At 40.2% G+C, this 288,358-nt stretch overlaps 1 protein-coding gene and 1 pseudogene across 1 annotated transcript; both read right to left on the bottom strand.

Annotated features, from left to right (window-relative positions):
* Nucleotides 1-85,263: 85,263 nt before the first annotated feature.
* On the bottom strand, nucleotides 85,264-221,315 carry LOC135475072 (uncharacterized; annotated as a pseudogene).
* A 60,961-nt stretch (nucleotides 221,316-282,276) lies between these two features.
* On the bottom strand, nucleotides 282,277-284,557 carry LOC135475069 (uncharacterized). Its single transcript, XM_064754813.1, has 2 exons — nucleotides 284,520-284,557; nucleotides 282,277-283,108 (listed from the first exon to the last, which is right to left on the bottom strand). Exons 1-2 carry the CDS (start codon nucleotides 284,555-284,557, stop codon nucleotides 282,277-282,279), a joined length of 870 nt encoding a protein of 289 aa, XP_064610883.1.
* Between the last annotated feature and the right edge of the window lie 3,801 nt (nucleotides 284,558-288,358).

Raw genomic sequence — 288,358 nt, 5'->3', positions numbered from 1 at the left:
ATAAATTTAACAGTTTATGTCTTTTCAGCAGTTAATCCAGGCAAAATCAGCGTTTTTCGCTGACCAATATTAGAAAATTGTCGAGACATGTACTTTGTTTCTATCACAGTAGCCAGTCTTGTGGTTACTTTGAAAAGTGTTGCGACTGAAGTTCACCCAAACTAATCAAGAGTAGGGCAGATACTCTTCGGAGCGAGTGGGTCGAATATCTTGAAGGTCAGGAAATAGAGCTTCCGCCAAGACACAAATCAACTCCATTGTTAATCTTACCGTGTAGACAAGTATGCCTACTAGGCAAGCAAATTCGGTTAGAAAGGGACGATGACATTTAATCGCAAGGAGAAAAAAAGAAATCCGGAGGAGAACCAATTTTAGCCAATTAAAGCTGTCTTAGCCGTGACTAACATGTTAACCAGACCTTGTAAGGTAACATGTTAGTTCTCCTCGTATGGATACATGTTGTTGTATGGATAAATGTTGTATGGATACATCTCCTCGTATGGATAAATGTTGTCATACGGATAAATGTTGTTGTATGGATAAATGTCTTGGTATGGATAAATGCTGTTGTATGGACAAATGTTCTCGTATGGATATATCTCCTCGTATGGATAAATGTTGTCATACGGATAAATGCTGTTCTATGGATAAATGTCTTCGTATGGATAAATGCTGTTGTATGGATACATGTTCTCGTATGGATAAATGTTGTTGTATGGATAAATGTCCTCGTATGGACAAATGTTGTTGTATGGATAACTGTTCTCGTATGGATAAATGTCCCCGTATAGATAAATGTTGTCTGTTTAACATTTGTGACAAACTCTAATCACATGTCCTCGTGATGTAACGGATCACTATTAAAGACTTCGGCCAACTTGCACAAAGAGTAAGTATGTGTACTTAAATTCAATTTTATCGCGATTTTAAATCTTTATAACAGAGTCGACCCGACTGTATGCTGAACTGCATGAATTTTATCTTGGTACATGTGAAAATGCCTTTCTCTGACGAGCCCAGCATATATGTATTTTCAAAAAGTTTTGGAAACTTCCCACTCCTCAGACTGTCACCGTATTATCATATTATACGTATGCACGCAATTACCAGCAAGTTGACAAATCAAAATCTTTTCTCGAGTCGTTGGCGTAAATTGTCCACTTTGGAATGTTTTGGTGCAGCCAGGACAGTGTGATAGTGTCGAAATTTGGTGTCTTCATTACCAAAGATCGGGCTTTGTTCTAACAGTTCATGTAAATGCTTTAAATGTACCAACTTACAACTCCCTTTAGCGGAATGGCTTAAGCATTATTAGGTAAAATATTTACACTGACGGCAATTGCACTTTGCCAGGGTCCTCTGCTCTAGAAATGCTAACAAAGATCCCATGTTTAATAAACAATCACATGATCACATATAACCATATGGGCAAAACGGACCAGGTATCGGGGATTGTAATTCCAGTTGACGAACAATATTGAAAACTATTGACACCTTCTCTTTTTCATTCTACTAGCTTAAATTACCATTTATACAACATTATTTACATATTCCTTTGGGGACTGATAATAGGTCTTGTCGGTTTGGAATGCACCTATGCACTTTTACCACAGCTATACGCATATCGGTCAACCTGGAACTCATTCATGGACTAGGAATTTGAACACTGATATGGAATTCATGCCTGGAATATCAACTGTCTGCCCGGCATCATTGAAAACTGATGACCGCTTCTCTCTTGTGTGTTACCGGTTTTATTTCCTACTTGTATAATTGCTTACATACCTTTGTCTTTGAGAGCTAGTGTTAAACGTTGTTTTGGAAATGGATCTTACGGTTTTCGACTTGGAACACCCTTTACGGACTACGAATGGTATACGAATGTCGGGCATGACGCTTATAAAGCTTAGATTCCTGTTAAAAATTCGAACTTGAAAAAGCATTTCCTTCCTAATTATAATTTTTCATGGCATTACGTTTCTCATGATTGCTTCCACGTATGTATCCCAAATGGTGTGCTACTCTCTAATTAAAAAGTCTCGCTATGCAAATATTAGTTCAAATATTACCTAGTGGCGATAAGCTAATATCATATATCTTGATCAACCTATGGGTTTTTCATGATATTATAGGCATGCGGTTTTCATGCCCAAGTTTATCTGATATGGTACGCGAGCAGTTATTTACTCTTAAAAGTGCACCGAGGAAAACACATTTTTCATTGTTCAACGATACGTTCAAACATTTCCATTGTTAGGATGACGAAAAGTATTGTATTGGTGGAAAACCAATGTGCCTGGAGGAATTAAACCACCAACTCCGACAGATTGTACTGACATTTTCCAGGTGTGATGTAGATCATGTTTTGGTGCAAGGCAGGTGGCCTGTATTGAATTTCACAAGGAAACATTCTCGACTCCTTATCACATCAAGGACCATAGAAAAACGGAATGAATGAATAATTATGGCTTAACGCCACTTCGGAAATATCGCAGCCATATTGTGGCGGGAACATGTTCAAACCAGGAAGCCGTGAATAGTTTTCGACATGATCTGATGAACAACCAAAACTTAAAAGAAAAACAGACGAGCATTTTTAAAAACAGTTTTAAAAACTAAATGTCAGATAAAAGTCGAAAACTTTAATTGCTTTTGTTTTATGCATGGAGATATATATGAACTATATTCTCTTACACAGGCCAACATCCTTTAAACAATCAATAACAGCATCGTCAGCGATGATGTCAAATAAATCATATATAGAATTGACTGTGTAGAATCTTTACCGAACATGGGCAAAGTCTACACAGTCAACCGGGATATGTTTGATATTGAGCATCACATCCTACACACTCGGGAGCACTGCTCCCCTCCAAGATGAAATTTTGTGTTCGACGAGAATGCCCAATACAGCATCTTGTTAAAACGACTTGATCCCTACGAGACATGTCAAGGGTATAAGAATTATAGCCAATGACAGGGTGAATGGCATGCAGTTTATTGTAAACCTGCAGATCCCATTCACCCTGCCAAAGGCGACGAATATATTTAAGACTATTAAAATTTAAAGCATTATATGATATTTTGAAATTTTGACAAAGTTTTGGCAAGGGCCGCTTTCGCCTCCCTGTCTACGACTGTGTTTCCATGGATAACAGTATGACTTGGTATCCAACAGAATATGATATATTTACCTCTTTTAATTTGTTTTCTATGTACGGCTGATATTTGGAACATTAACAGTTTTCTAAATGTATTACTCCTAGTTGCCAAAAGGCAAGAAAGCGAGTCGCTGCATATTATTACTCTCCGAACAAACATATGATAAGGCCAGGAGTTTAGCCCTGACCTCTGCAGAAAAGATTGAAGACGAGGATGGAAGGCGAAGAGAATAGAAAAACGGAAGCTAAGGAATCGATAACACTCGCTTCCGAGAAGGGTAATGGAACCACATCTGATGTAAGTTAACGATTAAATCACATATTCGTTAACCAAAAAAAATCATCCGTCAGCATAAATGGACGTTCTGTAGACTGCTTTTAGAAAGGGATTGTGAGCCTAAGTTATCTGTATATCACTGATATAACAATCATAGTCCAATCTTACAATCGACATCCTCTTGCAACGAAGGCATTGTAAGCCTAGGTTATCTGTATATCACTGAGATCACAATCAAAACCCAGTCTTATAATCGACACCCTCTTGCAACGAGGGGATTGTAAGCCTAAGTTATATGTACATCACTGAGATCACAATCAAAGCCCAATCTTACAATCGACACCCTCTTGCAACGAGGGGATTGTAAGCCTAAGTTTTCTGTACATCACTGAGATCAAAATCAAAGCCCAATCTTACAATCGACACCCTCTTGCAACGAAGGCATTGTAAGCCTAAGTTATCTGTATATCACTGATATCACAATGAAAGCCCAGTCTTACAATCCACACCCTCTTGCAACGAAAGGATTGTAAACCTAAGTTATCTGTAGGCCTATATCACCGAGATCACAATCATAGCCCAATCTTACAATCGACACTCTCTTGCAACGAAGGGATTGTAAATCTAAGTTATCTGTATATCACCAAGATCACAGAGCCCAATCTTACAATCGACACCCTCTTGCAACGAAGGCATTGTAAGCCTAAGTTATCTGTATATCACTGAGATCACAATCAAGGCCCAATCTTACAATCGACACCCTCTTGCAACGAAGGCATTGTAAACCTAAGTTATCTGTATATCACTGAGATCACAATCATAGCCCAAACATGCAATCGACACCCTCTTGCAACAAAGGCATTGTAAGCCTAGGTTATCTGTATATCACTGAGATCACAATCAAAGCCCAATCTTACCATCGAAGCCCTCTTGCAACGAAGGCATGGTAAGCCTAAGTTATCTGTACATCACTCAGATCACAATAATAGCCCAATCTTACAAACGACACCCTCTTGCAACGAAGACATGGAAAGCTATGATAGTCGTAACTTACAATTGGCACAAACGAAATACACACAATCAAAATAACTAGCAACAGAATGTAAGTGACCTCGTAAGTATGTAACATCCACGCAATACAAAGAATACAACCTATACATTACCTAACACGAGTTGCTCGGTAGGCCAACGTACATGTAAAAGACGACAGGCGTCAGAGTAACAAGCAAAATGTATAAACGTGTGGGGAACTGAACCTTTTACGAGACACCCTTCACAGAGGATAGGAAGGTGCTATAGATATATGCGCGTGGCTACCTCTGCCTTTACATCCTATCCTGCAGTATTTCATATCCAATATAAGTTCAAAGAAACTTCCAAAGGGCAATGGATGTTAATGTAACCGACAGTTGATTTTCTCACCATGCCCCTTGACAAGAAGAAATTCTAGTATTCTGGGGTCAGTCATTGCAAAGTTTTGTCTTCAGGGCTTGCTTTCCCACGGCGTCAACACTGAATGAGATAATACAAACTGTATTGACTGCAATGTCGAGATTTAATCTCTTCGAAGCAACAGAAGGGTGAAATGTATATTTAACACTCGCATGACGCCTGTTATTCGTAATAACGCAGAAAGCCGTCTGTCTGGAAATCACATGGGGTAACGTTTATGTGTAGTCCCAGCTTCAGGCTATTCGATATAGTTTACACAATGTGTTTGTTGAAATGATGTTGATAGTTCTAATTACAATATTGTCAACAGATAAACCCAGATAGGGTTGTTTCACATGAAAGTCAACATGCATGTAATTATCTTGCAATATAGTTGCAAATGCCCCGTGCCTCCTTTTAAATTATTTGTTATTAGATCTGATACACAACTCTGACACCCTGCACGGAAGAGTCATGTTTCCTGTGACTGATCATGTCTGTGATAAATTTAGACTTATTAGTAATGCACGATAAAAGCAATTTATAGCTTGATCTGCCGATGTGATACTTGTTCCACCCTGTGGAGACATTCGTGAGGATATGACAACACCAGTCGAAGCCAGCGATGCATCGCACCCAGACAATTAACAGTCATCGTTCCTTTACGGTTAACAGTTGATAAACACAATAATCAACTTCATTTTTAACCGGCAGGCATGAGCACAGCAATTCAACTTCGCACTGATCCGAACCTGTAAAAGAATGTATATCCGGATTGCTCTTGATATACGCTTAACAATGAGGAATAAAGCGTAGCCGCGTAGACCACGTGTGGATGTCTGTGTGGCCGTGTGACAATAACAGTGTGTAAAATATGTGGATTGCATGTCACTTCAATTCTGTTTGTTTTATCTGTAAATGTCTGATGATATAGCTGCGTAATGTTCATCGCATGCATCGCTGTGTTTGTAAATACAAAGGCTCGGTGCGTTGTTGTCACTTCTGGAAATGCGACTCGCGCTTGGGCTGCGAGCCCAAAGTCAAACAATGCGTAGATGGCTATTCGTTTCCTTTTAAACCGGTCAAAGTGATACGCAACATGTCGAATATATTGTTGTCAACCATTGAATTTTAATATTATAAAACTACATTCAAATGTTATTTCAAAAACAAAACAAATACAACTGATGCAAAAATTGGGTCCTGTCACTGTGCCTTTCCCCTTACACCACAAATTTGATATACCAAGTACCATCTTGTTTAAAATACTTTGCACGGTTGAGTATGACAGTGAACATTGGCGTCTTACACAATTTAGCTTGTTTCACCTTGAACCTTCTCTCACCCCTCCCCCCTACAATGTGCTCTTGAAACACTTGCCCGCCCCAGTTCAAGCAACAGTGGCGATGGTGCCTTTCATTATTGGTCAGCGTTGGATTTGATTGGATCTTGAAAATCACCGGTTTTCTTTTCTGGCCAAGGGTCTTTTTAGCGATGAAGTGAGGTTAGAAAATAGCTTCGGGCGGCACGTGTGTTGATAGATGACGAAGAGCTTGGTGTTAACATCAAACAAATGACCAGCTGCATGATGATGACTTGTTCAACAAGTTTTCATACTGGCCTGTATCCCAGGCCTTCGGCACAACCCGGTTCCAACCGTTTTTTTCCTTATCACAGGCCTGCCGTGGTCTTGGTTAGTGCTAGTTTAGTTCTAAGTTAAATGGTAATACATCGCTTGTCCCATTGCAATACGTGACTATCATACCCATTTTGGTCCTTTGGCCTCGTGCTTAATAATGTGTGGTTTACATTAATATAGTGGTACATATACATGCTGCCAAACAACTGATTCCTTTTCTGACAGAAGTCGATGTCCTCGAGGGAAACAAATCTGGTCAACTTTTTGGACGAATGTCCTGATTCATAACACACGAGAAAGGACATGAACAGCCATAGATACTTGTAGGCACGGGCCTTCTAGAAATACAATATGCATACATTTTGATATTCTGTTAATACCTAAATGATCAACTTTGCGCTGAAAGGATTCTTCTGATATCATATTGTAGTACAGTAACACTACAGTTGAAACATACCTTCATTACTCATACATCAATGTATAATGTATATCGCTGCGCAAGATAGTCTGCTATTGTGAATCAGATATATGCGATAGGCTTTGTCAAGTTTCACACACGTGGTGTACAAAGACGCAAACACTGTCGTTTCTTCAGCGCAAGGTAGACTACGCTAACGAATAAACGACTGTCATTGATCCCTTATGGCCACCATGGTCCCACAAATAACAAGAGTCTTAAATTGTCTAGGTGGACATACTATCCAAATAACAATTATTTTAATGTATTAATTCAGGTCACTATGTTGCACTGGCCGTGGGGGTTCTAAAATTTTATATCATGATATACCGTTTTTCCAAACGCATGACGAATTGGGTCAGAAGCACTTTGATATTCGACTAGTCTTATGGGTTTTTAATCTGTTGTTGTTGGATATTAATTTTATTCCTGATTCGTCTTTCTTTTCACCATCGATCAAATGGCGTCAACTGGGATTAATAGGATATTAGAAAGAAAACGTGAAAACCAAGGCTCCCTAAAGCTTGGCTTAATTGGGGCACCGGCAGCCATGCTTTTACCAGATCGGCTGGGAAATAGCCGACTGCTAGACTGCATGTGTTGGTGGGAAGTAGACGGCTGTGCGACATAGGCCTCGCAGAAAAATAGCATAATGTCCAGACAAATAGCTAATGCCAAGACTATAACACGGTATTAATGTAATATACCAAATGACTCTGGTTTATGTATATATGTGTTACACTTAATACCCGGAATTCCAAATGAGGAGAGGCAGAAGATAGTTTAACTACCCTAATGTACATCTGGATAAAGTGAGATCATTGAAGCTGAACCTGTTGATAAATAAGGGTGAACATCGTAATGCAATGGCACATGCTTCCTTTGTTCCTGCCCACTTACATGTGTATAGTACATGTATCTACTCTTAACTCCTCCCAAGTAAGTGTTCATGTCATAAAACGAAAATCAGTCATTTCTTCTATTCTACATCAGTTGTTATATACGCATGTATTATCACCCTCTGATTGCGCTAAACTGTTCTGCAAAAGCTGTAAATTGTTTTATCAGTATGCAGTGTAACTTTTCAAGCCAAATGTATGTATCCGTATAAAGATAATAACAGGACAGGGTTTGAGCATGTTTTGTTTTTTCTTCCGTAAAGAGGTTAAAAATGGATTTAAAAAATTTTATGAAGAACGGATTGCACGACCTGCCATTAATCATAATTTACTCAGGTCACTCAGTAGAAAAAAACCTTTGTTTTAGATGTATATTTTGAGTATACTGAATCCTTAGAGTAATGTATTAACTAATTAAATATCAATAAGCCATCTGTAAATGGTACAAATACACTCATTGGTTGGTTAGCAATAAACGTGGTACACTAGAGGCGTAACATTTTATGTTATATATATATATATATATATATATATATATATATATATATATATATATATATATATAGCAAACTCCCCATGTAAATGGCGATTTGTGCAACAAATCTCAATCACTACATCTCCATATATATTTGCCTGGTAGATGTGACGCTAATGTGATTGTTCTTAATGGGAAGTGCTGATACAGGTACAGTAGTAAAGAGATGTGCCTGAAAGTGGCCATTTGGGAAGAGTAATAAGAATAAACTCTGCTGCGCTGATCTGTTTCTTTGGATTGTATACGCTAAGCATTGGGTTGTTCCACCAAACAATTTTACATACTTAAAACAAACAGCTTAACGATGAACGCATGTTCCAAGTTCAAAGTAAAGATAATTGCGTATCATAGACATCTTTATGGTAGTAATGCAGCAGACACTTTTTCCGGATTATGTCGAGAATTCTAACTATCGGAGAAAGCTGTAATGTCCCCTATTAATTATCACAGGTCTCACAGTGCGACAAAATAGAATGCTTGAATGTATACTAGTATCGTCACCTGTTAAGGTAGGCGTCCGTTTAGTGATATATGCTTGGGCCATTTTACAGACAAATATTAATACCTTGATATTGTAAGGTGGCGAAATATGTTGAAATATGCATAGAAAGACAAAAACCGGAAAAAAACGTAAAAGCGCGAGAAATACAGAAGGGTGCGGCTCCCAAACCCCCAGACACCCCATCCACCATCCCATGATGTACTTACCAAACTTTCATATTCCTCTGAGCAATAAATTTTATGTCGTTAGGAAATATCTAGGGATAAAATACATTAATATACCCAACATGTACTTCGGCTTTTGGAAGTTTACGGATTCTGGTCTGAAATCACCCATGTGAATTACATGGGCTGTGACTACATTTATACTCGTCAACATTTTTATTTCTATATTTATTTGGCTGGTGTTTTAAGCGATACTCAAAAATATTTCACTCATACGACGCCGGCCAGGAAAACTTGGCAGAACCCGGGGGAAACTCACAACCACCCAGAGGATGTTCACAGACCATCCCACGTACTGCCAAGGAGGAAGACAACATAATCTGGACTTTAACCCATAGCGACCGCATTGATAGGAGACTCCCGGGTCATTGCGCCTTGCTGGTGCGCTAACCTCCTCGGCCATTAGCTTTTTTTAATTGTCTCGGACCTGTACAAGCATGATGTTGAAAGCATAACTTTCTACTGTAGGGCCTACAAGAAGACAACCAAAGAAGTATTATGCTACATGTGTGTGACATGTCGATAAAATAGTTGTGTAATAGGTGCTACGCAATTGAGATGTTTTGTGTAACAGGTAACAAATCGTATGTTCCCCCCACCAGAGATAATACAAAAGCCTGGAATGAACTAGCGCTCATCGCCAACTACCTGGCGGACAGGTTGATTTAAGGGCGTGGTCGAACATAAAGGCTTAACGTAAATAACAGTTTAAATGAATGTGTAATCTGTATAACCGACGTATGTACCAAATGATTTGGTGTACAGTATGTTGTTCTATGTAATTCCTCGTTCACACAGTTCTGCGCTCTCCTCTGATTGTTTTTTTTTGTTGTTTTTTTAACCGCAAGACAACTAGCCACAGCTGTCTTGCTTACGAAAATGGGTGATGAAATGTAGCTATCTTAGAATCTTAGAAGACTAAGAAATTAATTTACACTGATGCATTACGTATGCCCACACGCAACTACATTGTAAAATAGAAATTATTCAAGTGGAGGGCTTTGCTTTGACACATTGTGCCGAATTGTTAAAAAAAACGACAATTTTTAAACACTTCGTTATTGAAAGAGATAAGATACGGAAGTTCCACCCTGTTCGTTTCGCCTATCAAGACACCTGATATTGATGGAAACTCAATCTCAGTCTCAAAAATATGACTACACAGATATTTATTTGCTTAATGTTTATCTGGGTCGATACTGTAAGGCTAAGATTTTAGCCAAGATGATGTGTTATGTTCGTTGCTTCGGGCACGCTGGATCTTTTTATTAACCTCTAAATGTATGTTCATACGACTGGTGGTTGAAAAAAACTGACTTCCTCCCTAATATAAAAAACCAGTTATATTTGTAATAAAAAGCGTAGTTTTATAAAACAGTAAAGATCACCACAATAATGTAACACAATAGGGTGTTCGTAAAATAAGGTAAGGCGAAAAAAAGTTTATTTTATGAGTTTTTACTTCGTCATTTTCTGATTGTTGTTCTTGGGATCATTCACCATGGAAACCAAGTTGATTTCCCGTGCTAACACAATCATGACAATGTACAGCTAAAGTATTGCTACTGAGAGGCCAAAAAACATTATCATTTATTTATTCAGTCGAATTAATCACCAGGAAGCACAGCCAATTAAATCTTAACCGGTACATTTCTTTTCACTGTGTTTATTGGATAGAGTAAATTAGCTGGATTATGTCAGTTAGCGTTTTTACATGGCGGCACGTTACGGCTAATCGAGTAAAAACGGTATTTCACACCATTGTTACCTGCCGTTTATCTACGCTCTGCTTGTCTCTGTGGAGACTTGCGACTGCGTGTCTCCTGTCAGAACATGGAAATATAACGTCGGAAGTCAAACGATGGCACAATGCCAAAACGCTCTGTTTAGTACTAACTATATTGATAATTGTTCACACTTTCTGTTCGACATGATATTATTTATACTCTCTTGAAAATTATTACTGCACTTAATTAGTGCTGATGAAGGGCGTTTATAATGCTTTTTCTCAATAACATTATTCACTTTAACTAGTTACTAAGGACGTTCTTCATTTTCATTTTGCAAATAGGCCATAGTTTGCTTTATCTGGTCATTGTACTCGCTCCCAATATACTTATACAACATTGCTCAATATTGCCTGAACAAAACAATATAGCATTTACTCAACGTCATACCCAATCATTGTTCATTTCATAGGGCGGTGGTCAGTTTTATGGGTGGAAGAAACGGCAGTACCCGGGGTAAGTCATGAAACCTCCGAAGCTATACTGACAAGCCTCCCCACGTGTAACGCACATATATGGACATTTTATGTTTAGACAAGTGGGCTTCAACAAATATTATATTTCGAAAATGGTCCCCCGAACCTCAACGACCATGTGTTGTTACCAAGGCCCTACGAACCGTTGGGAGCATGGAAATCTACAAATTCCATGCGCAATGCCCGGTTTTGAACCATACCTGGTGAGTGTAAGTCATTAAAGGCCAATACCTTAACCGCTCGACGATGATCTATTTCAAACTTTTAATTCATTTGTCTAAGGCAAAAGCAACTAGTACATATCTATGCGTACAAACATATACACCCTGGCTTTGGCATTGCGCAGGTGACAATTAATGTTTATCTAAAGTCCAGCAACGTAATAATGCAACTAGACAACAAAATGCATTAAATAGCGTACACTTCATTGCAAAGGTACAGCAATAAAAACTTATGAACTGATAACAACACGAGATTTTCTCGCCTTTTTGAGGCAAAAATTGCATTTCCCGTTGCTCTGACCCCTGGGAAAATAAATACAAGTACTGCCAAGTTGAAATATTTATCATGGTCCAACTGGGAGGCATACTAGTGTTTCCATTCATGATGTACACAAATTCCCTTGGCTTGTTTCGTCTTGAACCTTCCATTTTTTCCTACAATTTCTTCTTTGAACAGTTTATTTCCCACACCACTCCAAGCATCCGCAGCGATGGCTTTTGTTACCAGTGGTTATCGTCGGTGTTACTAGAGCTTTTAAATTCCGGGTTTGTCTTTCTTGCCAAAGGTCTTTTAAGTTATGAATTCAGGTTAGAAAATAGCTCAGAGAGGCACTCGTATTAAGAGAGGACGAAGTCTTCCGAGATAACATTAAACAAACGACCACAGGCATGATGGTGACTTTTCAACAAGTTCCCACTTCAGAATGCCTCTGTGGCTTCCGGCAGAACAACCTGGTTCCAACCTTGTTTTCTTTATCATACGTCAGTGGTGACCCTATTATATTCGACTTATTCCAGGATTAATCGTAATATGTGGCGATGGTTCTGGCCGGTTGTCTCATTTCCCTATACAAATGTGTATGCTTTATCTGTAATACGGTTATTTCTGCACTACTGGATCTTTTGTGGGCCACAGAAATACAAGCACACAACACACTAAACTCCAGTTAACCAAAATTAGATTTCCTGAACAATAGTAAATGCGTTTCATTAGAATACATGTGCCCTACTATATTACATTATAACATGTTTCTGAACCTAATCTACCTTACCTATATAGTATAAAATACCCATCTATATCAGTGTGTTGGATTGCTGTTGTAAAATGGGTAATGGAATAGTGCGATATTCTAAACATGTATCCAATCACATTGGTAGGAGACAATGTTGTGAAACTAAAGTGGTTTAGGCCCAAATCGCTCACACCGTTGCTGAATAGACACACTTATGGATGGAGAAAACAGGGCTTGTGTGATACTGTAACGGAAACAGTTACACGAGCATGGCCGAGAGCTTGTCACCAAAGCACCGCGAACAGTGATAGCACGAGAGTCGGCAAATGGCCAGCCCAACAGCACTACTGTGGTGGTATACAGAATATGCGGTGTAATGAAAACTTATGTGAACCGCAATCACAGCTGTCAAGGCTCTGTCCACGTCCCGTATTGATCTCTTAACACTATCTGTATGGGTTATAGAAAAAAACAGCACATATTGCCTTAAAGGTTGTCAATATATCCATGTTCCAGGAAGCAGGCCATTCATAAGGGCCTTTGACAGATAAATATCAACGGCTGTTCATCTGTCAGTTTAAAATGTCCAATTTATAGTCATCTGTATCAGCATGAAATAAACACTTTACAACTGAATTGGAAAGCCACTTGTAGCTACAGTACCGTCTGCACTCAAAACGCATTACGTTGCAGGAACAGCGATTGGTCGAGCTATAAATGGTGGAATCTCCGGAGTGGCCGGAGAGCATCGCCAGGGTATGCATCGATCCCAGGGAGGCGGGACATAGCCTCAGCCCCGCATTGACTCGCCTCAATCATTTGTACGTGGAGACGTGATGGGCTGCAGATGTGTCGTGGCCAGACTCCCGCTGAACTCCCCTTCACCTGAGCTGGCGTACCCGGCGTGAGAGTCCGTGTCCTCATCCTGAACACACCACGGCCAGTGTAGCTGGTGTTAGGTGAACCAGCAAACCAGACAAGGGGAAACACTTGCGTACCGGATCAGACGAAGAAAGTTTCTTTGCTTTGTGAAGTCTTGTACATATTTTGTTGTTCCTGATATGTGGTGATAATTGGATTTGGTGACCGATTCGTGAGAGGAAACTGACCTTGAGGATTAATTCGCTGTCAAAGGAGTCAAAGCTTGTTAGACTTAGTGTAGTAGCGACCAATCTGCTCTCACAAATCGAATACAGAAACCTTAGAAACGTCCAAGTTGCCATTAGTAGGTTTCCGTCGAATGAACATGTTGGGAAATGCAATTTGATATTTATCTTGTGGGTCAGTATTTGTGAACAGTATGGCGGTATTTCACTAAATCGTAATCATCTTCGCATTCTATACAGCAGCTCTAAAGTTATCGAAATCTCTGGTTGCTCTCAGCTTTTGTATACCATCTGCTGAGCTATAAAATGTCGACCATTACCAACGACAGCTTGGTGTCTTTCATTCACGTGCCTAGAAACGACACTGGGACTTTTGGGTCCTATCGTGGCATCAGCATTCACATGTTGGAGTTACAGTTAATAATGAACGCCCTAATGAAGTACATACCTCCTGTGTTACTGGCGGTGGGGACGCCTGCAAATATTTTGTTATTCTCTGTTCTTCGTCGAGAAAGTTTTCGTGATGTATCCGCATACTTCTATATCCAGACGTTTTCCGTTGTGAATATTTTATCACTGTATCTAGGATGCGGGGCCGATTGGATATCCTATGTATCTAATCGACCCTCCATTGAAATTACCAGTGATATTAGTTGCCGTTTTTGGATGTTCCTGCTTAGCGTTATAACCTATTCCGTCGTATGGATCGTCGTGGGAATGGCCGTGGACAGGTATGTTTATATATGGCATTCGAGAAAAGCTAACAGCCTGTGTACTGTGTTCTTCGCAAAAGTAGGCGTTATCATCATCATGACGGGCCTTGTCGTTATCAGTGTAAACGCTATGTGGACATTTGAATTAAAGATAGACATGCGAGGAACGCACAGTGTGGCGTGTTTTATCCCCCAGAGGTACAATGACGTCTTTTCACTTGCCTGGCCCTGGGTTTCTGCCAGTTTTTACCTTATGATTCCTCTCACTCTCGTCTTTGTCCTTACTTTACTTATCGTCATCGGGCTTTGTTTTCGCCGCCAGCCTTCCACATCTCGACACGGTCAGTTTTCCGATAACAGGGGATCGGTGACGGCTGTTTTGTTAGTGTGTCTGGAATTTTTCACACTTGCTGCACCAATGACGGTAATGACATTGTTTGAGTTTAACATCCCGTCAGACTGGAGATATAACAGCGTTCTCGTTCAGAGAGTACACTTTTTGCAGACGATTTTCCGCTACATGGCCGCAGCGAACAATGTAACGTGCAGCCTTACTGTCCTTCTGTGCGTTTCCGTTCTGCGGCGGACGGCCTGGCAAATCATCACGGAGGCTCTGGCCCGTTGTCGGACATCGATCAAACGGACCGAGTGGCAGAAAGTGGACATGCATGGAGACAGAGATCCCAAGACCTCGGAGTCCCTGTTCGATGACAACCCCACTTTAGGAGAAAAGCCACGACAGAAAATTTCAATACTTCATCCCTAGAGCAAAACAGTAGTGCAGGCCAATACTTCTTTTCAGCACTGCCAATACAAATGGCGAAGCATGACTGATTTAACACATTCTGAAGTCATCAAGAGGAACTATGAGACATCAGTGCAGTACTGGAGTTCAAAGATCGAGCCTGTCACGGATAACACACCGTATCTGGCTAGATGCGAATAGCGTAAGAACCTTTCACATACAATTTTACAGTTATCTATTATTTGGAAGGAATTCACTGATTAATATCTCGGTCATAAAATCAGTAATATGCTTGTTTAATGTTATCCAGTGTTTTACTTTCCACACAACGCTATGTTGATATCATACACCATTTATTGGTCGAAAATTACGTGTAAATATATACAAAAGACGTGCTTAATTTTGTTCGGCAAAAACCCCACCACGTTATATTCACCGCACTATTTGTCGTTTTATTGATGTTCCCACAAACAATTAAAAGAAGCTCTTAAAGGATTATTCATTTTGTGTAAATAAAGAAATTCTCCTTGGTTCTGCTTCAACCATTGTCCTCGGACGCTTTAGTTGTATTTACTTTTAGAAATTACACCGCTGAACGCTGTATCAGTTTCTACATATTTAAATGTTTAGACCCAATTTGTACGTACATATATTTTTACCATTCAAACGTGCATGTACATGCATGGTTCTCGTAGTACTATTTGAAATGACTTCTTTGGCGCGCAGACTTTTTAACCCATGTGAGAAAAGCATAGTAGTAAGAGGGCAACTGTCAAAGCATCCATTCCACATCTGCCACAGCACAGATCATAGCCACACATGTATGTTGTGCAAGGATTTCCGATAAAATTGCATTTTCACACTTAAAATCTATTAAATATATCCCATATTTATTTATTTATTTATGTATTTATTTGATTGGTGTTTTACGCCATACTCAAGAATATTTCACTTACACGACGGCGGCCAGTATTATGGTGGGTGGAAACCGGGCAGAGCCGGGGGACACCCACGACCATCCGCAGGTTACTGGCAGACCTTGCCACGTACGGCCGGAGAGGAAACCAGTATGAACTGGACTCACAGCAACCGCATTGGTGACAGGCTTCTGGGTCACTATGCTGCGCTAGCGCGCTAACCTGCTAAGCCACAGAGGCCCCCAAATATGCCTCATAAGCGCGATGTAATCGGCCTTCACAAGTGAAACATAACTCTCACTGTGGATCTCATTTTACTTCCTTTGCAGCATAGACAATGAGAAGCCTTTCAGTAGACACGTCCCACGCAGGTTACTTGGCTGTAAGACAGCTTCGAAAAATCACGTTACGGGAAGAGTCTAGAAAAAAAGCGCTATAAATTCTTCTGACGCGTTCAATTATCATCTGGTCTTCTTATACACTTTGGTCCGACAAAATCACTTTCATCAAAGCCTCAAAGAAAAAGCCGTACGATTTCTTGCAGGCTAAAATCTAATCCATATTCCGCGTTATTAACCGATCGGCCTTCCCGCTGTATTAATTAGTACCAGAATCCTGACCGCTCGCCGAACATCCCTTTCAACATTATCAGTTCCGTCTCAGTTACTCCCGTATTCTCCTTATATGCTATCGATGCAGCTGTTTGTCTAGGCATCATGCCATCTGTATTTTGTATACTCAGCGAAAATAAAGCCATGGCCGGCTGTTTTGATGATCACAAACCGAACTCATTCGGTATTGTCACTGACGTATAAATGGATAATTCGTCTTACCGGGCATGGCCAATTTATTGGATTAGGCCACGATGGTCTACCCGTAAAGAAACTCCATCCCATAAGGACAATATGACGACATCAAGCCTACTTTGGATACCTTCCATACATATTTATCTGAATGGTAAAGAAGAATATCTATGTTGGTTATTTTCTCCCCAAGCGCGCCGGAAATTGTTGATTTCAAGCGTTGTGGCGTCACTCCAGTTACTCCCAACTGGCCAATTCTGCCTCTAACAGCGTCTGTCCTCACACAAGCATCAACATCAAAGTCTAAAAAAGACCAAATATGTAAACATATGACATACTCATGATTTGGTTGTAAACATGATAGCGATACGTTTTATTGGTTGGCAATAACAGAATGCTAGAGTGGAGATTTACCGATGGATTTTCCCACGGGTGACATAGCGTACTACATCCTGGTTCTTCATACTGTTGGATGACAATTTGTCTTCACTAAGCGTACATGTATTTACTTTTAAACGGCTTCGCGAGTCTGGCTATCCTAACCAAGGTCCCACGGGCATCAGGAACACCGAAACATAAACATTACCCTATCAAAAGCCGGGCAGTTGGATGCGTATCTCGTGTACCAGCGACAAAAGTGTCTCTTCATGCCACTGAGCAAGTGTCCACAACGTGGTACAGGTGAAATAGTCCCACGGCGTTATCTCGAAATCTAGTAAGGAATGTAATCTTTATATAAACAACTGGAAAAACTACCTGAATAAATTACTCTTCATGCATGTGTGTACATTTGCACGTACGCATGGCTTTTTACGTTGTACTTCAGTCATATGAGGACGCAGATCTAATGGGTATGTGTATACGTACTGCCTCTTGTTTGGGCAGGGCAAGCCCATCTCACCAGTGCTTCTGCTATTGAGGTATCATGGTATCATACCGAGGCACCGGACATGGCAGCCCATCTAGATACATTGTAATGACACTGGGCCAACAAATCCTGTTTCTTACTCTAACCTTTTAGACCAAGCGATAGTAGGATACAAGGCGGAAGGTCTAACTGCTAAGCCACCCGGTGATTAAACACGTTGTTGCGTTGTCTTCACCTGTACAGTTTTTGTAGGGAGTGTGTGCGGACGCGTGTATAAGTCTTTTCGTTTGTACAGTTTTGTGACATTCAGGCAAAAATATCAGGAGAGTATGTCGCCTCCACGTAGACTTTTGCCACATTAGTCAAGTTTAAAAAAGCACGTGAATAAATAGCCTTAACATTGAGTTATTTTGCGTTATTAATGTTTAAAATGACAGCGCAAATACCCCAATAAGTTTTCTTTAGGTACAATTTTTGCTCATTAGATACGCGAAAAATAACAGGTCAAGACGTAAATTGTGGGTCTCACCTTGTACATTCTTTGACACTCGCCGTTCGTTAGACTTCGGTGTCAACAAGTGATCGGCAACCAGTGTGGCCGTGTGCGCTGTCTTCGGTGTCAACAAGCACTCGCCGACTAGTGTGGCCATTTGCAGTGTGTATCGTTCGTCTATTACCACGTGTCTTCCACCAGTATAATTGGAACATCTGCAGGTCTCATGAAGGAATCATGTCAGTAACTTGCAAGACTTCGGGTTAACCCTGAGCACTAATAAGAATGACTACCAGTGTGTAAACAGAATATCCTTGAGTATGGCGTCAACCAACAATCAATCAATCAACAGGTAAATATCACTATATAGCTGTTCTCAATAAAATCAATAAACAAATGAAATAAGTAACAATTACATGGTCCACATACCGCATTGCTAGGTTTAAAATGGCAGGAGAAACAGATGTAGTTGTCTATTTGCATGTAACTCTCTGAATACATAAACTTGTATCCGCGTAAATGTTGTCACATTAGTTAAGCTGTAAATGACACGAAATACGTGTGAATAAGTTACCTCCACGTGGAGTTGTGAAATGCTAATCCATGACAATGTCGGGGCTTACATGTACGATGAGACGGGCAAAAGACATCTGCTCGGTAGAAATGCCGTCTATTCCGAAACTAACAATCAGGCTCCCGGCGAACCACACTGTCTGGCAATTAACGCATGTTCTGGTAGATTTGCCAAAGCCTTTTTGCTTGCAGAAGACTGGAGTCGATTTCTAGTTTTCACACCATTTTTATTCATCCCATGACAATAACACCGACAAAAGACATGTTTAAACGAACTCACGTTACATGCATTTTGTTTGGGAATAGTTTAATTCCACTCTTTCCAATCTTCGTGAACACGCAACATGTCTGGCTAGTTTGTAACCTTTAGTGAACCAATCTTTGTGATGTTCAAAAAAGAGACCGGATAATGACTGAGTGAGCCTGGCTGCAACACGGGGCAGACGAAATCCATCAAAACGTACATCTAAACCCGCTACATTCCGGCTCACTACGCAGCAGTAACACCTAAAATAAATACTTCTGTAGCAGGTTTGTCATTGCAACCCCTTTGTTAAGATTTGTTTTTATGGGCAACTGGAATATCAAGTGAAACAATTCTCTTCAACAGGATTTATTCAGTTCAATGGGGGCTATAATGAACAGTTAAATGGGCCAGCCTTGAAAAAGATAGCAGATGTACCTTTGTCAACACAACAACAGATGCACAGCACTTCGGTTGGCACACGGCTAACAGCTTATACATATCACACAGTGCGTGTATACAACAGCAGATGTATGCATGTACTGGCACATCTCTCAATGTAGCGTATATGCTCAGCTTACAGGCGCACAAATCTGTACATTTAAGCATGTAATTAATCGGGTGGTACGCTGTACAACCTTCACACGTCACCTTTTAGATGTAGGGGCATGCTTGTGTACCGCTACTAGCGCATGAGAGTTGCAGTTATAACCCTCTCCACAAGAGAGTGGCCACGGACGTTGGTCCCCACATGGGCGCCTGTCTCGATAAACTTTGTTATGCCATCTGATATAGTACATGTATGTCCGGGGCTTCGACTCCTACACTGGAGCGTACTCCTACACCGGAGCACACTTCAGTTATGTAAATGATCGTACACGCATAGCTTCTAGAGAAGGGTATAACTGAAATATTCAAGGGGAATGCGTAAGACACAAATGAAGTAAATAAATAAATAATTGTGAAAATGGTATATTGTATCTATCTGCTCGGAGATATCAGCCTAGATATCGGAAATACGTGAAAGTTGCTGGTCACGGAAATTAATTTTGTTGCCATCTGAAACTGTTTCCCACAACTACTGTTCACACTACAACACCGTAACGAAGATAGTATTAACGTGGCTGTTGACAAAAAACACAAAACAAATTGCATTGTCTGCTATTATTAACTTTTATTCACTTCTTCTTGCTTATATTTTTATGTTAAATTTGCATATCCGTCGTGCGAAATGAGATGTAATATCCTTTTTTTTTTGTTTTAACACTGCCGCAGTTGAACTCTCTCGACGTTTACCGTTACCGAGTAACGTTCCATTGCTGTAAAGGTATGAGTGCATGTGCATTCGTAACGGGTTTATTATGCTGCATACCATGAAAACTGCTAGGACCATAAATCCAGTTACCATCTTCTCAAATAACTTGTCCTCGGAGGAAATGGAAGCCCCACTCAGATTTAATTGGCCTCACCCAGCAGCCTCTTAGTGTCCCGGCATCATGTACAATTATCTTCTCTAACATGCGGTTAGTGAATGTCCATCTGGTGCGTTCCGACCTGCTGACTGCCGAATCTTTTATGCTGTATATCTAAAGCATGCTTTACCGACGGGGACTATACCGGAGTAAGTGGTGTTTATGGAAGAGAACCTGAGCCCATGAGGGATACTTCGTGTCCGACTGATGTTTAAGTGGTCAGGCTTCGCCTTTGTGCGAGTGGCAGACGGTGATTAAATGTCACTTATGATGGATAGCAGACTTGCAGGTCTGTATTTTGCGAGAGACTTTTGATCAGGCTGTTTGTCTGACAAAGCATATAACGTCTTTGTCCAACCACAATAGCTTGCGTTGCACACGCTTAAACAAACTGTCGTCTAAAGTATTTCCCATTTATTGTGTAAATCTAGTCCTATTTGTTACCTGACTGCATATGTAATATTCATTTGGCATTTAATTTTTGCATTCACAAAACGTTGGGAAACTACGTACGAGTTTTACATCACATCTCTTCCAAACGCGCTAACACGCTCCAAGTGTTCGTTGGACATCGACAACAAAAATAGGGCGACGCCGCTCGTTTGGAATTCTGTGCAGTCTATCATTCACTGAAGATCAGTTATCTTCCAACAATAGGTGCATCTACATGCTTCCTCTTTTCCCAAGGATTGAATGTCATCATGCACATGTCTTTGTACCTGGACCATTGGTGGCGAAATGCTTTCAACTATAGATTATTGTCGACAGTATATATATATATATATATATATATATATATATATATATATATATATATATATATATATATATGTATATATGTAGTTGAAAGCATTTCGCCACCAATGATCCAGGTACAAAGACAGTGTCGTTTTGTTTTTGTCATTCTGTAGAATTTGACTGACGAGTATAAGAGACAACTCTAACATTATACTGGAGGATATCTGACTTACTGCTTAAAGAGTATAATAAAGTTTATTATTATAAAGTTTTCAACGGCTGGACTTTTACTGGAGAACTACGTTTATTGAGAAGCCATTTCTGCCATGCTTCAAAATTTAACACGTCTTGACAATACATATAGCGTTTCTTTTAGGTAATAGCCCATATTCAGCCGTCTGTAAAACCCCAGTCTTACTCGATACCAAAACTGCATTTAGTCAGTGACATATCATATCAGTATGTTTTGAACCACAGTGACACCTGATACCTAATATGTAAGTGACGCGTGAACTTTTCTCTACAATGCCGAGTGGAAAACATATGAATTACGAAGAAAAATGACTTTCAAATGATAGAAGTTGAATATCTTTAAACAGGAGGGCTGTACAAGTACAGATCGGAAGCTGAGTGTCAGGATTATTCGAAGGATATTGAAGGAATGCAGTGCAGATACTAGAGAGCCAGCACGACAGAGGAAAGCGGTCAGATTTTCTAAATTTGACAGCTTTAATGTACACTTTTTACTGACGCATATTGCATCGTTTCTAAATAATAATGATTTAATTACAGCTAGATTAATGAGTGCTGTGAGGGAAAAACACAGCATTTACATTGTCGCGTTCGTCAGTATGGAGAGCACTAAAAACCAATCGTTTCAATTACAGAAAAATAACAGAAAGAAAGGATGTCAGGGAGTAGAAACACTTTTCTTATTTAAAATACATTTGTATACAGTCATAGTATGACAGAGTCTACATATATGAGACCTAGGTTAATATAAACTGTAAAGAGGCATTATGAAACGAAAAATTGGACCCAAATGCCACTATCTGGAGAGGGGCGACAGTTCAAGAACGATAGGTGTCATTCAACATGCCGTCATGTTTTCGGAGGCCAAACCACCCCACCCCCCACTCCCCAAGAACCGGCGATAAATTCTTGAGCATGGAAATGGTATGGCATTTAAGACCATTGAAACAAATAAAAATCAGTGTGGCAGAAAGAGCATGAGCACTGACAGCGATAAGGTATGCACAAGATTGTTAATCTCGTGATTGTTAGTCAGAGCAGCAATGAACGTGGCGAAAAGACACAAGACTGATCACCTGAACAGTTAATGTTTTGTGATATTTCTTTCAGCAAATCAGTGAACTTGACAAATGGTAATGTATTTTATATAAAATTTTTGCTGTGACTACAGGATTTAAACAGTGAACACCTGCATGCGATTTAACATACGTTAAAGATTTTTGTGGCCACGAATGCTTGTTTCCACCATATTACTACGAAGGAAGGAATCTGTATCTGGATTTATGTACGTCTGTCTTTCGGTTTTCTACCCAACCGTTCCAATAAACTTTACAATTGCTGTGGTGTCAAGGCAGTGCATGGCCGATTATCTGAATAATGGGCATGCGAGTTAGGCAAATGATAAAGTCATTCATGCATGTACATGTTCTTTCCTTAGCGACAGTGGTGTGTTTAAAAAATCTTTAACGTATTACCTGCTTGGGTGTCGAAGGCGATTTGGCACCTTCGCCTTGAAAATTCAAGCGACACAAACATATAAAGATAGCCTTGTGCATGACTTTAACATGTTGGTATAGTAACTAGTGTCAAGTACATTTCTCAAGCGAGCCGCCTAACCGAGATGCTTTGGTTATACATGTACATGTCTAACAAATTATTATGTACTGGTCTAAGCCAAGTGGTTAGTTGTTAACATAATTTGGAGTCATATGGCAGGCCGCATGCATGACTAAAAGAACAAGAAAGCAATGAGAGATTGCATGGAAATTGAGAGTATTTGTGTGGAAATACACATGACGCAAATGAAACGGGACATACTTCAAAGAGGTGTGGATTCATTACCAACATGGACAAATGCATGGAAAGAAGAACAACCTGGGGAGGTCACAATCTGTACCACTCTGTTCGTGATGTTTGCTTGGGTATTTCAACTAACATGACAGCAGCCAGAGTATATCGGTAGGAAGAAGTCAGACGGAGCTTAAAGGGAAGCCACGCATATCAGCAAGCCTGGACGAATACATCGTGAGTTGGATTCTAGCCTTGACCACATTGATGCCACGCTACAGCAATCGTCAGGCGAAAGCCCTAGACCACAGAGAGTCGTGTGTGAGTTTGAAGATCCAGCATATATGCCATATCATACCCGAGTTTCACAATCTGTATGAATTTAAGAAACAGGATGCCATATGATACTGGAGTTTTGTCGCATATAATATTTAGAATATGTCCTGCACAAATTTGCCAGTGAGTGGACCGGAGAATGTGCACAGAGACAGGTGAATTCTAAGCAGATGAATATTTGAAAAACTAGGGCGACGGTGGAAAACTACAGGTGAATTTGACTTGCACAAATTTCTATGCGCAAGGGCAGACAGCCCCTATAGCAGATCGAGATGTGAAGAAATAACCTGACAGTGCTCAACTTCAGGTCACTTTGTGTGAGTTTGACTTTTATGGCTAATAATTGCAGAGATATGCCCCGCACAAAATAAGAAGGACAGCTGATGGGAAAAGAGGCCGATCATTAAGAAGGTGGATATAAGGAGATTGTACATTTGTCAACGAGAGGACGTTCTTGCTTAGTTGTCAAGCCCAGTTTTATTTGTTCTTTTTATTAATAACAGACGTACAATATGAGGAGCAAAACCCTTAAGAGCGACGAAGGTAATTACTGGCATTTGGTCACATGTATGTAGTGAAATGTAATCTCCTGTCAACTTACCTCACTCAGGTTTTTTTCCACCTGCTCATGTTCTTGCGTACATGATAGCAAATATCACGTCCCGTATCACTGCGGCATAAGCAGAATTAGGTAGCAAAAACGCAGTGATGTCAAGAGCAATTTTTGGGCGTCTACTAAATTATTCAAAATGTTGAGCTGTCCTCACTTTCAAACATACGATTGAATTATGCACTTTGGTAGAATGTAAAGTAGTAACGGATTGGAATTGTTATAGCAAGATCTGCCCGACGAAAAATATATATTCGCCATCAATGGCCTATTTAACTAAAGTGTAGTTGCCGGTGTAGTCGCAATTAGGAATTCAGAATGCATAGGTTCTGGTTTGGCTTAAAAGTTCGAGGGTTTTATAGATGCCCTGCAAATGTTTCTTCCACTCACAAGCCGTCACATCAGTAAAATAATCCTAAAAACGACATTCACCCGCATTCAAACGAATTAAAGAAAACCAATAGTTTAAATCAAAATAAGTCCTTCACTTTGTAATGTTGTTTTACAGCATCTTGTTTCTTGAGAAACTGATTGCATCCGAAAATATATTACGGAGTTTTCCTTTTCAACGATCCGACATGAAAATACAGCATTACTTTGTTAAGGTTCCTTTAAAACAATAATTGTTTGTGATGTTAATCTGTATCCCGACATGAAAGACCATGAGTGGATTTACTTACGTGTTAACTCAAATGAATAATAGAGAATTGCTACACAAATAAATAATAGAGAACTGCTATACAAGAGGTATCCTCAGCGTGGTTTATAATGGTATGGACATGCCCTTGTGTTCACCGCCAATACCGCGAGAAGAAGAATGGGTTATTTCTTTTTTATGTCTTTTTTTTTTTTTGCTGTACTTACGGCAATAGGTAGCGGTTCTAAGAAAGACTCAGTAAAAAGTGGACAATAAAAGAGCGGCATCACATGAAATCTGATACAAGTATTGTTCTCTTTCTTGCAAAACACATTATGCTGGCTTCTGCTGTTAGCATACAAGACAACACACTACAAAGCCCTACAGACAGCAATAATTGAAACTTGATAGGCTTAGCGGTCCACTTTTTAGAAATCAATTACATTTGAACATCAAAGGAATCTTCCAGGATAGACGAAGGTGGCTATTCCTGATAATGTTGGAAGGAAGACAAAGACTTAGCTGGATTAAGGTCAGTAAACTGAAGATATCTAATTAAAGTGTATCACACGGAGAGCTATGAAACATAATTTAATCCGCAACATTAAAGGCATAGTCAAGTGCAATCAGATGGACGTGCCCGAGTGAAGAGCCTATTAAGTGAGACCAGTGCTTCCACCTCTGGAGATGCGTTTGCATACTGCTATCATCCTTGACCAACAGCCAAGACACTTGACAGTATATATAAAACATATCGACAAACTGACATCGATCATTAGCCGCTAACTCTAAACCAAGACAGTGAAGTACCGCTGAAGTGTCTAGTTGAGAATGTACTGGCGTCGTCACTTCTCGATGAGAGCGCTATAATTCGCTTTGTAATCGATAATCCCACAACAGAAAATCCCTTTTGGAGAGAGTAACCCCCACATCAAACCTGGTGACTGCCAGCAATATTAGCCTCAGTGGTGAACGCATGATGAGCGATTTTACTTTATGGAAGTCTATCTCAGCTCTCTGGACCTTTCTGGCGGATGCATACAAAGTGTTCGTGTTCAGAACGCAACAAACTTATTCTAGAGCTTACTAGGGAAGATTGATACATTTCAGATGTTCTACATCCTGATTATAGGATTTGGTACGTTACTGGTGGTAGAAATTCATTCTAGCGTTGTCATCGAGGTCTTCGACCTGCTACTATTTAACCATTTACATAAACAGTTCGAATAAAACCCTAAGTGACGTAAATTGACAGAAAACCGGATTCTACCGGTTGGGTATATCCATTTGTCATTTATAATACATGCAATAGCTGGCAAATGGTTACATGCAATACGGCCTCTTGTGAACTTACCATAGTGGGACTTTATTCTAACTTTTCTTTTACGTCATTTTGCTTTTCCGGTTTGGGCCTCCACGTTGCAGTATTTTATATCAGAAGACTACAGTACTCGAAAAACTGCGAGAGGATGTCTCTAAATCTTCGAGATGCCATATAAGAAATAACGCATTAGGTATGACTCGGGTATCACTCTTTCAACGCAACTATTTATTTTTCACGCCGTGCTCAAGAGTATTCCACCTATACAACGGCGGACAACACTTTGGTGGAAGAAAACCGAGGAAAAGCCACGACCATCCGCAAGCTGCTGGGAGACCTTACAACGTACGGCCGGTGAACCACATTGGTGTTGAGATGCCCTTGTGACAACCAGGGAGGGCCCGCGTTAATAATGAACATCGGCATAACTAATAGGTTATAACAGCAACACATGTATCTTAACATTTCACACCGTATGAGGGGCCTGTCGGGATGAAAAGAATAGGAATCAGCCTTCTAGGCAAGCATGTCGAATAAGGCGACTAACCTAAAGCTCTCCCGTTTGGGTCCGGTGATCATAATAGGCTCCCACCTTCTCGGTTTGAGTAAGAGGCAACTGAATAGCCACCTGTTGGTCGTGAGTCGCGATCCGTAATCTCCGAGGACGGCGTCCTGGTGGTTGAGAGCGAGATCCTCATGCCCAGCGCTCCACTTTGGGCCTTGCTTCTGTGTAGACGAGCGGTGGAAAGGCCCACTTCGACCAGTCTGCTGGTCACGCCAGTCTAGATGTCCGAGAGTCAACTTCATTATATCTAATTGTGATGTGAGTTACTGCTTTCCAGGTTTAAGGTTTTTCAGTCAAGTTTTGGGAGGTCTGGACGGTGGCCGTAAGGTCAATGAAGTGGTTTGATTTTGTTTCTGTAAAGTTGATCTCATAGGGTATGAGCGTAAAATCCACCTGATCGAGGGTGGCGTTGAATTCCTCTGCTTCTACTGCTAGAAGTAGTGCTAAAAAGAGAAAGGAACAGAAAACTGGCATGCTTTCTTGATTTCTTGAAAAAAAAAACAAAAAAAACAAACAGACAACCGTGCTACAAAAAGCAAAGCCTTTGCTTTGGGCAACGATATTAAAGGCTGCGCCAGGTAATGAAACTTCGTTCCGGGGATATCTCAATCGAGTGTAATAGAAAACAGCTGGTGATTAACCTGTTGTGCCTTCGAAATATTGTGAATACCCTTGTTTTTGTTTCACCTTATTATTCCTTGCTTAGTATTCAGGGGATGATTTGTGATAGGGATGATGATCTGGATGAACTGTCATAGGAGGAAATTTACCTGGAATTACAACCTCAAGGTGTTACTAGGGTTAAAGGATTTACAACAAAACGAGATGGCAGAATTATTAAGCTTAACAAATATGTGTTAAGTTTTAACAAAACATCATTACCCTCGTCTGTTCTCATTGGCCCATACAGTATTCGAGTAGATCTGTAGATAAAGAATCCAACACGGTGTTTCGGATTTCAGAAGTTCGGACACTGTAAGGGTCAATGTAAAAATAATGTCTGTTTCCGATGCTCACGGGCCATGAGGGATTCGAATGCAACAAAGCTTTGAAGTACTCCAGTCGCAACGAAGACCACATAGCTAAACAAAAAAGTGAAACGGAACATCTCGTATCAGGAGGCACGAAAACAATTGCTTCCCTGTGTGTGTGTGTGTATAGCCATCTTGCCAAGGGGAGTATCCGTTCGGAGAGATTATGTCCCGATGTTTTCTCTGTTAAGTTCAGATTTAATTTTATGAATGAAGTGCTGTTCTTTGATTCCTCTGGGTTGAACTTTATTCACCGATTATTTAAAGAACGGTATTATGTGGAACTTGGGCCCACTGTGTAGGTTACGTGTTCTTGGTGCAATATGCATGGTTACAGGTAAAATCTGTAAACTTGGCGTGTTAATTTGTTGCCTTATACCTAAGGACGTAAGATATCGAAATTTGTCAGTCATTTAAAAGGGTTTCAAATGATTGTTTTATGATTTGGGATTGGTGAAAAGGCAATATAATGGATTGTTAACTGCCTTAAACAATTTGGACCCAAATATCAAGTTCACGTTAGAAACTAGTCACGATAAAATACCTTTCTTAAACATTTTCCTTACTGGCAAAAGGAATGAGATAATCACAGGTATTTTCTACAAACCGACTGACACAAAACAATACCTAAATAATAGATCCTGCCACCCACGTCACACAAAAAATCAGAACTCGTTTACTCTTGTGAGACGAATTTGCAGAATTGTACCTTAGAAAGATTTCCGACAAATCAGATTATCTGGGTTAAAGACTTTTCTATTATTGAGGCATTATCCAAAAGAAGTAATAGACATTAGTATTGTCAAAGCAAACAAAATTGATATTTCAGTTTTACGGACCAGCAAATCGACTTTTAACACCGATAAGCTTTTGTTTATATGCACTCTTAACCCTAACAATTTCAGCTTCTTTCCCATTGTCCACAGCAAACGACCACTACTAGAATTAAATGATCGTCTCACTAAAACTTTTCATCAAACCAAAATTATAAAGGGTAAAAGACAGGCTCCCAATCTTAAGAAACTTCTAACAAAGGCTCGGTTTACTACCAACTGGATAGAAATCAGTTAATAAACGTCTAAGTGTGGAGACCCAAGATGCAAATGTTGTGAACATTTAATAACGAGCAGTCATTTTTTGTTTCATATTATATGAAACAAGATTTCATTCATTCATTGATTCATTCCGTATAAGGGGAGTTTGCGTTTAAAGTGCTACTATAATCGCGTTTATGCAAACAGTTAGAATGACAAACATTGACAATAGGCTGGACTTTACTGGTTATGTTAGGTCATTTGCCCATCTCCCACACTGTCGTCTCTGCTGTGTGTTTATTCCTTATTTTGTCACGATTTATATGGAATTATTGATGATATATTTTTCCCAGTAGCACACTGTCACACTTCCTCACTGCCACACTTCCTCATTATTGTTTTGAAAATCACCATGTCGTCGAACATCATTAAGAGCATGTATCCGTCATGATGCATACGTTCCTGTAGCAGAAAGCACGAAAGTAATATGAATATAGGCATCGATCATTGCAGAGAGATAACTACATACATGTTTACATGGCTCGTTTAATTTAATTGTATAAGTGAAATATTCTTGAGTACGGATTAAAACACCAATCAAATAAATAACTAAATAATTTAATTGTACATTTACCTACTTCACTGGAATGTAATTCTACATTTACCTACTTCATTGGTTGGAATAATTATTGGATTTTCAATTGGAGCAAGAATCAATAGTTCTGCTAACACGGAGCAATGCATGCTTGTCAACATTTACAAATAAAATCACAGAAAGCTGAACGAAAACAAAACGGGAACGCTCAAAGCCGGCAACTAGACATAGGGACCATATTTGTCCTGGTATACCCAAATCAGTCCAGTCAGATGAGGTTAAAAGATAGAGTATTTCCCCATGTCAACAAAACAAAGTTTTCGAGTAGCGGGCGAAAAAAGAAATCATAATTCTTTTGAATCACGTTGTGTAATTTAGTAATATCGCTCCAATTGCTAGTCTTTTTTTAAGGGAGTAAAGTCACAAAAACTACCACACAGCCAAGTGGCATACTTCACTTTATTTCTAATCTTGTTATAACTTGAGTAATTAGTTTACTCATGTAAGATAAAGCATGTTAGACACATCTCTCTGCTCCTTGTGTGGCTCTGCTTCGGCGTATAAACATAATCACTTTGGGAATATCCGCTGCTATCTCCTTGTAATTAGTCAACGACTTCTATTACATCGGCAATCTGACCACATCGCCGACTCTCAAACACTTGTTTAGGCGCTCTGAGAACTATTACAACCAATCAGAGGATTTAACAAAAAGCTCACAAAGCACATGCATGCATCTGTTAAGCGTGAATCAAAGACAAAATCGCCAGATCTAGAACACAGGCGGATTTTCCATTACGTCCAATTAACGCCTGGTGAATTACAAGATATTCATACAAGGCAATGCTGTGCTTCTCCACTTATCCCCTCTCCGACAGTCCCTAAAATCTATTGTCACGGGACTGGACGCCCAATGCCTTCCACAATAACTACACACAAGTTAAATGTTTTTGTTGCCTTTTATTCCGTTGGCCAATATGGCATCAAACACATCCTGGTTAACTGTGTAGACTTTGCCCATGTTCCGCAAAGATTCTACGCAGTCAACTCTATAAATGATTTTTTTCACTGCATTATTTGAGGGCCATTGGCATTTATACTAAGATATAAATTTTAATTATTATTAATATATATATATATATATATATATATATATATATATATATATATATATATATATATATATATAAAAGATAAAAACACAGTTTTTCTAGATGAACTATTTTAAAAATGCAATGGTTTTCGAATTTTAAATGTTATGGGGTTTTTTTTTGTCTGGATTTAATGAATGGTTCTTCTTGCCCCAGGCCCATGACAACTCGTTTAATTAGACGTAAATCATCTACAGACACATGAACCCTATGACAACAATTGTAAACATTCGACCGTCAATTGCACACCATGCAGAAGTTTGGAAGTAGTGATGTTAAAACGCTCAGATTACATTGACATCCGCTTTAATGATGTAGCTCTGTTTTCCGTTGTCTTATGATTCTCACAAACACACAAGGGTTATGTAGGCGAATCTTTATATCCGGGAATGATTGCAAAATCCTGGCCATGTGTAGTAATCCACTTAACAAAAGATACGGATTCACACTGCATGTGGCTAAAACAGCGTTTCATTCATTTGCTGTTGTACATGTAGTCTATGATTCTACAGAATTTTACAATGATACAATCCATTTTTCAACGCCCCGGGTTTATTTATTTACTTGATTGGTGTTTTACGCCGTGCTCAAGAATATTTTGTATTTAGTTATATAGGGGGTTATAATTCATTGCTATAATAGGGTTTTTCAAGTAATCCATAGCTGGAGTGGAGCGATGTTCTTGTCCGATGAAAACTATACGTGGGCCCTCCTTCAGTTGCAATATTATATATATATATATATATATATATATATATATATATATATATATAGGCGTGGAAATTTAACTTTATAGCCCCAGTGCGTCGAGAAGCCGACAGGATGTTGAAAATTATCCAGTTATCATTTCTTAACCAAACATTAAATTTGCTGTGCAAAGCTGCGAATACATGTATTTATTGGAATACACTAAAAATAAATCCCATTTTATCCTGTCCTTTACTACATTAAATTGTTTGTACTGTAAATGCCTTCACCAGCACGAAAGCCCGCTTGCGTCTCTACTTACCTTTTGTCGCAAACGATAAACACAAGGAACTATTATGCAATGATAATCCGTAGGTGGTATGTAATGGTTCGGATATATTCTAGCGCAACCACAGCGCTAATGGCTCGAGAAGAACAACGGATGTTATTTTTGTTTTTGCTATATTTTTTTATTTAGTTTTCTGCAGTATTTCGTTCGGCAACGATTCTGAATCAAGTATTGTTCTCTATTCTGACAGTACACAATGTGTTGGGTGCTGCTGTTATCAAACAAAAATGCCCTACATAACACAATAATGCAGACTTGAAAGGCTCAGTGGTCCAGTATCAGAAATGAAATATATTCAATCTTTAAACGAATATTCCCTGATTGGCGAAGGCAGCTATTCTTGTTAGTGTTTCGGGAAGACAAAGGGTTAGCTATACCAAAGTCATTAAACTGAATATATCTCACAACAGTGCGCCCTACTGAGAGCTATATAACCTAATTAATTCCACAACATGCAAGGTATAGGCAATTGCCATCAGATCGGCGTGCACCAGCCAAGAGCTCATTAGATGATACTGCTGATCCCACTTCTCCACATATTTTCCTATATTCGTATTATCCTTGACCGACAGCCAAGATACTTGAAAGTAGATATAAAACTTATCGAAAATTCTCATCGATCGTATCAAGACTCCATATCAAGACGGCAAAGTATTGCTGAAGTGATGTCTCGTGACTCTGAAGATTGTTGGTATTGGCTTTGTAATCGATAATCCCACAACAGACAACCCCTTTTGGAGAGGGTAGCCCTCACGTCAACCTGGAGGCTGTCATCAAAATTAGCCTCACTGGTAAACCGACTAACAAGGGCGATTTTACGTTGTGACAAGAGCGGTAAAAATTTTGCTTACTACTTTGGCCCCAGAGGCGACTCTACCGGATGCATAGACACTGATTATTTTTACAAAGCCAGGAAATTATTCTCAAACTAACTTGAGCAGTAAATGCTTTTCTACTCCGTTAGTTGTTTGTAAGACCAGGTTATAAGGGTTGATAGTTGTAACATTGTTATAGGGGTACTCGTAGTGCTACAATTTAAACAGTTCCGTGAATAGTCAAAAATAAACCCCTGTACATGATGTAAATTGATAAAGTATAACAAGTTTTGTGGCATAAAATATTAACAACAAAAGTTTCTACGTACACTATGTCAACGTAGCATTTCAAACGTCGACGTCGAGTTTGAAATGGACTATGAAGAGTCGATGCAAAAACTGGACGTCTTTTTGGAGATCGAGGGTGCGTTGAGTTTTAAGGGCCGGTACAAGTGTTTTTAGTGCCAGAAACAGAACACTGCATGACCAAGAGGGAAGGTGTTATATGTCATGCGCTTGACCACATTAGCTGTCAGACGGATCGGAGCGCACATCAGCTTTATTTAGTTTCATTTATTTGATTCGTGTTTTTCGACGTAGTCAAGAATATTTCACTTGTACGACGGCGGTCAGCATTATGGTTTGAGGAAACCGTGCAAAATCCACGACCAACCGCAGATTGCTCACAGATATTCCATCTTACGACCAGAGAGGAAGTCGGCATGAGCTGGACTTGAACTTACAAAGACCGCATTGGTCAGGGGCACTTGGGCCATTGCGCCGTGCTGGTATGCTAACCACTTCGGTCACGGAGTCATCCACGTCAGCTTTAGCAGTATACAATTAATGCATGTTTTAGAGTGGAGCATGGTGATTCCTTGCCTCGAGACAGGCGCGTTCGTTGTACATGGCTGATCTGTGCTCGTTGTACATCAGGTGTCGATAGCCGATAAATCACGATGTTCCACTCTAAAACATGCAGTAACTGTTTTATAATATCGGATAACCCATCACTCAAGACTTTACTAACGTTTCCAAACGTGAATGGGCTAGGGTAGGAAGTAGGGGCTGTCAAAACAGCGACCATCAAAGTAGGCGGCAGATGTGACGTAATACAACACAAAGGGGAGACTACCTAAGACGCCACCAAAAACAAAGGTGATATAGCACGTTTAACCTACTACTTTGCATTTGTTTCTGAAAAGACGTCCCAGCACGCAACATGACGATTTGAAGAATGCCAATAGGGGGACGATAACATTACGCGAGGTATAATAATTGGCATTGCTTGCGCACGATGCATAGGGCCACAGACCCCCATTAATTTCCCATAAGCGACAATGTTTATGTTTAGCGCTGTACCTCAGCCCCAAATGTTCCGTGACCAATAAGCTTTGGTGCATACCTGGCCCAGCCTGTGAGAAAGAAGCCATAAAAATCTTGACATAGGTTGACCGTCAAAATCTGGACCTTTCTATGGCGGCAGCTTGGAGGGGTGCCGAGGGGACGTCACTTGCAGCCTCATCAACACCTGCTTCCTTGTGTCCTCTCGCCCAGAATTTCAAACTTTCATCGCTCATCCCTCCCCAAAAACTGAAGATGTAATTAGGTCTGTGTCCTATCACACCAACCAACTTTTGTCAAAATCAATCATTTTTGCGCCACATAATTCCTAACACCTGTCAACCTCACACGCAACGTAAGGGTTTGATACATGCAAAAACTTTTGAGTAGGAGGAATTTAACCTGAGGTACCCCTATCTTGGAAATATGCCTGTTTGACCACTCTCAAGCACAAAGTTCAGAGCTCTGTAGTGTGCACATACCGTTCAAAATATCTCAACCAGGTCAAAAACGGAAGTTGTAATGGAGGTCTGTGTTCATAAGGCTCAGGTTCTAGGAATCAGTTAAAGATCAGTGTGGATTCCATTCAATGGAAGCCGCTTGGAATTCTGTTATATAAATATTGGTAATTCTGTAAGTATATTTTGTGTTTTATATTTTTACAAAAATAAATGTGACATAAAATCAAAACACGGCGAACATTTTGTTGTGAAGATAACATATCATTCTTGCGCGCATATCAACAACATTTCAGGTTCGCGATGTTTGTTTTATTTATCCTGGAGTCCAACATGCTGACGTCCTCTCCAAGCGTACGAGGGAAGATCTGTCAGCAACTTGCGGATGATCGTGGGTTTTACCCGGGGTCTGTCCGGCTTCCTCTCACCATAATGCTCGCCGCCGTCGTGTAATTAAAATATTTTTAAGTTCGGCGTAAAACACCAATTAAATAAATATTTATCCTGGAGATTTCCATTTGCTCCTCGTCGTCATATGACTGAAAAATTGTTGAGAACGACGTTAAACCCCAAGCACTCACTCACTCACTCCATTTGCTCCACCATTCTGTGAATTTAGTGTCGTGTGTAAACATCAGGAAATACGCCTTCGCAGTAGTAAAATATTTTTAGGAACGGCTAAACTCCAAGCAACTAAATAAAAAATAGACAATCGTGGCAGTTGATTTACTTCCTCAAACGTGTACCTTTGCTTTGCACTGTGTAGTTTCTTGACAGAGGGACAGCGTACTGGGATCATATTCTCTTTTTATTCAGCAACTTTTAAATCGCTGAAGATGTTCAACTCTTCAAATTTACTGAAAACATATCACTTTATTTCCAGGTCCCTTTGATGCCGTGTTTGCACTGTAATGGTCGTTTAATAGCGTATGTGTCTCTACTAGTACCTTTCATAAAAAAACGATGAATACACACAACTGCCTTCCAATAAGAATACATCAGAAACATTGACATGATCATGAGCAACTACAGTGCTACTGGCGTGAGAAGAACAACGGTTGTTATTTCTGTTTCTTTTCTGTTTTATACAATATTGTCTATGGAAACACTTCTGGGAATGTCTCTGAGGACAGTAGGAGCACGACATGAAATCTTATTCAAGCATTGTTCTGACTCTGGTAAGACGCATTATGTTGGCTGCTACAGCATGTTATCGAACAATACAGCATAATACAAAACCCTACAGACCACAATAATGGAGACATGGCAGGCTTACCGGTTCAATTTTTAGAAATCAATTACATTCGAGCTTCAAACGAATATTCCAGGACAGGCTAAAGCAGCCATTTCTGCTAACGTTGGAAGAAAGACAAAGGCTTATCTGGATCAAGGTTATTAAACTGAGGATATCTAACCAAAGTGAGTCGCACGGAGAGCTGCAAAACCTAATAACATTCACACATTCAAGTGCAATCACATCTGCGTACGCCAGTGAAGAGCCTATGAAGTGAAACCAGTGCTTCCACCTCTGGCGATGTGATACTGGTGTCGCTAGAATCCCACAACAGACAACCCCTTTTTGGAGAGGGTAACCCTCATATCAAACCTGAGACTACCAACAATATCAGCACGCCACGAAGTTATCCTAAAGCTTACACGAGAAGATTGATGCACTTAAGATGTGCTACATTCAGATCATGGGCTTTTTGGTAGTACAGAATCATTTAAGCATTGACACCGAGATCTTCGATCTCCAACAATTTAAGCATTCATGTGAACAGTTTGATAGACCCTAAATAACGAAAAATTGACAGAAAACCGAATTTTCGTGTTGATCATTTTTACCAACAAAATTATTAAAGACGCACAGCACAGAGAGTAAAACCGTAGCGTCGACGACACTGTGATAGCTGACAAATGGTCACACGTAACCGGTGGAATATGGAGTTTTGCTCGTGTTTTTAAGTTGGGGTTATGTTCTGTTCATATATAAAGACTTAAACATTGTTATCACGGTTTCCTTTTCTAGTTTAGCCTTCCATGCTGTAGTATTTTACATTAGAAGACCACTGTACTCGAACCACTCGAAGAGGATGTTTCTAAATTTTCATGTATATCTAAATACCATGTTACTTATAACACACTGAGTATCTCGATTTCAATTCATTAATAACGATAAACACGATAACCAAAGGACAGCCTATTAGAGGAACACGTGTAATTCAACATTTCACACTGCATTATGGGAGGGTAAGATGGCACTATAAACGCATTTACATGAACAGTTAGATAAAAACTAAATGACATAAATTGGCGAGGGTGGACGTCACATTTTACATTAGGTCACTTGTTAACTATCACACTGTCGTCTGTGCTGTGTTTACTCCCTTTTGTGTCGTCATTTATATTTAATTATTGATGATATAGCAGCCCACAGCAACTGTACCATTCCATTGCTCTACAAATCACCATGTTTTATAACATTAATAACAGCATATATCCGTATGCTTGTTTACTAGAAAACATTACAGTAAGTATCCACTATAACTTAATTATTATGTGTCGAAACTTCAAACAAAGAGAAATGGCATTCAGCGCTGAAGGACCAATACTTAGAAAATCAACGGGGAGCTCATAGTATATCCCTTAAGTCTTAGATGCACAGCATTGTTTATACTCAGGTAAGAACTGATTTTTACAAACCCGGAAAATTGAATAATTTCCGTGCAGCTGGTATACGAGACAGCCCTGCTCTGACAATAAGTTAGTTTTCCGCCATTTGTCTCGTTAGGGCTCAGCTGGTCTGACATTTAACTGTTTATGACACGGTTACTCAAAGGGAACATCATTTTGAGTTTTGTATCTTGGGTTTTTTTAGATTAAGCTCTTGCTAAAAATTCCCACCGTTTGTCATTCAAGTGAAGGGTGGAATCTTCGAAATTTACGTCTTTCAGTTTTCATACGGAACTTCATTGTAAGCCAATAAATAATGGAATTTTGATTAAAAACAACTATTTGCTTTTTTTTCAGAATTTGGATTAGCTAATGTAGTTCGAAAACTAACGTAGAGAACACTGTCGTAGTTCAGTCTATTCATGTACTTGTTACAAACCTGTATTTTACTCATGCAAGACAATACGTGTGAGACATACATGTATTTCCCCGTCTCAAAAAAGTCGTGGAAGTAACACGGCTTTACACACTTATATAAAAAGAGCTTCTCCGTAAGTAACAAGCGGGTTAGCTTACAAAAAGAACAGACGTAATACCACACATGGAATACACCACAACACGTTCACGATATTAATATTTCTAAAAAAAATCTTGTCGGCCAGTATCTAGGCGACAACATCCAGGCAAAATAGAGTGTCATGATGTATGCACCGCTCTGACAGTGAATAACGCGGTGGACTGCACCGTTCTGGATCACTGAGCTACAGGATATGTTAGCCGTCGTGGACTACAGGTCTTTTTCATCAATCTCCTACATGTATTGTGTAAGTAAACAAGGCGATAATAGTACTCAAAACAACCTGGTCCGCCGGGGCATTCATCTTTTCGAGACAGTCAGGTCACCTTCAAGATAGGATTCGATATCTCCAGCTCAAATTTTCCACTTACCAACTGGCGGGCTGTTTCGCCAACCATGCAAGTGCCATCAGTATACGTTCACTGCGTCGACGCTTGAGACAATTGTATACTGACTAGAGCTGCTGGCATAAAATCCTATTCGTAAATCGTATTTCCCCGTGGGGTCTCCGGGATGAAAAAAATAAGACCTCAACCCTTTAGGCAAGCTTGTCGGATAAGGCGACTAGACTAGAGCTCTCTCGCGTGGGCCCGGTGAATATATTAGGCTCACATCTTCTTGGTTGCGGGGCCTCCGTGGCTCAGTCGGTTAGCGCGCTAGCGCAGCGTAGTGACCCAGAAGCCTCTCACCAATGCGGTCGCTGTGAGCTCAATACCAGCTTATGCTGGCTTCCTTTCCGGCCGTACGTGGGAAGGTCTGGCGGCAACCTGCGGATGGTCGTGGGTTTCCCCGGGCACCGCCCGGTTTCCACCCACCATAATGCTGCCCGACGTCGTATAAGTGAAATATTCTTGAGTACGGCGTAAAACACCAATCAAAACAAAAAAAAAATCTTCTTGGTTGTGTGAGCGGCAACCAGGGAGCGACCGGTTTGCCATGGGTTGCGGCGGGATCCTGGTGGCTGAGGGCGTGTTGGCCTTGCGAGATCCTCATATCCAACACGACGCTTTGGCCCTTACTTGGAGAGAGACGGGTGGTCGGGTTGGCCCGGTCCGATCAATCGGCTTGGTCACATCTTGCCTCTGCGTGGTCCCAATTTTCTCCATAACACCACACTGTAGAGAACAAATCTTATTTCTCAATTTTTTGTGTGAGGCTGTGGCTCATGGATCAATAAATTAGTACGAGTCTGATGTGTGACCTTATTTATTGGGTGGGAAAGGAGCTTCTGGTGGGGAATTGGGTTTGGCCATTAAGGCCATCTTGTCGAGTATACCTCATGTGGAGACCTTAGTGTATTTCCTGCTGGGTATCCCCAGGTTCAGGCGTGGCTCCTGTTGGCACTATATATATATATATATATATATATATATATATATATATATATATATATATATATATATATATATATATATATAAACTGTCTTCCCTAAATCTTTCATCAAATGCATTAACCAGATCTTTCCCTCAGCTAACGTCGTCAAGTGCCGATAAAAACAGGAAGTTGGAGGGTTTTGTCAGACGCTCTTGATAAGTATAATGGGCCCGACAGTTGGCCGGCTTTAATTGTTCTCTCAACGAAGAGTGGATAAAAGCCAACCTCGAAAATTCATTAATTTGTCTTGACGAGGGCTCGTCAGGGTGCAGCGGGAAGTTTAAAAAGCTGTGATCCGGAGATACCCACTGAATGTTTCCGGAAACAACAATCAATAAATTTATTAACAATAAACAAAATTTCCGATATGCCTGTTTTTATATCCCTCACAATTCCCTGAACTGCTGTCAAGGAATAATTCGTGACAGGGCTCAAGATATTATTGAATTTTCAGAAGAAGAAATATGCTCAGAATTAAATTACATACATATCTCTTGACCTGCAATACTAAATCTCTTCCGTCGTATATCTACATTGGCCCGTATAGGGTTAATATGGATCTATATATACCCAATCCGACACTTTTTACTTGCCAAACATATGGTTACGACAAGGGCTAATGTAAAAATAAAAAAGTTTAGATTGTTGGAGGACATAATGTTTGCCCCAAATACCCCTAAAATTTGACGAAAAGCTTGGTTTAAAAGGGCCGTTGCACGTCTTCATTACAAGCAAATGGCACATGTATATGGTCTCCTGCATATTCATGCCAATCTTACAGCACTTTTTTATGGCTCCGGACTTTGGTTCCTCTACTCATAAAACTAATTAATATCTTCATATGAAATATGCATAAAAACGTTAAGACTTAATAAAATAAATGATATAAATGATTTTTAACGTAGATGAAAAATTATCTATAGCTATAATTAGCTAATATTTTTCATCGAGGATGACCTCTTGATCTAGAGGCCATCTGCATGCCGAGGTCTATACTCGGATTTGTCGTACTACTTCTGCGATTTACAACGTGACGGAGAGTTTACTGGCGATTACCGGATTATACGTATAAGGGCACAATGTCGACTTGTCCTTCATCTTGACCATTGATCAGACATTGGGAACAGCTAAATCGTTCTGTGATGTTTAATATGTGCAAGTAAGCAAAAATGTTTAATAGAACCAAACTGGAAATGACTGCGTCCTTAGCCATATGTACTAAAAAAAATGAGTATCTTTCGTGGATCGCTTCCAAAAATCACCGCTTAAAATCACTTACCAGTGATACAATGTCCAAGTAACTTATGTCTACATCTGCGAGAAGAATAGCGCCACGGTGAACAAAGCTACAACATGTTTTGACCAATGTTGCAGTATGAAAGTAGACTAGAAATTGATGGGTATTAATTGCGGGAAATTGTTCTGCCTTGTCAGGTTATCGGACAATTGACCATATTGTCGGCTTACCATACATGTACTATAATGTGTTTTTAATAGCAGACACTGGCGCCCGATGAAGTTGGCGGGATGTAGACCCGCGCCAGTCAGTCGGTTCGATCAGACGAGCGAGTTATGTATTTTGAATGTAACCAGGTTTACATCTTGGGGGTCCTCAGACATGTAAATTTTACACACATTTTGTGATATGTTATATATCAAGTTGTGGCGAGCATCGTCCAATAAGGAGAGATAACGCCAGTGCAGACGGTATTTTCCTGAAATTCTGTTGACATTTATTCCACAGGTCGGTCATAAAACAGCCAAAAAAGCGGAGATAATTTCACCGATTTACCAACAGTACTCTTACAGCAAAATGCGATTTTTCTTTGGGGTTCGCCCGTGTTCATTTTTGTCTGCTTGGATTGGAAAGCATTAATCGACTAAATGGTGTGGAGAGTGTGAAGAAGTTGGCGGGATGTGGACCCGCGCCAGTCAGTCGGTTTGGATATGCTACAATAATTGTATATCAATCAGACGAACGGGCTATGTATTTTGAACGTAACCAAGTTCGCATCTTGGTGTCCTTAGATATGTAAGTTTTACACACACTCGGTGTCAATACCTATGTCTATTACTTTTTTGGATAATACCTCATTCATAGAAAAGTCTTTAACTCAGAAAATCTGATTTGTCGGAGATGTTTCTTAGGTACGATTGTGCAAATTCGTCTCATAAGAGTAAACGAGACCTGATTTTTGTGTGACGTGGGTGGCAGGAGCTATAATCTGGGTATTGTTGTTTGTCAGTGGGTTTGTAGAAAATATCTGTGATTATCTATTTCCTCTTGCGATTAAGGAGAATGGCTAACAATGGTATTTTATCGTGACTAGTTTCTAACGTGAACTTGATATTTGGGTCCAAATTGTTTAAGGCAATAAAACGATCTTATTATATTGCCTTTTTCGCTGATCCCAAATCATAAAACAAATCATCTAAACTCCTGTTTGATGAGATATTACGTCCGTAGTTATTTTCAATTTCACTGTAGAGCTTTTGCTCTAAGTATCCTAATACTAAAGTACTGTAGGTTGGTGCGAACCTTGTGCCCATTGCTGATCCTAAAATTTGGCAATAATTTTTATTTGCAAATTCAAATGTGTTATTTTCTAAAATAAGTCCTATACCGGACAGTACACATTCCTTAGAAAGAGGATATGGTCGATATGTTTGTCGAGCCAATATTCAATGGTTGTAATCCCAAGTTCATGAGAGACATTGCTGTAAAGATTCGTGGCGTCTAAGGTACAAAATATTTTATCTTAGGCTATGGAATTAGGAATGAAGTTGAGAAAATCAAGATCATCCCATTTTCAAAATCATGATATGATGGGACATTGTGGGCATCTGGTTTTAAGAGGATATCAGTGAGCTAACTTAGGCGATGAGCGGCACAGGCTGGTGGAGATGGGGCGAAATTTGAGATCGCTTAGAGATCGGTTGTTTAACTTAACATATTCAGTATTTTGCTCTTGTATCGCCGTCATGATTTCAGCCAAATTGTGAATTTTAGATAGACCATATCATTTGCTGGTTTTGGCTTCAAATTTTGTTAAAAATTCTTTTCTGATTTTGTTAGGTTAGTGCCGTAACCCTTCATAAGTTGTTCAATTTTGCGCTTAGTTAGATTATCTATGTTCCAGCTCATTGATTCATGTGTTTGATTGTCGTTAAACATTTGTTCATAATAATGATTGCCGATCCTTTATCTGCCAGTATAATGACTATATTTGGGTTGGTTTAGAGGGCTTTTCGAGCTTTAAATTCTGACTTAAGACTTAATTCCGGCTAAGATTATTTCCAGTTTTTTGTTTACCACTTGGTCGTGGGTGGGGAGTAAGGAAATCAATGAAAATGTGTAAATTTCTATCCATACCCCTACCTTGCTCAAGCCCACTGTTATTTTTAACTAAGGATTCATCCGTATAATTGGATCCGTATAATTCATCCGCATAATTCAGAAAGCTCCACTGCAGACAAGTCGATAACTTTAGGATCAACTTTCACTGACTGTGGTTGGAAATGGTCCTGCTGTGTAGGTGCCGGTAATTGGATGGGGTAACTGAGTTGTGTTTCTGTCGGTACGGTCGATTGGTCCGTGCTCTTTGGTGACAGGTTTGGCTGGTTGGTTGTTGCTTGGGGGTTGTCCTGTCTCCTCTGACTCCTGGTAGTATTGATAGAGTAGTGTTCGGAGATGTGTGGTGACAGACTTCTGGTTGTATTTCTAGAAGTACTGGTCTCCGTTGTTGAGGAGGAGGTTTCTCCTCGTCTCGGCGTTGATCGAAAAAATGCTGCCGCGGTTGCATATATCTAGACCCAGTCACAACGTCGGCATAGGATGTGTTCCTCATTCTGGTTTGGGTCTTGCACTTATGTTCTGTCGGTAGGTTAATAAACCAGAGTTTTTTTTCTTTGCCATATTACTTTTGATTTTTCTTCCCCTTCAAATACTTCAGTCAGCCATAATTCGTTGAGCTTAGTTTTGGCTGCAGCATTTGGAGCTCTTTTGATCAGGTCTTGAATAGTCTCATCACAGGCATTTATTTTCTCCTCGTGCCTTCCTGTCTGCTCTTTCAGACGGCACATTTCCATGCGGTCCTTTTCAACGCTTTAGTTTTCTCTGTTTTTGGTCTGTGGTGTCGCCAGGTGTACTAGCTTCACGAAATTTCCGAGGAATGTATACGGGGTTGTTTTCGAGGAACTCACCATAAATGGTTTGAATTCCTTTGGTTTTTTATCTTGGCACACTGGTGCCTGATTCTGAGCCTGAAGGAGTACACCTCTTGGTTTGTTCTGTTCATTTCCTGCTAGATGGCCCATGCTTCAGTGAAAGTCGAGAATTGAACTCCAAGACATTTGACGTTTATATTAAATTCCTGACTTTCTTCAATGACGGGTTGGGTTACATTCAGCTTTTCCAATTTGTCTGTATTTCATCTTTGTTCCTGCACAAAGGTTTCAATCTGGTGATAAATTTCCTTAGTAAATCAGTAAATCTGTCTGCTGCCACAATCATTCAGTTTTGAGCGTCATTTTCATGCACACTGGAAGTGAGCCCAAGTTCCACATAATGCCCTTCTTTAAAATTATCGGTGAATAAAGCTCAAACCAGAGGAATCAAAAACCAGTACTTCATTCATAAATTTAAATCTGAACTTAACGGAGAAAACATCTGGAGATAATCTCTCCGAATGAACAATCCCCTGGGCAAGTTCAAACTTTATATTAGACGTAATTTGTAACTATGACTGATCACCATGGCTTAATCTACCTGCATGTATATATAACTGTTGCAAAATATGTTGAAATAAAAAAAATGGTCTGAGGAACCCTGATGATACGGTGAAACTAGTAAGCTAAATCAACATGTTAAGTTTGTCATGTTTCTTCTATTGTATAGAATTTTACCACGCACAAAGACAGTTTTACTGTACACTTCATCCTTCCATATATTCATACACACACACACACACACACACACACACACACACACACACATTATATACACACCAAAAATGAAACAAAAACAGACATGTTTAAAAACAGTTTAAAAAGAACCACAATATTATTGTAGATTTTCTAAGAAGTCTTAATAAGGCCTTATATAATAATAGATTTTCAAGCTGTGCCCTTGAAGCAATGTCTGCACTCAAGCATCTCTTCTCCGTGTACTTTTGATTCCATGAGCTCAGCATTGCCAACCTACGGCCCGATGATATTAACTAGAAATTTATATTCAGCATGGCTCCACACAATATGCTCATTGCCCTAGAACCGCCGTATCTCCTTCAACCGGATACATAGTTCCAACACATGGGCTGTAAACATCCGACTGTCAACATCACAACATGAAGCCGTCACCACAGGGCTTTTCCCTTCAGGTGTAATTACTGGCTCTATCACACACTACCAAACGGAAGACCAGGAAAAAAGAAAAAGGGGAAAAGTGCAGAAGAAAAAGCGTTTCCCCCGCACTAACAGTGGCACTGTTTTATAAGGATGACGTACTCCGTGAAATGTGACATTTCCATTCATCAGTTCCAGAGAGTAAAGTCAAATCTGTACAAGGCTTGTGGACAGCTGATAAATCGTGGATTCAAAATTCAAGGTCATGCACCTGAGCTACAACATCGGCGCACTGAAGACAGAAAAAGATTTTTTGTTTTGTTTGTGTGTGTGTGAGGGGGGGGGGGGGGGGGTAACTGTTTCAGGCAGATGTACTCAGGAAGAGCTTGTTGTAAGATTGACATAGCTCCATTACATTAGCCGATTGATGCTTTTTAAACGTAGCAGTCAACATGACCATCATACTGGAACCAATAAGAGGAGACTTTGATGTGGAAGTGGTGATGCTAAATCGGTCAAATGACAAGTTTATTCGCTTTAATGATTTCCCTCTATCCACCGTTGCCTTATGGTTCTCACAGCCAGACAGGCCAGTCTTTCTCAGGGAATCAGTACAAAGTAGTGGTCGTGTACAACGATATGTTTAGCAAAAGACGCGGACTGCAGATTGCGCCGCAGTCGGCGTTTTATTCCTTTGACGTTATAACCGATGTGTCTATAGGGTTAAATAATGGTACAAATTAAACATCATGAAATGATGCTTTTTTTCAATCATCCAATGTTAAGCAAGCATTACGGTAAAATGGAACGAGACATTGTCTGTGAACGTGTTGTCCATGGTACTATCTGCGCGCATTATTATTTAGTTTTCATCGGGATCAGAGAACAGATTAGCAGCAAATCTCCTCGCGAGCTGGGCAAATTAACAGTCTGTCACTTTGTATTTTACCTAGACGAATGTACTTAAATGTGTTCAGTACATGTAATTGAATAATCTAATCTAAATGGTAGAAAATACATGCATAAACAGTATACAAAATCATGTCAACAACAACAAAATATAGTTTCATAAAGGGATCATAGCAAACGCAATTCCTGTCAGAACACACCGAGTCTCTGTCCACAGATATAGGTGAAAAACAAAAATCTCATACACGAGAGTAGTGGATGATGAAACGTGCGCAAAAATAGAGCTTTTATAACGGCAGCGTAAATTTACATAAGTGTCTATACTTGATTTTTTACCGCAAACGTTCAGTGACAAACGTGCGGTTGGGTTGCGATTCGCTAAAATTTCATTTCACATGAATGTATACGTTTACTTTTGTAATGCCAAAGTTAGCATGTTACCTTGGTAAATGTTTACCGGTCTTTAGCAAACATTTACTGAAACATTTACTTTAAAAGATGCAGCATAGATTTGTGGTCCTCATTTATGCATGCTGCAGTAGGCTTTTAGTCCTGTTTGCTCTAGGGAAATGGTGATTCAATACACACAATAAGCGTTCAGCTATGAGGATGGAGAGTGGGATATAACCGTTCTTGAACATGTTCATGTTTCTATATGTCGCAATGTAAGGATTATTATATCATGTAAAAATACCTTAGTTCATCTCATAGATGTAAACGTTTGCTTTAAAAGGTAAACATTAAGACAATGAGTGTAAAACGTATAAAATAAACGCTGAACGTTTACTATAAATTCTAACTGTGCAACAGGGCTCAGGAAATAAAACATCTTTTCTTTCAAAATGGGATTTCCTGACAGCCGAATTGACGTTATAGTCTGCAAACTAACCACTATCAAGTAGGCTATATATACGGTCGAAGAGTACGAAATACTCTAGTTTTGAAAGAAAGCAATAATAAACGTGTAGGGAACAATTCTTAATTAATTCTGGAAATTCGACTATTTCCTATACAGGGAAATGATAGACATTTATAGCGAGAATCCAGACACATCGCTCAGACTACATATACACTAGTACAATGCCAGGCTTTAAACTATAAACACTTCCACGTCTAGGTCAAACCCTGACCCGGTTAGCACCAAGCCTGTTAAATCCATTCAATATGCATAACAATTAAATAAATACCATGTGGAACACACGTGATCACAATAGTGGACAGCTCGATTTAACATCTATTTTTATGAAGGCGTTTATCACCAAGAAGCACATGTCCATGTCACGCATCTCTTTTTATTCTTATCCAGAATCTGGGAAGCTATGAATTTAGGCTTGAGTGTATAAGTTCACATAATATTTAGAAACTAACATCTTAATGGGCCTAAACGATTAAAATTAGTGTTTATATGATTGTCTGTTTTGAGGAAAATGGATGTTTCTCACCTAAAGGTAAATGATAGTTGATAATGCTTCATTTTTGTGACTCCCAGGTAAGAGCCTATCCGTTGAACCAAAACAGCTAAGAAGAGGGTTGTCAAATGAAGTACACTTCAACAGGAGCCATGGTTACCTTCCTTAACAACACCGACGATGTTTAAAGTGATCATCAGTGGTAAAACGTGTGCCAGCAACAGCAGAAGTGTCAGTGTTCTGTGACAGCGATGGTTGGACTCAAGAGGAGATCAAATATGGTCAGCAAACACTGCTCTTGGACTTGTTCTACTCACAACACCTGATATTTGGTATGACATTTTCTTTGCACAGACTTCATACTTTGCTGCCGATAGCCTGAAGCGTTATCCACAGCAGGATAGGGGAATTAGTAAAGTGTATAAAGTGTTAACGATGTGGTGTGTCTTCCGGTTACCATAAAAAAATCCATTTATTATATCTGTCTGAAATTTTCCATTGAGTCATCAATATTCGCTATTCATATTTCAACAAAGAGCTGTGATTGGCGCCATCTTTGTAACAATATCATTTAATATGTAGTTATAAATAATATCAAGTGTTTGCTTTATTGCTAATATCTGAGCAAAAATGAAGATAAATTCCACCATTGTGTATTTAACGGAATAGAAATACTACTTACATCTTAGCCAAAACTCCAGCATATGATTTCCAGCTTCCAAAATACGATTCCATTGTTTTGCTTTATTACATATTTAGTCATTGTTCAACTGCATACGCAGATTTGTTCCCGTATTCACAGAGGTTCAACTTTATAGGTGAACTAAACCGGCATTCCCAAGAAGATAATTCAAACGTAAACTGAGTACGTTAAAAAGATAAAGTCCTATCATCAATGTAGCCCCAGTATTTAACGTTAACCTGTGACTTTTGGCAAGTTTGACATTCTTACATTTTGTCCTCCTTATCTACAAAATAGTGGGCAACAGCATTCTCATAAAATCAAGCGCCCACGCACAGGGCATTTGTTGTTTTGACCAGAGTAACCTGTCAGACTGTGATTTGTTTTACATAGTTTTGCACGGCCAAAAATCAGATTTTCAATCAAACTCTTTCTAACCCTTACACAGACAAATTATTTCCATATTCAGAACACTATCAGAGATCATTTGTTTTCGTCAAAAAAGATATATACATTAGAGAATCCAATGCACATAGAAGATACTGGTGATACAAAAAATAATCCTTGTAACTAATTAAAAGCTAACAAATCGATTCCATAGCCGGCTACTGATGATCTTGTTATCACATCAGAAAAAACCCTTTATGCGATGTTAACAGCACTTAACCATAGCAAAGATAATGAGATCAATGTCTTGCAATGATAAACATTTATTAAATGAAAAAAATTTTGGTATGCGACGCGTAAGCAAAATCATGCAATAAGGCCGCAGAGGTCAACACATTGTCGAGTATTTTTCCTTTCATGAATAGTCACGAGCAGGTACTGGCGCCAGATCATTCTCAGATTTACGACTTCTGGGGATTTGCACAATCACCGTTTTCTGCAGGTGAAAGTTTTTCTTATATCTATGCAAAAGGGACACATAGGTTTAAGGGTACCACCATCGGAGAGTAAATATGATAAACAGCTGGAATGTTTAACTTCAGATCAGCGATAGGCCATACACAAGATGAAACACTCATACGCTTGCATGCACCAAGGCTCCAGGAAAAAGTACGAGTTTGGGAAGTAGATCAGTCTTACACGTAAATCACATCGCCTAAATTCCTGACAATGTAAAGTTTGTCTCATTTAAGTTCAAAACAAACCTAATACCAGCAATTCATGTATCAAAACATGTAACACACTGATATTCCGGAACAGTGAAATTTAGCGATATCATACAGGGAGAGTAGAACGCCACTGTAAACAGAGAACTTTTGGGCTGTACGATGATAAAAAATATGCGTCGAAACTAAGAGATTATACAAAGTACATAGTTAGGACTGAATCCTGCGAAGAGAATTAGTCAAACTGGTTTTCTCTCATAAAGTTGGAAAGGCGCAGGGAATGTTCTTTTTGCGTGAATGGATTCAGTATTCAGTTCGTGTACCATGCTTGTTGTTTATATTCTGATTATATATTTTAGTTGCCCTTTAAATGCAACTGTTCATACATCCAACGGATCGATCAAATAATACACGATGAAGATACAACCCTTGGTACCGTGTTGAGCGAGATTCTGGAACCTCTGTCCATATTTCTCTTCTCCTTGTAAAACTTAAGAATTTTAGAGTGAAGGTGTTGGATGGAATATCGTTGAAACACAGGTGTCTGCAGTAATGAAGTGTGACGTTGATTAAAATCCTCAAATAGCACCATTGATCTAACAAATGCCACAAGATATATACACGCAGTGCACATGACACTGAGCCATTCTATATTATATGCACAAGTGTCAGCCAGTGTAGAATTCAGGTGGGTTACACTAGTTTTGGAGTGGGAAGCGGATGATGATTCTGTACAAAGAACACTGGTCCAGCGAGATGGTCATGTCTACAAAACTGTACCCGCCCACCCTTTAAAAGAGTATTAGACAAGGTACAGGTAAAGCTCACATTTCCAGCAAGTGCTCCTGGCGTTAAATGAAATGTTAGACATTGTCTCTTCAAAATCAAGTCAGGCGTAAATCTTATTCCCAAGAACACCTTTTCCGGCTATTAAAACATGTACGCATGTTATCACTACATGAATATGCATCTGCCATGTGCTTGTGTTTAGTCGACGGCTGGCATTCGTATATCTGGCATTCTGAATAGCAATGGCGTGACGTTAGGTTACTGAACCGTGAACTCTAAATTAACTAGGAAAATTGTGTTGTCTCCACGGGGGTTGGGGATTCGTCCATATTAGCAGTGTAACTGGTTTATATCGATGGCGTTGTCCTACTCTTTGGAATATGACATCCCCGTTTGTCAGATCTAAGGAAACGGCTACAATAATGACAAAGAGAGGTTTGTATATGGATGGGAATCAGTAAGTTTAGGTGATTCTCCACATTTAACCTTCATAACCACTCAAGCCCTTTTTCCTTACATATTTGAGAGTTCTAAATTTGGTGTAACTGTTTCTAACTCAATGAAAGGGGACAAAAGAGTCCAGGCTCAATTTACCAGTTATCTTGCAATGTATGATATATCAAAACTCTTACAGCATAGAGAGTAAAACCAGAGAAGCAAGGACAGTGTTTTCATTGGCACTCATCTGGTCTCAAAAAATCGGAAAAATACGATTGCTTGTCTGTTTACCTCACCTATGGGTTCATTCTAGAAAAATAAATTACAAACTCCCTGGCACCATGACAAGGAGAATTATGTAAAAAAAAAGTTGCAATGATGTTAACTGCAATTAATTAGACGTCTCTGGTCTAGAATTATTCAACATTTTGTGTTGTCATAACATTTAACAGACAATGTATACAATAACTTCAAAACAACCCACGAGCAGAATCCTGCTTTATACACTCAAACAATATAATAAAAGACATACAGCATACAAAGAGAACTCAGAGCAACGACGAGAGTGTGGTAATTAGCAAATGGTCACAGGTAAATGGGAAAATAGGGCCACTTTCTGTTTCCCTCATTTGAGGTTTTATTCTGACTCTCACTCTAAATGCCTTAATGCATGCAGTAGCAAATTACACGCTATTCAACATCATGGCTTAAGTAGAATTAGGTACAAACATGCAGTGATGTTAACTGCAACACATTACCATTAAGCTATCAAACAGTCATGTCAAACGTCGGAATGAACAATAGGCAACTGTAGATGAAATCACTATTCCAGATTGAAAGTCTGCAGAAAGTTTCAGTGGGCAGGAAAGATCTAATCTGCTCCTCAAAGGGTCAACATTACCATGGTCAATGAAATAAAACAAGCTCTATGATTTTTTTTGTGTGTGTTGCGATTGTTGGATTACTTAGGCAGAGGCGGTTCTCAGATTGATAGTATCACCCCATTAGTCGATTGATCCCTTCCAATCGGAGGAGACGCAATTAACATGGTCGAACTCAAAAGGAGGATACTTTGATGTGGTGGTAGTGGTGCTAAATCGGTCAAATTACCTTCGCTGTAATGAATGTAGCACTGTTTACTGCTGTCTTATCCCTTTCACAGACACACAGGGGCTATATGGCCATTCTATCTCTGAGAATCAGGATTAATCAGTGGCCTTGAACACGGATCCTTTGAAGAGTTGTAGATGCGTACCTGAGTTTGCGTTTGGCTGAGACGGCGTGTATACCTTTTGAGGCTGAAGAATGAATGAATGAATAAATGCAAGTCATTGAAGAATTTATATTTCAACTCTTCATTATGGAATGACACACTGTATTCGGGGGGGGGGAGGGGCGTTTGTCGGGTTCAGACAACCCACAAACAACAAATCCCCGCGGGAGTAAAAAAAAGTACTTCGTATTTCGAATTAGTACACACAAGCAACTTTAGCGGGCTACAGATAGTGTTAAATACTTTGTTCTAATTTACTTGTTCTTTTCAAGGAAGACCCCCTTTTGGGGTAGAGGAAATAATGTCCGGGGACATAACAAATTTTAACGAGCTGTTGGGAACGAGGTGCATCGTCTACATGTATGAAGTTCACGTAATTAAGATTTGCCTGGCATTTTCTTCAAGAAATCATGTCATCAAATACAAGAGGTACCCAAAGGAGATATTGTAAAATAGCACATGCTTATTATATTGGCCAAAAATATTCAAAACAGAGTTTAGAGGAATGTTTTTGATTAAGTAGATGTGGGAATAATTTCCGTAGTTACGGTGGTTGATAAACCTCGTTTTTTCTATTTCCCGTGCAAAAGTCCCAAAAAGGTTAACTGTCCCACAGGTTATATTTGTCAGCACGACATAGACCAGAAAAGTGACCATCAGGCAAGAAACGTGTTTCTGGGACTGCACACGTGTCTGTATTCAATGACAGTGATGGTTGGAAAATATGTTCAGCAAACACCGCTCCTAAAATTGTTTTACTCATAGCACGCGATATTTGACATGCCACTTTACACACATTTCATACTTTGGGGCGAATGGCCTGCAGTGCATTCCATAGCCGGGCAACCCAATATTATCTGAGCACTGTGTCTCTAGCTTTTGTCACAAATAGAAATGAAAGCGTCTTACGCCTTTTCATGGTGATAAACAAAATGGTATGCAAGAGCATACCTATAATATTCTCCGTATATGCAAATAACTGTCATAGGTCTCATTCCAGTTTGTATTCAGCAGTCTTGCAAGAAAAATTTTCAAAAGCTTACTGCAGATCTTTCTATTCTATGTGTTCACGTTTTTGAAAAAATCTAATCTCTGTTAGAAAATACATGGTTTTATCAACCGTAAAGTATAAGTAAAAATGGAATTGCATACTTTCATGATGTAAAGTCCATTTTTTTAACAAAAAGAAATTTTCGTTAAATCTGGAAATTAAATGTGAAAATTTATTCGACAAAAATCAGTTTATATCTGCTGGCTAATAAACGTCTTGTTATCAAATACGCCTAGACGTATTTAGAATCTATCTTCTCTTCCAAAGATAATTACACTAAATGTTTGCAATGAATATTTGACTTTCATAAATCGTGCCATGAACATATTAACATGATAAATCATCGTCAGTTTTACGACTTGTGAAGATTTGTACAATCACCTGCTTTCTGTTACTCGAAACTATATGATGTTGTTATATATTGCTGTACAAATGCAGCAAACAAAACAAAAACTTGACTCTTTTAACTATTTCTGTTTTCTGTAAATTACCGGATTTATCAATTCTGCACTAAAATTTGTTTTTTGTGAACTTTATATAATCGTGTGTTTCCGTTATTTTTCGACATAAAATATCTTCATGTTATGATTATGTTATCGAAAGATATCTGTGATATCATTACTGATTTACTTGTTTAAGTGATATTCAATTGTGTACTTAAGTGTGTTTTAATATAAAACCGTACATTTTACGGTTGAAAGCATTTGAAGGTACAATTCTTTAGAGTTTGTATTTTTGTTCAAAAAAATGGACTTTACATCATGAACGTATGCACTTCCACTTTTTACTTATACTTTGTGGTTGATAAAACCATATATTTTCTAATAGAGATTAGATTTTTTTCAAAAACGTGAACACATAGAATAGAAAGATCTGCAGTAAGCTTTTCAAAACTCTAAATTTTCTTGCAACACTGCTGAATGTATTTCATCACAATGTTATTTTAATTTGTTAACCACAAGAAAGTTTGACCTTTGCACATGATTGATGGGGAAGTAGAGATCAACCAACCAGTGGTGTTTAAACCTTAACTGCGTTTATATCCGGCATATCCGGCATTTTCAGTCGTACTTTTTTTGTTATTCTAGTGTACGGAACAAAGTCAATAAGAGCTGTTTCTTTTAGTCTACAAGTCAGGACAAATCACTCCATTTCCGCTTGTAATCAAATGTCCAAATGTTTGTCCTTGAGACTGTCCAATTGACAAAGATTTCAAGGATAGTTTCATTCCAATTTTAGGCATTATACAGCTTATGTTACGTAATTGAAGATTATTACATAGAGCTTAGCACACCAGACTGTTACATTTGACTTTCAGTGCGCCTGTATATTAACCTGAGCATTCAATCACGGAAGCTATTGTTTGTGGTTGTGCCATTTTATATAGACGAACGCGTCGTTACGTATTTTACAAAAAAGCAATGAATGAAAGCTGGTTGAAGACCACCTCTTTGTTAGCCATGAAGTATACAATACATGTAATACACCAAAAAACGATTTATGCCACTGATATTCATGAAAACAAATCCCTACTCATTAACCGGAAAAGCAAAATTAAGGAACATCTTCCAGCTAAAATAGGACCCCAACTGTTGTTTCAGTGACAGTCACTAACATGATAGGCTGTATTGTAAAGGCTGTATTGTAATTATCCCCTTCAATATATTTCACCCAAATTCGAATGTTACCCAATCAGGTGATATATGGTTTCCGCAATATTTACATGTAGACACAGGCATCTTTGTTTCCGTGGCCTTTTTTCCATTAGATAAGAACTGGGGCTTCTCATGTTACATGTACTTGGGAATCTGTTTTCACCATAAAGCGACGGGTTTCTACTTCACTCAGTGCCACAGGCCTGTCGTAACTCCTGTAATTGGACATAAAGCTCTTACAGGGACATGTGTTCCAACACAACTGTTGTCAACATCCGAGTCTCAACGTCACAGCATGTAGCCGTCACCTGAGGGTTTTCCTTTAGGTGGGATTACTGGTCACAAGAATAGTAATCAGTGAAATGCAAAACAGAAAAGAAAAAAAAATGGAAAAACCTTTCCTCTGCGTTACCAGTGTAAGTGTTATTTATAACGTTTTCCTACTCTCTGGGACGTAACTTTCATTTGTCAGTTTCATGGAACAACATCCCCCCAAAAAATGTCGAAAGCAGACATCTATATATCAGGTAGACAACTGACAAAGCCTATCAAAGATCATCTGTATTAACCAAGGCCTTCTCACAACAAACATGAAAAATACAATTTCTTTGGACATTTATGCTGTCTGCACATTTCATCTAAAAATCAGGCCTGTTTATGCATATTTTAAAGGTCTCAATTTTTTAACTGTTTCACGCGTACAGAAATGCAATACATCGAGTCCAGGATAAATTGACCACTGTTCGTGTACAACACCGGCTCCTACAAATAAAACGTTACCATTTTGCCCTAAAACATCATCGCAAACCCAAGAATGTACAACAGAATATGCAGCTTATGACCGAAACATTTTAGAAGGGAAAAATTCGGAGTTGGCTTAATTTGACAAATTCGACACACAAGTGCTATTTCTGCTGCTGTTTCGACAAAAAAAAAAACAAACAAAAAATAAAAAACACCGAAAACAAAGATATGATTTGCACTCTATGATATGAAGGGTTGATCGTACAAAGTTGAATCAAGTGAATTCAGTTAAATTCACTAACAGTGTTGAAGCCATTAATTAGTCGATTGATGCCTTCTTAAGCGGGCAGGCAAAATGAACAGGGTGGAACACCCAAGCAAGTGGAGGCGTTCATGGGAACGTGGGGATTCTAAATCGGTCAAATTACCTTGGATTTAATGATTTTAGCTCTATTCAGCGCCGCCGTATCATTCTTGCAGACAGACACGGGTTATGGGGTCATTCTATCTGTAAGAATCAGTACGAAGCAGCGGCCTTGAAGATTGATCCACTGAAGGAGTGATTGCGTCTAGATAACATGGCGATTCATTTCTTCGCCGTCATCAATAGCTCTACAGGATTATACGAGAATGCAGAATACAATGTAAAATCAGGGTAGCGAAGTTAGTGTGACAACTGGCAAATAGTCACGCGTAACCGGTGATGTATAGTCTCTTTGTCAGCTGAATTCAGCTAGGGTTTTTCACTGTTCACTTCAGAACAGCTGCAACTCACAAGCCACCTAGCACCGTGACAAATGATTTTCAACAAACAAACACGTGGATTTCGATGGCTGCTTCTTCTCACCAACCCACAGGGCGAAGGAAGCAACCAAGCACCGGTACTACACATTTAAATCATTGCCCACTATAACGGTCAAGACAGTATAATGTTACTCTGAAACAAAGTAATACAAATATTATCCACTATATTGCGTTCAACTCAGTGATATTTCTGATGAAAAGTCTTTACTCCTTAACCAGAACAAAAAAAAAGGGAAGACATTTTCAGGGAAGGAGTAAACATTCCAGGGGCCCTTCTCTGATGGTCCACAAAGCCACAGGAAATGTTAGCCAGCCGAGAAATGAGGCGGGTTACATCAATTGCAGAGTGGCAAATCAGGCAGTGCTTATAACTGAATATCCACCTGAATGGCCATCTCCACAAGAGAGTCTCAGGTGACCCTTTAAGAGAGGATTCGATAAACAAAGCTCACATTTTCAGGTTAGCAAATGCCGAGTTATTTCGCGCATCGTTTGAGTGCCATCCATTTCCGGTCAGTGGAGACAATTATGCAGGAACTTGCTTCTGGCATGAAAAGGACTTCCAGACTAGCGCCTACAAAGTCACTTCATACAGTTAAGACCTAGACTTTATCTCCAAACACTCCCTTTCAGACTTTTAAAGGCTGCAGGCCTAATCACTTAGTCAACGTCCTCTGTTATCTCCTTGTAATTGATCAACATTCAACATCTATGTATCTCAGTGGTACGTTCACATTACCGACACAGTCACTGTAAAACATGTTCGCTCCCAGGCTTTTCCTTAATCGAAAATGTAAGCCAAATGTTTTACACAGTGACTACACGTGAGTACTTTTGATTCCCTTGACATTCCATTCCGTACACCGAGCACTGTGTAGTAAACTACGGGCTTATCTTGCTAATTGCAAACCTATATTTGCCATAAAGCCCGTGTTTGGAAATGTGCACCAAAGCAGCGCCGGCAGACAGAAGACCATCAGTGATATAATCTGCAGCAGTCACCAAGGGTTTTCGCTTTCAGTTTTCAGTACAACCTCTATTACATAAAAACATGGAGGAAAAAAAAGAGAAAGTTGAAAGAAAAGCTCGTTTTAACTTTTAAAAAGCACAAATTAACTGTTTTATACGGACATTGTAATTGTGGAATATTGTGGAGTAAAGCAAGACTTGTTGCAGGACATATGTCCAGTGCTAGTGCTGCTTCACTGAGACGATTTACCGAAGGCAAGTATTTTTGATGTGCCCTTGTAAGGGTTGACTTTACAAACTTCAGATAAGTGAAACAAGCTGAGACGCTTTATTTCGGTCGATGACAAACAAAGCCATGAAGAAAAACATTAGAGTTTGCAGGAGCAAGTTTCAGCGTGCAAGAGACTAGACTGTTAACACTATCCATACCATTTAGTTGATTAATGCTTTCCAATCCAAGCAGACAAAAATGAACACCGGCGAGCCTCAAAGAAAAATCGCATTATGATGTGAAACTACTGATGGTAAATCGGTGAAATTATCTCCGCTTTTGTCATACTTTTATGACCAATCTGTGGAATAAATGTCAACAGAATATCAGAAAAATACCGTCTGCACTGGCGTTATCTACCCTTACTGGACGATGCACGCCACAACTTGATATATAACATATCACAAACTGTGTGTAAAATTTACATATCTTAGGACCCCAAAATGCGATTCAAAATACATAGCTCGTTCGTCTGATCGATACACAATACTACAGTATCCGCTGGTTATTCCCATGCTTACGAGCCACTTGGCATGCCCAAACCGACTGACTGGCGCGGATCTACATCCCCCAACTCCTTTGGGCGCCAGTGTCTTCTATTAAAAAAAAACACATTTTAGTACACGTATGGTAAGCCGACAATATGGTAACTTGTACGATAACCTGACAAGGCATAATAATTTCCGGCACTCAGTACCCATTAATCTCTGGTCTACTTTCAAACTGCAACATTTGTCAAAACAGGTTGTAGCTTTGTTCACCGTTATGCTATTCTTCTCTCAGAAGGAGACATGAGTTTTTTTGGACAATGTATCACTGCTAAGTGTTTCTAAGCAGTGCTCTTGGCAAACGATCCACGAAAGATGCTCACTTTCCGATTACACATGAAAAAGAAATGCAGGCGTTTCCATTTTGGTTGTATTCAAAATTTTTGCTGACTTAACCAGTTGCACACATTAAATATCACAGAACGATTTAGCCGCTCCCCATATCCGATCAATGGTCAAGACGAAGGACAAGTCGGCATTGTACCCTTAGGTGATCCTCGATTTAATGGCCAATTTTAAAAAGCATTTCGATGATTTATTTTATTGAGAATTAACGGCTTTTTTTCTTACAATATTTCATTTTGAAGACAGTGGCTAGTTTTATGGGTAGAGGAGCCCTAACAATGTGCTATAAAATTAGCATGAATATACAAGGGACCACATACATATGCCAGTGGGCTGTAATCAAGACGTGCAAGCGCCCTTTTTTATCCCATCTTGTCATCAAATTTAAGAGATATTTGGGGGAAACATTACGTCCTCCTACGATCCTAACTTATTCTTAAAAGTTTGGACAGGATCCTTACTGACCATAGAGGGGCGGTTTGCGAGTCCATTAGGTTTATTAGATTTATCTATATTGTGTAATTTTTACTTTCGGACTTATTTTTTTGTGCTATTATTGTTTTTAGCGTGATTGCGTTGAGGATTTTCAGTTTCTGTAGATATAATATTCGTTTTATCTGTTAACTTGATGTTGGTCTGGACGGAGGAAGAAGCTAGCCCAGGATGGACTGAAGGTTCCCACAGAACAGCCTTGATACAGCTTGAGAAGCAAGAGATGTAAAACCGTCCTTGACCACATTAGCAAACGAAGTCTGAAGTGAAGTATTGGAGGGTAAGACCAGTTTGCGGGCTTCCTAACAAGATATGTTGTTTTTTAGTTTGTAAATTGATTATTTGTTTTTCCGTAAAAAAGCCGGACTTCAGAGGAGGCCGTGTTATCTCCAAAGTAATTGTAACTGTGCTACTGCAGCCGACACAGTCATGACTTTCCCTGCTGCAACAGTAAGAAGCAAGTTCATTTTTAAATTGGCCCTGGGCGTGACCATATTTTTTACTAGTAAAACAACGTGTAGGGTTAGGTATGTATAGATCCACATTAACCCTATTCGAGCCAATATAGATATACGACGGAAGAGATTTAGTATTGAAGGTCAAGAGATATGTATGTATTTTACCTAGGTTACCAGATTTCTTTGTAGTAAAGTATTTCACCCAGGTGACACCCTGTGATTTCAATTCCAAGCATATTTCTTCCTCTGAAAGGTCACTAATCTCTTGATCTCTGTCACGAATTATTCCCTGACAGCTGTTCAGGAAATTGGGAGGGGATGTAAAAAGAGGCATGTCGGAAATTTTGTATAATGTTAATAAATTTACTGACTGTTGTTCCCGGAAACATTCAATGAGAATGTCTCCGGATCTCATTTTTTAATCTTCCTGCTGCAGCCTGAAGAGCTCTCGTCAAGACAAAAAGGATAAATTTTCGAGCCCGGCTTTTGTTCACTTTTCGTTCAGAGAACAATTTAGACCGGACAACTCTCCGGTCCATTATTCTGATAAATTTATTTATTTATTTATTTGATTGGTGATTTACGCCGCACTCGAGAATATTTCACTTATACGACGGCGGCCAGCATTATGGTGGGAGAAAACTGGCAAAGCCCCGAGGAAAACCACGACCATCCACCAGTTGCCGTCAGACCTTCCCACATACGGCCGGAGAGGAATCCAGCTTATGCTTAACTCACAGCGACCGCATTGTTAAGAGGTTTCTGAGTTATTACGCCGCACTAACGAGCTAACCAACTGCGCCACAGATCCTTATCAAGAGCGTCTAACAAAAACCTCTAGTTTCCTCTTTTTATCGGCACTTGACGATGTCGGCTGAGAGGAAGATTTAATATATACAGTTCATGATAGATTTAGGGAAGACATGTCAGATATATATAATACTATGTTCTACCCATGTGTTCACATCCATCACCCCACCCCCATCCCCCCACGCCCCGAACCCACCCACCCTGGAGTGCCGGCAAGGGCGACGCCTGAGCCTGGGGATACCTAGACGGAAACACACCAAGGACTCCACATGAGGTATACTCACTATATGGCCTTAATGAGCAAACCCAATTCCCCACCACGTGTTCTTCTGTCTCCCACCCAATGAATACGATCACACATCAGACACGTACTAATTGACTGACCCATGAGCCACCGCTAAACACGTAATTCCGAGATCGAAATTTGAGAAATAACATTTATTCTCTAAAAACTGTTGAAGTGGAAAATTGAGACAACGCAGAAGCACGACGTAACCAAGCTGAGTCATCGGATCGGGCCCATCCTACCTCGCGTCCCTCTCCAGGTAAGGGCCAAAGTGTCTTTTTGGACGTGAGGATCTCGCAAGACCAACACGTCCTGAGCCACCAGGATCCCGTCCTCGGAGATTATGGGTCGCAACCCACGGCAAACAGGTCGCTCCTTTCTTGCCTTTCACACAGTGGAGATGATGTTAGCCTATTATATTCACCGGGCCCAGACGGAAGGGCTTCTGTTCTCTCCCCACTGGGGAATACGATTACGATTTTATGCAAGCAGCTGTAGTTCCTATACAACTGTCTGAAGCGTCGACGCGGTGACCGGATATTACTGGCACTCCCAGGGGGCGAAATAGCACGCCAGTTGGTATCCTATGTTAAAGGGTGACCTGGGGCTGTCTAGAAGGGATCAATGTCCCGCGGACCAGGTTGGTTTGCGTATTATCATCGCCTGGTTTACATGCACAATACATGTACGAGATTGACATAAAAGGGCTCTAGCCGACGATGGAAAGATATACTGTAGCTCAATTATCCAGTACGGCTTAGCCCATCGCGTTAGTCACTGTCATAGCGGTGCATATACCATGACACCATATTTTACCTGGGTGTTTTCGCCTAGATACTGGTCGACAAGATTCTTTTAGAAATATTAATATCTTGAACGTGTTGTGGTGTATTACATATGTGGTATTATGTCAAGCTAGCACACTTTCCACTTACGGACAAGCTCTTTTTACATCAGTGTGTAAAGCTGAGTAGCTTCCCCGACTTATTTGAAACAGGGAAATACATGTGTGTCTCACACGTATTGTCTTACATGAGTAAAGTAATGGTTTGTAACAAGTACATAGAATGAGCTACGACACCTTTTCTGCACATTAGTTTTGGGACTCGTTTTTCTAATGCATATTTTGAAGAAAAGCAGAATTGTTTCTAATAAAAATTCCATTATTTATTAAATTACAATAAAGGTCCGTGTGAAAAGGGAAAGGCATAGATTTCGCAAAGATTCCATCCTTCACTTGAATGAGAAACCGTGAGAATTTTTAACAAATGCTTAATCTAAAAAAAATACAGACGCAAATCACAAAATGATGTTCCGTTTGAGTAACGGTATCATTAACAGTAAAATGTCAGACCAGCTCAGCCTTAACGAGACACATGGCGGAAAACCAACTTATTGTCAGAGCAGGGCTGTCTCCTGTAACAATTACACGGAAATTACTCAACATTCCGATTTTGTAAAAGTCAGTTCCTAACCCACTATACACAATGCTGAGCATCTAAGACTTAAGATGTAATAGTGCGCATGCGCGTGACCATATAACGTAACATAAGGTATACTATCGGCAGGGATTCAAAGATCGGGCAGTCATAGAAATGAATAATTTCTGCCCGTAAGGAAGTTCACGATCCTCGCTTTTCTACATCGAGGAAGTCGACATCAAAATCTTTACAAGTAACCACAACAGACTGTGGCAGAGTAGAAGAGGCTTGCCCTTTACAGTACACCGTTGGAGGAGCTATATTTGCAGTCTGGGACAGCAGAGACTTGTGAAGTGATTATCGCCTGGGAGCCGTCTGTCAGCATCTACAGATCTGTCAGTGTTCAATGTATGGGCTGGCTCAATTCAAGAAAAGAGCAAACATTTTCAGCAAACACTGCTCTTGGAATTCTTTTTCTCACAACACGTGATATTTAATATGACACTTTCTTTACACAGGCTTCATATTTTGGTGCCGATAGCTCACAGCACTTTCCATAACAGGCTGGGGAAATTAGTAAAGTGCCTGGTAACCCAATATTATTCGACCACTGTGAACTATGTGAAGTGTCTTGTTTATGAGAAATGTGTGTCCCTGCCACTATGAAAGGAAAAACCGTTTATTATATGTCTGAAATTCCAAAGGGGCGTTCTTAATCTGTACTTTCAATATTTTAACACCGACACCACCATCTATTAAGAACGTATAAAAAAGTACCATCTGGATGCCTTAATGTTATAATGATATATTTGCCCCCCTCCCCCCACCAAAAAAAATCAAAAAAAAAATCAGTTACAGTGCAGCGATATATATGTGTTTATGCTTTAGGTAAAAGTCACAAGGTAAGTGTATGTATAGGCCTGCTGTGTGTTCTTGCTTCAGGGCTAGTCCAGTCAACCAGTCCAGTTTTCTGCTCTAATCTGTGAGTTCTGAGGGGCAAGCGAGGCAGCAACGAGTGCCCTTCTATGATTTTTATGGTCTTTGGCTTGAATATGGGGCTCCAGACTTTGATGCGGACGTTCGAAGCGGTTTGGAATGTAAGTGAGGCTTATATTAAAACGAATATGAAGAGTCGAGCAAATGGTTTCTACCTTCCAAAATATAATGTTTGTTGTTAGCATTCTGCAACAGTAAAATTTATCCATCTACTGATTACACGCATACGTATTACGTTTTAACTATATTAAAAAGGTAAATTTTATTTGTAGAATAAACCGGTGTAACCAAGGTGTAATTAATTATAAAACCAGCAAATCCTCTCAGTATACTATAACATTTAACATTAAAATATACTATCCAAAAAAAGAAACGCATAGGTGTTTTGTTCTATTTTAAAATGAAATAAATACATTTTGTCTTCATTTCATGAGCAAAATGTGTTTTAATATTGTTAATAGTCACAGTTAGCACACATTTTATTCCTCAAAACATTTCTTGGTTGAAAATGTTGAGTTTGGAGGCCGTTTTTGGAAGAAGTAAAAAATACAGCACCACACTGCATCACATGCAGTCTTACACGCCGAACTTACGCATGGAAAGCATGCAGTGTGTGACTATAAAACCGCAACTTCGGGCCGGAAATCGGCGTCTTTCAAGTGGTGTTTTCAAGCTGATTCAACATGCCACGTCTTGACACTGTCACAAGAAATATTGCCATTGGAAGACTTCAAGCTGGAGAGTCCCAATCGTCCATTTCTAGGCGTCTACACGTCAGCCAGAGCACGATTTCACGGCTTGCTGCCCGCTACAACAATACTGGGACAACAAATGACCGTCGGCGTTCAGGTCGACCACGTGTCACTACAGCAGCCCAAGATCGCTACATAAGGGTCCTCCATTTGCGTGACCGTTGTGCTACAGCTGAAAGCACAGCAGCCAGCATACCGGGACTGAGGAGGATATCAGGTCAGACAGCGCGGAACAGGCTGAGGGAACATGGACTGAGAGTCAGGAGGCCATATGTTGGGATCGTGCTGTGTCCTCACCATCGCGCCAATCGCCTCCGATGGTGTAACAACGTGACTGCATGGAATCTACGCAACTGGCGACGCATTTGGTTCAGTGATGAGTCCAGATTCCTATTGCAGAGACGTGATGGTAGAAACCGGGTTTACAGACGTGCTCACGAACGTTATGCCCCTAACTGCGTACGCCAAGTGGACAGATTTGTTGGAGGGAGTGTGATGATGTGGGCAGCAACATCGTATACTGGTCGTACAAATCTTGTCCACGTTCAGGGAAATCTTACGGCCGTACGCTACCGAGACACCATCCTGCAGCCACACCTCTTACCTGTCATTGACGTTCAGCGGGAGTTGTTCCAGCAGGACAACGCCAGACCGCACACGGCACGTGTCACAAGGGACTGCCTCGCCGAAAACAATGTAAATGTGCTACCCTGGCCGTCCCGTTCCCCGGATCTTAACCCAATTGAGCATCTCTGAGATGAACTTGATCGACGTCTACGCCAACGTCAACCTCAACCCCAAACGCTTCAAGAGCAAGTTGCATGTTTGCAGGAGGAGTGGCAGAACATTCCCCAGGCCTCTATCCAGCGTCTCATCCAGTCCATGACAAGGCGTGTCAGAACTGTTATTCGTGCCCGTGGTGGTCACAACAGATACTGACATTCCACTCAAATGGGAGACTCATTGTGAGTGTCTTACCTCAAGTTGTCTAGATATGGTCCCTTCCTTAATCTGTGTAAAAAATATTTGCAGAATAGCAATTCTTATTTAGTTATGCATAATTGAAAAGCTGCATCACCTCCGCAAAAAACCGGGTTATGCGTTTCTTTTTTTGGATAGTATATGCAAATTTGGTTTTCTCATGGATACTTTCCTGGAAACAAAAGCTTGTGTTTTTTCATTTTTCAATGTTTGTTTAAAACAAAGCAGTTGAAGACCGCCTACCCGTAAAATCATGTGACCAGGCGTAATTGGTTTATTTCTGAAGTATTTGATACGCCTGTACAAAAGAAAGACAACATATATTCAACAAGCTCATTTGTTCCTCGTATATTTTTAAAAGGTATTCTAATTTTCACAGCACAATTTGCAATTTTTAGAAAGTGTAAGTATTGAGCATTAACCATGTATAAGTAACAAACTGGTCTGGTCGTAGGAAGCATTGGATATGCAAAACGAATGTTTTGTTGCAAAAGAAATACTATTCTGAAAGCTTTAATACTGATAGGACTCGATCTATATTGGCTATTAATGATTGCGCTGTAGTCGCATACAGAGAAGGTGTTACTATTGACCCACTCACTCACTCACTCACTCACTCACACAGCGGTCGCTGTGAGTTCAAGTCCAGCTCATGCTGGCTTCCTCTCGGGCCGTACGTGAGAAGGTCTGGCACCAAACTGCGGATGGTCGTGGGTTCCCCCGGGCTGTGCCCGGTTTCCACCCACCATACTGCTGGCCGCCGTCGTATAAGTGAAATATTCTTGAGCATGGCGTAAAACACGCATCAAACATCAAACATCCAAACAAGATGAGAGTGATGGCTAGCAAATAATATACTGATTCTTTTAAACCTGACGCCTTGCAATGCTTTGCCACAGCATGCTATGAGAAAGTAACGATCAAACATATTGTCAACCATTTTCTTTAATGAGTGTGCGCGAGCGATTTTTTGTCGGCAAATCAATCCTGGCTTTACAACCATTAAAGATGTTAAAATCTCTCGTTTCCGCAGTCTTTACTACATCACTGATTTCTGTATAAATGAGAAAAAAAAAACCCTTACTCGTTAGGACAAAGTTTGGCCGTTTACAACCAAGACACGTCTACGGACTTCCGTTTTTTCCAAATTACCAGATGTATCCTTGCTGTTGTACAGTTAGTTTTGCTCTTGTTTATTTAGTCGCATTCAGCTCGGAAGTCAGGAAAGTTTCTTCTGTCATTTTGGGACAAAAGGCATATTTGAACATCATTTGTGATTCTGTTATCCAGATAGATCTATGAAGTTCGAGCTATTTGTTGTTTTGACTAAATGATGGATTAAATAATGTTCATTTAATTTCATTTGACTGAAAAATTATTAAGAACGACGTAAAACCCCAAGTATACATGCTGTATATAATAATGTTTAAAGCTGTACGAAAGAATATATGATTAATCCAAAGGTGATCCACTCGAGGGCTAAAATCCATGTATACGATTATTGTTTTGCTGTTTGCATTTTTGCAATTACACGTAGCTGTTATTCTACAAAACTGCCTAAATTATATTTTAAATTATGCACTGTGGCCACGGTTGTCTCTCTGAAAATCGTTTGACCTGTTTTTGTTTGTTTGCTTTCTGTTGAATCAATTTTTTCTTTCATGTATATTTGTTCCCTTAATGTTTTCTGTCTGTATGTAACTAGTTTTCCTCTGAAGCTCAGGAAACTATGGTTATAGGGGGCGTGTAAATTGCCATTTTTGTTGCATTTACATGAACTGTGAAAGTAAACCTCCGATTGAGGTAAACTGACAAGGATGCCGAGTTTCACCGACTACGTTTGACCACTTACGAGCTATGGCACTCTCGTCGCTGCTCTGATGCTTACTCTCTATGCTGTACGTTTTTAATTATATTAGAAAGCTTTTTTATTAACAGCACTGTTGCTCAACGCCATTCTTAACAATTGGTGTGCCAGGGGCAAACTACCGGTCAATGTGATAAGTTACTGACTCACATAAGCGTCATGTGCGACATTCATTTACCATTCGTAGTCCGTTAAAGGGTGTTTCAATTCAGTCTCACGCATGACATACACATCTTCCCACCAGACCCATGGTCCTCAAGAAACTGGGTATCACATATGGAAAACGTCCGCTTATGTTGCTAGTATCAAGTTACGAATGCAATCCCCTGCTTTTTCAAATAATCTCTTTTGCTCCTTTGGGCTGCCTTTTTTCCCACGTGTTAAGTGGTATCAGTTTGTAGCAGTAACTTTAATTCTCGCTTAAGTTTGTGTGTTTTTCAGGAAATGGAGACGGATGCACAAAGTAGTAAAACGTCCTGTCTAACCGCCCCGCTGACTGGGGGAGTTTGGATTACCCTTATCAGCTGTTTGTCAGTTTTAGGAGATATTTCATGGGTCAACTCCCATCAGGAATTTGCCTCGACAAGAATAATCAGGCCCCGCGGCTTTTTGGGCTCGTAGATTTAGAGACAAAACCGCTGTGAGGCAAAACGTTAACATGTAAGCAAACGGAACTTACCTGTGGACTGTTACCACAAGTAAGTACGTACAATGCTGCTTGAGTTAAAGAACGAATCCGATGTCAGTATTAATAGATAATACATTTACCACCTACACCACTGCAAAATAAATCCCCTACTTGTGAAAATGGAACAGCGAAAATATACCTACACTGTACCGTAACGGCTTCCTGTATTAAGGCGATTGACTGTACTGTGCTGGGCCACATGGCTGTAAGACTGAAAGACAGGTCATCTTTTAAGACTGGATTAGATAAGTCAAGCTCACATTTCCCCGATTACCTTTTTAGCGTGTTATTACTTGCACCGTTTGACTGCTGTCAATGTCCGGCGACTGTGTCGACACTTGTGTCCCAGAGAGAAAAATTGTATACCAACTGGTGCTATTGACTTTAAAATGACTACCCCGGCTTCTGTCTAAGAGGTCTCCTCAGAAGAATTCCGGCGTAGATATCATAACTAAAAGCCTCTTTTCTTTCTATTACTGCCTCAGTTTAGGTTGTGGAAAAAGCCCGGAACGTGAACTCCGGAAAAGACACCGAAGCTATTTCGTCTAGCTTGATGTAAGATTCAAATATGCTCGCGAACGAAGGGATCTTATTGAGACATTTATTACATCTGTGTACATGTGATGGGTTATAAATACAGGGTTTGTTTGATGAGGTTTAAGCTTTGTAGCATATTGAATGCTCGGTTTCATACGTCTGTTATATAAAGAAAGCTTATTTGCCTCAACGTATAAACTCTCTACTGGTGAGCTTTAAAAAGCACCAAGGCTGAGCCTCAACCCTTGGTGATGGACAGGATCAGACATTTTTATATACGATTTCTTAGCTGAACCGTAAATGATGTCCTTACAGTCTAATTTCGACTTGACCAGAGGCCAGGTTTAATTGTTATTTGCGATATAAAAGATACTCGATTATCGAATATTATGCCCAAAAATTTAGTTTCGCCTACAATTTTAATCTGTTTTTCCACAAAATTTCAGTTCAGGGTACAAAAAATGCATACCGACGGTCTTAGATGTTGAAAATCTAAAGCCGTTTTACTTTGCCCAATTCTCGATCTTACTGAGACAAAGCTGCAGCTGACGTTCAATACTATTCAAATTTTTACTTTGGTAGCATATCAGGAAATCGTCCGCATATAAAGAACCCTCTGTGGCAGATGATAATGTTTCGGCTATAATTTATTTTTAAATAGCTGAACAGCCCCAGGGCAGTACCGTTTCACCAACACTGTTTAGCATCAAAATTAATACTTTGGCTAAAACATTGACATCTGGCTGTGACTATTCTTTATATGTAGATGAGTTCTTCATATGCTATAAAATATGAATAACATCCAGCGGCAACTGCATCTTTGACTCGACAAATGGGCAGTTGCCAAATGTTTGATATTTTCAACGTCCAAAATCTTCGGTATGCATTTTTGTAATCAAGGGAATTTCCATCCAGACCCCGAGGGTTATATTTGATAAGAAAGTATCTTTTATATCTCATATAAATATGCTTAAAGCTAAATGTACATAGGCTCTCGATATAATTAAGGTCGTGTCTAGCACCGATTGGGGTACTGACCGACCAGTTTGACTTAATTTTCATCGTCCTCTGGTGAGGTATAAATTGGACTATAGGTCCATCATTTACTGTTCCGTTAGAGAATCAAATCTCAAAATGTTGGATCCAGACCATCACCGGGGTTTGAGGCTCGGCCTTGGTGCTTTTAGAACTTTACCAGTAGAGAGTTTACACGTTGAGGCTAACGAGCCTTCTTTACATCACACGCGTATAAAATTGAGCCTTCAATAGGCTACAAAGCTTAAAGCACATCCAACAAACCCTTCGTACGACTGTGTTTTTGCAATCCATCATCCCCCGTTGATTTCTTGTGTGATAAGAATAGGACCTCAGGCCTCTAGGCAAGCTTGTCGTAAAAGTCGACTAACCTAGAGCTCTCCTGTGTGAGCCCGGTGAATATAACAGGCTCACATCTTCTCGGTTGTGTGAGAGGCAACAGGAAAGCGACCTGTTTGCCCTGGGTTGTGCGACCCGTAATTTCCGAGGACGGGATCCTTGTGGCTGAGGGCGTGTTGGTCTTGCGAGAATCTCACGCCCAACACGCCACTTTGGCGCTGGAGGTCGGATGGGCCCGGTCCGATCAATGGGCTTGGTCATGCCTTGCCTCTGCGTGGTCTCAATTTCCTCTATAATAGCACATCATTTAGACAACAGATGTTATTTCTTAAATATCGTTTGCGGGACTACGCTTTGGGGCGGTGGCTCATGGGTCAATCGAGTAGACTGAATTTAACCTTTGGTATAAATCAATCTGTTTGAGTATACCTCATATGGAGTCCTTGATGTCTTTCCTGCTGGGTATTTCCAGGCTCAGGCTCTTGTTGGCACTCCGAGGTGGGTGGGGAACATATGGAGTGAATTTTGTTAGATATATATTATGAGTTCCATAAACCCTTCTCTTAACGTCTCAAATATATCGATCCGAACTTCGTCCCAGCCCATTTCAGGTGCTGATAAAGAGAGGAAGTTGGAAGCTTTATCCGATCCGGTTGATAATAGACAGGACAAAGGCTGGCTTTCATCGTTCTCTCTACTAGGAGTGAACAGAAGCCGGCCTCAAAAATCCATCCTTTTCTGCTAAAAAGAGCTTTAGAAGGCGGTTTAAAATCTGTTAAAATACTGCGATCCGGGGACATTCTCATCGAATGTTCCTGGAAACAACAATCAAAAAATTTATTATTTCTGGAGAAAATCTCTAATATGTCTGTTTATACATCCCCTCACACTTCCTTGAACAGCTCTCAGGGAATAATACGTGATAGGGATTGAGATATCATTGACTTATCTGAAGAGGAAATCTGTTCAGAGTTGAACCCACAGGGTGTTGCCAGAGTTATGCGTTCCACAACAAAAAAACCTGGCATCATCCTCAAATTAAATACATATCTTTTGACCTTTAATAGTGCCTCTCTGCCATCGTATATCTACAATGGCCCCGTATAGGGTTAATGTGGATTTATATATACCTAATCCTACACGTTGTTTCACTTGCCAAAAATTTGGTCACGGCAAGGGACAATGTAAAAATAAACTTGTTTGTTTCAGATGTGGCAGCAAATTTCATGATGGTTTCGGCTGCAGCAACACAGTTAAGTGTTCCAACTGCAGTGGAGATCACATGGTCTCTTCTAGGGACTGTCCGCTTTTCCGTAAGGAAAAACAAATAATAAATTTAAAAACAAAAACAATATCTCTTATCAGTAGGTCCGCAAATTGGCCTCCCTGTCAAATACTTCACTGCAATATCCGTTTGCCAATGTGATCAAGAGAGTAGCATCTGTTGCTACTCAAACTTCAATGCCTTGGCGCATTGAAAACGACAAGCCTAGTTCCATACCTTTACAGCCTGCTGCTCAACCTGCCCGTAATTCCTGTTCAACCCAGACAACCACAGTAAATAAAAAAAAAAACAGTAAATATTACACCACAAACTGATAAACCTGAACCTGATCAAGCCAAAAACAAAACTCCCAGAACAAAGTCCGAAAATAAATCTCATAACCAAAATAATAAACTTAGTGGCCCCACGGAGCGCCTCTCTAAGGCCAGTAAGGGCCCAATCCAAACTTTTAATATGTTTGGATCGTTGGAGGTCCCTGGTCCTTCAACATCAGATGTGGATGTGATGAATACACCAGCCGCTCCGGGGAGATCTTCCAGCAGAGCTCCAAGGCAGGGTCGTCCGGGGTCCAAACATAAAGAGAAATCACCCATACGCCTTCCTCCATAACATCTACTTTAGACAAAATTATACAGTGGAATTGTCGAGGTCTTAAGGTAAATTTTAATGAATTAACACAGCTAGTTCAATTACTAAATCCTATTGCCCTTTGTCTTCAGGAAACTCATCTGAAGACGTCTGACAAAGATAAAATAATTCTTAAAAATTATTCAATCTATAGCACTTATTCAAATTCAAATTCAAATTCAGAAGAGCGAGCTGCAGGCGGCTCCTCGATCTTCATCAAAAACAATATTATTCACAACCTTGTTGCTGTGGATACAGCGCTTTAGGCTGTGGCCGTCCGTGTTTCATTGTCTAAAACAATCACATTATGTTCCGTGTATATTCCTCCTAACATTTCTTTGTCAGCTTTTCAGATACATAATTTAATAGAACAATTGCCAAAACCTTTTATAATTATGGGAGACTTTTTATTCCTATAACCCCTATGGGGCAGAAATAACATAACTAATAAGGGCAAGATAGTGGAAGACTTCTCATCGAAGAAGGAACTGTGTTATTCCAATGATGGTTCTAATACCTATTTACATCCCGGTAATGGCACTTATTCTGCTATCGATCTCACCATCACATATCCATCACTTCTCCTTGATTTTTCTTGGAAGATGCATGACGATCTTTGTGGTAGTGACCATTTTCCTATAATCTTAAAGCATATCACTTCTAATTCTTAAGAACCTGTAGCTAGGTGGAAATTCGATAAGCAGATTGGATCGCATTTGAGATGTTCTGCTGTTATCTCTTCAGAGACTCTCAATGCAGCAGATGATCCTGTATTAAAATTTAATGAGCTTGTATTACGAGCTGCCGATAGAACTATACCTAAGACTTCGACAAATCCCAAATCCAAATGTAAACCCTGGTACGACAATAACTGTGGTAAAGCCATAAAGGACCGCAAAAAGGCTGAACGCAGATTTAATCATTGTCCTACTGATAATAATTTAAACCAGGTTCGTATTTTTCGAGCTAAGGCTCGTCGATTACTCAAGTCCAAGAGACGATCTTGTCGGCGGAACTTTGTTTCGGGGATAACATCAAAAACACCCATGCATAAGGTCTGGAACATGGCTCAGAAACTCAAGGGCAAAACTAATAAAGCAAAAGTCCAGCATTTAAAAAATGGAGATAATATATATACTTCTGAGAATTATACTCAAGAATTCCAACATAATAAAACCCAGAAGGAGAAAATTAAATTGCCCTTTTCTTCTAAAAATTTAAAAGATTAAAATCGTCCTTTTAACATCGAGGAACTTAAAATTGCATTAAGAAAGGCCCACGATACTGCTTGTGGTCCTTGTGGTAGATTTACCATGGATCACCTTGTTCGATTTAAAACTTTTATTCGCGACGGCTTCATTAATAACGAACATGTGGCGTCAATATTTTTCGACCTTGAAAAGGTCCAGGACACCACTTGGAAATATGGCATTTTAAAAGACATGGCGGATATCGGTCTTAAAGGTCGCTTACCAATATTTATATCACAATTTTTATCTGATCGTCAGTATAAGGTACGGGTGGGGTCCACTCTTTCTGACTCTTATGAGCAGGAAATGGGTATACCCCAGGGCAGCATTCTATCACCAACTCTGTTTAGTATAAAAATAAATAACCTAGCAAAAACATTAAAATTTGGCACAGAGGGTTCTTTATACGTGGATGATTTCCTTATCTGCTACCGAGCTAAGAATATGAATAATATCGAACGTCAGTTGCAACTTTGTCTCAATAAAATCGAGAAATGGGCAACCGAAAATGGTTTTAGATTTTCAACGTCTAAAACCGTCGGTATGCATTTTTGTAATAAACGGAAACTTCATCCTGACCCTGAGCTTAATTTTTGTGGTGAGCAGATTAAAACTGTTGGAGAAACAAAATTTTGAGGTATAATTTTTGATAGTAACCTATCTTTTATACATCATACAAAAATGCTTAAAGCTAAATGTACAAAGGCTCTCGATATAATTAAGGTCGTGTCTAGCACCGATTGGGGTGCTGACCGATCTGTTTTACTTAATTTATGTCGTTCTTTGGTGAGGTCTAAGTTGGATTAAAACTGAGCCTTCAATATGCTACAAAGCTTAAAGCTCATCCAACAAACCCTGCCTACGACTGTGTTTTCAATCCATCTTATGTAGACAAATTTCATAAAAATCACAATAATATCCCTTCGTTTGGTCTTCGCATACGAGACTATATTGTGGAAACCAACATCAAGCTGGAGAACATAGCTCCGGTGTCTTTTCCGGAGCCTCCTCCATGGCTTCTTCCGCAACCCAAACTAATATTCGATCTACGTAGATATAATATATCTAATATAAATCGTTCTATAATTCAACAAGTTTTGCTAAAATTAAGGCAACTTATATGGATTATAAATTTATATACACTGACGGGTCAAAGGATGGGGACAGGGTTACAGCTGCGGCTGTCATGGAGCAGCGAGTCTCTTCCTTTCGTCTTCCATCCTCTTTTTCCATATTCTCTGCCGAGGCCAGAGCTATACTCCTGCCCTTATATATTTCTTGATATGCGATGATATGCAGTGACTCTTTATCTTGCCTTTTGGCATTACAAAATAATAACTGGCATTACAAAATAATAACTTAAAAAAACTTCAAATTTTAGCCATACATAGAAAACTAATAAGAAGAGGTAAAGATATTATATTCTGTTGGATAGCAAGTCATACTGGGATCCATTGAAACAGTCGCAGACAGGGAAGCGAAAGCTGCTCTCAATAAACCCATATCTAAGACTAAGATCCCTGATACTCACATGAAGTCCAAAATTCTTAAATATATTCGTCACCTTTAGTAGGGTGAATGGGAATTGCAAATCTGTGATAAACTGCATGCTATTCACCCTGTCATTGGCTACAATACCTATACTTGGCGAACGTCTCGTAGAGACCAAGTCGTTTTAACAGGGTGTCGTATTGGGCATTCTCATCTAACACACAATTTCATCTTACATGGGAGTAGTGCTCCCAAGTGTGTTGGATGTGATGCCCAATACGGCATTAAACATATCTTGGTTGACTGTGTGGACTTTTCCCATGTTCGGGAGAAATTCTACACAGTCAAGTCTATATATGATTTATTTGACAACATCGCTGACGATATCGTCACAAATTATTTGAAGGCTTTTGGTCTTTATCATAAGATATAATCATTGATATATAAAAATTGTATCGATAAAAAGTTATAAATACATTTCTTGCTATACCATTTTTTAAAAATACGAGTTTTTGAGAATTAACTGTTTTGATTGTTCTAATCTGTTTTTAACGTGTCCAAGCATTTATGTTTCATTTGTGATGTTCTGACTACATCGGAAACCTCAACCGCCTCGTGTTTTCACCTTGCTCTCGCCACGATATGGCTATTGCCGAAGCGGCGTTAAACCATAATCATTCATTCATTCAATCCATCATATGTAGAGAAATATACTAAATGTTCCCTTCGTTCGATGTACGTGTGAGGGACCATTAAACTTGGGGACATAGCCCCAGTTTCTTTTCCAGACTCTCTTCCCTGGCTTCTTCAACAGCTTAAATTGATATTTGATCTCCTAAAGCACAAAAAACCCAATACGAATCCTCTGATAATTCAGCAGTTTTGCTGAAATTAAGGCTAATTACTCGGATTGTGAATTTATATAGACTCATGAGTTAAAGGATGGCGGCATTTTGCGGCTGAGGCTGCGGCTGCGGCTGTCTTAGAGCAGCAAGTAACTTCTTTTCGTCTTCCATCCCTATCTTCAATCTTTTCTGCAGAGGCCGGGGCTATACTCCTGGCCTTATCATATGTTTCTACTGGGCATGCCGAGAGGGCAGTGATATGCAGCGACTCGCTTTCTTGCTTTTGGCAATTGGGAATAGTAAATTTAAAAATCTGTTGATCCTTGAAATATTAGCCATACATAGAAAATAAATTAAAAGAGGTAAATATATTATATTCTGTTGTATACCAAGTCATACTGGTTAAAATCCCATATATTGGTTTTAAGCCTGATATTCTTCGATAGGTTCTTCGCCTTTGGCAGGGTGAATGGGATGTACATGTCCATAACAAACTGCATGGTACTCCTCCTGACATTGGCTATAATACTTATACTCTTGACATGTCTCGTAGAGACCAAATCGTTTTAACAAAATGCCGTATCGAACATTCTTGTCTAACACACAATTTTATCCTGGATGGGAGCAGCACTCCCGAAAGTGTTGGACGTGTTGCCCGGTACGGCATCAAACACATCCTGGTTGCCTGTGTAGACTTTGTCCATATTTGGCAAAGATTCTACGCAACTCTATATTTGACCTGTTTAACAGTGTTGCGGACGATGCTGCTATATTAATGTTTTGAAGGCTGTTGGCCTGTAGAGAATTAAATTGATATATATTCCAGTGCACAAAATTAAAAACTGTGGTTTTCAAATTTTAACTGACATTTAGTTTTTTTAACTGCTTTAAAATTGTTTCGTCTGTTTTCCTGTAAATTTTGATTGTTCGTGAGATCATGTCGAAAAGTATTCGCGGTTTCTTGGTTTGAACATATTCTTGGCACGACATGCCTGAAATATTGCCGAGGTGGCGTTCGTCCATACTCATGCATTCATTCATTTATGCTAAACAATGCTTGACGATAATACACCCCTCTGAGGAACACCCAATTCCTGCTCATGAGAGTCAGAAAGAGTAGACCCCACCAGTACCTTAAACCGTCGATCCGATAAAAAATATCGGTAATCGACCTTTAAGGCCCATCTCAGAAAAGTCCTTTAAAATCCCATATTTCCATTTGGTGTCATAGGCCTCCTCAAGGTCGCAAAAAAAGTATTCACTATTAATAAAACCATTCGGAATGAAAGTTTCAAATCGAACTATTTAATCACCCTTGCCAAAAACCACACTGTATATTAGATATTGAACTGTTTGTTTCTAAAAAAGAAACAAGTCTGTTATTTATCATACGTTCCACAGTCTTACAAACACAGCTGGTAAGACCTATAGGACGGTAATTAGATGCATCTGTATGATCCTTACCCTATTTGAGCACGGGGATGATACACGCCTCCCTTCATGAGGTGCGGAAATCACCAGTAATCCAAAAATCATTAAGCACGTCCTAGAGAGTCTTAAGTGGCTCAGGCGGTAAATGGTTCAGAAACTTATAATAACGTGTGCCTTTTTTAATCCAGGTTTCAGTTCATCTATATTAAGAGGGCGATTATAACCTTCTGTTTTTAGAAGAAAAGGGCAATCTAATTTCTTCCTTCTGGTTTTTAACATATTGAAATATAATGTCTCTATCTATTCCGAATAACTTACCAGCTTACGCTGAAAGGCGATTCCAATCCAAGCTCAATTCCCCATTGTTCTCTTGCAAGTGACGAATAGCACGTTATCAATTGCTGTCAAGTTTTGCTGCAAAAGATTGAATACTCTGTATAGCTTCAATGGGGAACGAGGTTGTTATTTGCTCTTTAAACTCAGAGATTTTCATTTTGGTTTTAATTTAATTAGTAAAAATAAGGTTGCCTAATTGACACCGGCGAATCCACTGGTCGGTCGATGCCTTCCAATCTGGCCAACCAAAATTAATATGGGGGATCGCTAGAGAAAGAGGACAATTTGATTTGAAAGAAGTGATGCTAAATTAGTAGCACTACCCTCGCTTTGATAGTCTGATAGTTCTTGTAGACAGAATGATCACATAACCCATGTACATGTAGACAGAATGATCACATAATCCCTGTCTATCTCAGAGAAACGGTAATAAGTAGTGGCCTTGGACAAGGATCCATTTAAGGAAAATAGCGGACTTGCGATTCCCTCCAGATCTGACGGTGCCTCATTGATTTGTCGCTGTAATCAATATTTCTGAAGTGATTGAACAATGGTACAGATTAAATGTCAACCACTGATTCATCTGCTCGAATCCTCCAGAGGTAAGCAACGATTAAGATGAAAGGGAAGGAGGTATTTAGTCTATATAACGTGTCACCCAGATTGCTGTTTGGGGGCGTTATTATCCAGTGATCATCGTGGCTAGACAACATACATACAGCTCATCCCACGCCAACCAGGCAAATAAACACTCCGCCATGGGGACATCGACTGAATAGCTATTTTTGTGCATGTATGTATGTATGTATGTATTGTTACGACCCAAACTGTCTGTATTATAAAGAGATGGCTTGTTCGAAATACACGACAGCTTAGTTGCACAAAAAAGTAACCAAAACCAGCAGATTTTATTTTACAACAATTTATTAGCTCAACAAGAACAGATAATAAGACTTATACAAATACTAAAGTACTTAAGTTTAACAAGAAAGGATAGCAGTATCTATACAAATACTAAAGTACTTACGGTCGCATATATTCCACAATATATATACCACACAGGCATAAATGCTCAGAGGCAAATTCACAAGAGGGAAAATCCACAGTATAACTGAGTGTATGACGAAATATACACAAAATTCCACAGACAGGGTCCGTGTACTAATAGGCACTGTGTATACAAGAGCACAAATTAAACATACAAGTTCAGACTGAAGAGGTGCTCGGTGGAGATAGGATATAACAAAGTCAGAGGCTATAGAGACACCAAAATTCAGTACAAAAGGCCTACTAAACTAATACACAGCGAAAGCATCCAAACTCTCAATAATTCTCCTTTCTCTGTTCTCTGTTCTCTCCGCTTGACCGGCTTTCATAGGTCTTATATAGCCTGGTGGAATTGTCCAGAATAAGAAAATTCCAGAACACTTGATGTAAACAAACAGGAACCGAACTGAGCGCATTCTGGAATATTCTAAGGTAGAGGAAGACAGCACTCCCTGAACTTAGCATATGTAAACAGTGGCAAGCTATATTTAGAAACTGACGGCAGTCGCGCACATAACAGTATGCTTGGGGTTTAACGTCGTACGTTTTCAATTTTTCCTTCATATGACGACGAGCAGTCATTAGATGTGTCTATGTCTTCTTGTTACAGGCCCAGACCATGCCGCCAAAATGCTGCCGGAATGGAAGTATCATGCCGAAGACACGAGTCACATTATACTGACACCGGGCCATGCAGTCTTGTTTCCTTGTTCTAACCTCTCAGTTCTGACCGCAACAAGTACCATTTTTTAAGTTTTTTAGTACGAAGCTTGATCCCTCAAGATAAAGACGTCCCTCAAGATGTGGGAGATGTGATTGTCTGTAGTGCTGCTGCGGGTATTACGGAGGCCATTGTGTGGTAGCAGCGGAGGGCTAGGAGGTAACAAGGCAACAGAGGCACCATAGGATGTTATGGGTGAGGCCCTGTATTCTGAGATGCCCAGCGTATGGGCAGTACAAGATGGGAGAGTTAGCACTAGAGCACAGGCAAGGTTTCCGGAGCTTCCAGTCTATGGACCCCGGCTTGTTCCAAGACCACTTCGGTCGCATTAAGGCCAGGATTGAGCGAGCGGTGACCATATAGACAGCCGTTGGACCCCAAAAATGGTGACGACTTAATGACGACAAACCCCTTTCAATTGACGATACTTGCTAGCGAATCAAGATAAATGCACGATCAAGCAAGACAAAGTCACGACTGTGGAAGCTTGCCGACCATCTAAGACTCAACAAAAACGAGGCTGCGCTAAGACATAACCAAGACAATTAAAAGATCTCAAAGGAGAAATGAGTAGCTTTCCGAGTCAAGCCGACTTCAGACGCGAAACTGTCGGAAAGATAGTCTTGACTTGTGGGAAAGTAGCTACATACACGGATAAACTGTTTACAGCACTCGATGTTACGTACAGGGAAATGTCCTAGGAACGCTCTATTTTACTTCGGCGCCTCTGTTCCATCATTTTAACAATTGGGGTGTTATGCAGACATTCCGTTACTTAAGGCCCCAACCCCTTCGCTCCTTCCCTCCCCGATCATTTTGATCGGGTAACTAGCGGGTGTCAAAAGGCCACTGTTTGCTATTTTCGTTAAGCCTGTGCTAAGCGAATAGAGATGATTTATTTATTTGATTAATGTTTTATGTCGTACTGAAGAATATTATATCTGTACGACGGCGACCAACACTATGATGTGAAAAAACCCTGCAAAGCCAGGGAGAAACTAATGAGCATTCGCAGGTTACTGACAAACCTGATGAAGACGTGTGATGAAGATACCGGTGTAACCTCTCACATGCAAATCTATGTAAATTCGACATATGGAGAGATTTGCAAGTTTCGTAAAATCATTCTCATCTTTAAAACTTGTGACTCAGCTTAAAAAGATCAGATTTTGATATCACATCAATCCCTGCGCAGCAGAGAAGAGATCACTCATTACCAAACAGACTAGGCTTTTTACAACAAAAACATGTGCACGGATTTCTGCTTTCTTTAGGTAACTATATTGTTCCACGCTGTTCTAGATTTGGGTTTTCGGACATCTTATGTAGTTCCCTTCAGCTTTAAAATGTGAGTTTCTGTTCTCCTGATTTGTGTAAAATAATATTGCTGTATCTCTATGGAAGATCTATGTAATTAACGTCTCAAGGATGTATTTATTTCTCTGTGTGTGTTCTTCATTTATTGATTTAAATTGTGTTTAACGCTGTACTCAAGGATGTATGCCTTACTAAATCAAATTCGCCCAGGATTATGGGTAAAGGCAAATGGTTAGTACATGTATAAACAGTCGCCGTATGCTTTGACATCTAGTCGAGAACTCAAAAACGCGAGATTAGTTGTTAATAGCCTGCGGTCATTGACAAACCGCGCGAGAATAACAAAAATATAGTACAAATGTTGTTGTGGAACCGCGCTTTGCCAATCGCGGAACTCGAGCGGTCCTTCTCGCCTTTTATTCTCGAGATCTCTACTCGCGGGGTTATGAAATGGCGAGGATAAGAGAGTAGAGAAAAGAAGAAAATGTTATAATCTCACGAGGTTTTGGATATTGTGTAGTTCTTGAGCTGGGGAGATAAACTAAAGATATCGGGTGGCCGCTTCTGTCTTCCATAGGGATCTGTTGTTTTTGCTGTCATTTGTATTGTTCTAATTAGCAGTGATCCTGAAAAAATGTATCATTTCATGCATTTTGTATTCAAGGTAGTTTTTTGTTATACCCTTAATATTGTTATTGTGTTTCCTTTTTCCCTTGATACGTTTTTGTTATTATGTTTTGCATTGTTTAATGTTTTTCTCTGAGTATTTATAGTTGACCTTTGTAGCTCAGGAGGTATCGATTTGGGTTAATAGCGGTATTTAAATTTCTAGTAGTTCTGCTGTCAGGAGTTTAACCTAGGTTTTTTTTATTTCTGTGGCCTGAGTCAATCTTATCAATGGAGCGTCAAAAATCTGAAAACTGTTTGTCCCGGGTAACACGTCTTCCAATTTAATACCTTGGTTACGTAAACTGGCTTTCTTTTGTAACTAAATGCCTGTGTTTATCTATAAGGCTTCAAAAGATCAATAGGGCCTAAGTTGCATGATAGTCACATGTTGTGTAAGTACGTACTTTTTATACATTATCTGCCGAAGTTATACATAGTACCTCCGGCAATTGTAAGTCGTGGAAATAATATACTACAAATGATCCTGTAGTATCAACTTTACTGTCCAACCATGAACTATTTTGTTTGTTTTGCATTGTCACAATGCCGAGTTGGGTGATAACGCAGATCTGCCCGATACACAAGACATAGGTTTACAAGACACTTCAACACTTTCACGTCATAATTTTAGGGTAACAAGAAATGAAAATTATAAGGAAGCTCTAGAATATCTAGTCTGCATACATTTTGGGCTTTAAAGCAAACAACACAAATCGCATAGTAAAACAAAGCAGTTCTGAACCCGTACAGTGATTGAGTGGGTGTTTTTTTTTTGTTATCAATAAGCTGATAAGTCACTCAAGCAACTTTTAACATTGTTGTTGAAATATGATTCGCCTTATAATATCATTGAACTTTCATCGTTGTCCGATGTACTGCTTTTATAGACGTATCACAGCGTATTACACAGAAGGACTAAATGCTGAATAAGAAACACAATTCTAATGTATCGCTATAAAAATGCTGGAAAAAGCAACTCTATTGTTTTCGGTTACACAGTCATTTAAAGTCAATTGTATTTTATCCTACGTGTCGGCGACAACTGCCATGACTGGCACTGATTTGATAACGAGACCCCGTTCTTCATGATGGTGTTATCAATTTCAGTGACATCGGCCTAGATAACAATAAGATTGGAGGGAACGCACGTAACATGCAGTGCAGTGTCATCCGCCATCCTATTTATGAACTTATGACATCACTGATGCCATTGCTGTACTCGTTACTAAACATCGGTCGTTGCTACACATCCTCATCTGCGTGTCAAATTAGTGGAAATTAATATAAATGTTCTGCGATCAATAAGTACGTGAATGTTATTGGCAGTTCATTAGCTCCAAATGCCACGAATATTCAGACCAGAAATAACAACACATAGGAAGCGCCATGTCTGTTGCTGCTAAGTACAACAGGTTAGAGAAAGTACCTCCAACGAGATATTGTGAGTAAATAATAACATCAAAAGTTATTTTCCGTCGACCCAGCGCATCGCTGGCGATGTTGTCATAAAATATTTGAATACCATTGGCCTATATCATAAAATATAAATTTCAAATGTCTGAAATATTTATAGATAAAAGTTATATACATATAGCTTTCCAGATATACTATTTTTAAATATGATGGTTTTCGAGTTTTAACTGTTTTGGTTTTATCTTATCTGATTTTAAACATGTCTGTACTTTTTGTTTGATTTTTGATGTTCTCACCATCATTTCGAAACCTTAACCGTCTCCTGTTTTCACCTTGTTCTCGCCACGATATGGCTGAAATATTGCCGATGTGGCGTTAAGCCATAATCATTCATTCATTCATTCATTCCGTCGACCCAGCAACCTTTCTGGGAAAAAAAAATTGGTCACATTTCATAATATGGGAAGTTTAAACGACATACCCCGCTATGTCATATTGTTGTTGGCTATCTTTACAGGAATATTTCTACTCTATATAACCGATATTTTTCTAACGTTTACTCACCCACGTGTGCGCTGATTATCACCACCATTAACCACGCGCCTGTGAAAAATTGTGTACTTTGAAGCTACGTAGACATTTCAGAGGTTGTCTAGTTTACATATGCGCCGCAACGCCATGTACGTTGGGCAGTTTGTGACAAACTGATGTTACTTTTTTCATTAAAATGCAATTTGTTATGTTTCGCTAGAATTGCCAGTTTTTGCTTCGGATGTGCAACATAATATGGTCGATTCCAAACACAGAAAACTAGCAGACCTTATGAAGCATTATAGATGCGTTAAACATCTACTTTCATTGAATTAGCAGTTAATTTGCCCAGTATGACCCTGGCTGTATGGTTCTGACGTTAAATGTTCTAAAGCCTCATTAATGACAAAATACAATAAAAAACTTACAAACTACAATGCCTTTACCCTAAAGCATCAGGAAAAATTCCCTTATTCTTATCACTACGACTTGATGTGATGCAAAGAAATCCTTTATGTGAGATAAATAAATAATGTATACACATAGCTACTTGCAGTTAGGCGTAGTATATCTGAGAAGTTTGTTTTACGTTTTACGTTTACGCACAAACATATCACCCAAAGGCTTCCAATTTGGCTTTGTTTAAATGTGAGCATATAATATAACAAGTTTTAAACTCAGCAAAATTATTACTGGAGCATCCCTTTAACTTCCCAACCCACACGCCCGTCTCCAAAAGGCCAGTCTTAACTCTTGAGCTGGAAAATTCGTTTCCATCTCTTACTTTTTCCTCCATTTCATTTTACATCACCTGGTATAAGGTGCAGATACATACAATTGCCAACAATTGTAATAAATGAAATACCTTAATTTATTGTAGCAGTGTAAAGACCCAGAAGTCTCTCACCAATGCGGTCGCTATGAGTTCAAGTCCAGCCCATGCTGGCTTCCTCTCCGGCCGTACTTGGGAAGGTCTGACAGCAACCTGCCGATGGTTGTGGGTTTCCCCAGGCCTCTGCCCGGTTTCCACCCACCATAATGCTGGCCGCCATCGTATAAGTGAAATGTTCTTGAGTACGGCGTAAAACACCAATCAAATAAATAAATAAATTAATTTATTCTATATTGAGAAAATACAGATCGGCGAAAGTTGGCAGTTGCCATAAGGTAACATAACCTGCGATATCCGACGTCTTGTAATATCACCTCATTTATCTTTGGATTTTAGCTCTTCATGGAAATGGGTAAATAGCAAGACGTTAGACAGCGCCTACCGCAATGGATGTAGCAAATTTATTATATTCGATTCGTGTTTTACCTCGTACTCAATATTTATCACAATTGAACGAATGAATGAATGAATGATTGATTATAGCTTAACGCCACATCGACGATAAATTCAGCCATATCGTGGCCAGAACAAGGTTAAAACACAAGACGGTGAAGATTTTCGATATGATAGTGAGAACATCAAAAAATAAAACAAACAGCTCAGACATGTTTAAAATCAGATAAGAAAAAACCAAAACAGTTAAAACTCCAAAACCAGCATATTATTAAAAACAGTATATCTAGAAATCTAAATATATATATATATAACTGTTTTTCTATAAATGCTTATGACAAATAAAATTTACATTTTATGATATAGACCAATGGCTTTAAAATATATAATGACAACATTACCAGCGATGTTGTCAAATAAATCATATATAGAGTTGACTGTGTAGAATCCTTGGCGAACATGGGCCACAGTTCACACTGTCAACCATGGTATGTGTGATGCTATATTTGGCATGACATCCAATAAAATCGGGTGCACTTCCTCCATTTAGGATAAAATGTTATACGAGAATGCCCGATACGACACCTCGTTAAAACTACTCGGTCTCTACGAGACTTTTCACAAAGTATAAGTGTTGTAGCTAATGGCAGGGTGAATATCATGCAGTTTATTATGGACCTGCAAGTCCCATTAACCCTGCCAAAAGCGACGAATATATTTAAGAACATTGCAATTTATGTTAGGGATTTTAACTTTTGATATGGATTTATTTAGGGCAGCCTTTGCCTCCCTGTCCACGACTGTGTTTCCATGGATACCAATGTGACTCGGTATCCAACAGAATACATTATCTTTACCTCCTTTAATTAGTTTCTATGTACGGCTATTATCTCGAGAATTAATGGGTTTTTAAATTTATTATTATCAATTTCCAAAAGACAAAACACCGAGTCACTGCACGACTGCTCTCTGGGCGAAACACATGATAAGGCTAGGAGTATAGCCCTGACCTCTGCAGAAAAGATAGAGGATGTAGGTGGAAAACGAAGAGAAATTACCCGCTGTTCTAAGATAGCCGCAGCTGCAACTCTGTCCCCATCCTTTGACCCATCGGTATATATAAATTTGTAATCCGGATAATTGGCTTTGATTTCCGCAAAACTTTGCTGAATTATAACAGGATTTGTATGTGATTTATTATGTTTTCGTACATCAAATATTCGTTTAGGTTGTGGAAGAAGCCAGGGGGGGAGACTCCGGAAAAGACACCGGAGCTATATCCTCTAACTTGATGTTAGAGTCCTCAACATGATCCCGTATACAAAGACTATACGGAGGGATCTTATTGGGACACTTGTTAAATTTATCTACATATGATGGACACACAGTCGTAGGCAGGTTTTGTTGGATGAGTCTGCAGCACATTGAAGGCTCAGTTTTATACGTCGGTTATATAAAGGCTCATTTGCCTCCACGTATAAACTTTCTACTGGTGAGGTTCGAAAAGCTATCACAATTGAGTACAAGTAGTAAATTTGCTAGCAGTTTACTGTGCCCCATTGCTCTTTAATTACCTGAAATGTTATAACATCATGTAACACTTTTTCGTCGTAACAAGTGAATAACCGTAGGGGGTTCAGCAGTATAGTACAAAAGCTTATGTAGTTTTCGACAGGGCACTGCAGGAGAACTGGTTGCACAGACAGTCAACATTTATGTGCACAGACTGTGCCTCATACATTGAGGCACATTTCGTCTGCACTGATGAGCAACCTCAACATTTCACCATCAAGGGGCTATGCCAGGCCATCGTGGAGAGGAAAATCAGTGACGAAAACTTGCAACCAGTTCTCACAGCTCTACCCACCTGCATTGGCAAAGAGATGTTTACATTGGCATACAGTACTGTCCAGATCAGCCAGCACCATAGGAACATGTCCGTCTGTGACACTGCTGTTTCAACTTGGCTTCAACTACATGGACTGCGAGCGACTATGAAGCCCCTCGCCAAAGCCTGCGAGATTCCGGAGGAGCCCACACCACAGCAGCAATTTCCACCTCTCCAACTCGTCCTCTGTCAGACTATTTTTGTCCATCCTCAGTGTTCTCCTATATTTCAACTCGGGCAGCAAGATAGTTTCTACCATCCTGAACTCCACTGGCCTGGGTGGATCTTACCCGCGGTAGGCGTCATCACCAACCATATCCACATTATCCCCATTCTTGCGCCAACATCCAGATGTCCCCCAAGATGTTTCCAGCGTTTTGGTGTCGTCACACTTTGTGATTTATGTCTGTTTAAGTTCTCCGGGAGCTTACCCAGTAGGAGGAGTCTCCTGCCCAAACATTCAAAATCATTCGTTCGTACTTCGTTCAAGGCCGCCTTGAGATTCCTCTCCATCGGATTAGCTCTGTCTTTAACGTCTTCATTTTAGGACAAGCGAGGATCACTACAATTGTGTTACGTCTCATCACCCTCATCAATGTCCCTTTCGTTGGTAGAACCATGATTTGTCAACCCGTGTTCCTTTGAAAGTGTTTGTGCTGTTCTGTATCACATCATGCAAGAAACTGGCGTTGGGAGTTCCCGGAACTGGACAGTACTGGACTGTGATGGTCTTCCAAACAAGATCATTGACAACACTTCAGGTACCCACACTGTCCAGCAACACTTCAGGTACCAACACTGTCCAGCAACGTTCAAAACATGACTCCAGGACTTTCGCGACCATGGTCTGCCAAATCACCAGTGCTGCTAGGCGAGGAACATCGGAAATACAAGGACATTCTGCCAATCATCGGTCTTGGCCACATGGAGATGAACATGATAAAAACCGTATTCCTTGTCGGTTGGCATGTGATGATTCACCGCCTGGCCTGTTCAGAACCCCCAACCCCCAGGACAGTGTACATTACTGCCATGATCATCACAACGCCTGGCAGATGGTCCTTGTTGCTTTATATGGCGTCACAGATGCTCTCCTCAAGGTCTATCTCGCCGAGGCTTCTGATCCTTCAGCAAATGAATTTCTTGGATGGTGTTCCACTTCGTCAGATCCCAGTGTGTCCTTCCTGTCCGAGTTTTGACCTGTCCTGACCCACCTTTTGTATGTGTTTGCCTACCGGAAGTGACGAGTGCCGCCAGAGCGAAGTTTGATCCCTTGTTCCAGGGTGTCGGGAAATCCACCCGCCTGTCCCTGATGGATTCCCTTATTAGACTCCAGTGTCCGCTTGCTGTCCACCAGTTGCTGCAACAGTATGAAGCTTTCTCCCTCAGTGGGCATCCCATTCGTGGGGAAGAGAAGACATTCCTTGAAGCATGCAGCAGGAATGTGAAGAGATGTCCCCACCCCTCCCCACCCCAGGATTATCCACAAAAAACACACTGGACCCGCTGTTGAAGGGCGGTGGACAAACTTCAGTCGGTAAGTGATATGAATGATGCATTCCATGAATACTGGTATATCATCAAAATATACACTTCAACCTTATTCCTCGAATTCACAATTGTGATGCTGAATACGGCATCAAACATATCTTGATTGACTGTGTAGACTTTGCCCATGTTGTTCAAAGTCTACACATTGACCTCCATTTATATTTTATTGACAACATTACTGTCGATACTGTCATAAAATACTTGAGGACCATTGGCCTTATATATATATATATCTGGATAAACTTATTTTAAAATATTGTAGTTTTCGAATTTCAAGTTTTTTAATTTTTCTTACCAACTTTTAAGCATGTCCGAACGTTTTTGCTTTGTTTTTCGTGTTCGCCATCATATCGAAAAGAAATGACCTTGATGTTTGTTTATGTTTTCACGACAATATGGCTGAAACATTGCCGAGGTGACGTTAAGCCATAATCATTCATTCATTCACTGTGTAGCAATTAGCGACCTTATTCTGCTACTTGCAAATCTGTATTCCATTGGAACGGGGTTTTTTATCGATTGAGGATTCTATGGAATGTGAAGCTTCCATTTGTCACGTGAAGGCAATGAACTACAGTTAAGGGGAGGGCAGGTCTGCATGTGGCTGGTGTACAGCTACAAATCATGGTGTCGCACCCAACCTCATCACCATCTGGTACAAAGTCGACTATCGAAAAAACTTTTTGGACTCTCTTCGCGTTTGACCTTTAAAACCCAACATTTTTGTTTTCTTACTTATGTTGGAAGCTCTGCATTTTAATTACTGTGTCTATACTAATGCAATGGCCTACCCTTTTACCCACAAAGGCGACTCTTGTCCAAGTTCAAGTGTACACTGTTGTTTAGCGTGATACAAATATTATTTCAACAATTTACCACAAAAGCATCATCAAAATCACCCGAATGAACCATATCGCACAAAGCTCAGCCTATGATTAATATAATCTGGACAACTGGACACATGATTGTTTCACAAGTTTCAAAGTCCCAGATTCAATTAAAGGAAATGTTATTTTTTCTTGTTTGCGAGTTTCTTAATGTCTACGAAAGTGTGTTTCGACGCATACATTTCTAACCTATTTGTCAGTTGATGCTTTCCAATTGGAGCAGGTAAAATGAATATGGTAAAACCACAAAGAAATGTGCCACGTTAATGTAGGTAATAGTTCAATGGCGTTTTCCAGTGTTAAAGTATATTAGTAGCAGTTTCAGCTCATATCTGATACAATGTTATCCAGTTTTTAAGGCTAAGTACAAAATTAAAGATTTGGCTTAAAGTTAAATGTGGTATTAAATCTTAAAACAGTTTTCAAAAAGCCCAGGTAGTGATGCTTAATGTGTCAAATGTCCTTGAATTTCTTAGTTTCAGCCCTACTCTGTTGTCTCATGGTTTTAGCGAACAGACGTGGGTTATGGAAGTTGATCTATATCTCAAATTTGGTATTAATAAGTGGCGTTGTGCAACTTTCCCTTAAATGGAAGATAAGAACTTGAGATTCTTATTTTTCGAATATGGCCAGGGTCAGCAGATGCAGGAAAACTAGACAGATATAAGCGCCATGTCCGACATTCGGATACCATTCGTAGTCCATAGGGCGTTCCAAGTAGATAATCGCAAGATCAATTTAACGACGACCTAGTGTTAAAACAACGTTTATCACAACGTTTAAAACAAAGTTTAACATTAGCTCCCATAGATATTGGAGCCAAGACAAACTTTAAGGAGACAAAGTGGTATAAAACAGGATTGGATGTGTAAGTGTACGTAGTTAGTATGTACCATGGTAGCTTTAGAACAGTATTATCGCTTTTAAAGGGTGCCCATAGGATACATTTTCTAACACATCTTTGTACTTTCGACATCACTACAAAGAGCTGACAATTGCTTACAATTGTTTTTAAATAAGGTTACACAAGGTTAGCGAAGTGTGATGACAATTTCAAACCAGTGGTCTTTGGGATTTGACTTTAGAAATTTTTTTCTCCAGTTGATGGTCCGAACTGTGATTTAGATACTTATCTTAGGTTAGTAGTCACGATAGTTAGTAATCTTCGTTTTTCTTACGTTCCGCAATTCGATGCCAAAACGTCTTAGGGATGCACGTATTACATCGGTCCGGTAGGTCGGTGAAGTTGGCACAATACTCCGACACAACGCTGAACACCATATTTGCCAAAATACAGCTCGAGCACCTGCAAATATGGAAGTGAATGTTGGGTTGTAATGTGGTGCCAACTTTAGATTTTACCAGGCATGGTAAAGTTCTACTGGGTAATACATATATAGTGAACATGTGTATGGCGTGTAATAGAAGTTCTCCAAAACAACATTCACCACCATTTAAAGTTAAAGTTAAATGCGATCTTCATTCACTCGCACACACATCGCATTTACCTGTTATCAAATATACCTTCTTAAAATAAGCCCTTAATGTTAATTGACGGGAAGAGTAGTGTACCCCATCTTTACGTGTAGTGCCATTCCAGACCATCTGCTACGGCCACTGTTTCAAAAACGAGCCATAAAAATGGGTATCATTAAAAGGATAACCACTTACATAGGAACATTGAAGGGGTTGGAAATCATATACTGCAAGTTGCAGACGCCCGGGAATGGGAATTAATCAACAGTACTGTGTCTCAGCTTTACATTTACTGCCATTCTAGACCGTCTGCTACATGCCATGGTGTCATAATGGCATCTGAAAAACGGTATTCATTAAAAAAGATAATCGCTTATATGGGTACATTCAAAAAGTTGTTAAACACAGGCAGCAAGTTGCAGACGCCGTGGAATGGGAATTAATGTACATTACTGTGTCAATGAGTGCCATTCTAGATCGTCTGCTAATTGCCACGGTGTAAAAAATGTATTCGGAAAATCTGGTATCACAAGTAAGATAACAGCTTATATAGATACATTCGAGTGGTCGGAAAATATATGCTGCAAGTCACAGACGTCATGGAATTGTGATTACCTGATAGTGATTTATCCCATCTTTTACATTTAGTGCCATTGCTACCTGCCACTGTGTCAAAAACGTGCTCCAAAACGGTTATCATTAAAAAGTTAAAAACTAATTAAAAGATAGGTACATTTGAGTGGCCAGAAAACATATGCTGCAAGTCGTTGGCGCACTGGGGTGGGGATTAATTGATAGTACTATGTTTTAGGTTTATATTTAGTGCCATTCTAGAACGTCTGCTACTTACCACGGTCTAAATTTTCTTCTGAAAATGGGGATTATTAAAAGATAACCGCTTGCATAGGTACATTCAAGGATCGGAAATATTCGACAGGACTTTGCCCCAGCTTCACATTTAGTGCCATTGTAGACTGTTGCTACTTGCCATGGTGTCAAATATTCCTTTCGAAAAACAGGGATCACCAGGAAGATAACCGCTTTTATAGGTCCACGCTAGTGATCGGAAAACATGCTGCAAGAGGTAGACGCCCTGGAATGGGGGATTAATCTACGGAATTGTGTTCCGTGTTGAAATTTAGTGCCATTCTAGACTATCTGCTACTTTCCTTCTGGGAAATGGGTATCATTAAAAGATAACCGCTTACATAAGTACATTCGGGGGTCGGAAATCAAATGATTATTGATTAATAGCACTGTGTTTCAGGGTTACATTTAATGCCATTCTAGAACCTCTGCTACTTGCCACGATGTGAAAAATTCCTTCTGAATAATGAGTGTCACTAAAAAGATAACCGCTAACATAGATACATTTGCATAGACCGGACACGTTGTGTGGCCTAAATATGTTGTATTCTTTGTAATTTGCCCACAGATTGGAGCGTAGTGCTATAGATAGAAAAGGTATTGAATGTGTCTAGGTGAGGCTGCTGCGCCGAACTGAATTAGAAATATATGCCTGTTTGCTTTAGCACATCTTAAAATTCATTTCTAGCTATCTCCGTGGCCGAGGTGGTTAGCACGCCACCGCGTTGCAGTGACCAAGAGGCCTCTCACCAATGCGGTCCAGTTCATTCTGGCTTCCTCTCCGGCCGTATGTGGAAATGTCTCTCAGCAACCTGTGGATGGTCGTGGTTTTCCACCCGGGCGCTGCCTGTTTTCTTCCCACCGATCCCTCGAACGTACCCATATAAGCTGCTATGTTTTAACGATACCCTTTTTTCGACGGCATTTTTAACATCGTGGCAAGTTACGGCCGGTCCAAAATAGCACTAAACGTAAACACGCAGTGCTGTCGATTAGTCCTTATTCCAGAGCTGCTACAACTTGTAGATGTTTTTCTATCCCACCAACGTAACCTTAAGGACTGGCTATCTTTCAAATATTAACGAATTTGTGATGGTATATTTGATAACAGGTTAATGCGGTGTGTATGTGAATAAAGACAGCATTTACTTTAAAAGGCTTGTTTATGGGACCTTTTAATACATGTCAGGCACATGCTCACTGTATACTTACTATCCCGTAGAATGTTGTGTTGGAGTATTGTGCCAACTTTACCCTGCTAGGTAAAAAATAAAGTTGGCACTATGTTCCAACACAACATTTATTTCCATATTTTCAGCTGCGCGAGCTGCATTCTGGCGAATATGGTGGTGTATGTTGTGTTGGAATCTTGTGCCAACTTCACCGAGCTCCGGTCTGTGCGGGTCCAAAATTGGCTTGTCCCTTGAAGTGCCAAGTCAGTCGCACCCTATCATTCATTTTTCAGGGACAGGGATGGCTGGATTAGAGAGAAGGTCAAATATGGTTAGTAAAGACTGATCCTAGAATGGTTTTACTCACGACACTTGATATTTGACATGACACTTTTTTTCCACAGACTTCATAATTTGGTGCCGATAGCCCGCAGCTCTTTCCATCACGTGGCTGGGTAAATTAGTGAAGTGCTTGGTAACCCAATATTATTCGATCACTGTGAACTGTGTAAAGTGTGATGTTTATGAGACATGTGTGTGTTAGTGTCACAATAAAGAAAAAGGCAGTTTATTACCCGTCTGAAACTTCAAAGGAGGGTAATCAATCGCTGCTGTTCATATTTTAACCAGAGCTTTGAATGGCGCCATCTTTGTACATTTGTGCCTACACACATATGCACGTTATATTCTACTTGACTAAAACTATCAGCCATTATGTAGGTATGGGAAGTATTATTACTGTTATCTGAGCAATCTGCGCAAATATGAAGATAAATTACAATGCACCACTTTTTATTTATTTAACGCAACAGAAATATCCCTAACATTTAAAGCAAGTCTACAGCCTCCAAAACATCATTCAGTTTGTTAGCTTTCAGATTTCTTACACGTTATCAATTAATGTTTTTTTCTTTACATAATTCTGCTGAAGCCATGGTGCTAGGATGTGTGTGATACGCTTATAAGCATTTACATGAACTTAAAACTACATATTAATTCAGGACAATGACAAGATGTAGCATTTCTGTTGATAGCCTTGTTATCACATACAAAGAGCCATATGACGTTATCGTCTACCCCTCCCAAAGATGAGTATTGGTTTACTAAAACAAGTCGGTATGTCATGGCCAAGCAAAACCGTCCAAAGAAACCTGTCGGTGAACATATTGTCAAGTACTTTCTTTAATGAAAGTGCGCGGATAGTTTTTGGCGCCAAATTGTGTTCATCTTTACGATTTCCGAGGATTTGTTCAATCGCCCGATCTCGCCAGCAAAAAAATCCATCGGATTTTGTTTGCTCATGGTTTCTGTAAAGAAAAAGATAAAAAGTTCTCTCGTTAGGCTCTTTACATCCCAGACACGTCTATGGACTTCTGTTTTGTAAAAACAGCCAGATTTATTTGCATCTTTTTTATTTAGAGGGATTTTACGATTTTTCACTGCGTCACTTTAAACTGGGAAGAGATAAAGGTTGTGAGGTGGTGGTTTATATATTTTTGCACAACTACCTTTACCTTTGTCATACTTTATTTTGCATTTTTGTTTTGTCTTGTATTTTTGCACGTCTTCCATTTTTCATTGATTTCTTTTAGTTGATATGCATAGCTCAAGAAGTATAATAAATTACGTTTTATCACTTGCGTTCATGCCAAAAAAAGGGTGTGAAGTGTTAAATACATTACAATATTTGGACATTTCTGTAGACTGTAGGGTTCAGTTAAAGCATATTCTAATAATTCGCCTACAGGGGAATGAAGAAAAAAGTTGTGGTAACGTCAGAAAGATTTGCCACCAGTATTATGGTCCACAAAGTTCACTTTACACTTCGAACATGTCATAGAATTTTGTCCAGTGCAATGGAAAATCTGAAAAGTCAACTAAATATAGTATAGGCACAGTTTTCAATAGCTTTTCTCCTAATGTTGACATCATTTTATGCGACCTTTTCCTCTAAACTTCCAGTAACTATGCATACTGTCAGGGTTCTCAGACAAGCTGTCCCTTTGCATCGGCGTAAATCATTATGACGAATAACACAGGGAAATCATCAACAACCAATCTAACCTTATATTTCATGTTGTGGAACGCAGGGTAATATTAATCTAAAAACCCCTAAATGGATTTTGTGAGAAGGTGCAAAAACCATCATTAAAGCGTTATTTCCGTCTTTATTCCCCCTAGTTTAGAAATGATGGCCTCTTGTCACCAAGTGTCTAAACGACTGAACCATGGTGTCCATAAAATATCCAGGTTTATTTGCCCAGATTATACCTGTATCATTTTACCCAGAAGTGTAAAAACTATCACTATAATAAACTGACAGGAGAAATGCCTGTACATGTATACTGTGTTAGCGGAATAATACGAATCCAGAATAGGTACCGAATACAATTTTAGATGTTCCATGTCATAGATGTATTTTAAAATATTGACTCTTTAGAAATTTGAACCAAACCCTATTTTAGTTTACAAGAAAAGTATTATTTTTAACATGAAAACCAAAATAAAAAATAAAAGTTTATCTTTTGTAAGTTACTGTGTGATTTCTTTTGCATAAGTACATCATGGATGTGCTCAAATTGGCAATCTATGCACAGTTGCCGTCCAAGTCATGAACGCTGGGACGGTTCCATTTCGCTAATAAAAGAGGGTGTTGGGTTGTCCTATCAGAACTTGTGTTTCTTCAAAATTTGACAGGTCACATTTTTCCCAGAACAAAGGCCAAATTAATTCGTATATAATTGGTCGCGCCAGAGGTGACATCAAACAACAAGCATCTAGGTACTATATCTAGCGCAACATGGGCAACGATGTGTTTTTTCTACGTGCTCTTATTTGTAACCCCTCCAAAAGCGGCTGGTTGCTGGTACTAGAAGCGAGCGATGGGAGTGGTCAGCTTGTGCTCGATGATGACAGACTTCTTCTTGATGCACGACTCAGTCAACGGTACACAAACCACTGTCTCCGCGCCATTGCCTCGCAGTGGGTCTCCTGGGTAAAAGGAATAGGGCCCCAGCCCTCAAGGCAAAGGCGACAAAGCCAGAGTTCTCCAGTGTAGACCCGGTGAATATGGCCCCAGACCCCCATTAGTTTTCCATGAGCGACATTGTTAACGTTTAGCGCAGTCCCAAGCCATAGATTGTTAACGTGTAGCTCAGCCCCAAACATTCCATGGCCAATAAGCGTTGGTGCATACCTGGCCCAGCCTGTGAGAAAGAAGCCATAAAACTCTTGACATGGATTGACTGTCAAAAGCTCGACCTTTCTATGTTGGCAGCTGGGAGGGGTGCCTAGCAACGCCAAGGGGACGTCACTCGCAGCCTCAGTACCACCTGTCTCCTTGTGTCCTCTCGCCTAGAATTTCAAACTCTCATCACTAAAACTCACACCTGTCCAAAGCTGAGATAATTTCCATCATTTTGATACCAAGCATGCACCTCTACACCAAAAACGGCAGTTTGGCAGCAAAAAAAGACTTCACACCCTAAAATACACAGAATTACATTACTCCCTCTCCCAAAACCGATGTTAAAATGGGGGTCCATGCCCTATGACACCAACCAACTTTTTCACAAAGTTAGAGCGTGATACAGGCAAAAACTTTTGAGCAGAAGAAATTCACCATGGGGTACCCTATCTTGGAAATGTGTCTGTTTGTCCGCTCTCCAGTTCGAAGCTCTGTAGTGCACATAGCGTTCAGAATATCTCGACCAGGTCAAATGTTTTGGAAAGCTGGCGTGTATATCTGCAAGAAAAGTGAGGTTGACCATCAAAATCTTGACCTTCCTATGTTTAAAATCAGATAAGAAAAAACCAAAACAGTTAAAACTCGAAAACCAGCACATTTAAAAATAGTATATTTGGAAAGCTATATGTATATAACTTTTTATCTATAAATATTTCAGACAAATTAAAATTTATATTTAATGATATACGCCAATGGCCTTCAAATATTTTATGACAACATCGCCAGCGATGGTGTAAAATAAATCATATATAGAGTTAACTGTGTAGAATCTTTGCCGAACATGAGCAAAGTCTACATGGTCAACCAGAATATGTTTGATGCCGTATTGAGCATCACATTCAAGACATTCTGGAGGACTGCTCCCATCTAAGATGAAATTATGTCTTACATGGGAGTGTCCAACACGACACCTCGTTAAAACTACTTGGCCTCTACGAGACATTTGACAAGTATAGGCATCGTGGCCAATGACACGATGAGTAGCATGCAGTTTATTATGGATCTGCAAGACCCATTCACCCTGCCAAAGGCCACGAATATATTTAACAGTATTAGACTTTTTGTCAGTGTACGGTATTTTAACCCGAGGCACAGGTTTATACAGGGCAGCTTTCGCTTCCCTGTCCACGACTGTGTTTCCATGGATACCAGTGTGACTTGGTATCCAACAGAATATAATATCTTTACCTCTTTTAATTAGTTTTCTGTATTTGGCTATGATCTTAAGTATCAATGGATTTTTTAATTTATTTTGCTGAATTGCCAAAAGGCAAGACAGAAAGTCGCTGCATGTCACTGCCCTCTGGGCATGCCCAGAGGAAACATATGATAAGGCCAGGAGTATAGCTCTGGCCTCTGCAGAAAAGATAGAAGATGAAGGTGGCGGACGTGACCCGCTGATCTAAGACAGGCGCAGTCGCAACCCTGTCCCCATTCTTTGACCCATCAGTATATATAAATTTGTAATCCATATCATCTTCCTTGATTTCAGCAAAACTTTGCTGAATTATAAGAGGATTTATATTGGATTTATTATATTTACATAGATCAAATATTAGTTTAGGGTGTGGAAGAAGCCAGGGATGAGACTCCGGAAAACACCGGAGCTATATCCTCTAGCTTGATGTTAGCACCGGCAATATGGTCCCGTATACGAAGACCAAAAGGAAGGATCTTGTCAGGACATTTATTAAATTTATCTACATATGATGGATTAAAAGCACAGTCGTAAGCAGGATTTGTTGGATGAGCTTTAAGTTTACCATCATATTGAAGGCTCAGTTTTATACATCGATAGTATAAAGAAGGCTCATTAGCCTCCACGTATAAACTTTCTACTGGGGAGGTTCTAAAAGCACCAAGGCTGAGCCTCAAACCTTGGTGATGAACAGGATCCAACATTTTATTTGGTAAAAGACGGAGAAGCTGGTAGTGGGGAATTGGGTATGCTCATTAAGACCATATAGTTGAGTATACCTTATGTGGAGTCCTTGGTGTGTTTCCTGCTGGTTAATCTTGTATACATGTATGACATGCCTTCCCGTAATGTCTACCCTCATCAGATGTCTAAAATGTATGTATGAAGTCTTCCTCTCAGCCGACATCGACGGGAGATGATAAAAATAGGAACTTGGAGGTTTTCTCAAACCCTCTTGATAAGATTAATAGACCAGACTGTTGGCCGGCTTTTATTGTTCTCTCAATGAAGTGTGAGCAATAGCCGTCCTCAAAAATTCATCGTTTTGTCATAAAGAGAGATCTTCAGAGTGCAGCACGAAGATTAAAAAACGTTAAAAAATTACGGTCCGGAGACATTCTCATTGAATGTTTCAGGAAACAACAATCAATAAATTTATCAACATTAAACATAATTTCGGACATAGCTGTTTTTACATCCTCACAATTTTCTGAACAGCTGTCAGGGAATAATTCGTCACAGGGATTAAGATATTATTGACCTTTCAGAAGAGAAAATATGCGGAATTGAAATCACAGGGTGTTACCTGGGTGAAACTAAATTTCCTATACGTCTCCCTCCATAATGTCTGTATACAACAAAATTAGGCAATGAAATTGTCGAGTTCTTAAAATAAATTTTAACGAACTAACACAAAAAGTTTAATCATTAAATCCAGTTACACCTTCTCTTCAGGAAATTCACCTAAAGACATCTGACAAAGGCACAATAATTTGAAAATTATTCATTATACAGCACTTATTCAAATGAAGAGGAGTAAGCTGCAGGCGGCTCTTCTATTTTTGTAAAAAATAATATCATTCACAACCCTGTTCATCTGGATGCAGAGCGTCAGGCTGTGGCCGTTTGTGTCGCATTGTCTGAAATAATTACATTATGTTCAGTGTATATTCCTCCAAACACTTGTCAGCGTTCCAGTTACGTAATTTAATTGCCAAATCCTTTTATAATAATGGGAAATTTATTTCCCATAACCCCCTATGGGGCAGTAATAACATAAATAATAAGGGTAGAATAGTGGAAGACTTTTTATCCTCGAAGGAAGTGTGTCATTTAAATGATGGTTCTAATAGTTATTTACATTTGTGTAATGGCGCTCACTCTGCTCTTACTCCCAATATCACAGACATATCACTTCTCCGTGATTTTTCTTAGAAGGTGCATGAGGATCTTTGTGGCAGTGACCATTTTCCCATTATCCTATAGGCATTACGTCAAAAACACTTATGCGTAAGGTCTGTAACATGGTTCAGAATCTTAAGGCCAAAAATAACAAAGCATACGTCCAGCATTTGAAAGATGGAGATAATCTATTAACTTCTCCATCCGACATAGGTAATAAATTAGTTGAGACAATTTCTAAGAAATCTTCTTCTGAGAATTTTAATTCAGAATGTCAACATATTAAAAGCCAGAAGGAGAAAATTCAATTACCCTTTACTTCTAAACATTTAGAACATTATAATCTTATTTTAATCTTTATGATCAGTCATTTTAACATCGGCGAACTTAGAACTGCATTAAAAATGCCCTGTCCTGATAATGTGTATTATAAGTTCCTGAATCATTTACCCCTTGAGCCACCAGACACTGCCTTTGACTTACTTAATAATATTGGGATAACTGGTAATTTTGCACTGTCATGGAGGGAGGCGTGTATCATCCCGGTTCCCAAACCGGGTACTATAAGGTTTGCCTGAATTTAAGACTTACTATACGGATTATAAATTTGCGACTGTCTTAGAATAGCGAGTCTTTTTTCTCTGTCCTCGATCTTCTTCAATCTTCTCTGCGGAGGCCAGGGCTATACTCCTGGCCTTATCATATGTATCTTCTGAACGTAATTTGCCATGCTCACCACCAAGGCAACGAACAGCAGATGGGAGATGTCCACTATTTGAGATTGACGGGAAGCTAGCTTCACGAGTATGGCAAACTAATTTTTATTCCTTAATTATTTGAAATCATAAAACTGGAAATTGCAAAAGGTGAGAAACTGACACGGAACAGATAACTGTCTAATGGATAACAGTGCAATTGTTGGCACAAACAGAAAAAAATGGTCTGGACTTCGTTTTTTTGTTCTGATTGTTTTTATTTCATGATTTTATGTATACCCAGAAATATAAATGTGTAGGCCTATATCGCAAAAATTATCTCGCTAGGCTGATATTTAGCAGTAAAGAAGCAATGAAAAGGCATATTTATTTCTTTTTCCTGAGGATAAAACAATTCCCGATACATGTATTTGGAATCAATCATTGTCTATGCCATGCAAAATATATTAATAGAACAGAAACAATGGACACATTCATACCATCTGTGTTTTTATAGGAATGAAAGTATAACACAAGCATCAACAGGAATTGTTTACCATATTTGTTGATGTCTTTTGTTTTCAGAAACTGGAATGGAGTTTAAGCATTCGGTATACCATTGAAAAAACAGCTCTTTCCGATTTCGAGGCAAGCAAAAAAAAACGATTTTGTCAACAAACTGTTAGATTGCATACTGCTTGAACGAGGAGGAAGGGGTTTTATTGCAAACATATATTAAAATCTTAAACATCAAAACGTTTCAAATTTTCTCAAAAATCTATAAACGCTTGTCATTAACCATATACTCTTAATACTGATCGAGACTTATGTCCGCCACGGGTTTTATCCGTCCTCGGAATGTTGAACTTCCTAAGTTTAGTTTTTTAATATCATTCACCCCTTTTCAGTGTGATTAGATTGCTCACCTTGTATCATAGAGGTTTTGCTTCAGTTCCAAATCAAATCACTTATTTTCGACCGTACACTTGTTATACTGTTTGCTACGTTTGATTGAATTGATTGGTGTTTTACCCCTGAAGCTAACTGAAGATTACTTACGTTAATGTGACTCTCCCTTTTGATCTGCTGTTTTCTACTAAAGTTGTATCGGAGACGAGCTTCCTTCCTTGATGCTTTATCATAAGAGGAGTGGGCCTAGCTTGAATAGAACATAACTGATGTTTTGAGCCTAACTACATGTGCATCAACTACATACATATGATAATTGAGGAAACATTATGTTTTTTTTTGTTTAAAGACATCGTTAAAGATCTTGATATTAGCGATGTGAATTTAGAAGTCTTTTGGCCTCTGGCATAAAATTTTGAAAGCCCATTACCTGGTAAATGATCGCAAAATGACTACGTTTTAATGTTATGTAATTATGGTCGTGCGTAATCTTTTTAGAATTAAAGATGAGCCCGTTGGGTTTTGTGTAAATTTCATGGTTGCGGTAACAGGGCTGTTCGAAATAATGCTTAGCACATTTGCAAACAAACTGAAGCAAATACTGAACCATATTCGCCTAACACTAAACTTCTGTTTGATTAATCTTTTGGTTTTACAAAGTGACTAAGTGTTGGTTATGTTCATTGCAATATCACACACATGGATTCCAAGAACTATTGCATTAGAAAAAGGCACCTGTACAATTGCTAGGACAGGTGCAAGTTTAAAACCGTTAATGGGCAGGACATTTGAAAATGCATTCTTTTTCATGCACTGCTCGATATAAATCTAACTATTATTGTATAGGTGAAGCATTCTCGAGTACGTTAACCGACAAGCAAACAAGGAAATAAATGTACCGTAATAACAAAGATCTTAGCCAAACTATCTGTGCATATATGGACATATATTTCAAGTATGTGCACAAAAATCTAGTCCAACCTATCAAAAAAGTCTATTTGTACCAGAGAAATACCGACAGGTGGTCAGACACTTTGTCATGTACACCTACCGTTATAGGCATCGAGTGCAATTAACCTTCACGTAAAATAATCCATGAAGCCAAACCGCTATTTTCTTGGTTCACGCCACAGGTTTATTTGACAGTATTTTGTGACAGATGTCACTCGGAGATTTGGAAGATTCTCACTAGATGTCGGGTGCCCGGGACAGGTTATCACATGCAACTGCTGAGAGACACGCGGATTAAATCTGGAGGTGACAGGGAGAATGAGAACCGTGGCTGGAGGAGTTATTAATGATGTGCTGTCCAAAATATTGAAACAGAGGAAGTTGATGTATGGGGCACACGAATGAAAAGAGCTAAGCCGGCTAGGTTTACTAAATCTTCCTAAAAAAAACCTCAACAAAATTGCAATAATCATTTTCTGTCCTATTTTGTGGTAACAACAAAATATCCCTCTACCGCCCCTGTGCATTGGCGCCTTTGTCAGTTTTGTAATAAACCTCATCGCTAAATTGCCTGATATTTGCAGCTGATTTGAGACTGTCATCATTTTGAATGCAACTATCACAAAAACTGCGTGTAATAAGCAACATTATTCACACTAGGTCCATCAGATATTGCCTCGAATTATGGCATAAAAATGGTGAAACTTCCGGTCACAACATGGCATACCAGCAATCTTTCCTCACAGCTTCCGGTAAAAGTGAATAATAACAAAAATGTTAGACAACGCTAAGGAAATGGTGATGAGCCTCAAGGTAAAACTTGTTTAGACTGATGCAACGCGCATAAAAGAGAAAATGACCGCACAAAATGCTCCATGGTGATGTGCTTGTAGGAATCTAAGCGTTATTGGGGAAAATAGGATCTATTAAAATATTTACGGAAGTCAAAATTGCCGATGTATGTTTGGGGTATGTAAAGCTTACTGGTGCGCAAAACTCCCGGGGTTTTTATCTCTAAAAATGTGATATAATTTTGTTACGTTCTGATTTGCGGCAGAAACACTGTTAGACGAACGAATAAATATACTGTTTAATACATGCAGTGCTTAACCCGTGCAGTGCAATAACCTTAAGCCATGTTTATGGCTGCTTGAACAAATACCGTTAGAAACTTGTATTGTAGAAAGAAACAAGCAAATGTGACAGAAAAAAAGCATAAAAGCTTACTTCACGAGCCAAAGACAATGTTCCGTCCACCAACAATCAGTACATGTGCAAACAGATATATCATTTTTTTTTCATTTGTTCGAATCACGTGCACATGTATGTGCGATCTCCAGTAAACATACTTATACTTAGACACTCGGTTGCTTAGCGCGCTAGCGCAGCGTATTGACCCAGGAGCCTCTCACCAATGCGGTCGCTGTGAGTTCAAGTCCAGCTCATACTCCCCGGCCGTGCGTGCGAAGGTCTGTCAGCAACCTGCGAATGGTCGTGGGTTTCCCCCGGGCTCTGCCCGGTTTCCTCCCACCATAATGCTGGCTGCCGTAGCATAAGTGAAATATATTTGAGTACGGCGTAAAACACCAATCAAATAAATAAATAATTAAATAAATATACTTAGACGTCCAGCGTATCCCAAAGTTTGATTAATCTTAAGAGTAGAGAATTAATAAAGAGATGGTTATAGGTTTCTAACCGTGTTCTTCTGATTAATAACCACAATAAATTACCTATGATCTGGCTTCACTATATTCATAGATGTAGGGTAGATGGACCTGGGCTTTGAGGTGCTAAGGACTTATATGTTGTATTCACTGGGAAAGGCTCCCCCCCACCCCCGGGGTTCCGGGGTGATAAGAATATGATCTCAGCCCTCTGTGCAAGCCTGTCGTAAAAGACGACTAAGCTAGAGCTCTCCTGAGTGAGCAAGGTGAATATGATAGGCTCACATCTTCTTTGGCCCTTACTTGGAGGGAGACGGAAGGTCGGATGGGCCCGGTCTGATCAATCGGCTTGGTCTCCGTCTAGCCTCTGCGTAGTCCCAAAATATATCTATAACACTACTCCTTAGAGAATATCTGTTATTTCTGAAATGTCGTTTGCGGGACTACGTTTTCAGGCATTGGCTCATGGGTCAATCGAGTAGTACGTGTCTGATATGTGACCTTATTAACTTAATGAGGTGTGCTCATGAGGGCCGTCTACTCGAGTATACCTCACGCGGAGTCCTTGGTGCGTTTCCTGATGGGTAGCCCCAGGTTCAGGCATCGCTGTTGTTGGCACTCCGTGGTGGGTGGGGAACACGTGGGGTGAATTTGTATTATATATTTATTATGTATACCCTAAACCTTCCATCAAATGTATTTGATAAATCCACCAGGTCTTCCTCTCATCCGACTTCGTCAAATGCTGACAAAAAGAGGAAGTTAGAGGTTTTGTCCGACTCCCTTGACAATGCGCAGGACACATGGCCGACTTTCATTTTTCTTTGAACAAAAAGTGAACAAAAGCCGGTATTGAAAATCCACCCATTTTTTTAACACAGGCTTTAGAGGGCGCAGAGGGCACACTGAAAACATGAAAAAGCTAAGATCCGGAGACATTCTCATAGAAACAACAATCCACAAATCTACTGGCTTTAAACAGAATATGTGACATTTTAGTGTCTACATCCCCACACAATTATCTAATTAGCTGCCAGGGGATTATACGTGATAGGGATGGAGATATCATAGATCTAACAGAGGAAGAAATTTGCGCAAAGTTACATTTACAGGGTGAAACTTTTCACAACAGAAGCAGACAACATCCTAAAATTAAATACATATCTTCTGACTTTCAATAGTAAATCCCTTCCGCTGTACATCTACATTGGTCCGTGTAGTGTTAGTGTAGACTTATATATTCCTAACCCAACGCGGTGTTTTAACTGTCAAAACTGTGGTCATGGAAAGGGCCAGTGTAAAAATAAACTGCTTGCTTCAGGGCCAGTGTAAAAATTAACTGCTTGCTTCAGATGCAGTAGTAAAGGTCAAGATGGTTTCGACTGCAGCAGCACAGTTAAGTGTTGCAATTGCGGTGGAGATCACATGGCCTGCTCTAAAGATTGTCTTTAACGACACACAAATAATACATTTAAAACTTAAAAACAATATATGATATCAAGAGGCACGTAAGTTGATGTCACCCTCAAATACTTTTCTACGGACTTCGTTTGCCAATGTGGTTAAGCGAGTAGCCTCTGTTGCTACTCAAACTTCTTTGACTTCCTTGACCAACTTCAAACGACAAACCTAGTTCTTTCGAATCAACCTGCGCTTAATTTTTGCTTAACTAAGGATACGCCAATTCAACAAATAACGCCGGTAAGTAGCACCGTACAACCTGATAAACCTGAACCCAATTCCCCTAAAAATAAAGATGCCAAAACTAAGTTCAAAAATAAAACTCAAAATAATAATAATAATCATAATAATAAACCTAGTCGCCCCACATAGCGTCTCTGTAAGGCCACTAGGGACCCTGTCCAAACTTTTGGTAAGTTTGGGTCGTTGGAGGACGTTGGTCCTTTGACATCAGATGCGGATGTGATGGATACATTACCAGCACCAGGGAGATCTGACAGCCGATCTGCAATGAAGGGTCGTCTCCGGTCCAAACACAAAGATAAATCTCCTATACGACTCCCTCCATAATGTCTGTATACGACAAAATTATACAATGGAATTGTCGAGGTCTTAAAGTAAATCTTATTGAAATAACACAGCTAGTTCAGTCTTTATATCCAGTTGCCCTTTGTCTTCGGGAAACTCACCTGAAGACATCTGACAAAGATAAAATACCTCTTAAAAACTATTCACTTTATAGCACCTACTGTATTGAAGAAGAGCGAGCTGCATGCGGCTCCTTGATCTTCGTCCATAACAATATTATTCACAGCCCTGTTCCTCTGGATACTGAGCTTCAGGATGTAGACGTTAGTGTTTTCATTGTCTGAAACATTTACATTATGACCATACTGATCCAAATAATTACCGCCTCATAGCTCTTACCAGCTGTATCTGTAACACTATGGAACAGCTGATAAATGATACACTTGTTTGGTTTCTTGAAAACAAGAAGTTACTTTCTAGTACACAACGAGGGGCCTCCGTGGCTCAGTTGGTTAACGTGCCAGCACAGCGCAATGGTCCAGGAGTCTCTCACCAATGCGGTCTCTGTGAGTTCAAGTCCAGCCCTTGCTGGCCTCCTCTCCGGCCGTTCGTGGGAAGGCCTGTCAGCAACCTGCGGATGGTCATGGGTTTCCCCCGGGCTCTGCCCGGTTTCTTCCCACCATAATGCTAGCCGCCGTCGTATAAGTGAAATATTCTTGAGTACGGCGTAAAACACCCATCAAATAAATAAATGAATAAATCTAATATAGAACGTGGTTTTCGTCAAGGTAGATCCACTATGGATCACCTTGTTCGTTTCGAAACCTTTATTCGAGATGGCTTCATCAATCACGAACATGTCTTGTCGAAATTGTTTGACCTTGAATGGGCCTCAACGGCCGATTACCAATATTTATATCAAATGTTTATCTGATCGTCAGCTTAAGGTAAATCCCTTCGTTCGGTGATCGTGTTACGGACCATATTGTGAAATCCAACCCAAACTAAATTGATATTCCATGTACGTAAATATAATGAATCAAGTACAAATCCTCTTATAATTCAGCAAGGTTTTCCTGAAATTAAGGCTAAATATTCGGATTATATATTTACATATACTGATGGGTCAAAGGATGGGAATAGAGTTGCAGCTGCAGCTGTCTTAGAGCAGCGAGTTGTTTCTCTTCGTCTTCCATCCTCTTCATTAATCTTTTCTGAAGAGGACAGGGCTATATTCCTGGTTTTATCATATGTTTCTTCTGGGCATGCCCAGAGGGAAGTGATATGCAGCGACTCGAATACCATGTCATACCGGTATCCATGGAAACACAGTCGTAGACAGGGAGGGAAAAGCTGCCCTTACCAAACCTTTGTCAACAGTTAAAATACCATATAATGACTATCCTGTCATTGGCTATAATTCCTACACTCTTGACATGTCTGGTAGAGACCAAATCGTTTTAACAAGATGCCGTTTTGCACATTCTCGTCTAACACACAATTTCATCCTGGAGGAGGGCAGTGCGCACTGTTCGTCTGTTCTTCTTTTAAGTTTTGATTGTTCATCAGATCATGTCGAAAACTATTCATGGCTTTCTTGTTTTAACATGTTCCCGTCATGATACTGCTGAAGTAGTGTTAATCCATGATCATTCATTCGTTGGGGGAACGGCTAGGCACTACGCTAACCCAAAAAGATGGATTTTCAGAAAGTTATAAATGTAGATGTAGAGTAATAAAGATTATCCGGATGCCAGTCGATATACGATCTACGCTGACCTTCGTCTATTCCCCTTATGCTCTGGTATGCTGAATCACTCGGTATTCCAATGTATTACTGATGATAGGCTATAGCAAATTTGAATAAATTGACACCAATTGCCTTCGATCGGGTCATATGTAAGCCTTGGGGAATATTCAGTTCTCTCTTGGTTAGGTGCTCGGCCGTCAGACCTTCCCACTTTCGGCCGGAGAGGAAACCAGCATGAGCTAGACATGAACTTATAGCAACCGCTTTGTTGAGAGGGCCCTGGCTCACTGTACTGTGATGGCAAGATAGTCCTTCCGGCCACGGAGGCCTCCAAAATACCTTAGAAAATTGTCTAAAAACATTTCACATACACAAACTGAAGCATACGGCTTGTATGGGGAGGTAACACAAACAAAATAATTGAGCGATTATTGTCAAACTAGATGAGATTTAACATTATATGTGACGTGTAGCTATCACAAAGAATGGTCTTCTTGTCCCCACCTGTCTTTGCACATTTAGAGAAATGACTATTCAACAAACTTTGGGAAACCTCCAAGTTCGACCATCCACTAGTTGTTACTATACCAACTGAGGAGCCATTTATGAGATCTTAACATATACATGTACGTGCCCCTGGGAATATAAAGTACAGAGGAATTAACGTCTCAAACGCATTACCATAACCAAGAATAGTTGTAGTGGAACATTTTTCAAGACATATTTCAAATGGTACAGTCTCTTCAGAACTAACAATTTAAGGTTCTGAATGGTTAAGATTAATACCCTTTTCATCAAAGTTGCATATCCTCTCCGGACTGATTTCAGGTCATATTTGGTAAGATTGTCGCTGAGTTTTCAGAAATATGATTAGATATTTTCCTCAGAGGTGACAGTAGCACAAAGTTGAGTGATTGAACTTGGCTTCCTCAATTTAATGTCCGGCCATCGTCCCAACAACCGTTAACGCCATTGTGGAGAAAGGAGGCTTGATCCTCCGTTTTTCTTCCAAAGATGGATGGTTTATTCAGTGGCAGTATCAATGACGTGTGTCCTGGTATATCCATAACCAACAGAGGCCATCATGTGATTTACCAATTTGGCCTTCTCTTTAAAAAGAACAGTGGCTCTGATCTAGACAGGTAGTTTCTGGTGGAATTGCACCATTACTATGGTCACTGAGAGTCTGCTCTGGTCTAGAAAACATACCGGCTGCTATGTGAATCCCATTTCTATTGACCTCCATGTATTCTTAGTTTGGCTGAGAGGGACTGTACGTCCTGTGCTGTTTTCGTTTTCCAGCAGTAAAATACTACATAAAATGCACACCAAAGTCAAGTGATGGTGCATGCGGATGACGATGTGATTTAGTCGTTAGCTCAGGGTTAAGTCTAGGAGGCTTTTATAGAGCATTACCAGTTGCACATTTTGCGCGCCAGTGAGAGTTTTCTACAGTTTGAAGGTTCGAGAATTGTTCGAAGGATAGGACAATGTGCTGCTTGAAACGTTCCATTTCAGCACACATATTAATGTTTTATGACACTTATTTGCCTACAAAACGCATTTTGGATGTTTATATTGTTCGGACATTGACGGTACAACATTGACATCTTAGGAAATTGTTTTATTTGGTATCAGCATTGCAGCATTAGAAATTTACGAACAGTCCCAAGAGCTCCCTCTTCAACAAGTTACCATACTTTATCGAATTAACTTAGCACGATGAAAAAATGTCAGTTAAAAAAGTATCTGGTCTATAGGAGAGATCGATCAAGAATATAAATGACAGCTTTTTTCCTTCTATCCAGATACTTGGTTCTTGTGGTAATGTCTGCAATCCCATTAACAGAATCCGGCAGTTTTTTGTAGAAAACTGCAGCTTGTGTTGCTTTTCTTAACCCAGCGCATTTATCATATGTAGCAAGTGATTACGCGACGACACTGTTGTGGTTTAGCCATTACAGAATCCGCCCCGTACGTCCCGCTCTTGGATTTCATAAACCTTCCGCGAAAAGTAATATCCTCCAGTATACATGTGGTACTGGCGGTGAAATGCGTGAATACTCGTATGGAAGTCTTATAACAAAAATCTCTCTGCAGCCTTGAATGTTGACGTCATTTTCTATATTTCATATATCTATACTGACTTGCTGTAGTCACGAATACTGGAAATCGCAAAATGACTTCAGCATACAGATATGCACTGATTTTGATTTGGACCAAGTTGGTTCATAGTTGTACTTCGTATACATCTTTACTGTAACGGTTACTACACATTTACTGTGTCTATATCTGCAGTTAGATGTACATGTACATGCAGCTTGGAGTGGATTCAACATACTACCATGCACATATGCATCAAAACGGTTACTGTACAAAACATATTTTAGGGAATACGCCTATCTTTGTGATTAAAACAGCACATATGTGTTCTCGTTGAAAGGCCGCGTGCATTACTCTGCATGAAATGGGCCTAATAAACGCCTCTGCATGAGACGCGTTGAATGAAGATTGCTGGATAGCATGTCGACGCTGTAGCAAAGGGAGCCTGTGACAGGATGCGAGAATGTGTGATGTCAGTAAGCCTGATACATGTGTGAGGCGAAGTTAAAAAAAATAAAGGTGGCTCTAAAACATCAGCGCTACCGATGCAAAGTGATTTCAGACGTGTGCTTCGGTTGTATAGGAAATACCACGTGTTGAACAGATGTCATATGTCGTAATAATTGGGGCTGTAAAAGTATAAGTACATGTAATGGCCGTATTTTGGCGAGCACAGAGTTCATGGAGAAGTGAAATAAATAAATGACCGCAACTCTTCCTAGTCCGTTTGTGGTGTAGTGTAAACAATTATTAAAAGCAACAATTGTCTCTGGTGCCCTAGGAATTTTACCTGAGCTAAAGCAGCGGTGTGATGCTACAACCTGTTCAGCCGTCAATGAGGCATTGAATAAACACTGTAGCTCTTGTGGAGAAGTACATTCAACATAAAAAAGCTGGAGGGCAACCAGGACTCTGTGATGTATGATTTATATTCCAACCAGCGCGTGGATTTCGAGATAATAAGCAGCACAAAAAATGCTAAAATATAACAAATTTCGACAGTGATCTGATGTAAACTGGCCATGAAACGTTTATATTGTTTATCACCATCATGACTTCCTGGAACATCTTGAGATAGTCTTTATCGCAAGCATCAAGCACCATAATGAAATGCATTGTCTGCTGCTGCCAGACACGGCTCTTAATTCGCACGCCTGACATGAACAAATCTAAGAGGATGTTTAGGAGAAGCTTGCTGGGAGTCATCACGCCGTGCTACACAGGCGAGCTTATAGTGATTATGAAAGGCTCAACATCAAACGGGTTAATTACAACAAAAGACAGTCTCCCTTGCCTAAAAACTGCATCTTGTTATTGATTCTGCTTGAGACCAGGCGTTAATTGTCATTAGAGAACCATGTTGGATATCTCCTTCTCGGAAAGTCGCTTCTGGACGTGTCATCTGCTGGAAACCTCGAGGGCTGTAGCTGCGTGTTCAAAGGTAACACGGTATGGGGATTGATATATCTGCAGTGAATACCACATGTGCCGCTTTATGTTTCAGCAGAGTTAAGTATCAAAGAAATGAATCATTTGTAATGCGAATATCGTGTTTCTAGCTTACAAGCAAAATGGGCTGCCCTCTGTCTGCTGAAGGGCTATGAGTTACTTCGGGCAATTTGTTGCATCCACTTGTAATACGGAATGATGTCCTTAAATGAAGAACCTCTTGGATACGACCGTTCCCACAAATAAAATTTATTAATCAATATACGTTAAATACGTTGAGGAATAATAGGGAAATCTGATTAATAATCACTGGTTGAAAGTTATAAACAAGAAGAAGGCAAATGACATCAAATCCAGTGTAATACAGCTGTGTAAATGTCCATACGCGGCTGAAAGGGAAGCTGCTGAAAAGCTACCTCAAAAATGTATGGGTGTGTTCTTATTTGTGAATTACTGTAAATAGCTAAACGAAGGATTAGGGCTTAACGCCACATTTTACATTATTTAATCCATATTCTGGCGATAATACGTTAGAACCAGGGAACACTTAGAAGCAATGATCAGTTAACATATAGTAATTACACAATATATGTGTAAAATATCTTATATTTCCATATCAAATAAGCGAACTATTTGTGGGAATAGCGCTTACGAAGGACAAGGACGTTTTAAACAATATAGGTCTACACTAGTCGATTGTAAGCTAATCTTGCCAACAGGCTTAGGTGCTTCTCTTTACCTCAGAGACCTGCTTGATTCAGCAAATTCTCCACCTTATCTCTATTGCTCAGCGGCTGTATCAGCCCAATTTTCAACACCGAATCGAACCATGCCTATGACTACAGAATGGGCAGTTTCATTTCTAGCTTGGTACACACAATAAGTTTGGCGAGGTACGGGGAATGGGAGGGAGGCTATGGATGGAGTTTTCAAGTACATGAAATTATTACAAACACGGTTGGATTGTGCTGTTCGCATGTTTCTTATAAAATAAAAAAGATTATAACAGACATGCGAATTTGATTTTCAAATTTACATTTCGTTTAAATTTCTCTTCGTCATTTCGTCCCTTAATCCATCTTAAGTGGCCCTAATTTGAATTTTTGCTTGTGGGTGACAATATCTAGCTTGCTTGCACACCTTGATCGAGCAGCTTGCAATTTGTGAGGGGGGAGGGTGGGAGAGGCTTAGGGCCTTGCAGCCTATAGTGCTCATTATCGGTAATAAGCGCACGCACACATGAATGTCTAACAACCATGGTAGCTTGACAACACAGTTTATCATGCCCTCACATTTGTACCTGATTACATGTATCTCTCCCTCCCTGACATTCAGGGATATTTTACAACCGCTGTTTACATTGGGATTCTCTATTTAAACTGTCATGAATCCATACAGTCTATAATTGCAAAGTCCCTGCGTGCTGTCGGTGTGCCTGTAATTCCTCCCTATTCTTGTACACAAGCTCTGTGTTTGTCTAACGCAGATAAAAGAGCCTATAATTGTTAAGTAAACGTTTTATGTCGTGGCCTAAATTAAATACAAAAAAATCCAAAACTTCATATATGAAATTGCGTGTACAGCTGTACATACGTTCCCTACAACTGCTGCACTGCAAACACGATTTCCTGAATTTGTTTTCAGCCTGGAGTCCATTAACGTAATGGACTACGTACATGTACGCACGAGAAGTACGGTTATTACACGGCTATTACACTGTGTGTTTGTTGTGAGCCCACATCAGTCAAAAATTTTGAGTAAATGTTTTGTGACGTGGCAGCCTCACAATGCAAAGCGTACACACTGATCCCATTCCAGTTTTATACACGTAGCAATAGCAACATCGCCAACTGTGTATGCCTGTGCTCACACACAATTTTAATCTCGTCGATATGAGATAATAGCCACTGCTATCACTGTCCTCAGTCAGGTGTGTAAAGACATCTGTCTTCTCTAATAAAATGTTCGTTAATTCCAATACGCTAAGGTAAAAATGGCCAATTAACACATCCCCAAATGACCATTTGCAGTTCTAAGCCATAAGAGAATGCTGTTGTTCTAAGGCTACAGTGATAGCACCTGGAAGCACAATGATTTCCCTGCTCCAGTTGTCAAGTACATGAAGCACACAGAGTGGTGAGCGTGCTAAGAACATTACCCGTATGGCGAGTAAATTTTTAAAGATATACTCTTATATTAAAATTACTTAACGCATTGCATGTATTCTTAACAGAAGCCTTCCGATATTTTTGGCAAAACTGAAAGCGTTGGAATTCACCTTTTATGAAGACACGCGGATTTCTTTACGCTTTAGCAGAGGATTTATTCTCCCCTGACTGCAACGCTGTCTACTCGTATCAATAGCTGTGGGTCTTAGGGTGTATTTCCTGAGTATGCCGTGATTTGAATAAAATCAGCTTTTATTCACTACACATGTCACACATGTGGCTCAATTCTGTACATTTACCATTAGCACGTGATTATACGCTTACTTCAAATCGAGCATGGTATTTACGCCCGTTTCACATTATAACATATCCCACACACAACTCCTGATGCGAATCTTGCCTTGACTCACTCCAAAACACACGGTCAATACCTTTGTTGCACATATTGACGTGGGCTCCGTGTGTCGTTGTTTAGAAGCATCCCGTGTTTAAAACGAAGAAACCAACCAAAAAGTTAACGTCAGTACAAAACGTACGATAATGCTGACAGATTAAGCAGTGTACCAGGGCATCAAGATGTTCATCCTCACTTACCCCGGGTATAAATAAAGATAAACTACCAACTACAATCATCATAAACTATTAATTATTACCCTACTTCAGATTTAAGCAACAATGAACAGATAACCATTGTCAAAGCACTTTCGCGTCTGTGTAACTCCCAGCTGCATGGAATCAAAATCCTGCCCATTTAATCAATTTATCGTCACCTATCACGTCATGGCATATCTAGAAAGTTCACGAAGGTTTCCACCCAAAGTACTCGGTCACATAACGGCAGTAGTAGAAATGACACAACTTGACGTAGTAAAGGCGACACGTGCGGAGATCTCTTTTTTTGTACATATTACCGTGAGGTCCGTTAGGAAGCATGTCATTTTTAAACAGAATTGTCAAATAACTATAATCTTTATCACTATTAAAATGCCTCCGGTGTACAATATGTCGAGGTGAGCATTGGTAATGTCACGCAGCATGAAAATATGAATGTATTAAACATGTATAATTTCTTTGCTGGTCAGTATAGGTTTGAGATAACGCTTAGCCAACACCAAAGCTAAAGAGATGGGTTGAAAATACCCTACGCCCACTCAGTCTTTGCGGCATCATTAAAGACAAGCATATATAGCCGTTGTCCCTCTACAGAATATGAATATTGGAACTTAAATGACCATTCGTTGTGATATAAAGCACATCGGCCAATTAGCCGGACCGTCATCGCATGAGTGTAAAGAGTCTTAAGCACGGTGGTATATAAAAATCTAATCAATAATAAATAAAATAATAAGTGTATCTAATGGGTGTTTTCTCTAATCCCCTGTCTGTCCTTAGCTGAAGATTATTGGAAAGAAACGTTTTATGTATTAAACGCGTCTAGCAACCATTTAAAATATATATGGTGACGAAGAAGAGAATGGCGAGTGATAGACTCGGAACGAATGGACGCCAGGAACTTTTGAATATTTATTTAATTGGTGTTTCCCACCGTGCTAAAAACTATTTCACTTATACCACGGCTGTCAGCTTTATGGTGGAAGGAAACTGGGGAGAGCCCAGGGAAAACCTACAACCCAATAAGCTGCTAATTACACGAATCATATACCCAGCAAAAATATCAAATGCGCTCTTAGCAATACATTTCCATAAATGATGGAAACGAAAACCGATTATCGCGATGAGGCAGGTTAGGAAAGAGGGGTGGGGTCAGTTTGGGAAATTACACACTTCACTACTGAGTATGTCTGCCGTTTCTCTGCTGCACATCGTCGACATGATGAGGTTATGACTTGAGGAATGCTTTCCCACTCCTGTATCAGGGCAAAACGCAACTCCGCTATGTTACCCGGGACTGGAAGTCGCCGACGAACACGCCGACCGATGACATTCCAAAGATGTTAAGTTGGGGACAGACCAGGTGAATACGCTGGCCACTTCGTTTTCGGCCTGTAGAAATGCTCTGCATACAGCGGCAAGATGAGGACGGGCATTGTCGTGCGGAAAGGTTTCCCCATGGTGCCCGACAAATGGAACGACTACTGGGCACAGGATTGTTTTCTCTGGGGCCATTCCAAACCGTAGTCGAGGTCTGTTACAGGCGGCCGGTGGGCATGCGGCCGATTAGCTGTCGTGTCAAATTCTTCATGACGACTCCTAAGACGACTAATCGTTGACACACTAACGTTAAGGGCTCAGGCGACACCTCTAAGTGTCATCCCAGCGTCGAGATGACGTTGAAGTAATCCCGTTGGTTTTGTGGTTGCAATGGCTTTGTTCCTTTTGACAGAATTTACACTCTACGAATGGCATTTTTTACACCTAAGGGTAAGGAGTGTCAAGAAAGACTTTTCAGATCTTTGCTACTGATAGGGCCACACCAGTCTGACGGGTCAACAGGCTTGAAATCGACTACACTTTGGTTTTTGAGACTGGAATGTTGACTGCTCTAGGGTTTTGCTCTTGGCTATCCTCGGTATTATATGGACAAATGTCACAGCATTATCTTGTGAAATACTTCAAAAACAAAGTGTTGCGTTTATATGTTTGTTCAGTACATGCATGACGATGACAGAACAGGGCGTTGTAAAATTCATATAGTTATCGTAGTTTTTAAGCGTGAAGTGAAGTTTTTAACTTTCATCAAAACTGACATGTCCGTAACTTTTTTGTTAATCTGTGGCATACTTAAATCTCAGTGTTACGAAATCGGAAGAAGATCAAAACAGCTCTGGAATGACAGTTTATTTTAATAAAACTTTACGAAATAATCATCCTTTAAAGTACAGGTATTTAACACGGTGATTTTAAAAATGGAAAAGAAATCCACCACTAAATGTTTCAGTACGTATAGCTTGGATTGGCGAGTTACCACATTGGTATACATGTACATCACAACAGATATGCCGCGATGATGCACTGAAACACCAGGATGTCCATGCCCGTTCACTTCTGGAACCGTATCTGTAAAAAAAATAGCTTGCAAAACTCTTAATCAGAACCTCTATTATAAAACAATCCACAAAACGACAGTGTTCCGCACCAGGACGGAGACGAAGAACACATCAGTGAGCTTTAGTCCTGGAATACTGGTACCACAGATTCTCTATAGCACGTTTGTGAAAAAAAAAGAGTTTTAAACTTAATAAAAAGAACAAGACGCCCTATGCTCCCCCAGGGATAAATTCAGAACTCGAACTTCAGCCCACTTAAAGATTTATATGACTTTCATTATTTCTGTCTTCCACAGAATGTCTAAGTAGGTTCTTTATAGCTGCTACAATTACATATACCGCGAGAGGAAACTTCCACACAATTGTTGAAAACAATTAAAGTACACTTCCATAGCCTGTTTTCTTCCAGTGTGGATCATTTGGAGCATGTACGCGTGAAACCTTGAATCTTCGACTCATTAACACCGTGTTGAAGGGCTGACCATGTATCTGTACCACTGGCTTCAGCGACAGTGATTTCAGTAATTGTCATTGGACATAAACTTCGAAATCGTGGAAGTGAGAAAAATAATTACCAATGCATAACATCATTGGCATGTAGGTGTAGACAATCCCGGTAATGCTGAATGTACAGATTCAAAAACTGACGGAAATGTTAGTCAGTAAGGCGTTTTCAAATGCATTCCCGTATTTGCATTATATAAGACGGCACATGCCCTTCGTGATTTGATCAGGAAGAGTTTCCCAGTTCCAACATCTTATCTTCTAGCCCAATATTTATTCTCAAAGATATGTCATTTCATTCCGATGAGTTAAATTGTGTAACGAAAATGGCATATTAATTTCCCAGATATAGAAATCAAAAAATGTCTGGGGAATGATAGAAGATGATTAAATTTTGAAGTTGATCACATCGATATTTTCCTATCATAAAACAATATATGACTCCATCATAGCAAATTTATTCAAATACCATAAACGTAGACCTCGCAGTTATGGTAGGAGGAAGTCCTTGATTCACAAACAAGTTATAGCTAGCTATTTAGTAGGATTGTCGTATGACACCAATACCATGCATGCTCTACGCACAGTATTATATGCACTGCCACTGAATTTGCTAAAACAGGTAGATCAAGACGTATCCAGTAACAAACACAACTTTAATGTTCCACTTCACCTTGTACCTCTGTGTCAATACATATCGTATTTTCGATTTTATCGCCCTGTAACTACAATTGAAACTCAACACAATCTACTCTTTAGACAGACAGTGTTTAGACAGAGGCCTTGATTTAATTAACCTACCGCGCATCTTTAATGGACCTGATGTTCGTAGTGCTGAGCCCCTTTGCATACCCTATGAGTATACAAAGCCTATCGCTTCCAAAATGTTCAATTGTTCCCAGGCCATCAAGGAGTACGATTTGGCGACGTATACTGATGGCGGCTGTGAATCCTCAGTTTTTGTCTATGACAAATGTAAACATGTCCTGACTGGTGACCGTACTATTATTAAGAATCAAAATCTAAGGAATCTCTTTGTGAGAGATCCTAAGTACAGAGAAAAGAGAAATGTCAACATTACATCTAACATACAAAATATCTCGGCGCTCGAGGAATATGCTAAAAAATGGTAAAAACGGTAGAAAGTGGATTCTTCGGTACTTAACGACTGGCTTGAGATTGTCAAAAAGAAGGTTACTTTAGCTATACACCGTATAGACATTGATGCTCTACCTAGAGTTAAGCAGGTTCTGAAGGATCCCACTCGGCAAGAAACATTCGCTGACCTTCATTGTAAATTTGTCATCACTGTAGCAGACAAAGCTTCTATTAATGTCCTCTTTATTTGCAAGAAAAATTATAAGAATTCCTGTTCAAGAGTTATGTTCACCAACAACAACATCCACGTATTTTGCTACTTCATGTGCTCTAGAGTAACTATTCAATAAACACAAAACCTTTCTGAAAGAAAGGCGCCTCATTATACCTACCCGTCATACAGAAATACCACAACTTTACTGGATTCCTTAAATGCATAAATCCCTACACAAGGCTAGATTTATTGTGGGCTCAAGAAGAAACTCTTGTCAACCCTAGTTACGAGAGCGTTTCAAGAAGTAAAGGCATTTTGGAGTATTGTCGTGCTATAACAAAAAAATTCAGGTGTCAACTGCATGGGGATTCTTAACAACTCCAAACGTCTTACAAAAAAAACTTGATGCTCATATGCATATACCATACAAAGACGTATCCTCATGGGATTTCTCTACTCTCTATACTACAATTCCTCACAAAGATATTATTGAAAGAATATCGTCGTTCATTGTCTCGGTGTTTACTAAAAAGGAAACCGTTTCAGTAACGTCAGAAACAATCAGGTTCCCTTTAGTTCTACTATTTATATACATTACCTTTCATGGGATGTATCATTATTTTTTAAATTACTTGAATTTCTCATTAGTAACATCTATGTGAAATTAGGGGATACCATTTACCAACAGTGCATACGGGTTCCAATGGGTACTTACTTGTGTTCATATAAATATGACTATATGCAGAAATTACTTAAAAGTAATATCTTTAAAGCTCGATCCTTTTCATTTACCAAACGGATTTACACATCTCGCCTTGTAGCATTTGTCAGATATTGCTTAAATTCTGATGACTTTAATCTGCGTCCCAAACTGTTAGTTCGAAAACTAGCTTGTCAAGGATATTTCATCAAACGCCTTCATTTTAAGTTTCTGAAATTTTACAATGAGTATAACACTATCGTTGGCAGGTATGGGCAGAACGTTCAGAATCTCTGGCGATCTGCATTGTGATCAACCGCATAGATTGTGCTGTTATCCCTACGTATATATCTATCGCGTACATGGTATTTAACAACATAGATGGCGCTAGTTGCCGAGTGTAACCGTCTATCTTATAGACAGCTTTTATACAGACCAGCCTGTCATGTGTAACATCATAGATTGTGCCTCTTGTAGTATGACATTCTTACATATTAACGGGAAAGACGTAATCGTCCGTTACTTTTGAATCACAATCTGTTCGGTTAAGTTCTGTAATGCTCGTCATGTTCGAACTGTATCTGATACCGCTTAACGGGCTACGGGCCTTAAAGGCAGCCATGTTCATTACATTTGCATGATGCCATTATGAAATCAAAGCGTGACTGAGATACCTGGTTTAATTGTTATTTGACCTGGAACTCATACGTGGACTACCAATTTGAACTTTGATAAGGAATTCATGCCTGGAATGTCAACCGTCTGCCCGGCATCATTGAAGACTGATGACCGCTTCTCTCTTGTGTGCTACCGGCTTGATTTCCTATTTGTATAATTTCTTTCATACCTCTGTCTTTGGGAAATAGTGTTAAACTTTATTTTGGAAATGGATCTTGCAATTATCAACTTGGAACGCCATTTACTGACTACGAATGGTATATGAATGTCGGATATGACGCTTATATTCACTACATATCACTGCCCTCTGGGCACGCCCAGAAGAAACCTATGACAAGGCCGAGAGTCTAGCTCTGGCTTCGGCTGAGAAGATTGAAGTAGAAGAGTGAAGTAAAGGATGGAAGACGAAGAAAAGAGACTCGCCGGTCTGAGACAGCCGCAGTCGCAAATGTCGCAATCCTTTGATCCATCAGTGTATATAAATTTGAAATCCAGATAATTAGTCTTACTTTCAGCAAAACTTTGCTAAATTATAAGAGGATTTGTATTCGATTTTTATGCTTACGTAGATCAAATATTAGTTTAGGTTGAAACCAAAGAGGAAACTCCGAAAAAGACACCGGAGCTATATCCTCTAACTTTATGTTAGTTTCCAGAACATGGTCACGTATACTAAGAGCGAATGGAGGGATCTTATTAGATTGATATATATATATATATATATATATATATATATATGATGGATTGAAAACACCGTCGTAAGCAGGGTTTGTTGGGTGAGTTTTAAGCTTTGTAGCATTTCGAAGGCTCAGTTTTATACATCGGCTGTATAAAGCATATTCATTAGGCTCAATGTATAAAGTTTCTATTGATGAAGTTCTAAAAGCATCAAGGCTGAGCCTCAAACCTTAGTGATGGACCGGATCCAATGCTTTAATATATGATTTCCTTGCGGATGAATTCTATGAGGATTTGTATATGATTGTTTATGCTTATGTACATCAAATGTTAATTTGGGTTGTGCCCATTTCTAGATCTTATTGTGACAATGCTGCAGTCGCTGCTCGATGTTATTCATATTTTATAGCGGCAGCATATAAGTAAATCATGAATATACAAAGAACCCTCTGTACCAAATGTAAGAGTTTTAGCGAGACCATTTAACTCGATGCTAAACAGTGCAGGGGAAAGTATACTGCCCTGAGGTACACCTATCTCCTGCTCGTGAGAGTCAAAGAGTGGACCCCACCTGTACCTTATAACTACAATCAGATAAAAAAAACTGACATAAATACTGGTAAGGGTCCTTTTAAACCCATATTAGAAAGGTCTTCCAAAATACAATATTTCCATGTGGTGTCGTAGTCCTTTTCAAGGTCAAAAAATATTGACACCACATGTTCATTGTTAACATGAAGGCTTAAAAGCGTACAAGATGAACTAAAGTAGAACGACCTTGAAGAAAATAACATGCAATGTTAGATAAGCTTGTTGGTTTCAAAAAACCAAATAAGTCTATAATTTATCACCCGCTCCATAGGCTTACAGACGCAGGTAGTAAGAGCTATGGGGAGGTAATTAGACGCATCAGCGTGATCTACACTTGGTTTGGGGACCGGGTTAAGACACGTCTCCCACCATGACATCGGAAATGACCAGTTATCGAACTATTATTAAGCAAGTCCAAGAGAGTCTCAAGTGATGGTACAAAAAGATGGTAAATGGTTGAAATATGAGCATCATGCCCGACGTTCGTATGGAATTCGTAGTTCATAAAGGGCGTTCCAAGTCGATAATCGCAAGGTCCATTTCCAAAACAACGTTTAACACTAACTCCCAAAGACAAAGGTATGTAAGAAATTGTACAAATAGGAAATAAAGCCGGTAACACAAAATAAACAAGCGATCATCAGTTTGAAACAATGCCGGGCAGACAGTGGATATTCCAGGCATGAATTTCCATACCAAAGCTTATATATATATATATATATATATATATATATATATAATATTTCTGGGCCGCACGCATTATTGTGTGCTTTTTTTAATGATGTGTTAAGCTTTTTGATGGAAAAAGGACGATGACAGTCTTCCGAATTCTTACAAATAAAGGGCAATTTAATATTCTCTTTTTGGTTTTTAATACGCAGAAATTCGGAAGAATAATTGTCAGAAGATGACTTCTGAGATATTGTTTCAGCCGACTTATTTGAGATATCACGAGGAGAAGTGAGAATATTATCACCAAATGTTGGAGTATCGCCTTTTTTTATCCTCAAGTGTCAGAACCATGTTCCAACCCTTAGGCATAGGTGTTTTGGACGTAATGCCTGACATTTCGCCTACAAGATAGTCTCTTGGACTAAATTAATCGACGAGCCATATTCCTAAATATACTAACCTGGTTAAATTATTATTTTCAGGACAATGATTAAATCTGCGCTCCGCAATTTTACGGTGCGTTGTGGCCTTGCGACAGTCATTATCGTACCAGGGTTTACTTTTGGATTTTGGATTTGTCGAGGTATTAGGTATGATTCTAACAGCTGCTCTTAATGTAAGTTCATTAAATTTTAACAAAGGATCATTTGCAGCATTAAGACTCTCTGGAGTGATGTCAGCCTCATAGAACATATCAAATGCAATCCGATCTGCTTTTTCGAGCTTCCACCTAGCTACACGTTCTAAAGAATTAGAAGTGATATGCTTTAGGATAATAGGACAATGATCACTACCTGCTACCTACACGTTCTAAAGAATTAGATCGGAGATGATCTGGGATAATAGAAAAATGGTCACTACCACACAAATCGCCATATACTTTCCAAGAAAATGGGTAAAAGATGTTTGGACCACCACAGAAACAGAGGGTTTCCTTACAACACTCGCATATGTAGATTTAGTAAGGCTATCCGTGGTAGAGACCAGTTCTTGTCTACCCAGTCCAGAGGACAGTCCTTGGAAGGGGCCCTGTATGCTCCGCTACAATTCAAACATTTTATTGGTTTTGTGCAGTCGAAGCCATCCGCAGACCAGTTTATTGCGGCATTGAGGTTTGGCCATGGCAGGAGAGGTTAAGTGGGGTTACGTAAAAACAACTCCAAACTTACACTAAACGGCCCGATAAAGATAGTTAACAGAAGAGATGGTTTATTAAATTTGAGCAGATATGTGTTCGTTTTAAGGTTTCCATCTCTTAATTATGAAGCGTTTTACATTTATTATTCAGTGTTATTCAGCAATTTTTTGTTCGGTCACTTCGGCAATGTCTTGGTTTCTTTCACGGATTATGCCAGGGCAGCAGTTTAAGGTGTCATGATGAGAAACAGAAACAGGCTGCTGTCCTATTATTTGAATTTGCAGTAGTTGTATATATTGTTGCTTTCTGTAACATTCCAACAGAATGTTTCCAGATTTTATTTTCTTGACTTGTTTTAAAGTTTCAGCATAGCCTTCTGATGTTTTTTAGTACAAATTGATCTGTTTTCATTTTACCTAGAATTTAATTTTTTTATTAGATATTACTAAGAAAGTTGGAAAATAATCGTGTCCTGTTTCAATATCTAGCGCTTTCTCTCCTTTCCATTACCAACGACTGTTGAACTTTGCGAGGAGGCAATGATGTACTTTATTAATTTCACCTTGTGTGTCCCCCATCCGCCACGGAGTGCCAACAATGGGGAATCTACTTCTGCGGAAGACCAGCAGAGAATAGAAGTAGGGAATCCACTCACGATATACCCGAACAGATGGAGATATACCAATGGCTAAATTTGACCAACCCGATTGACCCATTAGTCACCGCCTTCTACTCTGACTCCAAGCAAGAGGATCTGAAAAAAAAGCCAACTTGCCATAACACTAAGTAACAGGATGACAAACGGGACCAAGTGTTGGGCTTGACGCGACCAAGACGATAGATCGGACCGGGCCCATCCGATATCCCCCTTTTCCAAGTAAGGGTCAAAGTCGAGTGCTGGACGTAAAGATCTCGCGCTGTCAGCCACCAGGATTCCGTCCTCGTACATTATGGGTCGCAACCCACGGAAAACAGGTCGCTCTCCGGTTGTCGCTCACACAAACGAGAAGATGTGAGCCCATTATATTCACCGAGCCCGCACGGGAGAACTTTAGGTTACTCGCTTTTTCCGACGCTTGTCTAGAAGGCTGTGGTCCTACTCTTTTCACCACGGAGACCCCACGGGGTTTTTCTGTTTAGGAACCAAAGCATACGACTTTATTGTAAGGTTGCATGCAGGGCAATTGTTTACGTGATCTGGCTTAGGTGCATTTGCCTGCGCGAACCAACAGCTGAATACTGATGGCTGGTGATGAAACCCCATTACCATCACATTCACAAAGAACTTAAGCGGAAACGTACAAAAGACAGAAAGATACGTAAAGCGTCTTGTATACACTGTACATGCATACATGTGAATAAAGACTTTTATGTGCTATTTGGCGTGTTCACCCAATGCCGTAAAAAAAAAAATAAAAATAAAAAGGCTTGTAGCCACATTTGTAATGCCACCAATTCCCCCATACAAGTCTGGCCTACCTATTTCAACCGGTGGGTGTGCAGAAGAATTGAAGAAAGGGACAAATAATTACCTTGCGCACTGAATTACCTTTAACACGTAATAATTTGGCGTCATGTCAAAATGTTTGCTTTTCAAAACAATGGGACAAAAATATTTACAGAAATTGCCAGTGAAGAACGTCTGCCTTGCGTATGCTATTCAGATTTGTATTCAAACAGGTTTGATGACCGCCTTAAACACTCCAGCTGTGTTTTATCATACAAATCAGCACGAAATGGTAATGTTTGGATCCTTAGTGAAGGCTGCCAATTAATTATTAAAATAACAGATAATGTCATTGACTCTATGCACTTCTACCGGAATGAATGTTGTTATTAATCATGTATCCATGGATGAAGCTTAACCTGAAATAACATGTTGTTTATACAGTGTTATACCAAACCACACAGGGTTTTCTCGCCAAGAAAATAAACATAGAAAAATATGATTATTTATGAGGTCCTGAAGTACAGAAAAAGAATGGCAATCAGTGAAATACTTGTATGCATGGTCTCTTAACAACTTTTCTTCTGTCACCTGTTAATAAAAATGTTAGCATTAGTCGGTGTAATATCTTGGTGGTAATTAGTAGAATAAGTTTGCTGTGATTCCACTAATACGCCATTACCTTTTCCATAGTTCTTCCGAACATGTGGGTTAAATAGATACGCTGGCGGTTTTCAGCCGATTCCGAGCGATTGCCTCACGTATGCGTTCCTGCACGTGATACATGCCCAATTTTTAACCAATTTCATACGAATTTGCTGTTGGCGTGGGTTGCTCGGGTGACGAAAGTTTAAACGTAAATGCGCATATGCCAGAGTAAGCGTTAAGAAATCACACAGACTATAGCAAACGTAATTGCGAATCCGTTGAAACACAGCAAGGTTGACAACTGGCACTGAAGGAGGTGAGTTTCACTGCTGGTATACAAACGTACTTTTCATAAATGTTTGCAGGAAAGCCTGACTCCGGACATGGAAGAAATCTTCTGGATTTGCTCGGTTGGACATCATGCTCTGGCGATCTGCGTTGTGACTAACCGCATAGATTGCGCTGTTATCCTTGTCTACATATCTATCGCGTACATGGTATTTAGCAACATAGATGGCGCTGTTTGCCGAGTGTAACCGTCTTGTACACAGCTTTTATACAGACCAGCATGTCATGTGTAACATCATAGATGGTGCCTCTTGTTGTACGAGATCCTTACATATTAACGGGAAAGACGTTAGCGTCCGTTACTTTTGAATCACAATCTGTTTGGTTAAAGGTTTGTAATGCTCGTCATGTTCTAACTGTATCTAATACCTCAACCATGTTCGTTACGTCTGCATTATGCCTTTATGAACGGTTGGAACCGAAGGGCGACTGAGATACCTTGTTTAATTGTTATTTGACCTGGAACTCATCCCTGGACAACGAATTTGAACTCTGATATGAATTTCATGCCTGAAATATAAACTGTCTGCCTGGCATCATTGAAAACTGATGGCCGCTTCTCTCTTGTGTGTTACCGGCTTTATTTCCTATTTGTATAATTTCTTTCATACCTTTGTCTTTGCAAGCTAGTGTTAAACGTTATTTTGAAAATGGATCTTGCCATTATCGACTTGGGACGTCCATTACGGACTAAACATGATATATGAATGTCGGACATGACGCTTATATCATTAGCCGCCAGAGATTTAGGGTAATCAGCGAAGGACAGTGCACGGGAAATTCAACAATGTTGCTACACAGTATAAATAAACCGCAAAAAACACGAACATATTTCCAAATGTTCGTTTTTAAAGTCCCCCTTGGGATCTTTGGGGTGAAAAGAGTAGAACCTCAGCCCTATAAACAAACTTGTCGAGAAAGGTGGCTAATCTAGAGCTCCCCAGTGTGGGCCCGGTGAATATAATAGACTGACACCTTCTCGGTTGTCTGAGTGACAACAGGGGAGGGACCTGTTTGCCGTGGATTGCGATCCCGTAATCTCCGAAAACCGGATCCTGGTGGCTGAGGCCGTGTTGGTCTTACGAGATCCTCTCGCCCATCACACCATTTTGGCCCTTACTTGGAGAGAGACGGGAGGTATGTTGGGCCCGGTTCGATCAATCGGCTTGGTCACGTCTTGCCTCTGCGTCAACTATCTCTATTTTATCTACCAGATCTTTATATCTCAGCCGATTTCAAGAGCTGAGAAAAAGAGGAAGTTAGAGGTTTTGTCCCAATCAACTGATAACAGACAGGGCAGTTGGGCGGCTCCCATCGTTGTCTCCACAAAGATTGAGCAAAACCCGGCCTCGAACATTTATCCAATTGTATGAAAAAAAAGGCTTTGAAGGTCGTAGCCGGTGCATGAAAAAAAAAAGTTAAAAAATGACGATCCGGAGAAATTCTCATTCAATGTTATGGGAAACAACAATGAAAACATTCATTAGCTTGAGACAAAATAAATCATATTTTTACATCCCTACACAATTCCCTGAAAAGCTGTCAGGGAACACTATGTGATAGGATCAAGATATCAGAACAGGAAATATGCACAAAACTGAAATCACCGCGTGTTACCAGAGTCAAACGAAGAAATCTGGTAACCTCCCTAAGTTAAATACATATCTTTTGACCTTCAATATAAAACCTCTTCCGTCGTATATCTACATTCACCATGTAGGGTTAGTGTGCAGATAAATATTCCTAACTCAACACGTTGTTTTAACTGTCTAAAGTTTAGTCACGGCAAAGGCCAATGTAAAATAAACTGGTTTGTTTCCGTTGCGTCAGCGAGGGCCATGATGGTTTTGAGTGCAGGAGCACAGTTAGGTGCTGCAATTGCTGTGAAGATCACAAGGCCTCCTGTAGGGACTGTTCACTTTTGTTGAAGAAAAATAAATAATCAATGCAAAAGTCGAAAACAAAAATATATCTTATTACGAAGCCCACAGATTAGTCTCACCCTCTAATACTTCTCCAATATTACATGTTTCTCTAGTTTAAGAAAATTTCAGCCGACATTTATGCAAATCAGGGTGCTCAGTACATAGGTATGGTCCTTTTCCTCTACAAATGAACGTCTATGTCTTAACGTATCTTCTCTTATTAGTGTGAGGCGTAAATGTCATTAATTATTCTACACACACAACCGTACATCACCGTTAAATCACTTATCTTAAACTCACAGTGAATATCCAGACTGAGCTTGTCTACCATTTACAGGTCACGATGAGACGCTCGTTTACTCCTGACTATTGCGACTACACTTCCATGTAAGTTTTGATCATGAGTGCAACATAAGTACTGTAAATGGTTATATTTACAGTGCTTATGTTGCACTCATGATCAAAACTTACATGAAAGTGATGTAGAAATCCTTTATGATGTAAACGTCGCAACATGCCGGCGGTCGCATACAGCAGATATGCATTAACGTCACAGTGTCAACACCCGTTATCGCACATATTACGACATCCACATCCCCTGATAGCCAGCTACGCGAATTTCAGGTCTTGACAAAGTATCACTTTCCTTAGACAGTTAAAAACTCGTCCAATTCTACAGTTACCCAAGAATGAAAGACTTATTTCCGGTCAAGGATTACATTAAGAATAAACTAGTAATACTTCTGATCAGTATAATTAAACAAATCTGCCGGAATTCCAGACAACTATCGACTTCGGTAACAACTGAGTACGAAATTCTTATAAGAGTTTATTTTCCTTGTATGTTCCTTGAATGACATTCCTTAGCTAGGTCACACAACTTTCGACTCAACCTGCCTTTATTCTTACTCAATCCAGATTACTTCAATACAACAACAGCAACAAGAAAACAGCAAATAGTACCGAACAAACCGATAAACCTGATCCCAAGGCGTTTACAAATAATAATACCAAAAAAAAAAGTCCAAAACTAAACCTCAAAATAATAATGAACCGTGTGGTCCCTCAGATTGTCCCTCTAAGGCCATTAAACATCCTGTCCAGTTTTTTTAATGTTTGGATTGTTGAAGGACATTAGTCCTTCGACATCGGATGCAGATGTGATGAAAAAATCATTCGCGCCTGGGGATCTTCCAGCCGATCTTAAGTTACGGGTCGTCCTCGGTCCAAACATAAAAATAAATGTCCTATACGTATCCCTCAGTTATGTCTATATCTGAGAAAATTATACAATAGAATTATTGAGGTTTTAAGGTAAATTTTATTGAAATAACACAGCTAGTCCAATCATTAAATCATATTGCCCTTTGTCTTTAGGAAACTCACCTAGACATCTCACAAAGATAAATTACCTCTTAAAAATCATAGACTTTATAGCATTTATACTGTTCAGGAGGAGAGAGCTTGTGGCGGCTCCTCTATTTTCGCTAATAATAATATAATTCACAGCCCTGTTGATCTCGTTACTGAGCTTCAGACTGTTACTTTATATTTCGTATATATTCCTCCTCGTGTACTTCAGAGACTGACAAAGAACAATAAATGAAAAGAACAACTGCCAACCCCTTGTACAGTTATGGGGATTTTAATGACCATAACCCCTTATGGGGTAGTAATTTTATAAATAATAAAGGCAAAACCTTAAAAGATTTCTTATCGAAACTGTGTTATTTCATTGATGGTTTTAATACCTATTTACATCTGGGTAACGACACTCATTCTGCTATCGATCTCAGTATCACGGATTCATCACTTCTCCCTAATTTTTCTTGGTGCATGATGATCTTTGTGGTAGTGACCCTTTTCCTATCATCCTAGAGAATCTCACTTCTAATTCTTTAGAAGGTGTAGCTAGGGGGAAGTTCGATATTGCAGATTGGTTGGCATTTGAGATGTTCTGTTAGGCTGACATCACTCGGGAGAATATCAATGCCACTGATGATCCTTCGTTAATATTTAATGAACGTATATTAACAGCAACGTATAGAACCATCCCTAAGACCTCGGCAAATCCAAAATCCAAAAGCAAAGTATGATAATGATTGTCATAAGGCCATTAAGCACCGTAAAATAGGCCGAGCGCAAATTTGGTCATTTTCCTGATAATAATAATTTTAACCTGCTTCGTATATTTAGAGGTAAGGCTCGTCCATTAATTAAGTCCAAGAGGCGATTTTGTTGGCGGAACTTTGATTCAGGCATTACGTCAAAGACACCAATGCGTAAAGTCTGGAACATGGTTCAAAGGCTTAAGGGCAAATACAATAAAGCCAAAGCTCAGCATTGAACAGATGGTGATACTTTATTAACATTTCCATCTGATATAGCCAACAAACTATCTGAAACAATATCTCAGAAATCGGGGTCCTTTTTCGATTGAAGAGCTTAAAATTTCTTTTAAAGTCACAGGATACTGCGTGTGGCCCAGTTAATATTAATTATAAGTTTCTGAATCATTTACCAACTGAGCCTCTTGAGACTCTCTTGCCAGGGAGGTGACTCAAGAAAAGACACCGGAGCTGTTTCCTCTAGCTTAATGGTAGCTTCCACAATATGGCCCCGCATACGAAGACTGAACTAAAACACATTCGTAGTTAGGGTTTGTTGGATGAGCTTTAAGCTTTTTAGCGTATTGAAGGCTCAGTTTTATATGTCGGTTATATAAAGAAGGCTCATTTCTCTCAACGCATAAACTCTCTACTGATGAGGTTCTGAAACCACCAAGACTGAGCCTCATTTCTTGGTGATGGGCAGGATCCAAAATTTTAGTGCACCGACTTCCTAGCGGAATCGTAGATGATGAACCAATAGTCCAATTTAGACCTCACCAGAGAACGATATAAATTAAATAAAATAGATTGGTCAGCACCCCAATCGGTACTAAACACGACCTTAGTAACATATACAGCCTTCGTGCATTTATCTTTAAGCATTTTGATATCAGGTATACTATCAAATATTATATCTAAAAATGTTGTTTCTCCAACAATTGAAATCTGCTTACCAAAAAAATTAAGCTCTGGGTCAAGATGAAGTTTCCGTTTATTACAAATCTCCATACCGACGGTTTTAGACGTTTAAAATCTAAAACCATTTTCAGTTGCCCATTTTCTACAGACAAAGCTGAAACTGACATTCGATGTTATTCCTATTTTTAGCACTGTACCATATCAGGAAATCAGCAACAAAGAAACAACACTCTATACTAAATGTTACGGTTTTGTTTTTATGCTAAAGTACGCGATAGGATGCTTTCCCTGGGTACACCCATTTCCTGCTCATAAAAGATTAGAAAGAGTGGACCCAACCCTACCTTAAAATGACGATCAGATAAAAATGCTGATATAAAAAATGATAATCAGCCATTAAGGTCTATATCTGCAAGGTGTTTTAAAGTACCATATTTCCATGTGGTGTCGTAGGCCTTTTCAAGTTCGGAAAATGTCGCCATCACATGTTCATTATGGATGAGGCCATCACAAACAAAGATATCGAATCGAACAAGACGATCCATAGTAGATACACCTAGCTGAAAACCACACTGAATATTAGAAGGTAACTTGTTGGTTTCAAGAAAACAAACAAGTCTATCATTTATCATCTGTTCCACAATCTTACAGACACAGCTAGTAAGGCCTATGGGGCGGTAATTAAACGGATCAACATGATCCTTACCAGCAATCTTACAACTTTTAAGAGCTGTTGTATCTTTGTCTTCATGAAACTCCGCTGAAGACATTAGACAAAGGGCAATAGGATTTAATGATCGAACTAGTCGGGTGATGTATCCATCACATCTGCATCTGAAGTTGGAGAACCAACTTCCTTCGATTTTTTTCTTTTGATTGTTGTTTTACGCCGAACTCAAGAGTATTTCACTTATACGACGGCGGTCAGCATTATGGTGGGTGGAAACCGGGCAGAACCCGGGGGAAACCCACGACCATCCGCAGGCTGCTGTCACCAAGCTTCCTCCGACGATCCAACTTTATTAAAACTGTGGACAGGATCCGTGGTGGCCAGGGTTGAGCAAAAAATTAAACGCAGGTTGAGCCGAAAGTTTCACAGAAGTAGAACTAGGTTTATCGTTTCCAATGGGAGGTTTGAGCAGCAGGAGATGTTACTCGCTTGATCACGATCGCAAAAAACGAAGTCTCCAGAGGGAGAGACCAATTTTCGGGGGTCGTAATGAGATATATTGTTTTTTTTTAATTTTTATCTTGATAATTTTTTTCTTTTTTCCTTAACGAAGAACTAAGAGTCTCCATGTGATGTTCATCGCAGTTGTAACACTTAACTGTGCTGCTGCAGTCGAAACCATCATGACTTTTACTGCCTCATCTGAAAGAAACCAGTTTATGTTTACATTGGCCGTTTCCGTGAACGAATTTTTGGCAATTGAAGCAACGTGTCGGATTAGAGGTATGTAAATCCACATAAACACAATACGGGCCAACGCAGATATACGATTGAAGGTAGGTAGTGTTGAAGGTCAAAAGATTTGTATTTAGTTTAAGAATGTTACCAGATTTTTCACTCTTCTTATTGAACCGTTTAACCCTGGTAGCGCCCTGTCAATTTAGTTCTCTGCAGATTTATTATGCAAATTATATTGCCATCCTTGTCACGGATTATTCTATCACAGCTGTTCAGGGAATGGTTAGCGGATATGAAAACAGATTCTGTCAGATATTTTATTTAATATAAGTAAATTCGTTGCTGTTGCCGGAAACGTTTAATGAGAATGTCACCGGATCTAAGCCTTTTTTTGACGTTTTCCAATGTCCTGATTGTGTACTGAAGAGCCCTCTTTATAAGAAATGGGGCGAATTTTGGACGCCTGCTTTTGTTCACTCTTCTTTAAGAGAACAACCAAAGCCGGCCAACTGTCGTGTCCATTATCACGTAAGTCCGATAAAACTTCTTCCTCTTTTTATAAGCACTTGACGAAGTCTGCAGAGAGGAAGACCTGATGGATACATTAGATACGCTTGGAGATATTAGACGATAATATATCGCCATCCTATCGCCATTGTGAATTAACAATAATTCACTCCATGAGTTCCCACCCACATCCGAGTGTCAACAAGGCGATGCCTGAAACTAAGGATACCCAGAAGGTAACATACCAAGGACTCCACATGAGGTATACTAGATCAGATGGCCTTAATGAGCAAACCCAATTCCTCTACCACGAGGTTTTGCGTCTCCCATCCAGTGACCAAGGTCAAACATCAGACATGTATTAATCGACTGACCCTGAGCCGCTGCCTCACATGTAGTCCCGCAAAGGAAATCTGAGAAACAACATTTGTTCTCTAAAGAGTGGTGCTATTGAGGAAATTGGGACCACGCAGAGGCAAGACATGACCAAGCCGATTCATCGGACCGGCCTATCCGACCTCCTGTCTTTCCAAGTAAGGACCAAAATGGTGAGTTCGACGCGAGAATCTGGCAAGACCAACACCTACCCCCCCCCCCCCCCCCCCCCACACACACACACCCCGGCCACAAGGATCCAGTCCTCGGATATTACGGACGCAACCCACGGCAAACAGGTCGCTTCCCGGTTGCCTCTCGCACAACCGGGAAAATTTGAGCCTATTATATTCACCGGGCCCACACGGGGGAGCTCTAGGTTATTCGCCTTCTACGACAGGCTTGGCAGGAGGAATGACGTTCTATTCTTTTCATCCCGGAGACCCCACTAGGTGTATGTACTGAATGTATGCTGAAAGGCAAACATTGCTCAAAGCCACCCCTAACCCCCTCCCTACCCGTGCTTAACATTAGTAAAACTTGTTCTCGTTACGTAGTTCTAATGACTAATAAGTCAAAAACCGTAGAGATAGAAACTTTAAAACTTGCTGTGATTAGCTGTTTCCTATTCCATGCCTTTAAATAACATGAACCTACTTTAGAGGTAGAAGTAAGAGTTTATTCAGGAAGTAAACTTGTATCTCGACTGAAGCAAACACAGCTTCAAAGGAATTCCTGAAACTTACAGACCAATGTGTGGACATAAAAGGCAAGTATACTTTTGGGTGACAATGGGTCACGTGGTTTTGGCAGCCATGTTGGATTTACATGAAAACCTTTTACGAGTATTCTTCAAAACACTCTTCAAGTGATGAAGATTAAATTGCAGCGGATTTTTAATTTGGGCATACGCCTTTTATAGCTTGAAATTTGCGAGTCTATGCGTCGAAACAGACATTTGTGTTCCGGCCGTCAACCAATGGACGTTCCAGTTCAATAATCGTAAGACCATTTCCAAAAAACGAAGTACAACACAAACCACCAAAGAACTAAGAAAGTATATAAAAAACCAAATTAGGAAGAGATCAAGCAAATAGAAGCAGTTAACAGTTTCCAGTGATGTTGGAAAGGCCTAAGGGATATTCTAGGCGATGAGTGTAATCAGTGTAAAAAATCGTGTGAAAGCTCGCCATTAGACGGGTATGTCATGTCACCGCAATTTCGTTTTCGGCGATATATTTCAACACCATTGAAAATTTGACAAACTGAAAGCTAATCTTCCCTCATGCAGTTTTGGGAGTTCATTCCAAATATATATGTACCAATATTTTAAAAAGGAAATGCCATTTTCAACCCTACCATCGCTGATTTCCATGTAGCTGCTATATTGTTTGTATTTGCTGTCAGGTATGAAAATATTTGCTGCCTATTTATCAGTGAGCGTGAATAAATCGGACATTCAGGCTTAATTTATTATTATCAATGTTACAACCTTGTTCAGCGTGGATAGTTAACATTGCCCAGAGAGGGATAGGATTTATTTATTCCTTTGATGTTTTACGCCGTACTCAATGTACTTGTAGTCCCTACCTTGAGGTCTGAACTCGTCATTTCAAGCCGAAAAAATTTTTTTTTCTTTTCACTGACGTTTATGTTAAATAGCTGCACGGTGACGAAATAAATGCATCGAGCTTGTTCTGTACCTTTGATCCTGATTATATATGTACACCCCATTAACATTACAAATACTTAACCACTATCAGTGCTTAACAAATACAGTGTAAATACTGTCCATCATTGTGCATGAACATACATGTACATTGCGGATTGTGTGCCATCAGAATGTATATATTTGCGCAGTAGAATTGAAAAGCATGCTACAAAGCAACGAAACGTTCTGATAAGCTTTCTGGTAGATGTATGTAGTTGATCAGCTACTGCTTTACAGGGGGAAACCATCAGATGGACAGAAACAATAGAAGGTTAATTAATATAAATGTATCTATGCGACAAATAATGGAGAAATGTAATGGCTTTTTTATAATATACATGTAGGCCTACACACTATTATGTGTTCACTGGCATTCTAGATGACCAAAGCATACGAGTACCACTATGTCATTTTATAATACAATATCTGATGCGAACCTTATTCTACAAAATAATGCATGTCATACAGGTCTTCTAGGCTTAATATTAGTAGGTGATTATCAGCATGATGTCATCATCATCTACGGGTTGATATATATCAGAGTTCTGATATAACTAGTTAGAATAAATATTTTGTCAGTTGTTACAAAGAAAGCAAAATACTTCATTAAACAGCTGGAATATTATTCTTGCAGTTCTTACATTTGGTCAAGGTTAAATCGTCCATCATATGGGAATTTGTCAGCCATATAGTCGCATATTATACCGGACTTCATGTCTCTACATTAACATCACTTGGCTGCTGTCATATTTTGCTACATACACACATACCGAATGACGTCATTTCCATTAATAAAGGAGTCCCGCCTCTGACAGCTATCCCCCTTGCAACCCCTCTTCCCTGTCTGATCCAAATTGTCGTCCAAAAGACTTCTGTCCCTAAATGAGAAGGAACGCCGATTAGAACACTAAAAATAGAAACTTGTCATAGTATAAAAAACAACCCACGGGTCTTGCGTTCAAATCCAAGTGAAACCCTTTGATTTCTAAGACATTTTTCTTCTTCTTGATGTTTTACCATCAATAACAAAATTTATGCAGTACCTGCAGAGACAATCCCTTGAATTACTCCCCTTAGTTACATTTTAATTAGTAGTGGCCTGCACTAGGAGCTGCTAAAAGTTTATGATACAGATTGGTAACATAACTCATTTGCCACCAGAAGTGTAGTGTGGTGTAATTTAAAGTATCCAATTCATAACCAGACTTTGCATATACCAATAAACTTTATAGAAAATAGACATTTTTATGACTACATGTATACCGTGGTAGTGACATACTGACAAACATCATTTTTTAAAAAGCACAAAAAAGCTATTTTGTCAAAAAGAACAAACTACAAAACATTAGAGTGCAGAAAATCAACGCAAGAATAGATGCTACATTAATTAATACCAAATCAGAAGTCTGCTATAACGGGAAATCGAGCAACAAGCATCTCCGATGTATAAAGGCTTTCTAATTCATTAAAATAACTTTTCTCGTAGTTTAAATCGACTTGAAAAATATGTCGCTAATGGCATGTGAGCAAGAATAAGAAAACCAGTAAATATAATCACTATAAAAGTCAATTGTAGAAGAAAACATCAGAAGGGCAAGTATTGCAAAACGTCAGTTTACATGATACTTTATTTTAAGCTCTTGAATCTATCACACAGAATACGATGCTAAACTGTCTCACTCCTGAACTTCGCCAAGTTATCAGCATCGGGCTGTTACCAGCAGTCGCGTGTGAAACTCTCACTGTTTTAGGACGCAAAGAATCTGCTTAGAATAGTAATTTATCCTACGACAGTGAATGTTTCAGATGAACAATAGATGGCGTGATTAAATGGTATTGTTGTATTATTGATTATCACAAAATGCTCGAAAATGCTCGAAACATGGCCTCATTGAAGCGCAAATCATCTGCCATATGTACCGTGTTCGATGAATAGGACAATTATCAAGTAAGTTTAATTACTCGCCTGACTTTACGCCTCTCTTCGTTTGGTGTTCATATATGATATGTATCAGACGGGCAGTTATGAGCATAATCCACGCGGTGCCTTCCTGACTGCTGACATATTTATACATTGCAATATATGGCTAAGTGTCATTTTATCCCTGAATGACTGACACTAGATAATAACTATCAGCTGGATGCTGTCAGAATTAAAGTGAAAACGGCTTACATCCATCAGACATGGCTTTGGTGACGGAGGCGAAACCATGCTTTATCACGGCATGTACATGTTAATTTCGCCTAGGCGAGAACAGTATCCGTCTGTGGAAGAAATCGATAGGGACGTCCAATCAGTACGAGAGTGTCAGCCTACTCTTTTCTACTTACCTAGAAGGGGTCGCGTCTCGTCAAATACTTATACCGTAGAATTTGTATGAACTTTAACGGCACGTAATGATTTTCTCATAAATAAAACTTTGTCAAGATCTGTATTGAATGAATATGCTATATATATATGTGAAAGACCCGTTGAGAACTAAATACCAAATGGATGTATATAAATCTGAATAACTTTTTAATGTGGTTTCCGGGGTAAAAAGAATAGGACCTTAGCCCTCTAGGAAAGCTTGTCGTTGAAAGCGACTAGCCTAGATCTCTCCCGTATGGACCCGGTGAATATAATAGGCTCACATCTTCTCGGTTGTGTGAGAGACAACCGGGGAGTCACCTGTTTGCCGTGGGTTGCGACCCGTAATCTCCAAGGATGAGATCCTGGTGGTTGAGGACGTGTTAGTCTTGCGAGATCTTCACGCATAAGACTCCACTTTGTCCCTTTCTCGGAAAGAGACTGGAGATGGGATGGTCCCGGTCCGATCGATCAACTTGGTTACACCTCGCTTCTGCCTGGTCCCAAATTTTCTCATCAACACTACTCTTTCGAGAATAATTGTGACTTTTATGAAATGTTTCCAGAACAACAATCCATAAATTTACTTTCGTTGAATACAATATCTGATATACCTGTTTTCACACCAGCTCACAATCCCATGAACAACTGTCGGGCAAAAAAATGTGATAAGGATGGAGATGTCAGTGACTTAGGCGAAAAGGAAATCCGAAGGGAACTAAATTTGTAGGGTGTTACTAGAGTGAAGTACTTCACATGAGGAAAGCTGCTAAATTAAATACATATTTTTAAAAATTTAATAGTACCTCTCTTCCATCGTATATCTACATTGGCCTTTAATGGGTTAATGTGGCTTTATATATCCTTAGAGAAAAACAAATAATCAAGATAAAAGCTGTAAGTGGGAAGGTGTTTCAGCAACCTTGGTCTTGGTCTTTGGTTCTGCCCGGTTTCCTCCCATCCTAATGCTGGCCGCAGTCGTATAAGTGAAATATTCTTGAATAGGGCGTAAAATACCAATCAAATAAATAAATGGAATAAATCAATATAAAAGCTATAAACAATGTTTCCAGCAAATTACTCTCTCTCTTTAGTACTTCTCTACAGATTTTGTTTGCCAATATGGTTAAGCGGGTAACACCTGTTGCTTTTTGAACTTTTTTGACTTGGCTCATCGGAAACAGCAAACCTAGTTCTGTTTCTGTGCAAGTTTCGGCTCAACCTGCGCTTAGTTCTTGCTTAACTCAGACTACTTCAATACAGCAAATAAAACTAGAAAATAGTATCGAACATACTGATAAACCTGAACCCAATCCCTGTAAAAATACTAATTACGAAAAAACAAGTCCAAAAACAAACCTCATAGTAATAATAAAACTACTAAACTGGTGGACAACGTCCATAACGAATCCTGGTCAAACTTTTAATAACTGTGGATCGTTGAGGAATGGATAGATCACCAGCACCAGGGAGATTTTCTAGCCGTTCTCCAAGGAAGGATCAGCCTCGGGCCAAACATAAAGAGAAATCTCTTTCTCGCCTTCGTCCATAATGTCTATATTTGACAAAATTGTACAATGGAATTGTCGAGGTCTTAAGGTAAAGTTTATTGACATAACACAGTTGGTCCAATTTATATATACCATAATTTGTATATACATGGTACGTCTCGTAGAGACAAAGTAATTTTAACGAGTTGTCTTATAGTTTCGTGAAATATTCTTGAGAACGGCGTAAAACTCCAATCAAATAAATAAATAAATAAATATAGTTTCGTCTAACTCACTGTATTATTCTTGGTGGAGGCCCAGCCACAGGGTGTGTTGGATGTGGTGTTCAAGACGGCATAAGTCTTATCCTTGTTCATTGTGTAGACTTTGCCCATGTTCGATCAAGATTCTGCAGAGTCAACTATATGTATGATTTGTTTGACAGCATCCCTGGGGATGCTGTCATAAAATATTTGGGGGCAATTGGTCTATGTTATAAAACAAATTAATTGCCATAGATTTTTATAAATAAAAAGTAATATAGATGTGGATTTATTTATACTATTTTTAAAATATGCTGGTTTTCGAGTCTTAACTGTTTCTGTTTTTTCTTATTTGATTTTAACCATGTTCGAACATTTTTGCCTCGTTTTTGATGTTATGACTACCATATCGAAAACCTCATTCATATAAGGAAATCATCAACATATAAAGAACCCTCTGTGCCCGATGTTAATGTTTTGGCTAAGCAATTTATTTTTATGCTAAACTATCACGCTTGGTGATAGAATGCTGTCCTGGGGTACACCCATTTCCTGCCCAAAAGAGTCAGGAAGAGTGAACCCCGCCCCTACCTTAAACTGACGATCATATAAATTCGGATATAAATATTGGTAATCAACCTTTAAGACCCATATTCGCGAGGTCTTTTAAAATACCATATTTCCATGTGGTGTCGTTGGCCTTTTCAAAATATGGACACCACATGTTCGTTATTGATGAAGCCATCGCGAGAAAAGGTTTCGAATCGAACACGGTGATCCATAGTGGATCTACCTTCACGAAAACCGCATTGAATATTAGAAGGAAAACAAACAAGTCTATCATTAATCATCCGTTCCATAGTTTTACAGACACAGCTGGTAAGAACTATGGGACTGTAATTATTTGGATCAGTATGATCCTTACCCGGTTTAGGGACCTGGATAACACACGCCTCCCTCCATGACGGTGGAAAATTACCAGTTATCCAAATATCATTAAGCATGTCCAAGAGAGTCTCCAGTGGCTCAGGTGGTAAATGGTTCAGAAACTTATAATATACGCTATCAGGACCACAGGCAGTATCGTTGGCCTTTTTAAATGCAGTTTTAAGTTCCTCGATATTAAAAGGACAATTATAATCTTCTAAATTTTTAGAAGAAAAGGGCAATTTAATTTTCTCCTACTGGTTTTTAATATGTTGGAATTTTTTAGTATAATTCTCCGAAAAAGATTTTTTGGAAATTGTCTCAGTTAATTTATTGGCTATATCAGATGGAAAGGTTAATATATTATCTCCATCTTTTAAATGCCAGACTTTTGCTTTATTAGTTTTGCCCTTGAGTTTCTGAGCCATGTTCCAGACCTTATGCATGGGTGTTTTTGACGTAATGCCCGAAACAAAGTTCCGCCAACAAGGTCGTCTCTTGGACTTGATTAATTGACGAGCTTTAGCTCTAAAAGTACGAACCTGGTTTAAATGATTATCGGTAGGACAATCATTAAATCTTCTTTCGGCCTTTTCCCGGTCCTTTATGGCTTTACGGCAGTCATTGTCGTACCATGGTTTACTCTTGGAGTTTGGATTTGTCGAAGTCTTAGGGATAGTGCTGTCAGCGGCTTCTAAAACAAGCTCATTAAATTTTAACATAGGATCATCTGCTGCATTGAGAGTCGCAGAGGTGATACCAGCCTCACAAAACATCTCAAATGCAATCAAGCTACACGTTCTAAAGAATTAGAAGTGATATGCTCTAGGATTATAGGAAAATGGCCACTACAACAAAGATGGCCATGCACCTTCCAAGAAAAATCCGGGAGAATTGATGGGCCTGTGATAGTGAGATCGATAGCAGAATAAGCGGCCTTAGCTGGATGTAAAAAGGTATTAGAACCATCATTGAAATAACACAGTTCTTCGTTAGATAAGAAGTTTTCTGCTATCTTGCCCTTATCATTTATGTTGTTACTGCCCCATAGGGGGTTATGGGAATTAAAATCTCCCATAAGTATAAAAGGTTTTGGCAACTGTCGTTTAAAATAATTTAACTGCAAAGCTGACAAAGAAATGTTAGGGGGAATATACACTGAAAATGTTGTGATTGTTTCACATAATAAAACACGAACGGCCCGCAGCCAGAAGCTCTGTATCCAGAGCAACAGGGCTGTGAATAATATTGTTATTGACGAAGATAGAAGAGCCGCCTGCAGTTCACTCTTCTTCATTTGAGTACGTAATGTATAAGGAGTAATTTTTAGGAGTTATTTTGTCGTGTCAGATGTCTTCAGGTGAGTTTCCTGAAGCCAAAGGGCAATGGGATTTAATGATTAGACAAGCTGTGTTGTTTCAATAAAATTTACCTCGACAGTTCCACTGTATAATTCTGTCATATTTCGCTATTATGGAGGGAGACGTATAGGAGATTTTGCTTTATGTTTGGATCGAGGACGACCCTTCCGTGGAGATCGGCTGGAAGATCTCTCTGGTGCGGGTGATGTATCCATCACATCCGCATTTGATGTTGAAGGACCAACGTCCTCCAACGATCATGAACGTTTGAAACTGATCCTGACACTTATTGAAAGTTTGGATAGGATCCCTAGTGGCCTTAGAGGGACGCTCTGTGGGGCCACTAGGTTTATTAGTTATTTTATTATTATTTTGAGATTGACTTTTGGACTTATTTTTGTCATTTTTAGAGCAATTGGGCTCAGCTGGTTTACCAGGGTGCTCTATACTATTTACTGTTTTTATTTGTTCTTTTGAAGGAGTTTGAGTTGAGGAAGAATTAAATGAAGGTTGAGACGAAAGTTGCACAGAAACATAACTAGGTTTGTCCTTTCCAATGGGCCAAGTCCAAGAGGTTTGAGTAGCAACAGTTGCTACTCGCTTGACCACATTAGCAAACGAAGTCGGTAGGGAAGTATTAGAAAGTGAGGCTAATTTCCGGGCGTCCTGATAGGAGATATTGTTTTTAATTTTCAAGTTGATAATTTGATTTTCCTTAACGAAAAGCGGACAATCCCTTGAGGAGGCCATGTGATCTCCACTACAGTTGCAACACTTAACTGTGTTGCTGCAGTCGAAATCATCATGCCCCTTACTGCCGCATCTGAAGCAAATGAGTTTGTTCTTACATTGTCCCTTGCCATGACTAAATCTTTGGCAATTAAAACAACGTATAGGATTGGGGATATATAAATCCACATTAACCCTATACGGGCCAACGATATGAGACGGAAAGGAGGTAGTGTTAAAGGTAAGCAGGTATGTATTAAGTTTAAAGAGATTACCAGATTTCTTCGTAACGAAGCGTTTCACTCTGGTAACACCCTGTGAATTTAGTTTTTGGCAAATTTCTTCCTCAGTCGGGACAGTTATATCACCATCCCTGTCACGAATGATTCCCTGACAGCCGTTCAGGGAATGGTGAGGGGAAGTGAAAACAGATATGTCAGATGTTTTATTTAAGTATATTTTTTGACTGTTGTTGCCGAAAACATTCAATGAGAATGTCTCCGGATCTAAAATTTTTAACGCTTTTTAGAGTTCCAGCTGCGCCCTGAAGAGCCCTTTGCAGAAGAAACCGATGAATTTCTGAAGCCGGCTTTTGTTCACTCTTAGTTAAAAGAACAATGAAAGCCGGCCAACTGCTCTGTTCATTATCCAGTGAGTCAGACAACTTCCTCTGTTTATCAGCACTTGAAGACGAAGTCAGCTGAGGGGAAGATCTATTAGATATATTAGAAACATTTGAAGGAAATTGTACGCCAGACATGGTGTGTGTATATGAATTTCACCTCATATGTTCCCCACCCACCACGGAGTGCCAACAAGGGCGATGCCTGAACCTGGGAATACCCAGCAGGAAAGACACCAAGGATTCCATATGAGGTATACTCGAACAGATTGATTTATACCAAAGGTTAAATTCAATCTACTCGATTGACCCATGAGCCACCGCCTCAAAGCGTAGTCCCGCAAACGATATTTCAGAAATAACATTTGTTCGCTAAATGATGTGCTGTTATTGAGGCAATTGGGACCACGCAGAGGCAAGACATGACCAAGCCGATCGATCGGACCGGGCCCATCCGACCTCCCGTCTCTCCCCAAGTAAGGGCCAAAGTGACGTGTTGGGCGTGAGGATCTCGCAAGACCAACACGCCCTCAGCCACCAGGATCCCGTCCTCGTAGATTACGGGTCGCAACCCACTGGAAACAGGTCGCTCCCCAGTTGCCTCTCACACAACCGGGGAGCCTATTATATTCACCGGGCTCACACAGGAGAGTTCTAGGTTATTCGACTTTTACGACAAGCTTGCCTAGAGGGCTGAGGTCCTATTCTTATCACGGGGGCACAAGGAATAAACCACAGTGTGTTTAGAGAAAGGCCCCAAAGGATAGTTTAAAGGGCTATAAGTGTTAAAGAGCATTAAAAATTGCATTTTCCAGTGTGTTATCATCCACCTTTCCAAAAATACCTTAACATGAACAGAGCACCCAGAACCAGACAAAATTAGCATCACAATTCATATGTGCCGACACGCCAGTTAGGAAACCCTCTCTACACATGTGCAATGCACATGTAAAACATGGTACGACGACTGTTACGGTTTGCATGTGGCTTTCTCCACCTTTTCACAAAAGTCAAAGTATACATTTAGGAAAATCCAGTAAGGCAGAGGAAATTTTGTTCGTCAAGTGTGTTGAAGAGATGAGGGTAGGATTGCTTAGCACTCCAAGACGGAAATAATCCATTGCAGTGATGTGCTCTTTAGACATTTATTTATTGGTACGTTGTATATAAAACCAAAACTGGGACTACAGCAGCACTGTAACTTCTTATATATTTACATTCTAACATTACACAGGGACAATCTGTTTCTGATTTTCATTCAAAAAGGCGCCATTGTTTACAAGGGAAACGCTCACATAATTGGAAAATCTCGAATCACCTCCGTGAAGCTGTTTAGTTAAATAAGCTGACTTGACGATGTACTAATTTCAAACAAAATTATCTCAGCACATGTACTTGAATTGGTGAATCAATTGACCCAACAATGTGTTAAAGTTGTTTAGTATTAATATCAAAGATCGTGAACGCACTCCTAGGGATTATATGCTTGGGCAGAGACCACAAAATCATACCGTTCGCACATGCAAACAAACTTGTGTGCACGTCGTACCCGACATGTGTTAGGGTATGTTATAACTATATACATGATTAGTGTTTCACGCCGAATGCAACGACGGCCAGCTTTATGATTCGAAAAACCCACATGGCTACACAGAATCTACAACAGCACACATCCGTTTATAGTTGTGTTGATTTGTTGCTGTCGAGAACAGCTCGAATGGCTGAGTTTTATCACGAATCCCTTCTGTGAAGTTTCGTGACAATTCCACTTGTGACGAAGTGAAGACGTCTAAAACTGCCTTCCAAGCATGACATATTACTTTCAATAACTCCAGTAATTAGAAATCATAGATCATATATGGTTTAGTAAAATATCTTTTTATGCTGCTTGCACACACGGTTCCCCGACGCCACATGTTCCTTCGGGAGGCAATGTTTGTAAAATGATATGGAGCAGTCCGTCTTACATAGCATGCTGATAGCATTAACCGTGTGGACTTGGTGGCATTAGGAGTGCTCGGGGTATGGTCCCATATTTATGATGATGAATATTTATTCTTTGGAAAATGGTTAGAGGATACTTCTCCGTGAAACACCGACCCCATACTGTGTGGATGATGTCAGATATAAAGTGAGAACGGCTTACCTTTATCTCACTTGTGCAGGTCCAGGCTTTATTCTTTTGAACATCTTTCATAAATCTGACTTCGACCAGGTTACAACAGTATCGGTCTATGGGACCACTCGACGAGTTACTATACGGTGCAAGAATTAACCCATAAAATTTTCTATATGGGTTAGGGGTCGGGGCCTCCGTGACCCCGGAGGTTAGTATGCCAGAGCGGTGCAAGGACCCAAGAGCCATTCACTAATGCGGTTGCCGTGAGTTCAAGCCCAGTTCATACTGGCTTCCTCTCCAGGCGTATGTTGGAAGCAAGGTCTACCAGTAACCTGTGGGTGGTCGCGTGTTTCCCCGAGCTCTACCGGGTGTCCTACCACCACAATGCTATAAATAATGAGTCCATGTTCGAGTGACATGAAGTGATTTGGCCAGGAATTAGTTGTTGCTAAATTGGCATTTGAAAACATCTTATGCTGCTCTATACCGATGTTTGATGATATACTAGTATTGGCTTTTTTGCTTTTAGTCGATACAGGTACGTGTAAAAATTAAAGATAATGAACGGAAACATGGAGAAGTGATGATACACATAGAGAGTTATGTCGCAGGTAATGAAAGGGAAAACCGATTGGGTGTAAGTCATGCTGCAGTCCAGATTGGCAACCGCAGCTGAGAAGTGTCTAGAAGCTTTTCGATCACTGTGTAATTATCAATTCTAATACATATAGACACCTTCCACGGCCTTATTATTTAACCCTACAACTTCATTGCACAAGTTTTGCTTTCCCAGGTACGTTGACTGGTTACTGTGTACGTAGACCAAATTATATAACCATCTCAGAGAAAGTCTGGTTGATTATTAAATTTATGGGAACGCATCAAGTACACTGAATGTTAGATGTAGAAATCATTAAACCACGGAAACTATGGCAACTCTGAACTGTCACATAATTATCTGTTTCTGTTTATTAGCGGTTGTCCTGAAGAAATCACACCTGTTTTGAAAAGTTCAAAAAAATTTTTGAGATCGCCGTCAAAACATGACATATTATCTTTAATATCGAAGGTAATAAAACACCAATGCATGACGTTTTGCACTTTGAAATAGTGTTATTTGCGCTGTCCCAGCACAACGTTTCTCACTCAGACGGCCGCTTGAGAGGCAAAATTTTGAAATCACATCGACTCATCACTCATATGAAATATATTCACGGTATGGGTTTTCGTCAATGACCTCAAAAACCACCTGTGCCCTCACAACCGAATGAAGTGTTCATTAACGGGTTATTTTATTTAGCTCAGAGAGAACTACGCCTTCTGCGCCCAGTAGCAACCCGTGTGATGCATGGCACCATAAAGCACAATGAGATAATATGCTTTAACTAAACGAGTCCTAATTATACATTTGTAGCAAGTACAAAAAACGATCGCAGACGCATTTGAAACGGTGAACACTCGTGTACATCTCTTCCCAAAAACATTATTCCACCCGCCTATTATTTATAAAAGTGATATTCAAATAATGAAGGTCAAACTTCAATAACCGCCATGTCCAATTTCCAACACGTTTAACACAATGTCACGTTTAACACAAACTAGCAAAGAAATATATATTGAACGATATTAAGACGGAATCATGCAAAGGGAAACCGGTTTTCAACGGTGTTGGGAAGGACTAAGGTATGTTCTAGACGAATGAGTGAGTGCAGTGTACAAATCGTGTTCTATATGCTAGTATGTGTCGATAATAAAATATTCTTCTCAGGTGCGCTCTGATTGCAGTGGACGTAGATACAGTTGGAGTTTGTATAGATTTTGTGGTGGCCTACGTTTCATTGCCGCTTTCTATTGACATTAAAGCGACGGACTCGGCCCTTGTGAGTGGAAACGTTCGCTTTGTATCACATATACAGTATTTCGCTCAGCGTTCAGCATCAGCAAACAGATCACGTAATACATGGTCTGTATATGGACTGCAGGGTGTGGATAAGCATTCACGTTTACTACATCGAAAAGATCCTTTTGTAAACATTTGCAATTGAAGACTGCCTAAAGTACATATATTTGATTGTGGCCTTGGCACTATAATCGAGGTACCGGTTTGAACTGGATATGGATTTCAGGTCTTTCCCATATTATGGAACATCAATGACTGCGTCTCTCGTACACTCTACAAGCTTTACTTCTACTATGCATGGATATTTTTTTGTATATATTCCCTTGTGAACTGGTTTGATAGTTTGTTTTGGAAATGAATATTGTGATTATCGATTTTAAATGCCTCTTCACGGTTTACGAGAGGTATCCTAATGTTGGAGGTGATGCATACATTGTATACAAGCATTGAATCAGCCAAGTACTGTTGTGATACGAACAAAATGCTGTGGAAAGCGACTTTGTTCGTTATTGAAGTCATAGAACACCTGCTGCCTCATCGCCCGATGTTGTATGATGTCATTGATTATAACCATTAGTACAATGCACCGCGTAAATCACTTTAGTCCAATTCGTTGCTCATTTAGCCGTAGACTCATTCATTCTAAGGGTTGTAAATCCCGTAACACTGGAAAAAGAGGAAACCGCCGTGCTTGTTCTTGTAGATTTGTGTATTCAAAATCATCTGCCTTAAGAATATGTATGTGGTTGGGACAGTGTCTTCCACGTGACATTTCCCCCATGGGGTTTCCGGGGTGATAAGAATAGGACATCAGCCCTCTAGGAAAGCTTGACGTAAACAGCAACTAACCTAGAGCTCTCCTGTGTGAGCCCGGTGAATATAATAGGCTCACATCTTCCCGGTTGTGTAAAAGGCAACCCGGGAGCGACCTGTTTACCGTGGGTGGCGACCCGTAATCTCCGAGGACGGGATCCTAGTGCGAGACCCTCACGCCCAACACGCCAACTTCCTTATTTCGTAGGAGGGAGAGGTGCTCGAGGTGGGGAATTGGGTGTGAATGTTAAGGCCATCTATTCAAGTATACCTCATGTGGAGTCCTCGAAGTGTTTTCCTGCTGGATATCCCCGGATTCAGGCATCGCCCTTGCTGGCACTCCGTGATGGGTTTTTTTTTGATATATCTAGCATGTCTTCCTTAAACCTTACGCGTAATGTCTCTAAAAAAAACGCATACATGAAGTTTTGTCAGACACGGACGGTGGGTCGAGTATTAAGGCTGGCTTTATTGCCCTGTGCACAAAAAAATTACACGAGGCCTGCGGGTAAATTAGACCCTTTCTTGCTTAAAAATGCATAGAAGGTTCGACAGGTCAGGCTAAACAAGTTAAAAAGCTTCGATGTTCTCATCGAAGTCTTTGGTTAAAAACAGGCACTGAACTTAATGTCATAAAGTAAAAAAGCTGATTTTTCTCTTGTTGTGTCTCCTCACACAACATTATAGTCACGGAGTGATCCGAGATAGAGATCGGGAACTCGCTCACTTCACCGAGGAACAGATATATTCCGAATTAAAATCGCAAAAGGTTGTTAATGCTAAGGGATTTACAACCCAAAAAGCTGACAACATTATAAAACTTCATACTTATTTCCTGACATTCAACAACCCATCTGTTCCTCAATCGATCTGCATTGGCCCGTACAGTGTTCGACTGGACCTGTACATACCTAATCCAACACGGTGCTTTACATGTCAAAAATTTGGGGATGGCAAGGGCCAATGTGAAAATCAGTTGGTGTTCCTCAGGTGTGCAGGACAAGGCCATGAGGGCTTTGATTGCATTAAAACAGTAAAATGTTTCAATTACGGCGAAGCCCACATGACCTTCTCTAAGGGCTGTTCTCTCTTTATTAAAGAGAAACAGATTAGTTACATGAAAAGTGCAAAATAACATTACCTATATAGAAGCACGTCGCCTGACCACCACACCGAGCAATCCTCTGAAGACTTCATTCGCCAATGTAGTCAAGACAGTGTCCTCATCTGTTGGCACTCAAACATCTTTAACTTGGCCCATTGGTGATGACTAACCTAAAACAATAACTGTACCAGAATTAGTTAAACCTGCAAACAAAGGCACGTTTTCGTCTTGATCTACGCAGACAATTCAACCAGATACAGTACATCTGCTCCTGCTGAAAAAAAATAAATCTGAGTTAGCCAAAAGAGGGTCTAATCAACAGAACCGTAAACCTGGTGGACATTCAGACCGCCCGTCTAAGGCCACTAGGGATCTTTGGAGGACGTGGATCCTTCACAACTAGATGTGGATGTAATGGATACATCAACCGCGCTTGGGAGAACTAACAGCACATCTCCCAAGAAAGGTCGACCTCGGTCCAAACATAAAAGTAAAGCTCCTACACGTCTTCCTCCATAATGTCTGTACACGACAAAATTATACAATGGAATTGCCGAGGTCTTAAGGCAAATTTTTGAAATAACACAGCTAGTCCAATCCTTTAATCCTGTTGCCCTGTCTTCAGGACACTCACGTGAAGACGCCTGACAAAGATAGAATAACTAAAAAAAAATTACTCACTTTATAGTATATATTGCAATGAAGAAGAGCGAGTTGCAGGCGGCTCCTCGATCTTCATAAATAACAATATTATTCACAGCCCTGTTGCTCTGGATACAGAGCTTCATGTTAGGTTTATATGCTTCCACATTTCTTTGTCAGCTTGTCAATTATATAATTTAAAACAACAGTTACCTGAATCGTTTATCATAATGGGAGATTTTAATTTCCATAACCGATTTTTGGGCAGTAATAACAATAAATGATATTATTATTAATAATAAAAAGCGGTACTCTGTTATTTCAAAGATGGTTCTAAGAGACTCTCTTGGACTTGCTTAACGATATTTGGATAACTGGTAATTTTTCACCGTCATGGAGGGAGGCGTGTATTATTTCCGGTTCCCAAACCTGGTAAGGATCATACTGATCCGTCTAATTACCTTCCCATAGCTCTTACCAGCTGTGTCTGTAAGACTATGACGTGGATGATTAATGACAGACTGGTTTGGTCTCTGAAAAGCAACTTTCTAATATACAGCGTGGTTTTTGGCAAGGTAGATCTACCATGGATCACCTTGTCGCATCTGAAACTTTTATTCGAAATGGTTTCATCAATAATGAACATGTGGTGTCGATATTTTTCGATGATTTCCTTAAATGCTACCTAGCTAAAAATATAAATAACATCGAACGTCAGTTGCAACTTTGTCTCAATAAGATCGGTAACTGAAAACGGTTTTAGATTTTCAACATCTACAACCAGCGGTATGCCTTTTTGTAATAAACGTAAACTTCATCTTGACCCCGACCTTCATTTTTGTGTTAAACAGGTTAAAATTGTTGGAGAAACAAAAAATTTAGGTGTAACATTTGATAATAAGCTATCTTTTACACCTCATATAAAAATGCTTAAGGCAAAATGTTATAATTAAGGTCTCGATTTCTAGCACCGATTAGGGTGCTGACCGATCTGTTTTACTCAATCTATATCGTTCTCTGGTGAGGTCTAAATTGGACTATGGGTCCATCATTTACGGATGTCGTATATTAAAATGTTGGATCCTGTTCATCACCAATGTTTGAGGCGCAGTCTTGGTGCTTTTAGAATTTCACCAGTATAAAGTTTATACGTGGTGACAAATGAGCCTTCTCTATATAACCGACGTGTAAAACTGAGCCTTCAATATGCTACAGAGCTTAAAGCTCGCACTGCCTACGACTGTGTTTTTAATCCATTACATGTAGATAGATTTACTAAGTGTCCCAACAGGATCCCTTTTTTCGGTCTTCGTATACGGGACCATGTTGTGGGAACTAACATCAAGCTAGAGGATATAGCTCCGGTGTCTTTTCCGGAGTCTCCTCCATGGCTTCTTCGACAACCTAAACTAATATTTGATCTACGTAAATATAATAAATAAAATACAAATCCTCTTATAATTCAGCAAAGTTTTACTGAAATTAAGGGTAATTATATGGATTATAAATTTATACATACTGACGGGTCCAAGGATGGGGACAGGGTAGTGACTGCGGCTTTGTTATGAGAGCGGGTTACTTCTCTTCGTTTTCCACCTTCATCTTCTATCTTTTATGCAGATGCCAGGGCTACACTCCTGGCCTTACCATATGTTTCCTCTGAGCGTGCCCAGAGGGCATTGATATGCAGCGAGTCGCTGTCTTGCCTTCTGGGAACTCAGAATAATAAATTTAAAAATCCGTTAATTCTTCAGATAATAGCCAAACATAGAAAACTAATTAAAATAGGTAAAGATATTATATTCTCTTGGATACCAAGTCATATTGGTATCCATGGAAACACAGTCGTGGACAGGGAAGCCAAAGCTGCTGTATATAAACCTGTATCTAGGGTTAAAATCCCGTATACTGACGTCAAGTCAATATTCCTAAAGATACTCCTCGCCTTTGGCAGGGTGAATGGGACTTGCACGTCAATAATAAACTGCATGTTATTCATCCTGTCAATGGCTACAATTCCTATACCTATACTTGAATGTCTCGTAGAGACCAAGTAGTTTAAAGAGTTTTAACGATATTGAGCATTCTCGTCTAACACACAATTATAGACTAGCTGGGAGCAGTGCTTTCGAGTGTGTTGGATGTTATGCCCAATATGGCATCAAACATATTCTTATTGACTGTTTCGACTTTGCCCATGTTCGGCCAAGATTCTACACAGTCAACTCTATATATCATTTATTTGACACAAAATCTTTGAAGGCCATTGGCCTACATCATAGTATTTAAATTTTATTTGTAATTTGTCTCACCTGTTTTGTTTTATTTTTGATGTTGTCGCCGTCATATCGAAAACCTCAACCACCTCGTGTTTTCACCTTGTTCTCGCCACAATATGGCTGCAATATTGGCTGCTTCATGAGCTTTTCCGTGAACATGTAGTTGTAGATCATGCTTCACTTTTTAATCATACTGTACACTGAATGGTCAGCCATTAATGTGTGTGTAGGCTGCCAGCAGAGGCTATACATTGGCAGCATTTTAGTGGACTTCATGGCAAGTATAGCCTTCTAAATTGTTTAAAATCTTAAAGAGCCTGTTGTCCAGCATATGGAAACCAGCAAAGTCGCACGAAGATGAAATGCTGAGGTTTCCCCCACATTACTGACATTAAAACGCGCTCTAATATAACCCTCCGATGGTACTGGTATTTTTACTTTCTGTGATTTTTATTGACCTCAATATCAACAGGCCCATTAGACCCAGTTACGTAGGTACATGTCACCAGGAAAATCAGGATTGGCTATTCTCAAAAACATACATCATTATACAATATTATTATCACACTTTTTAGTCTTCAACAGTAAGGCACTATAGTTTTGATATTGGTGGAAGAAGTGAACCACAGTTCTTCGCCTGCTACCTGATAATCCTCCCCAAGCAAAGTCGCAACCCTAATCAGCGAGAGCTGGATTCGAACACACGACCTTGCTCGGTTAAGGCTGATAATTGCAGAGAAAGCTAGTGAACCGCATTAAAAACGGCAGGTAATAAATGGCTGCACAAACACTCGCGTGCATTTCTGTGGTGATCTTCCATATCAGTCACCGGCCCGGATAGTACAGTTGGTAGAGCGTCCGCTTCGGGAGCGGTAGATCCAGGATCAATCCTGGGTCGAGTCGCACCTAAGACTTTAAAAAGAGGAAGTTGTGATTCCTCGCTTGGCTTTCGTATAATGGCTTGGGCTTGGGCGGGGGCGGCTTTCTTGCCTTCGGTAAGTCCTCTCAGTGAAGCAGCATTAGATAAAAGAACGATGGAAATCCGTACTGTGACAAGGAGGCACATCACATAAGGATTCCTTCGTCGTCATATGACTGAAAAATTGTTGAGTAGGACGTTAAACCCCAAGCACTCGTACAAACAAACGTAATGTCCGACATTCGTATACCATTTGAAGTCGGTAAAAGGCGTTCCAAGTCGATAATCGCAAGATCCATTTCCAAAACAACGTTTAACACTAGCTCCCAAAGAAAAAGGTATGTAAGAAATTATACAAATAGGAAATCAAACCGGTAACACACAAGAGAGAAGCGGTCATCAATTTTCAACAGAAGCCCAGAAATGAGTTCCAGGTCAAATAACAATTACACAAGGTATCTCAGTCGCGTTTTGATTGCAACTGCTCATAAAGGCATAATGCAGATGTAATGAACATGGTTGACTTTACGTCCCCTAGCTCTAGGTTAAGCGGTATTAGATACAGTTCGAAAATGACGAGCTTACAAACCTTAACCGAACAGATTGTGATTCAGAAGTAACGGACGATTACGTCTTTCCCGTTAATATGTAAGGATCTCATACTACAAGAGGCACCATCTATGATGTTACACATGACATGCTGGTCTGTATAAAAGCTGTGTACAAGATAGACGGTTACACTCGGCAACTAGCGCCATCTATGTTGCTAAATACCATGTACGCTAATGATATGTACATAAGGATAACAGCGCCGTCTATGTGGTTGATCACAATGCCGATCGACAGATTCTGAACGCTTTTTCCATACCTGCTGACGACCTAACGACAATGTTATTTTCATTGTAAAATTTGAGAAACTTAGAATGAAGGCGTTTGATTGAGTATCCTTGACAAGCTAGTTTTCGAACTAACAACTTGTGGCGCAGATTAAAGTCATCACATTTTACGCAAGATCTCACAAATGCTACAAGGCGAGATATGTAAATGCCATATGCAGGACCCTTTGGTATATTGCTATCCAAATAAGGATAATTTACAATATCAAAATTAAAATTATCCCTTTTGTCGTAAAGGCGGCGTGAAAGGAGACCTATCTAGAGTAGTATCTGTTAGTCTTTGTACAGATATAGATCCATATAAGATGTACCATTAGGACTATCTGTAGTCTCCTTTAATCCAATGACGGGTTTTCATTTATATGAAAACCGGTTGGTAAATTCTATCCCTAATTTCACAGAAATGTTATTAACGAGAAATTTAAGGAATTCAATAAACATAACATGGGATAACATCCCATGAGTGGTAACCTTATGAATAGTAGACCTAAAGAAAGCCTTATTGCTTATGACGTCAGTGTAACGGTGACCTGTTTTAGTAAATACCGAGACAACGAGGTTATTCTTTCAATACGATATTTGTGAGGAATAGTAGTACAGAGAGTAGAGAAATCCCATCTGGATATGTCTTTGTACGGTATATGCACATGCACATCAAGTTTTTATGTCTTTTCCTTGTATAGTATTTATATTTTTTTTTATTCATTCATTTATTAATTTCGTTCGGCTTATAGACAGCGATAACCCTCACACAAGATCTATGAAAGAATCATCAACACACTTACATGTAGATGAATTCAATATATATAACTGCACAATCCAATACAAAATAAAACAAATTATATACGATGTACAAATTATTGTAAACAACATACATACATAAGTTCTTATGGAGCACACGTCAAGTCCAAACACAGTGGGTCTCAATGACACGTCTCCGTTCACTGAAATAAGTAATTCCAGAGTTCTTCGTGAATTAAATAAAGCTTTTAAAATGACTGCATTAAAATGCACGAAAGTGTAATAAGCTCGCAAATCCCTTCTTCCAAAATGGACATTCCCGACAGGTAAAACTGACGTTAAAGACAAGCTGCCAACTAACACTTGCGAGCTGGAAGCTGTTTCTCAAAGCGGTCGTAACGTTACGTCGGTCGCAAGTACGTCCGGCGTATGCCGTCAGAATTCGACGTCATGGTGATTAGGACGGCGTAATGTTACGACCATATTGAGAAACTGGGCCCTGGGCTATACATACGCTCGAGTAACATCCTAGAATCTTCCAGTATCAATGGAATGTACTACCTGCAGGGTCACAACAATAGACGATATTGTACAGAGAAAGGTGTAAAAAGGCTTCCCGTCTAATTGGTTATCAATTTCACCTTTCACTCCAAAAATATTTATTATATTCACCCTTAACTCTGCAATATTCTATTTATTATTTATATTTTGACAATATCGTGATTCTGTGTGTTAGAACAAGTTAAAGCGCTGTTTTAGCTGTGCAGATTGTGTCAAGGCTTGTGACGTTGCACATGACGTCTTCTGTTAAACAGAATAGTCATTAGGCTAAGATCGGATTAGAGCGTCATAAAACACAATGTTTTTTGTGGCGTCATGGCGACGGGGTATGTAAAAACAAAGGTAATATCTATCTCTAACCAGTGATATATCACTTTTATCAGTGAAGGAAATCCTGACATTTCGCATTTATACAAATAATAAATTTATTTATTGATTTTAATGTATATAAAGTCGAACATATAGCTTAGGGACCTCGTCAAATATCTAACAATCCACCATGCGTTTACCACTACATTAATACGCTTCTCGTCAATAAACCAAAACCATAATACTGGCCAAGGTCGTATATGTTAAATATTGTTGAGTACGGTGTACCATGGCCGTTACCGCATCTGTTAAATATTGTTGAGTACGGCGTAAAACGCCAGACAACTAAGTGTGAATCAAAAACAAGAGTGGCGGAAGGTGTCGGGGAAACGACTCCTTCCGATTAATTTCTCTTCATTTCGCTTCTTTTGAAATTTTAAACGTCCCAGCTACAGGGGTGTGTGTGTGGGGGGGGGGGGGGCATCAAACCAGTATATTCTTCGCATTTCAAGATAATTAAACAAAACTTTCTTGTGTTTACTCCACAAAGATTATACGGCGTGATGATATCTGAATGAATGTTGAACTCATTCTTCATGTGATCCACAAGGTCGCATCAGGTGTATGTTGGTAATTGCTGATTAATGACGGCGTATTTAATCTCATCGGACGACAGGAAACCTCATGCACAATTCCTTTTAAGACCTCGTTGATCGTAATTAATGTCGCTAATGGCGTTACGACATGCGATCACTGGACGGTGTGGAAACACGAACAACTATACTTCGCACATCTTTTTCTCAGAACATTTATCTGCGTCTTAACGAGTTGTGTTTCTTTTTCGTTTCAGATGGGCATCCTGAGAGAAAATATTTATGGGAAATTAGCGACATTTCATCCTTGTGTGCCCTTCATGCAATCGTGAGCAGGCTATACATCCCGTTAACCACCTGCAAAGACACTTTATGTCTTTCCAAACTCAGTTGAAATCACCAGAAGCACGATTTAATCGTGGTCTCCATTACTTAAATGCGCGATAGGATCAGTTGTTAAGAACTATAGTACTGTTAAACAAAACAGGTGTGTTTCCTGAATGTGGTCTAAATACGATTTCCAACTTAAATCGCAGTTTCAAAATGTACAACATTAATGACAACCATAAAAGGTCAAACACAGAGTGAAATTAACTACGCTAAAATGATGGTAAAGTCATCTGCTCCACACTGCTTGGCTTTGGTGTAGACAAATGGTGTGAAGGCTGTGTCAGTACTAGGCTTGGTTAGAGAACTGGCATAAACGTCGTATCAGCAATGCCCTTTGTGCATACAAATGGTGTTAAGGCTGTGTTAGTACTAGGCTTGGTTAGAAAAATTGCGTAAACGTGTTAGAAATGCACTTTGTGTAGAATGGATGAATGAATATGGTTTAACGCCACATCGGCAATATTTCAGCCATATCGTGGCAAGAGGTTTCCGATATGGTGGTGAGAACATCAAAAATGAAACATAAACGTTTGGGCATGTTTAAAAACAGATAAGATAAGGCCAATGACCTTCAAATAATTTGTGACAACATCGCCAGCGATGTTGTCAAATAAATCATATATAGAGTTGACTGTGTAGAATATCTCCCGAACATGGGCAAAGCCCACACAGTCAACTCAAATATGTTTGATGCCTGATGCGGCATCGCATCTAACACACTTGGGAGCACTGCTCACATCTAGTATGAAATTGTCTGTTAAACGAGCATGCCCAGCACGACACCTTGTTAAAACTACTTCGTCTCTACGAGACATTCGCCAAGTATAAGTGTTGTAGCCAATGACAGGATGATTAGCATGCAGGTTATTATATACTGCAAGTCCCATTCACCCTGCCAAAGGCGACGAACATATTTAAGAATATTCGGCTTCATGTAGTATAGGGGATTTAAATCTTAGACATGGGTTTGTTGAGGGCAGTTTTCCCCTCCCTGTCTGCGACTGTGTTTCCATGGATACTAGTATGACTTGGTATCCAGCAGAATATAATATCTTCACCTCTTCTAATCAGTTTTCTATGTACGGCTAAAATTTCAAGGATCAATGGAGTTTTAAATTTATTATTCTGTATTGCCAAAAGGCAAGAGAGCGAGTCGCTGCATATCATCGCCCTCTGGGCACGCCTGAAGAAATATATGATAAGGCCAGAAGTATAGCTCTGGCCTTGGCAGAGAATATTAAACAAGAGGATGGAAGACGAAAGGAAGAGACTCGCTGCTCCATGACAGGCGCAACAGCAACCCTGTCCCCATCCTTTGACCCGTCAGTGTATAAACATTTATAATCCATATAAATAGTTTTAATTTCAGCGAAACCTTGCTGAAATATAAGAGGATTTATATTGGATTTATGTTTAAGTAGATCAAATATTAGTTAAGGGTGTGGAAAAAGCCAGGAAGGAGAGTCCGGAAAAGACACCGGACCTTTATCCTCTAGCTTGATGTTAGCACCCACAATATAGTTGTAGACGTAGACCAAAGGAAGGGATGTTATTGGGACTTTTATTAAATTTTTTTACATCAGATACATTAAAAATACAGTCGTAGACAGGGTTTCTTGAATGAGCTTTAAGCTTACTAGCATATTGAAGGCTCAGTTATATAAATAAAGCTCATTTATCTCCACGTATAAACTCTCTACTGGTGAGGTTCTAAAACACCAAGGCTGAGCCTCAAACCCTGGGGATGAACACGATCCAACATTTTAGTATGTGACTTCCCAGCGGAACCGTAAATGATGGACCAATAGTCCAATTTAGACCTCACCAGAGAACGATATAAATTAAGTAAAACAGATCCGTCACATCCCAATCGGTGCTAGACACGACCTTAATTATATCAAGAGCCTTTGTACATTTATAGCTCATATAAAACTGCTTAAAACTAAAGGAAAACTCACTATCAAATATTATACCTAACAATTTTGTTTCACCAACAATTTTAACCTGTTTCCCGCAAAAATTAAGCTAGGGATCAAGATGAAGTTTCCGTTTATTACAAAAATGCATACCGACGGTTTTAGACGTTGAAAATCTAAAACCATTTTCAGTTGCCCATTTCTCGATCTTATTGAAACAAAAATGCAACTGACGTATGATGTTATTCACATTTTTAGTTCGGTAAAACATGTAGCTCGAGAAACCCAACACGTTTGTAGTTAATCATCCTTTCCATTGTCTTACAAACACAGCTGGTAAGAGCTATGGGACGGTAATTATTTGGATCTGTATGATCCTTACCCGGTTTGTGAACCAGGATAACACACGCCTCCGTCTATGGTGAATAATTACCAGTTATCCAAATATCATTAAGCAAATCCAAGAGCATCTCCGGTGGCTCAGGTGGTAAATGGTTCAGAAATTTACAATATACGTTGTCAGGACTACTGGCAGTATTGTGGGCCTTTTAAAATGCAGGTTTAAGTTCCTCGATATTAAAAGGACGATGATAACATTTTAAATTCGTAGAAAAAAAGGGCAATTTAATTTTCCCTTCTGGTTTTTAATATGTTGGAATTCTTTAGTATAGTTCTGAGAAGAAGATTTCTTGGAAATTGTTTCAGCTAATTTATTGGCTATATCAGATGAAGAGGTTAATATATTATCGCCATCTTCTAAATGCTGCAGTTTTGCTTTATTATTTTTGCCTTTAAGTTTCTGAACCATGATCAAGATCTTACGCATAGGTGTTTTTGACGTAATGCTTGAAACAAAATTCCGCCAAGATCGTCTCTTGAACTTGAGTAATCGCCGAGCCTTATCTCTATATGCACGAACCTGGTTTAAGTTATTATTATTAGGATCATCAGCTGCATTGAGAGCCTCTGGAGTGATACCAGCCTCACAAAACATCTCAAATGCGATCCAATCTGCTTTATCTAATTTCGACTTAGCTACACATTCTAAAGAATCAGAAGTGATATGCTCTAGGATTATAGGAAAATGATCACTACCACAAAGATCGTCATGCACCTTCCAAGAAAAATCACGGATCAGTGATGGATATGTGATGGATTTACCTGAATGTAAATGGGTAAGAAAACGATCATTGAAATAACATAGTTCTGTCTTAGATAAGAAGTCTTCCACTGTTTTGCCCCTATTATTTATGTTATTACTGCCCGAAAGGGGGCTATGGGAATTAAAATCTCCCATTATTATAAACGGTTGAGGTAATTGTTCTATTAGATTATTTAACTGCAAAGCTGACATCAAAGTGTTCGGAGGTATATACACCGAAAATAATGTGACTGTTTCACATAATGAAACACGAATGGCCACAGCCTGAAGCTCTGTATGCGGAGCAACAGGGCTGTGAATAATATTGTTATTGATGAATATCGAGGAGCCGCCTGCAGCTTGCTCTTCTTCAATACAATAAGAGTTATTTTATCTTTGCCAGATGTCTTCAGGTGGATGTCCTGAAGACACAGGGCAATTGGATTTAATGATTGGACAAACTGTTTTATTTCATCAAAATTTACCTTAAGTCCTCGAAAATTCCATTGTATAATTTTGTCGTATATCACCATTATGGAGGGAGAGGAACAGAAGATCTCTCCTTATGTTCGGACCGAGGACAACCCGTCCTTGGAGATCTGCTGGAAGATCCCCGTGGTGCAGGTGATATATCCATCACATCCACATCCGGCCGTGAGGGACCAACGTCCTCCAAAGATCCAAACTTATAAGTTTGAATGGGATCCCTAGTGACGTTAGACGGGCGGTCTAACTGTCCACCAGGTTTACGATCTTGTTGATTAGACACTTTTTGACCTACGTTAGATTTATTTTTATCAGCAGGAGCAGATGTACTGTTATGGTTCTGTCTTTCAGTATCGGGTTAAATTGTCTGCTTAGAACAAGAAGTCATAGCTTTCTTGACTACATTCGCGAATGAAGTTTTCAGGGGAGTGCTCGGGGCACAGATCAGGCGACGTGCTTCTAGGTAAGTAATGTTATTTTGCACCGTTAATGCAATAATCTGTTTCTCTTTAATAAAGAGAGAACAGTCCTTAGAGAAGGCCATATTGGCTTCGCCGCAATTGAAACATTTTACCTTTTTAATGCAGTCAAAGCCCTCATGGCCTTGTCCTGCACATCTGAAGCACGCCAACTGATTTCTACATTGGCCTTTTGCCATCCCCAAATTTTTGACATGTAAAGCACCGTGTTGGATTAGGTATGCACAGGTCCACTCGAACACGGTACGGGCCAATGTAGATCGATTGAGGAACAGATGGGTTCAAAGTCAGCAAATAAGTATTAAGTTTTATAATATTGTCACCTTTTTTTCTTGTAAATCGGTTGACTTTAACAACCCCTTGCGATTTTAATGCAGAACATATCTGAAGTCGACGAGGTCCTGATCTCTACCTCCGATCACTACCTGACTAGAATTTAATGTTTCGTGAGGAGACACAACAAGAGAAAAATCAGCTATTTTATTCATGGACACTAAATTCAGGGCCTGTTGTTTATGAAAGACTTCCATCAGAACATCGCCCGATCGAAGCTTTTTAACTTGTTTATCCACTCCTGCCGATGATTCTGTACATTTTTAAGCAAGAAAGGATGTAATTTACGTGCAAGTCTTGTGTTGTTTTTTGTAGACAGGACAATAAAGGCAGGCCAATTATTGGACCCACCGTCCGTGTCTAGCAAAACTTCATTTTTTTTCTTTTTTTAGGCATTAGGGGTAAGAGTTAATGAACACATGATAGATATATAAAATTCACCCCACGTGTCCCCCACCCACCACGGAGTGCCAACAAGGGCGATGCCTGAACCCGGGGATACCAAACAGGAAAAGACATCAAGGACTCCAGATGAGGTATATTGGATAGATGCCCTAACACACACACCCAATTCCCCACCGCGAGCACCTCTGTCTCCTACCCAATGAAGAAGGTGACATATCAAATACAAAACACCCGACTGACCCATGAGCCACCGTCTCAAACGTAGTCACACAAACGAAGTTTCAGAAATAACATTTTCTCTGAGGAATAATGTCATGGAGAAATTTTGTGACTACACAGAGGCAAGACGTGACCAAGCCGAGTGATCGGACTGGGCCCATCCGACCTCCCGTCTCTCTCCAAGTAAGGGCCAAAGTGGCGTGTTGGGCGTGAGAATCTCGCAAGACCACTCCCTCAGCCACCACACAATCGAGAAGATGTGAGCCTATTATATTCACCGGACACAGGAGACAAGACACAGGAGAGCTCTAGGGTAGTAGACTTTCACGACAAGCTTACCTACAGAGCCGAGGTCCTATTCTTATCAACCCGGAAACCCCACGGGAGGCGCTTTGTGTAGCAGTTTGTGTGGACGTAAGTCACTGCGATACTTTAACGCAAATAAACTATGAGAACATCATGTCACTACTTGTCATTGCTGTTGACAATTTGTGTGAAGGTCACTTCACTGCTACACTTTTCTGCAGAAAACTTGTGTGAAGGTCACTGCTACCCTTTAGTGTAGATAACTATTGCACAAATGGTGCAGAGTTCTCGTCAACAGTACATTTGACGGATAATTAATTGAATATTTATGCGGTGATGGTTATTATTTCCAATCATTGCCATACATCGTTCATGGTGATTCAACGATCCCCAAAAACTGTCGCTATATTGTAAAAAAAATGCTTTTATTTATACGTTATTGAATTCAGGTATGATACTATTCAGTAAAGTGCGTTCATCGTCAATGGTGAAGGATATGTCAGTGTACATTTGGTACAATTAAAACGAAATATTATGTTCGTGCCAAACAGCTCATTTCTTTTTACAATAAATATGGCCACACGGAAACACATATCGATTAACTATATTCTCTTTTTTTTTACCTTTACTATTCTGGTGTCGTATAACCGAGAAGTTAGCGTCCAAAGTAAACAAAGTCGCCCATTTTGAAAACGTCATATATTCTCTTTTACGCCAAGAAATCTTTTTTGATATATGTTTATTTTTTGCATTTTTAAATACTTAACTTATGGCACGAGTGACACGACATGGTGTTTCTGTTTGATACAACAATACGACACATCATTTGGCCTGGTATACGAATTGGCTGTTAAAAGATGATTTACCCATAAATCAAGCAATGTCAAAAAATATAGCTGCTTCTACAAGTATATATGTAGTTCCATACCTCATTAAAATTAACCAGTCAAATTTGCCAGTCCTCTGTGATTTTTTATTCGCGCAACAGGAGTTGTTGTTCAGCCATATCTAGTACTGTCGTCATTGTATATCCTACATTCAAAGGCCATGCACAGCTGAATCTGAAGACAGTATTAATGAACATCAATATTCGGAGAGATGAAGTAATTGAGTCTGAGGGTGACATTATTGATAACCACCTTTTGCACTATTAAGACCGTGTTGGAGTTAAATAGAGTCAATGCAATAAATTTCTCAATTTAGGTTTATGTTGGGCTGCATATTGTAATTAATTCAGTAAGAAGGCCCTCTACGTAAAAGCATCCAAGTAAATGAGTGCTAAAGTGCATGTATGCTCAAGCCTTTGGGCTGCATTCCACTCATTTTACAGCATTGCTGGCAACGTTGTTTTTAAATATTTGAAAGTCATTGGCCTGTGTCATAAAATAGATTTTTTTATGATGTATATGTATACATATATATTTGCCCTATATGTCTCATGACTGTATTATTTTAAACTATGCTTGCTTTCTTTGGGATTTTCTGATTGTCATACCGAGATCGTCGTGTTCTGCACATTTTCTCGTTGCCATATATTGAAACTGTGCCGATGGTGGCAAAACGTCATAATCATTGATTTAATCGTTCAACTTTTGAGCCACTCGAATAATGCCGTGATATTTGTGCATAAATGAATGAATGAATGATTATGGTTTAACGCCACATCTGCAATATTTCAGCCATATCGTGGCGAGAGCAAGGTCGAAACACGAGGCGGTTGAGGTTTCCGATATGCTGGTGAGAACATCAAAAATGGAAACAAATGTTTTGACATGTTTAAAACCAGATTAGAATAACCAAAAACACTTAAAACTCGAAAACCCTCATATTTTAAAAAAAATATATCAAGAAATGTATATATAACTTTATAGATAAATATTTACGTATTAATAAATTATATCTTATGATAAAGACCAAGGGCCTTCAAATAATTGATGACAACATCGCCAGCGATGTTGTCAAACAAATCATATATAGAGTCGACCGTGTAGAATCTCTACCGAACGTGGGCAAAGTCTACACAGTCAACCAAGATATGTTTGATGCCATATTGGGCATCGCATCCAACGCACTCGGGAGCACTGCTCCCATCTAGTATGAAATTGTGCGTTAGACGAGAACGCCCAACACGACACCTTATTAAGACTACTTGGTATCTACGAGACTTTTCGCAAGTATAATTATTGTAACCAATGACAGGATGATTAGCGTGCAGTTTATTATGGACCTGCAAGTTCCATTCACCCTGCCAAAGGCAACGAATATATTTAAGAATATTGGACTTCATGTCAGTATAAGAGATTTTTATCTTAGATATGGGTTTATTTAGGCCAGCTTTCGCCTCCCTGTCTGCGACTGTGTTTTCATGGACACCAATATGACTTGCTATCCAACAGAATATAATATCTTTACCTCTTCTAATTAGTTTCCTATGTATAGCTAAAATTTGAAGGATCAAGGGATTTTAAAATTTATTATTCTGTCTTGCCAATAAGCAAGACAACGAGTCAGTGCATATCATTGCCCTCTGGGCACACCCAGACAAAACATGTGAAGGAGTAAAGCTCTGGCCTCAGAAAAAAATATTGAAGAAGAAAATGGAAGACGAAAGGAAGAGACTCGCTGCTCCATGACAGCCGCAATCGCTACCCTGTCCCCATCCTTTGACCCGTCAGTATATATAAATTTATAATCCATATAATTAGCTTTAATTTCAACAAAACCTTGCTGAATTAAAAGAGGATTTATATTGGATTTATTATATTTACGTAGATCAAATATTAGTTTAGGTTGTGGAAGAAACCATGGAGGAGACTCCGTAAAAGACACCGGAGCTATGTCTTCCAGCTTGATGTTAGCTCCCACAATATGGTCCCGTATACGAAGACCGAACGAAGGGATCTTGTTAGGACATTTATTATATTTGTCTACATACAATGGATTGAAAACACAGTCGTAGGCCGGGTTTGTTGGAGGAGCTTTAAGCTTTGTAGCATATTGAAGGCCAATTTTAATACGTCGGTTATATAAAGAAGGTTCATTAGCCTCCACGTATAAACTTTCTACTGGTGAGGTTCTAAAAGCACCAAGGCTGAGGTTGATGATGAACAGGATCCAAGATTTTAATATACGACATTCTAGCGGAACCGTAAATGATGGATCCATAGTCCAATTTAGACCTCATCAGAGAACGATATAAATTAAGTAAAACTGATCGGTCACACCCCAGTCGGTGCTAGACACGACCTTAATTATATCGAGAGCCTTTGTACATTTAGCTTTAAGCATTTTAATATGAGGTATAAAAGACAGCTCACCCAACAATCCCAACCTGTTCACCACAAAAATCAAGCCCGGGACCAAGACGAAATCTCCGTCTGCTGCAAAAACGCATATCGACGGCCTCAAAATCTAAAACCGGCCACCTCTCGACCCCACTGAGATAAATATTTGTGCATAAAGTGCCAATGCGAAGCTTTACGTGTATTTAGTTTGTGTTGATTCATTCACAATTTTCCCTCACATGACACCAGTTACTTTCCTAGGTAGACGCGACGATATCAGTACTATGCATTTGATAGACTATTGCGGTTTTTAATTGTGTTTATTGATTTATTTGATTGTTGTTTTACGCCTCACTCAGGAATATTTCACTTATACGATAGCGACCAGCATTATGGTCGGGCGAAACTGTATTGTTGAAGCCTGGCTTTGGTCGAAGTTCTTCTACACCTGACAAATATACTGAACAGAAAGCGAAAACGCAATGAGTGTACACTAAAACACAATTAGGCCTTCAGGTGAGCTTGGGGCACCCCTCCACAGTCAGTATATGTAGGATGGTCGAGTCACTTTTTGATTTCTCGGGGAGTGTCCATCTGTGTTGGAGCTTGTTCAAGATCTCATTGAAAACAGCAACGTTTTCTCTCTGACTGCCTAACACCTGTAAACACAGAATCAGACAACCTGCGCCATTGTTGTATCAGCATGGCGCACAGCTCTTGAACATTCTGGGTTGACGTGTTATGAAGACTTCCTGTAAGACGTTGGAAGAATCCTATACGTGTTCGATTGGATTGACTGAGCGAGTGATTGAGGTTTAATGTCGTAGTTAACAATTTTTTCAGTCATATGCCGACGACGAGGTAATGTGCCTCCTTGTCGCGGGACTGATTTGCACTAAATGCTCTTTTCATCTAGCACTGCTTCACTGGGACGACTTACCGAAGGCAAGTATCCCACCCCGCCTAACCCATTATACTGATACGGGTCAACCAGTCGTTGCACTAACCCCTTCATGCTGAGCACCAAGCCGAGGAAGCCGTCGCTGCAAGTGGATTGAGGTGGCGTGATCTAATGGCCTCTCCATGACGTCAATACCCGCATTTTGCAGGAAATGCTCTGTCAAAACAGCTCATGGGTGTTATGTTGCATTGTCATGTTGGGATTGGAGGCCTAAACTCTGAGCAGCGGTGAAGGTCACCATCTCCGGGAGTAGAAAGTTGCCACGATGTTCCGATGCATTTAGGTCTCCACGAATTGCGAGAAGACTTGGGCGCACGTTCCCGAGGAAAGCCCTCAAAGCCATTACGCTACAGCCACGAAATGGATCAGTTTCCTGAACGCAGCACTCGGCTTGTCGGTCGTTAGTCAAAAAATCGCAGCATAAAACGTGATTCGTCGCTAAACACAACCCTATTCCATTGTCTCTGCTTCCCGCGGAGGTGAAATTGTGCCAGCATAGGCGTTCATTACGGTTTACCGGCGTCAGAATCTGCCTAACCAGGCACAAAGATGGACAGCGCACCAGCGGTTTTGTATGGGTTGGGCAGCCATGCCAATTTGATCTTCGGCATGTGTTATCACAGGTGGTTGTCCTGACCTGGGGCGATGGTCGGATACGTCAGGTTCGCACTGGCCATTCTGGTATTCGCCCATATTAACTACCTTGTACAACCTATTTTCATTACAATTCATTTCTCTACATGTGAAGTTTTTTTATATTCAGTAAAAAAACGAATGTTACCGGACGTAATATCTACTTGTACCTTTCTGGGACAAAATTAGATTATTTCTTCTCAAGAGTTTTCAGTTTCCTCACGCGACGTTCCCTCAGAAATATTTGTAGCAAATTTATTACTGATTTTGCAGTAAAATTGACTTTATGGAGAAACGTGAGCGAAACAAGTTCTTTGATTACATACACTGTACTTCATGCACATGTACATGTGATAAAATAACTGAGATGCATGTATGTTGGTTGCGAAAACATTATATGAGGATCATAACAGGATACAAATGAACGCGTCAGAATGGTGCGTTGGATCCAGGCATCCGTGGAATGTCTATTGTAAGCAACTCCTCTGAATTGAATTATGAACCTGTGAAGTTTCCATTTGAAACTGTGTAATCCGCGATTAGTACGTAACACGCTACTGCTTATTCACTAAACGTTGGCTCACAGCATACGACTACGACTGCCGTTAACTTGTAATTAGAATCATTGAAAAAACGTAAAAAGGCAAAATGTAAAAGCAAAGAAATTTTAAAGAGGGCTTTTGTGGATAGACTACTAAAGAGGTTTTCATCATTGACTAAATTGAATGCAGTCCATTTCATGTGAAGTATATTGATAATGCACAATGTCAGTGAGAAGCACGCAATTTTTATCCTTTGTATGGTCTTATTTGGACAACTTTCTTGTGGAGATTTTTCAGCGCACTCTTATTCAAAACCAGTGAGCCACTTCAAGCTTAAATAGTGAGTTGTGGTTACCAAAATATTTGTGCGTCCTCAAACGTGGACACCACAGAATACAAATAATTAAATGCATACAGATGCAATGAAAAACATTGCGGTACCTATTCTGGGTCATTGGCGATCCGGTTCTAAGCTGATATGGCAATTGCTCACATGCAATAAATAGGCACTAAGTTACAAGTTTTCTCACCGAATATCATCGCAAATGCCGAACAGAGCCGACCACAGAGTTTAGGCGAGATGTGTTCTAGATTGGAAAGGTTCCTCAGTCCAGGAATATCAGATAAAAAAGCAGTTCGATACGATTTTGTGTGGGTATTTGGATTGATCATTATTAAAGCAATTATGAAACAACACCACTGGGATGGCGTTTTATTCGGGAATTCATATTATATCTTTTAAATGTGATATTACACAAACTTTCGAACATTTCAGGTTGAGGACAGTATGATTTTCAAAATACATTCAAACCATATGCACGGAGAAAATCATTACTGAAGCACATAATTATTTTACAATTGTTAGTCGTTTTTCACATACTTTCTATAATGTGTGGGGATATATGTAGATGTCACAGAAATTAAGGGCAAAAGAAAAGACTAAAACGAAGTACATGCATATATTAGTTAAAAGACCATTAAACGCCGTCCTGAAAAATCGGTTTTTGCCTTCAAACTTTTTGTAACTGAATAAAATGGTTTTCAAACATCGAATAATTCGTTAGTGTGTTAGGACCACGCGCATCAATCCAACTGCATCCGTTTTCTTATTGAAATAGTTTTGTTTAAGGTCCGCTTGGCGAATTCCTTCATAGCTCTATGAGTAAGTCTATGAGCAAATGTATGATATTAACCCAGTGTAATTGATCACAACATTATAACAAATAGGCACCTCACAATCCGGTTGGCACAATTTGTAGAGCGTCCTCTTCAGGAGCGGTAGATCCAGGGTCAATCCTATCGAGTCACATCTAAGACCTTGAAAGAGAAGGTGTAACTTCCTCGCTTCTCGTACAGCATGAAGGGGATAGTGCAACAACTGGTTGACCCGTTTCAGTATAATGGCTCGGGCGGGGCTAATTACTTGCCTTCGGTAAGGCGTCTCAGTGAAACCGCACACGACAAAAGAGCGGTGGAAATACGTCCTGCAACATGGAGGCACATTACATGCATTCTAAGGATTCCTTCGTCGTCATATTACTGAAAAATTGTTTAGCACCACGCTAAACCCCAAGCACTCACTCATTCATTCATAATCCGCTGTTCCACATTCAATGCATAAAAGAAATTATGAAATTACTTTCCTGGATGGTGTTTAATGATGTTTTCATTGGAAATATTTTTTTCTTCATGGATCTAGGAGGTCCATTGTGTAACCGGATGACAGCCTGGACTTTGCATTTGTTGAACGCAATGTATATGTACACGTTTTTCCTGTCATCACGCGGTCTTGCGGGTGGGGTGTTATGTCTAATGTCTTCGACGTTTTGTTCAACTGAGGCAAGACTATACATACAGCACTACGGCTAATACGTTACACGTGCCTGGAGATGTGCCCGCAAACATGGTTGCCGGGAACCCTACATTGTAAACAAATATACCCCATCATAGTCCTAAACGCTATGTTTGTTGGTTAATATGTGTTAAAGAACGTGGACGAGAGTTTATGTCTAATAAGGAAGGGATAACAACTCTGCACGTAATGACTGGATACTATTTCTTGTGAAGTTATATTTATTTACTTACTTGATGTTTTATGCCGTACTCAAGAATATTTCACTTATACAACGCCAGTGTTATGGTGGGGGGAAAGCCACGGCCATCCTCAGTTTGCTAGTAGACCTGTGAAGGCATTATATAGTATGTTATTACACAAACAACGTGTAGCATCTATACGTCGAAACAGACATTCATATACCAGCCACTAATCAATTTGGGCACTCCAGGTCAATAATGGCAAGGCCAAAGGGACGTTAAACCACCTAAGAAATATGTAAAGGACGAAAGCATGGAAAGAGAAGCAGTCAACAGTTTTCAGTGATACTAGAATGGATATCTTAATTACGAATAAGTGCAATCAGGATTCTAATCGTGTGTTGTGCATTGTAGAATGCCTACATTGTAACTCGTCCGCCATAGGGTTTCACCAAAAATAAAGATTTCATTGTCTTGTGCTGGTAATGTATAACATTGTTGTTAGTGTCATTTCGCTACCGGAATGGACAATAGGTTCACCTCAGTCCTTCAATTCGTGCGTCCGTCAGAAAAATATTATGTTGTTATTTGTTGTTGTTGTTGTTGGTGTTGTATTTTCCCTCTGTTTTTGAACTAATAGTTATCAGGACTTTATTTGAAACGATGTATTGTTCCGAATGGAATCTTGGTTCACGTTCTCACGGGGACAAGTTACACACATTTGCGTTTTGCGTTTTTTTGTTATTCTCCAAACAAATTCTGACCATTTTATGACGTTGTGGACCTTGATGTAGGTACTATTAATAATGGCTCTACGAGGAAGTCGATGAGTTGCTTTCGGAAAACTTCAAAAATGATTGTCATATTTACAATTACATGTTTTACATAGCTTTTGCATAACTGAAAACGAATGCAGCGATAGTGCTCCTTTGGCGATATACAGAAAGACTGTGGACAAGGTACGAAAGCTGGATTGCCCTCAATAAATTATTCATTTATTTGATTGCTATTTTACACCGTTCTCAAGAATATTTCACTTATACGACGGCGGCCAGCATTATGGTGGGTGGAATCAGGCAGAGCCCGGGGAAACCCACGACCATCCGCAGGCTGCCGAAGACCTTTCCACGTACGGCTGGAGAGGAAGCCAGCATGAACTATACTTGAACTCACAGCGATAGCATTGGTGAGAGACTTCAGAGGCATTACGTTGCGCTAGCGCGCTAACCAACTGAGCCCCCTCAATAAGGAAGACACTAAAAAATAAGCCATCTCTTCATCTTTTTAGAGTATAAATTGCTACACAATGGTGACAAAATCCAACATGAGAACCAACAAAAGTTTATTGTACGCTGTGTCGGTCTATATGACGGACATCTGCTTAAAACAGACTGTCCGAGGAAGATATAGGCAGCAAATAGCCAAACGAGAGCTATGTTCTGGTTGACAGCTCTGGTGCCTCTAAACAAGGAAGACCACCACCCAGGCTTTGTAAAGGATTGTTACGACGATTCAATATACTTGATGGAGGTTCGACAATAGGCCATTGGCAGTGTCTATACCCGACTTTAAAAAGCCTTAACATGGCTAACACAGCATATACCGGTCTCTTGCGTTGATTAAGGCTGGCCTTAAGTAGATTGCAACACGAAAGCAATTGATCGTGACTCAGACGATGTGTGCTAATTCCCCTAGGTTCTGTATAGGTACTATGTTACTGTCTTCAAAGATAAAATACGAAAGACCGCTAGATTAGGGCAGTGAGACTGTGGTGGGAAAAGATGGGTAAGGGTTATTGGGGCTTCAGATGTGGTGAGCTTTAGTTATTGGGACTTTAAATGTCGTCAGCTTTAGACTCAATCCTTCAGAGAAATATTTGCAGTTGTCGTTCACATTGTCTGATTCAGCACCATATGTAATTTAAACTATAACGGAGATGTTTCCGAGTGTTCACAAACATTGCACCAACTGCTTTTGTTGTTTCTTTCATACTGATACATGTGGGCGATATTGCAATTTGCCATTGACACAGTCTTACGGAGGATAACTGACTGAAAATATTTCTCGTGTCAATGCACAATGAGTACTTTGCATGTTTGTTCTGGCATCGCCATTGGTATGAAAATATTGATACTTTTTGTAGATTATACACTTGAAATAGTTTCTCCTATCTGCGTCAACTTGGTAATGACTGGACAAAGACTTGGGCTCTTTCCCTATAAAACACAAGCGATGGTGTCGGGAAAGTTGACTTGCCCCAAACACAAACTAGTATATTGCTCTAAGAAGTCATCATCGGCACCTTTAACTATATTTAAACATATTGCAAACTAGAAAGATAGAGAAGAAAGACAAACCGAAAAACATTACCACATGTGGAAATTGGCCGGGAAAAACTATGAAAGTTGCTATTTCCACTGGCAACAAGATAAATATTTCATCCAATATAAATGTTCTTAAATGTTAGCTATTTACATTATGGTCTACAGTGGTTCTCATCCACGTATCAATCGTTGCTATGTGATCCTCCTGCATATGTCAGTGTCAACGTGGAAAGAACAGGTGTAAGTTTATTTGTATCATTTTTCGTGACATAAACACAGTATTTTTGTTTTAGTCAAATGCTGGGCATAGCAGGCACAAATGTGATCAAACTACCGTTGTTTCCATTTCGATGGGGAAGACAATTTTCTTTTCCCACTGACATGTCCACATCATACTGACCGCACCAGATTTGCAGTTCCACTCAGGTACAATATCTTTACCCAGGGCTGACCAGTGAATAACTACATATTACACACTTATGCTAAAAACCAGCGTAGGGATACGCCAGTAGTGTTTAAGTTCGTCGTATCCAGACTCAGAGTTGAACAACACACTTCAGCTTATGAGACAGCCTAGCGCACAGTATACAGACATTACCATTACAAATCTCCTGTTCCTTGGAGGATCGGCAGGACGATCAATACTCTAAATGGCCCGATGAAATCCACACCCGTCCCAGAGGGCGCACCGGGTCACATCTTATTACCACTATTTGTGCTCTCCGTCGGCAGCCAAATTAGATCGCAGGACAATAGTGCTTTGTATTCTTGTCCGTCAATCAGCCAAGAATTCCACGTTGCGTTTGGACGAATCTAGTTTGGGTGGGAAGTGCTGTACAAATAACAAAACAATTTATTCCCCCCAGAGCATTGTTCTGTAGGCGTGTTGGTGCATATCTGTGGTATTTTATTAATCTGTGGTGTGGTTTGTACAGACCATGGCGTTGATTGATTGATTTATTTATTTGATTAGTGTTTTACGCCGTACTCAAGAATATTTCACTTATACGACGGCGGCCAGCATTATGGTGGGGGGAAACCGGGCAGAGCCCGGGGGAAACCCACGACCATCTGCAGGTTGCTGGCAGACCTTCCCACTTACGGCCGGAGAGGAAGCCAGCATGAGCTGGACTTGAACTCACAGCGACCGCATTGGTGAGAGGCTTCTGGGTCATTACCCTGCGCTAGCGCACTAACCGACTGAGCCACGGAGGCCCCACCATGGCGTTGATAATTAAGAAGGTAATTAATACATTCCTATTCAATGTGACATTTTGCGGGGATTTTTTTTTCTTTTTTGGCAAATTATACTCAATCGTCTATTCAACCGATGGGAGATAATAAATCGAACGAAGGGTGAGAAAGACACAAGCTTGGATCTCTGCTTCCACACACTTCCTAGCGATAATCTACATACTCAAGCCTAAACCATGTCACACGTACACAGGATGCACTGCTCATGGAAATAATTGAAGGGTCACGGCAAAACAAGTAAGTGTTGATAAATTATGTTTTTCCCCATGTAAAGAACGGATAATCTGTGTGCACATAATGTGATGAAATGGGCTTCTAATTGTGCTAGGACTACATGTAGCAAAATGTGTATTATCACCATAATTTTGACAAGCACCGTGGATGCAATGTTCTAAATTACATATTCTCCTGAGTACAAAATAGAAATATATCGAGGACATAACACGTATTGATCACGTACATATCAAGACTAAAATGATAGTTACATCCGTGAGCTGTTGGATACTTTATTGACGACATACATATGCTCGTTTTTCGTCATTAAACGCAACGCATTTGACAACGTCAGTAAAACAGCCTTCTGGTAACCAGGGTTATTCACTTACAGTTTGGAAACATGAGATGTTTACATCTGTTTTTTACCGGTATTTAGAACTCATTAAAATGTGTAAGCTATTGAGATGAATGATCAAACTAGATAAATACTAGTTAGCGCAATGTCGATATCGTGTACAGAATCAGGATAGTTATCATTACATAACCGGCGAGAATCGTGCTGTTTACGCCTTCTTGACAAGAGCAGGTAGTATTGCGTGGTGATTGATATCCAGTTAATTTTTTCCACAGTTAGCTTCCCCATAGCGTGCGTGCTTTCAGAACCCTGCCAATGTGCACTTTGCGCTAGGTTTTGCAGATGCACTTCAAAGCGCAGAGGAAATGTCGCCACCAGGTCTAATCACAAGGGAAATGTCGTCACCACGTCTAAGAAACTTCTTACAGAGACCTATGTGTCCAAGGGCTCTACATCGGTGAAACAAAAAGTCCGTGACAAAATAAGATAATATCAAGAAAAATATAAAACTGGATGAACGACAAAACTTGGCTCAATTTTTACAATAGTTCCTGTTGAATTGTGTGTAGAAACACTCTTGACTCGCAGTTACATCAAATATCCAATTTCCCAAATTAAACGGGACTTGTATACTTTATAAATAATTACCATACCCATAAATAAAGGAATTTAGGGGTTACTGTTTAGTTTCAGAACATTCCATAACTGAACACGATACTAGGCCATTGGGGAGTTTGATTCTGGTAAATGTGAAGATTAAAAAGCTAGAGGTCTGGATGCTGTTGTTGCGTTCTTGTATACATCGCCCGCATTGATAGATTGCCGTATGAATGTTTGCAGACCTTTGAAGACATGCAGAGAGTCGTAAGTGTCACGTTTCTGTTCAGATCTGCCCGAGGGACGCGCCCCTCGACGCCCCAGGCCACTAGTGCTTAACCTACGTCTGTACCTCCACCTCCAGAAATTGGACTGTCGGTGCAATGCAGCCGATGGTGTACGGAGTCTAAGTATGAAGAGCTTTTGAACCATTTTGAGATCGCATATACCCATCAATAATTCAGTAATGTAGAATTAAAGACGACGTGTTGCGCTGTGTTGCCAAGCATAATAGACGAGGCCTCTGGTCACAGACTTCATAATGGATACAATATAGAACAATAATGCATCTGAATGAATGAATAATTATGGATTATTTCGGCTACATCGTGGCGAACATTATAATGTGTCTGCCATGCTCAAGTGTAACGAGATGGTAAAGATTATGTGGAGGCAGTTTACACACATGTATACCGTGTAGCGCAGTGGTAAAGATTATGGTGTAGGCACTTTGCATGAGTACACACATGTATACCATGAAACGTAGTTCATTACATGTAGGCATCTGTCCTGAAATACGATTCTCCAACGAAATTTAGAACAAGACTTTGTGGTTTATTTAAGATACTATTTCCACACTCGTGTTGGCGTGTTTTGTGTTTTGCATGGTGCATGTACGCACCCCACACGGTGAACGGTTCCCTTTCGCGACCCAGAAGTGGGGCCCTTGACAGAACTGACCACTGCTTTAGCACAGTTCAATGGCTTGGCTGAGCATCTAATGAAATCACTCAGCACCTAATTATCTTCAACGCACGTTGTTCCCACAGAAATCTAAGATGTTTGTTTGTGTGGCCTTGAATCAGGCTTTAAGACAGATGATCTGATTGGTCACGCCAGCTGGTTTTTAGCACTGCAATTGTGGATACGTATGTCAAGTATATGGACTAAACCGGATTTACCTCCCAAAGATGCAACGTCAACCCTGAAAATATGCTACCTCTGGTATAGTGGTAGTATTTGCACGCATTTCCTCAACAAATTCAAAAGAGTACAAAAGCGAGTCTTGATTATGTCAGAGATCGTTCAAGAAGAACACTGAGCCATTTGGTGTTGTACTTGATATTTGCGCTGTTATCTTGTCTTGTTCATTAGATACAGTTAGTGATGTTAACACAACACCAACACAACTATAAACGGCATTGGCCATGTGATAACATGTTAGTTTAAACACTTGTTTCAGATAGGCTACATTAGTGTGATATTATCTGTCATCTTGACGTTGTGACGGATCGATGAAACCAGGGCTTGAAATGTGCAATATATGAGCAGATGTTGATGGACTGGGTTGGACGAGGAGTGCAAAAAATGTCTTTAAATGAGGCGCTTGTTATCATGTAAAGACCCGCGGATGGTCGTGGATTTGCCTCTGGCTGTGCCCGGTTTCCACTCACCATAATGCTGGCCGCCGTCGTATAAGCGAAATATTCTTCTGTATAGCGTAAAACACCAATCAAAAAAATGAATAAATAAATATTATCATGTAAAACAGCACAAATATTGATTGATGAAGAATATGTCCTTTGTGATATAAAAGTCTCTACATAGGATTTTAGTAACATTCATGTCCTTATAGATGTATGAAAACCTGGCTTAGAATAACGCTCTTCTCTTACAGATATTGTGTTTCTAGGCAATGTAACTGACATTTCCAATAGGAATCCGAACATTTGTGCTAAGCACCACCAGTAATAACCATGGATAAGCTTCAGTCAGAAATTGGCACTCTATGCCGGATCACTTTACATGCAAGTTACACGTACATCCACGCTGTAAATTGACCACGTACAGTATATGATACACCAGATTCCAGGAAGCGCCCCATTACCTGTCTATCAAAGTAAGTGACTCCACTGCTAAAAACTCAAACCCTCTGATCAGCAGACAAAACCGGTTATGCGAGTCGTACGCGTGTTACTTAATACAATATAAACTCTTGTTGCTCCAACATATATGATAATTTCTACAGCTGTACAATTTGGACCTTTTGAATTCACTTTAGATATAGTGCGTTGCAGTCTAGGATTTACGACAGCAGCTTTAAGTTTAGAGCGTAAACTTGGATTACAGTACTTTGGAATATAAACCAACACATTCACGTTTTAGGAACATAATCACCACAAAGCAACCGTCTGCCTCATTGTGTCAACGGTGATACCTCCATCACAGTACCAGTAAGAAAGGCTACATCTTGGAAGGCAAAACCAGACCATCGAGGAGGACAGGGTGATTTACAGAATGCAGTTTGCAAATTGTTCCACGTGATCAATATCCAGTTTCATGAAAATTACCCGAGTTAGTTTTATACTTAATGCTTAACTATGGTGTTAACTCAGACCCCCTGTACATGTACATGTATACATGTAGCAGCATGGCGTAAGCATAATTAGGCAAAAATGTCACACCGTATTTCCGCAACATTTTCGCAAGGAGCCGAGAAGAGTTCAGCGTGCTACATTACGTCACAACTTTACAACATTGCCCGAACATAAACTCCCATGCCGCGAGTAGGGGGACTATTTTGTTTTCATACCACTGATGATTTAGCAGCAGACCGTGCGACCGTTGGTGTAGGTATGGACAACACACGTAGCGCTATAGACTTGTGGCGTAGTCCCCTAATTCTAACTGGTGTCAAGTAAAGTGGTATGACTAAACTTAAAAACTGCAACGATATCCCTTTAAATGCACACATTCATGAAATGTCCACTATGATGTGCCGTAAATCAATCAGCAGTCAAGTATGATAACAGTCGTCTCACAATGTTGAGCTCCGTACTCAGCGATTCCAGATCAGTGAAATCTAGGTGAAACTTTCAATGCCAGCACCTGTCTAGCAGCGGTTAACTCTGTAACTCCTCCATGCAGGCCGCTAAGTAACTTTTTATTTCATGCTTGAGAGCTCATTGCAACAATAAAAGCTTTCTATTACTATTGAATCTGAACGTGTGAAATCAACGGTCATACTAAAAACCTATGTTTTCATTGACTGTGGCTGAAAAGATTACCAATCGTATGGAAGGTTTCAAATGGCTATCTGTTTCAAGGCCATGTGTGCGCACCGAAAGTGAAAAGCATATTTCTTGACTTTGCATTAGGCCTTTGTACTAAACCACTTCCGTGAAACCATCAACAGTCCTGTACTGGTTGGTGTATTATAATGATGTTCACAAGATCTGATCTGTTTAGCACGGACAAAACAAGTGGTCGTATCGGTTCTCTGGCTGTGATTGATGTATCCTACAAACTATGTTGAAACTGAGCACAGTTGCGATTTGCATATCAATACCACTCGGCTGTTTAAATTTGAATGCACTCGGTCTGTTAAAAATTGACACCTACGAATTTTCATGCAAAGAATGCTAGTCTATTGTTAGGTCATAGGAGCATACATTGGTAAGGTACATGTATGTTCTAATCTAAAGCAAACAAACTGGGCGAAAATGAATTTTCTTACGAGAACAAACATGTAAAACTGAGTCAAATTTGGGTACGTGGAGGGTCGTGCTTAACAAAGTTTTTTTAACCTACAGAAGCATAAAAGGAATCACAAATTTAATTTTCAATTATCAATATTTTAGAAACGGACAAACATTGTTACTTCGATTATCGGTCTAGAAACTTTCCCTTCTTCATGCATCTTGTACCCATTTTCTTCAGAACAAATCCAACCATAAAGTGTGTGCTTTTTGGAAGTGAATGCATGCGTTAGAACTGCTCATAAAGTGATTAAGGCATTAAAGATGAGTGTTTAACCTACTTTTGATGAACAAGTGTGTCTTAATCCCCATATCCTGCAAAAGATTACCCATCACCACACCGCTCCATTGTTGAGGACTGCATGACCACAACGATTGGTTGACTTCGTTGAGTTTAGGTCTACAGTCCAGACAAGTTTCATTCAAATTATCAGCTCAGCATAACATGTAATGTGACAACAATCTCACATTTAACTATAGCTGTAAACGGTACAAAATGAGCTGTCGTCTCCAACTGTTAAGTGTTTGGCGTCGAATAATTTATTTATATTCGTTTAGAAACGGAAATAAATTTCATCGCAAACAAGACTTGAGTTTCAGTTTAGTCCGTTGTCCACACCTCTCGACTTCCGATTCCCTGTTTTGGAAAGGTTAATCATATTCTGCATGTATTATTCAACTCGATGACCGTTCAGTCATTTGCCACAGGTAATTGTATATAAACGCTGTGTGAAACACGGAATCAATGTCTACAACTTGAGATATAAGCTACTGCGAATTTTGAAGCGATCAGCATAAATATGTATTGCTGGCCAGCTCTCGGGAGCCGTCTTGTACTTCCGTATACAGATGCAGGCACGAGAATATGATTACTGTTATATCGAGAAATGAACATAGCCCCCAACTGTTGTTTTTAATAGCTTTGGACTTGGTATTTCTTGAAAATAGTGTAAAGAGGGACCAGTATTTGCCATCCACTTCCAAACATATGGTCAACCGCACATGGCTGTATTGTACCGGGTCTCTCGGCACATGAGGGTTTACGCATTTCAGGCCTCCTCCAGTGCGGGATGAGTGTCTTACCGGAACATGATTACCTCTAATCCCCCCCATTTGCCTGCCATGAATTCAACCTTCACTTCTTTGTAAGTTTTACTGCCCCCTGCTTGCAAAAAAAAATCCCAGAGAACAATCACAGTGTTAATGACAATATGTCAGACTTTGGGTACTATATAGAATAATATATTACATACTTGGCTATACGATTAGGTCAACTAAGCTAATGTTTGGAAAGTAATCGGTATTTGGGATATTGCTGTGTAGACTCGTACAGCATGCATGGTGGAAATATTGCTAAAAAAAAAAGATGAAGTGTATTCATAACAGCGCAGAGTAACATGCCACATAAATAATGGTGCCACGTGCCACCATTTGGGGCGATAACATTTGCGGGGGTTTGCCTCATAGGCATATCTTTGACGAATAATAAATCAACTTTTATGTTTATAACGATTGCATCGAGCAATAATTTAGTTTCTTTCGACAATCGTATAACGCGCACATCATCCTTAAATCAGATCTTAAGTCAATGTAAAACCATTTAAAGAAAATGATGTACGACGTGTATAAATACTGACAATATATAAATATATACCGGGTATGAAGGAGACATGGAAGGCCGGCTTCATTGCAATGTTGGCTCAAGAAAATTTATTGGAATTATGGCCAGAAGAAAGCAAAAAAGTTAAAAACCTTATATCCACCAAAATGCTAAAAGCATTACACCGATAAAAAGGAAAGAAAACATTTTGCATACCTGATGTTAAAATGGGGATGTCTGGCAAGATTTTCCTAGGGAAAAGGCTCTAAGCTTTCAACAGTTGCTGACAATGTTATGTTCTACATAAAAAAGTTCGCACATCATAATACGTTTGTGAGCTTCAAGCCGAATGTACGGACATTTCGATTCACATATCCGAAAGACATTTAGAAAATGTGGGCGGTCGAAGACAGGTTTGCCCAATTTATGTACCCGGAGGCAAACTCTTTCATCACTGTTTCGAAGCATTTTATCTGTAGTGCGCGCCAAAACATGTATATGTAAAAGCATTCCCAATTTGTTCTGGGAGCAAATGAAGCTGTACTATTAAGCGGTAAAACAGGTTTTAAGGTCTAAAACTCGAGATGAATATAGGGGCAAGTGTCACCATTAACGGAACCCGTGGTAATATGTAGGCGTGAACATTGCTTTCAACCACTTAGGACCGCGAGGATTTACTAAACGTTAAAACTAAGCACGAGAAAGCCGTCAACACAGCTCGAGGCACCATCACCAGTTAGAGACAATGTGCTTGCTGAAACTACATCTTTTTCAATTCAGCATAAAACTGACAGCCCTTTTGCACACGTAACCGGTAAAGTACGGCCTTATGTCATTTACCCCAGTTAGGGAACATTCTAAATGCTTAAATAGTGGCAAATTACACGTCATCATCGCTTAAGTAGAATTAAGCTTAGTTCCAACTTATTAGACTTCACTGGTTTAAAAGTTTTCAAAATGCAACATTGTGATCACATCTGTAGAAAAAAATCGACTGTATCCACAAAGGAAAAGGCAAGAATAATGGGAGACTGCAGTGGGTTTATATCACAGGACAAATACTCACTGCTGCAGCGTTCCAGTCATATTTGCACTACTCCAGCATGCATATACTCCTAAAGTATTGATTTGTTTGCTTAATTGGTGTTTTGGTTTCCTCCGGGCTCTGCCCGGTTTCCTCCCACCATCATGCTGGCCGCCGTTGTATAAGTGAAATATTTTTGAGTACGGCGTAAGACACCAATCAAATAAATAATTGGTGTTTTACTGTGTACTCAACAAGATTTATGATAGCGGAAAAGGTGTGACGTGCATGTACTACAGGAAAGAACAAAGCTGCATAAAGCTAGAACGGCTTTATCAAAAGCTGATCAGTTTTACGAAGTCTTCGTACAAAAAGTTGCCCGTATTACCATTCAAAGCTGTCTCATAACATGCATTTGCTTACTTATGAAAACACTAAATCCATGATATTTGACAAAAACAAAATCTTAAGTTCAATATGATCTAAAAATTCAATCATAAATTTAAAATATTTCACCCATGTCACCATGTTAAAGGAAAAGAAGACATTTAAGGGTAGAGCCAAGGGCATCAACCACCTTCCCTCTCCATCACCACCCTATCCATAGTCAGCAAGCCTTGATGAATGACCGTGAGCGTTGATATTCCTTTCGAGGCCAGTAGAAAATGACCTGTGCGCACAAATTGCAAAGACAATATTCCATGTCCCGTAGCTGTCGACAGAAAACAGGGATGCTGACTTAGAAGTAACACTTTTTATTTCAAAGATTACGGGAACACTTCGGCTATAATACGGGTAGTTTAGCTGGTATCTGCATTTGAAAATAGCATTACCTGATACAGGTGCTCATACGAAGGTTTTTCACATGTCCAAGTTCTTTGTCGAAACGTCATTGAGAAAAATATCAATGTTATATAAATCCATTTCCCCGACAGGACATACATAAGACAGGGCAAACTATAAAATCCCAATATAAAGACTATTAGAAAACGAATACAGTGTCCTGCGATTGCAACACACTTGATGAGTAGAAATAGATGGATGGGATTCAGCTGTTGTTCAACTAATTACTTTCGCGCATGGTTTCACAATTTTCACGAACAAGAAAGATGAAAGCAGCCTAGCATATTTTCAGCGAAAGAGAATAAATTTGCCTGAACACGACAACATATTACACAGTGTTTCACTTAATCGCATCAGAGTGCTCGAACTGGGTATTGTGTCGTCCTATCTCAAAGAATCTCTAAAAGCCAATGAGGCAGGTTACATTACGTTTAAAATGCATTAGTGTAGAAAAAATATTTGTTTTCAGCCGCAATGAATGTGTGGGACACTCACCAAATATTGGCCAAGTGCGATTAGTTGGTTCTGTGACATGGGAATCAATCCTGCTTGTCATCAGCATGTAATTTCCCTCCCGGTATAGCGTGACATCAGAGAATATTAAGCACAACTAGCTCTTTATGTCTATGGACAATAGCGACAATAACAAGGGAGACAATCGTATGGACCAGACAGTGTAGTCTGAAGTGTTCAATACACAACTGCAAGCAATGATCATAAATCACTAATAAAATGGCAGAAAAAACAATAAACGTTAAACAACCGTTACTGTACCCAAGAATAAAATATTGCATGTAGCATATAGTTTCCCTACGCTGTCACTCCGTTCAGACGCAGAAGAATTTCCACGTATCCAGAGTATGAAGTAAAGCCAGTGTAGAACATTGTCACCGACTCAGGACACAGAGAAACTTCCAGGTAACCCGTCACTGCCTGCCGACATCGTAGGTCTTTCCAGCCAGGTAACCCTAGAATACAATAAATGGTTCCCTAGACTGTCACTGACTGCTGGCACAGAACTTCCATGCAGATGATTCGGAAATTGCAGATGAAATTCTAACTGTTCACAACACTCCCACTGAAAAACTGTTACTGATCGGCAATGCACCTCTGTAAGACCGTATTTGAAGTTAACCTTTGTGATTTGCATATTCATCAGCCAAGTAAGCAGACACCGATTTCATGTGTTTCTGCACACAGTGTCATGCGTTCGTCTTGCAACCCGATTCAGCAGAGTTGACGTAAATTTTTATTTGGTTGGTGCTTTACACCGTACTCAAGAATAGAGCTGATGTAAAAGTTGGCATTCAGGCTTATATACCCGGTGAAAGGCCTGACTAATCGCAGAATGATTCTGAAGACTCGACTACACGATCGGTCATTTCAAAACGTCGAGATAGGTGATTTAAACGAACAATGTAAAACCGTATCGAGATATACTTCAAGGCACTTATTCATACATGTATGCATTAATGTAGAGGCAAATATATGCAACTTACCCATTTGAGTGCAGGTCTTAAATATAACGAATGATGAATTGGTTAGCTTTTGGAAATTGTTCAGGACATCAACTTTAGCTTTGAAAATGAATTTAAGGGGAAACAAAAATCACCAAATTATCACTATCGTGCAATATTTCAAGTAGCCAGTGAGGTTCGCAAGTGGTTCCAAGAGTTGGGTTAGCAATTCTACCGTCTACAAGATGAGAAGACAATACTTCCCTTTCAGCAGTGAAATATGATGGATGGTTTCCTCAGCGTGACAGTCCAGTAAGAACGAGGGAAATAAGTTAATCTGTAGACTTGATCAACAGTTTCCCAGCTTGATGTGACAAGTAAAATGCTGAGACCGCACGAAATATTTAATAAAGTTGCAAAATGTTGGAAGGAATCATTGCCGATATGGCCATTTACCACGACGGTTCCAACTCTAACGTATAGCAGGCTTTCCGCCGTGTTGCATATGCCAAATATCTAGAGCTCCATCGTATATCGTCCGACGACAACTACATGCCTAAGCCATGTGTTAACATAAAACGAGCTATATGTAAATCCCTGTTGTCGTCACAATGTTCAAAGTAACATGTTTTTCTGTAATGCATATGAGTTTAATGTTTATTCTGCATAAAATGCATTCATCTCATCTGGATGTTTTTCAAACCATGAAAAGTCCTCATTTGGACTTCCCTCTATCAATGTAGTGTGTATGCTGTACATGGCGAACAACAAAGCACCCAAAATGTCTTTTTAAAACGTTCAATTTTTGTTATATTTCTGACACACATATCCTGTAACGGGTGACATCCTGGTGACAAGTGAAAGAACAGTTACTGACACTTGGTCAATAGGTTTTGCACTTGTAATGTCTAGCATCTGACAAACTCAAGGATGGTTTTAGTACTTGAATTTGACATTCGGCACAATGGCTGCAAATAAACGTACCAGCTATTGTCATGACAACTGAGCAGCACCGCAAAATACGGCCAATGGAAATTCTATAGCATTGAGGGTTATTCTCTTGTGGTCCTTATTATAAACTAGGTCAGAAAGTTTTTTCTGCCTAAAAGTTTTATTCACAGCATTGTAGAGTTTATTCGACTGCAATTCTTCATGGTCATAGCTCCAAACCTTAGCGTTTATGTTGAAACAGTAGTTATTGTCAAGAGATGTCCTGAACTATACATGTAGCTCATAAGAAGACCTGTCACATTTTAGGTGTACAATTACCTCCAATATTCAATACACGTAATTTATGTCCAAAATAAATCGTGTATATATTGTAAGTATTGGTTTAATATCTAAAATGTTTCTTCTAGTGCTAAATTTCGACAATGTTTCATTGGCGAGAAAGTAGGATAAGCCAGTTAGCAGACATATCCGAAAAAAGCCGTAAAACTGTATCCTGGTGTGAGAGGAAGACGAATGATTTGTTATGAGATAAACCCGCCACGCTTAGCCGGTAATTTCCGTCTGCCTGTAAGCTAAGACTTCTTGAGCCTGTTTATGGGATTAGCGCCCATCCTCATACTGGGCAAACCTATATCGTAAACTAGAGCTTTATGATCGGAGCGAACAAGCACTATTTCGTATACTCATGTTAGGAAGGTGTTAATACTGAAATTTAAAAGGTATAATCTGACGACGATGAATACAAGATCTATTCGTTATACTCTCTTGACCGGCTATCGCGATTATTCCAAAGATGACGTTAACAACCCGGACGCCCCGTTTGACTCTCATCCCGGGGGTATTTGCACTCAATATATGTAAGGTCAAATGGATGCCTTTCAGGAACCAAATGCGGACGGGAAAGAGTGCGTCAAAACGACGCAATTCGTATACAAGAGGGAGTGAGTGAGTGCTTAGGTTTAACGTTGTACATAACAATTGTTCACTCATATGATGAAGAAGGAGCCGATAGAGTGCATGTAATGCGCCTGATTGTTGCAGGAGGGATTTCCACCGCTCTTTTATCTAGTGCTGTTTCACTCAGACGACTTACCCAAAGCAAGCCGTTATACCGATACAGGTCAACCAGTCATTGCACTATACCTTTAATGCTGAACGCCAAGCGAGGACGCTGTAACTTCCTCTTTTAAGGTCTTATGTGTGACCCTGGATTTACCGCCCCCGGAGCGGACGCTGTTCCAACTGAGCTATCGGGGCCGGTCAAATCCGAAGAGAAATACACGATTGCTTATTACCGAAAATTGAGCCTTGTTCGCATGCTTCCTTATTACCGAAAATTGAGTCTTGGTAACATGCTTAATGCATACTGACAGTTTTTTTTTTTTTTGGTGGATGTTAGTTAAAATATCGGTGGCATGAAGCCACTGTTGTCGTGATGAATCCTTTTTTGTGTACCTGACAATTTCATGTATTATAATTCCTCGGAAACTGTTACCAATAATGTCTCACAGGTCAGTGTGGTCTCAGACTAATACAGTTAAGGATTGGTCAGCGGCACTTAACCTTAGCATGTAAGTAAATGTAGAATTAAGTGTTGTCTGATGCCATACTGACAAACATCTAACCTTATTTTGGCTTAGTCTCTACTGTTGTGCTAGAGAGGAGCTAAACATACCTAAAACCGAAACAGATGACCAACAACGGATTTAGACCGTGGTAAACAGCTTACAAGTGAACTGCTATATCACTCAAACGTTGCAAAATGACTACGGAATCTGAATCTAAAGGCTAACAATACACTGTGCTGGTGGAACACAAGTTACATATATAAACATTAAGGTCTTGGGTGTCCGTGCTTTTACCAAAAAAGGCATATGACGTATACCGAGGCTGGCTAAAGCTAAACACTGCTGCCCTCCCTTACGACAACAGAATTGCACTGACGGCAGAACAAGAGCAGATTGGCACACTTTTACGGTATTGACAGTGACGATCTCTCAACACCAGAATAGCACACCTTTGCAACCTGACGTCGCCGTTTAAAGTCAATGATTACAACCGTCAAAAATACAAATTTCTGTGTCATTCATTTCTACACAATCGAGTCCAAGTCACATTATATTGACACCGCGTCAATCAGTCATGTTTCCATGCCCTAACCTCTCAGTGCTGAGTGTCACGCGATGTACCATTTTTAAAGGCATTCTTATGATTTGGCCCCTGTGAGTGTATTTGTGGGTGTATTAATGTAGTTATATTGCTTTACCATTGGTGAGGGGACTACATGTTTGCAAACCGCCTGTCAGAATGGCGATCCCTTAGTAAATCCGGCCATCCCAAATGCTTTCCAAAAGTTATTTCAAAGCTTTTCATCGCATTGAGATGAAATTTTGTATATGGCATCATCATGACAAGTTATAGATCAAGTTCCAGTTTCGGATCACTTAGTCCAATTCGGGCAACGTTATGACCGTTTATGTCCAAGTAGCTGTCCGGAATTTCGAAACTCTTTGCCGAAATGAATCCATACTAGGCATAAGGCTACACTATATCTTCATGTAGTTACAAATCAAGATGGAGTTTTGGATCCCTTTGTCCAACTTGAGCATAATAATGGCAGTTTTGTCCAAACAGTTTTGCGAACCCTTTTTAAAAGGGTTCGTCGTATTGCTCTGTTTGATCGTTTAAGCTACCACTGATTGGCGGTTAGGCAGGTACTACTTGACTACAAGCCTCGTTCCCGAACCAGCCTCGCCCAAACTAACCACTCACCAAACAAACAGCAACACTCTCAGCCGAAAAGCCCACACGCCACCATTAGCACCAAAGCCACCTCTCCCTTCGCTCTGTTAATTCAACAAGACACTTTAGATGTCATGAGTTGAAAATGTAAAGCCTTGTAAAATGTTATTTCAGTAAGGTTTTCCATTGCAACTCTTATGGAACTAATTACTTCATTAAAGGTTACTATGCACAAGTAACATTTAATGACCTATTTGTTCCAATTAGGGGTTATAAATATAATTCTTTAAGCTATAATAATTGGCCTCTCGTATAATGCCAAGCGTAAATAACCCAACACATTCTGATGCGTACGTACTTTGTGTGAAGATATGATGTCATGTTAATCATGTTTTTTTTTCAGTTGAGGTGTTTTATAACTATTAGCCCGATTTATCTACATAAGGTGAGTATTTCACGAGTACGTAAGGTGAGTATTTCACGAGTATATAAGGTGAGTATTTCACGACTGCCGAAACTGACATTTTGGGCCCAAACAATCCCTATAAAAAAGGTAAAAGCAGATTCATTATTCATGAAACTTCCCTGACGAATAACAGAAGTTTAGCCACTCTAAATTTCTGGACTCAGTTTGCATTTATGTCACACTTTTCTTTAAAATAATATCTGCTTGTTTGCACGTCTTTAATGGTTGTTTTGAAAAAAAAAATATATATATATATATATATATATATATATATATCCAAAAGTTTCCTTTGAGAGATTTGGAAAGGCGGGGAATCGAGGAGTGCAAGAAATGGTTCATCTCAAGAAGCGAAACTGACTATTGCCACGAGTGACAGCTGCTGTACTCTTTTTTCTGTTATACAACAAGCATGCAACTTACAAAACTCGAAAAAGCATTAAAGCGATGTTTTGGTAAAAAAAGGAAGAATGCTGTACTGCTCCACTCACAATAATTTAACATTTTTTTGCACTGCTCCACAGTGGTGACTTTCTCAAAAACTCTTTAGCTATGCAGCATTCAATTCAAAAAATGTATATGTAACTTTCAGCCTTATACCTCAGCCCCACATGTTAATATTAATGATAGCTAGGCGACCACATGCGCTCACAACAAAGATACATTATTAGTTGCCACAAGTTACGTAATACCATACATATACCTTATACCATACCTTAGTTGAGTACGACGTCAAACACCAATCAAAGTGATAACACTTCTTTAACGCAAAATGGTCTATACTTTTACTCACACAAAAGTATGCTTCTAAGGAAAGAAAAAAAAAACACAAAGGTTGCAACTCTTCCCAGAGGCGCAACCTGTTCTCCACAGTGACCACGTCAGTTCACTGGGCTATGAAGGATGCCTTAAAGTTCATAACAGGAATGTGAGTTATAAACTAGCCAAACTATTACAAAACGAATCACATTATGAAGTTTTACATATGAAAACAAACGTTAACCAAAACGAAACTTTGACAGAACCTAGAAATACACATATAAAATCTTCAGTAAAAATATTTCTCTGACAAACGTTGATGGTCATACTGTAAATTAAGAACACGGTGCTTTGTTTGAACGAAAAGCGTCGATTTTTGATAGAGAGTGCATTTTTGGCGGGTTATTGCTAAACAGTCGTCTCCTTTACGGCCATATAAAGTTTATTGGTGCTGTTTTCAAATCACCATATACAAGTCACATGCATTCACATACATGTATTTAAATGAGCATGCCGCAGGTTTTCAGTTTTGAAGGCTACGTCGTTGACCTATTGGCGTATAAAGATGGCCTTTATTCCACTGGTCTTGCCATAGCCTAAAATATTCCTTCTCGCAACGTTTCCCGTCATGCATCTACTCACGGGGTGACCAAAGCCCAACACAACGGTATTAAAATTTAGAGATCACACAAAATTCATTCAGTGTTGTTTAAGATGTGTTCCTCTGCACAATAGGGTTCTTCTTCATCATGGATAAGTTACGTTGACCTTTCCTACTAAACTGACGCAGTTTGTTTTTTGCTGATAACTCGATAAGAAATACATGGGCCAGCCCTGTAAGCCAGCCAAATATAGTAACTCCTAAGCAAGACATTACTGACTTAAATGCGATAATGCCGATAAACTTAAAAGCATTTTTTATTGACTGAAATAAAAGTTTTTATGGCCTAGCTGCAGATGCACGGCAGGAACATTCCTGGTTCAGGTTGTAGCGTCCGGAGGGGTTGTGCTGGAGATTTTAACCCCTAGGAAATGTTTACAAAATTACCGCAGGATTGTTGTACAACTAGATTCCTGCTCAATTCTAAAATAAATCTAAGCACCACTGAGGCTGAACTAGGCATTCAACTGTCGCTGGATTTTATGCTTCAGTTTTGTGGCGGTGGCTCCCAAAGATGAAAGCAGTTATTGCGACCGTCACAGAAAGCACCCCAGCTTGAATACGGCGTCTTAATAATCTTACTGTATTTTATAAAAGAAAACTGAAGAAAAAAAACATTCTTTGTATGCGAGAAAGACAAAGGAGCAAAATTTAAATTCTTCAATTGTGGGGAATTTAGAGACAAAAACATTACACCATAAGATTTAGCTAACTTTAAGAATTGCCCGGTGAGATGTCAACTTGTTATTTCCGTAAAAATTCAACATCTCTGAATTTTGCTCTGACTCTGATTTTTGTTATTTACAAACTGTTGACTAAAAGCTAATATGAATGACAAAACAAATATGCATTTGGGAAAATGAATGCGGTTTGGTCGGAGACGGTGTGCTACTGTTTGATATATTTTATGATACCGTCGTTGAATATTATCCGCCTTGTAAAACAACTGATTTTAATGTCTGTGGTGGTCCGCAAATGATACAGACCTGTCCCACAACACTTTTTGAAATGGCTAAACGTAACTAAATCGTTCTTAACGATTTCAAAATGATGTCTTATCCAGTCAGTCTGTATTATCATGTCACTTCGTGGAGTAAATGGGTGAATGCTACGTCACAGCTACATGGTTGACTGGACAAAATTCTCAAGATGTCTGCCTCCACTCATACCAGACATTTCTGCAGTATCGTCATTTTGATCTGCATTATTTTCGGTGAAATCTCATTAAAATAATAAATTATGACACTTTTTAGAAAGCTTCATATCCTGCTTTCGATTGAAATGTGTGTTAACCAGGTGCTGTCTTGTACTTGAAGGCCAGTCTCGTACCAGTGACAATGTGAAAACATTAAGCCCCAAAAATACGGTGATATGGTGAGGTCAAGGTTTGCATACATTTACAGCACAGTACCACTGGGGTGGGGCGGGGAGATATTCCATCATTTTTTTGGATGTGCCCTTATTGAGTACCGTAAATTACTGAATTCGTGACTTAGTATATCGGAATCAAATTTAAACAAAATAGTAGGATTGGTATATTAAAAAGGTATTGTAGGTACTGACCTGAAATTTTACATGTATATAAAGAACAATGAAACAAGGGGGATGTCCTGTCGCTGACGCTCTGTAAAAATATTACCGTAAATTACCAAAATCACGAATTCAGTTTTTTATGGATTGAGCTGAAGTTTTGCATTCATTTGCCTCACTCAATCAAGCTCATTGGTATCCTTGCTACCAAGTCTGAGTTATACCTTTTTTTAAATAGGTTTTTTTTTTATGTGATCAATCTATGGATTACCGGATTCAAGTCAAATACACCTAAATACTTCAGCATGCAGGTATACATCTTCCCTGTTACGTTAAACATTTAGTGGCGTATGTTGGTTGTGTAAGGTTTTTGGGTTGTATACCCCAGCGGTTTGGAGCGATTTCCCTGAGTTTTACAATTTGGTTTACTAGAGTTTCTGCCTGGCTTTCCAAATTTTGTCCTAATGGGTAGTTAATAACTGCCTTCAGGCACAGGGATCTATGAGAAAGGAGCGTTATTCACGTTTTCAGATAGAAGACATCTCGCTACCTCGACCTTTCTAATACAGGGCAAGGTGAAGTAGCGACGCGAGACAGCAAGATTAACATAATCTCAATTCCTTGCCACCTTAACCTTTGCAAATCTAGCGTGGCAGAAATATAGCGAGGTTGGGTGCATTTATTATGATCACTTTAGTGTCAGGCTGTGGCATACACAGTGTATAAGGAGATGTTTACTTAGCAATAACCTGGCTAAATTGCACTCTCCTTAAAGCACGACTTTTTTCTTTTCAAACGAGGCACTGTGTTTTTAATTTACAGTATGAAGATCAGCCTTAACCAGACACATATCTTTACTCAAACATTCATGTTTGTCTTTCTACGTGCTGTCAAAGCTTCGCTTCAGTTAACGTTTGTTTTCATCCGCAAAAAATACATTTTATAAAGCTATCAACTATGTTATATTTTTGCAAGTTTAAAAGTCCGTATTTCTGCCATCGTCTATCAGGCATGGTTCACAGTTCAGTGAACTAACCAAGTCATTGTGGATAACATACTTTTGGAAACATACTTTTGTGTAAATAAAGATATAGACCTGCTTGCATTAAATAAGTGTTGCCATGAATTAGATTGGATAATTGTTAAGCTGGTATTACGTTACGTGTGGCAAACTACAACGAAATCATGAGTGAATCCTAGCTTAAAGACCGCGTGGTCCTCTACTTATTTTAACATTAACATTGAAAGTTACATTTTTTATATATTTATTTATTTGATTGGCGCATAACTGCATGCTCAAAAGTTTTTCGGAAAGTTACATTTGTGGTTGGGTGATTTCCCTCATTGCACACTGCCCAATTTAAGAAAAAAGATATTTCAGTGTGTAACTGGAAAAGGCTACCATATTTCGATTTTATGATATACACATCTCTTCAGTACTTGTTTGAGACAATAATCGGACAGACAAAAATGCAAGGAAAGGCGATCACTACAAAAACCCACGTTATGAGTTCAAGTCCAGGTCATGCTGGCTTCCTCTCCGGTCGAACGTGGGAAGGTCTGCCACCAGCCTGCGGATGGTCGTGGGTTTTCCCCGGGCTCTGTCCGGTTTCCTCCCACCATAATGCTGGCCGCCGTCGTATAAGTCAACTATTCTTGAGTACGGCGTAAAACACCAATGTAACAAACAAACAAGCAAAAATCTTGACTCGGCGCCACCCCAATTCCCGTAGCTTCCCTTTATATCTCAGCTAAACCGAAGTACTGACCTAGCTGGGGCTATTATGTAACAGTTCCAGAGCCTGGCAATCAGAGTGTGTTGATTTCAACGGGGATCGCATCCGATCAGGTGTTTCAAAAACTATCTTACGCGCGGTGTATGCCTGACACTAAGGCCATCACAATAACTGCTCCCCACTTTGCTACCTCGATTTGTGCAAAGAGTAGAGAGAGATACCCGCCATTGAGCTGGCGGGATTATGTTAATCTCGCTACGTTGCTGTCTCGCAGCGCTACCTTATATTAGAAAGGTCGAGATAGCCCCTCTCGGCTGTCATATATATATATATATATATATATATATATATATATATATATATATATATATATATATCACATGTGGAAAAGTTCATCATCAACTTGCCAAACTTCAGTGGATTACGCGGGGCCCTCTGCTTTAATCCACCTCTAAAACTGACCGCAATCGTATAAGTGAAAATCAATATGGCTTTAAGCAACAACTTAAAAAAATCTAGCAAGAGATATTTTCTTCAAAAATCAATACCTCTGTGCTTGTAATAAAAAACACCAACATTTCAGTTCAGGTTTTTGCCATCCCGACTGCTCCCATCATCATCTGCTCTCATACTGCATATTCCAAGTCCTGATTACATCGATCCGTCATAACGTCAAGATGACACATGATACAGCACTTCTGTAGGCTATTGGAGAAACAAGTGTTTAACCTAGCATGCAATCACATGTAGCCAATACCGCTTTCAGCACTGTATCTCGGCTCTCCTCTGTGGCCGACAGACGACGCTGTTGCCTCCCTGAAATTAAAAAACAAGGATACAGTTGTCTTCAAAAACCATATTCTATATGTTTCTAAAGTTTATGTGCATTAATGTTTACCTAATTCAGTGCAAGTGGCATGTATAAACAATGGACAAGATAACAGCGCCAATGTGATGTCAAGTGACTAAACGGGACGCCTTCAGCAACCTCTCAAAATGACGTATTCGATAGGCTTTCAATCGATACATGCATGCTCTGATAAGGGCTGTATATGCTTAAATATACTTAAAGACGTACATCATTGGGAGTAAAACCAGATCGGCGACGACAGTGTAATAGTTGGCAAAGGACGATGTTAATTTACCTTATTTTTTTTTGCAATATTTACGCGAATTTGAATGTTTCGTAGCACCATGGCTTAAGCAGAATTAGGTAAAAAATTGCAGTGATGTTAATTGCCATTTATTAGAAGCCATCGATGTAGAACTGCTTAAAATTCTGTGTAATTATCACATATAACATACAAATATATTTAAAATATATTCATGTCAAAAATGGAAAAATTAGTTTAATGTGAAGTCGGTTGTCTGACCTGAACAAAACTCAAGACATACCTAATGAATGACTTCTCATAATATTTACTAAAGGCTAGGACAGGTGACATTATCTTCTATACTTAACAACACAGCGTTGTTACAACAGATATAGCTCTGTTCACCTTAACACAATGTGTCCAAAATTCCACATGTATGTTGATGCCTATGCCCGATCACAATAGATTCAAAAGTTCCTTATACCTAAACTCAATACATGATGGGCTGTATTGTTCTCACAAAACAATCGATAGGGGTACAGGCACAAGTCAAACACGGTTGTCCCGGGGCACGTCCCTTAGGCAGACCTAAGCAGAAAAACCACACTCATGGCTGTCTGCAAGACTCTACAGGTCTGTAAAAACTCACTTAACAATCTATTAGCGCCAGTCTAGTCTGTGTATCTACGAAAAGACCAACAGCATCCAGAAACCTGTCCCGTTAAGGCTTAATATCACCAAACAGGAGCGTAGGAAGCAAATGAAGGGGGGGGGGGGGGGGGTCATTATCCCAACCAATGAGGTGAGGGTTCAGAGCTCCCTAGGCCCCTGAAGCGCTTGGGCCAGATATGGCCGAGCGCGGGTTTGAACGTGTTTTAGGAGATAAAAGATCCATCCTCAAAGTTCTGATGAAGAAGACATGTACTGCACATTTTAACAGTATATACTTACTCTCCGTTGAAATACTGATGTGCGATACGGGCGTTGTGAAATATTCACTCTAATAGTGCATGCGGATAAACTGAACAATTCACCAGAGTAATCAGGCCTGTGGGCAGCGAGGTGGAGAGAAGGTGGGGTCGTAGACAGGCAAGCGGAACAGCTACCTCAGTCTATTATAGACGACGGTCCAGGGGCCGGCCAGGCCCCTAAAGCTCCGAGACTCCAGACGTGTTCTAAATGCCTTTTCTACAATTTAAAGTTAATGCTAACAGATGCACGGAACCTTTAATTTAAAATTCTGAAAAATCGTGTTAAGATACAAGTCATCTGAACAGGGAGCTAGAGGATTCCAGAAAATCGCAGGATTTCATATCTAGCATTATTGTAAAATCCTAAGTAAACTCAATATTTATATTCTAACGTTGTTTGTGACAGAAAACATTCAGGTATGGCTTCATAAACCATTAGCATCGTTTGTAATTAATATTGCCCTGCTGCACATATGCCATAAAATAGGGTAAATACTGCACTGAGTTTTGCTTGGTGCTGGAGAACAAGAGGCCTTCCGAAAGAATTAATAGACGTGAGTTTTCACTCGGTTTGAATGCTGAATTATATTGCCCAGTTTTGCAAATTACAAAATTTCAGATACCATAACGACATAAACGTTTTTTTCCGGAGATTAAAATATCTAAAAGGGCGTTATTCTGTTTGAATCAATTAAAATAAATAGTTTGACAACCAATTCACAACAGTGACAAAAGCAATAAACATTCACTGTAGAACAAATGCAGGCCCTCCCACTTTTAAAAGTGTGGGACAAACCCCCTCTCCTCCCGTTCTCGGTCCACCGGTTTCCTACGCCACTGATTTGTGGCATGCCCTGGAAACTTTATTTCCCATACAGTCTTTTATTGTGGAGAACCATTGTATCTAGTGAATTATGTTTTTAATGATTTACAATGAATACTTATTGAAACGCATTAATGGATGCTTCATGTAACTGTGAGTCAAGAGTGTTTCTACACACAATTCAACAACGGAAAAATGTTCTATCGCGCGACGTTCATTAGGGATCCCGTTCCTCCCGAACGGGATACCTATTGTAATCGTTCTGTTTTTTCTTCTTCTTATTATTATTTTTTTTTCACCGACTTTGTTAGCAGGAAAACTCCTTCACCGTTCAACATAGAAGTCCCAAATTTTGCTCATATATTCTGGCGGTGAATATCTGGGGGCAAATTCTCCATTTTTTTTTCTGTCACGTGGTTCGTCCGCCATATTGAATTTTGTGTAAAACTAAAAATCTTCTTCTCAAGAACCACTGAACCGACTCTTTTCAAATTTGACATGCAGCTAGAAGGTTACGAGTTACAAAAAGTTTACAAAAATGGTTGACTTCCGGTCAAAACTCTGTAGGATGTAGGATGACATTCAGCTATACAGTACTCTATTAGATGGCGTATAATTCTAACTACAACAGCAAACGACGTGGACCTGTAAAAGTTAGCTTTGTTTTGCGCAGGCCTTATCTTCTTTACTATACGCTAACCAGGCCAGGGTGATTGCGAGATATGGACATGTGCCGTGGTCCAGGTGTTGACTTTCTGACAACGGCCTAGATATCAATAGAGCTGTGAGTCTGTGCATGGCAGGTCGTGAATTGAGACATAAAAGTACAAACCTTGATTTTTCTGCTTTCTTTCTTTTCTCTTGTCAGAGTTCGATTCCAGCTTAGCCAATTTGGCAGGCGATGAAAATGTTGTCAATTTCAAGGTTTTAAGTAGGCTGCTAGGCGTAGTTGGATGTTCTGATGACGGATCTGGTGGTTTTTCCTTTCTCCGACCCACGGTTTTGTCGCCAATTGCCATGAAAGTGCGAAAAAGTGCAATTTTCGCCCATGTTTGGCGGTCACGTGAACAAAAGCGCTGCAGCTGTGGAGCTGAAAATGACTGAGTGCAAAGGACTATATAGGTACTGTAGGCGTGCGGAAAATCGTTGAACTGTCATAATAAACGAGGGACTTGTAGGGCTTGAAAAATTGGCCAAAGGCCGATTTGCTGTATTTGGCACTTTGACGTCCCCGTGTTATTTGATGCATTTTGCGACTAGGATGAACACACGAACATTGTAAGCATGCTACCCGACGTAGTTTGACGTCCTGATCATGAATCTGGACTTATTTCTTTCTGACGACGTACAGTTTTGCCGCAAATTGCGATCAAAACGCGAACACGCGCAATTTTTCACAGTATTTTGAGGTCTGGTGAGAGAAAACCGTTACAGCTGTAAAGCTGAACATCACTAAGTGCAGTGCCGCACATGTACTCTATGCGTGCTAAAAATCGTTGATCTGTGTCAACAAACACAGGACATGCACGTTTTCAAAGAATGTCCTAAGGCAGATTTACCACATTCGGCACGTTTATATAAACTTGCTATTACAAGGGCCGTGTATTATTGGGCGGGGGAAACGTCATTGATCCGATCCGGGATCCCGGCCTAGGATCGGCTGTTCGCAGATCCATTCTAGTTTTTTCCAGTATTCCTTTCCCCCCTTTTTTGTCTTCATCGCCGTAGGCTGTAGGTATGAAAGAAGTTTTTTTTTTCAGCGATACCCTCCTATGGCTAAGTAGAGCATTTGGCTTCAAATGTCTTCAAACTCCAACCGTCTTACAGAAGAACTTGCTCATATGCATTTACCGTACAAAGACGTATCCACAAGAGATTTCTCTACTCTCTATACTGCAATTCCTCACAAAGGCCTTAATGAAAAAAATAATTCCTCGTTAATTGTCTCGGTATTTACTAAAACAGGTCACCGTTACATTAACGACAGAAGCAATAAGGCTTTCTTTAGTTCTAGTATTTATAAACGTTATCACTTATGGGATGTTCCATTATATATTGAATTACTTGAATTTCTCATTAATAACATCTATGTGAAATTCGGGGATACCATTTACCAACAGTGCATAGGTATTCCAATGGGTACCAATTAGTGCGCCTGTTTTGGTAGACCAGTACGTGTTTTCATATGAATACGACTATATGCAGACATTACTCAAAAATAATATCTTTAAACACCAATCCTTTTCATTTACCAAGCGGTATACTGATGATCTACTGACGTTAAATAACCCCCATATTGCTAAAGCAGTGAAGGAAATCTATCTGCCTTCATTGGATTTATCGGAGACAACAGACAGATCTGATGTTACACCTTATTTGGATCTATATCTGTACAAAGACGAACAAGGTCTCCTTTCACGCCGCTTTTACGACAAAAGGGTTAATTTCAATTTTTATATGGTAAATTATCCTTATTTGGATAGCAATATACCAAAGGGTCCTGCATATGGAGTATACATATCTCGCCTGGTGGCATGTCAGATTTTGCGTAAATTGTGATAACTTTAATCTGCGTCATAAGTTGTGAGTTCAAACACTAGCTTGTCAAGGATACTCCGTCAAACGCGTTTATTCGAAGTTTCTTAAATTTTACGAGTATAACACTCTCGTTGGCAGGTATGGACAGAGCGCTCAGAATCTCTGTCGATCTGCATTGTAATCAAACACATAGACGGCGCTGTTATCCTTATGTACATGTCTCTCGCGTACATGGCATTTAACAACATAGATGGCGCTGGTTGCAGAGTTATCTTGTAGACAGCTTTATACAGACCAGCATGTGGTGTGTAACATCATAGATGGCGCCTCTTGTTATAACGGGAATGATGTTATTTTTGAATCACAACCTGTTCGGTTAAGGTCTGCAACGCTCGTCATTTTCGAACCGTATCTAATACCGCTTAACCTGGGGTTAGGTCAAACGGAAAACGAACTGCACTGTTTGCTATCTTCTATGAAGAAGAGTTCTACCAAAAATGTACGAACTGCACTTTGGCAATTCTCCTCCTAACACAGAAGACTTCAGGACTAGTTCTTAGGCAAAATGTAGTCGCCTATAGCGGATTTTGGCGTTGACTTTATCATATGCCAACTTGAGGTACATATTAGAATTTTTATGGCAGGCACATGCGAGGAAAAGCATACTCTGTTCATGAGTATTTGATTGGTATTTAAATTTTCTTTTCCTTCAACGCTACATTGGCAATTTTGCAGCCATATCGTTGCAAGAACAGGTGTAAACAGGAGCCAGTGATTGGTTTTCGATGCAATGGAAAACACGTGGCATAAAACCAAAATTAACGAACATGTTTAAAACCACTTTATAAAAGAACCAAGCTTTAGTTAAAAATCGAAAACCACAATATACTTTTAACAATGTAGAAAATCGTGTGTATATTTGATTTATTTAATGCGAACTATATTTTATGATATAGGCCAATGGCCTTTAAATAATTTATGAGAGAAGCACCAGCAATGCGATGGAATATATCGGATATAGAGTGTTGACTGTAGACTTTGGTCATTTTCGGGAAATGTTCTACACAGGATAGTTCTAGGATGAGGATATTTTTCACATAACATCCAACACAGTTTGGGGGCAGTGTTCCCGTGAAGAATGGAATTGTGTGTCAAACGAGAATGAATAATACGGCACCTCATGAAAACTACTTGGTCTCTGTGAGACATACCATGTGTAAAAGAATTATAGCCAATGACAGAGTGAATAGTGTGCAGTTTATTACGCACTTGTAACTCCCATTCACCTTGCCAAAGACAGCCGCAGACGAAACCCTGTCTTCATCCTTCGACCAATCACTATATATAAATTTGTAATCCGACAAAAATAATTTGAGCAAAATTTTGCTGAATTATAAGAGGATTTGTATCTGATTTTTTATGTCTACGAAGATCAAATATTAATTTGGGTTTAATTTAATAAAACAGATTTTTCAGCACCCCAATTGGTCATGGGCACGACCTTAATTATATCGACAGCCTTTGTACATTTGGCTTTAAGCATTTGTATATGATGTATACAGGACAACTTACCATCAATTATTAGTCGTAAAAATTTTGTCCAACAACCTTTACAGGTTCACCACAAAATTTAAGCTCGAGTTCTAAAAATGTTTCCGTTTAGTGCAAAAATGTATAGACAGTTTTAGGTGTTGAAAATCTCAAACCTTTTTAAGTTGCCTATAATTCATAATTTAGCCCGGTATGAAGGAAATCATCAACATAGAAGCAACCATCTGTGCCAGATGTTAATCTTTTGGTGGCAATAATATACACTCATTCCCTGCTCAAATGAATCAGAAAAAGTGAAACCCACCTGTAAACTGATGAGCTGATAAAAATTCAGATAAAAATATCGATAATAGACCTTCAAGACCCACATCAGAAAGATCTTCTAAAATTTCTAATTTCCATGTAGTGTTTAAAGATCGAAAATGATCCACTGTAGATCGACCTAGACGAAAACCACATTATATATTAGGTTTCAAGGAAATTGGGATAAGACACTGAAATTCTAAAGTATAATTCTTAGAAGAATATTTCTGAGAAATTATCAAAGCTAATTTATCATTTATATCGGATACAACTATAAGTACCTCCGCCACCAGGATCCCAGGAGACTACGAGTTCAACCAACGGTAAACAGATCGCTCCCCGGTTGCCTCTCTTAACCGACAAGATGTGAGCATATTAATTTCACCGTGCCCAAACGAGAGAGCTCTAGTTTAGTCGCTTTTTATGACAAGTGTCCCTGGAGAGGTGTCCTATTCTTTTCACCCGGGTGACCCCATGGCTGCATTTGGACACAGACCCCCATTACAATTTCCGTTTTTCGGAACGAATGTTATTCTGTGTATTTTAGGGTATGAAGTCTTTTTTTTGGGCTCCCAGTTCATCGCAAAGACATACTGCTGAGTGCATATTGACAGAGCGCTGAAAGGGATGGATAAAACGGCAATACGTACGTAAACTCGATGTGTTGAATTACATAAGTGTAGAAGGAATTAAACTTTATCAATCACTGGGCCACAACGACATTTAAAAACAGAAACGTAAAATCCGTGAATATCGGATGCTAGTTACATAGGTATGGAAATTTTGAATTTGTGCAGGATTCCGATACGTTATATTTATCAAAGTTATTTTGTCTTTCCTCTCGATGACTTAAATACCTTTAATTAATGAATTATTAAACGTTCTTCCTTTGGCCCTTTTACTGGTGCCGCATGCACGTTTGCATGCAACATTGTAATAGACCCAAGTTTAACCTATAAGATGGTTGAAAAAAAAATGACTTTTTAAGACCTCACTTAACCACACATACTCAGTCATTGTGGAGAACTATTTTATCTAATGAATGCATAAAACATTAATCACATACATGTACATATTAAAATGCATAAATGGATGTTCCCTGTAACTGTGAACGACTTCCGCACTTATTGCACGCGCTTCACTAGTGGCTTGCAGGGCTAGACGGGTCACAGTGTGGGTTTCGGGTTTAATTTCAGATGGACATGAAAAAAAGGCAAGAGTTACCTTTTTGGAATGGCACAAAATCTCAACTTATATGGTATGGTGATATCAGAGTACCAGAAGGATGGAATCTGGCGAAATTATTTCGTGCCTTCAAGCAATGTTCTGCAGTTGTCTCGTTAAAAAGGTGTTTGTCTTGATTCGGCCTGATATTTTCCTTGTGTAGGATTTAGCTGTGCAACTGATGGTTAAATAAATCAGTACGGACAGTGAATACATATTCATTGTTTTTGTTCAATATCTTTATATACTCAAACCCCAAAAATGAAGGATTAAGTAATGCACATGATAGCTAAAATGCCAAACACAGAAGTGCATCAACCCATAGTATATACAGCATGTACAAAACACCACTGATATTCATGAAGATGTACACATTGCAATGGGCTCCGAAGAAACAAGTAATTTTGTTATTTATACAGAACTTGTCATCGTAGATTTCGCGACTGGTTGGCGGACAAGAATAGAAAAAATCCCCTGCCCGCTCGTCTGATTTGACTGTCAATGGAGACGCATGTAGTGGTAAAAAGCTGTGATCTGGTACACCCTCTGGGAAGGGTGTGGAATTCATCATGCCGTTTAGAATATTGGCCGTCACGTCGAAACCTGTTAGTCTATACCGTGCGTTAGTCTTGTCTCCTCAGTCTAGGAGTTGAACCGCGATTATGATGATACGGACTTTCACATAGACAGGCGTGTTGTATTCCTGGAATCGCACTTATTATAATTAAAATAACTGGGTGAAAGGTTGGCACATAACGTAGCAGAAAAATTAATTGGTAAACGGTCACTCGTGATAAAAGCAAACAACTAGAATTTGAAGACGTTTATATCATTCACACGAAGAACTCGATTGCAACCTACTTTGGTTCTTATAAAAGTAATAATTCAGTGGTACTCACGGAACGACATGAATCACTATAAAGCAATCATAAATGTCAACTTTGTGACAAATTTAAAAACCAAAATCTAGATTGAAACATTTAAAAACAGTTCGCTCTGAAAGCAACATCCTCAAACGCAACTAAAACCGGAGGAAATAGGGCATTTTTTATTATCTAACAGGAATTGTGCTGTTCTCCACATGTCGAAATAGCATCATGACCACATTCCTGTAGCCGAGAAGAAATACTAATAGTAATGATTATATTTTCCAGGCCAATCGCCAAAACATGTGATTGTGTTTAAAGTCAATAAAACCTTTGTTATTTTAATGTCCGACAATAAATATCAAAGCCGTTGAATGTGCCGAACATGATGTTTTCAAGCGATTCATTTCCCTAATGCCACAGTACTCAGTAGTTTGTAATGGAAATAAATGGCGACATCAAGCAGCTCTGAGTGTGCTTATCATCTTCAGTGTGAAATCAGTTCGTGTTGTCGGCAAGCAGCAGATGAGGACAGTTTTATCAGAGGCCAGTTGGACAAACCGTTGGAACTAAATGACTATAGTCTTGTCTTTGTAGACTTTAGGACTCTTGAGCACAGGATCATGTCTGTGTCAATCGTCATGGCGCTGAGCAGCTCAATACCTACACGGTGGAGATACGTGTACATGTGGTATCTACTCGTTTAGCACGAGGCCATCACTGTTGACGTTACTTCACAGTACGAACTCTCAAAGATATCTATGTCATCGTATGATACGTGATGTTAGCAAGACAAGCAAAATGCGCATTGTATTGTGGCCATTCAATACATCTATCACAACAGACTCACGGTAGCTACAGTGAAGGATAAAAGCTTTGAGAACTAACTTCTGTCGGTTAGCCGAAATTCTGAAGGCAGGGTATCTTAATGACTAAAAACAATATCGCTTAAAGGTAACAAATGGAGCAAAATATTAAATTTCTGTAAGGTTTGCGAAAACTCGATAAATACAACCGAAATATAGTCAAAATGCGGCGGGAGCAGGTAAATGTGGAAGTCAAGTGTCCCGTCAAAATGTCTTACTGAAGTATGAAGTCGAAAAAACCACAACTCATCCTCTCTCAATATACAACGTAAATGCATCCCCATCCCCGACTCCGCCAACCCCAGTCAGCCGGTCTTTGCTGTCGTGTCTTTGAAGATATATGTAACGCTGCTGTTGTACAGAAGCCAGGACAATCAGAAAACAACGTGCTGAAATCTACTTAAGACCAGCATTGGTCATCTAAGCAAACGGATAGATATAATATAAGCCGGGTGAAGGCTTCCTTCACGCTGAGTACGGACATGACATGCGTCTTATTTTCGTCTATTCATGAGTAGGATTGAATGGTGGTCATTGAAGTTTCACAAACCCCGAATAGTGTTATGCTATGTTTAGAAACATCAGGGTTGTCTTCCAGAACTCGTGACTAAAACATTTCGCTCAGTGCTATCTGTGTTTTCCTTTGGCTCTTTGAGAAGGTTTTTGTGACTCTCCGTTTGAACAAATTTATCTGGATGAGAAGAAGCGCTCTCTAAATAACCTCTTACCAATAACTTTTGGATTGATACATGTTACCTTCGTATGTTAATAATTCCTTTCCACTAGAGTATTTATTAACGTTCACTGAGCCAAAAGGAATCCGCCTCTTCTTGTTTGAACTCCAGCTTCTCGTCAGGATGTTTGTGAGGTAGCTCATGAAGTGCTGTAGATCACCACGCCCTGCTCCACTCAATCAACTGTATCTCTATCAGGTACGTGTAAGTGGAATTGTTTCGAGTACTAGGTCACACTTCAATCAAATACATTGGCTATTTACCCAGGGAATGAAACGCATCACAAGTAAATTAGCTTCAACAGATCCAAAAAACAATGTCACACAAACTTCTAACGAATATGACTATGCCAATTCGCTGGTAGTGCATCTGTTTGCTCTTCAGCAAGAAAGGAACCCCAATTGGCTTATATGCACGAGGAGAACTCTGTTGGCCACTCTATTCAGCAGCCTCATCCCTTTGAAAAAAAAAATACCCAGTAATATTACGGGACTGTTTAAGGCGTAAACTGTAATGCAACCATTCCATTCAATACTCTTGTACAAACAATATTATAATAAAATATCAAACAATTTCCATTGATAATCGAAATATTCGAAAGCTATTCACATTTTATAGAATGTATTCAGAGTGATTATCTCTGTCTCTGTAGACATGGAAATTTCATTTCAATCCAAAAAATTAGCATTTGAAAAGCTGATTAATGTCAGCTTAATTAATGATTAATTGCTAGATTGTTTTGAATGTAGCATGCTGTCGTCATATATTCGGGTATATCCCGTAGATGTCTGTTCATGGCATACTGGTAATTAAAGACTTCCAGCATAGACGATCCACATGGTCAGTAGTCTTTAGGACAGGACCCATTAAACTGGAACAAACACTTCAACTGACTGCCTTCTTGAACGTTGAGAGGGCTCTGCTGCCTTCATAAGAATATTCAAGAAACCAATCTATGGCATTTCGATCAAAGTATTGTTGCTAATAACTATCACAAATCCAAAACGTTCCTAATCTAGCCGCAGTAGTTATTAAAAACCTCCTTGACATCAAATTACTATAGATGCTCAATAATTATAGACGCCAACTGATGCGTTCCAAGTCAGCGTTCGTGTGCACTGAGGAAATACAAGGATGTCAGTGTAAAATATGACTGAACAACAGGCTGTGTGGTAGAACAGAAAGGTAACACAGCTACACATTATGTACACCATTTGCCGTCAAAAGGCATGTTTTTCTGCAACGGTGATGCGGAGAGGTGCTTGACAACTACGACAAATGGTGATGCTGGGATGTCCTTGGCTATAATTACGGTCACTGTATTAAAAGCAACTTCACACCATTTGTGTCTGCTGTAAAACTTAGGACCAATGTCAGATTACGATCAATTTATGACTAAGGGACAACAATTCGGTTAATGCCTTGAACATGCAGTGGCCATCTTGAATTCATTGACAATATTTAAGCAAAAACATCGGCCTATCAGCTGCAGATAATAATACTGACTGGTACAACAGTACATATGTGGTATAAGAACACATGTAATACCAGTAGCCCGGGTAACCAAGTAGGATGCATGCTGTTTAAATCGCGCATCTAGCGCTTCTTACCCAGCTTGAAAAAAGGAACAAAAGTCTTCCCAGGCTATTAATATAATTTGTGGGATTTCCGCGATCACTTCAAAGATACACTTGGGCACAATGTCGCTACATTATCACAGATTACCTTCAGCCTCCCAAAATGAAAAAAAAAAGGAAGGAAACCTCATTAGGATGCAAACAATCAATGAAAAAAATTTGCGAAAAGGCAATGTCCGGTATGGCGCACAATTCTTTGAGTTATACACATTTAGTGATAATAACTCCTTTACACACTATAATTACGGCAAGTTAGCTCTTTAAAGGGATAAAACGATTTATACGTGGGCTATAAGATCTTCTTCCATCAGCAATAGCACGCATAAACCTGGTGCGACCTTGCGGGGTGAGCCCACGAGACGGAGGATTTGGGTATGAGGAGTAGGGTGGGGGTAGAGTTTCTAACACTTCATAAGGACACAATTGTGGAATCAACTGTATGTACAAATATGCAAATAATTTCGATATATGACGTTAGGTATGACTTGACTCTGTTTTTCTAACCGATGAAGGTTGCCTCCATGTTAAATATTTAAAGTCCCGCAGGCGACTAAACCAAAGGAAGGAAAATCAACAAGATCAGTTATCATTTCTGAGTGCGTTTTTTTAGATAAACATACATGCACATCTTATAAAGCGGTTTTCCTCAACAACACAATTTCTGCCAGACGACTTTTTACAAAACTTTGCTGAATTATAAGAGGATTTGTATTTGATTTATTATATTTACGTAGATCAAACATTAGTTTAGGGTGTGGAAGAAGCCAGGAAGGAGAGCCCGGAAAAGACACCGGGGCTATATCCTCTAGCTTGATGTTAGCTCCCACAATATGGTCCCGTATACGAAGACCGAACGGAGGGATCTTGTTAGTAGATTTATTAAACTAGTCTACATAAGATGGATTAAAAACACAATCGTACGCAGGGTTTGTTGGATGAGCTTTAAGCTTTGTAGAATATTAAAGGCTCAGTTATATAAAGAAGGCTCAGTTGCATCCACGTATAAACTCTCTACTGGTGAGGTTCTAAAAGCACCAAGGCTGAGCCTTAAACTTTGGTGATGAACAGGATCCAACATTTTCATGTACGACTTCCTACCGGAACCGTAAATGATGGACCGGCCACCATAGTACAATTTAGACCTCACCAGAAGGCTATATAAATTAATTAAAACAGATCGGTCAGCACCCCAATCGGTGCTAGACACGACCTTAATTATATCGAGAGCCTTTGTACATTTAGCGTTAAGCATTTTTATATGAGGTATAGAAGATAGCTTACTATCAAATATTATACCTAAAAATTTTGCTTCTCTAACAATTTTTACCTGTTCACCACAAAAATTAAGCTCAGGGTGAAGATGAAGTTTCCGTCTGTTATAAAAATTCATACCGACGGATTTAGACGTTCAAAATCTAAAACCATTTTCAGTTGCCCATTTCTCGATCTTAATGAGATAAAGCTGCAGCTGAAGTTCGATGTTATTCATATTTTTAGCTCTGTAGCAAATAAGGAAATTATCCACGTATAAAGAAAAACCCTGTGCCAGACGTTAATGTTTTTGCTAGGCTATTTAGTTTTGCTGAACAGAGTTGGTGATAGAATGCTGCCCTGGGGTAAACCCATTTCCTGCTCGTAAGAGTCAGAAAGAGTGGAACCCAACCCGTGCCTTAAACTGACGATTACATCAAAACTGAGATACAATTACAGGTAAGCGACCTTTTAATCACATATCTGAGTGATCTTCTTAAATACCATATTTCCATGTGGTGTCGTAGGCCTTTTTAACAAAACCATCACGAATAAAAGTTTCGAATCGAACAAGGTAATCTAAAGTAGATCGACCGTGACGAAAATCACATTGACAAACGCTTGTTGTTTTCGAGAAGCCAAACAAGTCTATCGTTGATCATCCGTTCCATTGTCTCACAGACGCAGCTGGGACGGTAATTATTTGGATCAGTATGATCCTTACCCTGTTTGGTAACCAGGATAATACACACCTCCCTCCATGTTGAATAATTACCAGTTATCCAAATATCATTAAGCAAGTCCATAAGAATCTCCAGTGGTTCAGGTGGTAAATGGTTCAGAAACTTATAATATACATTATCAGGACCACAGGCAGTATCGCGGGCCTTTTTTAATGCAGTTTTGAGTTCATCGATATTAAAAGGACGATTATAATTTTCTAAATTCTTAGAAGAAATGGGCAATTTAATTTTCTCCTTCTGGTTTTCAATATGTTGGAATTCTGAATTATAATTCTCAGAAGAAGGTTTCTTGGAAATTATCTCAGCTAATTTATTTGCTATATCAGAAGGAGACGTTAATATATTATCTCCATTTTGTTAATGCTGGAGGTTTCCTCTTTTTTTTTGCTATTAAGTTTCTGAACCATGTTCCTTACGCATAGGTGTTTTTGACGTAATGCTTGAAACAAAGTTCCGCCAACAAGATTGCCTCGTGGACTTGATTATTCGACGAGCTTTAGCTCTAAAATTACGCACCTGGTTTAAATGATTATCAGTAGGGCAATGATTAAATTTGCGCTCAAACTTCATGCCGTCTTTAATGGCTTTACGACTGTCATTGTCGTACCACGGTTTACTTTCGGATTTTGGATTTTGCGAGGTCTTAGGAATAGTTCTGTCAGCCGCTTCTAAAACAAGCTCATTAAATTTTAATATAGGATCGTCTGCTGATCTGAGAGTTCCTGAGGTGATATCAGCCTCACCAAACATCTCAAATGCGATCCAATCTGCTTTATCGAATTTCCACATAGCTAAAGAATTAGAAGTGATATGCTCTAGGATTATAGGGATATGGTCACTACCACAGAGATCGTCGTGCACCTTCCAAGAAAAATCAGCGATAAGTGATGGATCTGTGATAGTGAGATCGATAGTAGAATAAATGTCTTTACCCGCATGTAAATAGGTATTTGAACCATAATTGAAATAACATAGTTCCTTCTTCGATAAGAAGTCTTTAACTATCTTGCCCTTATTATTAATGTTATTACTACCACCAAAGGGGGTTATGGGAATTAAAATCTCCCATTATTATAAAAGGTTTTGGCAGTTGTTCTGTTAAATTATGTAACTGCAAAGCTGACAAAGAAATGTTCAGAAGAATATTCACTGAACATAATGTGATATTTTCAGACAATGAAACACGGACGCGCCACAGCCTCAAGCTCTGTATTCAGAGCAACACGGCTGTGAATAACATTGTTATTGATGAAGATAAAGCCGCCTGGAGCTCCCTCTTGTTCATTTAAATAAGTACTATACAATGAATAATTTTTAAGAGGTATTTTATCTCTGTCAGATATCTTTAGGTGAGTTTCCTGAAGACAAAGAGCATGAGGATTTAGTAATTGAACTAGCCGTGTTATTTCAATAAAATTTACCTTAAGGCCTCGACAATTCCACTGTATAATTTTGCCTTTGTGAGAAGGCAAAAATTTCCTCCACAAGAAGACATTGTGGAGGAAGTCGTATGGGGGATTTCTCTTTATGTTTGGACCGCGGACGACCCTTCCTTGGAGATCGGCTGGAAGATTTTCCCAGTGCGGGTGATGCATCCATCCCATCCGAATCTGATTTTGAAGGACCACGGTCCTCCAACGATCAAAACTTATTAAAAGTTTGGACAGGGTTCCTAGTGGCATTGGAGGGACGCTCTGTTGGGCCTCTAGGTTTATTGTGTTTATTGTTATTATTTGGAGGTTTATTTTGGGACATATTTTTGTTTTTAGGTCGATTAGGTTGAGGGTTATCGGGTTGGTCAGTATTATTCGCTGGTTTTATCTGTTGTATTGAGGTAGTCTGGGTTGAGGAATTATTGAAAGCAGGTCGAACAGTAGGTTCAACAGAGATAGGACAAGGTTTCTGGTTTTCAATGGGCCAAGTCATTGATATTTGAGTAGCAACAGATGTTACTCTCTTGACCGTATTGGCAAATGAAGTCCGCAGTGAGGCGAGACCAAGTTTTCTTGATACGATATATTGTTTTTAGTTTTTATAGTGATTATTTGTTTTTCTTTCACGAAAAATGGACCGTCCCAAGAGGAGTCCATGTGATCTCCACCGCAATTGCAGCACTTAACTGTGCTAGTACAGTAGAAACATCATGGTTTTCACTGCCGCACCGGAAACAAATCAGCTTATTTTTGCATTGGCCCTTGCCATGACCAAACTTTCGGCAGTTGGGTTGGGGATATATAAGTCCACACTAACCCAATACGGGCCAATGTAGGTATACGACGGAAAAGATTTACTGTTAAAGGTCAGAAGATATGTATTTAGTTTAATGATGTTACCAGATTTCTTCGTAGTAGAGCGTTTCTCTCTGGTAACACCCTGCGATTTCAGTTCTGTGCAGATTTTCTCTTCTGATAAGTCAACTGTTCGGGAAATTATGACGGGAGGTATACACAGGAATATTAGTTATTTTGTTCAAAGCTAATAAATTTATGGATTGTTGTTTCCGGAAGCCGTGAAAGAGGATGTCCCCGGATCGTAATATTTTGGCGTTCTTTAAAGTACCTGCTGAACCCCGCAAAGCCCTTTTTAGTACAAATGGATTTAGTCCGGCTTCTGTTCACTCTTTGTTGAGAGAACTATAAAAGCCGGCCAACTATCCTGTCCGTTATCAACTGAGTGCGATAAAACCTTTAATTTATTCTTTTTGTCAGCGCTTGAAATCAGCTGAGAGGAAGACCTGGTATTGATATTAGAAACATTTGAAATAAGGTTTAAAGAAGACATGGCATTTATACCAAAGATTAAATTCAATCTACTCATGAGCCACCGCCTGAAAATGTAGTCCCGCAAACGATATTTCAGAAATAACATTTGTTCGCTAAATGATATGCTGTTATAGAGGAAATTGGGACCACGCAGAGGCAAGACATGACCAAGCCGATTGCTCGCACCGGGCCCATCCGACCTCCCGTCTTTCTCCAAGTAAGGGCCACTTGCCGTGTTGGGGGTGAGGATCTCCTACACGCCCTCAGCCACCAGGATCCCATCCTTGGAAATTACGGTTCGCAACCCACTGCAAAAACAGGTCGCTTCCCGGTTGCCTATCACACAACCGACAAGATGTGAGCCTATTATATTCACCGGACTCACACAGGAGAGCTCTGGGTTAGTCGTCTTTTACGGCAAGCTTGTCTAGAGGGCTGAAATCCTATTCTTATCACCCCGGAAACCCCACGGGGGAATAACACTCTTTGATTGCTGATGACTCATCGCAGTCGTATGAGACTTTCTAATTAGCCATGCCTATTAAAACAAAAGACCGGTGGACGAGGCTTACTTGCCAAAGACAAATTTTAATTGGCATTTCTGTTTGTTACCAATCGCTTTTTCCATTCAATATAATTCAAGTTTAATTTATTTAGCCAATGGCACTTTTTAGTTGGAGTGTTCACTTGCACAGGTGTTGAGCGACAGACCGTTCTCGTTACTGCAACTAAGGCAGCTAGCCCGACTGAGCCGGTAAGCCTATCAAGGGACAAGGCTAAAAAATTATAATCCATGGACAGCGAAACCGCGGCACATTCTCCAGGGGTATTACCATAAGTCCATAGATGTCCTGTTCGTGTGAGACAAACCAGACGGGAGCGTGTTTGCGTCATCTACGGTGGCCGGTATTTGAGCGAAAATCGGTGATCGCATCGCCCATTCGCTGTGCTGTACACACATTTTCAATACACAATACAACTCCGGTATCTTTCAAAATACTTGTTGTAAAAGTGTTTTACTTATATGCTTTTCAGAGTGTTAATTAAGAGGCGCTCACGTGGGGGAAATTATAGGTTTATTCATACGATAAATTCAGGAAAAGCACACACCGCTTAGGTGCAATGCATGGATTTGTCAATGCTGCGCAGGGCTTTTCAATACATAATCCCGACAGATCTTCACGGTATGACGTCACCCGACCAGGGCTCCGCGGCAGACAAGATAGACAGGCAGTCCAACTTCAATGGTTTTTCAAGTGGAACTAGTAACAAAAATATCTTTTTAAATATAGTTTACATAATAACATATCAAAACTATTGTGTCTAGTCAACATTTAATATGAAAATAAAAGCGATGGGGGTCTCCCTTAAAAACTCAGTAAAGGCGTTTATTGGAATAACTTCGATGCACTAGTTTTGCAAATAATTATTTGTGATTTTTACGCAATCACAAAATTTTCACACAACACGCAAGGTCTTACAAATGCTGCAGGGCAAGATGTGTACACACCATTTGCAGGACTCTTTGGTATATTGCTGTTCAAGTAAGGATAGTTTACTGCGTCAAAATTGAAACTATCCCTCTTGTAAAGTCTGCAAGAGGAGAAACCGTTCTGGTCTTTGTGCAGTTATAAGCTCAGATAAGATATACCATCCAGAGAGTCTGTGGTTTCCCTTAAAATGATCGGGCCCGATGCAGATTACTCTTTATTGCTATGACATGTTTACATGGATGGCAAGTAAAATCTGACGATTCACATTGAAAACCGTATCTGAACAGACGTTATAATCAGACATCTCTAATTATTTAATTTTCCTCTCCGGCCGTAAGTGGAAGATCTGCCAGCAACGTGCGGATGGTCGTGGGTTTCCCCCGCGCTCTGCCCGGTTTTCTCCCACCATAATGCTGGACGACGTCGTGTAAGTGAAATATTCTTGAGTACGGCGTAAAACACTAATCAAATAAATAAATGAATCAAATTCTTTAACTGCTCTCGCATAAGTAAATATCTTTCAAGTGACCCGTTTAGTACATTGGTAGGTAATGCATTTGGGTACTGGTATGCTGACATACATGTAATTCAGCACACCGTTACGGAAACCTCTGGATCATGTAAAATTCGTGGGATATTTATTTAATGAAGAGAGTTACTGTTACTAAAATTGTTGCCTGACGCCATGGCCGTCATATTATTCTGACTAGTATACTTGATGTTTTCCTGTAGTTTATGTTGATACCAAGATTACGGACTAAAATCTTATCTAAGGGTGTTACTCGACCTCGGATCTACCTTAGCAAACATGAACTCTGTCCGCTACAGTCTATCTCTATCTTGTAAGTGTAAGTTCAGGACTTCCCTGACAGATTGATCTGCATAGATGATACTTTCATCACCATCCAGCGTAATTGGGCGGACTTTACAAAACACATAAATTTTATTTTATTATTTTTTCTATCGTTGGAATTGTCTAATTTTCATGTCGCCTTTCTTTAAAAAAAACCACGGGATAATGTTTTTCACCATGTAGTAATTACAAAGATTTACTTGCTTTGAGTTCAACGTCATACTTAACAATTGTTCAGACATATGACAACAAATATTAGTTAAACCTTGTGTTATTTTTATATGTTTCTACATGGGTGATTAATGCAATGTTTGCGCTACAATTTACGTCCCAAACAGTTCCGCAATAATACTTTAGTTTGGCTTCTCTTTGCTAATGGGCAGTGCAATAGTAGTCCTCTGTATGTGAAGGTTATCAGCTAGTGGGGATTCCACTTTTCATGCAACAGACGAAGGTTATCAGAGTGTTCCGAAATTCATTTGTTTGTTTGACCGCACTCAATAATATTTTACTTGTACGACGGCGGCCAGCAATATGGTGGAAGGAAACCGGGCAAGGCACGGGGGAAACCCGCGATCATCCGCAGGTTGCTGGAAGACCTTCCCACGTACGGCCGGAGAGGAAGCCAAGTCCGAACAAGGAACACGTGCATGACGAAGCCTGGGAGATGTCGGCGTTGTTCGGGAGCAGCTTCGCTTTTGCAGTCCATTTAGGGATTCGGTAAGCACATTAATATCACGAGTAAAGTGTGTGACGCCTAATATACGACGTACATGAAACACTGGTTTATTCTAGACTTGTACAAGAATTTTGAAGATTCCACCTCTCTCACTGTTTGCATGGGTCGTTTTTGTGATGATAACGCATCACCCAGATCACCTCTAGGACAGTGATCAGTCTGACAAATGAAACCTACACCAGGGACGCTTACGAAATTAAACTTATCACTATTGCATTTGTAATCAAACTTTGCTGTAAGTAATAAATGTCTTAAATAAATGTGGCGCTGAACGAAAACGAAATGTATCAGAATCTTTTGAAAGTGTCGGTTTTCATGTCCAACTTACATCCTCGACGCTTAGACCGGGGCATTCAACTAGAGAAAGTTGGCCTAACAGAACTTCTGTTTGGTTTTTACATTTCAGACTTGTACATCAACATACTCTTACACGTAAAAGACAAGGGCTAAGGTTGGAGAAAATCTTAGACCTCCAGTTACCACCGGTATCAGCAAACATCTTCTGTTTAAAGTCATTTTAGACTTTAACGTTCTGAAATCTTTTATTTCACGGTAATATCTGCTAATTTTAAAAATCAAACTATACTTTTTCCAAATCAAGATCTTTTTTCTTACATTTCGGTCACTGTTGTCATTATAAAGATTAAGTTTCTCTAAGGGTCCTCTTAGATGTTACAGGCTTTACATACAAATAAATTCGTTCTCCGTGTCTCAGGGATGTGGTTGTGATAACATTCAGTGTCAAACTCCGGCATGCACCCTTCATAATAATTTACACAAGGTCTTCGAAGGTTCGATAAATGTCGCCGACATAGTTAAAACATTAAAGATACGGTATCAGGTAAGTCTGAACATTCTCACATTATACAGCATCGCCCCCCCTCAACACACGCTTACCCATCCCCCCCTCCACCGCACCCCCCAACCAAAACCCCAAACTGCAGGTTTTTGATATCGTGTCTTTGAAGATAGTAGCATAGCAGCAGGACTATAAGCAAACATTGTCTGCGTCGAGATCAATTACTTTCGTGTTAGAATCTACTTAACAGGCTGACAGATGTAATATAGGCCGAGTCGAGGCTTCCCTTATGTCGGGTGTGGACAATACATGTGCCTTATTTTCGTCCATTCATCGTCAATATTGAATCGCTGAAAGAAAGCTTCACCAGGCCCAAATAGTGGTATGCTATGCTTAGAGGCATCAGGGCTGTTTAGCAGAACGCCGTGACTAAAAGTTTTGTCTGAAGATATTTGTTAATATCCGTTTGGAGAAAGCAAATCATTGTACGTTTGTTGGTTTTGAGGTCTCCAATTTGCTTTCCTGGGGAGAAACACTATAAAAAGGGGAAAAGAACCGCCTATTATTAATAACGTCCGGATTGATACATGTGACCTTCGTACATTTCACGCATGCCTTAATCCTTGCTTTACACTAGAATATTTATTAACCTTATTCTGAAGGAAGAGGAATCCAGCTATTATTGCTTCAGTTCCAGCTTGAAGCCTGAGTGTTCGTCATGTACGTGTTCCTTGTTCAGACTTGGCTTCCTCTCCGGCCGTACGTGGGAAGGTCTTCCAGCAACCTGCGGATGGTTGCGGGTTTCCCCGTGCCTTGCCCGGTTTTCTTCCACCATATTGCTGGCCGCCGTCGTACAAGTAAAATATTATTGAGTGCGGTCAAACAAACAAATGAATTTCGGAACACTCTGATAACCTCGGTCAGTTGCATGAAAAGTGGAATCCCCACTAGCTGATAACCTTCACATACAGAGGACTACTATTGCACTGCCCATTAGCAAAGAGAAGCCAAACTGAAGTATTATTGCGGGAATGTTTGGGACGTAAATTGTAACGCAAACATTGCATTAATCACGCATATAGAAACATATAAAAATAACACACGGTTTAATTCATATTTGTCGTCACATGACTGAACAATTGTTAAGTATGACGCTGAACTCAAAGCACACACTCATTACATCAACTTATGTTCAATGAATCTGTCGATGCTTCTCGGGATATTTACATGTATCTATGTCTCTTTAGACATGAACTTTTGTTGTTGTGTTGTGGTTACATCTCGACGATGTCTTTTCATGACATACTGGTCTTAGTGCTCACATGTATGTATAGCGAGGCCTCACCTAAAGAATATCCAATATAATAAAAATACTTTCAACATACTGAAAAAACCAAAGGGGAACTCTCAGACAAGACTTCATTCCAGCTTTTTACAAGGCCAGGCGCTAAACAACTGTACAACCGATGCCACGAATTGTTACATATTGAGGTTTGACTTGTGTCTTCTTATAAGACATGTATACTGTCTTGGTAATTTCTGTGGAACCATCCCCGCACCCTCACTCGTTAACAGAAGGTGTGGTAACTCTGTATATTTTATGTTGATATTATCTGCCAGGCACTGTCCAAGGATTTGCTCATGAATAAAATTCGCAGGTGACATGGGAACTACGCTACTCACAATGAGCTGCCCCCGTGGGGTTTCCAGGGTAATAAGAAAAGGACTTCAGCTCTCTACCCAAGCTTGTCGTAAAAGAAGACTAACCTAGAGCTCTCCTGTGTGAGCCCGGTGAGTATACTAGGTTCACATCTTCTCGGTTGTGTGAGAGGCAACCGGGAAGCGACCTGTTTGCCGTGGCTTGCGCCCCGTAATCTCCAAAGACAAGATCCTGGTGGGTCTTGCTGGGGCACATTAATATCTATGGATACACAGTCGTGGACATGTAGGCGAAAACTGCCCGTATACTGACGTGACGTCTAATATTTTTAAATATATTCGTCACCTTTGGCAGGGTGAATGGGTCTTGCAGGTTTATAAGAAACTGCATGCTATTCATCCTGTCACCGACTGCAATGCCCATAGTTGTAAAATGTCTCGTGCAGACAAAGTAGTTTTAACGAGGTGTAGTATTGGGCATTCTCATCTGATACACACTTTCATACTAGATGGGAGCAGTGCTCATGAGTGTGTTGGATATGACGCCCAATATGGCATCAAACATATCTTCGTTGACTGTGTAGACTTTGTCCATGTTCGGCAGAGATTCTATAAGGTCAGCTCTATATATGTTTTGTTTGACAGCATCGCTGGCGATGTTGTCATAAATTATTTGAAGGCTATTGGCCTTTATCATAACGTATAGATTTTAATTGTCTGAAATATTCATAGATAAAAATAATATGTACATAAATATTTGTTGATATACTATTTTTAAAAGATGCTGGTTTTCGAGTCTTAACGGTTTTTGGTTGTTCTTATCTGATTTTAAACATGTCCGAACATTTATGTTTCGTTTTTGATGTTCTCACCATCATATCCAAAACCTCAACCGCCCCGTTTTTTTCACCTTGTTCTCGCCACGATATGGATAAAATATATTGCTGATGTGGCGTTAAACCATAATCATTCAATCACAATGAGCTGACAGGATCGAGGGGCGAAAATTAAATTTCTGGATGAAAGGCCTTTCAGAAAATAGTTTCCAGAAATTTACAGAAACTGAGTAACTTTGTTTAAGTTCTGAAGGAACGTTTCCTCTGTAACGGTGTATTTTCACCAGAAATTCCCCTAATAGTTTGAAGTGCACAGGAAGAATACACAAAGTAAGCATCAGACGGCAAACACAAGGCAAACAGTCCTTTTTATTTATCTTGTTTCTTTATCGTTTCCTTTTACACTGAATCGAATTCAGCTAATTGCTTAAATTCTGAGATGAGATAATTAGACCAATTGTATTGCCAATGGCGTCTTAAAGTTAAAAGGCCTGTGTTTAACGATGCAACACCGTATTCATCTGCAAATGTCAAGATACTGAAAATGTTCACAATATTTTCTTCTTTATTTTTTTGAGAAAAAAGTTCACTTTCACAACTCTGGCGTTCTACGTTATTCATTTTCCTGTCCCTTATAACCGACTTGGATAGATGTACTACTTTTCTTGGATCAAATTTAGTGAGAAATGAACTTAAAATTGTGCAGAGTAAGAAACATTTACAGCTTTTGGGACTCTTCTACAAATGTCACTTCGGATTTTGTTCTCTTTTAGCTGTTCGCCTCGAAGAGGTATTTTTCCAATGCCTTCAGTTACAAATGGAACGGGGGTCATATGATGTGGCTGTGGTCAAAAACCTTGTACGAAAGCAAGCAATACTCTATTTGGTAGAGTATTCACCATGTTGTGTGTTACGTGATGTTCAAGGATTGTATAAACTCTAGCCTCGAAGGCTCAATTTGGCAACAGTTGCCGCCTTCCGTTGCAACTAGGCTAGATGTGTGAACATGAGTGTGTCTGAGGAAGAGATGTGATTAGAGCAAATTATCTGCGTATACAAGCAGTGGTGGGAGAGAATATTAATATAGGCCAGATGGCAAGACGCTAGCAGTGATCTGAGTTCAAAGCCCATACTGGCACAGTTTTTGTAGATGGAGTCTGCAAGTTTGAATATGCAACACCCGTTGCGTATTGGGTCAACTATAGAGGCCTTCTATGTAATCTAATATCAGCACACCACTTCACAACTCTCGTTTTCAACCGTTTCTTCCCTAGGGTGCAAGGCAGTAATAGTGCGCTTTTCTTATTCACGCTACCTGCGATAATAGAATCACGGCACTTGCAATAATTTCTATTCTAAGCATTGAAACGCACATGTCTAATTTTCGACATAGTCCACAGTTCATGTTTTTAGCAACTGGTCAGCTGTCATTCAAATGAGTTGTTCATATTCTCGGTAACGTATACATTTTAATGCATACGTTGATCTAATGTATACTATTAGATGTAGCTCAGTCAGTTATAAAATCTAGGTCATGCCGAGGACTTTAAGCTTCCAGACATGAGGGGTTAAAGCAAGAAAACAGAACTGGATGGCCCCGTGTCACTTTAATGTGGGTGGGATAACATATACGAGATCTTCGGCATGATATCTCGATAGCGGCAGTATTTTGTCGACATGGACTTTATATGTTAAGCATGGCATAAACACTCAAGCATACATATATTCATGAAGTAATATAATGTTTACACTACAAAAACTTTCATCACTTACTGCAATTTCAACTTCAGTGCTTGGTGAGGACAAAAGTAGGTTTTAAACATTCCAGTGGGCAAAGGTCATGTTATAAAGCGACGCTCCTTTAAGAAAAAAACGATTTTTAACCGTGATCGTGAGCACTTGTTCAAAACCTTTCCCAATTTCATGCAGCTAGACCCCGTTTAGCTGAATGTATGCGCCTGATGGACACACAAAACACAATTTGCTGAATTTAATCCACATTCAGAGATCTACACATTTCAAATGTACTTTTCAGTTGCCACCTTACTCTGACCGGATATGTATCAGAAACTGAGGTGAGCCAGACATTTCCCAATTAGAGTACATACAGTTTTTGGACCAATTTGGAATATAACTTTGCTACAAAGGTGTATATTTCTTGCTTCTTTCTACTCAGAATTCAAGACCACATATGTGTGTCGTTTATACCACGGCGGTCAGAAATGTGGACAAGAAAGCCGCTCAAACGATAGACTTGAACATTTGTCAGTATATGACAGTGTCTCTGACTAAAGGCTGTAACGTCATCGGAATCATTCAGATCTGGAATGTAGCGCGCAATTCTACTGGTCAATGGCAGATCTGCTGCGTTAAAAATAATACCTCACTCAGGTGATAATAATCTTCTGAACGGGACCGGTGAAACAGGGACAGACTCTTCAACTGATTGCTATCTTTCCCGTTTAGAGTGCCTCCTTCTGTTTTCATAAGGATATTCCAAACCCTTAAGTGCGGTATTTTGATCAGAGTGTAGTGGCTAACTAACATAAATAAAAAAAAAACCCTCATAATCTAGCCGCAGTAGTTATTGACAAGTCTCCTTAAAATCTAAATATTTTATCTGCCCTATGATTACAGACGCCCATTATTGCGTTTCAAGTCAGGTATTCGACTGCACTGATGAAACACAAGGATGTGAGTGCAAAATATGGCTGAACAATAGGTTATGTGGTAGAACCGAATGGTAACACGTGCTCATGGTGTGCATGTACACCATTGCCATTTGACCAGCAGACGCTTGTAATTTACTGTTGATACCAAAGAGACGCCGAATCGGTTAATGCCTTAAACATGGTATGATTATTTTCAGTATCTTGAAAATCTTTAAGTAGACACGTGTCTGCTATCTACAGATAAGAATCAAAAAAAAAAAAAAAAAAAAGAAACAAACATGGTTGTTACAACAGTACATAGGTGGTGTAAGAATATAAATAGTACCGGTACCCGGGCAGCCAAGTAATTTACATGCTCTTTAAATCGTGCATCTGGTGATTGTAGCAAAGTCTGAAAAGACAAAAACACGAGTCTTCTTTGTAGGTCAATAATGTGATTTATTGGAGTTTACGATCCCATGAAAGATACACTAGGATACAATGTCGCTAAATGAACGCAAATTTTTTTACCCAGCCTTTCTGAAGTGAAAAAGCCCACCAGAACGCAAACAATAAAAGGTTGCGAGAACAAGCAGTACCCAGTAGGGCCTACAATTTTTCTTGTACCCAACCTATCCAGTGCCCGCATCGTTATTACGGACTATAATTACGGAAGCCTGCGGATGGTCGTGGGTTTCCCCCGGGCTGTGCCCGGTTTCCACCCACCATAATGCTGGCCGCCGTCGTATAAGTGAAACATTCTTGAGTACGGCGTAAAACACCTATCAAATAAATAAATAATTACGGATAATGATGTGTTTAAAAGAAACTGTGCATCATCTTTCCAGCTGTCCGTTGAGAATAAACACATCCTCAGCAATCACCAGAAGGCACCTTGTGTGACCACGTGGACGGTGTGGAGGAGTATTTGGCCGTGGCTTATACAGTGCCTCACACAGGCGGGAACGCCTAACATTTCAACTAGACACCATCGTTTTTTGTGTTGAATGAACATACATGGGAATAATTTCGATTTATGACTGATCCTCAAGTGTTATATCTTACTCTTTCCCTAAACACACGAAGGTTACCCCCATATTTATTTATTTAAAATCGCATAGGCGACTAAATCAATGTGAAGAGAGTCATTAAAACCAGTTTTCCTATTGGAAAACTGGTGCACACAGTTTTGTTTGGCACACGCCAGCCGGAATAGAGCTTCATCTAAAAGTTTATAAGATACGTGAGCACGAGAGGGATGTATCGTAGGTCCCCCACAGGCAAACATAATTACCGTCATACAGACGAAACATTCTCTAAAACGGCGGTAAATCAAACCAAATAAACACCAAGATAGTAATAAAATACGAAGTATCTATACTGATATGGAGCAGTTTTACTACAACAACATTATACTGATTTTGAAAATTTGATTTCCGGTATTCTTAATTCAATTCTGTGTATTAGCATACCTATGAAACAGTACTTTCAATCCGCAACTGGAAAAGGTCCAATAAACTACCGAAACATCCCTGTACAACGGGACATGCATAATGAATAAACAATTCATTGCTGATTCCCACTAAGGTTCTGAATATCATGGCGATGTGTAGAAATCAGACCGTTCGTTAATATCAGTAGAGTAACTTAATTGAATTGGGAACAATACCCCTTGAAGCTATCCAGTCAAAATGCTGTTACTGGATAGTCTCGTCTAAAGCTATACTGTCATCAGTGACGGGTCATTCGCTCTTAGATAAGAGAGAGGATCATAACCTGGCAATGCACGTTTATGGAAAAGTTGTTTGCAGTTTACGACAGCTCTTAGGCTCTACTTAATGGTCACACGATATAGGCCATAAGTACACGCGTGTTTCATATATTGTGAATACAGTGACAATTTAAGCTTTTGTTTCGGTTTGCTTGGGTTTTAAAACGATGTCTGTCATATTAGGGTCGTGTAACTGTATATATGATATTTACACTGATGCCTGGCTGATGGCGCCGCCCAAGATAGTCTTTTTAAGATAGCGGTCAACATTATGGTGGGAGGATACCGTGCAGAGCCACGTACAGTCGAAAAAAGCCAGTATAAGCTGGACTTGAACTCACATAGTATCGTCGAAAGTGTCGGGCCATTGCGCCTCCCTGGCATGCTAAGTACCGCGGCCAAGGAGGCCTAACTATGCCAGTATTCTAGGTGTCAGTTCAGGACTTCTCTTGATAGGAATTTCCACTCACCGTAATGCTGGCCGCCGTCGTAGTGAAGTATTCTTGAGTACGGCGTAAAACACCAATCAAATAAATAAATAAATAAAAAAATAAACAAATAAATCTATAACATCACTCCTTACAGAATAGTTGTTGTTTCTCAACTTTCGTTTTCGGGGCTACGTTTTGAGGCGACGGGTCAATCGATTAGCGATGTGTGACCCTACTCAAAGGGTGGAAGATGGCGGAGTTAGTGATGGGGAATTGGGTTTGCTCTTTGTCGTTCGCCCTTGTTGGCACTGCGTGGTCGGTGAGGAATATGTGGGCTGAAATTTAAAAATGCCTTTCATGAACATTTCTGCAAATGTTTCTAATGTATCTACCAAGACTTCCTCTCAGCCGACTTCGTCAAGTGCTGTTGAAAAGAGGAAGTTAAAAGGTTTATCGGACTCACTGGATAATGGACAGGACAGTTCGCCAGCTTTCAATGTTCTCTCAACTAAGACTGAACAAAAGCCGGCCTCCAAAATTCCCCCCTTTTAGAAAGGGCTTTCCAGGGCGCAGCTGGAACATTAAAAACGTTAAAAAGCTAAGATCCGGAGATATTGTCATGGATTGTTTCCAGAAACAATCAAAAAATTTATTGTCATTAAATAAAATTTCCACAATATCTGTTTTCACACCCCCTCTCAATTCCCTGAACAGCTGTTCGGAAATAATACGTGATAGAGATGGTGATATGATTAATTTAATATTGCTGTGGAGATCACATGGTCTACTCTAGGTACTTTCCATTTTTGGGTTAAGAAAAACAAATAATCAGTATAAAAGTCAAAACCGATACATCTTATCAAAAAGTCCGCAAGTTAGTCTTACCCTCCAATACTTCTCTGCACACTTCATTTCCTAATGTCAAGCAAGTAGCATTTGATGCTATTGATAATGATAAATTTAGTTGTACTTCCGTGCAACTTTTCGGTTCATCCTGCGTTTAATTCTTGCTCAACGCAGACTATTTCAATACAACAAATAAAACCTGTAAATTGTACCGAACAAACTGGAAAGCAGATGTGCTAAAATGTGAATCCATCGAACGTCAGTTGCAGCTTTGTTTCAGCAAGATCGAGAAATAGGCAACTAAAACGGTTTTAGATTGTCAACGTCTTAAACTGTCGGTATGCATTTTTGTAATAAACGGAAACTTTATCTTGACCCAGAGCTGTATTTTTGTGGTAAACATATTAAAGTTGTTCGAGAAAAAAAATTGTTAGGTATAAAATTTAATAGTAAGTTACCTGGTTTTACCTCATATAAAAATGCTTAAAGCTAAATGCACAAAGGCTCTCGATATAATTAAGGTCGTGTCTAGCACCGATTGGGTGCTGACCAATCTGTTTTAATTAATTTATATTGTTCACTTGTGAGGTCTAAATTGGACTATGGGCCCATCATTTCCGGTTCCGGTAGGAAGTCGTTTATTAACATGTTGGATCCTGTTCATCACCAAGGTTTGAGGCTCAGCCTTGGTGCTTTTAGAACCTCACCAGTAGAAGGTTTATACGTTGAGGCAAATGCGTCTTCTTCATATAACCGACGTATAAAACTGAGCCTTCAATATTCTACAAAGCTTAAAGCTTATTCATCAAATCCTGCCTACGATTGTGTTTTTTAATCCATCATATGTAGATAAATTTAATAAAAGTCCCAATAAGATCCCTTCGTTCAGTCTTCGCATACGGGACCATATTGTGGAAGTTAATATCAAACCAGAGGAAATAGCTCTGGTGTCTTTTCCTGGATCTTCTCTCTGGCTTCTTCCTCAACCTAAATGGATATTCTACCTACGTAAATATAATAAAGCAAATGCAAATCCTCTTATAATTCAACAGGATTTTTCCTGAAATTAAGACTAATTATATGGATTATAAATTTATATTCAGAGGATGGGAACATGGTTGCAGCAGCAGCTGTCATAGAACAGCGGGTCTTTTCGTCTTCCATCCTCTTCCTCAATCTTCTATACCAAGGCCAGAGCTATATTCCTGGCCTTATCATATATTTCCTCTGGTCGTGCCCAGAAGGCAATGATATGCAGTGACATGCTCTCCGGCCTTTTGGCAATACAGTATAATACATTTAAAAATCCATTGATACTTGAAATATTAGCCTTACACAGAAAACTTATTAAAAGTGGTACAGATATTATATTCTGTCGGATAAGGAGTTATATTGGTATCCATGGAAACACAGTTGTGGACAGGAAAAGGCTGTCATAAATAAACCCATATCAAAATTTAAAATCCCGTATACTGATCAGTCATGGGCTACACTTCTTATAATTGTCGAATGTCTCCAGTATTTTTAACGAGGTGTCGTGTCGGGCATTCTCGCCTTACACACAATTTTATTCTTGATGGGGGCTCTGCCCCAGAGTGTGTTGGATGTGATGCTCAGTACGGCACGAAACACATTCTGGTTGACTGTGTGGACTTTGCTCATATTCGGCAAAGATTCTACACGGTCAACTCTACATATCATTTGTTAGACAGCATCTCTGGCAATGTTGTCATAAATTCTTTAACGCAATTTGCCAATATCATAAGATATTATGTATATATATATATATATATATATATATATATATATATAGATATAGATAAAAAGATACAGATATAGTTTTTCCAGACAGACTTTTTTTAAATGTAATGGTTTTCGAATTTTAACAGTTTTGGTTTTTCTTATCTGATTTTGAACATGTCCAAACATTTTTTGGCGGAGATATTGCGGATGTGGCGTTAAGCCATAATTATTCATTCATTCGACAAATCCAAAATCCAAAAGTAGACCTTTGTATGATAAGGACTGTCGTCAATCCATAAACCAACGTAAAAGGCTGAGGAAAGTTACAATATATGTCGTCCTGATAAAAATTTAAACAAGGTTTGTATTTTTAAAGCTAATGCTCGTCGATTACTCAAGCCCAAGAGACGATTTAATTCGCGGAACTTTGTTTCGGGCATTATGTCAAAAACACCTAAGCTTAAGGTCTGGAACATAGTTCAGAAACTTAAGAGCAAAAGGAATAAAGCAAAAGTCCAGCATTTGAAAGACGGAAATAATATATTTAATCTGATATGGCAAATAAACTAGCTCCGACCATTTCTAAGAAATCCTCTGTTGAGAATTACTCGTCGGAATTTTAACATGTTAAACACCAGAGGTAGAAAATTAAATTGCCCTTTTCTTCATAATTGCAGCAGCTTATAATCGTCCTTCCAATATGGAACAACTAAAAACTGCATTAAGAAAGGCACATGATATACTACATGTGGGCCTGATAACGTCCTATTATAAGCTTCTGAACCATTTACCATCTGAACCACTTGAAACTCTACTCAGGGCAGTATTCTATCTTCCACTCTGTTCAGCATAAAAATAGTTCGGCTAAAACCGTAATATCTGGTGCAGAGGGTTCTCTACTTGTTGATAATTTCCTGATGTGCTATCGTGCTAAAATACGAATAACGTTGAGAAGCAACTGCAGCTTTTTCTCATTAAGAAATGGGCAACGTGAAAAGGTTTTTTTTTTTTATTTTCAACGTCTAAAACCACCAGTATGCATTTTTGTAATAATCGGAAAAATCTTCTTGACCCAGAGCTTAATTTTGCTGGTGAACAGATTAAAATTGTTGGAGAAGCAAAGTTTTTAAGAAAAACTTTTGATAGTCAAGAATCTGTTACACCTCGTATAAAAATGCTTAAACCTAAATGCACAAAGGCTCTAGATATTATTAAGGTCGTGTTTAGTACCGAGTGGGTTGCTGACCGATCTGTTTTACGTAATTTATGTCGTTCTCTGGTGAGGTCTAAACTGGACTATGGGCCCATTATTTACGGTTTTGCAACGAGGTCGTATATTAAAATGTTGGATTCTGTTCATCACCAAGGTTTGAGGCTCAGCCTTGGTGCTTTTAGGACCTCACCAGAAGAGAGTTTATGCGTGGGGGCGAATGAGCCTTCTTTATGTCACTGTTATGTGCACGACTGCCGTCAGTTTCTAAATTTAGATTGCCACTGTTTACATACGCTGAGTTCAGCGCCCGCTGTCTGCCTCTACCTTAGAATATTCCAGAATGCGCTCAGTTCGGTGCCTGTTTGTTTGCATCTAGTGTTCAGGAATTGTCTTATTCTACACAATTCCACCAGGCTATACAGGACCTATGAAAGCAGGTCAAAGGAGAGAAGAGAGAACGGAGAATTATTAAGAGTTTTGGATGCTTTCGCTGTGTATTACCTTAGTAGGCCTATTGTGCTGAATTTTGGTGTCTCTATAGCCTCTGGCTTTGTTATATCCTATCTCCACCGAGCACTTGTTCAGTCTGAACTTGTATGTTTAATCTGTGCTCTTGTATACGTAGTGCTTATTAGTACACGGACCCTGTCTGTGGAATTTTGTGTATATTTCGTCATACACTCAGTTATACTGTGGATTTTCCCTCTTGTGAATTTGCCTCTGAGCATTTATGCCTGTGTGGTATATATATTGTGGAATATATGCGTCCGTTTGGACCTGACACCGTAAGTACTTTAGTATTTGTATGGATACTGCTACCCTTTCTTGTTAAACTTAAGTACTTTAGTATTTGTATAAGTCTTATTATCTGTTCTTTTTAAGCTAATAAATTATTGTAAAATAAAATCTGCTGGTTTTGGTTACTTTTTTTGCGCCTAAACTGTCATGTATTTCGAACAAGCCATCTCTTTATAATACAGACAGTTTGGGTCGTAACATCACCAACGTATTGAACTCGTACTTCAGTATGCTTCAGAGCTTAAGTTCATCCAACAAACTTTGCCTACGACTGTGCTTTCAATCCATCATCCGCTTCGGGACCGGCAGATTCAGGATCAATCCTTGATCGAGTCACACCTAAGACTTTAAAAGAGGAAGTTGTAATTTCCTCGCTTGGCGTTCAGCATAAGGGGATAGTGCAACGACTGGTTGACCCGTATCGGTATAATGGCTCGGGCGGGGTGGTTTACTTGTCGTCTCATTGAAGCAGCACTAAATAAAAGAGCGATGGAAATCCGTCCTGCAACAAGGAGGCACATGCACCCTAATGTCGTCATATGACTGAAAAATTGTTGAGTACGACGTTAAACCCCAAGAACTCACTCACTCAATCCATCAAATGTAGATAAATGTAATAAAATGTCCTAACAAGGTCTCTCCGTTTGGTCATCGTATACGAGACAATATTGTGGTTGTGAACATCAAGTTAAAGGATATAGCTCCGGTGTCTTTTCCGGAGTCTCTTTCTCCACAGCCTAAACTAATATTTGATCTACCTAAACAAAACAAACCCAGTACAAATCCTCTTATTGTTTAGAAAGTTTTGTTGAAATTAAGGCTAACTTTGCGGATTATAAATTTATGTATACTGATGGGTCAGTATAAAAGTTGAGGACAGAGTTGCGTCTGCGGCTGTCTTGGAACAGCGGGTTTCTTCTCTTCATCTTCCATCCTCCTCTTCAGTCTTCTTTGCTGAGGCTAGGGCTATACTCTTTGGTCTTACCATATGTTTCTTCTGGCGTGCCCAGAAAACAATGATATGCAAAAAGATGTAAAGATATTCCATTCTGTTGGTTACCGAGTCATATTGTAGACAGGGAGGCAACGACTGCCCTAAATAAATCCATATCAAAAGTTAAAATCCCGTATACTGATTTTCGACCAGACATTCTTAAATATATTTATTGCCTTAGGCAGGGTGAATGGAACCTTCGTGTCTATAATAAATTGTATAGTGTTCACCCTGTCATTAGTTTTAATTTGTATACTTACGATAGAGATCAAGTAGCTTTAAAAAGGTGTTGTAATAGGCATTCACGTCTAACTCACAATTTTATCCTTGACGGGGTTTCTGCCCCAGAGTGTGCTGGATGTGGTGCTGAATACGGCATCAAAAATATCCTGGCTGACTGTGCGGGCTTTGTCCATGTTCGACAAAGATTCTACTCAGTCAACTCTATACATGATCTGTTTTAAACCATCGCTGTCGATGCTGTTATAAAATATTTGAGAGCCCTATAAGTAATTCTTTATGGATAAAAAGTTGTATGTATATGGATTTCTAGGTATAATATTTATAAAACATGATGGGTTTTTTTGGTCAAATTTTGAATATGTCTGAACATATTTGTTTCGTTTTTATTCTCACTAACATATCGAAAACCTCATCCCCTCGTGCTTCGCGACAGTATGGCTGAACATATTAAGCCATAATCATTCATTTGCTTTTCCATCGGCTAAGAGAAGGGAAGTGCACATGTGAGTGGAGATCATGAGACCCCGAACAACAACGCACGCGAGCTGCTTGTTCATTCTAAGACTTGGAACAGGAATTTTTGGCACTCCACATGTGACCAGTTGCCAATGGTTACAGCGTATTGGCTACTCTGGATTTATTCTCTATCCTACAGTATTTTAAATTGGTGGCCAAGTGACCGGCGGCGGTTGGTAATGCCTGACATTCTCTGAAAACCCGATTTGTTCCCCATATACTGTGTATTTGTAAGTCTGGCATGGGGGACATTCTACATCGTGGCGTAAAACTCTCTGGTTTACTTTAGACACACTAAAATTGACCGCCATCCTGTATAGTAAAGAACTTCTATTACAGTATGCCGCCAAACTGCAACCGCTAAATCGAAATGCCTCAAAATCCCTTCAAATTGTTGGTTGTCTTGTCCACCTCACTCTCTCGATGATTGGACCCAGCCCTTCAAATCGAGTAAAATGACCTAACATCATTTGCTTCAGGATTTTGACTAATTCCCATGTCTTATCACATCAGTTTGGACTCTCGTTTAATAACCACGAGTCAGAATTCTGCTAATTCCCATCTGGTCGCAGAACGGCTGAACGAGGAAGAAGTGGTTCTAAACATATGTAAGCACAGCGCCTACTTCACGGTAGAATCATACTGGTGAAGCCTATATAACTCCCAGCGCTTTAGTGTACTTAAGGACTTTTACCAGCTTTATTTCATTACCAAGACATTTAAAGTCTACAACCCAAATTAAAGAATTTTGTTCATGTCCAGCTTGCCAAAGTTTACCCCAGAGATAAAGACGTGAGAAGATTGTTAAGGCTGTTCTTCAATTACCTGTTATATTATAAAGACACATTTGTCGGAAATTTTATCTCACTTTTTTTCTTTGGGGCATCAGCCATTACATTATGACAGTGCGGAAGTGATGCAAAATATTGATTTTTGTGACAACCAATTACAGACTATGAAACCGAATACTGTTATATCTGCCCAGGGACATTTTCTTAGCAATTGTAGATAATTCGCTAAACTGTATACGTGGAGATTCCCCTGTAATCTAGTTTCGTTTTCCTCCTAGACAATCACGTGGTCTGTTCTGAACGATCCTACCGAGCAAAAGCTACTTGCTGACCTTGAAAGAAAATAGGTTATTATTCAAGCAGAGGATGCTCCTAAAGATGTTATATTTGACTACAAAAATTATTACTATACAGTTTTTGAAGAAGAGCTAAGCACGTCCAGTAACAACTAACGCATATTTAATCACGACCTTAATGTGCTGTCTGTAGGAAATATTAAAACACGAAAATCATCACTTCTGTCTCGAAGTAAGGGGTTAATGTGTACCTTCCCGTTACACCAGTATACTGCGACATTAATTGAATCTCAGGGACACAAATATCCAGACAAAACTCGCGTCAATGCCGCATCTATACTGTAAAACTGATATTTAACATTTAAATGAGTGATAAAAATCTCTTTGCAACAAATAAACGTGCTTAATTTCATTACCTCTTGTATCACTTTAAAAGTGTTTTTATCCAACATGTTTAATTTGTAAACACAGTAGGCATACAGCATGTAAACACTTATTGAACACCAATCATGTTTATATCCTAAACACTTTAGTATGTTTAATTTATGCAACAGATAATAAAGACTCCCAACTTGTTTATATAAACATCACATGTTTAACATACAAATAGCTCATATGTAACATGTTAAACATGTAACATATAAACACTGCAATCCAACTATAATCTCAAGTCAGGTCACACCTAATGGTTAATTCGGTTTCCATTATATCCGGCTTGGTGGTGCACATTGTTGAGAAACATCCATGGTTGCATTGATTCAATAAATGTAAGAATTTATAAAATAACTGCATTTTTTTAAATAAATTGAATCAATGAAATTATGAAATAAGAACATGCATTTAAAATAAACACTTCTGAAACATGTTAACGGGTCACGGTTATTACAGTGAAGGACATGGTCTACGTGTACCACCAAAATAATATCCGCTCTGCTAACAAAGGTACTGCAAGAAATCCAGTAATTTTGGAAAAAAAAAACACATATATAAGTGGAGTAAAATTGTACTTGTCTACTGCATGTGGATTCCTAAAACAAAAAATCAGTGCCTCACTGGAAAAATCTACGCTAAATGCACAAGCTGTACAATGACATCTCCACTTGGGGTATCTCTGCTCTCCATACTACTACTGCTGTGTGTGGACTAATGGAGTATACAGTGTGGACATTATTGTGCGGTAAGTCCCGCATCTGTACTAATATACATGCATGATCTGTGATCGCTAATTGATCTCAAATGTTCCCTACCGAACTACGCAGGATTATTTCTCCGAAATCTTATATTCGGCCCAATTGCTGTACGATCAGCTAGGGGCACATATCAAAATCCCAGCGCATGCGTCAAGACTTTCTCCAAAATATTTAAATATTTTTAAATCACTGACTAAGTATCCTACTTGACGTCACAAGGGTGTTGGGGACAGAAACATTCAATAAAGCCAAACATGTGTTACACAAAAAAGTGCATGAATTATCTTGATCTTTGGTGATGCACTTTTGTCGTTTTTGTCTTGTTCATGACTAATATGAAATACACACATGGCTCATGTAAGCCGAGTGAAAAAGAAGCAACTTCTTCTACATCATTTCTACAACAGAAACTACTAGGAAAATTGCCGATACAAACAGACTTGCTATCAACTGTTGGGCTTGTGCTGTTGATGCCCCTTGAACCACAGCTTTAAGAACAAGCAGTACATAAAAATCTACACTATTCTTGATTATATAAAATCTCGTGCGGTTACTGGGTCCAAGTCAAATAGTTTTATACCATGCAAGACGGCTGTAATACATGAGCTGCTGGCTAAGGTGCCTCTTGGTTGATGGAGTTGTCAAATACCTTCACATGTAGCCTGTTAGATGATTTCCCCGATGGGTTACGCGCGGTTTTTCAAAGTTAGCATGTGTTTTCCCTTGGTTAATGTGAGGGTTTTTCCAAGATTGTGCGGGGTGATTTTGGTGAATCATAAATCCCAGTCCTAATGTGATTTTCTTTCCATATTTTTGCATTTACTTTGCATCTGTTAAACCAGTAAGATCTGCTCTCATATTGCACATCTCACATCCTGATTACATTGATCTGCCATGATATCAAGATGACTCATAACATGTCTGAGACACAAGTGTTCAAACTAGTTATCACATATAGCCAATACCCTTTAGTTCCACAGTTTTGAATTACAGATGGCTATATTCGATCACAAATAGATTCAAAAGTTCCATACATCCCGTACATCCCACACTTCATCGGCTGTATTGTCGTGACAGCCGTGTTGCTGGAGGTACAGACTCAGATCAAACACGTTTGTGCCGGAGCTTCAAGGGGCGCGTCCCTCGGGCAGATCCGAGCAGTAACGCGACCCTCACGACTGTCTGCATGTCTCTAAAGGTCTATGAAAACCAACACAATAATCCATTAGCGCAGGCTCGCCCATATATACAACAGCTGAATAACAGGATCCAATACCCTCTGCTTTGCTCTTGATATTACCCTGTGTGAACCTAAAAACTCCCAGTGTCACGCAGAAGAATATGTTGACCCGGGGCCTGTAGAAAAGTTAGAAGTGAGAAAGCCCTTTAAGCGTGTTCTTGTGTTCTTTGATGTAGAGTACATCTACAAGACGTGCTACGTAAATACAGTTACACCAATAACTGAATATGTTACGGCAATTTTACATGTCTTTGTAATTCAAACAGTGTTCTTCATTAATTTGATATTCAGCATCGCTTACAACAATATTTCAGTCGTATTACGACGTTGTGTGCTTGCAGCGAGAATACCGGTCCCAAACACCTCAGAAATAATTAGCCTATTAATGTCTGATATGAAGTTTAATCATGGGAACAAGTTTTTTAAACATCATGAACGTAAATATAATAATTTAAAGAGTTGATGAGCTGTGTGGTACACTGGCGTAAAATCTTTAGATCAGTATCAATCAGAAACTACCTCGAAGACCCAATGGATATGGCTTCCGCTTTGAAGTCGGTAGACCTCGGATCAAAGCATTGTTGATTGACTGGGTGTGAGTATAAAGAGACCAGGTGGATGTGATTCCAGTGTCTTCGGCATGATACCTCAGTGGTGGCAGCACCTTGGCAACATGGACTGGCCATGCCACAAGAAGATAAAGTATGAGTACACACACTTACTGGCTTCTCGTCTTCATACAAGTAAAAAGAACGACGTAAAATTACAAGCATACATGTGCATACATGTACGTAAATACATACATAAATCAGCCTATTGGTGGATTCTACTTTTTTAGACCGGCCTTCACCTAGGCTTCACAGGGCTAGGTGGGCCACTGTGAAAATTATTTCGGCATGACTTCCTGGATTGTGGTAAGAGCAAGTCTCAACTGTGTGTGCACATTGTACAAAGCCAACAACTACGCGTTTTGAAAGAGTCGAAGTTTCCAATATTATGGTATGGTACCAGACTGATGGAATTAAGCGAAACAGTTCAATGCCCATGATTTATATGCTCGATCCAATAACATCTCTGAAGTCCATTTGGCCTTTTTCAACTGAGAATTAAACCGATATTTCTGCATACATAACTTTGCCGTGAAGCGCTGGGATATCTCTTGTGTACAAGTAAATATTTATTCCAAAGTTTCCCCGTCTCAGTTTATTTGAGTTATATACGTGTACCAACAAGTCCAACAAACACATATGTGAGTATTTCGCATGTATAAAATGTAAAATGCAATAAACAAGAATGTTTTAACTAATTGTACCTTCTCAAATATATACGCCATAGCATATACAGCATGTATAAAATACCACTGATGTGAATCAACACACATTTTACACACAACTGTGAACAATAAAAATGGTTCTGTTATTTGTAGAGAATTTGCGACCGAAACTCGATCCGTTCGTGCACTTCGTGGCTAATTGACTCAGAAGAATACAAAGACGTATTGTCCTGCTGTCAACAGATAATACAAATAGTGGTGCATGTACTGGACTGATGACAGGGTTCACCCTCTGTGGCCGGTGTGGGTTTCATGAAGTCATTTCGAGCATTTATCGTCACACCAATCTTGCCAGCGAATGAGGTGCTTTTTGTACTGATGTTTGTACCCAGTTTTATTCCGTCTAGGGGACCTGGAGGTCAGGTTTGGGTCTGGTCACATGAACTGAACGTAAAATAGACAACCGTGGGACATTCCTGGAGTGGAGATTATCACATGCGCATTACATAAAACAAGGCCGGACCAGCATTGGAATGCCTCGACCAAGTGGAATGGCCAGACTGATGTCACCAGGCTGTTGTAGTGAGAGAAATCTTTTCTGATAAAGTGCTTTCTCTTTGGACTTCAACCACATGGTGATGTATGTCACTCATGACATAATCTGGGTTAAAATTGAAAGCATCGTCTTATTTCAAATTTCGTTCTTCTAGAAGTATATAATTTTCATATTTTTGTACATGTACCGTGTTACGACCCAAACTGTCTGTATTATAAAGAGATGGCTTGTTCGAAATACACGACAGTTTAGCCGCACAAAAAAGTAACCAAAACCAGCAGATTTTATTTTACAATAATTTATTAGCTTAACAAGAACAGATAATAAGACTTATACAAATACTAAAGTACTTAAGTTTAACAAGAAAGGATAGCAATATCCATACAAATACTAAAGTACTTACGGTGTCAAGTCCAAACGGACGCATATATTCCACAATACATATACCACACAGGCATAAATGCTCAGAGGCAAATTCACAAGAGGGAAAATCCACAGTATAACTGAGTGTATGACGAAATATACACAAAATTCCACAGACAGGGTCCGTGTACTAATAAGCACTGTGTATACAAGAGCACAAATTAAACATACAAGTTCAGACTGAACAAGTGCTTGGTGGAGACATAACAAAGCCAGAGGCTATAGATACACCAAAATTCAGCACAAAGGGCCTACTAAGGTAATACACAGCGAAAGCATCCAAACTCTCAATAATTCTCCTTTCTCTCCGTTCTCTGTTCTCCCCGTTTGACCTGCTTTCATGGGTCTTATATAGCCTTTTGGAATTGTCTAGAATAAGAAAATTCCTGAACACTTGATGTAAACAAACAGGCACCGAACTGAGCGCATTCTGGAATATTCTAAGGTAGAGGCAAACAGCAGGCGCTGAACTCAGCGTATGTAAACAGTGGCAAGCTAAATTTAGAAACTGACGGCAGTCGTGCACATAACAACCATATTAACCCTGCAAGGCATGCCGTCAAGGCGGCGGGCAAAGATAATTAAGTAACACAGTTTCAAACTTTAAACCAGAAATTAGCCAAGTCTAACATTTAAAAACCAATTGCTCTGAAAACAACTTCCATAAGCATAATGCATGTATCATAAAGAATTACAGCATAGAGAGTACGCGTAATATAAGATCGCCGAGAACCGTGTGATAGCTTGCAAATGGTTAATTCACCTGAGATATAGTTTTATTCCAATTTTTCATATTATTATTTCAATATTATCAAAGGCTTACAGCATATACAGTAAAGGTAGAGCAGAGATGACTGCATTTTGCTTGGCAAATGGTCACACATAACCGGCGAGATATCTTCTCCTGCCAATTCACCTCATACTGCTATTGATTGACTGTGGCGTAACGCAAAGAAGGAAATATTTCAGTCATATAGGGGAGAGAACATGTTTGAAAGACGAGACGGTGATTGGTTCTCGACACAATGTGAACATTCAAAGTTAAAAGAAAATAGATGTGTTTAAGAACTTGTTAAAAAGAATTAAACCCTAGTCGAAACTAGAAAATCACGATTTGTTGTTATTATAAGATTATACTATTATATTTAACAACAATAATACCAGCATTGCTGTCATATAAATTGGATACAAAGTCGACTTTGTAGAGCTTTTGCCGAACACGTGCAAGGTTTATACACTATCATCATGGACGTCTGATGCCGTAATCGGCATCACCTCCAACACACTCGGCTGTCATGTCCATTCAAGCATGCATTGATGTCACATGCAATTCTTCTTTCATGTTCTCTATGCGTCGAAATACGTCGACACTGGTAATACCAGCCGTCAACCAAGATAGACGTTCTAGGTCAATAATCGGAAGGCGAATGGTCAAATGGAGTTTAATAAAACTGCCCAGCGAAGGAAGATCATGGAAGGAGAAGCAGGTAACAGTTTTCAATAATGTTGGAAAGACGCAAGGTACGTTCTAGGCAAATGAGTGAAATTAATATTCAGACAGTTTACTATGCCAGTATTTATATTGCCGATAACAATATATGTATCTCAGTTGTGCTTTGATTGTAACTGCTCACGACAGCTTTTTAATTGTTAATGTCACAGAGTGAATGTCATTGAAAGTGGTTGAATATTTTGAAGATGATGTTCACGAGCGATTCATGGTAGCGAGTTTGTCGGATGTGAAAAAACAACTGCAACATGGGGCGACATGTGATAGTTGCAAAATGGTCACAGCAAACCTCTGAAATCAAGCTTGTTGTCAGTTCACCTCTTAGTTTATTCTGTTCATGTAAAAGTTCAGCAAAAGTAGTATGGGGAATAGGAGTTGTGGCACACCCTCCATTTGGCAAATGGCTCCCAGCCCCTTCTCGTGAAAAGATATAAACATAGTAGTATAGGGAAGAGGGGTTCTGGCGCACCCTCCCCTTAGCAAATAGAGGCTCCCAGCCCCCATTCCCGGCGAGGTCCAGAAGTTCTAGTATACAGGTTCTGGCGCACGCCCCCCTTGTGCCCTCCCCAGAACAAATAGAGGCCCCCAGCCCCGTCTGGGGTTTTATTAGACATACCCATTGCTCAGATATGCTTCTACACCAATTGTGTATACAAAGGGTCTCAATAATTGCCGGTGGCTACCCATCGGCTTCACGGAGCTCTGTGGTAAGAGTTATCTGGGGGAGTACTGTGGTGTTCACCTAAACCGTCTGCGCAAAGGTCTTGGCACCAAGCCCTGTATTAGCTGTGGTCGGGGTGTTAAAAACCGATTTCGGCTTTGCATGGCCTGCGGATATAATAGGGTCCAGACGCGTGAAAGACAGCAGAGGCTCAAAGCTTTCTTAGATAAGTTCAAACGGCTGGCGGCTATCGAAATTTACAATTAGAGAGTTGATGTTATTAGTATAATGATGATATCCACGCGTGCAATGAACCACCATAAAAAGCTAGAGCACTACGGGAGGAGTTTGAGACGCTCCTAGGTGTGCGGCCCAACTACCCACGGTCCCGCATTGCCTTGGAAGAACTGCAGGGGATCCTCGACAGGTATAAAACGGCTGTGGCTGAGTTGAAGCGGCTGCAAGACATCAAGAACTCCCGAAGTAACGAGGAGTTGAAGCAAGACGTCAAGAACCTCCTCAGTAACGAGGAGATGGATGAATTGCTAGGAGAAAAAAAAATTAGTAGAATTCATTAACACCGGCAAGGCCATAAGGAATCTCCTCCGGGTCTGGCAGATACAGGTACCCGAAGGCGTTTGGACGGACCCAGTAGCCTTCTTAGAAAAAATTCGAGCCATTATTCGCCAGAAGCTGGAAGAAGAGATCCTGGCACTCAACGGGGTTAAGTTGCAACTAGGCCTCAGGGTTCAGCTGCGAAAGGACAACGCCGATGGCAGTGAAGAGTATACCAGCCCAGTACTCCACAACAAACAAGAGGCCCTCTTAGAGGCCGGTGACATTGACGGGGCTCTAGATAAGGCCTTCCCCACCATCCAGGAGATGCTAGAAAAATGGACACAGCGAGGGTTAGGGTGGGTTGTCAATAGCGTGCAAACACTCTGGCTTGACATTGCAAGGTATCAGCCACTGAGAGGCGGGTCCTACATCCCCTTACCTGCAGCTGTGAGCGATAAGAAAGCAGTCATCAATGTGAAGAACAAAGACGACGACTGCCTCCGAGGGGCACTCCGGTCTGCCTTATTTCCAGCTGCCAGAAACCCTCAGAGACCAACAAAGTACCCCACCAATGATGGTCTTGACTTTGGGGGGATCGACATACCCACGCCCATCTCTCAGATCCCTAAAATGGAGGAAAAGAACGACCTCGCCATCAAGGTGTTCGGATGGGACAAGGGTGTGATCGTGCATCGTCTCAGCAAGCAGCCCGGCGACACGCCCCTAATCAATCTGCTGCTGATTGGTAAGGCAGGCAAATTCCATTATACGTGGATAAAAGATCTCAATCGCCTCCTGTTCCAAGAAAGTAAGGTACACCATTGTAAACACTTCTGTGAGCGGTGTCTACACGGCTACACAAGGGAGGACTTGCTCGAGGCGCATAAACAGGAATGCCGAGGGATTGACCAGACGGCGGTGAGGGTGGAAATGCCCCAGCAGGGGGAAAACAAGTTCACCTTTCAGAACCACCACAAACAGCTACCTGCTCCGTTCATCATATATGCCGACTTCGAGGCTCTGACCAAAAAGGTTGAAGGCCCGCCGCACAGCCCCACAGAGAGCAGCACTTAAAAGATTCAGCACCACGAGCCCTACAGTTACTGCTATGTTGTGGTGCGTTGCGACGGCCACACAAATCGCCCCGTGGAATACACAGGCCCTAACGCAAGGGGAACACTTCCTCACAGCTCTCCAACAGGAAGAGCAGGAAATCAAAAATGTTCTAGCCAACCCTATAGCCATGAACATGACTCTCCAAGACTGGCAGGCCCACAACAATGGCGCAACCTGCCACGTGTATCAGAAGCCTCTAGGCGCCGATTCTGTGAGCGATCACTGCCATATCACCGGCAAGTACAGAGGCGCGGCCGATAACGCATGCAACCTAAAGTTGCGGCTGGGTTTCAAGACAGCCATGCCAGTAGTCTTCCACAACCTACGGAGCTACGACGGGCACCTCCTGATGCAAGCCATAGGTAAGGCGGAGGTCCGCATCTCCTGCATCCCCAACAACACGGAAAAGTACATCTCCTTCTCGCTGGGGCAGCTTCGCTTCATCGACAGCGTTCAATTCTTACCGACTTCCCTTGACAATCTGGTAGAGGCCAACAAACCTGAGGCTTTCCACATCACAGCCCGGTATGAGCCCGCCGAAGAAAAACGAAAGCTACTCATGCATTCTCAGGCATTAGCGATGAGGACTACATCCATGCTCAATAGGTATGGAAGGTATTTGACTGCACCAATCTGGGAGACTACACAGACCTTTACTGCCGTACAGACGTGCTCCTGTTGGCTGATGTGTTTGAGGCCTTCCGGAAGACTTGTTTACGGCAGTATGGATTGGACCCCGCTCACTACTTTACGAGCCCAGGTCTCTCGTGGGATGCGGTGTTCAAGAAGACCGGGGTAGAGCCGGAGCTGTTGATGGACTATGACCAACATATCCTCGTTGAGAAGGGGTTGCGAAGAGGAATCTCCATGGTAAGTAAGCGACACGCCAAAGCCAATAATCCGCAGGTGGAGGGATACAACCCAGAAAGTCCAAACAGCTACATCCAATACCTTGACGCCAATAATCTATATGGCTGGGCTATGAGTCAGTTCCTTCAAACGGGCGGCTTCCAGTGTGTAGATGGCGCGCAGCGTCTCGGCAAAACGATTGCTCCCCACCCCCAAGACAGTCCTTCCAGTTACATCCTCGAGATCGACCTAGAGTATCCGGCCGGCCTACATAACGCACATAACGGCTACCCATTAGCCCCGGAGCGTCTGGTGGTCCAGAAGGAGTGGATGACAGACTATCAGCACGGCCTTCTCGGCAAGAAAGCGCCTACCGAGGTCGAAAAGCTAGTCCCCAACCTCCGCAACAAGGAACTGTACGTCCTGCACTACTGGAACCTACAGCTGTATCTATCTCTGGGAATGCGCCTAACAAAGGTTCACCGGACCCTGGGATTCAGGATGAACACCGAGGTCCGAAAAACGGCCACGAGTAAATTCGAGAAGGACCTGTACAAGCTAAAGAACAACTCAGTCTTCGGAAAATCCATGGAGAACCTTCGGAAGCGTGTGGACGTCAAGCTGGTACGCTCTGGAGAAGACGACAAGCTCCGATGCTTGATAGCCAGCCCGAGCTTCGCACGGGCAAACATATTTGATGTTGACCTCGCAGCGATTCAGATGCACAAGACCCGTCCAGTCCTAAACCGACCTATCTACGTGGGCATGAGCATTCTAGATCTCTCCAAGCACCTGATGTACGACTTCTACTACAACCACATGAAGGCCCAGTACGGAGAGCGCTGCCAGCTCCTCTACACTGACACGGATAGTCTGCTACTCGAGATTCAGACTGAGGATGTTTATAGGGATATGGCTGAGAATGCAAACCTGTACGATACCTCAGATTACCCACAAGACCACTCACTGCACAGCGTAGCAAATATGAACGTCTTGGGGAAAATGAAGGACGAGTGTGGGGGGCGGCAGATCGCCGAATACATTGGTCTGCGCCCCAAGATGTACTCCATTTTGGAGGCAGGTGGAGCCAACATTAAGTAGGCCAAGGGCGTGAAAAAGGGAGTTGTGGAAAAGCGCATCCGCCATAAGCAGTACAAAGAGGTACTCTTCGAGAAAAAGATCTTCCTTCACGGTATGGACGTGCTGCGATCAGAGCGCCACCATATCTATGGGCAGCACCTGAATAAGATCTCACTGTCCCCCTTCGATAGTAAACGCAGGATCGCCGAAGATGGTGTCCACACCTTGGCTTATGGCCATAGAAATGCGCCTCCTTGACGCAGGAATGAACATCCATGAACTACTAGCGCCGTAGAACCCCATACGGGGGAAGCTGAGGATCGGGAGGCACTATAAGCAACTCCTCACGATCGAATCCCCGTCGCGGGCCATCCAACGCATCGTTTAGATAGTACAGCACGGGTCCATTAGGCTTTGTGACAGAGCGCCCAAGCCGATATATCTCTAGAGACCAGACAGGATCAGTCGCGCGACGGCGGCCGCCCTCCAGCTCTCCAGGCTGATAGAGATAACGAAGCCAACTCCCTCGGGTATCTTCTGCTTATTAAGTCCTACGGGACGACCTGGAACCGCCGAGGAAGGCTTATGGGGCAACCCTTTTGCCTTGATGGCGTCTTTCGGCTTTTTACCGATCAGTCTCGTTGTCTCGTTATTCAGAGCGGCCACAACAGAGGGCAGCCGGGCCACCCATTCAGTAGACCGGTGTTCGGGAGGGAGGCGCATCTCCTGGGCGTAGGCCGCTCAGCCAGAGTACGGTATGCCTTGGTCTCGGTGGATAACCACGCGGCCTCGGCGGACTGTGACATCGTGTTTGGCCAGCAGTTGGCTCAACGCACCCATAAACTCGCGCCCAGGGTCAACTGGGAGAAGCTTCGGCCATCGAAGGGGTCCCCTCTTCTAAATGCCAGAGAGAGCATCAGCGACTTCTTTGGAATCTTTAGTAGCCAGAGGTTCCGCCTCCTTGTAGCGAGAAGCGACATCAACAACTGTCAGCGCGTACTTGTACAGCTTCCGGCCTCGCCGATCATGTGGTAGAAATAGAAGATCGGCTTGGTGGATGTCATTCGGCGTGGAAACATCGAACATAGGCATCGGTATTTTTCGGGGACAAGGCAGGTATATCTGCTAGATAGCCTGCTTTTTCAGCCAGGCCCGGACCACATCTTCGGAGACTTTAGCTGCAGAGGCAAGCTTCTGGATGACGCGCGGCCCTTCCAGTACCCACAAGGACTGTAGTAGATATTTGCCAGGCGAGCAGACACTTTACTAGCCATGTCATCAAGGTATTCTAGCAGCCCTCTAACAGATTTGCGAAGAAAAAGATGTTAACCGTCCCGCGCAGAACCACCTCACTTCTAAGATCGTGCCCGGCGAGGAGCTCGATGGTGAGTCCGGCACAGTCAGTTCGGATTACTTGGTGAGTTTTGCGATTCCGTAACTCACAACCCCAACCACACACATTCCCAGGATGACGAAGGTCATCTCGCGGTGTTTTTGATCTTCACTAGGCACATAGAAATCGCGTGTAAGAGTTTTGCCCGTGACCCCAGAATACTCGCGGATTGCAGCGTCGACATCCCGGAACGTATGGGTAGCGTGGCCCTAGCGGCGGAGTTCATCGTTGATCCAGTCCAAGCGCTCAGTGCGCTTTCGGGCCCATTTTTCCTGGGCGGCTTGGAGCTGCTCTACAGCGCGGTCATGGCGCCTCCGTTCTTCGTCGACACCGGAACTCCTCAGCATCGAAAACATATAGCTGCTCCCCGCAAACATGGCTAGGCCTACATCTGCAATGACCATGCCGACGTCACGGGGTGTTAAGTCCAGCTTCGAGAGGGCTCCTTTCAGGAACATCTGGCCGAGACGAGCGTACCCAGTAGCCAGGAGAGAGACCACAGGGGCGTGGTAGAACGCGTTGACTAGCACTTTTCCGTCACTGGGTGGAGAAGACATGCTGCTCTATATAGAAAGGGTCGCGACGTATATTCAAATGGAGATTCTTTTCTTGCGGCGCTCCATGCGGCGTAATACCTGCACCTCGTACTGTATATCGGCTGCGCCACACGCGTAGCAACACTAGCACTGTAAGGCTGCTAACGCCTAATAACGCCAGGGGCGCCCTCCAGTCGGGTGCCTTCGTAGAATCCGGTTTCTTCGGCTGTTTCTTCGTAGAATCTGGTTCCATCGGCTGTTTCTTGGTTGAATCAGCTGCGCCAAGCAAAGCAGCCTTTGCCTCGCGAAGTTCGTCCTTGAGCTTTTCAGCCTTGGCCTTTCTCGCTGCAGCACCCGGTCGACCCGCAGCGACTTTTTGGGGATTCTTCGCAGGGCCGTCATTCGTAGAATCTGCTGTCAACCCCTCCACTTCCTTCGGGCCTTCCGGGTTCGTTGTACTCATGTTCCTCTGGATCATACGGCTCATTTCTAGGACAGCAGTGGTGTTGAAATGAGCAGTGCTCAGTAGTGGTCAGCGCCATGGTTAACGGTGCTAAGTACTTACCATAGCAGTAGTATAGCCAGCAGCTAGCACTGCTAAGCGCCTGTTCAACAAATGGGTCGGTGGATAGCTGTGCCATGAGCTTTGGTCGATTCTCGGGTGAGATTGGTAGGCGCAAGCTGGCCGCCCTTACATATGATCTCAAGAATATACCTCCGAGACCGTTAACCATCCGCGCACCGAGCTTAGCCTCGTACCGGGAGAGCAGCCTTTCAACGTCTTCGTCGCTCTTGGGGTCGATCTCAGCGGCTGTTACATCTTTTCCAAGATATGGCTTGACCTGCCCACCCACCGCAAGTGCCGCCAGCCTATCCCTGAGCTGCCGTGCATGTTGGCTGGGGTCAGGCTGTTGGCTGGGGCCGGGCTCCTCCTCTGCACCCAGAGTTTCGTCTATAAGCTCGTCGGTGTCCATGCTTAATACGTAGGGGCTCCTACGTCTAATATATAATCTTAGATGTGGCGGGCGTATCAGTCATTAGCAGGAGCTTAGAATGCGGATTGTTATTTAGCTACTGTCGAACCTCTGCCTTTTCACTCTCGGCCTCGATGATGTGGTTCTCCTCCAGGCATTCGTTGAACGAGTGCCGATCTTTGCAGTTGAATAAAGCCACCCACCTTGTCTGCTCGTGAAAGTCTCTGAGGACGGCGTTGTATTTCTGAGCAAGGACCAAGACGCTTTGCTTTGCATGACGGCCCGAGAAAGCCATGAATGACAGCATTTTTTGTTTCTTCTTCATCGCCCCCAAAGCGCTAGAATTATCGATCATGTATAGGGTGGGCTCCCCCTTGAACAATCTGTAGAAAGCTCTCAGGCATTCGTTGAGCCGCTCGCCGGGATCAAAATAATAGATATCAGGGTCAGACAGTATCCATGACCGCCGGTACGCCTTGTTATGCTTAAGAGTGGGGCACAGGATCACAATGTGATGAAAGAAACCGCGGAAAGGGCCCTCAAGCAGGTCCTGCACGAAGACTGTTTTGACGCAGTTCGTCTGCCCACAGATAATCGCGCAGTGGGCGTCATCAATAAAGCGCACTAACGAATCTACCATTCTCGATGTGCAGCTTTGCGTCCATGATAACATAGAGATATACGTTCAACACGCGGGGAGCTTCTCTCTCTTTTGTCACCTGTATCGTAATTCCCTCGCTGGTGTTTAGAACGCGCCTCCCACTGCCATGCAGCTCGTCATCGTCACTTGGCCGAAGGTCAAGCCAGAGGACGTGCTTGTGCGTCAAGAACTCTTCCAGGGAGACGCCTGCCAGGCCTAAGTCTTTTACGACACTAGCCACCTCAGGGTCCCGCTTCTTAAGGGGTGAGCTGGCGAAGAACCTCTGGACCTCGCCCCATTGCTGGTACGCCCGCATGCCTTGGCTGTACAGCTGATTGGGGGCCCCTTCTATTGTGACTTCTACTTTGGTGATCTTCGGGTTGTAGAAGGATTCCGACCTCCTCTCCCACGGGATTTTTTTAGTCTCGAACAGCATGAGTATGCCCTTCATTGATCTCGCGGGCGTATTCAGGTTTATGTTCCAGGGAGTACCAGACTTGTCCTTCACAAACTTTCGGTGGCGGAGGACGCGATCATACAGAGTGGAGACGCCCCCGGCAAACTGGGTGCGTATCTGTCTAGCGAGCTCCTCTTCGGTGACAATATCGAACTCCAGGCTGATGTTGTCGATGGTGTAAGTCGCGTCGTCATCGCCTGTTTTCTGGATGACCCGGCTGTAATCGTTGAATGTCAGTTCGTACTCCAGTCTGTCGGCCAAGGCACTCTGGTAGAATGGCATGTGGCTGTCTAGAAGCTCAATATCTAGCAGGATGTGGAACCGGCTGCCAAAGGCTCGAGCGATGGCTTTTTCTCCAGCATCGTCGGTACTTGCGTCCTCCGCTCCGACTCGAAGTTTAAGCATGTTTTCGCTGCCGATGCCTTGGTAGGCCGCATTCCTCCGTTCGTTTTTGGTCAGCCATAAGTCGCCGTAGCAATGAAAAACATCAGAGTCGTCGATGGACTCTGAACGTGGTTTTCTTGACTACTGCGCGTCCGAGATTCCCGACCACTGTGGCGTTCGAGTCTTTTGAATTGATCGTGATAGAGAAGGCCAAGCGCACGGTACCGGGCACAATGACGTCATTTGGGCCGAGGTTGGGGAAGCGGACCAAGAGTTGCTGATTCTGGTCGATCGTACTCGGGTTGTTGGTGACGACCAAGGACTGCCGTACACCTTGTACCTCCCAAGGCTTACGGAGTGTTCTGAAAGGGTTTAGCCTGCGTCCGTATGCATCCATTGTGTGTATTGAAGGTATACCTTGCAATGTTCAATACCAGGATTATGGCAAACTTTGACTTTGATAATCGGACGTTCGACAACGCCCAAGACGATGCCAGAGAGGAGAACAACATCGACGACGAGCAGACCCCTCTCCTTGGAGGTGATTATGTTCCCGAGCAACAAAGCGGGGGTGCGGCCGCCAGAAACCTTCAACAAGAGCTGACGCAGGCCGCCGTGGATGATTATTACATTGCCTTGGCGAAGGCGGATCCCAGCCTTACCCCCTCTTTCGCCATTACACGAAGTTTGAGGTTGTCCAAGGGCGTCTGCGACTCGTGGCCCACCCCGATCTGGACATCATCAACAAACGAACAGGTAGACTGCTAGCCCTCTCAACAGTCGCCAATGAAGGGGGGGGGGGGAGTGATGATGTTTTTTTGGGGGAGGGGGCTGGGCTTTATAGACTGGACAAGAAGCAAACAGCCATCGTTGCATCCGGTAGCAGTCCCAGCCCTGGAGAAATCGGTGCCGCGGCCGCCGAGGCAGATACCATGGAGCTGAAGGGTTTAAACCAAGCAGCCAAAAAGGCCGCTGATGCACTCCACACACTGGAAACAAGCTTGGTGGATAGTGAGGTCGGGCGGGTTCTTGAAACGATGAACGACCCTCCCCTTCCCGTACAAGAGATTCCCGACCTTCCTCTTCCCATACGAGAACTTAACAAGGCACTGCAGACCTCGGAAGGCGAACACGCGAATAACCTCGCCAAGCTGTCAAGTCTCGATAAGTACATCGCAAAACAAAAACACAAGTTGGTGGAGGTCCCTGGTGAATTCTCTCGGAGCCGGATCGAAGACCGGATAAGGAATCTCGAGGACGAGAGGGTGGCCCGGCTCGAAGCAGCCTCTTTAACAGCCGAAGCCCTGCGCACGCAAATACACCGCATTAAGGAGACGATCGATCGCATCCTACACAAGGATACCACTCTGGCCGAGCGCGTCCGCACCTTTTCCGGGAGCAGGGAATAGCCGTGGTCTCCACTCTCAAGGCAACTGGGATGGCGATCTCGACACTGGGGCTAGCAATAAAGTTGGCGCTGACTGGCGGGTCCGGCGGGGGCATCCAGCCAACACCACCTCCATCCGACGGGCGTGTTCTTAAAGAATGGGTGAAAAAGCATCTCCAGTCCCTGGCGCGCGCCCTTGGCTAGCTGGCTGGGAAGCCTGCCGCTGCTATTCCGGGTATTATTGGCAGTATTGTGTCCTGGCTACTCAACCTTCTCGGGAAAGCGTCTGGGTGACTGGCCGATAGTGCCTGGGCTCTACTCGTCGCAGTAGGTGGCCTAATGCTCGTGGCTGTTTGCAATTATTTAACTCATAGTCCACAGCAGCAGTAAGCCGATACCAACCCCAGCGACGACGATGGCTGTCTTGGTACGCATCGTGATTCTTTTCCTTTGGAAATACGGGTTCTGCGGTAGGAACGCGCGCGGTGGGTGGTGAGACGCTTTCTTGTGGCTCAACCATCCCGTGGGAAGGTGCGGCGGTGGGTGGTGGGACGCTTTCTTTTGGCTTAACGATCCCGTGGGAAGGTGCACGCTTGTGCAAAGTGGGCGGCACTTTAGCATTCACACCCTCATTGGCGCCTAGCTTCTGGTCCTCTGTGGCCACGACGATTTTGTTGTTGTAGTTCGCCACATGGCCGATCTGCAGAGGCATGTCGCTGGGGGCCATATATAGGCCTATGTCATACACAAAGTCTACAGCGCTCCCGGCATACTGTAGCACGTCCTGGTAGCGTTTGATAGCAGACGGAAGGTCGATCGGAGAGGAAATAGCGTCTTCAACGTTCGCGGCAAACTGTTTTTGCGCGTCGAAGGCTGTGCCCGTGTCTAGAATACGCGCCCTTGTTTGCGCTTGAGTGCCTAGAATAGCCCACACGTATGTCCGGATGGAATCGTTTAGGCGCTCTACGCCCGGCTGCGTGAGTCCTTGGGATTTGTCCGCAATAAACGACGCCTAAGCCTCCTCGGCGTCCTGTTCGATGTAGTCGACGTGGAGCGCTGTAGGCTTTCTAGAGAACAACATCCTTCTCGGATCGAAGGTCCCATCGCCAATGGGGCTGTAGCCCGTTCTGGTGATATAGTAATATGCCACTCTGAGGCCGTGATTTACCCCCCCCCCCCCCCCCCCTGCGCCTCCAGCCTGTGTGCTTATCTACGCGGAATTCCCTACAAATCCTCTCATAGGCCCTCTCGTCGTGGGGGTTTATGAATGCCGCCCACGCTCCGTCTTGCGGCAGGGGGGCCTGGATCTCTTCCAAGATCCGCCTAACTTGGTAATACACATGGAACGTGTACAGGGCCCTTATCTGTTTGGCCGGGGCGAGAAGATGGTCTTTTACAGAGACGCCACAGCCCGTGGTTGCGCACCAGACCGCGAAGTTCACTTGGTTCTGCCAGAATTGCATAGGATTGGTGTTCCAAGCCCGAACAATGTCATTGCTGGTTATCTGTTGCAGCCCGTACTTGGCCAACACATCTGTGAACTGGATTGGAAAGGCCTTCTTTCCATAGATGTAAATGTCAAATCGCGTGAGCTGCTCTGCGTGGGTCTGGATACTATGAAATGCCCCGGCCTTGTAAGTGGCCTCTCTATTGAACCTGTAAGCCTCGCTGTTCATCGTGGCTAAAATGTTCATCACATTGACTGACATTCTAAATGGGGCACAGCACACGCTGCCTCATACCCTTAACAACCTCGAAGGCCGCCTTAAAACCGCCCTTCGCGAGATAACCTTCTACCCAGCCTTTGTGAATATCTCCACCGGAGTGGGCTTCTTGCTTGAGGGCAAACGTGTTGAAGTGCCGTCGGGCTACCACAATGTCTGTACTCTGGACAAGAACATATTCCGCCCGCATGGGGTTTCTCTGGGATTGAATGAAGCCACGGGCCGCTTAGTCCTTACCCGCCCTAGAAATGCCTTCATAATACTCCAAGAGCTTGCCCCCATCTTAGGGTTCTCCGACGGGAATGCGCCCATAGGGGGGATTATGGAGGGTGAACAGCTACCTAACTTTGTGTCACACAAAGAAGTCTTCGTGCATTTGGATGAATTGAGCACCTCAGAAAACGTGAGAATAACCTCAGATATCGGTGGCGGTTCAACACTACTTCACGCCAATGCCGTGACTTGTGAAGGGATAAACTGCGAGAAGACGGTTTCATTTCCCAACCCACAGTTCAAAGCCTTGCTCGACGACCATATAACGCACTTGACCGTGGCACTTTTAGATAAAAACGGCAAGTATTTTAATGTAGCGTACCTCAGTGCTACCCTAGAAATACAATTAGTATGGATTTTTTTTTTTTGATTGGTGTTTTACGCCGTTCTCAAGAATATTTCACTTATACGACGGCAAACAGCATTATGGTGGGTGGAAACCGGGCAGAGCCCGGGGAAAACCCACGACCATCCGCAGGTTGCTGGCAGACCTTCTCACGTACGGTCGCCAGCATGAGCTGGACTTGAACTCACAACGACCGCATTGGTGAGAGACTCCTGGGTCATTACGCTGCGCTAGCGCTTTAACCGACTGAGCCACGGAGGCATTTAATATGGAGGACGCAGCCGGTCCCAGGTCTGCGTGCCTGTCTTTAAGCGACTTGGCAGATGTGTCGGGGTTCGAACTTCAAGGCCAGGAAGGTAAAATCTGCGTCTTCGAGTTTCAAAGTTTTAAGCCGCCTTAAAACCGCCCTTCGCGAGATAACATTCTACCCGAACCGGGTGGATATCCCCTCCGGAGTAGGTTTCTTGCTTGAGGGCAAACGTGTTGAAGTGCCGACGGGCTACTACAATCTGTGTATACCGAACAAGGTTATATTCCGCCTGCATGGGGTTTCTCTGGAAGTAAATGAAGCTACGGGCCGCCTAGTCCTTATCCTCCCTAAAAATCCGCAAAAAGAAATCTTCGTGCATTTAGATGAACTGAACACCTCAGAAAACGTGAGAATAACCTCAGATTACAGTCGCAGTTCCACACTACTTCAGGCCATCGCCGTGACTGATCTAGGGAATAAGTGATGGAAGACGTTTTCATTTCCCAACCCACAGTACAAAGCCTTGCGCGCCGACAATATAACGCACTTGACCGTAACGCTTTTACACAAAAACGGCAAGCATATGAATGTAGGGTACCTCAGTGCTGGCCTAGAAATACAATAAGTGTGGTGGACGCAGCCGGTCCCAGGCCTGCGTGCCTGTCTTAAAGCGACTTGGCAGATGTGTCGGAGTTCGAACTTCAAGGCCAGGAAGGTAAAATCTACGCCTTCGAGTTTCAAAGTGGCAAGTACATCCGCAAAAATATTGCGGGGGGGGGGGGGGGGGCAAGCAGAACCTGCCACGTTTGCTTCCCTCCAAGATGTCTCATCCTCTGTAGAGCAAGATCGCAGGTCGCCGTCTGAGGTGATTGAAGAACAAAAACTCTCTTTAATTCGCTTTGAAGACCGCTTTGTTCTTACCAGAGCTCGCGACCCCGATTGGTTTGTAGATGTGAAGGTGACCCCGATGACGGTCCAGGCCGACGGAGCCCTGGTGAAAAAAATTTTCAACTCCGGAGCCTCTTTCGTGTCGTGGGTACCAACCAGCGACTGTCATATAGCTTTGGGTGGCAGAGGTTACTTCACACTATCTGCGTCGCCGGGTGTAGAGGCTGTGCGTCTTAGCGCGCACTCCATATCTACGGCCATGCTACGAATAAGCCCTGGGTCTATACTTGTCTTCAACATCATACTTGGCGTGGCCTCTCAGCGCCGTTCCTCCTTGATTACCGGAGTGAGACTAAAGTGGCCTGCAGAGCACGATGGAAAGGAGCTCAGACTTATGATCAAATTACAGGCCCAGGGCGATCCAGTCATGCGGAGCTCTCTCGAGGATATACGGGTCTTTGCAGGGAACGATGTCGGTCTCAATGGCATCAATTTAGAGTCCGGTATAAGACTTCGCAGCTTTCGTGTTAGTATTCCCGATGACCGCGCCGACGATTATGGTTGAAAAACCCCCGGAGGGCGTGGCGCACGCCCATCGCCTGCAGTATATCAACGAAATACAGAGGCAGCTTGAATCTGAGCGAGATCTCCGCCGGGCCTTGTACAAAAAGTACCGGCGCGGTGTCTTAGCCGCCGAGGCCCTTGATTCGGCCATGCTCACGGCCGGTTTGGAACTAGGGGTTGCAGGTGTGGGACTACACACAACAATAATTGCAGCCCCTGCTGTCTTGGCCATGGAAGCTGCGGCCCTAGCTTGCGGTGTCTTAAATGCCGCCGGAAAATTCGTTAGCCACCGACTTCACGCAAAGGCCAAGAAACATAACGATATACGGCTGTTGGCTGAGGCCAAACTTAACAGCATCCGTGCGCATTTATCTACGGCATTATCTGATTGTGTTATTTCGGACGTAGAGTACAGGCAAGTCGTTCAGGAGCTCAAGAACTACTCTGATCTGAAACAAGAGATACATGCTAAGTCTCGTAAGGCATTCAACGCCGTAGAGATCGATGAAAGCACGAAAAAAACAGCTTATAGATCGCGGCCGAAAACTAGCTCGGCAAGAGCTGAAAAACGCTCTTTCGGAATGATGTTCTGGGGAGGGCCCCGGGGTTTGTGTTGTTGCCTCATTAGCTAGGGCAGCATCCGGTTTTCATAATACTGCCGGATGGGCTCGGGGTGATCCACCGAATCGCACACGTCGTTGGTGAAGAGCTTCAGCACGAGCAGCCGGCCCGCGTGGACGCGGCCGTCTTCAAACATACGGTGGGTGACTTCTGTGTAGCCTCGCAAGTTTTGCACCCAGCCGACTAACTTCCCCCAAATAGTCCGGCTGGTCGTTTCCAGCGCCTGAGCGGGAGATCTCATGATGATTCATTGTATGCGCTGTATACCTAATAAGAAATTTCGATAGCCGCCAGATCCTCCGCTGGGGGGCTGGGGGCCTCTATTTGTTCAGGGGAGGGTGTGCTAGAACTTCTGGACCTCGCCGGGAATGGGGGATGGGAGCCTCTATTTGCCAAATGGAGGGTGTGCCAGAACTCCTCTTCCCTATACTACTGCAAATGCCAACTCACACATACACTCCCAGTTTAAACAGAAATAGGTGAAAAATGTAGTGAAAGTGGCTGTAATGTATTAGAGGTCACTGGTCTTGAAGTGTTCCAAACATCACATTTATTAAAGGAGAAGGAAATTTAAACATCAATCAAAAGCCATTGAAAAGAGTATGCCCTTCCTCGTAAGTGCTTGCCATAAAAATTATAATATGTACCTTAACTTGATAAATTATAACTAAAGTCAGCGCCAAAATCCGCTGTGGGCGAATCCATTTTGCCTAAGAACTAGTCCTGAAGTCTTCTGGGTTAGGAGGAGAATTGCCGTCGGAAACCGCCTAAGTGCAGTTCGTACATTTCCGGTAGAACTCTTCTTCCCAGAAGGTAGCGAACAGTACAGTTCATTTTCAGCTTGACAATCGGGAAACGGGAATGTTGGATATAGGTTCGAGTTCACAAGAAAAAGGCGGCATTTTTAACGACTCTCATTGGCTGCGAGGCAACACACTCCCGGCATAAATTACAGGGTGCTAACGATGGTGGAAGCGGTGGACTCAGCGACTTATGCCAGATTTGCCGTATTCAGGCTTTACGTGTATGGCAAGGAAAAACGGCAAAATTATGCAGCGGGCACCACCAGATAGGAAAAAATGTGCTCTTTTTAGCCTATAGTGTCATGTTTTTAGGTTTTCTTCGTCTTTAACAGGACACATGAAAACAACACAGATCAAGTCGTCAGGCGAGTGGAATCAAAGGTCAGATCATTGTTCATCGTCATGGTATTTGACGCCATACTAGTGCTGATATATGTTGGGCCTAATTATTTAATGGGGCTACCCTGGCCGAAGTGCTTAGTATGTCAGCGGGGCGCAATGACTCCCAGCAGGGAGCCTTTCCCTAATGCGGTCGCTCTTAGTCCAGATCATACTGGGGTTCTTTCCGGTCCGTGTGTGGGAAGGTTTTCGATCAACCAGCAGATGATCGTGGGTTTCCCCCCGAGCTGTACGTGGTTTCCTCTCGCCATAATGCTGGCTGCTATCGCATAATTGAAATGTTCTTGAATATGGGGTAAAACTCTAAATAAATAAAGAAACAAGAATTATTTAGTGACACGCCACTTGGACTTCATTACTTTGCACCAGTTACTCCTGGCGTTATTTTTGCTCAATAGACACTATATTAAAGAAATTTGTGTCATTTTACCATTGCTGTTGTCAACAATACATATAGATCTCATATACTATAATTTTTACGATTAATATTACTGCATTTGTTTTACCTTTTCTTAATTAGGATATGGTGCTTTAAGTTGCTAGTATATTTACGCCCTTATATGAATACGACAGATAAAAACCCTGAACTGAGGTAAGCTGACAAGACGTCGCATTTCACTGATTACGAGGGGTTGCTTGTTTAGAATTACGCTGTCGTCGTTTTACTCTCTTTGGTGTGATAGTAACTGATCTGTCGTGGTCATAACACAGTGATAACATATAACTCATTTGAAGAAGGCGTGTCTTCCGCAGATATGGAGTATATGTTTTTACGCCTGACGTAAGGACGTTTTGCACGAGAAACCTGCCGGTTATAGAAAGTGGTTGACCTCGAGCATTAGCACACACTGAAATTGACCGTCATCGTAGTAATGTGAAGAATTCCTGAGATGGCGTTAAACAGAAACCATCAATCAATCCAACGCTCCCTTGAAAGGAAATACTCTCGAATGCCGTAAACTCGACTTTCTTACCTACCTCACACTCCAACAACAGCCAACTTCGAATCCAATCAAATGGCCTAACAGCATTTACACCCAATGTTGGGCCAATTTCCATGTTTTATCACATTAATTTCAGCCTCTTTTTTCACTAATCACGTGTCAGAGCTCTCCTAATCCCCATTCGGCCGCTGAAACCCTGACGTAAAAGAAGAACTGGCCCTCAAGCTCTGTAGGTTCATTCCATGTACATAACGGTTAAATTGTATTGCTTCAGCCTATGCATCTCTCAGCTCGCTGGTGTGACTGCAGTTAATACGGGATTACTTTCGCGACATGTCTAGCGCAAATTAAAATATCTGTGTTGAGCAACTATCTGCTGTAATTTTTTTTTTATTTAAGTTTTTTTTTTGCGCCAAAAAGGGAAGAGGTGAGAAGAGTGCTTGTATTTGAATAACCTATTACAGAATAACAGTACAGTCATCGGAAGTTTCGCAACTGTAGCCTTTCTTGAACTGTATAAACCTTATGTTACCGTATCAACCACAAGGGCCGATGGAAAATATTTGTTTTGTGAGAAAAATGTGTAATTGATAAATGAAACCGAACATCCCAAACTACCTCGTATATGCATGTTCCAGACTACCTCGTGTATGCATGTTCCAGACTACCTCGTATATGCATGTAGCATGCATAGGATATTTTTAACTGTCGACACTTAGATACAATGATGAATTTGTCAAACAATATGTTCATCTGAAATTAAAACAGTACAGTGACAGACCTCTTAAATACCGACAACCAGCGTTTTTTAACTGAGATAACACGGACACAACGGCTAAGACCTCCATTGGTTTATTTATTCAGTCCACCATACAATTCGTTGAGAAAAATATTGCACCCTCTATGGATATTCTCAATTTTGATTGGTTTGACGATGAATTGATCTAATTAGAAATGTAGCTACAGAAAGGCAGATAAAAGTACAGAAAACGTTCGTTTCCGGGCTGTTTATCATAGCTAGGTGTGTGTACGGTACAATCAATACAAACTGTATGTTTAATTCAACTAAACGTGTTGATGCCAAATAATGTGTAACCGGTACAAAAATGATGCTTTACGAAGGGACGGCAGAGCCATTCATCATATCCCAACGACGGCCATCAGTATAACAATGCTAATTTTTGTTTCAATCCACAATCAAAAGGTTGTGCAACAGAAAAACCACTCTGGGACGTTTGTGTGAACTGAAACTATTACAAGAAAACATTCAGATATCGGCGTACCAAGTACCCCTACCATATCCACGACTTTAGATGCAAAAAAGGTGAGCAGAGCAGCTTGAAAAAGAGGTATTCGTTTGTACAGGAAGGGTATTATTGACTTCATTGAAAGCTGCCACATCAATTCATTAAATCCGGGCTCTTTTTTTAAAACACGTTAATTCATTCACAGAGCACTAGTCCAAAAAGTCTTGTCCATTTGAAGCATGCCTTTTACTGTTTCCTTTCGTAGCGAATCTCACTATAGAAAACCTGTTCAACATCTGCACGTTCACATTTAAACAAAAGCAAGGTGATGAGAACGAACAACTTTGAACAAACAACGCATGCAGTACGATGTACAAGCAAGAAGTACAACAGACAAAAATCATGTTGCATGGTAAAGTCTTTCTGTTCTCGTTTTATTCCGGGATCGAGAAGCTGTACCACGAGACTGGAACCTATTCTCTTAATGAAGTCACTACAAGTCATTTTGGAAAAAGTACTGTTGTGCAATTGCAAAATAACCAGGTGTCAAATGTACGTGGATCCTTAAAACGTCTCACTGAAGAACCAGACGCTCTAATACACGTACTGTACAAGGACACGTTTATTTAGGGTTTTTCCGCTCTCTATACCACCGTTCTCCACACAGATTTAATTGGCAATAACAATAATAAAACTAGTTACCACTACATCAACATCAAAGGCAACAAAGCCTTCTTCACTTCCACTGCACCCAAAGAGTTCTCATGTTTTTCTAACATCTATCTGAAATTGGGGGAACGCCTTCACCCAAAGTTTTACAATAAGTAGAAGTCTCTGGAAAGTAAATATGGACAGAGCGTCCAGAATGTCTAGCACTGCGTCAACATTTTGTCTAATTCCGCTTAACCAGGTGGTAGGGGAGGTGTATTCATATGTTGAAATAGATCACAACATTGAATATATGGACAGCTGCAAACAAAGCGCAACTGAAATACACATTTTATTATTGACAGCTTATATTCTAGCATAGTACATGTACATGATCTGAATACTGTAATAGTTGCCTGAAGTGTATACATTGCGTCTTTCCAACATCACTGAAAACATTGACTGCTTCTCTTTGCACGAGTCCGTCCTATTCTCGTATTTTATATATTCTCTTAGGAACGTCTATCTTTGTTGACGGCTGATATACGAATGTCTGTTTGGACAAATAGATCCAGAGGAATTGGTTGCTCGAGATTGAACGAAGACATCCATTCATGACCTCACGTTGACGGCTGATATACGAATGTCTGTTTGGACAAATAGATCCAGAGGAATTGGTTGCTCGAGATTGAGCGAAGACATCCATTCATGACCTCACATGCACGCTAATCTGATGTATGGACACACGGCATTTATAGAGACCTCCAATCTCAATTGTCGTGGTATATTGCCGACATTCGAAGGTTGTTGACGTTTGTGGCCGTTTTGTGTAGTATAACGTTCAATGCTGATTAGCTTCACACGATCCACACGATTTGGACTGCACGTTCTTGCAAATGTGTCTCAGTCACACACCAAAAGCATGTGGTTTACTTCCAGCACACAGGTTTCCTTCCATACAAAACTGATCGCCACAGTATCATGATGGAGTACTACCTAAGAAAAAAAATCATTCAAAATGGTAAATTACCTGCGTGTCTGTGTGTAGTACATGTGTATAAGGTGAGTGCTCAAACAGCGTAATCTGTTATAATTCAAAATTTACCTAATATTGCTAACGAGGAGCAGGGACTAGAATCCGCTTGTGTGCAGTTTACACCTACCTCTGACACGCCAATCCTCATGATGTCATAGCGGTTTTACATTTGTGATCCTTGCCAATTGTATATAAATTACTTTCTGTGAAATCTAAATGCACATCAGTGTAACTTCCTACTGCATGCATGGCTCCGCACTGAGATGGATCACCACAGGCAAAATATGCTTGTTATGTTCCTTCAGTATGATTTGGTGTCTTCTTCTTTCATGTGTACAAGACTGACGTGGTGAACATACAGACGCGAGAGGATATAACACACTGTCCTCCTTTACCCCTTTACAGAAACAGTCTATATCACTAATCCGTTGCATAACTGCTGACCACAAATGATTTATTTATTTAGTTTAAACATTTCACCTGCGTTCCCGAACATCTTTTACTGTGAAGCAATGTCGAAAAGCCATTTCCCCAAAAGGTCCTCGTACAACGCGATATCCAATCAACCACTAAAATGGCAGCTTTATCGGCCAGTTTGAATGTTCACGTGACGTGGTGACGTCAAATTCCTAAAAACTAAAGTAAGATTCTTAGAGTTTCCTGAATGAATTGCTTTATCCATAAAGAACTTCTTCGAACTCAGTGAACAATGTGCGGTAAAAATCACATAATAAAACTACAACCCTTAACAAAGACGCAATTGTCACTCTTTGTAGTCTTTACGATTGCCTTTCCATAGCAAATTATATCCAATCAAGTCGCATTTGTAGCAACTATGTACGACCGATTGGATCCAGAACAAAAATTGATCAGATGCAAAGCTGAAAAAACTAACAAACAAAAGAACTCCATTCATTCCATTTGTCCCAGTCTGCTTTTTTTTTCTTTTTTTTTTTTAATTATTCTGCCTCTCCCATTCCGTTGCTGTTCGTTTTATTTTACTGTTAACTTTGAAGCGTTAGCATCGCTACTTATGACAGTGTTAAGTTCGTTTGCCATGTGAAAAGGTGATGGTTCATGTTGAAAAGTCGTATTTCCCAACATCAATAACCAAAAAATCGACCAATGATTTTGAATATGCAAAAAGATACATTTCAGAAATAGATGCATGTGTGCCACAGTGGTACCATGCAGCTAAAAAGGCTATTAAAATGTACAACTGTGAAGGTTTCGATAGCTACAGCATTCATGGATTCGTTATATGTAACATGGTAATAGGTGATATTCTAGCATCAAATGGTGTATATTTAACTATAGCAGAAACATCATTATACTGCTTTGACATAGCTCTCACAGCACATTAAAATCGCTTGTGTAAATGTTTTGATACGGTATGTTAAAGCCATGAAAAGGCTTTTGACATAGATCTATACGTGCAATGCTTTCCTCTCGACAAACGTGTATGGGGTCCTTGAAACACCGACCTTAATAGGTGCAGCTTATGGGGCATATAGAAAAAAGGCCATTATTTCGTATTAGTTTCGTGTTGGTTTGGTTTTAGTGTTGATTTATAAAAGCTTTATGATAAAACTACACATTCATCTGCAAAGATAATCAAACACTCCAACTGATGTAACAGTGGAGCACCATACCTAACTCATTTGCTATGCCTGTTATTTCACTAGCATTTCAACTGATCATGAGCAATCACAGTCAGTATTGTTACCCAAGTACAGGTAGGCACGAATGTTCTATCAGTTACAAGATCTGCTACTTTTGTGTTGGGCTGGCTAGAGTCTTCTGTCACTGACTCGTTAATTCACAACAATCTGACACCAGTGCAGCACTATTATATCACTATCATGCATGTCTGTAGTCGCACTAATCCGGATTTGTTTAATTCCTCAGCAGAGAAATCCTGAGAAATCTTGTCGCAGAAAATTCCTATTAATGCGAGATTTCTTTAAAACAATTGAAATCTTACATGAATCTTGCCCAAAAATGAATGTACAAAAAGAAGATGAGACTGAGGTGTATGCTTTATTCAGTGGGCCAAAAGAGATGTCCGCACAATATAGAGCGCATCAACTCAGAAAACGCGAATCCGTTAAACTTTCACGTACATCATCTGTAACCATTTAAATATACACTTGTCCATGTAATTGATATCCTTAACAGTCATGTTTGGCCAGGAAAAGCAACTTCCAATTTGCAAAATAGCACTCATGTAACGATATATCGTGTACAGCTCACAAGTAACACCAAACACCAGGAGAAGAGGCATTCTTTGATGTTGGTCGAGATCCACTGGCTTCAAAGCTACCAACTGCAAGTCATTAACTCCGCTCTCTTCCTCTATTAACATCCTCACTAATTCATTCACATTGAAAGACCCTATTGCAACATGTTTAATTAGACTCATAATTGGTCTATTCACTGATGCATCCCTATTATCGGATACAATTGTGAGGAAAAATGTTCTTAACTCTGTTCGCATGAACTGAGTGCTGGCGTGGATTAACATGCTTCATTAGCCAGTCAGTTATGTTTCCAGCTTCACCATTCCATGTGGCCAAAAGATTGCCAATAAGCATGGTTTTAAAACCTAAATCACAGCATGAAAAAAATAAATGTGTGAACGTATATTTGTTTTAATAATCTGTCCATTGGTTAAGTTACGGCGTTTCCTTATTAGCTCTCTTTTGTGCACGTCCATATGTGTAACAGTAGTAACGAGTGAAATATTGTAGAATATAATAGAAGTCAGTTACAGAGTTGTAGAGTAAAATTAAACGGTTTCAAGGATTCATTTCGTTTATTGTGTTCATGATGTGTTTCGAGGACACATAAAGTGTGGCCTTTCACCACATCTTGGAGAAGGAAACAGAAAAGGGTAGGCTTGCATATAATGCGACACAGGTCTATCATCAAAACTGTAAATATATGTTATATTTACGTTTACTTTGGTTGATTCGTTTGTGTTCAACTTTCCACGAAATGAAAAACCGACACGCAGAATATCGAGGCATTTATTGAGGCACAAAAAGAGACGGAACAAAGTGAATAATTGAATGCTTTGTTGTTTTTTTTTTTTGATCCATCTCGATCAATTATTTGTCTAGATCCAATCGGTCGAAGGTGGTCAGTATAAACGTGATGTGTTTGAAAAATATTTCTAAGGGAAGGCCACTTTTCTAAGATAAACGACATCATTTTCAGGATTTGTTGTAAAATGATCGTGACTTATCACCGAAGGCTTACTGCTTTTTTGTAGAGAAAATGGATTTGAATGAAGGAAATGAACATTTTCACCAGCGCCTGGGAGCTCGGTGATGGTGGTGTATTTATACAAGGGATATTTGACAGCATTGCTGGCGATGCTTTCACAAATTATTTAAAAGCCATTGGCCAATATCATAAAAAATAGTAATTAATATATATATATATATATATATATATATATATATATATATATATATATATATATATATACATTTTAGAAAGTGGTTTTAAAGATGTTCGTCTGTTTTGGTTTTATGTTAAATGTCCCTCCCTGTATCGGAAACCATTCACTGGCTCCTGTTCTAAACATGTTCTCGCCACGATATGGCAGCAAAATTGCCCAGGTGGCTCTAAACCATATTCATTCATTCAGACATAGGGTAATGTTGTACATTCTGCATTTGAACTTCCTTGCCAGGCTGAAAAAAAGAAACAAGAGGACATAATAAGTTAGTGTTGAGCTTAATCAACATTGTCAATAATAATGGGATATGGCATAGCCCCAAAAATGCAAAATTTCGATATTTTTTCGCATTACGCCTTTCATGTTTTGAACTTAACAATAATAACGGCCCTAACAATAATGTGTTTATAAAAAATTAAATGTTGAACAAGGTCAAACGAGCTGTGGTGAATCAGGCATACTTGTGCATGTAAACCATAAATTCTTTGAAACATAACTTAATCTTGTTCAGGCCGTTGGACACCTGATGCTATCTTGTTTTATGGCACTCTTAATCCTAATAATGTACGTAATGGCTTAGTATTATGCCATCACTGGGTGAACACATATGGCACAGGTAGAAATGGATGCCGTTGTTGACAAAGTCCATGCTACCAATCGAATTAAGATGTTCCTGCTAAACATGGTTCTGAGCAGCGACCCACGGGACAGAACTCGCCTCCCGCTCCTCCTCTCTAGACATGCATACAGTTGTGTCACTGTTTGCTTGTACTATGTGTGTTCTTCGTCAGTGATGTGGGCTTCAGTGGAGAAGTGGCCTAGACAAAATACCATTACTGAATCCCAGTATACAAGAGAACATTTAGCACCTCGAGTTTCAGGACGGCAATAATGCTGGGGTGATGAAGGGGTAAAATTGGGGATGAGGGTAGTTTAGTGTTCTCATGATGCATTAACGGGGTAATTATTGCACAAGGAGCACATGGGTAATTACCTTTTATGATGTGCCCGATAGCTATTAACCAACAAGTTGTAAAGCATAACACCAGCAATCGTCTGAGTTTGTAAGCCTTATCGTAACACGTGGACACTTAAATCCTGTCGACTATAGCAGAATATTTGCTGTTTGCAGCTCCTTTCCAGGGCAAACAAGCGATACACAACGACCAGGAGCTGTTATCGAGTGTTTGTCTGTACGTGCATTCAAAAAATGTCGTAGTCAAGACTCTATCGTTGAATGAGGAAAGCCTCTTATATTTAAAAAAAAGCACATAAACCATATAACTTTACTTGGCTATACATTTACTTGTACCCCTTTTCTAACCGTAACATCGTAACATAGTGTATTAGCTACCATTATAATCATTCATAGACGTACTGTATATATATATATATATATATATATATATATATATATATATATAGACATAATATAGCGCTTTCTAATTTTACCCGTACACAATCAGCTTTAGAAAAACAAGAATACATAAACTTTACAAATGATTTTAACCGACACCAAATGTTTCACAAAGTACCATGCCCTACAGTTAATCTAAATAAAGAGCCCCGAGGAACCGTAAAATAGGCATTGGCTGACAAAAAGCATACACTAGAAAAGATATCAGTCAACTGAGAAAGATTTGACATTTCTCAATTTGAAGCTTGGTGTATTTTATTATGAAAATTGCCAAAATTAATGGAGTGAATAAACGAAGAAAAACAGTTTCTATAACTGTGATTGTGAATCCACAGTTTTTACCTACGACTAATGTAAACATGTCCTGACTGGTTACCCTAATATTATTAAGATTCATGATCTAAGGAATCTCTTTGTGAGAGGTCCTAAGTATAGAGAAAAGAGAAATGTCCACATTAGATCTAACAAAAAATATCATCTCGGCGCTCGAGGAATATGTTAAAAAATGGTCAAAACGGGAGAAAATGGATTCTTCGGTACTTAACGATTGGCTTGAGATTGTCCAAAAGAAGGTTAGTTTATCTATACACCGTTTAGACATTGATGCTCTACCTAAAGTTAATCAAGTTCTGAAGGATCCCACTGTGCAAGAAACACTCGCTGACCTTCATAGTAAATTTGTCATCACTGCAGCAGACAGGACTCCTAATAATGTCATCTTTATTTGCAAGAATTATTATTATCAAATTCTTGTTCATGAGCTATGTACATCGACAGCATCCACGTATTCTGCTACTACATGTACTCTGGAGAAATTATTTAACAAACACAACGCCTTCCTTAAAGAAAGGCGTCTTAGATAAAGAACATAAAGAACATTATGCTCATATGCATAAACCTTACAAAGACGTATCCACAAGAGATTTCTCTACTCTCTATACTATAATTCCTCACAAAGATCTTATTGAAAAAATATCCTCGTTAATTGTCTCGGTATTTTCTAAAACAGATCACTGTTACATTAACGCAAGAAGCAATAAGGCTTTCTTTAGGTCTACTATTTATAAAGATTACCACTCATGGGATGCTACATTATCTATTGACTTACCTGAATTTCTCATTAATAACATCTATGTGAAATTCGGGGATACCATTTACCAACAATGCTGGGTATTCCAAGGGTACGAATTATGCGCCTCTTTTGGCAGACCTATACCTGTTTCCATATGACTACGACTATGTGCAGAAATGACTTAAAAGTAATATCTTTAAAGACCAACCCTTTTCAATTACCAAGCGGTATATTGATGATCTACTGGCGTTAAATATCCCCCATATTGCTTAAGCTGTGAAGGAAATCTATCTGCCTTCATTGGGTATAACGGAGACAATAGATAGTCCTGATGGTACATCTTACTTGGATCTGTACCTGTACAAAGGAACCCTTTCACGCCGCCTTTACGACAAAAGGAATAATTTTAACTTAAATATTGTGAATTATCCTTATTTATACAGCAATATACCAAAAGGTCCTGCATATGGCGTATACATATCTCGCCTTGTAACATTTGTCAGATTTTGCCTTAATGACTTTAATCTTCATCACAAGTTGTTAGTTCAAAAACTAGTTTGTCAAGGTTACTCCATCAAACGTCTTCGTTCTAAGTTTCTCAAATTTGACAGTGAGTATAGCACTGTCGTTGGCAGGTATGGACAGAGCGTTCAGAATCTCTGGCGATCTGCACTGTGATCAACCACATAGACGACGCTGTTGTCCCTATGCACAGATCTCTTCAGTACATGGCATTTGACAAAATAGATGGCGCTGGTTGCCCAGTGTAACTGTCTATCTTGTAGACAGCTTTTATACAGACCAGCATGTCAAGTGTAATATCATAGATGGCGCCTCTTTTACTATGAGATCTTTACACATTAACAGGAAAGACGTAATCGTCCGTTACTTTTGAATCACAATATGAACTTTGATATGGAATTCATGCCTAGAATATCCACTGTCTGCCCGGCATCATATAAAACTGATGACCGCTTCTCTCTTGTGTGTTATCGGCTTTATTTCCTATTTGTATAATTTCTTACATACCTTTTTCTTTGGGAGATAGTGTTAAACGTTGTTTTGGAAATGGATCTTGCGATTATCGACTTGGACACCCTTTGCGGACTACAAATGGTATATCAATGTCGGACATGACGCTTATATTCATAACAGTTCTGTGAGCATGGAAAAAGCCGAAAGCAACATCTACGTGCGTGATTAATGCATGAGGTTTCACAATTTGAACCTGAGTGTATTTTTTGGGGCGGAATAAAATCCAAACATAAGGCTCCCAGAAGATTATATAGATTTATTAATATGCTAAATGACCTCTCACTCGGTTGGAATGGACTTCATGAATTGCGTCATTTGAAGAATACTATCGACATGGTTGATTTCGTTTTTCTATACCCATTCCAAAAATACAGTGCATCATTCAGTATGCTAACTTTGAGGATAGATAAAACAATGTAGAATCTAGTGGAGAAACAGTGCAATCCCTGAGATAACCTAATAATTTGGTTGACATAACGGGAATGACCACTATTAAACAACATAAAGAATTACACCACAGTGTGTGTGATAGTGGGCAAATGATTATACTTAACTGCTAAAATCAGACCTTATCTGAAATAAGGTTTTATTCTGTTGATGTACATGAAATTATGTATTACGTGCAAATATATGTTTCTCAGAAACCTTATAAAATGCAGCACCAGAATGTGAGCATTCTGTTTCGTGGATTAAAAGCTTTCCAACCAGGATGTTGTCTTGTCAACTCTAGCTTGCCTTGCAATATTTTGACAAATTCCCACTGACACCTTACCACTTACACCGTCATCAGAACTAAGGTAAAACTTCAACAGAGAAACCATGACTGCCACCTTATCTTAATATGTCTATAATAGCCAGACAGGCATTCTAAGTCTTGCGTTCGATTTGCAAAATATTATTTAACTCTTACGAATTCTCTTTACGGAGAGATCTTTGGCGTCTTTGTTTCTACAATTCAGGCATTCTGTGACGACACTAGTTTTCTGATAATTATCATTTGCAATCTGGTCTAGATAATCAAAGGGAATGTTTCCACGTCCCGATGCCCTCAGGTCATTCCATTCGCTAACCAATGACCGAACCCGATAGCACAGATGGTAGAGCGTCCTCTCCGAGAGCGGTAAGTTAAAGGGAAGAGACAGTTGTATCTTCCTCGCTTGGCGTTCAACACGAAGCGGATAGTACAGCGACTGGTTGACCCGTATCAGTATAATGGCTTGCGCCGGTGGTTTACTTGCCTTTGGTTAGACGTTAGACGATTAATGCATGCGGTTTTTACAATCTACTGTACATAGATTTATTATTTTCTCTGGATTACAAATAAAGTTGGGCAAAGTATTTAAAAGTAAAGTTGGGACGGTCACATCCTAGCTAAAACGACATCTATCCATAACTGATCTAAGCCTCTGGATACATGTACATCATCTAAACTACCGGGCAAAAGAAACGTATAACTTTTAAATGCAGTTTTTTCTATGGAAAAATAAGTTGAATAAGTTTGAACGTTGTGCGAATACGTTTGCACATAAGCACCTTGTGTACACGTCACTTTTTAACGAGATTCATGGAAACTGGTGTAAGACATCATGAAAAATCGGAAAAACAGAGTTTCGGGCCCTGTTGAAAATTCTCGATAATGACCGCCGTATAAATACCGATGTAGCAGATGGTAAGGTGCAACACCATAAAAAACATCTAACAGATGCCGAGACTCACACAAGCAGAACGTGATAGAGCAACTGGTATGGCCGACATGGGGGCCAACCCTAACCCTAACCACATTGCCAGAACATTCAATTGCGGTCACCACCATCAGCACACTGTTGGGTCGTTACCGCCTAGCAGGCAGGACACAAGATCGTCCAAGATCGGGCAGGCCAAGTGTTACAACGCCTGGTGAAGACCGGTACATCCGCACAATCCACCTGCGTAAACGGTTTGTGACGGCGACGTCAACGGCGGAAACGGCGGAAACGGCACTGGGACACCCCATCAGCAGACGCACAGTCTTACGACGACTCCGCGTGAGTGGTATCAAAGCCTATCGCCCCTTCCGTGGAATGGCATTGACTCCTCTACACCGTCAAAACAGGCTGCGTTGGGCAAGAGTTGTACGTCGATGGCAGCGACGAGACTGGGAAAGGGTGCTGTTCACTGATGAAAGCCGATATAACCTCTTCAGAAATGATGGTCGAATTCGTGTGTATCGACGCAGGGGAGAGCGATTGGCACAAAACTGCATTCAGAATGTCCACCCTTTTGGTGCTGGTGGGGTGCTTGTATGGGACGGAATTTGTGGACAGGTGAGAACGAGATTGGTCATCATCCAGGGAAATCTGACTGGCCAAAGATACCGAGATGAAATACTGGAACCTGTTGTGGTGCCATTCGTGCATCAACAGCAAAGGGGTATCCTTTTGCAGCAGGACAATGCACGATCTCATACCGCCTGAGTTGTACTAAATTATCTGGACACCGTTGATGTCAACGTACTGCCTTGGCCAGCACGATCGCTAGACATGAATCCCTTAGAGCATCTGTGGGATCATCTTGATCGACGTCTGAGACAACGCGTCCCTCCCCCACAAAACAGGCAACAGCTCGAACGGGCTTTATTTGAGGAGTGGGACAGAATTCCTGATGACGTCATCCGGCGGCTGACGACTTCCATGAGGAGACGTATTTTGGCTTTAATTGATTTAATGGGTGCTCATACACGCTACTAACGATCTGTCTTATGACATGATAGGACATTAGGTACACCTTTTTAAGGGAGTCCCTTTACTTGCATTTGTGTAATTTTTCAGATTTACCCCATGCCTTCTTTACTCGGCCTGACAGCAAGTGTAATATCCATATGGCTTTGAATTTTTAAACAGAACTTGGAAAATGGTTTATTGCAATATAATGCTTATCATGTTGATACTGTGTGTCTTTCTTTCTCTTTCTTGTGGTGCTGAACAAGGTTATACGTTTCTTTTGCCCGGTAGTTTATATTATTAAATGGCTGTCCCTATGACTAAAAATACCCGTATCCCAACATAAGAACAATGCAAGTAATGTATATAAATTGAGAATAGTAGCATGGTAGTTGGTACTCACTCAGCATACCGCCTGTAAACTCTCGAGATATCTTATTTGTGATATATGTAAGGAGAATTTGTGTTGGTAATACACGTCCCATGCCAGTTGCGCCTACGCGTTTCACCGGGATGAAATCTGTTGGGCGCCATTTCTTGGAAAACATTTGCAAGGGTTTGGGAAGGTTTTTCGGCATTCGGTGTAAAATCATGTTTCTATTTTTAGTGCATTTCAGGTTCATAGGCTTTCCACGTAATTAACAGGTGAATTCTGATTCCATTTGGGGTGTCTAGTGGCAACAAAATTTGTTGTCATATTTGTTCTTGTTCATTTATTAATCAAAGAGAGTGTGCCTTTTCGAGTTGTTATTCTCATATTTTGTCTGCTGTCTTGTATTATGATAATACAATATCACAGCTTTGTTAGGCAGATAATAGCAAAACGTTTCATCTAAAAAGCGTTACTTTCATATTAATAAAATTAATATGGTTTTAATAATATTTTTAAAAGAATGTCTTTTGCCCTACAAATTAAACTCAACACGGTCTGCCTCTAACACAGAATCTACACTCCAGAAATCAGTACTTGTTGACGTTATAGCATCAAATCGACCAATATGCTCGGAATGTGTTCTTGTCCCAATTATCAGCAAAGAGTCCCAGTATGTCGTCCAAGACCCTTATGCTCAGAGTTTCATGAGGTAAATCTGTTGCCTAGGGATGGTGTTTCTTGATAAGAGGGTCGACGAGGAAGCGGCTGTTCCTGCCTGTTGATAGCATCGATGGAGGCTCGCCTTGGATGCTGATAACAACGATCGCTGTTCAGTCTATCAAGGCGGTGAGGTTGGAGTCCGTCTGAAGATAACACCAAACCGAGAGAATCAATACTCAGCGAATCCGAGATAGAGACGAGACTATTACTTTAGGGCGAGTCAATAAAACATTGTACACATTTTCCTGGCGATCGGGTTCGCTGAATCACCTGTCATTTATCCGCCATTATTCATTGACAAGTTAGTGTGAGCCAGATTTATATTATGCTATATGTACAGTAATACATTTTTAAAAATATACTCTTTTTACCCATTTTTCTTTCGTAGAATCCAAATGCCTATGAATGAATAAATACCATAAGTGCCAGCAAGATTCAAAACTGCATGTATACATACACGTATCGATTGAAAATAACTTATGGTTTACACAAGTTGCACGTTTGGAAACTTGTTGTTGATAGATTGGTGCTTAGGAATAGTTCATCCGAAAGAAAAAAAGCACAGGTTCTTACTTCATTCATGTAGACTTCATAAAAATCATAGTTGCTGGGATACACTGCTCTTTGAGGTACTTGAATATAACAGACTTTCTCCAGCACACTGATGTTGAAAACCATCATAGCTAAGTTACTACAAAATCAAAATTGTGGAAATCAAATTCTAAAATCTCTAAGAACATATCCAAGCCAATGCTACTGACGTAACATAACTTAATTAGGGGAAGCATCAGGCAGCGTTTTGAGTAATTCTGGTCCCGTGACGATCAGTTAAGTGCTTTGAACATCATTGAATGTTTTGTCTAATTCTGCTCAAGTCCTGGTGCTAGAGGGCGTGTAGTTTGCTGTAACTTAGACATTTACTGGAACAGTTAGAATGAAACCACAACTGACGTAAACTAAAGATTTTTATTTCACGAGTCACGTGTGACCATTTGCCAGTGATCACTCAATCATGGCCGCTCTGATTTACTCTCTATGCTATAAGTCTTTTATTACATCATGCGTACACAGTCAACGAATCTGTGCAAAAGTGTGCTATATCCTGTTATATTTCTCTAATGAAGCTAGATCTTGGCACCACTACATGCATACACGTTATCAACATATGGGTTTATTTTTGTCAAAAAAAAATTTTCTCATCCATTTTTCAGTTTCACACACGTCCACAAACACAAAAATCTAGTCCACTTCCTGCAATGCCTGCTGTGAAGTAATGTGAGAACTGTTTTCGTGTTGTGCGTGTGTGTGTGTGTGTTTTTTTTTCTTTTTTTTTTGTTTTGGCATGTGCAGTTTCGTTGTTTTTCAGTCCGCCACCTGCTGGTCATGGAAAGCCAGTCTCTCCAGCAAATAGGTCAGGCTTAATAATACCTTAATCAAAGCACGTTAAGTAACAAGTCTCCCCGAAAGGCAATCACCGGTGTTCACTCTGGGTTGGTAGCATTCCTCTCCAACCTTGATCGATTCTATTTTCTCTGCAACGATTGACCCTCCTCCATAAGAGGCTTCCGATTACCAAAACTTGATTCAATCAAGTGAAGATCTGCAAGTGCCCCTGGTGGTAGTAAGTGAAAGTAACAGCTATGTGGGTTGCTGGTGACACAGACAGCTTGTTTTTGACGTGTCAGTCGGACAAGCCCTTGATGTGAAATGTCCATTTAGCTGCTAGAACATTCCAGATATCTCGCCCCTTTAGACAAAAACGTGGCTAACAACTTGCGAGGTGAGGATATTTCTTGAGGCATATGACACAATTCTGTCATGAAAACAAAAGCGCATGTGTGCATCACATATCCTTAAGAACGAAAAAGGAAGCAACTTGCATCCAAAACGAGAAACAAACAGTAATTCCGGTTGAGCTTCATGGGCAGAGTTCTGAAGACATATATGTGAAGACACTACTCCATCAAGATCCTTGTCGTTGCCTCTCATAAGGAATGGCTCATTTGTCACGATGAGCAGAGAGTGGAACAGAGGCCAATCCTGAAGGGAAAACATGATTTGTTTAGGTGATGCGAAATCCCGGCAAACTTTGTTTTCAAACTTACAAACACGTCTCTATTGCGTATAGAGCAGGTACCAGAAAGAATGAATTTCACTGTTACATGTATATCCAAAGCAATCACTTGTAACCACATATTTTGAGTAAAGAATAATTCATATCTGTGATTTATAAACGGAAGTCAGTTTTCATTCAAAAGGATCTGCTAACAAAATTAAAATGGCAAGAATAGCAATCATGTAACGTCGGTCACATTTTTTCTTTGTGTGTGTCACTACAGCTGTCCTGATACCTATGTCAAAATTTTCTGTGCGGCGAATGTCTGTTGATTGTTGTACTTGATGCGATATAATTACTAACTCTTTAAACACCTTTTTATAATGTTTCAGCACCTGGATGTTATCTTGAAGGGGATACCTGTACGATGTTTACATGAAGTACCAAATGCTGTGCAGCTCAAGTCAGAGGAACCGGACAGCTGTATCTAAAAGTACAGGCCTACATTAATTTTTGTTCAGAAAACCCATTTCTGAAAGAGATATTTGGGACCATATTTTCCCATGTGTGTTCATGTTATTTTGAGCTCTGGAAAATCGATTTAAACTTATTGGTAAGTTACATGTAGTTCATTAGACATGATTTTATAGAGAATACTTATTTTCAACATGTTCCCTGGACAAGAACAAGATTCTGTCATGAGGAAATTGACGTTATGCCGCGTCGCTGACATATGGGTCTAAAATGCCCCACTATTCTATATCACTTCGAATTCGTTTATAAGGGGTAACAAAATTCTAAACATATTCTTTTACGTGTAGCTATAAACCGCGGTTTGAATAGTTTATGTTCACATCGTTAATGTTCATTTAAAACACAACCCAGGCACAAGACCCATCACATATAAAACTCTTCTAAATGTTTCCATCCGCCTTATTCTTACACCTTAACGCATACATACTCTTTACATCACCTAAATCAAGATAATACGAGCTTCAAAAGTTTATTCCGTAAGAGTTCACTCTCTCGGGAAATGTAGTGGAGCTAATTTGATGAAAATGCTTTGAGAATATACACCGTAGATATACACCGACGCACACATTTAGACCATACGACCACGTGTGGTGACAGATAATACAATACTGATCCCAATGTTATGCAAACGACTGAATTTGTACAATTGCGCGAATTTGAGGCCAAAAAGTAAATACCTTAATTGTATATGTAAACCGGATAACTCCATGGCAGTTGTCAAAAGTTACCCAAAATTGTAAACACATAAGCGTGATATCAAAATATGGGATTAGAAGCTACTTTGTTTTGGATAAAAATGTCTAAGAATTTTTTAGCTGAATCTGATACTCTTACATCAAGAAACTCTTACATCAAGAAACTCTTACATCAAGAAACTCTTACATCAAGAAACACATCCATCAATCGACACTGAAACCTGTGAAATCACCCAAACATCTCCAATATGGCATTATAGGGAAAGCATTTTGACAATTGCCAAAAGCTGTTCTCTTGAAATTGCTGTTGATATTGAATTGTATTTGTAAATACGTGACTAATACGTGACCACAAACAGCAGGTAGATTGTATTGACTGGATGGGTCATTAGGACATATAAAACTGAAAGAAAAGAGCCTTGATAAATTTCGACTTCTACAAAAGATTACCAAGAATTTCACAGGTCTGATAGTAGAAACAGCTTTTCGTAAAAAAATATTTTATAGAAGCACCTAGGTTCTGAAGGATTATGCAATTTGCATGTAATTCTAACACATTCAAAAGTTTAGTAAATACTAAGTAAACTATCAATGACATGAAATATGTTACAATTCACCTTCGAACGTATGTTAATTCCTCCCTGTTTAATATATTCTGGTACTCTTTGCTGATTTTCTTGACCTCTACACTCTAACTGATTAGGAAGTTCACTTTATTCATGTACATTCATATTTGCTTTCAAGAAAAATATATTCGTTCATTCGTTATATCCTCTCGTTTGGTCTTGTTTTCGAAGAGAAACGTCCTTAGTTTTCGTGCATATGACAGTGCTGAGCAGATTTCTCCAGGCAGGTTACCAAGAATGGTTTATTTTGACCCTTGGTCAATAATTAACTTAAGGTCAAAAGTCAATAAAGTCATGACCTGAAGGTGAAAAATCAAGTAGCTGAGATAAAGACATTACCTTAAGTGTGGGCTTATATTATGATTAAAGAGTAGAAGCACAGCAATGTCGACAGCATGATAGCAGGCATTACCGGTGAAATCAGATATGTGACACAACTGTTGATTAATTATATATTTGAGCTTGTCTAGTAAACTGGAATTAATATCACTGTATTTTTATACTTAATTCTGTTTAAGTCATGGTGGGGTGGGGAGGGGAGGGGTTCTAATTTCCTACTATTTAAGCATTTGCACGAAAAGCTGGAATAAAACCGAAGCAGAGGTAAATTGACAAGCGGTCGTATATCACCAGTTGCGTGTGGGCATTTGTCATTTCTAGTTTTGACTCTCTGTGCTGTATACGTTTAATTATATCATACATTACACGAAGGCTGGTGATAAGGAAACGGGCTATAAACACAATTATCATTTCTTGTCTGGCTTTAGCAACTCTCACATGGGATTATGAACATCCTCCGAAATAGAGGTAATGAAGCGGACAGCCTGTTGACAACCGATGTGTGCTGGTCCAATGGTGACAACTGACATCTTACCCACCTGGCCTTTTTGCCCATAGGGATTGGAGTTATGGAGAGCTAAGCTATCTGAAGATTTCTTGACGTAAAAGACGATGAATTTGGTTTATTGCACGGTGTCAACCATCGCTAACGCAAAGATTTTGTCATTTATTTTTTACAAAGTTTTGCAATAGAGCAAGTGACAAATGGAGTATGGCAGCTGATATGTTAGGCTGACTGCAGTCCAGTATTTCCTGAGTCAGCAATACAACACGTACTGAACAGTATTAATACGACAGTCTAGAAACGGACATAGAGCTGTTCGCTGAGACTACAAACAGACGGAATTCAAACTTGTCCTGTTGTGGACCTGTTTCCTGTCCAATTAATTGATAGTTGAAGATGGAAATAAACATGTAATTGTCACTGTAAGTTGGTCAGACTGGAAGGATATGTCAAGATAACCCCAACCTCTACGTATATCAAAAGTTCGCTGTTGTCCAAACGGGTGTTGGTTTTTCAATCCCCTCTTTTTTTCGTCTTCTGTGTGCCCTACTTTTGCCGACGTCAATGTTGTCCATGCTGTCAGAGTTTAGAAGGCGGAATACCCTTGCTCGAATATCCGAATCAGCTGGTTATCGTAGAGTGGCAAGAAGCAATTGGAACCGCATATGGCAGGGATCCTTTGACTGTCACCAAAGGTGCATGGCATGATATGTGTTTTGTCGATGGGTATGTCGAGCCTTTCCGTGTCCTATTATGAAAAAAAAAAGAAAAGAAATCAAGTATGCTTTCCTTTCCTTTTACCTGCCAACATAACCGGATACGTGTGACAATAAGCCTAATGAACAACTACTCGTTTTTGCGATTTAGGCATGGATAAGTGTGAGCTCTTCATCTTGAAACTGACTATGAACAGAATGTTTGTGAAATACCCAGTGGTCAAACGTACTGTGAGTATTATTTACTCAGATGTCTTTTACCACATGAGCACCAATCTACACGTTAACAAAACTGCTTCGTATTCTGTCTCGACTGTTTTTCCCAACACCATCCATAACTAGATCATTGTTCCTTTCCTCAAAGATATGCGTTCCTCTGGCTGAATCCAAAAATGAGAAGCGCATGTATGGTGCAATATAACTAGGTATGATCCCCGAATAATACACTTGAAAAGCGGGTGAAGTACATTTTTCCAGTGTACATAACCTATACGTGCACAGCTGGAACACAATATTAGGGACTACATGTTATTTTTTATTTCTTGAAAATAAAGATGAAAATGAATGCTATGAAGCATGATTTCATAGCATGTAGCTTTCTAGTAAATGTCACAGAGTACACCATCACAGCTCCAATCCATTCCATTAGCTTAACTTTCCAGCCGGACATTATTTTTGCATGCCCTCTGAATTTCGTTACTGAGATAACAGCCAATTAACAGTAAACGTCGTTAACAAATTAGATCTTCACGGAATATTCATGCCAATTAGCGCTGCGTCAGAGTGTGACAAACAAATGGCACTGCCTAATCGAGTAGCGTCTGGGTAGCTTGGTATGTCCGACAAATGAGCAAGCGATGTCACAATGTCAACAGTTAACACTTCGCACTTGACACTCCGGATCTCATCTTCCGGGCCTCATCAACTATGGACATCGCCAACGGGGTCAGCTGGAGATGGATTTGATTAAACGGAACATGAGGAAAAAAACTAACCAGAGTGGTGCGCACGTGTGCAGCTCTGGTCACAGCTAATGAAGACAGGCCACACCATCCCGAAATTGCCACATCAGACCCACTTCTTAGTGAAGACGGTTAAATGATAAAAATCACCTAAGCCCTATCCCGGTTGATCTTAAGTGTTAGATGAATATCAACAGCTGGGGCATTCTGTAATAAAATCGTCACATCTGCTAGATAAAAACTTCCTGTTAAACCTAACATTTAGTTATCTTTGGTAGCATTATACAGAACCCCTGTATGATTACAAAAAGTATGACCATGTCCCGAGCACATTAGAACGGCATACATCACGAAATTAGTCGAATTCATGGAAAAAACCTATTTGTATAGAAAGGCCTGAGAAGCAATATTGATTGGCAAGGTGCCATTTTGAATGTGAAGGCCCGAACAATAAACATACGTACTAACTTTTTTGTTCTCGTCAGTGGGATGAATTTCAAGGCGGTCATGCAGACGGGGTCATTTTGCGGATATTTGTGGGTAAAAAAGGTAACGTTTGTCATAAACCTTTCGGTGATTTCGAAAATCTTACTGAACGAAATATTAAAAGATTTTTTTTAACGCGCGCAATTCGCCACATGACTTATTTGCTGTTCTTATTAATAATCATAGAACTTGGAGAATGCAATAAAATAAATTCAAAGGGTTTGATTTTGGATCTGGTTTGGACTTTCCGTGTGACGATAGACGTGATTTTTTTAATCAAAGGGTCACAGTGAGACCAATTTAACGATGTGACAAGTAGAATGGACTAGATTTAGGCATGGATAAGTGTGAGCTCTTCATCTTGAAACTGACTATGAACAGAATGTTTGTGAAATACCCAGTGGTCAAACGTACTGTGAGTATTATTTACTCAGATGTCTTTTACCACATGAGCACCAATCTACACGTTAACAAAACTGCTTCGTTTAGAACTAGATGAAATAAAAATCTGATGTTCATCAGTTGCAGAGCAGTTCATACACACGACGCAAGTCTGTGGTGCTCTACAAAGTAGTAGGTTAAGTTGCACGTTTTTAAATTCGTGAACATATCATACTGAGGCATGCTCTTGTCGTTAACGGTTGAACTTGAGTTCTCCGTTTGTGAGTACCGGTATCTTGTTTAGGCTTACAGCGTTAAGTGTTTTATTGCTTTTTACCAAGCTTTGCTGTTTTTCACATTTCATGAAACTAAACTTTATGGGTATCCAGTGTTTCAAAAGCTTCACCGTTTGGTATAAAGAAACTGCTGTCTCGGTGCAGTAGGTGATCATTGGATGAGCTTGTCAATGAAAGTTCAGGTGACCAATCAAAAGTTCAAGTAATTTATATAACGCGTGGAATATTGAAAATTTTGCCAGTGTTGTTGTATCACTGACACTGGCAGATTTTGGGATATACGCTCAACACGCGGCTTAATTTAGGTCATCACGTTGGATATATGCACAGTTGCAAACAAAGCGGAACTGGGTTATATATTATGACTACCCACTAGTTAGGTGTCGATCCATTTCGCCTTTAATCCCTATTGTTTTTTGCGCCTATTATTATTATTATTATTATTATTGTCGGCAATATTGTGATACGTTTTATGAGAAAACGACAAATGGTACATAAGTAAAACTTTAGTATGGTTTTGGAAAGGAATTGGAATTGTGCTTTTTTATCTTTTGGAAATATTTGGCCGCGTTACTTGGCAGCCATGTTGTATTTTGTGCCAAACATAACGAAAATCTTTTCCAGATCGGCTGGTGCGATTGAGCTGAAATTTCAACTGCAGTTGTTCAAATCCTAGGCACATTCAGGGTGAGAAGGTATACTTTCTCCCTTGAAAATTGTACAAGAAAAATATTGAGAGAAAATATCATGTGACCAAAATATTCGTTTTTTGCTAATAGCTCCTAAACTTCTACAGATGATGTCCGGCAAGTAGTCTTATTTGGTGAGGTTTTGGATGCTGATTCTGAAAATGCAGTTTTTTACCAAACCGGATGTAATGTCATCAAAACGAAAAATTTGAAGATTCTTAGCATTTTGCCGGACATAACTAGACGGCGCGATAGCGAATCCGGTCTTAGTTCTTTCCTTCGATGTATATTTTTGTCGCAAACTGCTATCAGAACGCGAAAAAGCCCAATTTTGCAGGTCACGTGACAGAAAACTCTTACAGCTGTAACGATGAAAATTGCTGCGTATAAAGGGCTATATATGTACTGTATGAATGGTGAAAATTTTTCACCGGTGTCATAAAACACAGGACATACATGCTTTCGAATGATTTTCGAAATAAAAAAGGCAGATTTACCACATTTGGCACATTTACATATACATCCTATATTGTGTAATGCAGTGTATGCATGACCACGAAGAATAAGTACGCTTCTAATTAAACTGGTTAGATATCAATGCATAAAGAGCATCTTAACCGGAAGTGACACTGCAGTGGTGCTGTAGGAGCCATATTTATATACTAGTATGGTACGCAACTTGAATACCGATTTTACTCATTTTTCCAGAAAATTCCTTGCGCCTCTAAAAAGATCACTTTAAACTTTTGCACCTTTCGCAAGAATCTGTCCAAATTTCGTACTTGATTTACTTACCTAATTCTTTGGTTGTTGTTTTAAACGTCGTTTGGGGATTTGGCCTTGAGACTATTGGCCCGGTCCGTCCATTTTGGAGGACGACGGGTATACGAATATCCATTTCGAAGCATATGTTGTGTGTTCGTCATTGTATTTTGGTTGATGATGAGGTGATGTAGTTTAAAATGTAGTTTAAGAAGATACTGTGAAGAATGTGGATACATTTAAAAGGCGAATGTTTTTGTAGGCGTACATTTGAGTTGACCGTTGGTATGGGAATGCCTGTTGCAATACCTGGAATGTATCCGACCACATTTCCCTGACAGGTGTAGAGGCGGAATCTTGTAATCATGAAAGTGGTCTATGCGATATACGCCAATCACAGGACCATAGCTCTTACTGGGAGAAGCATGCAGATGGAAGAATAGTTTTTATTCTCTGTTTGTTTGCAGAAATTCAAAACCAAACCTCTGATCCGTTCTTTCGCTCGAGAGAAATCAGTCACTGGTCTTGAAAATGCTGTGTTTCTGTCCCATTTAATATATAATCACATAACAACAATGAGAACCGATAAGGTTTCGCGGATCTCAGTCCACATTACATACACATTTCAGATAAGAAGCATTACGGCGGCATAAAAATACTTTTCATTACCCGACTGGCTATACAGCTCTTGCCTGAGATTGATGTATCCCGGAATTCCCGTAATAAAAGGGATCAAGCAGATGTCCTGACGACAAGCTGTCGGTATATGTATGACTGTGGAGTGTGTGCTGCTGTAATGACATATATGTGCTAGTCGATATCCTACCCTCATCTATCCTTCTTGGTAAGGGAAGCCTGTCAAAACAATATCGGAAGGAAGCTAATGTATTTTTATAGGATTTGCCAAGACATGGTCTAGATGCAGGGATTACCACACAGACACAACAGTGGAGTCGGCATTAACAGACAGCGAATACATGTACACTTCTGTGTATTGGAAATTTTCCGAAAATTACATGACAGATTAGAGGAAAGGTACACGTATCTCCTTTACCACAATCTGCATGTCTCCATTAACACAGCACCCGTACTAGACAAAATGATGTGAGCAATAGGTGAAGTCTTGTGGAGAATGTGTCAAGGTTTTTCTATCAAACGCCCTCACTCTAAGTTTCTTCAGTTTTACTTTACGTATAATTCTCTTGTAAGTACACATGGACAGAGCGTCCAGAATCCCTGGCACTCTGCTATATGATTTTGTCGAATTCCGCATTACCCGCTTGATTTTATCTGCCTTGTATTAGATCGCCACATTGGATTCATGAACAGTTGCAATCAGAGCATAACTGAGATACACATTCTGATTATCAAGAACTGACATACTAGTATGGTACACGATTTAACTCCTGCACCGAGAACATTCCCTGCGTGTCTCCAAAATCATTGGAAACTGTTGACTGCTTCTCTATGCATGATTTGGTCCTAATTTCATACATAATTAAATCACCAAGATAATCCACATCAGATGGGAGTTGTCCACTGTTTGAGAACTGTAGGCCTGGCACCTGGAAGTCTTGAACAGTAGACAACGCCTGTCTGCTGTGGATTATATTGGTGCTTTGAGCATGGTAAACTACGTTATATTTCTGTTCTAATATACCTTTGTTAAAAAATAGAGCCACGGGTTGGATAACACCGAAAATAGCCACTTCCTTCTCTTTAGGTTGTTTTGTTATGATTTTGGGCAAGTCCATGCCAATGGAATGGGTGGGAAACCAAATCATCCAATCACAGCGAGGCACGTGACAGTTATTGACCAATAAGTGCACATTTCACATTAGCTTAAATGGAAGTTGCGTCGGCGGTGTCTATAACGAGGACGGCAACTGTGTATAGAGTGTCAACCTGACCACGTTTGGCTTACTATTGCTTTTGATGTTAAAGTTGTTTGATGTATGTTAAAACAAAAGACCAATCACAAAGAAAAACAGCCCTAAGTGTTCCACAATTGCAGACGTTACTTATGACAATCGACTGTTAATATCGATATTCAAGCCATTTAACAGAATATACACCTACAGATAACAAGATTCATAACAGGAAATCAGCATGTCACACTGCCCCTACGTCAAAAAGTTTAGGGCAAATCTGGCCTCGGAGACGAGTAGCGCGTATGTAGTCCAGTATGTTCAATTAAAAGCCATGTCACAGCTGTAAACACTCCTCTTTCTCGGGCTGACACCATTGCCTCCTCCGGGACCAGTTGGATAGAGATTGGACTAGAAAAATATGTGTAAAAAAAAAACATAAATAGAATGGTCATCCCGTTTGAGGTTCTGCCCACCTCTAACGAGGAAGGGCCATACAAACCGGAAATGGACTAACTTAGACTAACTTTACGTGAAGATAGCTACACCTTAAGAGTGAGGTTTATGTGTAAGAATAGACAAACGCTACACTGACACTAGAAACAAAGATAGGTTATGCGTACGTTTTATAATTACTTAATCTACAAGACAAAAATGTCAGCTATAAAATTTACAGGCTATCAAAATTGCCTTTTCTCAGTGGCATGTAAAACCACAAGCTCTACACATCGCTTTTTTGGTCGTCTACATTATTGGAACTTAAATACTGTTACAACTTAATGCTCACTATTAGTGTTAAACTCCATAAGTTTTTTTACGTCAAAAAGCTATTCCTACAGGTGAATAGGCTTGACGAATAATTTGTTTTACAATATTTGCACATCAACCAATAAAAACTGCACGTAGTAACAAGAGCTGAACTACTCTCTCCGCAAAATAGACTGCACGTTTTTTTTTATAACGGAGTCCCCAAACACCAGACTGTGCATCCATACTGCTTTGAGATCATATATTTAGAAGGAATGAAAGAAACTTTATTTCATCAGATAACATTTTATTTAAAATTTAAAACAAGTTCGTATATGGAAGTGTCAGGAAGAGCCTTAAGAGTATACAGTTGATCGCAGTTTACGTAACTGTCGGTGCTCCCGACAAAACATGTTTTTGACTGCTGGAGAAAAATTACATTATTTTTGTTACATGTATACTCCTACCTATTTGTATATAGCAGCCAGATATATAGCACTGTATGAGGTAATGATAAGATGACAAGTTTCTTCATGAGATTTGCCGAGATACGGTTTACTTCTATAACTGTAAGCATTCATGGAAGTTTGAAATGGGAAAAAAACTAGGTTGATTAAACGTGATGAAATTATCAAACAGACAAAAATGAAAGGGACAATTGAGAGTAATTTTTTGTTTGTATTGTATACACAAGGTGTCTTTTTTCTGGTCAATTAGGCAACTGGTTGTAACGTTTTCACTTTTTATAGACGTGAAGCAATCATTTGGACTGACAGGTTGGGTGAACAGAATGATGAATTGCTGTTTTGTATGAATGTAATCTGCGGTATGATGGCATTGCGGCATTTACCCGCTCTATTACCTAAAACAATAAACGGACGGAGCTTGTCCAGATAGGCTCACAGGGTGCGATTCCAGAGAAACGACAGAGACGTATTGCTCTTGAGTTTGAGCTCTAGATTTTTGACAAGTTGAGTATTATGTCTTATATTCGGTCCAAGATTCAGCGGTGTTTCGGTACCAAAACAGTTCAAACCAAAAACTTGATGATATGATTTGTCAAAATTTACTTTCATAAGTTACTGCAAATAATGGGTGTGTTCGACAAAGGGGACGCTATGTTTGATGTAAAATTTATTAGGTTGATGTCCTACCCAGGAGGGATACATATGTTTTTGTATGCGTGTATTTTGCTTAACGATAGATTGGTATAGACTTGGGAATGTCTGGTATGAGGCGTATACCCACACGGGGATAGATAAGCTGGCTTAACTTGCGAAAGTAGCTTTGAGCCAGTTTGACGCCGCCCGTGTGAACGGAAAGTGGAGGCATTTAATCCGGTTTATTTTCCCCTGCTAGCGACGTAGCTTTGAGCCAGTTTCAATACTTGAACGTGTTTATCTGTGCCGTGTGAACAGTAACTGGATTAAATGTCCTTGGTATGTGGAGGTCAGAATGACGTCGTAAAGACTAAACCGGTGAAATGTAACAAATCCCTGAACTGGCTTAACACCGGCTTGGCCACATGGTCGTGTGAAAGCACGCATGTTTACAACTGGCTTCCATTTAAACCAGGTCAGATTTAATCTGGTTTAAATTTTGTCCGTGTGGGTATTTGATTCTTTCTGATCGCATGTTACCGACACCGTAGGGCTTTAAATCGTATATTCATGGAAGTGCTCTGTGTGATATGCATCATTGCGAGGACCGCCCTCAACACAAGAAAAGTGTACTTAACCAAGATTAACGATGTTTTTGTTTTGAAGTAATTTGTTTGAAATACTTCAAACCCAAGCCTTTTATCCGATCTTAGTCCTGTAGAAAAAAAAAACAATAAACGTATTTCATTGTTTTTAATTTTGCTTATATCAGCAAACTTCAACTGTCTTCAGTCTTCAACTGTATTTTCAGTGCATATGTTTTAAATGTGCCGCATACTGTTTTAGCACTTTCATCTAATTATTGTTTCCCATCTAGCTTTGCATGATTGGTGAACGAGTTGGTTCAGCGCAGAAAATGTCACAGGAGAAGCTTTGCAGTGCTTATACATGTACTACGTGCCGTGAGCATGTTACAGAAAACGTTGGGCCTTTTGGCGTGGATATCTTGGGGAAAGGAAGAAGTTAAGCGGGAAGGAATGAAACCTGGTCAACTTTACTCCAGCTCACATTATCAGTACCGGCGTATAGTTTTTTTCTTTTAAACTTTCGTCAACATTAAAACCAAACATATTTGGCAAAGAGCTTTGTCAAGTGACTGATATCAATTAGGGACAAAATAGAAACGTTGCATCTCTAGCAGATCATTTTCATAGCATCGGCAATCTGGCAAATAATCTATCCAGTAGGTCCCCTTTTCATTAATTTATTAATTGATTCACCCCAAGCAATGAATTCTTGGTGAACAAACTAATGGGAGATTAACATTGTCACTCACGAAAGTATGAACGATTATGGCTGAACACTAAAAATTCGCCAATGACGAAAGAGAGCTTTGATAATATTACGGATTTTACACAGACCTGAATATGGGCAAAGTTGAAAGAAAGAGACTGTTGTGAGAATCTCGCTGTACATGAGGTTATAGTTCCTAGATCACTATTATTAAGGCAATGGTACACCAGAGGCGTAGTATTCCGGTCCTGTTTATAAATTTAATTAATTTTAGGAGGTATTCAATCAAATGTGTTTTGCATTTGAGGTAAGGCAAAATAGTCATCCATTACACCCAAAGCCTGCCGTATGTTGCATGAGTGAAATTTGGATATGCCTCGCTGATTTCATATAAAGTTGTCGATTTGGAGTATCAACGCTTTTTTTCTCTTTTATCGTCACTGGTGTTCTACTGCGTTTAATCCTTCTTTGCTTTTGGTTTCTGAAATGATGTAAAGTGAGCCAACTTCATGTCTTACCATACCATATATATTTAACCTAGAGGGACATTCACAACGTTTAGGGGCCTCCGTGCCTCAGTCGGTTAGTGCGCTAGCGCAGCGTTATGACCCAGAAGCCTCTCACCAATGCGGTCGCTGTGAGTTCAAGTCCAGATCATGCTGGCTTCCTCTCCGGCCGTAAGTGGGTAGGTCTTCCAGCAACCTGCGGATGGTCGTGGTTTCCCCCGGGCTGTGCCCGTTTCCGCCCACCATAATGCTGGCCGCCGTCGTATAAGTGAAATATTCTTGAGTACGGCGTAAAACACCAATCAAATAAATAAATAAATAAATCACAACGTTTAAAGTCACACAAGGGTTTATATCAGTATTTAACCCAGCAGCGCAGTGCGTAGAGTACTCGGGTGATTAAAAATGCATGACATTACATTTTCTCATATACATAGCAGAAGAAAACACGAGATTGAACTTTTAACAATATAGGGAAACCTGTTGACATAATTTTGTGCACAGGTACATCACAATAGTTAGACAGCTTTGGTGGCCTAATGATCGAGGGCGTCAGCCTCGAAGTTGCTGCCTCGTTTGTTGGTAAGCATTAAGAGGTTAGAGCAAGGAAGCAGAATTGGTTGGCCCGGTGTCAGTATAATTTGACTTGGTGTCGTCATTTGACTGAAAATTTGTATGCTAACCCATTTAACTCTATCGCCTAGAACAATACGACTAAGACTTCTGTGATGATGAGTTATTTATTTATTGGTGTTTTTAACTTTTTGTGTCTCCATTAGTTAATACGGCGCCGAGGACGTGTATTTATACTGCTAACACTATTCTTAATTAACAGAGGATGTGAACAGAGGGAAAAATGTTTATATAAAAAAACACAAGATTTTATCTCCTTTTTGAGTATCATGGTGTAAAATATGTAAACTATTGTTGCGATCCTACTTGTTGTATACTTCATCACTGGGAACTATCAGAAGACTGCATTACATCCCAGCGAACATGCAGTATTTTCCCTCTACCTGAAAAGTCTAACTTTCATGAACTGATCAGAGAGCATAAAATGATTGTAATGGCATAATTGTTGATAGCGATTCACTACGTTACATACATTTTGAACATTTTAGTTCACTGCTTTCATTATATTTAAATAATGACCCAAGGTGGATGAAAGATTAAATGATACGAAACTCTTCATGAGTAACTCGATAAGCAGCCTTTCATAGACTGTATACTGTACAAGGTTGAACAAAACAATCTTTGGCTGAAATTGTTGGGAGCCAGATTTTATTATTGTCAGGTCATACACTGCGCAGCGGGCATTGGTCTGCCTTAAATGACACCCTGTCCGATATTCTGTACAAAGCAGGGAAAATCGTCGACCTGAAATTTTTCCTGTTCAACCATTTTTTTTGTTACAATTTTGATAGACATGACCTAGCCCTGGGACTGGCAACTGCTGCACTTCACTCCGTCAATATTTTGAACAGTTTCTATGAAAATTCTAAAGTTCAAAATTCCTATTCAAGAATTTGCAATGCTTGTTCTGCTCACGTGTCAGTGCACCATCGATCGACTCTATTCATTATCCCTTCTTGCCGAAACCAACCGATTAACAGAATTTCACCTATTTCTTGCTTCCTTGAGAAATTACAGAAAAAGCAGCAAGGAACAGTCTTCTTTGGTGAAGGTTAAAAGAGTCTAAATGTCGGCCATTCTCAAATTGGAACTAATCGATAGCTGTGAAGTTCCCCGTCAGCAAACGCTTTGTTTCCGTCTGAAAACTAATTATACATGTTTTCTTGACGCAGGCCCACATCTTTCATTTACCCACGATTGACAGTTATGGTTTCCAACAAGCGTGTCGGGTCATACACAAGTATATATGTACCTCCTTTGGCGTACACTGTGTAGAAGCACAGACGTGTGATTTCCAGTAAAATGAAATGACGTGTAAATGCAAACAGAAAATCTTGGTGTTGTAAAATGATGGCATGTGTAAAACTGTCCCTTTAATACATCAATCGAAGAAGATCCTTTCTGCTGTCCTTTGCACCTCTTGTCTACAATGATTGTGTAATTCGGGGAAGGTTTCATGTCCATAATTATGCGATAATTACAGATAGTAATATCGGAATAGCCCACAAGCCTCTGACAGATGTGCGCTTCGTGAATTTGAACAGAACATCTCTTAGTTTACGTGTACGTGGTAAGATCTGTCAGCAACCTACCACTGGTCCTGGGTTTCCCCCAGGATTTGCCCGGTTTCTACCCATAATGATACCCAACCAACATTAACACAAATGTACGACCATATTCTTGTTTTACGACGTAAAACACTTGATGAATATTAAATATAAACTCTAGTTTAACAGTGGCGAGCCTAACCTAAGCTGCAGTACGCCTTATTTGTCTGTTGGAAAAGTGACCTTTACTGAGAGCGCCCTACATCGATCGGTTAACCGTTCAATCCAAATGCAAATTTCACAGTGTTTTTTTAGACAGTTATGGACATAAATGAACTGAATGCAAAAAGTCTCGGATGGGGAATTTTTGAGATTATTCTCCAAAAGGGCGGGCTTCCACTGCCTTAAATATTCCAATATCCCTAAACATTGAGCTGGTTCAGTAAAAGCTGTTCACGATATGTGGGAAAGTTGGTGAGTTATTTTTCGAGGGGTTTACCTCGAGGAGCGCCTACATGTTCATGTAAGTTTTGCATTGCAAAAAGCCAGATGGTGTTTTCAATAGCGGCTTTAAATCAGGATATTTGTCTGCTAAGTGACCAAAATCAGCTTTTTCCAGTGGGCACTGGATTGGTTTCTGCCGTTAAAATTAATTGTGATGGCTGTTATGTATTTATTTATTTGATTGGTGTTTAACGCCGTATTCAAGAATATTTCACTTCTACCACGGCGGCCAGCATTATGGTCGGAGGAAACCGGGCAGAGCCCGGGAAACCACGACCATCCGCAGGCTGCTGACAGACCTTCCCACAGTACGGCCGAGAGGAAGCCAGCATGAGCTGGACTTGAACTCACAGTGACCGCATTGGTGAGAGACTCCCGGATCATTACGCTGCGGTAGCGCGCTAACCGACTGAACCACGTAGGCGCCGTGATGGCTGTTAAGTCAGGCATTTAACACCCATCAACAAAATCAATTTACTTCTTATTCACATCTGTATTCATGAAGTATTCTTGAGTACGGGTTAGAACACAAATCAAACAAAAAATAAATATGGTAACAATACAAAATGACGTCAGGGAGAGTGGCTGTTGAACACTGAGCATAGCACTACCTTAGGGTATAGCACTACTAGATATGACATGGTGTCCTCAACGTCATATATTTTATATGGACAACGTTTTAAACTATGATGAATTTTACAATGCCTAAGTGTTTCCAGCTTCTGTCAGTAGGGTGCAGCCAGCTGAGGGTACCTAAATCCTGTTTAAGGTTTTGCTGAAAGCCTTTAAACATTTCCTGGTTATCAGCGCAAAGCGCAGTTTTGCTGTGTGGGGACGTTTTCATAGGCGAGTGTTAAATTACACATGTCAACGGGGCAATTATGCAACTGCGTGGACAAAGGTGTGACGAACCGTTACCATTTGTCATTTTCAAATCAATTCTTCATCAAAAAAAGAAACGAGGGCATCCTGACCGACACACAGATCTGGTTCCAAACGGCATTCTTATGTAAGAAATTTTCAATTATGGAAGACCCACCGAACCGTTTTCTTTTTCTTTTCTCGCTTTTTGATAAAGGAATATCTCAACCGCAAATTGAACAAGGCGACATGAAATTCCGAATGATTATAAGCTCTAGATGTAGTAAAAACTTCGTTGCGTTCAAACTTGTACGTACATGAGCAACTCAAGAAACCTGCATTTCATTAAACCATCAATGAACAATGCTTTTCTAAAGCATTGCTTTCCAATAAGAAAAGATATCATATATTCTGCTTTACACACGTTGTACACATTGTACGTATTTTTAAAAATAGTATATCAAGGAAATTATATGTATATATAATTTTATCTATAACTATTTATGATAATTAAAATTTACATTTTATGATATAGGCCAATGGCCCCCAAATAGTTTACGACAGCATCATATATAGCGGCGATTGGGTATATCTTTGCCGAACATTCGCAAAGTGTGCACAGTCAATTAGGATAAGTTTGATGCCGTACTGAACATCACATCCAACACACTCTGGGAAAGAGCCCCCTCAAGAATAAAATTGTGAGATAGACGAAAATGCCCAACACGACACCTCGTATACAAATTAAAGTCAACAACAGTGCGAGTACTATGCATTTTATTATGGACGTGAAGGTCCTGTCAAAGGCGACGAATGTGTTTAAGAATGTTCGATCTAAAATATGTATACGCGATTTTACCTTATAATCTGGAATTATTAGGGGCTGCCTCCCTGGGCACAATTGTGTTTCCATGGATACAAGTATGACTCTGTATCCAGCAGAATATAATATCTTTATTTCTTTTCATTGGTTTTCTATGTAAGGCTAATATTTCAAGTATCAATGGGTTTTTAAATTTATTATGCTGTAGTGAAAAAAAAGACAGGAAAGCGAATTACTACATACACTGCATTCTGGGCGCACCCAGAAGAAACGTAATAAGGCAAGGGGTATAGCCCTACCCTCGGCAGAGAAGAAGAATGTAGAAGACGGAGAGAAGAGACTCGCTGGTCTAAGACAGCCGCAGCCGCAACACTGTCCCCATCCTTTGACCCATCAGTATAGATAATTTTATAATCCGCATAGTTAGCCTTAATTTCAGCAAAACCTTGCGGAATTATAAGTTGATTTGTATTGGATTTATTATCAAATATCAGTTTAGGTTATGAAAGAAGCCAGAGAGGAGAGACTCTGGAAAAGAGACCGGAGCTATATCTTCTAGCTTGACCCCCGTGGGGTTTCCGGGGTGATAAAAATAGGACCTCAGCCCTCTAGGCAAGCTTGTCGTGAAAGTCGACTAACCTAGAGCTCTCCTGTGAGAGCCCGGTGAACATAATAGGCTCACATCTTCTCGGTTGTGTGAGAGGCAACCGGGAAGCCACCTGTTTGCCGTAGGTTGCGACCCGTAATCTCCGAGGACGGGATCCTGCTGGCTGAGGGCGTGTTGGTCTTGCGAGTTCCTCACGCCCAACATGCCACTTTGGCCCTTACTTGGAGAGAGACGGGAGGTCGGATGGGCCCGGTCCAATCAATCGGCTTGGTCACGGCCTGCTTCTGCGTGGTCCCAAAATTTCTCCATAACACAACTCCTTAGAGAATAAATGTAATTTCTGAAATTTCGTTTGTGGGACCACGTTTTGGGGCGGTGGCACATGAGTTAATCGAGTAGAATTTAACCTTTGGTATAAATAAATCTGTTCGAGTATACCTCATATGGAGTCCTTTGTGTCTTTCCTGCTGGGTATTCCCAGGTTCAGGCATCGCCCTTGTTGGCACTCCGTGGTGGGTGGGGAACATATGGGGTGAATTTTATATACATATTGCCATGTCATTTAAACCTAAATTCGAATGTTTCTAATCTAAATACCAGGTCTTCCTCTCAACCGATTTCAAGCGCTGACAAAGAGAGGAAATTAGAGGTTTTATCGGACGGGTTGATAACAGACTGGACAGTTGGCCGGCCTTTATAGTTGTCTAAACAAACAGTGAACAGAAGCCGGCCTCCAAAATACATCCATTTGTACTGAAAAGGGCCTTGCAGGGCTCAGCAGGTACATTAAAAAACGTCAAGAAATTACAATCCACATACAATCTCATTGAATGTTTCCGGAAACAACAGTCCATAAATTTATTCGCTTTAAGCAAAATAACTGATATCCCTTGTATACCTCACCTCATAATTCCCTGAACAGCTGTCAGGGAATTATACGTGACAGGGATCAGGATATTATTAACTTATCAGAAGAGGAAATCTGCACTGAACTGAAGTCACAGGGTGTTGCCAGAGTGAAATGCTTCACCACGAAGAAATCTGGTAACATCATTAAACTAAATACATATCTTCTGACCTTCAACATTAAATCTATTCCGTCGTATATTTACACTGCCCCGTATAGAGTTGGTGTGGACTTATATATACCTAGCCTGACACGTTGTTTCAACTGTCAAAAATTTGGTCATGGCAACGGCCAGTGTAAAAAGTAAACTGATTTGTTTCCGGTGCGGCAGCGAGGGTCATGATGGTTTCGACTGCAGCAGCACAGTTAAATGTTGCAATTGCGGTGGAGATTACATGACCTCCTTAAGGACTGCCCACTTCTCGTAAAAGGAAAACAAATAACCCCTATAAAGACTAAAAACAATATATCGTATCAGGAGGCCCGCAAACTAGTCTCGCCTCCTAATACTTCACTGCAGACTTCATTTGCCAATGAGGTCAAGCGAGTGGCATCTGTTGTTACTCAAACATCAATGACTTGGAAACCAGAAACCATGTCCTATTTCTGTTGAACCTGCTGTTCGACCTGCTTTTAATACGTCCTCAACCCAGACTACCTCGATACAAAAAAAACCAGCCAATAATACTGACCAGCCCGATAACCCTAAACCCAGTCAACCTAAAAACAAAAATATGTCCGAACATAAACCTCCAAATAATAACAATAAACTTAATAAACCCAGTGGCCCAAAAGAGCGTCCTTCTAAAGCCACTAGGGACCCTGTCCGAACTTATATTAAGTTTGGATCGTTGGAGGACGTTGGTCCTTCAACATCAGGTGCGGATGTGATGGATACATCACCCGCACCAGGGAGATCTTCCAGCCGGTCTCCAAGGAAGGGTCGTCCTCGATCCAAACACAAAGAAAAATCTCCTAACGTCTCTCTTCGTACTGGCGATATACGACAAAATTATACAGTGGAATTGTCGAGGCCTTAAGGTCAATTTTATTGAAATAACACAGATTGTTCAATCATTAAATCCTATTGCCTTTTGTCTTCAGGCAACTCTCCTCAAGAATCTGACAAAGATAAATTAACTCTGAAAAATTATTCCTTCTACAGCACTTATTCAAATCAAGAAGAGCAAGCTGCAGGCGGCTCACTGTTCCAGAGAAACAGCCCTGTTCCTCTGGATACAGAGCTTCAGGCTGTGGCCGTTCGTGTTTCCTTGTCTGAAAGAATTACATTATGTTCAGTGTATATTGCTCCTAACATTTCTTTGTCAGCTTTGCAGTTACATAATTTAATAGAACAGTTACGAAAACCTTCAATATTAATGGGAGATTTTAATTCCCATAACCTCTTATGGGGAAGTAATAAAATAAATGATAAGGGCAAGATAGTGGAAGATTTCTTACCTAAGGAGGAACTGTGTTATTTCAATGATGGTTCAAATACCTATTTACATACGGGTAATGGCGCTTATTCTGCTATCGACCTCACTATCACAGATCCATCACTTCTCCCTGATTTTCCTTGGAGGGTGCATGCCGATTTTTGTGATAGTGACCATTTTCCTATAATCCTAGAACATATCATTTCTAACTCTTTAGAACGTGTAGCTAGGTCGAAATTCGATAAAGCAGATTGGATTGCATTTGAGATGTTCTGTGAGGCTAATATCACTCCAGGGACTCTCAATGCAGCAGATAATCCAATATTAAAATTTAATGATCTTGTCTTACGAGCTGCCAATAGAACTATTCCTAAGACCTGGACAAATCCAAAAGAAAACCTGACTGGCCCGGATAGCACAGTTGGTAGAGCGTCCGCTTCGGGACCGGTAGATCCAGGATCAATCCTTGGTCCTTCGTCGTCATATGACTGAAAAATTGTTGAGTACGACGTTAAACCCCAAGCACTCACTCACTCACTCACCAAAAGTAAACCCTGGTATGATTAGGACTGTCGCATAACCATTAAAGACCGTAAAAAGGTCGAGCGAAGCTTTAATATATGTCCGAATGATAATAAGTTAAACCACTTGCTTAAGTGGTATTTAGAAGTCGGTGAGGAGATACACTGGACAAGGCATTCTTATGGATGTACAACTTCTTGGTTTATTTAACACAACGTTTCGATGCAGATACTAGCATCGTTATCAAGTGAATGACATCAAAATTACTACTGCACTTATATATAGCAAGAGAAGCAAATGTCAACAGATAAAACAAAAAGAGGTAAACAGTCCTCAGGGGGTTAAGGTGTCCTGGGGTGGGTGTTGGGGTACTGACTAGGCTCGGTGGGGTTCCTGAGCGGTTTGGAGGATTAGCAGATCATAAGCTGAGGGGAGGTAGATGCCGTGATCTCTGTTCAGGCTGGGCTTTAATCTCTTAATCTGGATGGCTTCCTGTAGTTTTCGTTTCTTCCAATGGGGCTGATTCATGTTCAGTGTCCTGACTGTATTCCAGTTGATGTTGTGGGATGGGTTTTCATGTATGTGGTCAGATATGGCAGATTTGGAGTCAAGTTTCTGTACTGATGATTGGTGTTCTTTAATTCTGGTTTGAAGCGGCCTGCCTGTTTCACCTATGTAGGAGTTGTTGCAACTGCATTTTAATTGGTAGACAACTCCTTTGGGTGGTTGGGGTTTGGTTGGTGTCTTCTTTCCTGTGGCATGTAGGTGGGTCTTTAGTGTGGTCAGGCTTCTGAAGACTGTTTCTATTCCAGTTGACTGTTTTATTAGGCGGGCTATTTTGTGGCTGGTTGGACCAATGTAGGGGAGGTTGATTCGTATACCGGGGCCTTGCACGTGGACTCTAGGCTGTTGATTGAGTTCACGTTGCGAGTACTTCTGGATGGTTTTATTTACTTGGTCTGCTGGGTATCCATTCAGGTGAGTGAAAACTGTACGCAGGTGTTGGATCTCTTCGTCTAAGTTGCTGTTACAGATGAGTTTAGCTCTCTTTGTGAGGGTGGAGATGATGCCGGTTTTGGTTTTGGGCGGGTGGTTGGACTTGTAGTGGATGTACTGGTCGGAGTGGGTCGGTTTGCGGTACACTGTGGTTTGTAGCGCGTCTGCTGTTCTCTTCACGTGGACAATTAAAATGCAGTTGCAACAACTCCTACATAGGTGAAACAGGCAGACCGCTTCAAACCAGAATTAAAGAACACCAATCATCAGTACAGAAACTTGACTCCAAATCTGCCATATCTGACCACATACATGAAAACCCATCCCACAACATCAACTGGAATACAGTCAGGACACTGAACATGAATCAGCCCCATTGGAAGAAACGAAAACTACAGGAAGCCATCCAGATTAAGAGATTAAAGCCCAGCCTGAACAGAGATCACGGCATCTACCTCCCCTCAGCTTATGATCTGCTAATCCTCCAAACCGCTCAGGAACCCCACCGAGCCTAGTCAGTACCCCAACACCCACCCCAGGACACCTTAACCCCCTGAGGACTGTTTACCTCTTTTTGTTTTATCTGTTGACATTTGCTTCTCTTGCTATATATAAGCGCAGTAGTAATTTTGATGTCATTCACTTGATAACGATGCTAGTATCTGCATCGAAACGTTGTGTTAAATAAACCAAGAAGTTGTACATCCATAAGAATGCCTTGTCCAAGTTAAACCAGGTTCGTATTTTTAGTGCTAAGGCTCGTCTATTACTCAAGTCCAAGAGACGATCTTGTTGGCGGAACTTTCTTTCGGGCATTACGTCAAATACACCCATGCGTAAAGTCTGGAACATGGTTCAGAAACTTAAGGGCAAAAATACTAAAGAAAAAGTTCAGCATTTAAAAGATGGCGATAATATATTAACCTATCCATCTGATACAGCCAATAAATTAGCTGAAACAATTTCAAAGAAATCTTCTTCTCAGAACTATACTGGAGAATTCCAACATATTAAAACCCAGGAGGAGAAAATTAAGTTGCCCTTTTCTTCTAAGAATTTAGAAGATTATAGTGGCCCTTTTAATATCGAGGAACTTAAAACTGCATTAAAAAAGGCACACGATACTGCTTGTGGTCCTGATAACGTATACTATAAGTTTCTGAATCATTTACCACCAGAGCCACTGCAGACTCTCTTGGACATGCTTAATGATATTTGGATAACTGGTGATTTTCCAGCCTCATGGAGGGAGGCGTGTGTTATCCCGGTCCCCAAACCGGGTAAGGATCACACTGATCCTAATAATTACCGTCCCATAGCTCTTACCAGCTGCCTCTGTAAGACTATGGAACAGATTATTAATGATAGAGTTGTTTGGTTTCTTGAAACCAAGTTACTTTCTGATGTTCAATGTGGTTTTCGTCAAGGCATATCTACAATGGATCACCTTGTTCGATACGAAATCTTTATTCGCAATGGATTCATCAATAACGAACGTGTGGTGTCCATATTTTTTGACCTTGAAAAGGCCTATGACACCACATTGAAATATGGTATTTTAAAAGGCCTCGCGGATATGGGTCTTAAAGGTCGATTACCATTATTTATATGAGAATTTTTACCTGATCATCAGTTTAAGGTACGGGTGGGGTCCACTCATTCTGACTCAGCAAGAAATGGGTGTGCCCCAGGACAGCATTCTATCACTAACTCTGTTTAGCATAAAAATAAATAGCCTAGCCAAAACATTAACATCGGGCACAGAGGGTTCTTTATATGTTGGCGGTTTCCTTATATGCTACCGAGCTTAGAATATGAATAATATCGAACGTCAGTTACAGCTTTGTCTCAATAAAATCGAGAAATGGGCAACTGAAAATGGTTTTAGATTTTGAACGTTGTTACGGTATTGAAAACAGCAACAGAAAACAGACTCAGTGACTCAATATTACAATGTAAACAATGCTTTATATATATATAAAATGAGACAGTTCAACAACAACAACAACATACACATCAGTATTACCGGTCTTTAAAAGTTTCCAGTTCACCTTTGCAACCCAAGGAACGTGTTCCAGGAGATCCAACGTAAAGACCATGGGATAAACACACAATTCACACAAGTCACAAATTGTCCTAGACAGGTACTTCGCCAGGTTAGCGAACACGAACACAGTACACAGGTTACACAGAACTGGAACAGTCAAGCCTTTGAATGACGTCACACCCGCAGAGCACAACACAGGGTAAATACAGGCATGGAGGTATAATCCACTTCAGATCAGTCACAGCTCCCGCAGAAGCTCACAAACGAGCCGTTCAGAGACGTAGAGTAATGTCACCTTGTGGCAGAACGAACGTCCTTTGCAAAACTGAAAACTTCAGTTTAGAGTCCTTGACGACCTTGTTGGTCAGGTGAGGTCAGCGTGTTAAACAAACTACACAGTCAACACTGTATATTCATAATAAAGATCCGAACACCAATAAACGTGACTTCCGCAGAAATTCACATAAACCAGACATCAGTGGTACACAAACGGTGCCGGCATAAAAATCTGTCCTCCCAAATGAAACTGGCATCACCTGCTCATATAAATATAATGGACTCGATACGAGAGCGTCGCACACTCTCCTGGCTCCCAGTGGATGCAGCAAAAATACCTCCACTCTGCACAGAAAACACGGCTTATATACGGTCCAGGTGGATTCAACTATTCTTGGACACAGAATTAACAGCCAATGAACATCCAGTTAAATAACAGAGCATTGAACAAGGTGCTTTCGGCCAGGTCCGCGCTGTACATATATAACAGGGCCTGTTATGCTTATAACATATAACACAAAGGTCCGCAGACTAACAGTACATGAAACGTTAAATAGTCATACATAACACCCCCACCCTTCAGGGAAAGAAAGTTTTGCATAAAACTTTCTTTAATATATTCATAATTATGAATAATAATAACGTTTACCACAGTCTATAAAAACAAAGCTGCAGAAAACCAACTAGACACGTGACAAACAATCAGCAATCACATTATCTTTCCCTTTTATGTGTCTAATCTCTAGATTAAATTCTTGCAAAAGCAAACTCCACCGTAACAATCTTCGGTTTTTACCTTTTAGTTTGTGCAAGAAGGTTAAGGGATTGTGATCTGTATACACAACAATGGGGTAACTTGACGAAGTCACATATACTTCAAAATGCTGTACTGCTAGAATCAAGGACAGACACTCCTTTTCTATTGTCGAATAATTTCTCTGGCACTTGTCAAATTTGCGAGAGAAAAAACATACAGGGAGATCAACGTGATCTTTTTCATTTTCTTGTAACAAAACTGCCCCAGCAGATATATCACTAGCATCAACAGTTAGCTTAAATGGTAAATTAAAATCAGGTGCTACAAGTATGGGGCCGCTGCTTAGCATGGCCTTTAATCTATCAAAAGATCTCTGACACTCAATGGACCACAAGAATTCAGCACCTTTCTTTAACAGCTGAGTTAGTGGCTCACTAACAAATGAAAAGTTCCTACAGAACTTACGATAATAACCTGCCATGCCCAAAAAACGCTTTAATTCTCTCTTACAACTTGGCACTGGAAAACAAGAGATAGCAGCTCCACTAGGATGTACAACATTGAGATCAGTGCTATCTCTGTTTACATATGACTTTAACATGTTAATGTGACAAAGTTGTCTAGATTTGCGCCGATCAGGAGTGAAAATAATATAATTAAGATCACTTAGCCTCTTGTCTACTACATAAGGTCCAAAAAAACGAGCTTCAAGTGACTTACCACTAACTGGAAGTAAGGCCAACCTTCTGACCAACTTCAAATCTGCGTCTTACTGTCTCTTTGTCATACTTAGTTTTCATACTCTTCTGAGAAGCTGTAAGATTCTCTCTGGCTAACTCACATACTCTGTTGAGCTTAGTACGAAAACTTGACACATACTGTAATAGGTTAACATTGTCACTATCACCAGACACAAACTTTTACTTGAACAACTGTAGTGGACCACGCACAGTATGGCCAAACACAAGCTCAAATGGACTAAATTTATGTGACTCTTGTACAGACTCTCTTACAGCAAACATTAACAAAGGTACACCCTCGTCCCAATCTTTCCCTGTCTCAAAGCAGTAAGTTCTTATCATACTTTTCAGTGTCTGATGGAATCTCTCTAGTGCTCCTTGACTTTGTGGGTGATAAGCTGAGGATTTATACTGGCTAATACCTAGCTCATGCATAACTTGTTGGAACACACCAGACATGAAATTTGAACCCTGGTCTGACTGTACTGACTTAGGCAGACCAAACATGGTGAAGAACTTAACTAAAGCCTTAATTACAGTCTTGGCAGTAATATTCCTTAGTGGAATTGCCTCAGGGAAACGAGTTGAAGTACACATTATGGTTAACATATACTGATTTCCAGACTTTGTCTTAGGTAGCGGACCAACACAATCTATTAAGATTCTACTGAATGGCTCACCAATTGCAGGAATAGGCCTCAAGGCTGCCTTGGGGATTGTCTGGTTAGGTTTCCCCACTAACTGACATGCATGACAAGACCTGCAAAATTCAGTAACATCTTTCCTTATTCCTGGCCAATAAAAATGACTGAGAATCTTATGATAGGTCTTATTAACACCTAAATGACCTGCTAACGGCGTTTCATGCGCTGTAGTCAGTATGTCTTTACGATAAGACTTGGGCACAACTACCTGATGCTTAACTGCCCATTCATCCTCCAACGAAACATCGGGAGGCCTCCACTGCCGCATCAATATGCCAGACTTGACATAGTAGTAGCATGGGTCAGGTAAAGATTCACCATCTTTAGCTGCATCATTAAACAAGCAAGAAATACTTGGATCACGGTGTTGTTCAGCAATCAACTCAGTCCTACAAAATGGCTGATCACCACTAACAAAATTAGTATCTACTTCCTGCTGACTGTCTAATTTGGAAGAATCTCCATCCAACATGTTGTTGAGAAAAGTCTCACTCAAATCAACAGTACTACCCTGGTCTGTGCTGACTTTTCTAGACATAGCTCTTGTAACAACACAGGACGGATATAAACCCGCTATCTCGCTTTCAACTGGCTCTGTGACTGAATTCAGAGAAGGCTTATCAACCATTAAGGGATCAACAGTAACTTTATCATGTGCCAAGTCATTTCCCAACAACAAATGAATACCCTCAAAAGGTAATGAAGGCTTAATGCCTACCCTGACAGGTCCAGATATCAAATCTGATGACAAATAAATATCATGAAGGGGAACACTGACAAAGTCACTAGACTCTACACCTCTAATAAGGGCACGAACCCCAGAGTATGACTCTTCAGAAAAGGGCAGAGTATTCATCAACAACAGAGACTGAGATGCCCCAGTATCCCTTAATATCTTTATAGGGGTAGCACAAGACATGTCGCTTCTAAGCGACAC

The sequence above is a fragment of the Liolophura sinensis genome, chromosome 9, assembly GCF_032854445.1.
Source record: "Liolophura sinensis isolate JHLJ2023 chromosome 9, CUHK_Ljap_v2, whole genome shotgun sequence".
Classification (NCBI taxonomy): Eukaryota; Metazoa; Mollusca; class Polyplacophora; order Chitonida; family Chitonidae; genus Liolophura; species Liolophura sinensis.
The sequence above is the reverse complement of the archived record's forward strand: the minus strand, read 5'-3'. Positions and strand labels throughout refer to the sequence as shown.

Excerpts from the sequence above, each read along its gene's own strand:
- LOC135475069 (XM_064754813.1), bottom strand. The coding sequence starts at position 284,557 with ATGAGTGGACCCCACCCGTACCTTAAACTGATGATCAG. Across the intron at positions 283,109-284,519 it reads TACCTTAAACTGATGATCAG|GAGTTGTTGCAACTGCATTT; the intron begins GTAAAAATTCTC and ends TCACCTATGTAG.